Source organism: Carcharodon carcharias, chromosome 13, assembly GCF_017639515.1.
Source record: "Carcharodon carcharias isolate sCarCar2 chromosome 13, sCarCar2.pri, whole genome shotgun sequence".
Taxonomy (NCBI): domain Eukaryota; kingdom Metazoa; phylum Chordata; class Chondrichthyes; order Lamniformes; family Lamnidae; genus Carcharodon; species Carcharodon carcharias.
Window position 1 is genome coordinate 30,143,975 of NC_054479.1, and position 251,969 is coordinate 30,395,943.

Genomic DNA, 251,969 nt, shown 5'->3' on the forward strand with positions numbered 1-251,969 from the left:
GACTTGATAACAAATGCAATAAGGCACACAAACTGCAGACTGATTCCACCCCCTCAACCTCATTCCGAACTTGCCTAGTTTGTCATCCAAGGAGATTGTTTCCTTTCCCCCACACACCAGCACAGAGAATTCTACCCAGGAAAATATACATTGAGGGGGGTCAGGAAGGATAAGCTGCAGAATCTCACAGCACCAAGAAACAAGGGGGGTTGGGGATGGGTGGTGTGGGCAGTGCAGGAAAAGGAGAAACTGTTTTCTTCTCAGTAGGGCACTGGGGAGGAAGTGATAAGTGGCTTCAGAATCACAACACCGAGAGCTGGAAGGGCTATTCGAGGAATACTGTTTGCATGGAGGACAATTTCCCAGAGTATGTGCCAATTGGCAGGTGTGGCTGTCAAGTTTACAACTCTGCTTTTCCACCACATTTTAGAAGGTTTGTACCCCTTGCAGTTAACGCTGCAGCAAGTGACACATATTAACACCTGCAATGGAGCCACAGGTGAGATGTGTTCTCATACACAGCCAGGTATTCTCAGGGGCCAAGGCTTTCTCATCCATGGATGTCTAGAATGCAGCTCTGGAGGTCACTGGGGCAAGATTGGAGATTCCACACTTTGGCTAGAGCCATGTCTTTTGGTTGAACTGATCTGAAAGCTGCCTTTAGGCCAGCCGTCCAACAGGTCAATGGGGATGCAGGGCTCAGTGGAATGGCAGCATCTGAAGTGCTTTCTACAGTTGTCTCTCAGGACTGCAACATGCCAGGATTGCACTATTTCCCCCTCAGAATGCAATGTCTGTAGCTGGTAACAGATGACACTAGGTTGCTCATTGCCAGCTGTCATGAGCCAAGGATTATTTCAGTGACCCATCTCCTGCCAACCTGCCTTGAAGTGGTATTTAGAACTAGCAGCATGATTAGTCGGTATTTGGCAAAGGAATCGGTGTAAATGCTGGGTACATTGTTAGTTTTAAAAAAACATTTTTTCCTATAATTTGTACATTTTGCACTGATGTTGTATTTTGTACGTTCATTGCCAAAATGGACCATTCTGCTGGTGTGCACATATGCTTAGACATATTGGGACAGTGTTGTTGGAGCATCGAGGGCTGTGCAGCAGTCAGGTGCTAACAACATTAGTGGTTTCAAGAAAGATCCCTTTCTTGGCAGCTGGTGCAGAATGAGATGTGAATATGGTCACTTTAGCTAATCAATGGCTGAACACATCCTGCTCAATCCAATTGTGTAGCAGCCAGGAATGATCCCTTGGAATGATTATCATTCCCAGTTGCTGGGGTCTGCAGGTTCCTTTCCTCAGACAGCACGTGCTTCTCTTCAAAGTTGAATTGACGGTCTTCCATCAGTCAAGAAGTTCTGCTGCAATTATACAGGGCAAGTGTTAGGCCACAGCTGGAGTACCACATGCAGTTTTGGTCTCCATACCTATGGAGGACATTTATCTTAGAAGGACTGCGACAAGGCTTCACTTAAGTAACTCACCACTTGACTCCCCAAAGCCTGTTCACTACCCACAAGGCAAAAGTCAGGTGTGTGTTGGAATACCGTCCACTTGCCTGGATGGGTGTGGCTCCAACAACCCTCTAGAAGCTTGACACTATCCAAGACAAAGCAGCCCACTTAATCAGCACCAATCCACCATGTAAAACATTCAATCCCTCCACAATCGCAGTGTGTACCATCTCGCTAAGGCTCCTTCAACAACAAACCCCCAACCTTTACCACCTAGAAGAATTAGAGCAGCAGACACATTGGAACACCACCACCTGCAAGTTCCCTTCCAAGTCACACACCATCCTTTCTTGGAACAATATTGCCACTTCTTCATTTTCACTGGGTCAAAATCCTGGAATTCCTTTTTTAAAATTTCTTTCATGGGGTGTGGGCATCACTGGCAAGGCCAGTATTTATTGCCCATCCCTAAGTACAGTCTCTACTGAGTGGCATGCTAAGCCATTTCAGAGGGCAGTCAACCACATGTAAGGATAGCAGATTTCCTTCTGTTGACTGAACCAGATGGGCTCTTGTGACAATCAGTGATAGTTTCATGGTCAGTATTGCTGAGGTTAGCTTTCAATTCCAGATTTTTAAAAATTGAATTTAATTCCACCAGCTGCCATTTGAACCAATGTTCCCAGAGCACCAGCCTGGGCCTCTGTATTACTAGTTCAGTAACATTACCATTATACCAGCGTCTTCCCACTAACAGCGCTGTGGCTGTACTTCGAGCACATTGACAACAGCGATTCAAGAAGAAAGCTCCCCACCATCTTCTCAAAGACATTGGGGACGGGCAATAAATGCTGACCTTGCAAGTGATGCTCACATCCCAAGAACAAATATAAAATGATTGATACCTGGGAAAAGCGGATGATGCAATGAGGAGAGATTGAGTAGACTAGGTCTATATTTCCTGGAGTATGGAAGAATGAGGGGGGAAATCCAATTAAAACACGATTAAGGGGCTTGACAGGATAGATGCTGATAAAATGTTCCCTGGCTGAGGAACATAGACCATGGGGGCTCTCAGTCTCAGAAGGTGAGATAAGGAGAAATTTCGTCTCTTAGGACTGAGATGATGAGAAATGTCTTTAAAAGTGTTGTGATTTCTTGTAATTCTCTACACTAGAAAGCTGTGGATGGCCAGCTGTTGAATGCTTTCAAGACAGAGGTTGTTAGAAAGGGAATTAAGTGATATGGGGATAATGCTAAAAGGTGGAATTGAGGCAGGTAAATCAGTCATGATCATGCTAGATGGCCTCTTAAAGGGCCAAATTACCTACTCCAGTTTCTACTTTACATGTTCTTGATTGTGCAGACCGCAGCTTGCGGCACTGATCCTCATAGCCCTTGGGGGCACTTGCTGCAGTTTTCCAAAAGTTTTATCCAGGCACCAAACTCTGTTCTCTAACAGTCCTGAGGCCACTCTTCTCTCAAACTAGTCACTGCATTGCTCTGGCTGTGTGTGTCCTCTTCCCCTGTGCTGGGATGCTTCGGTGGAAGTGTGGGCCATGATTTTAGGCGACATCTGTGGACTTGGCTGTTCTTATGGAAGGTTGCAAAGGAGGGGGCAAATGCAGCCTGGGACAACTGGAAAACTTCAATCTCAGAACACCTGCGAAAGGTGCTGGAAGGACCTATGTTGCCTTGGCTGTACTTGGTGGGCAGGTATCTTCTGCAACATTGCCTGATTCCACCTCAGCTCCACGTGTCATAATAATGGCAGAGCAAAGCACGTCCAAGGAGAGCCCCATCCCTACTTCAAAGTCATTCTGAATACAGGGGATAAATTGCAATTTTCAATAAGCAAAACTGTGAAGAAAAATAGAGCAAATGTTTCTGAAGGCAAAAGACTGCAAAGCGTTTGGACATTTCAACTCTCTCAAACTCTGTTTCCAGTTGTATCAGGTGACTGGAAAAAGCAGGTTGTGCCTGACTTAAAGTACGGATTTACCCAGAATGCAATAACGGCATTGAAGCAGGACATTCCTCATGCAAAGCTGAGGTAAAGATCCAGGAAACTGGTGTTTCGCACAACAACAGAACATAAGCTCTATAATGTACTACAACAATAATTTCCTCAATATTCGCCATGCGACGACTGTGTAACCACAGCGCTACTGCCAAAGATTGATTAAAGCATTGAGGAGAAAATTCCTCACAAAGATTTTCTAAAAATCTGGGGAAGTGTGTGTATATGACATCTGTGAATTACTGATGGGTGGCTGTGCCTTTTCTGGAATTTCCTCCCTAAACCTCTCCCCCTCTCCAGCTTGCTTTCCTCCTCTAAGACTCTTCGTTAAAACCTACCTCTTTGCTCAAGCTTTTAGTCACCTGACCTAATTGCTCCTTCTGAGGCTCAGTGTCAGGTTTTGTTTTATAATACCTCTGTGACTGGTCTTGAAATTTTATTATGTTAAAGGTGCTACATAAATACAAGATGTTGTTTGGGGAGGGGGGAGGGTAGCTCATTTAACTAGAGTGTGGAGGCCTGCCTCCATGCCTTAATTGCCCCATACTTAATGTCAAGTGGTGCCCCTAAAGCCAACCAATTGCCTCCCGCTAATGGGGAGATATGCCCAGGTCCTTCGTGGACTACAGCTAATTATCATTATTGTTACCACACTCCACGCCCCCAATGACCATTACCACCATTACTCATGGAAAATCAAGGCAAAAGCGATTTATTTCCCAGTTAACATTGAATATATCAAAAATGGTTTGTTTTTATTGACTTTGGGGCACTTGGCATTGTTTCTTAGCAAACAGAAAATAACAGTTCAAGGTCATGAACTTTAAAAGCGTGGGTGAGATAGAATTTCCCTTCGTGGGCTCACTAATGCAGTTTTACTTTGCAACCAGTAAACCTGCAGTTCCCCTTTATCGGCAGAGAGCAGCTGGGGTTTAGGGCAGAAGGATGGTTTTCTGTGAAAACTGTGCCTGGGGATCCGACAACCACCATTGTTTTTTTTTTTTTACACAATTTGATTTGTGCAATACTGGGGAGCACCGAGACCATCAAATTCAAAGAGTAAGCTCCTGACACACTTCCCTCTCGCGTCATTTTGTCTTCATTTGCTTAGGAAATTGAAAAAAAACCCAAACAGCCTTCGCCAGCAATAATGTAGAGCAGAGCACAAAGTAAAATATGCATGATACAGCTACAACAACTTGCATTTATGTAGCCTCTTTACCGTGGTAAAATATCCCAAAACAGGAAAACACAAGTGACGGAGAGCTCTCACTTAACTGGAATTTACCATGAAAAATGTATGCAGCAAAAAAGAATCAAGAGAATGGGTGTAGCAGTAGATTGAATGAGTTTAATTGAATAACCACAAACGTGCTTATCAGGTAATTCAGTTACGTGGAATAGTCTGAGAAAAATGAAAGCCACTAACATGCACTGAGAGCACAACTGTTTCCTGCAGTGGTGTGACATTTTTATAGAAATGTGATTTACCTGAAAATTAATGATTCTCTTCAATATAAAGCGCTTCTGGGCAAGAACCAAAGTTACGTTAATGAATTAGAATATATTGCTGTCAGCCATGGCTCATTATCTCACACTCAACTCGGAATGGGAGCAACTGAGGATTAAATCTCACTCCAGACATCTGAGCCCATAATTGAGGCTGACATTCCAGTGCGGTGCTGAGGAGTGATGCACCCGTCAGAGGTGCCATCTTTTAAATGACACGTTAAACCGAAGCCCCCCACCACCACCACCCCCCCGCCCATCCCATCTACTCTCTCTCAGGTGGACATAAAAGGTCTTATGGCTCTATTTAGAAGATTTAAGTTGCAGACTTTGGGTGGTTCATCTCTTTGGGACATCAATGTGGGAGAATTGCAATGTCATCTTAATTTCACAGTTGTTCTGCCTTGCTACTGGGTGTTACTTTGGCTAAGAGTGTGCCCCATTAAATGTTTGGATTTAGCACACAGTTTTGAGGCTAACTGATTATAATTTAAACCTAGTTGCAGGCGCTGAAACCGACAACTGCAGGTTTGGCACTTACCGGTGAGTGCTTACAAGATACGATCTTCCTGGAGTTGTTTACATTACTTCCACATACCCACTTCCACTAAAGACTCGTAGTGCACTGTGCCGACTGAAAGAAGCCGATACGGAAGGAACCTCAGGGACCTAGAGAGCGGACGCCCCAGTTGTTGGATGGGGTACTGGAGGCCCTGGTGAAGGACATGCTGAGGAGAGATACCCTCCACCCACAAGGAAGAAGTAATCCATCTCAGTCTCCTGCCCCTCTCGCCTGTAGCAGCTGGTGCTACTCTACCTGGCCTCATGTCTCCTCCCATTATTCCTCTTGCAGACGAAGGGAAATCTCAGCAAGATGCTGATGACCAAGTATTCCCTTTCTCCTGGTCATTTCTATAAAGTGTCCTATAAAAAGGTAGAGCAATGCAATAGTTACTCATCTTAGGTGAAGTCCTCAGAGAATTTCCAGAATAAATATTGATAAAAAGAGTGTTTGTGACAAAGTGTCCCAGGAATTCCTCCAATGTATTTCAAAAATCTTCAAACCAGCAAGTGAACATTAAAAGGTGATTTACTATTAAGTAGAGCTCAAAAATCTTCTGCAAGGATGGAAGGGGCCCTAGTGGCCTTACAATACACAAATGGTTAAGGCATTGCCATCTGCTTGGTGGCATGTAACCATGTTTAAAAAAAAATCTAGTTTATTCTCAATTAGCTGTTCACTGTTAGGAGCAGGCACTAGTTCAAGGCCTGGCCACCAAAATACTGTGCAGCCTCTTAAATTACTTGGTAACACTCATTAAATTGGCAACCAGCTGCTTAACGATTCTCCCAAAATCTGTTATAAGCAATTCAAAAAGCTACTCTATATCTTGCGTGGTCTATCACTTCTGGCCTACATAGTTTACTATTCGTCATCTAGCTACCCAAGTGAAAATGCTACAGAGTGTGTGCTGAATGTCAGCACATTTTCTGCACTGAGTGCCAAGCCCAACTTCCACGTAACATTTCAATTGTTCTAACTTTACATCAAAATAAAAGATAGCCCCTAATAGCTTGAGCTGACAATTATGAATTTCATCTCTGGGTCAGACTTGTCCAGGGCCTTGCAGCCGACATCTTAGAAGGGATCTCACTGCTGATCATACCTGCAGATACAGATGAAACTCTTCTCAGTTGGTTCAAACATTTCCCCAAAGTTGGGACCAGTTAATAAGAATCTTGCAGTCGCTGAAACTCAATTTCGCTTCCGTATCACCTTCTCCAAACCTCCTTTTTTGACTTTTAAGTGCAGTAACTATGCTGATGTCGGTAAACTTGGCAATTATTTTGCACCAAGCAACAGGTTTTCTGTTTCTTCATGAAAACCAGTTTTCAATTCAAACCAGAAACTGGAGTTCCTACACTCAAAGCATGGCACACTGTACTGTACATAAATTGCAGGTGAATAGCAGCACTGTCAAATTCTTTAAATATATATAAATAATTCCATTCAATTGTTCTGAGCATCTCAGCATTAATAAAAACTACATGAGTGCCTAATATCAAGAGACTTAACATTTCTCCACGTGCCACTTGCTGGCATTTATAATAAATCAATAATTATGGACGAAGGTGTGAATTTACAGTACATTAAAAAAACATGGGTATTATCTGCAGACCATTGAGCATTTCATTCCCATCCATTTCCTCTCCTTTTTTCTGCCTCCCTCATATAAGAGTGATGTTAGAGCACAGTTCAGTGCAATTCCCTCTACATGTCATATGTATATGGCTGCCACAAGTGACCAATTTCTCTGCAAAGACTCAGTCATCGAGTAAAACAGCCTGCAATTGCTGCGTAGAGCATGACTGCACCACCCAATCCTGTCCTCATGTACATACTCACACCTACTTTCCAGTTTAATTATCAAACATAGCAACATTGATTCAGATTATTTTCTTCCACACCAGCCACTGGGTGCTGAGGCTACTTGTTGCTCCTTAACCATTGCTCAGGTTGAATTAATCTAAGTCAGCACAAAAAGGATTAAATCATATAATTTCCTTATCAGTGCACCCCAATACCACGTGTCGTGCATTATCAAGATGAGTCAGGTCATTAGATTGGGAGTTTTAATAAAGATCACTGGTTCTGCTTGGTAGAGGCTCGACCCTAATATGCTTAGTGAAGCCACCAACTGATAAGAAAGGTCATTTAAGCACTTCTGAGAATCACGAAGTAGAAAATCTTAAGTTTTCTAACTGGATCTGAGAGTGCGATAGTGCAGCAAAAGTTTTTCATCTGTGTGACTATATCCATTTGATCTATGTTCCTAAAACTACACCAACCTCAGAAGATTAACCTCAAATGTTTAAAGGCTACTTTAGATGGTGAAATATTTCACATGACCCCTTTGTGTAGTCGCTTTCAATCAAATTATTACTGTTATGGAGCTGTTGATGTCAAATATTAAATTTAAATCTCATCTGCTGCACTCACATATGGACCTTTTTTTTAAAAAGGCAGTTTCTACTGTTAAAACAAAGGCATTGACTTAAGATGGCTGCCACAAGTCACCTGACAGTTGGGACTGCAAGTTGATCAAGCTCTGAAAGCTTCTAGAACTGGATTAAAATGAACATGCCTAGACCTCATCCTTGTGGAATGTCACACCTGCCCTTGTCAAGACTTGCCTCAACACAGCAAGGACAATAAGGTCTCACGCTGTCTCCAGGTCTAACAGATAATAAAAGCGAACCCACAAAACTGATTTTGCACAAAACAGATTATGCACAAGGGAAGTGCTAAGGACCCCATCTGCCTCTATTGTATATTGATGGTTTGACCATGAGAGGTGGAAACTCCTTCGTTAACATGAATAATTTGTTTTCCATTGCATATCAATGGCCAGTTGTCACATGACTGAAACTCTGATTTTTGAAAGTCTTTTATTATAAAACCCTGCTGGCTTAAAGGCAGTCTAGGAAGAAACATTTGAAGGCAGTTAAAAAGCTGTTTACCTCTCCCATTCTCTTTCAACTGAGTTGCACCCTGCCTACTTACATCGCAGTGAGGACAGCATACAGAGCAATTCTAAGAAGACTTAAAATCCCAAAGCAGCATTTCCAGTGGGGATAAAAAGGACTACTGCTTTAAGAATTGCCTCAGCTATGAACACCAGCAAGGGACTCTGTGAACGCTTTATATCTATGCCTTTTTTAATTGAATCTTAATTTGGCCAAAAGTTAATCTCCTCTACTTTGTAACTTATGCTCTGACAGTCAGGATGTTGTTTACTTTTTTTATTAATAAGTATTTTATTATATCTACCCGGGTAGGTTTTTAGCACAATCCCTTACTTGTTTAAACTCAAAGGCTGTTGGACTGAGTTTTTTGCAATCAGCATGTAAATAGTGAAGTACATAGCAGTGAGGCTACCAATTATTAAAAAAACAGAAAGTGCTGGAAACACTCAGAACATTAGGCAGCATCAGTGGAGAGAGAAAGAGAGTTAATTTTTCAGGGCAATGACCTTTCATTAAAACTGGAAAATGTGAGAGGTGTAACAGGTTTTAAGCAAGTACTGAGTCAGGGAAAAGAAGAAGGGGGTTAAAGAGCAAAATGGTGGAAGGCAGGAGAGATAAAATGACAAAAGGAATAATGGTGTAAGGCAAAAGGGAGTGTTGGAGAGTAATGATGATTACTGTAAAGTGGCTAATTTTCCATTGAGTTTCATTAGAACAATGAAAGGGGCAGAAGTCAAGCAAGTCAGAGTTAATATAGCAAGTGACTAAAGGCCCAGCATTACGCTTGCAGATTGAACGAAGGTATTCAGTAAAGCAATTGCCCAATCTGCAATTGGTCTCCCGAATTCATGAGCAACAGTACATAAATTGAAAGAACTACAAGTAAATCGCTGTTACACTTGGAAGGGCGAAGCAGGAGATGGAACAGCAAAACCAGCACTTGCATGGGAAGGAGAATGGGTATTGGAGGTGGTGGACCAGGGTGACGAACTTCTGGAAGAAGTTTAAGGGTCACTTTGGCAGAACCTAAGAGTGCAGGGGTGGGGTGGGGTGATGCTGGTGGTGGTGTTGGGGGGTGGGGGGGGGGGGATGTGCTGCTAGAGTTTTTCAGGACGCCATAGAAAAGACTGAAGAGGAGAGCACAAAGCGCATGCGGTGAGTACTGAACATGCGCAAAGCTCCAACATCGCAAATAATGGAAAATCAGCATCCTGGCCTCAAACAACTCAGGACACAAGACAACCAGCCCAATGCTGTAAAATCTGGGATGGTTGGTCAGCCTGCCTCTATCATGGTTCTGGGAGAGAGCAGAAGTGTGGGAAATGGGATGGACACTGTTCAGGGCCCTGTTAACCCACAAGGGAGGGGAATCCTCAGTTGAGGAAAGACATGGCAGGGAAAACATATCAAGAGCACTGGTGTGGAAGAGAGTTCTGGCAGAACAGATCTGACAGAGGCAGAGAAACTGGGATAATGGAAGAGAGAGCTTATAGGAAGCGGAATGGGAGGAAGTGTAGTCAAGCTAGCTGTGGGAGTTAAGACTGCCAAGCTCAGCTATTCTGCATCATGAAGCTTCCCTCTTGGAGGCTTTGTCCGATTTGTTCATCATCCAAGAAGTTTTGTTTAGAAGCAAAATCCCCACCCTCTTCTTCCATTTGAAAGTCATGATTTTTCTCCCCAAACTGGATTTTCTTCCTGCATTGTGAAAGCATTACAAAAGGAAAGGATATTCTAAATTTCAAGAAAGTATTCCATTTCAATTAATGACATTTGGGTCTTGTATTGGTAGCACATTCAGTCACCATCAGCAATGTAACCAACGTCTTACAGACCTGAGTAAAAAGTGTTGGCTTAAGTCGAAACTGCTATTTATTGCTCATTAAATTTGGTGTTAACCAATTAGCCAGGAATCAGATCTAATCTAAAAGTTTGTATTTAATGAGTAATAGGCATAATCTCACTACGAGATTCTTAACACATCAACCACCATTTCAACTCAGCAGGTCTGACAGCATCTGTGGAGAGTACGGACCCGAAACGTTAACTCTGTCTTTCTCTCCACAGATGCTGTCAGGTCTGCTGAGTTTTTCCAGCACTTTTTGTTTTTGTTTCAAATTTCCAGCCTCTGCAGTATTTTGCCTTTAGCCACCATTTTAACCTTAGCCATATTCTACACAGTCTTGTAAAATCTCCTCTTGACTCGTTTAGAATAGGATTGCAACCAGTGTCTCTACTCAAATCATTTTAGAAGCAAATGAAAATATTCACAGCTTCACAAAATGCATAAACATTTCAATAATTTTCAACATCTGTCCAATTGTCTTTCTTCTTTCCTTATTCTGTTAGTAAATGAGCTGACTCCCTTTCATTCAACTCCCTCAGCTGGTCACAACAAAGATTATTTAAAAGGGGTCCTTCCCCCTGTGGATAACTTTTCCCAGTCCAAATGCATTTTTTTAAATGGAGGAATCAATTTAACCAGGCTTTGAGTCAAAGAAAAAGTTTATTAGTTGCTAGAGAAACCTGAGAAAAATAATAAAAACACAACACACATACACACAGATCAGAAATGAGAAGTTAAGAGTCCAAATAAAAATTAAAGATATATTAAGCACTCTCTGGCCTGTCCATGAGGCACAGATGCCAAAGTGTTATGGCTGTTAAGTTGGGCGACTCAGATAGAGCTGACTTTGGCAGTGGTATTGGAGACACTTGGTTCCGCTGAAGAAGCTGTCCTATTTCCTTTTTGATTTGCCTCGAGCAACAGAGATAGAAAGAGAGAGACTTCGCCTGCAACTGCAGGGGCAACTAGTTGGACTTCTTGTGCTGTCACTCTCAGCACAATAGCACTGCTCTGCAGCTAGCTTTTTAAACCCATTTTTCTGTGTGTATTCCTGTAAGGAGGAAAAAAATCATGTCTTGCGACCAGAGTCTCTTTTAGTTAATCTCTGACCATTTTATCCATTCTGAGATAGGAATTAACAAATGGACTTTAGATACCTGCTAAGATACAGTAATCAGTCTTTTGTCTCTGTAACCACAGGAGATTAAAGTTGTCTTTTGTATCTTTCTGATCTTCCTTTCAAGTGTCACTGCTTAAAGAAGGCCATGACACCTTTTCAGGTGTGACATTCCATGTTCTCTCAGGACAGTTCTGCCAGTATAATCCACATTGGAGTTTTCCAGAAAGAGGTCACTTATACATTATCAGCCATCTTTTGCTCAGTGTCCTTGCTTGTATTTCTTTAAAAACACACACATCTTCCTTAAAAAGATCAATATGTCTGTAAGCAATTTGTGGCTGTAATTTGCTTTTCTTGATTATACTGTTGCATTCTCTATATCTCTAACACACAAGTGGTAGGATAAATAAAATTATCCGTATCACATTTCGGGAAGCAGTATTCCAAACTTTGGGGAGAATTACCGATGGATAATTGAAATGGGATTGCTCCAGGGTAATTTTTAAAGATATAAAACTAATCCAAGATATCCATTCATATTTTTTAATGTCTCCCTTTCCACAGCCACCAGCAACACACACAGCCCTTAATCTCAGCTGGCATTCTATATTCCAAAAAGAATGATTGAGATGGAGGCCAAGCTGACTTGTAATGGTAAAATGGGCTCAATATTTTGGTGTCAGGAGTTCTAGTCAAAAAGTTGGTTGAAGACTCAAAAGTCTCCTTAAAAGCAAGTCATTTCCATGCTGAGTGACCTGAAGCTAGAATTAATGGTTTGTGGATTGAGAGATACATGGTACAGCTCCTTTAAAACAGGAATTTTAGTTTACTAGGTTCTGTGCCAGTCATCAACACCAACAAATCACTCCAGAGTGCCAATGGAAGTACATCACTTGGACTAAAATCTAGAAAGCAACTATACATACAGATAACATCCCTGAATTTGCTGCTATATTCAGCACTAAAGAAACTGAAGACACTCACATTTAGCTCATGTGCTGTTTATGTGCCTTAATATGTCAAATGTAAGCATGTTCAATATTTTTGGCAGTTTTGATGATCTGCCAGTCCAAAACCATGGAGTTTATTTGCAAAAGCACCACCCACCTGGGAGCTCTGCTCAGAATATCCTGCTTTTTACTGCAGTACTCTCTATGGGAAAGTGAGAACCATATTAATCAAGAGCAGCTGCCCACCACCACCCCTATTCCAAAGATATTCAGGCATAATCTAATTATTCAGGTGGATGAGGACCAAGCTGATAAACTCAATCACTCTGGACAATGGACCCTGGCTGAAGAGGGCCTCACCAACCATCTTACTCTAATCATTTTAAACAATGGACACGAAATGTGCTTATAATGACCATTTTTGGTAACTGGTTAGTTTGTGAGAGAAGGTCATGTGACAGCAAGTTAGTCCTTTGTGTTAAAAGGCACCGATTCCCAGAGTCAGAATGCAGAAAGACCATGTGGGGATAACAGAATGGAGAAGACTCTTGGTCCCTTTTTCTCTCTAGCCATTCTGCAAGCATAACCTGCCTGTATTCTGAGCAGTCAAACACCACAAGCAGAGTCTTTAACAACAACCAAGCAACTGCTGACTCCAGGAGGAGGAGACGGGTGATTGCCTGTCCACATTGTAAATTGCTTTAGCGCAGAATCTGGAAGATCACTGAACCTAGCCTGAAACCTTCCAAGTCGTCAACCTACAGGAGCTATATATGATTGTCTCAGTTTTGGGACTCTCAAACCATTCACCTAACCTCCCTCTTTTTGCATCTTACTTCTGTTTGTGTGTGAATCTTTTGAATGTATGTGAGAGAGTGAGTTGGAATTAATTTTTTTAAAAAACATATCAGGTGTTTAAGTACAATAAATATTACTTCTTTTCCTTTTAAAACTGTCAAGATAATCAGTCCATGTGTGTCTTTTACACTCACAGCACTTCAACAGTTAAGCATTCACCAAACTAGCAAGCAAATTCTTTTAAAACATCTGTTACAGTCAACTGAGAGGTGAAAAGAGAAGGGAGCCATTCTACCCACTTCTGGCTGTAACAAGTATGATTGCCCAAAGGCTGCCATTGCACATCTCTGACCCACCTCACCAAATACCTTCAGCCTTGCTCACTGCCAAATCTACCTGTCACTATCAAAGTGACAGCTGTCTGGAATTGTTTTGGGGACCTAGCTGAAGTGCCACATCATCCCTCCTATCTTTTAGTGGAAAAATTCACAGCTTTTTGGGGAGATGCTCCCCATGGGACACAGCTGGCCTGTGATTGCCCAAGAGGATGGAAGATGAGCCTGCCATCCCCCACCGCCAGCATGGTTCAAATGTGGAAAAGAAATCAAGGTAAGAGAATCTGGGGCCTCCTCCTGCTACCCAAGTGCTGTAATAAACACTGCACCACTGGCTGACTTACCCAGAAAATCTACAGGTATCTCCCTCTGGTGGTGAGTAGCATAACTTTCCAACACAACAGATATTGAGGAAATTCAAAGTCAATATCATATAATCTCACTCCTGGGATGTTTATACTTTCACAGAAGGGTATTCAACTATATTTTACCACTTTGTCTGAGGCTTACACAGTGATGTTAGTACAGAGTCAGAGAAGGTCATCAACCTTCACCACAGCCCATTAAGTGACAGAAAGGAAGAAGGGGGGGTGTTAAAAAAATCAGCTGCCATCATTCTAAATGGGATAGATTCAGATCTGATCTGGTAGCTCAAAACTGGGTATCCATGAGGCAGTGTGTGCCATCAGCAGCAAAAAGATAAAACTAAAGGCTCTGAATCTGAATGCACATAGCACTCATAAAGTAAACAAATTGATAGTGTACATTGGGTAAATAAATATGATCTGATAGCCATTACAGAGATATGGCTGCAGGATGACAAGGATTGTGTTATTCAACCACAATCTGTAAACTCATAGATCAGCATATCCCTCATTCTACCATTACCACCAAGCCAGAGGACCAACCCTGGTTCAATTAGGAGTGTGGGAGTGCATGCCAGCTGTATACCTGGAGTTGAGGTATTAACCTGGTGAGGCTACAACACAGGACTCCATGCATGCTAAACAGCAGAAGTAACATCTACAGACAGAGATAAGTGATCTCACAACCAGTTGATCAGATTGAAAGTTGGCATTCATACAACATTCAGTTGTGAATGGTAGTGGATAGTTAAACAACTAACTGGGGAAGATGGTTCCACCAACATCCCCATCCTCAATGATGGGGGAGCTTTGCACATCAGTGCCAATTTCCCCATCTCAACTAGCCTCCTTGAGGTCCCCAGCATCAAAGATGCCAGTCTTCAGTCAATTTGATTCACTCCACATGATATCAAGAAATGGCTGAAGGAACTGGATACAACATCTCAACTGTAGTACCGAAGACTAGTGCCCCAGAACTAGCCACACTGTCTGACAGCATCTGCAGAGAGGGATACATTTAATGTTTCGAGTCCATATGACCCTTCATCAGACCTAAGAAATATAGGACTTAATATTGAGTTCAACAATTTCAGATCATGAACTCACTCCTCCATCCCCACCCCCTTTCTGATCCCCCTTTTTCCAATAATTTATGATTTTTTTTACAAATATATTTTTCTTTTCCCGCCTATTTTTAAATTTATTTCGATCTATTGTTTCATCTCTACCTTTTAGCCCATTTTGATCCCTTCTCTCTATCCCACCCCCTACTAGGATATAGCATATCCCTCATTCTACCATTACCACCAAGCCAGAGGACCAACCCTGGTTCAATTAGGAGTGTGGGAGTGCATGCCAGCTGTATACCTGGAGTTGAGGTATTAACCTGGTGAGGCTACAACACAGGACTCCATGCATGCTAAACAGCAGAAGTAACATCTACAGACAGAGATAAGTGATCTCACAACCAGTTGATCAGATTGAAAGTTGGCATTCATACAACATTCAGTTGTGAATGGTAGTGGATAGTTAAACAACTAACTGGGGAAGATGGTTCCACCAACATCCCCATCCTCAATGATGGGGGAGCTTTGCACATCAGTGCCAATTTCCCCATCTAGCCAAGCTGTTCCAGTACAGCTACAACATTGACATCTACTCAACAATGTGGAAATTTGCCCAGGTATTCCTTGCCCACAAAATGTAGGACAAATCCAACCCAGGCAATTACTGCTCTATCAGTCTACTCTCAAACAAAAAGTGATGGTAACAGTCATCAACAATGCTAACAAGTGGCTTACTCACCAATGCTTAGTTTGGGTTCTGTCAGGTCACTCGGCTCCAGATCTCATTACAGCTTTGGTCTGAACATATCCAAGAGCTAAATTCCAAAAGTGAGGCAAGAGTCATCAAGGCAGTTTTTGACTGAGTGTGACATCAAGGAGCCCTAGTAAAATTGAAGTCAATGGGAATTGGAGGGAAAATTCTCATTGGTTAGTCACAACAAGCTCAAAATGAAGGCAAATGTGGTTGTTGAAAGCCAATTCTCTCAGTCCCAGGGCATCACTGCAGGACTTCCTCAGGGTAGTGCTCTTAGCCAACAATCTTCAGCTGCTTGCACCAAAGACCTTTCCTCCAGCAGAGGTGGGATATTCGCTGATCATTGCAGTGTTCAGTCTCATTTGTAATTCCTCAAATAATGAAGCAGAGCATGCCCACTTGCAGCAAGACCTGGACAACATTCAGATAAGTGCCAAGTAATATTCATGCCACACAAGTATGAAGCCATTGTTTCCCAAACTTTTTCCCAGTAAAAGCATTTTAATGCTTGGAAAATTGGAATTGGTGTGACCCCAGCGAGAGAGAGAGCAGGGTAGGGATGGGCGGGGAGGGGGGGGTGTGGAATCGAGATTTGTTGACCGTGGTTGAGGAGTTAAAGTTGTTGAATAGGGGACAATGGTTTGTCCACAACCGTTTAAGGTTCTGATGGCACCTAGGAACAGAATCGTGTGCGCACATGTAATGGAGCCTCAGCACTAATCCCAGGACCGTCCAGCCAGAGTCTCTACTCGACAGTTGCCATTGATCCCTTGGCACCTACAACCTCAGATGATAGCCCTTGGCAATCCCTGTGCTAGGCAATGACCATCTCCAATACGAGAGAATCCAACCATCTCTCCTTGACATTCAACAGCATTACAATCAATGAATCCCTCACCATCAACATCCCAGGGGCTACCATCGACCAGAAGCTCAGCATAACCAGCCACATTAATAGAGATAAATAGAAATAAATAATTAGAGAGGGTTTAAAACTAAATAGTGGGGGCAAGGGGTCAAATATGAAAAGATGTGGTATATCAAAGAGTAGAGGCAAGGTAAGAGGAGAATAGTAATATGGGAAATGAGGGTTAGAGAATGACAGGAAGGGACAAAGAGGAAAAAAAACCTAAGAATGCACCAAGAATCAAGACTAAATGTCACAAAGATAACAAAAAGATAAAACTAAAGGCTCTGAATCTGAATGTGCATAGCATTCATAAACAAATTGATAGCGTACATTGGGTAAATAAATATGACCTGATAGCCATTATGGAGACATGGCTGCAGGATGATAAGGATTGTGTCCCGACTATTGAGGATTAAATGACCTTCAAGAATAATAGGAAGCTAGGTAAATGTGGAAGGGTAGCACTGTTAATCCAGGATGGCATTTGTGCAATAGTTAGAGATGACCTTAGTTCAGGAGACCAGGATGTAGAATTGGTTTGGGTGGAGATGAGGAATAGCAGGGGAAAGAATTCACTAGTGGGCGTGGTCTACAGGTCCCCTAACAGTAACCACAAAGAACGACAAATAATGCAAGAGGAAATATTGGGTGCTTGTGATAAAGGAACAGCAATAATCATAGGTCACTTTAATCTACATATAAACGGGAAAAGTCAGATTGGCAGTAGTAGCCTGGATGAAGAGTTCAGAGAATGTTTGAGATAGTTTCTTAGAGCAGCATGTTCTGGAACTAACCAGACAGCAGGTTATATTAGACATGGTATTGTGTAATGTGACAGGATTAATGAATGACCTCAGGGTAAAGGCACCCCTAGGTAGCAGTGACCACAATATGATTGAACTTTAGATCCAGTATGAAAGGGAGAAGAATGGGTCTAAGACTAGTATTTTAAACTTAAATAAGGGCAACTATGTGTCATGAAAGCTGTGCTAGCTGAAGTTAACTAGGATCTAGGCTAGGTGATAGTTCAATAGAGCTGCAGTGGCAGACATTTAAAGGGGATTTTTCAGAATACTCAGAATATTCTGAATATTCAGAGTATTCCTATTATAAAGAAAAATTCTAAAGGGAGGATCCATCATCCATGGTTAACTAAGAATTTAGGGAAAGCACCAAACTTAAGGAAAAAGCATATAACTGCACAGAGATGAGTGATGACAAGTCAGCTTATTGGTCAAAGTATAAAGAAAGGCAGAGAATGTCTAAAAGGTTAACCAGGAGAAAGAAATTAGTGTATGAGAGGAAGTTAGCTAGAAATGTTAAAATAGATAGCAAGAGTTTCTACAGGTATTTAAAAAGGAAAAGAGTATGTAAAGTGAATATTGGTGCTCTTGAGAGTGAGAGTGGTAGCTAATAGTAGATAATAAGGAAATGGCAAATGAAATGAACAAATATTTTGTTCCTGTCTTCACTATAGAGGATATTTTAAAAATTCCAGTAATAGCTACTTGTTTAGGAGGTGGAGGGGAGAGAGTAACTTGGTGAAATTACAATCAGTAGGGAAGCAATACTGAACAAACTGATGAAGCTGCGGGCTGACAAGTCTCTGGGTCCTTATGGACTTTGTCCTAGGGTCTTAAAGGAGGCGGCTAATAAGAAAGTAGATGCATTGGTGTTCATTTTCCAAAATTCCCTAGATTCTGGAGCGGTTCTATCGGACTAGAAAGTGGCAAATATAATCTTTTCAAGAAGGGACGGAGGCAAGAAACCAAAGGCCAGTTAGTCTGATGTCTGCCGTGGGGAAAATGTTAGAGTTGATCATTAAAGGGGTGAAGGCTGGGCACTTCAAAAAACACAAGGTAATCAGAAAGTGTCAACATGGTTATGTGAAAGGGAAATCATGTTTAACCAATTTATTAGAGTTCTTTGAAGGTGTAACATGTGCTGTGGATAGGCCTGTAGACGTACTGTACTTGGGTTTCCAAAAGACATTTGATAATGTGCCACATTAAAGGTCATTGCAGAAAATAAAAGCTCATGGCGTAGGGGGTAGCATATTGTCCTGGATAGAAGATTGGCTGGCTGGCTGGTAGAAACAGAGTATGCATAAATGGGTCATTGTCTGATTGGCAGGATGTGACTAGTGGGGTCCTGCAGGGGGCTCAACTTTTTTACAATTTACATCAATGACTTAGATGAGGTTAGCAAAGGCTTGGGAGCTAAACTTGCAGATGACACAAAGATAAGTAGTAAGTAACACTGTGAAGAAGACATAAGGGGTCTGTAGACAGAAATAGATTAAAAAAAGGTGAGTGGGCAAAAATCTGGCAGATGGAGTATAATGTGGGAAAATGAGAAGTTTTCACTTTGGCAGAAAAAATAGCAGAATATTACTTAAATGGAGAATAACTGCAGAATTTAGAAGTGCAGAGGGATCTAGGTGCTCTCGTGCATGAGTCACAAAAAGTTAGCATGCAGGTACAGCATGTAATCAGGAAGGCTAATGGATGTTATCTTTATTACAAAAGGAATTGAACATAAAAGGAAGGATGTTATGCTTCAGTTATACAGGGCATTGATGAGACTGCATCTTGAATACAGTGTGCAGTTTTGGTCTCCTTATTTAAGGAAGAATATAAATGCGTTGGAGGCAGTTCAGGGGAGGTTACTGATACCTGGAATGAGTAGGTTGTCTTATGAGGATAGGTTGGACAGGCTGGGCTTGATTCAACAGGAGTTTAGAAGAGTGAGGGATGACTTGATTGAAGTATATAGATCCTGAATGATCTTGACAAGGTAGACGTGGAAAGGATGTTTCCTCTTGCGAGTGAGTCCAGAACTAGGGGGTACCCTAAAATTAGGGGGTGCCTTTATAGGACATAGATGTGGAGAAGTTTCTTCTCACGGAGGGTTGTGTGACTTTGTAACTCCACTTCAGAAGGCAGTGGATGCAGGGTCACAATGTTTTTAAGGCAGACGTAGATAGATTCTTGTTAGGTAAGGGAATAAAGGTTATCTGGGTAGATGGAAATGCAGAACATGAAACACAAACAGATTAGTCATGATCTTATTGAATGGTAGAGCAGGCTTAAGCAGCCGAATCGCTTACCTCTGCTCCTATTGTGTGTGTTCCTATGTACTATGGTTGCAAGAGCAGGTCAGAGGCTAGGAATTCTGCAGCGAGTAACTCTCCTCCCAATTCCCCAAAGACTGTCCAACATCTACAAGGTGCAAATCAGGAGTGTGATGGAATGTTCCCCAACTTTTGAATGAGTGAAACTTCAACAACACTCAAGAAACTCAACGCCATCCAGGAGAGAGCAGCCCATTTGATTGGCATCCTAACCACCACCTCCAACATTCCTTAAGTAACAACTGTGTGTGCCATCTACAAGATGCACAGTAGCAACTCACCAAGGCTTCTTAGGCAGCAGCTTCCAAACTTACCCTAAATAACATTCCTAATTCAACCAATACCATTACAGAGAAACAATGATCTAGTCATTTATCTTGTCATGCTCCAGACAATACTTCACAATTTTGAACACAACGGGCTATTAAAATGGCCATTGCAAATCATGTGACCTTTAGTATTCTGCTGGGATTCATTTCACATTCATCTCAACACATCAAAACTTGATGTTTCATTTGTCCATAGTGAAATGGAAAGACGAGTCAGCTGGAATGCTATAAGTTCTTTGGATAGACCATCAACAAAAAGGGATGTGTGAATTTTCCAGAATGGTTGTGAATGTCCATATTTAATCCTGGTATTTGCTCGAGATTCAGGTCTGTCTGAATGGCCCCTCATCCAAACTAGAAAAGATGAATTTCAAGTGTTAAACACAGGAAGTGTAACAAACACACCATCTTTCTGGGACATAAGACTTTGAACTTGTACAGGTAACATGATGGGCACAGTCATGTTTTTCTGTCTGCTTTTAAGCATCGGAGTTCCATCCGAGCCCATCAGAAAAGCGATCGACCAGCTGCAAGTCAACTAAGCAGCCATGTTAATAAACCACAATGCCTTGAAAGTGCGAGAAGGACTCTCCCCCAGCCTGTTTCAACTTGAAAATCACCTGAAAGCCAACCTCCTGGCAATTCAACTACAGGAAGCCTCACACCTTACTGAGAATCCTCTGCTTTCAAGACCTTCACTTTAACTAAAAGCCATCAAAACATCTAAAAACTACAGGCTTGCCATGAAAGAGAGACTGAAACAGTTATACATTGTAATCATATTTTTTCTTCATCCATCTCTAATCTTTGTGTGAGCGATAGTGTGTGTGAGTCGACCGAGACCGACATCACATTTTAAATCTCTGGGGCAAGTGTGGGATAGTAAATAACCTTTATCTTAAAACTCAAAAGAGCTTGCTGCTGGAATTATTTAAATTGGGACAATCACTCTGAGGGTAAGAAAATACGCACACCTCACATTCAAAACACATTTTCACGGACAGAAGGTGTTTTCTCTTACTGTCCGTGAACAATCTCATTGCTGTTTGTAGAACTTTACTATACATCATGAGGATTTGAAGGCACTTTATAAGTGCAAGTTTTCTTTCAAAGATTTGTGAAATTAAAACAAGTTTGCAAATGAGGATATAGCTATCATATGAAGTTACTGAAGTCAGTGTTTAGATCAGAGACTTATATAGCTAAAAATTCAATGAGGCCTGTGAGCAGGAACGGGGATTGAGATACATGATTATCCCTGATGCCTGAAGGTAATGCAAGCAACATGCAAACTTCATGCTGCCGCTAGTCACCATGTTTTGTGGCATGCTGCCAGTATTAAACACACTGTGGACGGAATGCAAACTTTGCAGAGGGTCCAGTTGTGTGCGCGGCGAGCACAAGTTAAACTTCTTAAAGTCAGCCTGCATCTCTTAAGGGCGAGGTACATTCAGCTTGCAGAAGCTGGTGCAACTGTCTCTAAACATTTTTCAGGAAAAGGAATATGACTATAAGTCTAGCAACAAGCCAGAGTGAGAACTCCCAGATTCCTTGATGTGGTGCTGCAGACCTTAGTCCAGGAGGAGTGAGAGTATGTTTCCACAGGGAACCAGCAATCCCTCCATGCACATATTACGAAGGAAATGGAAGCAAGCAGCCATGGTGGTCAATTCAAAGAATTGAACAGCAGTGAAGGTGGTTTAATAACCTCACATGGATGGTCATGGTCAATGAGTGCGTCTTCAAGTAATATCTCCTACCCGCTACACAATGCACCACATCTCCATTACTCAGTCATCAAGGCTCATGGCTAACATGCAGATACACCACCTCCCCCTCACACTTAGCAATGCTGCAAGCCTCACATCCACATCTTGCAGCTTCCACACATTCCTAGCTATTAACTAGGCTGTATTTTCTGCCAATGCTGCACATGCACAGTTCTACTGTTTCTCTGCCATGTTCAATGTTTCACAGACTCATTCAGCTGTGAGCACATTGTATCAGTCTGGCAGCAGAATGGGATTTCATGGACCTAACACTGCTGGATTTAAATTCATAGTGTCACAGAGGAAAAGAAACTTTTGCATCATTTTAATACATAAGTGAATGCAATAATTTAAAGCAGCAAACTAACGAAAAGAAAATCTTGGAGACATTCGAACAGCATCTTGCGCTGAATACCTGCAGAGTTTTGTGTTTCTGAGTCGTAGCATCAGCAATATTTTTCTGATCTCTTTTGTTAACGATGGCTCTTTGACAATTATTCAATATAACTGGGAGTAGGGCCGGTCATGGTGAGAGTGAAGCTATTGTTTGATGCCCGTGCTGATTGAATATCGTTAGTGAAAATGTAACTATTTAATAATTTTTTCTGCCATTCAACTGTGGTTATAAAATATTAAGAATCTTAAGATGTTAAGAACTACATATGTTTCCTGCCTGCAAAACCCATATTTTGGGTGCAACAGAATGTTGTCTGTGCAGACTAGGGTGCATGTGCTCATATGTGCAGACACCCATATTGCATTGGCAGGAGACAGTGATTCAACTATGACAGGCGCATCACCCAAACACAATGCAACACACTCACTTTACTGTTCCCTCTATTGTGCAAGACAAGGTGACAAGCAGCAGAGAACCAGTGGCGTAGAGGCAAGCCTACATCCTAAGCCTCTTGAAGGAGATGGTGCTGCAAATTATTGGACCAGAAATGACGGAGGCCATTCTTCTTGACGACATCAAGAACATTCAGAACATTGGTATGGTCATGCTTTATGCACCTTCCAAGATCCCATTTTGCCCTCATCCTGCTATCTGTTGTAAAGTGCAAGTTGCAGATGAAATGGCCATGGACCACTTTCACCCAAACCCCCTCCCTCATCTTCTACCTTTTTGTTCTCAAATACCCAAGAAATGCTGCCTGGCCAGCATAGTGCAGTCTCACCATGAAGAGTCTCAGCAAGAGCAGAAATCTGACAGAGAAGCACCATCACTTGATCTGATACTCCTAGCCACCAGCTCAGATACTTGTACTGCACATACTTTAGAGGGCAGTATGGAGATGAGATCAGGTCATGGTGAAACTTCAGGCACTGCAACCTCCTTCCTAACAGCTCTGTGGATGTACCTACAGCAGAGGTTCAAGAAGGCAGCTCACCACCACCTTCTCAAGGATAACTAGGAATGAACAATAAATGCTGGGCTTAGTCAGCAAAGCTCACATTCCATGAATGAATTTTTTTTAAAAGTGGGTTGCAGCCAGGCCAGGAGGAAAGAATAATATGTGTCAGGTCACAGGAGAGCAAGGTCACAGGAGAGCAAGGTCACAGAGGAGTTCTGCTGCAGAGAACTCAGTTGAGGACTTTAATGGGGCAGCTTACAGGAGAAGGTTGATGGGCAGCCTATGTACATACAACACAGAGATGCGTGGTGCATTGACAGGCCTGTCAGAGCCTGTTGTCACTGTCAAACAGCATGAAAGAGTCCAGCTCCAACTTGGTAAAGATTCACGCAGAACTTGGAACCCACCCTTTCTAGCATGGAAATGTTGGCTCAACTCCATAATATGCATCATTTTTGGGTTGGCAGGTTGTAACTAGTAGGATACGGTAAAGATCAGTGCTTGGGCCTCAGATATTTATAATCTATAATAACTTGGATGAGGGGACTGAGTGTAACGTATCCAAGTTTGCTGGCAATATGAGGTCAAGAGGATGCAAAGAGGCTGCACAGTGATAGAGATAGGTTGAATGAATAGGCAAGAACATGGCAGATGAAATGTAATGTGGGGAAAGTTGAAATTATCCCTTTTGGTCAGAAAAATAAAAAGCAGACTATTTTCTCAATGCTAAGACTGAGAAATGTTTGTGTTCAGAGGGACCTGGGTGTTCTTGTACATGAATCATAGAAAGCTAACATGCAGGTACAGCAAACAATTAGGAAGGCAAATGATATGTTAGCTTTCGTTAAAAATAGATTACAGTATTAGAGTAATGAAATCATGCTACAATTATACAGAGCTTTTGTAAGGCCACACCTGGGGCACTGTGCGCAGTTTTGCCTTCCTTACCGTAGGAAGAGCATACTTGCCCTAGGAGTGCAAAGAAGGTTAACTAGATCAATTCCTAGGATTCAGAGGCACCCTGCGAACAAGAACTGAACGTTACCAGTGTACAAAATTATATTTTAATTAGAAATTATGGCCTAGTTATGGCTCTTGTTATAGGGTTGATCTTCCAGGCAACTTTTCTTGGTGGAAACATTGAATTTTATTTACAAAACAGCAGCTACATGTATGCAAAAGAACTCCTCTCTTAGAGGTTCCCATGTTGCTAACCCATTGGTTTACACAGATCATATGATCTTACAACACCGGATTATTCTTAAAGCTACAGTCCTACGTCTATCAGAACTATAATTACTACATTCCTCCCCCTTTAAGTTTTCTGTACATTTTGTATTTACAAGGATGTTTCTCTCATGACATTGTAATTTCATGACTTGTGTAAATATTGTAAGTTCAGTCTTTCCAGTGGTTTCCTGATCTATGTGGAACGCCGTAGCTCCACAACTTCTGATTCTTTGGCAGGAACCACATTCTCTGGAACCACATTATCAGGTACCTCTCATTAGGCACAGGCAGTTCAGTGCCTTCCACTCCAACTGAGACATTGGGCAAGTCTATCCTTGTTAGAGCAACTTCAACAGGAACCACAGGTTCAGCAGTAGTTACAGGTAGAACATCATTTTGTTGAGCTATCTCCCTTCTTAAATGATCCACATGCTAATGCGTGATCCAGCCCTCCACTTCCATGTGGTACGACAAAGGTCCATTCATAGAGCTTACTTTACCAGGTAACCACTTCAGTCCTCCACCGAAATTCCTTACATATACTGCTTCTACAACAGTAAATTGTCACTCACGACTATGCAAATCATGAGTCGCTTTTTGGTTTCCTTCACTTTTCGCCACCTTCCCCTCCAAATTGGGAAGTATCGGACTTAGTCTTGTTCAAAGACGGTGTCTCATCAGTAATTCTGCATCCTCTTCCTAAATGTCTTCTTCTTTCTACCACCAAGGCCTTCTTTTTGACTTCACTGTCAGCCAGACTTCTCAGGTGAAATCTCAACTTGTCTTAGTTCAATAGTTGAGCTACCCATGATTTCATTATCTACTCACATCTTGGAAAATTCTACAGCTTTTGTTTTCAAAGCCTCTTTAGCTTCTTTCAGCTGATTCTTCAGCTCTTCTGTCGGCTTCCTCCTGGAACCTTGAACATCGCTGCGTCTTCTCTACCAACTGGTTCTTCAGTTTGTGCAGAGTGACATTAAATTCTTTCTGTTTTTCTTCACGATTTTCCACAGGTACAAACTTTGACCTGAGGGCTTCTTGTAGTGTGTGAAGGTCTTTCAACAGGTTTTCCTTTCTTTGCGAAACTCACTTGCTTCATCTTGAATTCTGTAATTCAGCAGAGTCTCCTTGAGTTTCTTCTGCTGTTCTTTCATATCGTTGTTTAAGACAGCCTTCATTTCTTCAGGTTGCTGAATAGCTACACATTCCTTTTTCATCCAGTTCCAGTCCTTGGACTCTCCCGGCTCCTTCTGAAGTACCTTGCCTTGTTTCTTTTCCAACTCAGGAACTCTTCCTGCTTCCTTTTGAAATCTCACTGGCCAAGCAAGGTTAATTTCCCTCATCCAATTTCAACCTAGAAGGCTTGGTTCTCTACCTTCTAATACCATCACTGGTAGTTGTGCTGTTTGATGTCTATAATAAACAGGTACTCTGGTGATACCTTTTACCTGTATTGCTTCGCCTTTGTACATTTTCAACTTGGCAGGGATTTGTTCCATATTTAATCATTGAGCACCTTTATTTAAGTATCTGAAAGTTTGTTCTCTTAGTACAGTGGTAGAAGCACCAGTGCCTACTTTCATTTTTAAGGGTTTACCATTCACTTGCAATGTGACAGTAATTGGCTCTGTCTTCCCAACTTTCATGTTGGATAAGGAATAAATGTCAGAATTGGTTGTTTCTGGCTCTTCCACACTATATATTTCATTGGATTGTTTGTTTGTTGCCTGGAAGCCTATTTTAATCTCGCTTTGAAATGTGCCAATATGTGCCAATTTTGTGACAAAAATTACACTCCACTTTATTAAATTGCCAAACATTAGGAGCATGACCGTTTCCACGTCAATAAAAATTAGTTTTCGAATTTGCTGCTAAGCTGTTTCCTCTAAATTTTCGGATAGCGGGGGTGGTTTCCCGCTTCACGGCAAAGTCCCAGCTTTTTGCACTTTTGGCTGACCATTCCTCCCAACTAGGAAAATGGCACCATTTTGCACCTCTTAAATCGCTCGTGAATTCCTTACAGTGCTTTCCATCACAAGTGCTATTTCTAATGCTTTCTTAAAGTCAAGATCCACTCCAACCAGCAACCTTCGCTGAATAGCATCCTTTTGCACGCCATAGACCAAATGATCCATGAGCGTATCATTCAGGGTTTCACCGAAATCACAGTATTCTGTTAGTTGTTTTAATTTTGCCACGTCGGCAGCAATGGTCTCCCCCGGGGCTCTATTCTGTGAATTGAACCTGAACCTCTGCGTTGTGACCGAGGACTTGGGTTGAAAGTGTCACATAATGAGGTCTACTAACTCACTGAAGGTCTTCAAATCAGGGGCACTGGGGACCATCAAGCTTCGAATTAAACCATAGGTCTTGTTCCCACAAACACTCAGGAGAATCACTCTCGTCTTTTCCTCCCCCGTGATTTCGTTGGCTTGAAAGTAGAATGCAAGGCATGCTATATAGTAAGACCAGTTGTCTGTGGCTAGTTCAAAGGGATTGATTCTGCAAAACTGCAGAATCTCGAATGAGCATATCTTCCTTTATTTTTAATTATCTTGGGTACTGACAATCACTAGGTGAGGGACAGCACTGGATCTGATTTATCCTCATTGCCAGTTTGTTATAGAGTTGAGTTTCCAGGCAACTTTTCTTGGTGGAAACATTGATCTTCATTTACAAGGCAGCAGCAACATTTGTGCATCTCACTCTATAACTAAAGAAGAACACTCTCCTAGAGGTTCCCCGCGCTGCTAACTCATTGGTTTACACAGGATTATTCTTAAAGCTACAGTTCTACATTTATCAGAACTATAATTACTACAGCTCTGTTTTGTGATGTCTTTTTTGTTTAAAAGTGCAACTTACCCAAAATCAGCCAAGATAGTGCAAAAAAATTGTTACTTGTAATTGAAATTCTGCAATCAGCTCGAATCGAGTTTCTGCAATCTTTTGCGTTAGCTTCAAAAGCATCGTGCGTCAAGCTAGCCCACCCACAAAACATGATTGTTTCATCACCAGACTGAGTTCTCGCTAATTATGTCCGTTTGAGAGCTTTCTAGGAGGCTCTTAAATGTAAGGTGGTTCTTTTGGGCACAGGGACGTATAATAATTTTTTTTAAAATGACATTCAAAAGTTATTCAAACAGCTTAAGGAAAAACTACTGTACATCAATATAATTAACATATTTCTGCATTTTTTTAAGTAATTTTCAATTATCTAAAATCAGGTTACTTAGAGGTATTGGGCTAGACACTGATTAAAAATGCCTATATTTTGTGATAAGCCCATTTTCAGCTGCATTGATAAAGCTGCAACAGGTTACCACTCAAAAGAAGAATATTTTTCCCAGCAAAATTAACATTCTCAAACACTGCCTGGTTTGTGGCAGACTTTAGACTTGGCAATATGCAAATGAGTTTGACCACAAAACTCAAGTGGGGAAGGGGAGCAGGGGTGGAAAATAATATTCAAAACTAAACCAGTTTTGGACACAATTTATCCCTCAATCACAGAAACTCCACCCCATTGTATTTGGAAAAACTTCAATGAAAAAAATTACTTCGCAAAGCTACAGCATCAATATTTGGTTGTACCACTTCAGTAATTGTTTTCTTCTGGCTTCATAAACACAACCAAGCCTAAGTGCAAGTGCAAACAGAAAATAAATTAAACATGTCAAATAGAATGCCAATATCCTAGGTTTACAGGTTAAAAACTACCTTTGTCCAGAGAACAATGCTCCTAAATTAAAATACTAATGAACCACGTGCATCAGTATCGCTAACTTCAGTGGCAACACTAGATTAGAGCCTTGCCCAGGTAGAACTACTACAATGGAAGCATAGCAGAACATTTGGCACTGCTATTCTCAGGAGTTCATACTGCCCAATGACATGAACAGATTGAAATATTTAACAGATTAGAAACTCTAGTTAGTGAAAAATTGGAACTTTGTATTAGCAACAGGATTTTATCTTTCAGGAGAAATACTGGGTTAAGTGTGTATTGCCGGCCAAAATTGGTTAACAAATTGTTTTAAACATCTAAATATACTGGGATGTATGTCACCCATTAATTCTATTGGTTACACATTCCAGCATTATACTTGCATTGGAAGCAGTTCAGAGAAGGTTCACTAGGTTGATTCCTGGGATGAAGGGTTGTATTTTGAGGAAAAGTCAGAGGAGGTTGGGCCTATGCTCATTGGAGATTAGAAGAATGAGAGGTGATCTTATTTAAACGTATAAAATGTTCTGGGGGGCTTGACAGGCTTGATGCTGAGAGACTGATTCCCCTCATTAGGGAATCTAGAACTAGGGGGCAAAGGTTAAAAATAAGGGGTCTCCCATTTAAGACTGAGACAAGGAGGAATTTTCCCTGAGGGTCATTAGTCTTTGAAATTGTCTTCCACAGGGAGCAGTAGAGGTTGGGTCATTGAATATATGCAAGGCTGAGTTCAACAGATTTTTGATCAACAAGGGAGTCAAGGGTTCTGGAGGCCAGACAGGAAAGTGAAGTTAAGGCCACAGTCAGATCAGCCATGATCTTATTGAATGGTGGAGCAGACTCGACAGGTCGAATGGCCTATTCCTGCTCATATTTCTCATGATTTTATGAACACTGCTAAAGATGGATCCCAATTTATTGCAGTCTGTGTTCAGCCAAAAAATTCCAGAAGTCAAAATCTTGACCAAAAAACCAACCTCAAAATATGGCAATTTGCTTTTCATAGGAGAGCCCAGCACATCACAATCCATTTGATAACCAATATCTCATATACAGAAAATAATCTTGGCCAAAAACCCCCCAAATCTTTACTGAAATGGTATTAAATTCAATGAAGGGTGCATTTTGTTCAGGCTGTAATACGTGTCAACACTCTACTGTGCCTCACAGCAAAACAATTACCATTTTCAGTGGACTTGAAATTCAGTGCATTTGAAATTAGCCCAACGAACCCACCAAGCAGTCACCTGCTGCAGTGAAGCACTTAATACATGCCAACAAACAACAGAGGCTGTGAATTAACCAAAAGGAGGGTTACAGGTTTATTGTTATATCTGAAAATCTTGGAAACTACTGGAGATGGAGATTTGCTGACACAAGTGTTAAAAAAACACCTACAAACCTTAGTAGATAAAAATATTTCAGAAAATTCTGTGTCCAGCATTATTGCAGGTACCATGGGATGTTCTCTTCCTGCACATTCAGCAGGACAAGTTTACTGTCAGCTTCAGGACTCAATTAATCCCAATTATGAATCTCTCAGGTGAATACAAAAAAATTTAAAAATCTGACATCAAAAATGTATTTCACACAAAAATTACATAGAATCTGCACCACAGAAACAGGCCAATCAATGCAACTGATTTTTGCTGGTGTTTATATTCTTTTCACTTTCTCCTTTCACTTCAGTTACCTCTTCCGACCCTGCTTCCATATCCCACCATTTCCTCGTCCCTCATGTATGCAAGTCTCCTCTTAAAATAAATCATATCTGCTTCAACCACTACATTGTGACATTCTGACCATTCTCCGCGTAAAAAAAAATCCTAAATTTGTTATTTTATCAGATAATCCCCAAACCCCCTTCATAATTTTAAAAACCTTGATCATGTTTGCTCTTAGTCAGAGAAAGAAGCCTCAGCCTGCTCAATCTCTCCAGTTAGTTGCATCCTCTCAATTCTGGTAACTTCCTTGAAGATCTTTTCTGTACTTTCTTCAGTGTTTCAATATCTTTCGTGAAGTATGGAAACCAGAATTGCACACAGTAACTCCAATTGTGGTTTAACCAAGGTTCGATATTAAATTTATTATTTCCATGCTTTTGTATTCTGTTCTTCTAGAAATGGACCCCAGTATTTTGTCTGCACTCTTCATGACTTAATCAACTCTTGTTGCCACTTTTAGTTGCTTATTGGCTTGTATTTTCAAATCTTCTCATCCTCTACCCCATTTTGTTTCTTACCTACCAAAGAATAAGTGACCTCTTCATTACTCCCACCAAAACAAACCACCTCATGTTATAGAATTTATTTGCCACTTATTCACCCACTCTGCAAAGCCTGTTTATGTCTTTTGGCATTGTTGCTACATTAGCAATATATGACTTTATAGCTACATTAGCTATATAACACAATTTGGTATCACCTGTAAATTTTAACACCATGCCTTTAGTTCCCAAGTCCAAATTATGCATCTAGTGAACAACAGTGGTCCCAGCAAGGATCCCTTCAGGACACTACTTCCCAGTCTCTGCCTGCTCAGCTATTAAATCTTTTATAATGGACACTAGAATTTTCCCCACTACTGACGTCAGGCTGACTGGTCCCTGTTTTCTCCCTACCTCCCTTTTTAACTAGTGGGGTTACATTAGCTACCCTCTAATCTGTAGGAAATGTTGCAGAGTCTACAGAATCTCGGAAGATGACCACCAATGCATCCACTATTTCTAGGGCCACTTCCTTAAGTACTCTGGAATGTAGATTATCGGGCCCTGGGGATTCATTGGCCTTAAATCCCATCAATTTCCCCAATACCATTTCCCTACTAAAACTGATTTCTTTCAGTTCCTCCCTCTCACTAACCCTGTGTTCCCCAACATTTCTGGTGTGTTATTTGTGTCCTCCTTTGTGAAGACAGAACCAAAGTATCTATTTAGTTGGTCAGCCATTTCTTTGTTCCCCATTATAAATTCCCATGTTTCAGAATGGAAGGGACCTACATTTGTCTTCACCGATCTTTTTCTCTTCATATACCTATAGAAACTTTTACAGTCAGCTTTTGTATTCCCCACAAGCTTACTCTCATACTCTATTTTCCCCTTCTTAATCAATCCTTGGTCCTCCTTTGCTGAATTCTAAAGTACGTCTCTCTCCAGCTCTCCAAGGGGCCTTGCACAACTAGACTGCCAATTATTCCTTTCTCATTACACAATACCCATTAGGATGGCCTGTTCTCTAGTTGGTTCGTCAATGTATTGGTCCAGAAAACCATCCCATATACACTCCAGGAATTCCTCCTCTAGGGCACTGTTACTAATTTCATTTGCCTAATCTATATGCAGATTAAAGTCACCCAAAATTACAGATGTTCCTTTATTGCATGCGTCTCTAATTTCCTGTTTTCCCAACATCACCACTACAGTTTGGGGGTCTATATACAATCCCCATTAATGTTTTTTGTCCCTTAGTGTTTCTCAGCTCTACCCATACAGATTCCACATCATCGGAGCTAATACCTTTCCTCACTATTGCGTTAATTTCCTCTTTATCCAGCAATGCAACTCCTCTGCCTTTTCCTTTTTGTCTGTCCTTCCTAAATACTGAATACTCCCATCCCTGGTCACCCTGCAGCCATGTCTCCATAATCCTGACTATATCATACCTGTTTACATCTATTTGCGTGGTTAATTCATCCACTTTATTGCAAATGCTTCCAGCGTTAAGGCGCAAAGCCTTAAGGCTTGCCTTTTTAACATTACTTGTCCCATTCCCACTATTTTTCAGTGAGGCCCTGTCTGATTCTTGCCCTTGATTTCTCTGCCTATTACTTTTCTTATTCCCCTTTCTGTCTTTAGTTCTTGTCCTTAATTCCCCTTCCTCTGACTCCTTACATAGGTTCCCATCCCCCTGCCATTTTAATTTAAATCCTCCCCAACCACTCTAGCAAATATTCTCCCTAGGACATCAGTCCTGGTCCTGCCCAGGTATAACTCGTCCAGTTTGTACTGTTCCCACCTCCCTCAGAACTGGTCCCAATGTCCCAGGAATCTGAAACGCTCCCCCTCACACTATCTCTTCAGCCACATATTCATCCGATATATCCTGCTATTTCTACTCTGACTAGCACATGGCACTGGTAGTAATCCTGAGATCACTTCCTAGCTCCCTATATTCTTCTTTTAGGACCTCATCCCTTTTTTAACCCATGTTATTTGTACGAATGTGTACCACGACCACTGGCTGTTCACCCTTCCCCTTTAGAATGTCCTGTAGCCACTCTGAGACATCCTTGACCCTAGTACCAGGGAGGCAACATACCATCCTGGAGTCTCATTTGCAGCCACAGAAACACCTATCTATTCCCCTTACAATTGAATCCCCTATTACTATTGCATTCCCACACTTTTTCTGCTCCCCTGTGCAGCAGAGCCAACCGTGGTGCAACGAATTTGGCTGTTGCTGCTTTCCCCTGAGAGGCTATTCCCCCCCAACAGTATCCAAAGCTGTTTCTGTTTTGCAGAGGAATAGCCACAGGAGATTCCTGCAGTCTGCCTAGTCCTCTTGCTCTGCCTGGTGGTCACCCATTCCCTTCCTGCCTGTGGACTCTTAGCCTGCGGTGTGACCACCACTCTATACGTGCTATCCACGATACTCTCTGCCTCGCAGATGCTCCACAGTTTCCCAGCCGCCACTCCAGCTCCGAAACCCAGGCTTCCAGGAGCTGCAGCTGGAGACACTTCCTGCACACATGCTGGCCCAGGGCACTGGAAATGTTCCCGGCTTCCCACGTAGAGCAGGAGGAGCACACTATGGCTTTGAGCTCTCCTGTCATGACTTACCCCTTTTAAATTAAGTTAAACCTTTTGGAAGATACTTAATATCAAATAATATCAATTACTCTAGGGCCCTTCTTCTCTGCTCCTTGTTGTTACAGAATATAGCCCTTACAAACGATGAACCACAAAATAAGACCTTAAAAACTATAAGCGATAAAGGTAGTGAATACTTACCCGACTGTACTCACAGTATTGCCTCGTTCCCTCCTCACCGAACTCCCTCGGTCACGCCTGCACTCCCAGCTCCTTTTCAACTTCCAACTCTTCTTGCGCTTCTCTTCAACCCCCGGCTCCTCTTGCGCTTCTCTTCAACCCCCGGCTCCTCTCGCGCTTCTCTTCAACCCCCGGCTCCTCTCGCGCTTCTCTTCAACCCCCGGCTCCTCTCGCGCTCCTTTTCAACCCCCGGCTCCTCTCGCGCTCCTTTTCAACCCCCGGCTCCTCTCGCGCTCCTTTTCAACCCCCGGCTCCTCTCGCGCTCCTTTTCAACCCCCGGCTCCTCTCGCGCTCCTTTTCAACCCCCGGCTCCTCTCGCGCTCCTTTTCAACCCCCGGCTCCTCTCGCGCTCCTTTTCAACCCCCGGCTCCTCTCGCGCTCCTTTTCAACCCCCGGCTCCTCTCGCGCTTCTCTTTCACAACAACAGAATGTATTTAATTACATTTTAAAGTTGAAAGTTCAATGCTTTATGCTTCAATTCAATGAAGTTGTTATAAAGCTACACAGTTCGTTGTGTACAACATCACAATCACTGAATGCAGTGGTTCAGTTGGGATGAGATATTAAGCAAATGGTCTCTTATTTCAAATCTAGGGAACAATAATTAAAGATTTCTTTAGCATATTTACCTTTTCCCTGTAGAGTCCCCCTCCCCCACACCAGTATGGGTCTTCCCCCCTACCACAAGGAGTCAATCAGCCATGGTCAGTTACAGGTGCCTCCTCCACAGTCTTGAGTGCAAGTGAGTAATCATCAGGCAGGATTGATCAGTCTTGGATGAATATGATAGCATACCTTGCTTGTGCTCATTACTCTTCAGCAGACAATCATCCAACTGAGGGAAACATTGGTGATATGCTCAGAACTGTCCACCAACACTGCTGCAAGCTGGGTGACAATTGAGCAGCTTCCTGCAGAAAAGGAAATATTGTGCTTACATCTACAATGAAAACAATTTCACAATAGATAATGTTGATATGCATACGGTGGATGGAATTAGGAGGGGGGGGGAGGGAAGGAGCATAGTATGATATTTCAATTGCCCTACGAATATGCACACTTATTTCTGTGATAATTAATGTGCAAATTTAAAGCATTCTACAAGATCAGAACTAGGGAGCTTCACCCCTCTGGATCATAAACCAGAATAAAACAGCTAATCATAGCCAGGGGACATTATTATTGGTAAGTGGAATAAAATCATAAAATCATCCATGACTAATTTTCTTGAATATCCTGGCAACTACCACACAAGACTCACAGACGAAGTCACTTAAAAGTGAGCCTGTTTTTGAGGGGGAGGAGCATACATCAGAAAACAGGAGAAAAAGATGGGAGTAGGAGGAGGAGAGAAAAAGCTGGGGCAAGAGGTGGAAAGAAAAGAATCAAGGGCTAGATTAAGGACCATTCAACAATGAAAATATTCAGCACATTTAGCTACTGTTATCTTCAGTGTTGCACTTTGCCATTTTCTGATCCGGTTACCTTTTATAAAGAAAGCACACACACTTATTTTGTAAATTAATTATTTTAATAACACTTAATCACAAAAAACAAGTTTACAGCCAGCAACCAGAAGCCTATCCAGCAATTAACTTCACAGCTACAGGGCTTCAGTTCCTAATAATAAAATAATTAACTTCTAAGGTCAGCATACACTGGTTGCTGTGCGACTAAAGCACCTGTCAAATGGTCCATGAATAAAAACTGCAAGATGACAGCTTTCTTATTCCACACTCCTCGATCTCCTCTTTTTTGGCTTCCCGAAATAAAGAAAGCTCATTGTAGTGGAAGAGTAGCAGCACCACTTAAATACAGACCTCGGAGGATTATAAGTGCAGTATATTAAAATACTTAGAAACCAAGTAGAATTAAATAAGACTTTCAGGGAAAATTAAAGAATATAGTTCATTACAGCCATATTATCAGGCTAAAAATTCATCCAGAAACGAATTCCAATAACATATCAGAGAGGGTTGAATAAAGCTATAAACCTCCCCACAACCACTATCCCCCCTCCCCAGTCTTCATTTTTCTCAGGCTTAGATTTAAGAAGTCCCCAGATAGGAGGCTTGTTAAAAAAAAGTCAAACATTTCAAGGTTCATGGCCCAGCTTACCTGCATTACATAGCATTTTAAAGCTATTTCACACATTATATCCAGTTTAATCTTAAGAAGCAAATGGGGCACTTTTGCAGGTCTTTCACATATTGAAGGCATTAAGTGCAAAACAGTAATGCAAATTTTCATGGCTGTGTGCAAGGGTTCAATCATTGAAGTAGTAAACAGAATTTAACTGAATTTCCTGAAGAAAATTAGCTAACCTTATTCTAAGTAAACTGCCTAACTACTAAATATTGTAGAAAACCATTAGTCTAAATGTGTGTCTTATGCTGACAGCACAGGCTTTTGGGAAATGGTAATTCCTGGTCTTCAAAGTTTACACATCAACTTGACGGATGAAGTAATTGTAAATATAAAGTCAGGTGATCTTTGCTATCTTTCAGCATTCTGACGTTTCTGCAGCATAGTGATAACACTATCAATATCTTCTTCAGGCACCTGAGGGGAAAAGAGAAAATAGTAAGTTAACTAGTCTGGCTAAACAAATATATAGCAAATTTAAATGCTTTTATAAAGATACATCTTCCCAAGCAAAACCCCACATCTGTTCCTCATCTGCTGAATCACCTGGCTCAAACCGATATAAGGGTACCAATTTTTAAAAATATGTTTACAATCAAAAATGTATGGCTTTCTTCTTCACTCCAACCACATTTTTATCATTAGTGTCAGCCTTCCCCATGCTCTGGAACTCCTCGACTAAACTTTTTTGCGCCTCTACTTCTCTTTCCTCCTGTAAACCCTGTCTCTTTGACCAAATTTCTGGCCACACCACCTTATAGCTCCTTTTTTGCATCAGCATTCAATTTTATTCTTCATGCTACTGAAGTACCATGAAATTTTGTTTCCAAAATGGTAAAACGCAGTACTACAAATGAATATAAATGAGACTTAGGAAGTTGGTTCTGTTCACTTTAGGGTTGTGTACATTCAGGGGTTATCTGATTAAAGTGTATAAAAGCAGTGTGTTCCTATTGGTAGGTACAGAGTCATGTTTAGAAGTTATGCAAAGATTGGATTAGGTTAGATCTTAAACAAGTCTTTGCTTCCACCCAACCCCCTCCACCCCCATCAGCAGTTTACACGGCTCAAGGTTACAGAGCATCTAAACTAACCATGAAGATGTTTTTGATGATGCAACACAGGGTTGATGAAGATAGTGTGATCATTATTGTGTATGTGGCCTTTCAAAAGACATTTGATAAAGTATCACACAATAGACCTATTAACAAAGTGGAAGCCTGTGGGATTAAAGGTGGATGGGAAACTGGATGAGGGACAGAATGCAGAGAGTAGATCCAACAGAGGGCGCTGGTGAGAAGTGACTGAAGCATTCTGGGAGAAGTCTCAGGAGGGAATCGAGGAGAAGGACTCTTGCACTCAACAGGAGGAAGAGCATCCAACAGAGGGCACTGGTGAGAAGTGACTGAAGCATTCTGGAAGCAGTCACTGCAGCCACCGCAACTCAGGAGGGAATCGAGGAGGACCCACTGTCAAAGAACGGAATAGCCCCAAACATTACATTGCCGTAGTGTTTCCATGCCTCCCTCCTCCCCAAACCTAAAAGAAAAGAGAGGAAGAGGCAGTGCCTTTAGGAGTACAGCAGACCTGCGAAGGACACTCTTCTGAAAGTAGATTTTAAAGAAAAAGCAGCTAACTGGTGAGTAAATCCTGGGAGCAGGTTCGGAGGGAGGAGCACCGGAGCAGTACCGGAACAGTACCGGAGCAGTGAATATAAATCTAGCTTACCACAGGGATTCACGGCCTTGTCTCCAGGGAGCAGACTCGGAGGGAGGAGCACCGGAGTGGTGACCTCAGGGCACAGAGTAACTGAAGTCAAAATTGGAAAAGTGACTTCACAGGAAAGCTGTGACCTGATTGGTTGGTAGGAAATCTGCACCAAATCTGAAAAAAAAACACTGCAAAGCTAATTACTAAATTAATTATCTAAGTCAAGATGGCTGGGCAGGTGATGTGCTGTAGCTGTATGATGTGGGAGCTGGCAGATCCCATTGCGAGCTACAGTGACGACATCTGCAGCAAGTGTTGGTTGCTGGAGGAACTCCGGCTCAGAACTGATGAGGCTGGAGTCTGAGCTCCAGATGCTGCGGCACATCCGGAGGGGGAGAGTTACCTGGAAGCTTTGTTTCAGGAGGCGGTCACACCCTGAGGTAAATTGAGTACCTCAAGTTCGATCAGTAGTCAGGGTCAGCAGGGTGTGACTGCAAGTGAGGCAGGTAGAGGGATCCTGCGTTCAGGAACAGAGGACCCTCAGCTCTTGACCTTGTCCAACAGGTATGAGGTACTTGCTCCCTGTGTGGATGAGGAACAGGGCTGTAGGGAGGATGAGCAAGCTGACCGTGGCACAGGAGGCCATTCAAGAGGGGGGAGCAAAAAGACAAGTGGTAGCTGTAGGGGATTCTATAATTATGGGAATTGATAGCATCCTTTGTAAACAGGATTGAGAGTCCCACATGGTATGTTGCCTGCCCGGTGCCAGGGTGAGGGACATCTCTGACCGGCTTGAAAGGATATTGGAGAGGGAGGGGGAGGATCCAGTTGTTGTTTCCACATCGGGACAAATAACATAGGTAAGACTAGGAAAGAGGACCTGTTTGGGGATTATCAGGAACTAGGAACTAAATTGAAGAACAGGTCCTCAAGGGTTATAATCTCCGGATTACTACCCGAGCCATGTGCAAATTGGCATAGGGAAGCGAGAATAAGAGAAGTAAATACATGGCTAAAGGAGTGGTGCAGGAAAGAGGGGTTCCATTTCGTGGGGCACTGGCATCAGTATTGGAACAGGAGGGGTCTGTACTGTTGGGATGGTCTCCACCTGAACCGATCTGGGACCAATGTTCTAGCAAAAAGGGTAAATAGGGTGGTCAACAGGACTTTAAGCCAGAAAGTTGGGGGGGGGAGGGGGGGGGGAGAGAAGGGTAAAACGCCAAGAAGTATGACTAATGGGAAACAAAGCAGCAGGTTAGCGTGTGGTGGGGTGGGGGGGGTGGTGTGTGTGGATTCAACTTCATGGAAAAAACTGAAAAGAAAGGAGAGCCCAGGAGAGGCTAATAAAGTCCCCAGAACACAAAAAAGGACAAATTGTTTGGAAAGGGCTAGGAATCTAACTTCAAACACATCAGATAAAGGGACAACAATGAGAAAGGGGATGGGAAATACAGGACTGAAGGTGTTGTATCTGAATGCACGCAGTATATGAAATAAGGTAAATGAGCTTGTGGCACAGATTGAAATTGGCAGGTATGATGTGGTGAGCATCACAGAGACATGGCTGCAAGGGGATCAGGACTGGGAGCTAAATATCCAAGGATAAACATCCTATCGAAAAGATAGGCAGGTTGGCAGAGGGGGTGGGGAATGAAATTAAATCGATAGCAAGAAATGACGCAGGGTCAGATGATGTAGAATCTGTGTGGGTAGAGTTGAGGAACCGCAAAGATAAAAAAACCATAATGGGAGTTATGTACAGGCCTCTGAACAGTAGTCAGGATGTGGGGCACAAGATACACCAGGAGATAGAAAAAGCGTATAAGAAAGGCAAGGTTACAGTGATCATGGGGGATTTCAATATGCAGGTAGACTGGGAAAATCAGGTTGGTAGTGGATCCCAAGAAAAGGAATTTGTGGAATGTCTCCAAGATAGCTTTTTGGAGCAGCTTGTGGTGGAGCCCACTAGGGAACAGGCAATTCTAGATTTAGTGATATGTAATGAGGCAGATTTGATAAGGGAGCTTAAGGTGGAGGAACCCTTAGGAGGAAGCGACCATAATATAATAGAATTTACCCTGCAATTTGAGAGGAAAAAGCTGGAATCAGATGTAACGGTATTACAGTTGAATAAAGGCAACTACAGAGAAATGAGGGAGGAGCTAGCCAGAATTGACTGGGAGATGAGCCTAGCAGGAAAGACAGTGGAACAGCAATGGCAGGAGTTTCTGGGAGCAAAAATTCATCCCTAGGAAGAAGAAGCATACTAAAGGGAGGACAAGGCAACCGTGGCTGACAAGGGAAGTCAGGGACAGCATAAAAGCTAAAGAGAAAGCATACAATGTGGCGAAGAGCAGTGGGAAACCAGGGGATTGGGAAGCCTACAAAGACCAACAGAGGACAACTAAAAAAGAAATCAGGAGGGAGAAGATTAAATATGAGGGTAAACTAGCCAGTAATATAAAAGAAGATTGCAAGAGTTTTTTTTAGATATATAAAGGGTAAGACAGAGGCAAAAGTGGACATTGGACCGCTGGAAAATGACACTGGAGAAGTAGTAGTGGGGAACAAAGAAATGGCGGAGGAACTGAACAGGTACTTTGCATCAGTCTTCACGGTGGAAGACACGAGTAACATCCCCAAAGTGCAAGAGAGTCTGTTATCTGTTAGAATTCTTTGAGGAGGTAAAGAATAGGTTAGACAAAGGAGAGCCAATGGATGTTATCTCCTTGGACTTCCAGAAGGCCTTTGACAAGGTGCCGCACAGGAGGCTGCTCAGTAAGGTAAGACCCCATGGCGTGAGAGGCAAGGTACTAGCATGGATACAAGATTGGCTGTCTGGCAGGAGGCAGAGAGTGGGGATAAGGGGGTCCTTCTCAGGATGGCGGCCAGTGACTAGTGGAGTTCCGCAGGAGTCAGTGTTGGGACAATTTTTCACTTTATACATTAATGATTTGGATGAAGGAACTGAGGGCATCCTGGCTAAGTTTCAAGGGGGCAGAGGTGAGTATGGTGGCCATTACCAAGGAGAAGGTGCTAGGAAAACTGAAAGGTCTGAAGGTGGATAAATCACCTGGACCAGATGGATTAGACCCCAGAGTTCTGAAGGAGATAGCTGAAGAGATAGTGGAGGCGTTAGTGGTGATCTTTCAGGAATCACTCAAGTCAGGGAGGGTCCCAGAGGACTGGAAAATCACTAATGTAACCCCTCTGTCTAAGAAGGGAGTGAGGCAAAAGACGGGAAATTACAGGCTGATTAGCCTGACCTCGGTCATTGGTAAGATTTTAGAGTCCATTATTAAGGATGAGATTTCAGAATACTTGGAAGTGCATGGTAAAATAGGGCGAAGTCAGCATGGTTTCATCAAGGGGAGGTCATGCCTGACAAATCTGTTAGAATTCTTTGAGGAGGTAACAAGTAGGTTAGACAAAGGAGAGCCAATGGATGTTATCTACTTGGACTTCCAGAAGGCCTTTGACAAGGTGCCGCACAGGAGGCTGCTCAGTAAGATAAGACCCCATGGCGTTAGAGGCAAGGTACTAGCATGGATACAAGATTGGCTGTCTGGCACGAGGCAGAGAGTGGGGATAAGGGTGTCCTTCTCAGGATGGCGGCCGGTGACTAGTGGAGTTCCGCAGGGGTCAGTGTTGGGACCACAATTTTTCACTTTATACATTAATGATCTAGATGAAGGAACTGAGGGCATCCTGCCTAAGTTTGCAGATGGTACAAAGATAGGTGGAGGTGCAGTTAGTATTGAGGAGGCGGGGAGGCTGCAGAAGGATTTGGTTAGGAGAGTGGGCAAAGAAGAGGCAGATGGAATACAACGTGGGGAAGTGAGAGGTCATGCAATTTGGTAGGAAGAATAGAGGCATAGACCATTTTCTAAATGGGGAGAGAATTCAGAAATCTGGAGTGCAAAGGGACTTGGGAGTCCTAGTCCAGGATTCTCTTAAGGTTAACTTGCAGGTTGAGTCGGTAGTTAGGAAGGCAAATGCAATGTTGGCATTTATTTCGAGAGGACTAGAGTATAAAAGCAGGGTTGTGCTGCTGAGGCTTTATAAGGCTCAGGTCAGACCACATTTAGAATATTGTGAGCAACTTTGGGCCCCGTATCTCAGGAAGGATGTTCTGGCTCTGGGGAGGGTCCAGAGGAGGTTCACGAGAACGATCCCAGGAATGAAAAGCTTAACATATGAGGAACGCTTGAGGACTCTGTGTCTATACTCAATGGAGTTTAGAAGGATGAGGGGGGATCTGATTGAAACTTACAGTATACTGAAAGGCCTGGATAGAGTGGATGTGGGGAAGATGTTTCCATTAGTAGGAGAGACTAGGACCCGAGGGCACAGCTTCAGAGCAAAGGGAAGACCTTTTAGAACAGAGATGAGGAGAAACTTCTTTAGCCAGAGAGTGGTGAATCTATGGAATTCATTGCCCCAGAAGGCTGTGGAGGCCAGGTCATTGAGTGTATTTAAGACCGATATAGATGGGTTCTTGTTGGTAGGGGGATCAAAGGTTACAGGGAGAAGGCGGGAGAATGGAGCTGAGAAACTTATCAACCATGATTGAATTGCAGAGCCGACTTAATGGGCCGAATGGCCTAGCTTCTGCTCCTATGTCTTATGGTCTTATGGTAATGGTGAACAGTTTCTTTTCAGAACGTTGGAAAGGTGCAGTGGTGTCTCTTAAGAGTCAGTATTAGGATCATTAGTACTGAGGCACATAAATAACCTAAATCAAAAAGTTTAGTCAAAAATATAATAAACAGTGAGGAAGATAGTATCAAACTTCAGGACATAGATGTATTCATAAAATGGGCAGATACACAGCAGGTGAGATATTATGCAGGGAAGTGTGAAGTGATTCATTTTGAAAAGAATAAGGAGAGGTGATGCAAGATAAATGGTACAATTTTAAAAGGGGTATTAGGGACAGACAGACCTGAGGGTGTACATACACAGGTCAGAAGTTTTAGCAAGGTGGGTGCTCACACACCCAACCCTACAGAGTGTGAAATGACATGGTGACATCGCCAAGAGTGCCAATGACAACGCACAGTCGCGCGATAGTTCGGTCAGCAGGCGCATGCCCCCTGACAATTAAGAGGCCTGTTAAGGCCATTAAGTTACCAATTGAATTTAATTTTTCACTACCTGTTCAACCTAACGGTTGGCGGGCAGCCGAAAAGGCCAAATGGCCTTTGCATTTTTTGGGAAACCTCATCCACGGGCGTGGTGAGGTTTCCAAAAGCAAATACAAATAAAATAAGAACTTTATTTTTTAATGAAAAACATGTCCCTGCTCATCTGACAGAGTCACGAGAGGATACATTTCATTACATTTTTCTGCTCTTTATTATTTTAAAAAATATCTCTTCATTTCCCTAAGGCAGCTTCGTGCCTCAGGGAGATGATTCTGCGCGCTCTCGCATGCATGTGCAAAGTTCATGCAAGGCCTGCTTGCACTCCCCCACCACAACCACCCCCCCAGCCCACCTGCACAGTGCTCTGTGCTGCTGCTCGCGTATCACGCTGGGCGGGCCTTATTTGGCCCGCCAGCATGAAATCGCAGTGCGCTGTCCATCACAGGTGGCTTCCCAACCACCCCCACCAATCCTGCATGCCAAGGGCAAAATTCTGCTCATAGCGTTAGAAGCTGGTAGAGAAAAAGGTTAAAAAGTAAACAAGATCCTTGGCTTTAGAGAGACATAGAATACAAAAACATGAAATTCATACAATTTATTTTTCTACACCACTGGTTAGGTCTCAGCAGAACTATTTTGTCCAATTCTGGGCACCACACTTTAGTCAAGGCATTAGGGTGGGTACATAGGAGATGTACTAGAAAAGGTACCAGATGTGAAAAACTTTAAAAACATGGAGGTTAGAAAAACTGGGATTACTTTTTATTTTCTTCCTTCAAGAGATGTGGGCATCGCTGGCCAGGCCAGCATTTATTGCCCATGCCCAATTACTCTTGGGGTGGTGGTGAGCCGCCTTCTTGAGGCACTGCAGTCCATGTGGTGTAGGTACATCCACGGTGCTGTTAGGAAGGGAGTTCCAGGATTGTGACCCTGCAACAGTGGAGGAACAGCGATATAGTTCCAAGTCAGGATGGCGTATGGCTTGGAGGGGAACTTGCAGGTGATGGTGTTCCCATACATCTGCTGCCCTTGTCCTTTTAGGTGGTAAAGGTTGCAGGAAGGTGTTGCTGAAAGAGCATCGGTGAGTTGCTATCCTCAGAGAAGAGAAGATTACAGGGAGATATGATCGAGATGTTGACTGAGGAATCAAAGACTAGAGGACAAGGCCCTTCAGGGGCAAAGTTAGGACACAAAAGTGTGGGAGAAGTTTGAAACTCTATAAAGCAAATGGCAATTAATGCTAGGCAAATTGTTAGATCTATTAACTAAAGATTTTAAATCTGAAATTAAAAAATTTTAAAGAGATATTGGGCAAAGGCAGGAAAATGCAATTATATCACAGGTCAGCTGTGATCTGACTGAATGGCAAAACAGGCTCAAGGCGCTAAATGACCTACTCTTGTTCCGATATCTGTTCAAGAACAGGTTTGAGCTGAATGGCAAAAGAATCAAAGGCGACATCAGGAAAAAATGCTGTACAGAGTAAATTATGTGGAAAGCACCGCCTGAAAAGGTGATAGAGGCAGATTCACAATAAGTTTCAAGAGTGAATTGGATAAATATATTTTAAAAAAAGGAAAAAATGCAGGATATGGAGAAATAACTGGTTAGTTTTTTTCAGCCTTCTGTATTGTATTAATTATTTTTTGATGCTTCAGATATCATGCTTCTGTTGAACAAGCTTTATGGACCAAATGTTTTTTCCTGTCAGTTATTTTTATGTTTTATACATTCAGATATTGTTATTGCTGTAACTCCTCAAAGGCGACTCCCTTGCAACGTTCACAGTGACCAGATAAGCTGGAATCTTCGCACGCCACAGCTACTGACCCTTTTTCCCACAAATCCTCCTAACAGCTTGGCCCTGAATCTTGCACATGGGGTTGGAGATAGTGCAACACATTTCGGAACGCTAAGCCATAAAAAGAGTTTAGACGTGCCCCAATTCATCATCATAAAAACAGGCACCTTACTGAAATTTAAGAATTAGCAAATGCATTTTCACAAGGTTAAAACCCGTTCGACATCTTATGAGATTTTGTTACATGAACTACATTCTATATAATATGAGATGGTTGTATTGTTGCATTGCATTGGCAGAGCATCATTTATAGGGAAGTTGAGAAAATTCATAGAGGATTTACTCACTGTTATTTGGTTGTTCCAGGATAGTGTTATCACAGGTATTAAACAAACATAAATGACAGATATATGGTGGGAGGACGGTGGGGAAGGATATATTGAGTAATTAAGATTTTAGCCTTCACCTCTTACTCACCCTCCTCCCCCACATCCCAAGAACTTTGTTCTCCACTCGTTTTGTGAATACATTTTTTCTGCAGCAGCTCAGTCTCATCCTTCCACAATGACCTGAACCTACATCATCCAATGGCTGGTACTTGGGCCAGGATTTTTCAGCCCCGTTGTGACGGGACCCATCCCAGGAGACTCAGCAGTCCAGCCCAAAGTCCACTGACTTTCGGCAAGACCAGACAATCCCAGCGGCAGGCGGGGCCAGAAAATCCCTCCCTTAGTCTTTATAATGTGTTTTCAGCTTTCTCATGGAGAGACAGAGTCAAGCCTCTCTCAGACAAAAGGTTCCTTTACCACAGCCAGCAGCAAGTACACAGCCCACTGGAGAGAAGAAACGGTGAAAGAAATTACAAACTGGGTACTAAATAAATTACAAAACAGAAAGATTAAGTTCCACATGCTGCTTTTCACAAAAACATCTTCCACCTTCCTCTACTCATTGATATCTCATCATGTCCATTGTTTTTAAGCAAACTGGCACCATATATAACAGACCACAAAAATATATACAGAAAAGACAGACTTTTACCAGTGCATGGTCAAAATTGAAGGTGCTGATGTAGTATGCGGAAATGTCAGCATTTGCGAGAGGCTCGGAGATCTGTGCAACAATCCCACATTCATCTGAAGAGACAGATTAAAAAGCATCAGGATTTGCAGAGAAGCAAACATAGTTAGATCAAACAACTGACATTAACATACCACATCACATTGATAATAATTATAACCACTGCAGTAATCTAACATTCAGATGGCATCTCCACCAAACTAAACCCTGGAAATAACCTGTGATCTCAACTCCAGCATTTGTTCTCAACTCCAGCGTTTGTTAAATGATACACAGCATTGTCACCTTTGCACGTCAGCAAGTGACGCTTAGATAGTTGAGCGAGTTACCCTTGACATTTGAGTTAACAAACCACTAAACAGTTAACTTTTTTTTAAACATGTAGAGGTCGCAACATCAGAAGCAGCTAATGTTAGATTTGTACTCAAGGTAGCATAAAGATAGACCCAGAATAGTGTTCCAAATCTGAAATCTAAAATCCGAAATGGAAGAGATCAGAAGAGACCAAAATCTATTAGAATCACTATCTTGTGCTTTTCCCGAGATTAGAGCAATTACTATTACTGACTGATTCATTCCTTATTCAAAAGGATAAGGGACAACTGATAGGCCAAAATGAAGTATCAAATACTTAAACCCAATCTTGGGTGCTGATCTTTGAGACAGAAATTTCACAAAAAATATCAATCCTAAAATGCCATATAAAGGAACATTTATTCACTCAGCTGTGCAGATGCTTGGCATGGTGTAGTGGTATTGTTGCTGGACCAGTAATCCAGAGACTCAGGGTGACACGCTGGGGACCTGGGTTCGAATCCCACCATGGCAGATGGTGGAATTAAAAGTCTAATGACCATTGTTGTAAAAACCCATCTGATTCACTAACGCCCCTTTTGGGAAGGAAATCTGTCGTTCTTACCTGGTCTGGTCTGCATGTGACCCCAGACTCACAGCAATGTGGTTGACTCTTAAATGCCCTCTGAATCTTCCACTTTCCTCTATTCATTGATATCTCATCATGTCCATTGTTTTTATGCAAACTGGCACCATATACAGGCCACAAAGATATATACAGAAAAGACAGACTTTTACCAGTGCATGGTCAAAATTGAAGGTGCTGATGTGGTACGCAGAAATGTCAGCATTTGCGAGAGGCTTGGAGATCTGTGCAACAATCCCTAGCAGGCCACTCAGTTGTAACAAGTCGCTACAAAGTCACAAAAAGGAATGAAACCGAATGGACCACCCGACATTGATCTAGGCACCGGCAATAACAGCAATTGCAGCGCTGTCCACCCGGCAAAGTCCTCCTTACTAACATCTGGGGGCTAGTGCCAAAATTGGGAGAGCTGTTTCACAGACTAGTCAAGCAACAGCCTGACATAGTCAGTCTCACAGAACCATACCTTATAGATCATGTCCCAGACTCCACCATCACTGGGCACGTCCCATTGGCAGGACAGACTCAGCAGAGGTGGTGGCACAGTCATATACAGTCAGGAGGGAGTTGCTCTGAGAGTCTTCAACTTCATCTCTGGACCCTATGAAGTCTCATGGCATCAGGTCAAACATGGGCAAGGAAACCTCCTGCTGATTACCACGTACCGCCCTCCCTCAGCTAATGAATCAGTGCTCCTCCATGTTGAACATCACTTGGAGGAAGCACTGAAAGTGGCAAGGGCACAGAATGTACTCTGGGTGGGGGACTTAAATGCCCATCACCAAGAGTGGCTCAGTAGCACCACTACTGACCGAGCTGGCTGAGTCCTAAATGACATAGCTGTTTGACTGGGTCTGCAGTAGGTGGTGAGGGAACCAACAAGAGGGAAAATTATACTTGACCTCATTCTCAGCAACCTGCCTGCCGCAGATGCATCTGCCCGTGACAGTATTGGTAGGAGTGACCACTGCACAGTCATTGTGGAAACAAAGTCCTGCCTTCACGTTGAGGATATCCTTCATCGTGTTGTGTAGCACCACCATCGTGTTAAATGGGATAGATTTTGAACAGATCTAGCAACTCAAGACTAGGCATCAATGAGACGCTGTGGGCCTTCAGCAGCAGCAGAATTGCACTTGAACACAATCTGTAACCTCATGGGCAAGCATATTCCCCACTCTACCATTACCATCAAGCCAGGGGATCAACCCTGGTTCAATGAAGAGTGCAGGAGGGCATGCCAGGAGCAGCACCAGGCCTGCCTAAAAATGAGGTATCAACCTGGTGAAGCTATAACACAGGACTACTTGCATGCCAAAAAGCAGAAAGTGATAGATAGTTTTAAGCAATCCCACAACCAACAGATCAGACCTAAGCTCTGTGGTCCTACCACATCCAGTTGTGAATAGTGGTGGACAATTAAACAACTCACTGGAGGAGGCTCCACAAATATCCCCATCCTCAATGATGGAGGAACCCAGCACAGCAGTGCAAAAGGTAAGGCTGAAGCATTCACAACAATCTTCAGCCAGAAGTGCCAAGTGGATGATCCATCTCAGCCTGCTCCAGAGGGTCCCAGCAACACAGGTGCCAGTCTTCAGCCAATTTGAATCACTCCACATGATATCAAGAAACAGCTGAAGGCACTGGATATTGCAAAGGCTATGGACCCTGACAATATTCCGGCAAAAGTACTGATGACTCGTGCTCCAGAACTTGCCGTGCCCCTAGCAAAGCTGTTCCAGTACAGCTACAACACTAGCATCTACCCAGCTATGCGGAAAATTGCCTAGGTCTGTCCTGTACACAAAAAGCAGGACAAATCCAACCCAGCCAATTACAGCCCCATCAGTCTACTCTCGATTGTCAGTAAAGTAATGGAGGGGTCATCAACAGTGCTATCAAGCAGCACTTGATTAGCAAAAACCTGCTCACTGATGCCCAGTTTAGGTTCCACCTAGGCCACTCAGCTCCTGACCTCATTACAGCCTTGATTTAAACATGGACAAAACAGCAAAACTCCCGAGGTGAGGTGACAGTGACTGCCCTTGACATCAAGGCAACATTTGACCAAGTGTGGCATCAAGGAGCCATAGCAAAACTGGAGTCAATGGGAATCTGGGGGAAAGCTCTCCGCCGGTTGGAGTCACATCTAGCTCAAAGATGGTTGTGGTTATAAGCAGTCATCTCAGCTCCCGAACATCACTGCAGGAGTTCCTCAGGGTAGTGTCCTAGGCCCAGTCATCTTCAGTTGCTTCATCAATGACCTTCCACCCATCATAAGATCAGAAATGGGGATGTTCGCTGATGAGTACACAATGTTCAGTACCATTCGCAACTCCTCAGATACTGAAGCCATGTACAAACACAGCAAGACCTGGACAATATCCAGGCTTGGGCTGACAAGTGGCAATAACATTCACGCCACACAAGTGGCAGGCAATGGCCATCTCCAACAAGAGAGAATCCAACCATAGTCCCTTGATGTTCAATGGCATTACCATCACTGAATCCCCCACTAACAACATCCTGGGGGTTACCACTGACCAGAAACTGAACTGGACTAGCCATATAAATACTGTGGCTACAAGAGCAAGTCAGAGGCTAGGAATCGTGCAACAAGTAACTCACCTCCTGACTCCCCAAAGCCTGTCCACCATCTACAAAGCACAAGTCAGGAGTGTGATGGAATACTTCCCTCTTGCCTGGATGAGTGCAGCTCCCACAACACTCTAGAAGCTGGACACCGTCCAGGACAGCAGTCCCCTTGATTGGCACCGCATCCACAAACATTCACTCCCTCTATCACTGACACACAGTAGCAGCAATGCGTACCATCTACAAGATGCACTGCAGGAATTCACCAAAGCTCCTTAGACAACACCTTCCAAACTCATGAGCACTACCACCTCGAAGGACAAGGGCAGTAGATAGATGGGAACACCAACACTTGGAAGTTCCCCTGCAAACCACTCACCATCCTGACTTGGAAATATATCACCGTTCCTTCACTGTTGCTGGGTCAAAATCCTGGAACTCCCTTCCTAACAGCATTGTGGGTGTACCTACACCACATGGACTGCAGCAGCTCAAGGCAGCTCACCACCATCTTCTCAAGGGCAACCAGGGATAGGCAATAAATGCTGGCCCAGCCACATCCCGTGAATGAAAAAAAATGTTAACTTCTTGTAAGCAAATGAGACTGTAATCCCATTACAAGGCAGTGCATATAAAAGGATAAAAGAATCACAATCTCCTGAACATTTGTTAACAAAGCTAAACATTGATTTTTCAGCCAAAGTCAATGGAAAAAAAAACAATCCTGCTCATAAGTGAGCAAATCAATAGCCAATTGTTGACTGCAACTATTAGTTTATCATTCTCCCAGACATACAATTGCATCTCCCCATATCAGTTACACACTATTTTCCTCTAAGCATGTAGTGAACATGGAATTTGTACATCAACATTAAAACAGACCAGATTATTAAACAAATGGAAATAGAAACCAGCACTTTTAAGAAGTTAAAAACAAAAAAACTGCGGATGCTGGAAATCCAAAACAAAAACAGAATTACCTGGAAAAACTCAGCAGGTCTGGCAGCATCGGCGGAGAAGAAAAGAGTTGACGTTTCGAGTCCTCATGACTCTTCGAAGGGTCATGAGGACTCGAAACGTCAACCCTTTTCTTCTCCGCTGATGCTGCCAGACCTTTTAAGAAGTTTCCTGAATTGTATGTAATGTAACTGGATTGGGTTGTTCAACAGGCAGTGTTGAACAAATTTAAGATTTCATGACTCATCACTAGATTTTACTGAACCACATCAAGCAATATTGGGCCTCATTCTCCTCTGCCAAATACACCCACTACTCCATATGCACTGCCCCACCCACCTTTACCCTAACTGGAACTTGCGTATTCTGTCACATGTGCCCTCATCTTTGAGCCCATGTTGTACATCACCAGGCCCATCTCCTGCTGCCTTGACCCATTTCCCACTGAACTGCTGGGCTCACAGCTTCCTGTACTGGTCCCCATGCTAGTTGGCATTATAAATGGTTCCCTGTATCCTGACATGATCAACGCTTTGATTTTATTTTGTTGGACTGGAGCAAATGCCAGTTTACTGTAATTCTCATATCAGGGGTTCGCACCTTTCTTGATTCTAGCCCCATCACCCCCAACGTTTTATAGAAATTTCATGGCACCCGCTGTAACACATTTTTTCTGCATAAAAATGAGTTATACAATTAAATATGTATATTTATTATTTCTTTTAATACTTAATGTGAAACTTGTTATTGATGCTGAGCACCAGATCAAGGCTTGGGTGAGGGGTATATAGTAACATGTCACAACTGCAAGCCTTCTCACACCTGTGTGGGCAGTGACACTTAGTAACTGGCCTTTGGTAGAATAAAATGATCTTGGTGCTCAAGTGCAGGTTTAAAATTTCATGAGAAAAAAAGGGACCTAGGTGGATTGCGCAAGACCCATGTTCTCTGGTTATTTTTAGTGGGTCCCTTGAAACTACATGAATCCCTCAAGGGTGACTGACCCAACTGATAATCCCTGCCTTATTTCACAGGTATTGCAAACTTTCTGCACCTTTAGATTAAAAAGAGTGGAATATTCATTTGGCCTCTAGTTATCCGGCTCCCTTTCAAAACCGCCATCCTTACCACCTCCTCAAATTACCATCCTTGATCCCTTCATCCTAGTAAATATCCACCTCATCCTCAATCGCCCATTCCTCTTGTCTTTGTCCAAGTCCTTGAATGTATTTTTGCCTCCCAAATCTTTGCCCTCATTCCCACAGATCCAGAACACCCTTCCGATCAGGCTTCCAATCCACTACTGTCCCAAAACAGCCCTAAGCAAAGTGACAGGTGACAACCTCAGTGACTCTGACCAAGGAGCATTATCTCTTCTCAATATCTTCAACCTCTCTGCAACCTTTGGCAGTCAGTCAACTATACCACAGTTGTCCAATACATTACTCACACGTTAATATAGAATCGAGATTTGACTAATTGCAGTTTTGACTAAATAAAAAAAAGACTAAACATCATTAGCTGCTAGTCCGCTTAAAGCCCTCCACCTCTTTTTCTCTCGTCATGAAGCTAACATTTTTTCATTATGTTATTGTGGCTTATCGTAAAGTAAGTTTATTGGTGTGAGTGTAGGTGGTTCTGTCTGTGAGATTTAACTGAATTAGAGTCAGATGGACGGCAAGCTTGAAATTATAAGAACTTAGGCGTAAAAGGCATTTGAAATGCTCATGAGTATACATGGATGAGGTCTTAGCGTGTAGGGTGAAGAAATTTCTCCTCATCCCAGTCCTAAATGGTCTACCTGTATCCTCAGACTGTGGCCCCTGGTTCTTGACTGCCCCCCCCCCCACCCCACAATCGGTCAATCGGGAACATCCTTCCTGCATCTACCTTGTCTAGTCCTGTTAGAATTTTATAGGTTTCTATGAGGTGCCCCCTCATTCTTCTGAATTCCAGCAGATATAATCCTAACCGACTCAATCGCTCCTCATATGTCAGTCCCGCCATCCCAGGAATCAGTCTGGTAAACCTTCATTGCGCTCCTTCCGTAGCAAGAACATCTTTCCTCAGGAGGCCAAAACTCATCACAATAATCCAAGTGTGGTCTCACCAAGGCCCTGTACAATTGCAGCAAGGCATCCCTGCTCCTATACTCGAATCCCCTTGTTATGAAGGCCAACATATCATTTGCCTTCTTTATCACTTGCTGCACCTTCATGCTTACCTTCAGCAACTGGTGTACGAGGACACCCAAGTCTCTTTGCACATTCTCCTCTCTCAATTAATCTGTCCTCCTGTTTTTGCTACCAAAGTGGATAACTTCATATTTATCCACATTATATTCATCTATCATGCATTGGCCCACCCACTCAGCTTGTCCAAATCACCCTGAAGCATCTCTGCATCCTCCTCACAGCTCACCGTCCACCCAGCTTTGTGTCATCTACAAATTTGGAGATATTGTATTTAGTTCCCTCATCTAAAACATTAATATATATTGTGAATAGCTGGGGTCCCAGCACCGATCCCTGTGGTACCCCCACTGGTCGCTGCCTGCCATTCAGAAAAAGACCTGTTTATTCCTACTCTGTTTCTTGTCTGCCAACCAGTTTTCTATCCACCTCAATACACTATCCCCAATCCCATGCGCTTTAATTTTACACGCCAATCGCTTATGTGGGACTTTGTTGAAAGCCTTCTGAAAGTCCAAATAAACCACATCCACTGACTACATCCCCTCATCAACTCTACTAGTTACCTCCTCGAAAAATTCCAGTAGATTTGTCAAACGTGATTTCCCTTTCATAAATCCATGCAGACTCTGTCCAATTCTGCCACTGTTTTCCAAGTGCTCAGCCATTAAATCTTTTACAATGGACTCTAGAATTTTCCCCGCTACCAACGTCAGGCTGACTTGTCTATAATTTCCTGTTTTCTCTCTGCCTCCCTTTTTAAATAGTGGGGTTACATTAACTACCCTCCAATCTGTAGAAACTGTTCCAGAATCTCGGAAGATGACCACCAATGCATCCACTATTTCTAGGGCCACTTCCTTAAGTACTCTGGGATGTAGATTATGAGGCCTGGGAATTTATCGGCCTTAAGTCCCATCAGTTTCCCCAATACCATTTCCCAACTAATACTGATTTCTTTCAGTTCCTCCATCTCACTAAACCCGGTGTCCCCCAACATTTCTGGTATGTTATTTGTGTCCTCCTTTGTGAAGACAGAACCAAAGTATGTATTTAGATGTTCAGCCATTTCTTCGTTCCTCTGTTTCTGACTGTAAGGGACCTACATTTGTCTTCACCAATCTTTTTCTCTTCACATACCTATAGAAACTTTTACAGTCAGTTTTTATGTTTCCCGCAAGCTTACTCTCATACTCTATTTTCCCCTTCTTAATCAATCCCTTGGTCCTCCTTTGCTGAATTCTAAACTGCTCCCAATCCTCAGGGCTGTTGTTTTTTCTGGCCAATTTGTACGCCTCTTCCTTGGATCTAATACTATCGCTAAGTTCCTTTGTAAGCCATGGTTTGGCCACCTTTCCTATTTTACTTTTGCGCCAGACAGGAATAAACAATTGTTGCAGTTCACCCATGTGCTCTTTGAATGTTTGCCATTGCCTATCCACCTTCACCCCTTTAACTAACGTTTCCCAATCCACCATAGCCAACTCGCAACTCATGCCACTGTAGTTTCCTTTATTAAGATTCACGACCCGAGTCTCAGAATCAATTACGTCACTCTCCATCTTGATGAAGAATTCTATCATATTATGGTCGTTCATCCCCGAGGGGCCTCGCACAACTAGATTGCCAATTATTCTTTCTCATTACACAATACCCATTAGGATTTCCTGTTCTCTAATTAGTTCCTCAACGTATTGGTCCAGAAAACCATCCTTTATACACTCCAGGAATTCCTCCTTTATAGTATTGTTACTAATTTGATTTGTCCAATCTATATGCAGATTAAAGTCACTCATAATTACAGATGTTCCTTTATTGCATGTGTCTCTAATTTCCTGTTTAATGCAATTCCCAACATCACCACTACAGTTTGGGGGTCTATATACCAACCCCCGCTAATGTTTTTTACCCCTTAGTGTTTCTCAGCTCTACCCATACAGACTCCACATCGTCGGAGCTAATATTTTTCCTCACTATTGCATTAATTTCCTTTTTGACCAGCAATGCAACTCCACCACCTTTTCCTTTTGTCTGTCCTTCTTAAATACTGAATACCCCTGGATGTTCAGTTCCCATCCCTGGTCATCCTGCAGCCATGTCTCCATAATCCCGACTATATCATACCTGTTTACATCTATTTGCATGGTTAATTCTTCCACTTTATGCTCCTCGCGTTAAGGCACAAAGGCTTAAGGCTTGTCTTTTTAACATTACTTGTCCCGCTCCCACTACTTTTCACTGATGCCCTGTTTGATTCTTGCCCTTGATTTCTCTGCCGATTACTTTTCTTTTTCTCCTTTCTGTCTTTTGTTCTTGTCATTGATTCCCCCTTCTCTGACTCCTTACATAGGTTCCCAAGCCCCTGCCATTTTAGTTTAAACCCTCCCCAACCACTCTTGCAAATATTTCCCCTAGGACATCAGTAATTTGGTAAACTTGCTGGCTTGCTATTTAAATTTAAAATCTATTTTGGAAAGTTGCCTTAAAAGGAGGTGTGTAGGTGGTAGTCAGGCTAATTAGGAACGTTGAGATTTGTTATAGTATTAAGTTACTATAATCTTATGTATGTGCTTGAAATCTTTTCTTTTGTTAATAAATGTTTTAATTTAGTTTTTAAAACCTCTGAAGTTGTCAGTGGACTCATTACTTCTGATTTCAGTGCACAAATCTTTTCATAATAGATACAAATTGCAAAACCGTTGTGACAGCGTGGCCAGGTTTCCCTTGTAGATTTGGTCCACCTGGCACACATCACCTGCCATGTCATAACACTCTCTACTCCTTTAAGGTCCTTCTGAAAATCCACCTCTTTGACCAAGCTACCTAATACCATCATATTTGGCAAAACCATTTTTTCCTTACACTGCTGTGAAAATTTTGGCTTTAGCACATTTTCTTTGCTAAAGAAGCTATATGAATGCAAACAGTTGGAAGTATTACAAAACTGGCACTTATACAGTTTCTTTCACATTCTCAGGACTTATGCACATTGCAGCCAAAGAAACTGTTGTCACGTGGACAAACTCAGCAAGGGTCCACAAACAGCCCAGAGATGAATCAGAAGATTGAAATTGTAAGTAAAGGAAAAAATATTGTCCAAAATACCAGGGCCAGAAACTTACCTATGCCGGATGGGCTGGGCAGGAGTGCGCACGATGCTGATTGCCGCCTGTGATCGGCATGCACGTGAAAGACCGCAGAAATCCTCAGAGACACGGCACTGTCTCAGGGAGATTAAGTTGAGAGTGAAACTTTTTAAATAAAAGAGGGAAAAAAAAATTAACCATGTCCCATCATGTGACAGTGTCACATGAACTGGGACATGTTTGTGAATTGTGCAAAAATTAATTAATAGCTTCATGAAACCTTCAGGAAACCTCATCCCACTCATGGGTGAGGTTTCCTGAAAAACGCGAAGGCGGCTTGGGCTCTTTGCCTGCGCGTCAACCTTAAGGTTGGATGGGGGTACAAGTTAGCTTGTTCCAATATTGCAGCTTTGTTGGATTCATCTAACCCCTCCGTAATGCTAACTGAGTGGTACAACACTTTCAAATAAGCTAAAGTTACTGTAAGGTTTGGCACAATTGACATTACACATTAAAAGGAAACCGGCAAAGAACATACAGCGGGTCTAACAGATGCTAAAAGATGCGCATGAGTGCCTGCAAATATTTGGACATATTGCTGTAGTAACCAGTTATGTTTGCATTCTTTCTCAGCCTTTTTTTTTTAATAATTTTCTCTTTTGTCTTCAGTATTAATTTCATCTCTAGACTTGATTTCTTAGAATACTGCAATAAACCATTTTACAGTATGTTCCAACATAGTTTACTATTCTAGTAAAGCAACTTTAATTGGTTTTTTAATGGCCTTAATGGGCTGTTGACATTCGGCGGGCGCGCAACTGCCTCTGGTGCATGCCCGGCAAGCGAAATATCTAAATGACACGCGATGACGTCGGGACGCACGCCCGACTTCATTGTGCATCATTTTGCGTGCCGGCCCCACCCCCGCACGCCAACGGCAATATTCTGGCCCAGGAGAACTCTGTACTCTTCCTAAACAGTGTGGTGGAAGTGGGGGGAGGGGCTAATGAAGGAGTACCCCCTTTAACATCTCTGTTTGACAACACATTCAATAATGCAATTCTTCCCCAGCACTGCACTGCTGTGTCAGCTGGAATTGTCTCAAGTCCTAGAGCAGGGCTTGATCCCACAACTTTATGATCCAGAGCCAAGCTACCGCTGAGCCTAGTTGACTTTTGTTGCAGGACTTCCCCATTTTCAAGCTCATACTGAATTTCTCATATCCCTCTCCAAATTGAAGTATTTAAATATAGGATACCACGAAAACACATTTTGAGTTTGTACAATTAAAATTTGTGGGGGTGAAAAACTAGCCTAGCAGCAATGACATAGGAACATGAAAGCAGGTCGAGTGATAATATCACAAGACCAACCAATTACTTTGCTCCTCTTTTAACTTTGGTGTTGCTTAAAAAAAGGCAAACGGTTAAAGTTTCAAAGATTCCCACCCTGTGTATCTGAAAGCAGAAGCACATTTGCTAGAACTGCTATTCTGCACTCTGCAGCAAGGGGGTACAAGTTAGCTTGTTCCAAATTTGCAGCTTTGCTGGATTCATCTAACCCCTCCGTAATGGTAGCTGAGTGGTACAACACTTTCAAATAAGCTAAAGTTGCTGTAAGGTTTGGCACAATTGACTTTACACATTAAAAGGAAACCGGCAAAGAACATACAGCGGGTCTAACAGATGCTAAAAGATGCACATGAGTGCCTGCAAATATTTGGACACATTGCTGTAGTAACCAGTTATATTTGCATTCTCTTTCAGCCTTTTTTTTAAATAATTTTCTCTTTTACCTTCTGTATTAATTTCATCTCTAGACTTGATTTCTTAGAATACTGCAATAAACCATTTTACAGTATGTTCTAACATAGTTTACTACTCTAGTAAAGCAATCATTTTCACCATATTAAATATTTTTATCAATTATACGTTGAATTGTTATTCTAAGTTGCCAGTTAAGTTGCTCCTGTATACGTCATTGTGACATAGATGATAAGTTACAAGAGTTACAATTCACAAGTGCTAACTCCCCCTCGGCAGTGGCTGGTTTGGTCCACATAAAGCCAACTTTAGGGGACATAGATTTAAGGTTTTGGGCAACAGATAGTGTATGTGAGGAAGGACTTTATGCAGAGAATGGTAATGACCTGGAACACACTGTCTGCAAATGTGGTGGTGGAAATACAGGCAATCAATGATTCCAAAAGGAAACTGGGTGAGCACTCAACAGAAATACACATGCAGGCCTACAGGGATAGAGGTGATGAATGGGACTGACTGGGTTGCTCTACAAAGAGATAGTATGGATTCAACGGGCCTAATGGTCATCTTCTGTGCCATTCTGACTCAATTATTCTAGTCAGAGTGGGACTTTTTTTTATTCTTTCACAAATGTGGGTGTCACTGGTTTAGGCCTGCATTTATTGCCCATCCCTAACAACCCTTGAGATGGTGATGGTAATCAGTCTTCTTGAACCGCTGCAGTCCATATTTTGTAGGAACACCCACTCTTGTGAAACTGACTGAATACAAGTCCTGGTCACCTCCATTAAAATCAACCTGCTCACCCATCAGTGGCACATTGTAGAGAAATTAAAACCAGGCTCATTGGCCCATTAAATTTCATCTCCCATCCAACTATTGATAAGATAAAGAGACATTCATAGTTACCAAATCCCAGGGGCTGTCCACCTATCCGCACCATCCTCCATAGCTCATTTGAGGCACTTGTGAGTAGCAGGTTACTGGGGAATCTGTTGAAAGGAAGCAAATGGTCAAGTGAAAACATGGAATGGCAAAGGGCCCATGTGCCCTTGGGAAGGTCATCATGCCAATGTGGACACAACCATAACCATTCAAATCACCCAAGAGAAAGATCAGCATAAAAATACATAAATAATCTCCAAAGATAAATCAAGCTAATTATAGAAGTTTCACACAGCCTTACATCTGCATTATTTGACCTTGGTTTGCCTTCTAAACAATCGTCCATCCCAACTCTCAGCACAGGTGGTGATGCGAAAAGGCCATTCAGCACAAAGCCAGTGTTGCTAGCACATCAATCCAACCCACTATCCATAGGACTCCTTTTTGGATATGTGAATGGAATAAAGCAACCAATAGCAATGAGCAGGTTCAAGAAGTCAATTATAGAGCAATTTTAAATAAACATGTACAATATCTCTAAACTAGCAAGATGGGGGAGGGGAGATATACAGGAAATGAAATCAACCCAAATATAAACAGGAAAGGAGAGGATAGGAAAGAATAAACTAAGTGAGGACTTAGAAGGCTAGAGCACAAATAGAACTATAGAACAGGAGTGTTAAACATGTGATGAAAAATAAAGTAAGAGGAACTGCTATTAAAAATGAGTTAAACTGTCTGTACAGCTATGCACAGTGTCTGTAATAAAGTAGCTGAACTAGAGGCAATAACACATTGCGAGAAACCAGACATTGCAGGGGATATGGAGACATGGCTGCAGAAAAATCAGGACTGGAAATTAAACATTGTCTTTCCTAAATATATTATACCTGCAGAGGAAAAAAGGGGAGGTGGAGTATCTGTACTTGGTGGGGAAAGCATTCGGACAGTATTAAAGTATCATAAGTACAATCCATGTGGATAGAGCTAAAAGGATAATAAAAGATCAATCACATTAATTGGGGTAGTCTACAGACCACCTAATAGTGGAAGGGCGATGGAGAAATTAGTGGAAAAAAAGAATAATCATGGGGGATTTTAACTACAGTGATAACTGGTCAGGACAGATGGGTAAAGAGAATAAGGGAATGAGTTCCTACAATAATCTACAAGACTTCTTTCTAACCCAATGTGCAAGAAGCACAACAAAGAGGAGTACAAGGAATTCATTACTGGATCTAGTAATGGGGATGAGCCAGAACAGATAGAAGTAGTAAATGTAGGCAATAGTGACCATAACCTTACATGCTTTAAGATAATAATTGAGAAGGACATCAAATTAATCAACAACCAGGGTAATAGATTCAAGAAAAATGAATCAGTATTCATTGAATTTAAGAAATTAGCAACACACTGAGTTTTCATGACATCATGAATGCCCAAATTCATGAGCTGGGCCCAGCTCGCACAAAAATCTTTGTTGGGTTCCATGAAAAACATGTCTTCGATGGAATGGCGCTTAACCTCCCACACCCCTTGCACATTCCTGATGTATGGATGATACGTTTGCTATAGTCAAATCTACAGCTGCATATAATCATTTCCTTACATGTCTTAATGGCTCCATCCTGCACTCAAATTCACCTATGAAAAAGGAGCAGTCAAATAAACTCCCCTTCCTTGACGTGCAGTTAAGAAATCTGTCGGGGTTCTATACCATTGTCTACCGCAAGCCTACCTTCACTGGTCAATATATACGTTGGGATTCTTACAGTTCCACATGCTATGGATTGTTCTTATCAACAACCTTGTAAATAGGGCCTGAGCCATTTGCTCACCATGCAAGCTTGATGCTGAAATATGGTGCAAAGAAATCCTGTGGGATAATGGCTACCCTGATCAGATCATTTCATGCTATATATCACACAAACTCATGAACGGGTCTAAGGCCATCACTTTCGGCCCTGGAAAGTGCCAAGTCTACATCAGATTACCCTGAAAGGGTAAGGTATCTAAAATTTGAGCAACAGGTGAAGCTGGCTGTTTCGCACTGCTTCTATGCAGTAGCAACACAAGTGGTATTTGCCATTAATGGGATGCTGAAGTCAAGCCAAAAAGACGTTCTGCCTATCACACAAATGAGTGGTGTGGTATATGAATTTCAGTGCCAGTGTGGCGCTAGGTACGTAGACCATTCGTCCCAAAGACTGGCGGATTGTATCATCAAAATGTCCTAGCCACTGTTTGCAACAGGCAAGGTATAAAATTAGCCCGTGCTTGCAAAACTCAAAACACAGTATCCAATATTAGATGTGATTCTGCAAGTGAGGATTATTTAGCAAATGTTGTCCAGTGTGCTAAGAATTACACTAACAAACCATTTAAGATTGTCAGTTGGGCTCGTTGTGTGGCCCGTGTGTGTGTATTGGGAGCTACATATATTAATACAAAGGGCCCTGTTCTTTGCAGACAGAAAGAACATGTACACATATTGTGCCTGTTTCAGTTAAACAAAATAAGTGACAGCCATTCGCTGACTCATTCCTCAGGACAATGTCTTGATCAATCAGGGTGAAGTTGCCTGGTTTAAATTTCAGTTAACTGCCAAGCATTGTTTGTTAGTCACCATTACTGGTGCATTCTCCATAGCAACACCTCTACCAATCAGAGTCCATGTGCCAACCAATCAGCACTCTCTTCTCATACAGTATAAATTGCTTTTTTCCCCTATATTAGTATTTTTGCAAAGTGTCCTGATGAGTGCAAGATGAAAAGCTTTAACATGTCTCTTTTTCCAGCAATAATATTAATAAACAATAATGTAAAATAGGCTTGTCCAACCCCTGGCCGTGGGCCAGATCCAGCCCATGGACTCGGCGTTCAAAATATAGGTAAGTGAAGTGGGGGATTCTGCAAAGAGTTGCTCCTCCAATCACAGGCCGTTTCTCTCCCACGTTTGCCATTGATAGGCTCACTGAGAGAGACTGGCTGCCAGTGGGGGATGGAAAAGAGACCAGACCCCACAAAAGAGTGGTTGCAGCAACAGCGGGACCTGGGACAGCTGGAATGTTAGACGGGGCGGGGAACAAGGATTCCATCTTGAACTCTCCTCACTGTTTTAATCTCCAAATCACCTAGCAGGTGTGCGAATGCGAGAGAGAGCAGGCGAGCTGGTGTTGAGAGCAAGTTTGTGTGCGGGTGTGTCTGGCTCACTCCCAGTCTCAGGGTTCTCACTTAGTCTCATGCCCACACACCAACATATTCTCAAATCCACTCATACTCTAATGGTAATCTTTGTTAATTACTAATTATTTTTAAATTATCGATTTAGTGCTTTGACGTGTTTTTTTTTGCTCAGCAAGTTGTTTATTTTCTTCATACCTCAACTTTTTGAAATTCACGTTTAATGGTGTGCCAAACCTTACCTTTCTCAAATTTGCTCATCCCTTTGAGATAGAAAAAAATTGAAATGTGGCCTTTCGTCTGAAAAGGTTGGACAAGCCTGATGTAGAACAATAATGGGAAACATTTAATGGTCACCACACTTTAGATAGAAAGGATTCCAAGGTCTTTGAGATGTACCGGAGGAAGCTTGCAAGAATGACAGTAGGCTTGAGGGGTGTCAGTTATATGGGGAGATGAGAAATGTGGGGATTATTCTCCTTGGAGCTGGAAGATCAAGGGAGATTTTAATAGAAATGTTCAAAATTAAGTAGCTACAGAGGAACAAAAATTTAAGATAATTGGGGAAAGAATCAGAGGGGAGACAGAATTTTTTTGGCACAACGAGATACGATGATTTGGAAAGCAATGACTGAAAAGGTGATGCAAGTATATTCAACAGTAACTTTCAAAAGGAAATTGGATATATCCTTGAAAATGTAAACTTCTCAGGGATGTGGTCAAAGAAAAAGTGAATGGAATTAATTGGATAACTCTTTCTAAGAGCCAACAGAGGCAAGATGAGCTAAATGGAAACCTAAAACAAAAACAGAATTACCTGGAAAAACTCAGCAGGTCTGGCAGCATCGGCGGAGAAGAAAAGAGTTGACGTTTCGAGTCCTCATGACCCTGGTGAAACCAGCTTATATTTCAAATCTTTCTTGGACTCCAACTCAAGTTCTGTCGAAGGGTCATGAGGACTCGAAATGTCAACTCTTTTCTTCTCCGCCGATGCTGCCAGACCTGCTGAATTTTTCCAGATAATTCTGTTTTTGTTTTGGATTTCCAGCATCCGCAGTTTTTTTGTTTTTATAAATGGAAACCTTCTGTGCTATAAGATTCTATGGGTATAACGAGAAGTAAGCAGCAGGAAACCAGTTTCATCTAGGGGTGTTTGAACCAGCACAAACTCAGTAATCGTTTTCTGCCACATTTACAAAACAGAATAAAGTTAACACAAATTGCAATGCGCTCTCTATTTGGCTAGTCCTTTGCATGGTTTGGAAAAACGGTTTAAAGTAACAAAACAGTATTCAAAGCACTTCGGAAAAAAATATCTACTGTTACCAAGTTCTCTTAAAAGAGTTTCAAATAAACCAACCTCTTCTGTGTCTGTGTGTCCACTACAATTGAAATATAGCCATCAATCAAGGAAAAAGAAAAGAAACGAATGTAGCCAACATCCTGATCTGCCGACCGAGCTTTCAAACTGCAACACAAGGAAAAATAAACCTTTCAGCCTTTCTTTTTGAGCAACAACCAAATTTATTTCAATCTTTTACATTTTACAAAGTCAAACACACAAATAGTTGTTCAGCTATTCTCACAGCATTTTATTCATTTGTCAGGCTATTGTAAGGAAGAAAAGGACTGAAGTTTAACTAAAGATCCCCACATGAACTATTCCAGGTCACGTGGTGAAATCTTGTGAGCAATGTAAAACATTATGCAGAAGATTGAGTGAAGGCCATATTTACTTGACAGAAGTTTCAGGTAAGGGTATTCAGTTAATAAGCAGAGAAAATAGAATCTCAGAAATTACAGCAGGCATCCACTTGGCCGATCAAATTTAAGAATCCAAGTACAGAGGGCTCTCTATTACAGTAAACAATAATTAAGCACCATATACCCAAGGACTTATCAAGAGATCCATACCTTGCAGAGTAGAACATTACATCCATGAGAGTAGTGGCAATAGTGGGAAGAGTATCTGGGTCCAAGCTCATTACACAGAATTGGTTCTTGGGACTTAACACTGGATGAACTGTGGGGCTGGCAGCTATAAAGGGAAGAGAAAAGTTAAGATTCTGGTTAAGAGCCCACTGCCAAGAATAAATCACGAACCCTTTTGTCTTCTCTGGTCTCTAATCATCATTAAAAGTGGTTATTTGAGCTCTTCCCCTTCTATTGAAGCAAAGGTTAATCTATTTTTTTTAAGATTTGGACACTTGTTCAAACTCTTAAAACAAACATTTGAAACACAGGTTATTTTCTCTCCTAACAGGCTTCAGTTTCCAGTAGATTTCAATGACCATTTAAGTCAAATTGCACTGCAGATGTCCCTGTGGGAGCAAACTAAGTTTAGAATCAAGCCCAATTGTATGAAACAAAAGTCTTTTGTGTTTGCCTAGCTTGCCCTCCCTGCAATACAAACAGTCCAGAAATTAAATAAAGCAGTCAGTGATACCAATGCCTGAGATGGAACAGCCTACAAAAAAAAGCATTTTTCACTATCTGGAACAGCCTACAATAAAAGCATTTTTCACTATGTACACACAGTATTTTTGCCATCGATTCTACATTTAAAATAAATTCAGTTCGGCAAGTGCTTTCAAGTGCAAAGATTCAGTGCAGGATTATCTGTCCAAACTTTTGACCTGATCAGGTCTAAATACAAAGCAAAAAGCCAGGTTAAGAAATAAGTAAATTCTTAGAACAGAAAAATGTAAAGGTGGGTGAACTTTTGAGTCAACCCTCCTTTTGTCCATCACAGAACAGAGTAAAGGGCCGAAATGTCAAACTCACCCCAGTGCCTAGCTTGGCTGGTGGTGAGAAAGGCCCTCCCCATCAGATCCTTCCAACATGCCAGGAGTCTCACCCCCTCTGTGTTACCCTCGAGGTGGCTGTGGTGGGGACGAGACCGTTGTTCACCTCCTTGTGGATTGTGCCTTTGCAAAGAAGGTCTGGAGAGAGATGCAGTGGTTTTTGTCAAGGTTTATCCTGAGCAGTGCTGTGACACAGGACTCTGTGCTCTACGGGCTGTTCCCAGGGACACACACCGAGACAAAAATCAACTGCAGCTGGAGGATCATTAACTCGGTGAAAGACGCTCTTTGGTCTGCCCGGAACTTGTTGGTCTTCCAGCGCAAAGAGTTGTCCCCGACCGAGTGTTGCAGACTGGCACATTCCAAAGTCCAGGACTATGTGCTGAGGGACGAATTAAAGCTTGGGGCAGCCGCTGCAAAGACACAATGGGGAAAGGTTGCTGTCTAAGACCTTTCTGCCACAGTGCACTGAGGGGCTGGGAACTGTTGAGAGCCCCTCAGGCTGTACAGCACATAATGAATGTATGCAGTGAATACTAATTGTATTATAAATGTATTGAAGCACCTCAGAGTGCAACATGATATATGCTGATAACTCCAATACCTTTGTCTGATTGTCTGCATTGACCAAAGATAAAAACAATAACTGCCAATGCTGGAAATCCAAAACAAAAACAGAAACAGAAATACCTGGAAAAACTCAGCAGGTCTGGCAGCATCGGCGGAGAAAAGCACAGTTGACGTTTTGAGTCCTCATGACCCTTCAACAGAACTGTGTTTCTGTTTCTGGTTTTGTCTGCATTGACCAAATTGAAATGATTGTAATATTCATTGATTGTATTGATGCACCTTGTGATCCATGTGTAAAAGTTGAATCTGATTGTACTTATGTGACGGTGATTTTGAAATGGTTTGGAATGTTCTGCCAGATATTTTATGAATAAAGTATATCTTCCAAATAAAAAAGTTACACAAGTCTGGTTACAATCAGATTTTTATCATCCAGACACTGTTGCTAAGGAATTCGAAGAGCATTTCTGCACGGGTTTCAGAACACTGCATAAAATGGTTTTAACTTTAATGTCCTAGTCTAAGCATATCATTACCTAGTGTCACAAAGCACACAGAACAAACAGGTTTCACAAATATAACAGGGCCAGCATCTCTGCAGCCCCACAGGGAGAGTTGGGCCTGCTGAGGCAAGTCAGGGACCTCGAAGGTATCTCAACATGGAGGTGCCCTCACAGGTGTTCATAAAGATCAAAGTGGTGATGGACAAAGCCAGGAGGCCCCTCAAAGGTGAAGGGAAACCCCTCTGGAGGTGTAATTTGGGCCAGAGGTGTGGCCCTTCCTGCCCACAGCCCCATCATCGGGCCTTGGAGCCTCTGGCTTCAATGGACTCCTGGACCGCGGCACAGCAGCTACCTCCATTGAGCTGGAAGCTTTCACACATAGCAGCGGACAATTCTACCCACCCCAGCAAAATGCTAACAAGGCTGCAAAAATCACCCCTAATTCGGGCCTTAGTCATCTTAATTGGCTGCCCGTTTCTGTGGTGAGGGCAGCCGATTTCAGTTCCCTACTCACCCATGGGAAATTCTCCTGATTGCATCAGGGAACCATCCAGACATGGCTCCCCACAATTTTCCCAGCCTCTCCACTGTGCTGCTCCCCAACCTCCAATCCTACCTCCATGGGGCCAAAAAAATCCAGCCCATCGAAATTGGAACAGAGACAGGACATTCAGACCAAATGGTCAATGCTGACATTCATCTTCTGGATGCACCTCCTCCCACCACTTTTTATTTAACCCTATAAGCATATCTTCTATTCCTTTCTCCCTCATACGTTTAGCTAGCTTCCCTTTAAATGCAACTATACTAATTGCCTTAACCACTCTTTGTAATAATGAGTTCCACATTCTTACCGCTCTGTGGGTGAAGGTGTTTCTCCTGAATTTCCTACTGCATTCATTAATAACTAATTTATACTTATGACCTCTGGTTTTCGAGCCCTCTCCACAGCAGAAAGATTCCCTTCTATATCTGTGTTATCACATCTTTACATTATCATTAAGTCCTCTATCATATTAACCTGCAGTTTTCTCTTTTCTAAACAAAAGAGGCACAGCCTATCCTCTCAGTTTTAATATCATTCTTGTGAAGCTTTTTTGCACCTTTGGCAATGTCTCAATATTCTAAAAAGAACATTGAGGCATGAGCTGAGCACAGTACTCCAAGCGTGGTCCAAGTTCAGTACTAGTTGAACACAACAATTCAGCTTTTTAATTCCAGCCCCATTGCTTGATTTGCTTTTTAAAAAAATAGTGGCCACATAACCAGTGTTGTTAATTTTAGCGATTTGTGTATCTATACCCCAAGGTTCCTTTGCTTCTCTACCCCACTTAGACTCCTATTATCCAAGCAGTATGTGGCCCCTTAATCTTCCCATAAAAAATGAATCACTTCAAACTTATCCTATATTGAAATTAATTTGCCAACTGCAGGCCCAATGTACAAATTTATTAAGGTATACGAACATAAGAAATAGGAGTAGGCCATTTGGTCCTCGAGCCTGGTCCTCTACTCAGCAACGCCACTTTCCTGCCTGCCCCTCAAAACCTTCAACTCCTTTGTAAATCAACAATTTGCCTAACTCAGCCTTGAGTATATTCATTCATCCAGCCTCCACTGCTCTCTGGGGTGGAGAATTCCAAAGATTAATGACCTTCGGAGGGAGGAAATTCTTCCTCATATCTATCTAAAATGGCAGACTCCTTATTTTTAAACTGTGTCCCCTAGTTCGAAAGGGGAAGCATCCTCAGCATTTACCCTGTCAAGCCCCCCCCAGAATCTTACATGTTTCAATAAGATCATACTGCATTCTTTAAAACTCCAGTGATTGTAGGCCCAACCTGCTCAATCTTTCCTCATAAGACAAAGCCCTCAGCCTAGGAATCAACCTAATGAACTGGCTCCAATGCAAGTGCATCCCTCCTAAAGTAAGAAAACCAAAACGATACACAGTACTCTCGGCATGGTCTCACCAATGTCCTGTACAGTTGTAGTAAGACTTCTCTTCTCCATCCACCTTGCAATAAAGGCCAACATTCCATTTACCTTCTAGATTACTTGCTGTACCTGCATGCTTTTTTTGTGTGTTTCATGTACAAGGACACCCAGATCCCTTTGTACCACAGCATTCTGCAGTCTCTCCCATTTAAATAATCTTCTGCACTCCTACTCTTCCTGCCAAAGTTAACAACCTCATATTTTCCCACATTATACTTAATCTGCCAAATTTTTGCACACTTAATCTATCTTAATCCTTTTGCAGAATCTTTGTGTCCTCCTCGCAACTTTTTCTCCTCCAATACCTATCTTTATATCAGCAAATGTAGCTACAATTCACTTGGTCCCTTCATTTAAGTCATTAATATAGATTGTAAATAGTTGAAGCCCCAGCACTAAACCCTGTGGCACCCCTTTGTTATGGTTTGCCAAGCTGAAAATGACATTATCCCAACTCTGTTAGCCACACTCATGTATTATCCACAATACTACGATCTCTTATCTTGTGTAATAGCCTTTTTATGTGGCACCATCGAATACTTTTTGGAAATCAAAAACACTATATCCACTGGGTCCATGTCTTCCTGTCACATTCTTTGTTTTAACTACACCTCTTGTTTTGGTGTCACTCTCAAATTTTGAGGCACCTGTTCTAGTTATGTGAAAAGTATGACAATTATGAACACTCTAATCTGGCAACTTTACTTTACCAGCTTTGGGTTTTATAAAGCCATTTGTGACATTGTTACTATCCACTGGAACCGATTCCCCATTCTCCTCCTTGTAGATACTGAATTCTTCAGACAGGGTGTGAATAACTGCTGGTAAATCACTCTCCCGAACCTAGGCACACAAATTAAAGAGCACATTAAATACACAAGAGAGGATGATAGTGCAGACTCATAACATAAGTGTTAGGGGTTCTAGGTGAAAAATATTTGCACAGTCGAATCTCAGGTCTTCATAAGCATCAACCCATAGCATAAAGCCACAGTGTTTCACAGCAAGTCAGTTTTACTCATGCACACCTCAAAGATAATCAGTTGATGCAGGTGTTAGAGGTCAACATACATGACCTCTAACAAGTATAAACTGGGTCTTTGCTTTGTATCTGTTCTACGCTTCTAACTACAAACAGACTCAAAAATGCTTGATGCCAACATTGGATATAAAAAGTGAAAAAGCGACAAATTCCCAAAATAAACACTATTGAGCAAAAATAAATTAATACTATCAGAAAAACAAGCAAGAGATTGTTTCTCTCAACATTGCAATACGTGGCATAGTGGAGTATATCATCTGTGTCCTATAGAATTATATCAAAACAAGATTCCACAGCCCATTTACCACTCTGGACCCAATCACTTACTTGAATTCTGTTCAATTTCTTTGTTGGGTTGGTCTTTTTACAAAGAGGGAAAATGAATATTCTGCATGTGCATATGTAGAAGTACCCAGTATAAAATCTATGGTAAAAGTCACAAGTGCAACCAATACTCAGGTTTTATAGAACTGATATTAGTTTGTCCATTGCTTAATTAGTGCTGCAGCAAGTACTTATGTTACTCTTTAAAAACACAAAGGACCTAGTTAAAAAAAAAAACTACTTTAGGTTATGACAAAATGCTAGGAGCACTTGATTAAGTGTGCAGTATCTCTCATAACAGTCTTCATGTCCAGTGCATTTAGATAAGTTTGCAACTAGTATAGAACTCAGTTCATTTATGAATAATTCATTATTTATCAAAATCCATACCCAGAAGATTTGATGTAAATGTATGCCCAAGACCTCGCCATCCCTGAAACAGTCAGATTAATGTCAAGTTGGTTGACTAGATGATTGAATTGCATTATCAGAAACTTGATAGCAATTTCTAAAGGGGCATCATACAAAATCATAAAATGGGTACAGATGAGGGAAGCTATTAAACCCATCGTAATTCATCCATCCAGATAAAGGCCTACATTCACCCATCACAACATTAAACTGATTTCTGAATGAGTCTTTGCCTACATTATCCTACCAGGGAGTCCCTTCCAAGTTCTGATTATTCTTTGTAAGGAGTAGTTCTTCCTGGCATTCTTCTTGATGTTTCTTCTCAACAGTTTTCACCCATATACATTGTTCCAGCATCCTGGAATACTCTAAAGTAGGATTCCAGATTAACCTTATCCATGTCATTTAAATGTCCTATTGAAGTGTAAAACTCTCTCAAGTAGCTTCCTTTCAAGGCTAAAAAGAGCTTTCATTTCTCCTGCCTTTCTTCATAACTACTAGAAATCACCCTTCTGTTTCCCTTGGCGACCAGAACTGAACAGTACTTGAGGCTGAGAGCTACATGGATAGCACACTTAGAGAGGTGGTCACACCACAGCTTAGGAGCCTGGAGGCAGAAAGGGAATGGGTGACCGCCAGGTAGTCCAAGAAAATTAGGCAGGTAGTGCAGGAGTCCCCTGGGGTCCTGCTCACCAATTGGTTTTCCATTTTGGATACCAGTGAGGTCACTGGCTCCTCTGAGGGGTGCAGTCAGAGCCAAGTTTGTGGCACCACAGTCAACTCTGCTGTACAGGAAGGGAGAAAGAAGGAGGGAAGAGCAGTAGTAATAAGAGATTTGTTAGTTAGAGCAACAGACAGGTATTTCTGTGGCCATAGACATGACTCCAGGATGGTACGTTCCCTCTCTGGTGCCAGGGTAAAGGATGTCACGGAGCGGCTGCAGGACATTCTTCTAGGGGAGGGTGATCAACTAGAGGTTGTGGTCCACATTGGTACCAATGACTTGGTATGAAAGGGGATAAGGTCCTGAAAGCAGACTTCAGGGAGCTAGGAAGGAGATTGAAAAGCAAGACCTCTAAAGCTATATTGCAGGATTACTCCCAGTCCCACATGCAAGCAAGTACAGAAATAGGAGGATTGAGCGAATAAACAAGTGGCTGGAAAGCTGGTGTAGGAGGGAGGGCATCAGGTTTCTGAGGCATTGGGACCATGTCTGGGGAAGGTGGGACCTTTATAAGATGGACACTCTACACCTGAACAGGACTGGGATGAATATCCTTGCAGGGAGATTTCTTCGTGCTATTGAAGGGGCTTTAAACTAGACTGGCAGGGGGATTGGAATCTGAGGACAATTCAGAGCAGGAACGGGAGATGGAGAATTAATGTGCAACTCTGAAAGACAGAAGCAGCACAGGTTAAAAAGTGTACAGCACATGAATTTGGCAGTGTTAAAAAGGTATACGTGCAAATACAAGGAGCAAAGTAAATAAAGCTGATGAGCTGAGGGCACAGATAGACACATGGCAGCATGATATCATCGCTATAATGGAAACTTGGCTTAAAGAGGGGAAAAATGGCAGCTCAACATCCCTAGGTTGAGAGTTTCCAGGCAGGATAGAGAGGGGAATAAAAAAAATGTGGGGGGTGTAGCATTATTGGCTAAAGAAGCAATTACAGCTGTCAGGAGGGATGGTAAACTAAATGAAGCATCAAATGAGGCCATATGGGTTGAGCTCAGAAATAAAAAAAAAGGGGCAGCTACACTGCTAGGAGTGCACTATAGATCCCAAAATAGTCGTGGGAGTTAGAAGAGTAAATATGTAGACAGATTTCTGAGTGCAAGAACAATAGGACAGTAATCACTGGGGACTTCAACTACCCTAATATCAGTTGGGATGTGAACAGTATGAAGGGCACAGAGGGCCCGAAATTCTTGAACTCCATTCAAGAGAACTTTTTTTTTTAGCCAGCATGTAACAAGCCCAACAAGAGGGAGTGCAATTCTAGATTTAGTCTTAGTAAATGAAGCTGGGCAAGTGAATGAAGTAGCAGTGGGGGATAATTTAGGAGATAGTGACCATAATATAGTTAGATTTAGCATCATTGCGGAAAAGAACAAAGATAGAATAGGAGTCAAAGTTCTAAATTGGGGGAAGACAAATTTTACAAAGCTGAAAAGTGAGCTGGACTGGATACAGCTATTAGACGGAAAAACTGTCAAATCAGTGGGAGGCATTCAAAGGTGAGATTCTACAGGCACAGTATAAATGTGTCCCCACAAAGAAGGGTCATACTGCCAAATCTAGAGCCCCTGGTTATCCAACTTCATTGCTTAAGGCCAAAATAAAGCAGGATAAGGTTATGACAGTCACAAAAGGCTTAATACTGTAGGAAGCCTAGAGGAGTATAGAAAGCGCAGGGGCAAAGTAAAAATGCAAATTAGGAAAGCAAAGCGAGAACACGAAGAAACATCGGCAGGTAAAATAAAAAAAAATCCTAAGATATTTTACCAGTAAGAGCAAGAGAATAATTAAGGAATAGGTAGGGCCTATTGGAGATGTACATGGTAACTTGTGGGTTGATGCAGATGATATGGGCAGGGTTCTCGATGAGTACTTTGTCTCTGTCTTTCACTAAGGAGAGGAATGATGCAGACATTCTAGTTAAAGAGGAGGAATGTGAAATTTTAGATACCATAAGCATAGCAAGAGAAGAAATACTGGAGGGGCTGGCAGACTTGAAGGTGGATAAATCACCAGGGCCAGATGGATAGTATCCCAGGCTGTTGAATGAAGGAAATAGTGGATGCTTTGAGGATCATTTTCCAATCTTCACTAGATACAGACGAGGTCCTAGAGGATTGGAGGTTTGCAAACATTGGACCATTATTTTAAAAAGCTGCGAAGGATAGGCCAGAAAATGATAGGCCGGTCAGTCTGACTTCAGTGGTGGGCAAATTATTGAAAACAATTCTGAGACACAGGATAAACTGTCACTTAAGAAAGGCACAGATTGATCAGCGATAGTCAGCATGTTTTATTAGGAGAAGATTGTGTCTTACTAACTTAATAGAATTTTTTGAGGAAGTAACAAGGAGGATTGATGAGGGTGGTGCAGTGGATATTGTCTACATGGATTTCAGTGAGGCATTTGACAAGGTCCCACATGGGAGACTATTCAGGAAAGAAAGATCTCATGGGATACAGGGGAAGCTGGCAGGTTGGATCCAAACTGGCACAGTGACAGGAAACAAAGGGTAATGCTCAATGGATGTTTTTGCAAATGGTAAACGGTTTCCAGTAGTGTTTCACAGGGCTCAGTATTGGAGTCCTTGCTGTTTGTTGTATATATTAATGACTTATACTTAAATGTGGGAGGCATGATTGGGAAATTTGCAGATGACAAAAATTAGCCATCTAGTTGATAGTGAAGAGGATACCTGCTGACTCCACAATGATATTAATGGTTTGGTTGACTGGGCAGAGAAGTGGCAAATGGAATTCAATCTGGAAAAGTGCAATGTAATGCATTTGGGGAGGGCAAACAAAGTAAGGGAATACTCAATAAGCAGGAAATTATTGAGAGGGGTGAGTAGGTGAGACACCTTGAAGTACCTGTCCACAGGTCCTTGGAAGGTGGCAAGACTGGTGGACAAGGTGATCAAGAAAGCATATTGAATGCTTTCTTTTATTGGGCGAGGTATTGAATACAAAAGTAGGGATGTAACGGTGGAACTGTATAAAATGCTGGTTAGGCCACAGCTGGAATTTTGTGTACAGTTCTGGTCACCACATTACAAGGAGGACATAATTGGTCTGGAGAAAGTGCAGGGGATATTTGCAAGAATGTTTCCAGGGCTTGAAAACTGCGGCTATGAGGATAGGATAGGGTTGTTTTCCTTAGAACAGAGGAGGCTAGAGGGTGATCTCATTGAGGTGTACAAAAATAATGAGGGGCCTGGATAGGGTAGACAGGAAAGACTTGTTTTCCCTTGCTGAGGGGTCAATTACATGGGGCACAGATTTTAAGGTGATTGGTAGAAGGGTTAGAGGGGACATGAGGAAAAACTTTTTCACCCAGCGGATTGTGGGCACCTGGAATTCGCTGCTTAAGTTGGTGGTTGAGGCGGAAACACTCAACTCATTTAAAAAAGGTATCTGGATCTGTATCTAAAGTGCTGTAACCTGCAAGGCTATGAACCAGGTACTGGAAAGTGGGGTTAAAATGAGTAGCTAGTTTCTTTTTTCTCTTTTTTGGCTGGTGCAACACGATGAGCTGAATGGCCTCTTTCTGCACCATAGCTTTTCTATGGTTCTATGGAGGCGCTATTTAATGAGAGATTATTGGGCAAACCTCTAAGTTCAGGAGGGACAAAAGCAGCAAGTTAAATAACACTGTTGTCTCATGTTCTATCACCATGATGTTGTAAACCAGAGACACGCAATGCTATTTTATATCATTGCACTTTGTAAATAAATGGAAGTTTCCCAAACACACGTTTATAAGAGAATACAATGATATTCAGTACTACTTTTTTAAAAATTTCTTTATGGGAAGTGGGCATCTCTAGCTAGGCCAACAATTATCACCCATCCATAATCGCCCTTGAGAAGGTGATGGCAAGGTGCCTTCTTGAACCGCTGCAGTCCATATATTGTAGGTACATACACAATGCTGTTAGGGAAGGAGTTCCAGGATTTTGACCCAGCGACAGTAAAAGAGCAGCAATATATTTTCAAGTCAGGATGGCGAATGGCTTGGAGGGAAAGTTGCAGGTGGTGGTGTTCCCATGCATCTGCTGCCCTTGTCCTTCTAAGTGGTAGAAGTTGCAGTCTGGAAGGTGCTGTCGAAGGAGCCTTGGTGAGTTGCTGCAGTGTATCTTGTAGATGGTACACATTGCTGTCACAGTGCATCGGTGGTGAATAGAGTGAATATTTAAATTGGTGGATGGGGTGCCAATCAAGCAGGCTACTTTGTCCTGCAAGGTGTCAAGCTTGAGTGTTGTTGGAGCTGCACTCATCCAGGCAAGTGGTCAGTATTCTACCATACTCCTGACTTGTGCCTTATAGATGGTGATAAGCTTTGGGGAATCAGGTGGTGAGTTACTTGTCACGGAATTCCCAGCCTCTGGCCTGTTCTTGTAACCATGGTATTTATATAGTTCAGCTTCTGGTCAATGGTAACTCCAAGATGTTGATAGTGAGGGATTCTGCAATGGTAATACCATTGAATGTCAAGGTTAGATTTGCTTTTGTTGGAGATGGTCATTGCCTGACACTCATGTGGCACAAATCTTACTTGCCACTTATCAGCCCAAGGTTGAAATGTTGTCCGGGTCTCGCTGCATTTGGGCACGGACGACTTCAGTATCTGGAGAGGCCCGAATGATGCTGAACATTGTGCAATCATCAGCAAACATTCCCACTTCTGACCTTATGATGGAGGGAAGGTCATTGATGAAATAGCTGAAAATGGTTGGGCCTAGGACACTATCCTGAGGAACACCTGCAGCGATGCCCTGGGACTGAGACAACTGACCTCCAACAACCACAACCAACTTTCTTTCTGCTGGGTATGACTCCAAACAGTGGAGAGTTTTCCTCTTGATTCCCATTGACTCCAGTTTTGCTAGGGTTCCTTGATGCCACTCTTGGTCAAATGCTGCCTTGATGTCAAGGGCAGTCACTCTCAGTCCACCTCTGGAGTTCAGCTCTTTTGTCCATTTTGGACCAAGGTTGTAATGAGGTCAGGAGTGAGTAGCCCTGGCAGAACCCAAACACACTATTAGTGAGCAGATTATTGCTGTGTAACAGTTGCTTGATAGCACCGTCAACGACAATTTCCATCACTTTGCTGATGATTGAGTGTAGGCAACTTACCAGTGGGAATTGTGCTTTTTGTGGATAGGTCATACCTGGGCAATTTTCCACATTGCCAAGTAGATGCCAGTATTGTGGCTGTACTGGAACAGCTTTGCTAGGGACACAGATATTCTGGAGCACAAGACTTCAGTACTGTTGCTGGAATGTTGTCAGGGCTTATAGCATTTGCAGTATCCAGTGCCTTCAACCATTTCTTGATAATGTGGATTGAGTTGAACTGGCTGAAAACTGGCAGCTGTGATACTGGGGACCACAGGAGGAGGCAGAAATGGATCATCCATTCGGCACTTCAGGCTGAAGATGGTTGCAAATGCTTCAGCCTTCTCTTTTCGCTTTATTGAGGATGGGAATATTTATGGAGCCTCCTCCTTCTGTTAACTGTTTAATTATCCGCCACCATTCCTAACTGGGTGTGGCAGGACTGCAGTGCTCGGATCTGATCTGTTGGTCGTGGGATCTCTTAACTCCGCCTATCACATGATGTTTCCACTGTTTGGCATGCAAGCAAATAGTCCTGTGATACAGCTTCACCAGGGTGACAGCTCATTTTTAGGTATGCCTGGTGCTGCTCCTGGCATGCTTTCCTGCACCCTTCATTGAACCAGGGTTGATCCCCAGCTTGATGGTAATGCAGGCCATGAGGTTACAGATTGTGGTTGAGTACAATTCTGCTGTGATGGCCCACAGCGCTTCATGGATGCCTAATTTTGCATTTCTAGAACTGTTCGAAATCTATCCCATTTAGCACAGTGGTAGTGCCACACAACACGATGGCGGGTATTCTCAAGGTAAAGATAGGACTTCGTCTCCACAAAGACTTCGTGATGGTCATTTCTACCAATACTGACATGGACAAAAGCATCTATGACAGATTAGTGAGAATGAGGTTAAGTTGTTGGTTGTTGGTTCCCTCGCCACCTGCTGCAAACCCAGTCTTGCAGCTATGTACATTAGGACTCGGCCAGCTACGTCAGTAGTGGTGCTACTGAGCCATTTTTGGATGATGGACACTGAAGTCCCCCACCCAGAGTACAGTCTGTGCCTTTTCACCCTCAGTGTGTTTTCCAATTGGTGTTCAACATGGACTCAGATGGTGGTGGGGGGGGGGAAGGGAGAGTGATGTGGTAGATGGTAAGCACCTTGCCCCCTTTGACCTGATGCCTTGAGACTTCATGGGTTGCCAGGGCAACTCCCTCTTGATTGTATACCATTGTGCCACATCCTCTGGTGGGCCTGTCCTGCCAGTAGGACAGGGCATACCCAGGGATGGAGATGGTGGTTTCTCAGACATTGTCTGTAAGAGTGTGGCTATGTCAGGCTGCTGCTTGACTAGTCTGTGGGATAGCTCTCCCAATTTTGGCACTAGCCCCCAAATGTAAGTAAGAAGAACATTGCAGGACCTGGGTTTGCTTTGTCATTTCCGGTGCCTAGGGCAATGCCAGGTTGTTTGTCCAGTTTCATTCCTCTTTGTAGTCTTTGAAGCAGCTTGATACAACTGCAAGGTTGCCAGCCCATTTCAGAAGGCATATAAGAGTCAAACACATTGCTGGAGATTTGGAGTCGCATGAAGGCCAGGCGAGGACAGGTTTCCTTCCCTAAAAGGACATTAGTGAACCAGATGGGTTTTTACAGCAATCGACACAGATGCATGGTCACTATTACTGAGACTAGCTTCTTAGCTCCAGATTTTATTCATTAGTAAAAAGCTGCCATGGTGAGATTTCAACCCATGTGCCCAGAGTATTAGCCTGGGCTTTCTGGATTTCTAGTCCAGTAACATTATCACTGTCAAAAAGATATAATAATTCTCATAATGTTATTGGAATTTATTGTAAAATAGAGTAATAGTGGGATGTGTCTATGTGCCTGCATGAGAAATTTAATTGAAGTAGAGGCAGCTAGTCTGGGGTGCTTTGATCTAAGAAGTGAGGGTAGGTTTGAAATGTTAATTAGATAAACATGGGGAAGTTTAGAAACATGGGTGTCATGGGGACATTTGCAGTTTGAAAACAATCTAGTCTGGTTTATTTCAAAGGAGCGGTAAAATGTGTCACCTAGCCAGGTGAAGTTTAGAAACAGTGTTTATTTTTCCCCCCAAAGATTACCAGTAAAACTTAGTGCTATGAGACAGTTTTGTCCGGGAGATAAAGTCCAAAGACATAGTAAAACAATGGGTATTTGCATTCAAAGAGGAAGATATGTATAAAGGAGGAGCAAAGGCTGTGTGTAAGGTAAGGCACTTTTAAGATCTTACAAGTGTGAGAAGCCTTCACCATCTATGCCTCAAGCTGCTGTCTCCAGGGACTGAAGTGAAGAGAACTCACTTGGAAGTCGACTTGTTCAGGATATCATGTTTCTTTGCCGGGTCTTTTAAAATCTATGTGCCTTAACGAAGGTGTAACTGGGAGTTAGATTGAGAAAGGGATTTAGAAGTTATAATGGTAGTAATTTGTAAATCTATGTATATATTTTAAATCATTTCTCTTATTAATAAATGTTTAATCTAGTTTTCTAAAATCCCATAAGGCTTGGTGATCTTATTACTACTGAATTCAAGGCACACATCTCGAAATTTATACACATTGAAAATTGGTTGTGACAGTTGTTTCAAGTTTCCCACAGATTTGAGCAGCTGGACATTCACCATCTGCTGTGTCATAACACGCTATGCCACCACACCCCTCTACAGAATACAAAAAAACCAACAGCTAAGAGATAGAGAGTATACTCACCAGTATGAAGTCAGTCTGGTAGGTCGACAACATGAATACAGAAACATTATGTTGGGCTAGGGGAGCAATCACGGACTTCGCTATCTTTGTCACTCCAATTGTTTGAGAACTGGTTGATGAATGACCGTTGGACACAACATTCAGTGCCAGCCATGTTGCTTCTGCCACTTGTAGATAGCCTGTTTGAGGTAACTCTGAAACAGAGAGAGGGAAAAGAAAAGAGAAATATTTAGGCTTCTAACAAAGACCAGTTCAGACTTACTCAATCAGAACATAATATGTTAGAAGAAATGGTCATTTAATCATAAAGACTTTTCTGTCCACTGATCACATACAAGTACCAACCTAAGGTAGGTGAAGAAACACAGGTAAAATTTGCAAGATAAATCCTGATGAAAGGCCAGCAAACTATTGTCATTTTAAATCTCTTCCATTGAAATGTTGAGGACTAGTCAACCAGCACCTGGGAAGGTTACTTGCATTTTAAGTAACTTTTCAGAGATATATTCAGACCTTCACATCTCTGTCTAAACAGAAGCCACAAAAGAAGTCACCTAACTTTCTGAAGTCCATTTTGTGAAGGTACAGTGTCCATATTCCATGTTGCTTTTTAGAAGTGTGCATCGCCCAATAAGCTTTACAAATATGCCATGACTGTAACAATAAGTAATGAAAACTCAAAAATGTGACATTATGTCAAACGTTAATCAACTGGACACAGCAAAGTACACAAATGGATAATAGACTGCAAGTCTGAAAGTTATCTAAATACTGGATATTTAATATAGAGGCACACAGAAAGTGGGTTTAAATCTATAACTTTGAACCTCTATCTCTGTAATCTTCCTCAGTCATACGAAATCGTACCTCACAAACTATTTCTCTGATCATACGGCCTCATATTTTCTTGCTCTCTCCCCTCCATCACGCATTTAGCTACCTAGATCCCGTGCTCAGGAATTCCTTCCATAAACCACTGACATCCTCATTTAAGACCCTCTTTAAAACATGCAAATTTAACCCGCCCTACCCCACTCTTTTTTCCTTTAATGGAGCATCCGTTTTTTTCAGGTCTCTGAAGTGCCCTGGAATATTCTACATTATAGACATAATTCTCGAGGTTAAAGTACGAGATGAACACTCGAGGCTGTGAGTTCAAATCCCACTCTGCCAAATTGTGAAACTGAAATCAAATTAAAACATTTGTTGAAAATGTATAAATAATACTGTCACTCACATCTCAAGAACAATTATTTGAATTGGGCAAAATGGTATTTGAGAGACAGCGGAGGAATAAAGAAAACAATCAGGAAATGCGATAAAAAAGTGGATTCAAAAAGATAAGATGCCAAAAATTGTGGATGGGGCGGGATGAGGTAAAAAACCACAAGATTAAACAGTAGGCCAAAAGAAACCATAACTAGAGGAATTGTCTAGATACTGGGTGGATAGCTGGAGGGGCTACAAGACAGACACATCCCATGACATCATGATCTAATAGTCAACGCATGGAAGGTTAGTGTGTTATATTACCGCCTTGGTTCAAACGCGGACAAAAGAGCTGAACTCCTGAGGTGACAGTGACTGCCCTTGACATCAAGGCAGCATTTGACTGAGTGTAGCATCAAGGAGTCCTAGCAAAACTGGAGTCAATGGGAATCAGGGGCAAACTCTCCGCTGGTTGGAGTCATACTTAGCTCAAAGGAAGGTGGTTGTGGTTGTTGGCGGTCAATCATCTCAGCTCCAGGACATCACTGGAGTTCCTCAGGGTAGTGTCCTAGGCCCAGCCATCTTCAGTTGCTTCATCAATGACCTTCCTTCCATCATAAGGTCAGAAGTGTGGATGTTTGATGATTGCACAATGTTCAGCACCATTCACAACTCCTCAGAAACTGAAGCAGCCCACGTCCAATTGCAGCAAGACCTGGACGGTATCCAGGCATAAGCTGACAAGTGGCAAGTAACAAGCATGCCACACAAGTGTCAGGCAATGACCATCTCCAACAAGAGAGAATCCAACTGTCATCCCTTGATGTTCAATGGCATTACCATTACTGAATTGCCCATTATCAACATCCTGGGGTTTACTATTGACCAGAAACTGAAATGGACTGGCCATGCCATATAAGTACTGTGGCTACAAGAGCAGGTCAGAGGCTAGGGATCATGCAATGAGTAACTCACCTCCTGACTCCCCAAAGCCTGTCTACCAAATACAAGGCACAAGTTAGGAGTGTGATGAAATATTCCCCAACTGCCTGGGTGAGAGCAGCTCCCACAACACAAGATGCTTGACACCATCCAAGACAAAGCAGCCCACTTGATTGGCACCACATCCACAAATGTTCACTCCCTGCACCATCGACACACAGTAGCAGCAGAGTTTACCATCTACAAGATGCAGTGCAGGAATTTACCAAGGCTCTTTTGACAGCACCTTCCAAATCCATGACCACTACCACCTAGACAAGAGCAGCAGATAGATGGGAACACCGCCACCTGGAAGTTCCCCTCCAAGTCACTCACCATCCTGACTTAGAAATATTTTGTCATTCCTTTACTGTCACTAGGTGAAAATCCTGGCACTCCCTTCCTAACAGCACTGTGGGTGTGCCTACATCACATGGACTGCAAAGGTTCCAGAAGGCAGCTCACCACCACCTTCTCAAGGGCAACTAGGGATGGGCAACAAACGTTGGCCCAGTCAGCAAGGTCTACATCCCGTGAATGAATTAAAAAAAAAATTAGATGCAAACATTAAAAGTGGCTTACAGACACAACCCGCAGCAACTTCTACAAAGCCAGTTTTAATAAATTACCTCTTAATACTCAAAGTCATTGACGTATGGTATATATTGCCATCTAGTGTTGCACAGAATGACTAGGTCAGTATTAAAAATGAGATCAAATCCTTCATTTTAGTTTGTCATATAAAGCAATAGCTTTCCATTCCAATGGTCTCATTACTATAAATTACTAAAAGTCCCAAAAATCTCAGATCTGAAATACCGTTTTATTCCGATGAGTGAAAATAGTTATGCTGTAATTAACCAGCTCACACTCAATAAGACTTACCATGGACTAAACTTTTATTTCTCCTAACACAATGTCAATGCATGTTCTTGGCCTCACCCAATAATTCTGAAACAAAGCTCATGTTTAGCCTTTTAAAGTGCGGAGTCTATATAGTGGGTTTATCTGAAACTACAGATAGTCTGTATGTAGCAATCTGAAGTAGAATGTAGAATAAATAATGCAGAACACCAAATTCCACATTTTAGAGTAGATCACTGGGTTCTGTGGTTCTTGCCAATACAATTGGATATTTCAGCTACTGTGCCAAAGTGCTGATGTTACATGCACCCATTCACTTACCAATGGTAACAATATTTCATTTCCAAAGTCTCACTGCAATCAATTGTCAATGGTGTTGCAGTGGAGTCTGAAGTTGGTGCAATACTTTGCCCGTCCCTTTGAAGCATATTTTCACAACCAGGACAAACATTATGGATGAGAATGAGTGCCTCTCCAAAAAAAAATAGAACAACGTGAGAGCTTGAACCTACTGACTACGAGTAGTAGATTACTTCAAGGCCAAGTCATTAAATTATTTCATGGTCCAGTATAATACCAGCAACACTGGCTGCAATTTGTTTCCCCCCCCCCCCCCCCACCCATATGGCAGCACTTAGAAGAACATTCCATTCTGAATCTGTCCAATATGCAGCTCATTAATATCTATGAATTCACTTCCAAATGTTCTCCAAATAAAAAAAGGGCATCAGGGAGCTTGCAATTTAAAATGAAATGGCCCTCTGCAATACCCCTCCGCCCACAAGAAAAAGGTTTCTCTGCCCATTCCCTTCCCTCGACCAAATGGACCGAATAGGAGCCTGTTGTAAAAGGTTTGCCTTGCCAATGTGGCAGTGTCAGCCACATGGAGGGATGTCCCTGCCAAATCAATGCTTCAGTCAAATGTGGCAGCCTGACATCAGGAATTTGCTGTATTAGAAATTTAAATCTCAAGCATGTTTAACTCCTCCAGCAGAGAAAACATCAATAGCATGACCTAATTTCAGTCCATTATCAAAGGCAATCCTCACTATTCTAAACACGAGATGGGTTTTCATTTGTGGCTTCCGGTCCTGCTGTTGGGAGAAAATGTCTGTCGGGAACCCATAATTGCTGGTGCCAGGACCCAGAGGGAGATTTGAGGAGATGGCCAATTAAGTATAATTAATGATGACAGGTGGGCTTCCAAGGCTGGAGGGTCAATAGAAGACCCTTCAACACAGATCAGCAGCTCTGCTGTCAGAGGTGGGTGAATAGAGGGCACCTCAAAGGGTGGTGCCCTACAAACTTTTAAAATCAAAGAGGCCACAGTTGCAGGTCAATATCATTGAGGGGAAATCTCTCCACCAGACAGCCAATGACTGCAACTGTGGCCCAACAGCTATGGTGTGTGCAAGGTGTTGGGTGGTGGGGAGGCGCAGGAGTTGGATTTCCTAGTTGGATGGAGCATTAGCCCCCTAGTTTGCCACTGGAAGGGTACCTCCATCCCTCACCATGTTATGACCTCAGCAGAGGGCCTACATGTCGACTAGAAAATTCCATTTGACATGTGCCCTTTAATGAGCCCTTTAATTGGCCCAATTAGCTACGCTACCACTTGTGAGTTGGTAGCCATCAACCACCCACCACCCCCATCCCCAAATTCTGCCTTCATGAAAATTGACGGGAAGCAAGACAATGGTGGGAAACCAGCATGCTGACTGACAACAGGAAATTACAGGCCTGTCCACCTCTGCAGCCAAATGAAAATTCAGCCCCATGTGCAACTATGTGGGGGGGGGAGAGAGGAGTATAGCTAATGTATCAGGACAGGTTAAAGGGCCTGGAATGAGCATGATGAAACAGTTATCACAGGGAATCCATTAGCTGAATTCAGCTAGACATCCACAGAACTGCTTTTTCCTGACAGTGCAGATAGGAGACACACCCTTGACTATAAACCAGTTAGAAATGGAAGATAAAGACTAAGAAAATAGAAATAGAAGCTGGTATAACAATCTATAGTTAAACATGAGCCAGATTTTACTGTGAAAGGAACAGTGAGGCGCATTATTTTTTAATCTGCAAATCAAACAACACATGTACAGAAATCCAGATGATGCAGTCCAAGTTATGCTGTCCTTCCGTAAGCTATCTCAAACCAAATATCCCTAAATATTTTGAACAAAATGTTGCTGTCTTAGATACAGAGTAAATTCACCTCAAAAAGTTACAGCTAAGTTAGGGTCTATCCATTCCAGGGTTGTACTGATTACTGCTAAACAACCTGGCACTGAAAATTTATTTTTTATATATATATATATATATATATATATATATATATATATATATATATATATATAGGAGTCGCATTTTTTCACTTTAATTATTGATGGAGATTTAAAAGCAAAATGCAAAATGTCTCATATCTCTCTCTCCATTCAATCTTTCTTTCCCTCTTCCTATTTTGCTCTTAGCACCTGATTGAGTTCACTAATCTATCTGACACTTCCTTCAGATTCTGTGCTGCCCATTAACAATTCTCCAATTTAATGCGGTAAGGAAATATAGTCGCTTGCCCCATTCACACAGCTATGCTGTTTAGACATCTAGCTGACAGAAACTTGCCACACAAAAGTTAAGCAAATGCAAGTCTCTCCACATGCAGCAAATGCAGCCCAAAATAAACTGAATTTACAACGAACAAGAGAGAGGTCCAATTTAAGTTAGAGCAGGATTATAATAAACTAACCCAATTGTGACATAGAAAGAATGGAAAATTACTGAGAAAATGAGCGAGCTCAACTGAACAATGTAAGGAACATAAGCCTCGAAAGGACAGATAAGAATTGGGGCTCTTAGTTCCCATGGTTTTGTGCCAAAAGTAGTCATGTAACATCTGCCAAGTCGATATGAGAGACTGTTACAAAGAAACAATGAAGTGCGTTTCCAGAAGGTGTAATGAAACGCTGAGTCCACCTAACTCAGGTTTAGGCACAACCTCAACTAGTAATACTCCTAGCCATTGTCCCCCATCCCCAGATTAGTCTCCTGCAGCTAATGTATTGAATTGCTCACTTGTGTCACTCATGTGTGCTGATCACTAAAATCTGTCAAGGTGATCTGATTCCCAAGGCTTGAGCCTTTATTCAGAGTGCAGATCACATCAAGAGCAGAAAGGAGGTGGCAAGTTTTTCAACATGGCTGTCACTTAAATACAAACATTACATCCATTATCAATATTCCCTCTAAAAGATCTGCTGCAACTCATCAAGCCTCCTTCAACTGCGCCTTCCAAATCATCACCTCTGCCACCTAGAAGGACAAGGACAGCAGACAGATTGGAATACTACCATCTGCAAGTACCCCTCAAAGCTACACACTATCCAGGCTTGGAAATATATCACCATTTCTTTACTATTGCAGGGTCAAAAACTTGGTGCTCCCTCCCTAACAGCACTATAGGTGAACCTACACCACACAGACTGCAGCAGTTCAAGGTAGATGCTCACCTTCTCAAGCGCAATTAGGGGTCGACAATAAATGCTGCTGTTGCCAGCGACACTCACATCCCAAGAATGAGTTAAAAACATAAGTCTCCGCATATATAGTGTTTATAGGCATGTGGACAGTTGCAGTATTCTTCAAGTTCAGCTTGCTTATTTACTAAAGTGAGGTTGGGCAAATTCTTTGTTAGATTTACAGCCATGCAAAACCGCAATCACACCAACTTTGTTAAAAAAAACATTCAATAGATGATGGTCTACTCCTGTTACTTTGTTTCTGATAGCTCAGTGGATAAGTACCTTTTATAATGTGGCATTGAACCAAATCAATGAAGGTCTCAGTTTAATACTGTCCTGTATTCCATTAAAATACATCCAAGAGATTAGCTACCAGAAGCCTCTTTTCTTGCCCCCTTCCCTATCAAGCAATTTGATTTGGTATAAGGTAGTATTATAGTACCCAAATAAACAGCAATAGAAAATTTAGGACATGATGTAGGTTACTTCACTGACAGAATGGCTGATTTTTGAAAAACCTTTCCAAAGGTTACAGAGGACAAGCCACTTGGATTTCTTCAAAGCTAAATTGAAAACTATTTGGAGAGTTACAATTGATAGGAAGATACGAACCATCGAAATAGGAAAAGAAGGCTATTTGGCCCCTTGAGCCTGCTCCGCCATTCAATAAGATCATGACTGATCTGTTTATGTTTTGAATTCTACATTCCCATCTATCCTTGATAACCTTTGATTCCCTTGCCGAACAGGAGTCCATCTACCTCCACCTTAAAAATATTCAATGACTCTACCTCCACCGCCTTCTGAGGCAGAGAGTTCCAAAATCGCACAACCCTCAGAAAAAATTTCTCCTCGTCTCTGTCCTAAAAGGGCAATTCCTAATTTTAAAACAATAGCCCCCCTAGTTCTGGACTCACCCACAAGAGGAAACATCTTTTCCACACCTACCTAGTCAAGTCTCTTCAGGATTATTCAAGACCTTATATACTTCAGTCAAATCGCCCCTCGCTCTTCTAAGCTCCAGTGGAAACAAGCCCAGTCAGCCCAACTTTTCCTCATAAGACAACTTGTTCATTCCAGGTATCAATCTAGTAAACCTCCTCTGAACTGTCTCCAAGCATTAAATAAGGAGACCAAAACTGCACACAGAATTTGAGGTGCGGTCTCACCAATGCCCTGTCCAAAAGAAGCATAACATCCTTACTTTTATGTTCAATCCCTCTTGTAATAAAGGATAGCATTCCATTAGCCTTCTTAATTACTCCCTGTACCTGCATACTAACTTTTTGGAACTCATGTACTAGAACACCTAGTTCCCTCTGCACCCCAGAATTCTGCAGAAGTTCTCCTTTTAAGTAATACTCTGCTTTTTTATTCTTGCTGCCAAAGGGAAAAACTTCACATTTTCCCCACATGATACTCCATCTGCCAGGTTTTTGTCCACTCACTCAGTCTATCCATGTTGGTCTGCAACCTCTATGTCCTCTTCACAACATACTTTCCTACATATCTTTGTGTCATCTGCAAATTTAGCTACCATGCCTTCACTCCCCTCATCCAAGGAATTGATATAAATTGTAAGAAAAGTTGAGGCCCAGCACAGACCCCTGCTGGACTCCACTCGTCACATCCTGCCAATCAGAAAATGACCCACTTATGCTACTCTGTTTTCTGCCAGCCAATCTTCAATCCATGCTCATGTTACGCCCTACACCATAAGCTTTTATTTTCCACAAATGCCTTCTGGAAACCCAAGTACAGTAAGTCTACAGGCTCCCCTTTATTCACAGCACATGTTACTTATTCAAGTAAATTGGTTAAACATAATTTCCCTTTCACTAAACCATGCTAAGTCTTCCCAATTATCTTGATCATTCTGATCAATTTGTCCACAGCCATGGATCACCCTATCCTCCTCAAGCATTTCCCCCTTGTTGTCCATCTGCACGAGACTGCCCTCACTTAGTTTCATTCTTAACTATACAGTCATAGTCAGCAAATCGCCTGCAATTGTTTCTCTTCCTGTTCCTGCACCATTACTTCTGGAGTCTCCAAAAGAATCTATCCTCGGCCCCCTCCCATTTCTAAACTACATGCTATGCCTCACCAACTCTCTCCATCATTCCACTGTATCCAAAATTCTAAATGCCCAGTCATAACCTCCTTAATGATCGATTCTAACACATTCCTCACGACAGAAGTCAAGCTAACTGACCTATAGTTTCCTGTTTTCTGCCTCTGTCCCTTGAATAGAGGGTTGTATTTATTTGCTACTTTTCAGTCTGATGGAACCTTTCCAGAATTTAGCAAATTTTGGAAAAGTACCTCATTAGCCACCTCTTTTTAAGACCTTAGGATGAAGTCCATCTGAACCCAGAGACTTGTCAGCTCGCAGCTCCAGCAGTTTGTTTAGTACCACTTCCCTAGTGATTGTAATTTCACCAAGTTCCTCTCTCCCCTCCACTTCCTGATTTACAGCTATTAATGGAATGTTTTTTGTATCTTCTATAGTGAAAACAAAAGCAAAATATTCATTCATTTCATCCACCATTTCCTTATTATCTACTTTTGACTCCCCATTAAGACTCTCTAGAGGGCCAACACTTACTTTACCTACTCTTTTCCTTTTTAAATACATGTAGAAACTTTTGCTATTTTTCTTAAATATTTCTACCTAGCTTCCTCTGATACTCTAATTTCTTTCTCCCGGTTAACTGTTTAGACATTCTCTGCTGTCCTTTATATTCTGACATGCCACTTGTCTTTGCACAGTTATATGTTTTTTCTTTGTACTTTAGTTAACCATGGATGGTGGATCCTCCCTTTAGAATTTTTCTTTATAATAATATACTTATTCTGAGTATGCTGAGAAATCCCCTTAAATGTCTGCCACTGCTTCTCTATTGATCCACCCTCTAGCCTAGTATCCCAGTTCACTTCAGCCAACTCAGCTTTCATGCCCACATAGCTGCCCTTATTTAAGTTTAAAATACTAGCCTTAGACCCACTCTTCTCCCTTTCAAACTGAATGCAAAATTCAATCATATTGTGGTCACTGCTACCTAGTTGTACATTTACCTTGAGGTCATTAATTAATCCTGTCACATTACACAATACCAAGTCTAATATAATCTCTCTCTGGTTGGTTCCAGAACACGCCGCTCTAATACACTGTCTCCTAAGAACTAGGAGGCGCAGGCAATTCAGCCCCTCGAACCTTCCCCACTATTCAGTATGATTATGGCTGATCTCATTTTGGCCTCAACTCCAATTTCCCACCCTCTTCACATAATCTTTCAACTTGTTACTAATTAAAAATTGGTCTATCTCCTCAAATTTGTTCAGCGTCCCGGCATCCACTACACTCTGAGGTACTGAATTCCACAGGCTCACGACCCTTTGAGAAAAGTAATTCCTCCTCATCTCTGATTTAAATCTACTACCCCTTAGCCTAAAACTATGGCCTCTCATTCTAAAATGCCCCAGAAGGGGAAACATCCACTTCGCATCTACTTTGTCTATCCCCTTTAGCATCTTATATACCTCAATTAGATCTCCTCTCATCCTTCTAAACTCTAGCGAGTATAGGCCTAAACTGCTCAATCTCTCCTGATAAGACAAGCCCCACATCTCTGGAATCAATCTAATGAACCTCCTCTGAATCGCCTCAGATGCAACTACATCTTTCCTCAAGTAAGGGGGGGACCAAAACTGTGCACAGTACTCCAGGTGCAGTCTCACCAATGCCTTGTACAGTTGCAACAACACTTTGCTATTTTTATACTCTATTCCTGTAGCAATAAATGCCAAAATTCCATTTGCCTTCCTTATTACCTGCTGTACCCGCGTACTAGCTTTCAGTGATTCATGCACGAGGACACCCAGGTCCCTCTGCACTGAAGCATTCTGAAGTTTCTCTCCATTTAAATAATAGGTCACCTTTTTATTCTTCCGACCAAAATGGATAACCTCACACTTATCCATGTAAAACTCCATCTGCCAAAATTTGGCCCATTCACCTAACCTGTCCATATCCATTTGTAAATTTCTTATTTCTTCATTGCAACTTACTTTCCCATCTATGTTGGTGCCATCTGCAAAATTAGCTATAGTACCTTCTATCCCTGAATCCAAGTCATTAATATAGATTGTAAATAGTTGGGGCCCAAGGACCGAACCCTGTGGCACCCCATTAGTTATAGCTTGCCATCCAGAAAAAGACCCATTTATCCCGACTCTCTGCTTTCTGTTGGTTAGCCAATTCTCCATCCAAGCTGATATATTACCCCTAACTCCATGTGATCATATCTTGTGTATTAATCTTTTGTGCGGCACCTTATCAAAGGCCTTCTGGAAGTCCAGATATACTACATCTACAGGGTCCCCATTAACCACTTTGCTTGTCACATCTTCAAAGAACTCCAGCAAACTGGTCAAACAGGATTTACTCTCCATTAAACCACACTGACTCTGATGGATTGCATTTGGACTTTCCAAATGCCTCATTACTACTTCCTTAATAATGGATTCCAACAATTTCCCAACGGCAGACGTTAAACTAACTGGTCTCTCGTCTCCTACTTTCTGCCTCCCCCCCCTCTTTGAATGAGGGCATATTATTGTTTTTCCAATCCACTGAAACCTTTCCAGAATCCAGGGAATTTTGGAATATTATAGCCAATACATCCACTATCTCCACTGCCACTTCCTTTAAGACCCTAGGATGTAGACCATCAGGTTCTGGGGACTTATCACTCTTTAATCCCAATAGTTTGCTCAGTACTTTTTCTCTAGTGATGGTGATTGTTCTAAGTTCCTCTTTCTCTATACCTTCTGCACTACCTGTTACTATTGGAGTGGTACTAGAGTCCTCCACTGTGAAAACTGAGGCAAAATATTGATGAAGCGTTCCATTTCTGCGTTCCCTACTATTAATTCCCCAGTCTCATCCTCCAAGGGACAAACTACTTTAGCTACTCTTTCCTTTCATATACTTGTAGAAGCTACTCTCGAAAGCAAACTCCCTCACAAACATTCTATAAACTCCTCACGTAGGCTACTACTGCAAATCTGACTTTGCCAGTTTATATGTAGATTAAGGTCACCCATGATTATTGCCAACCCTTTATCACAAGCACATAATATTTCATCATATATACTTTGACCTACATTGTAGTTACTGTTAGGGGGCCTAGAGACAGCTCCCACTAGTGACTTATTTCCCCTACTATTCCTCACCCAAACTGATTCTACATCCTGATCAAGGTGGACTAGATAATGCAATGGTTTTTTCTAGGCTTGACATTTTCTACTTCTAGCCCCCATTGGAAACGCTTATTCAGTGAACATAAGCTAGTCACAGAAATAAGCTTGAGAGTGATGATGCATTTCCAACCTACTTTCTTATAAGGTTGTCGAAGAAACTGTGAGGAAGTACATATCACTGCCTTCCAAGTGTTAGGAAACAGAAAAGTTTAACCAGTTCTCACATAAGTATTTCCATGTTTCGGAAAGAAAAAAAGCAAAACTCACCATAATCTACAAAGAAGATTGCCCTACATAACAGCAGGAAATGGCCTCAGTCACTACCAATAACAACCTTACTTCCTCACCAGATAGGGATTTTACTCAATATTGTTAAATTCTAAAAACTGGTTACTTTGACCCTTTCAGGACTATCCAACTTGAAAGTAAAGCAGTCAATGCTAAATGAAGGGTGATCCACAGCTGCAGACAGATTGATCAGGATGAGGGTGGATAACTTATTACTGTCATAGTCATAGCCACGTTGGATTTTATTAGTGACTGAGGGTCATTTCAGCACTGTGGCATGGGTGAACAAGACCAGCACCAGTTGTCCAATTAGGTTAATGGATAAATTCTTCATCTAATCACCCATTGCATTTTTACATGCAGGGTGATCACCCAATCTACCTTTCTGGCCTCTAAATTAGCTGATATGGTTTCCGGACCACTCCCTTTCAAATTTGCCATCACCCATCTCCTCATGAAAACCACCCTGACCCCGCAGTCCTTGTAAACAAACACCCCATCTCCATTCTTTGAATGTGTTGTCTCCTCCAAAATCCATGCCCAAATCTCCTGTAACTTCAAGCATGAACCTCTTCAATTGAGTTTTCACCCATGCCACAGTGCTGAAATGATTCTCACAGTCACTAATAAAATTCAATGTGGCTGTGACTATAACAGTAATAAATTATCCATCCTCATCCTGATCAATCTGTCTGCAGCAGTGGATCACCCTATCCTCCTCAAACATTTCTCCCTTGCTGTCCAGATGCACAAGACCACCCTCACTTGGTTTTATTCTTAGCTATACAGTCACAGACAGAATCTCCTGCAATTGTTTCTCTTCCTGCTCCTGCACCATTACTTCTGGAGTCTCCAAAAGAATCTATCCTGGGCCCCCTCTTATTTCTTGTCTACATGCTATTGCTCACTGCCTCCCTCCATCCTTTCACTGCATCTGATTTCTCAATTCTCATCCAACATCCAGTATTGGATGAGGAGAAGCCTTCACCAATTTAGTGGGGAAGGCCAAAGCCATCGTCTTCAGCCCTTGCCACAAATTCTGTTCCCTAGCCCCCCCTTCCATCCCCCTTCCTAGCCACTATCACAGGCTGTTCTAGGCTTTTCACAACTTCCATCCTCCCCAAGTTGAGCTTCCAACTCCACATCCCCTCTGTCAGCAAGACCACCTCCTTCCACCTCCATAATACCGGCCATCTCTATCCTTGCCTCAGCCATCTGCTGTTGAAACCTTCATCCACACTTTTGTTAGCTCTAGATTCAACTTTTGCAGTGCTCTTCTAGCCAGCCTACCATAATCCAGTGTGTATCCCCCTCTCCCAGGCCCTGATTCTACCATCCATGAACTTTGCTGCCCCTAACTTGACTCGCACCAAGTCCTGTTTATCTGTCATCCCTTTGTTCACTGACTTACACTGGCTCCCTGTTCAGCAATGCCTCAAAATTTAAAATCCTCATCTTCATGTTCAAACTCCTCCATGGCTTTGGCCCTTCCTAACCAGTAACTGCCTCAAACCCTACAACTCTCAATTCTAGCCTCTTACACATCCCCTCATTGCCATGCCTTCAGCTGCCTAGACCCTAAAATCTGAAATTCCTTCCCTCATCCTCTCTACCTGTATTTCCTCATTCAAGGTACTCCTTCAGACTTAATTCTTAGACCAAGCTTTTGCTCACCTGTCCTAATATCCCCTTATGTGGTTCTATGTCAAATTGCATCTGGTAAAGCATTTTGGGACATTTCACTATGCCATAGGTGCTATCCAAATATAAATTGTCACAGATGTTGTCCTTTTTTCCAGAATTCCTATGCATCCAAGAAAATATACATGCATGGAGGTCAAGTCGAATTGTTAAGACCAAAATAATTGAATGGGCCCCCCAGCAATCAGTTTAAACAGAGTCAAACTTCAGTGATTAGTTGCCAGCACTATGAAACCACACATTGGGCTGGATTTAATGGGGCCCTGCGTTTCTCATACCCCTACCCACACAGCTAAAAAGCAGAGGGGGTTCCACCCACGTTCCCAATGGCTACCCCACACCAATTTAATGCTGGGAGCAGTGTTAATTGCTTTGAGATGAGGCTTCCGCCTCATTCACGGGAGGGAGTCCCACCTTGGAGAACTATGGGCCAATCGGATGGCCAGAAGCTCTGTAGTCCCAGCAGCCGAAGAGCCCAGGTAAGTCTGGGAGTCAGTGGTCTCAGCGGGTGGGTGACGGAAGCTGACGAAGGGGAAATTATCTAGTTGGGGCGGTGGGGGGGGGGGGTTGAGGTGAAGAGGCGGTGGGCAGAGTGCCTCCCTTTGGTCCAGGGGAGCTGCAAAGCAGGCTCCTCCCCCTTGCCTGACACCAGTTTACGCAATTGAAGCTACCAGGCTTCCCACATGGCATGGATCTACCCCCATTGAGGGAGATATACCAGCAGGAGTGATATGAGGCCCTCAAGTGGTCATTAATTGGTCACTTAAGGGCCTCAATTGACCCAATGATAGATGGGCCAGCCGACACCTCCCAAACCCCCAATGAAATTTCAGACAAGTCAGGGCTGGGCAAGTTCACAGTGGGAAAGCCATCCGCTGGATTTTAGGTGCCCCCACCTTCAAACACGCCAGTGGGGGAGTGTAAAATCCTGTTCATTATTACAGGTCAGGGCCTTCAACGTAGGGGGTAGCTGGGGGAGAATTGAAAGAAACAAAATTTTTAATGTAAGAGCTTCAGAAAGGTCACCATTGAGATCATGGTGAAGAGGATCAGGGGAACTATTTATATTTGACTGCTAAATTCAACATGTGTTGGAGTGGGGCAGGGGTTGGGGGGCAGAAACCACAGCACAAAGTTCCAAAAAAGTATTAGTATCACCAAATTATGAGAAAAGGATATTATTCAAACCTTTTTAATTTATTAGTAATGAGATAAAACATCAGAAAACTTTAGCAGATAAAGAAACAAACCAACTACACCAGTATAACTGGTAATGGAAATCATTGTTCAAGTAGCGAGTAAGAGGTTTGGGGGTGGGGAGATGCAGAGGTTGGGGGGTTGGTGTGGAGAAGTTTCATAGTTATGAAACTCAGTGAGGTGCCATCTCCAGCAATCAGACAGAATGGAAAACGATGGTTCAGAAAACACTAATAATGGGGGGAATGCCAATGTCCTCAGACCCCTCAACTCAGTTTGGTTGGTTCATGCAACAGTTTTGATCAAGTGCAAAATTTAGTATTGACATGGTGTTACAAATATTTAACATCTGAATCCTAAACTCAGAACTTAATATAAATAGTTGGAGAGTGACAAGGCTTAGGAAGGAGAGCATTGGGGGAAATTATACTCTGAGTTGGTTAAAAAAATAAATATAATACTGTAAAGAAGTGGCTGAGTGTTGCAGAGAGTAGAATATATCTAGCACCAGATTCAAATACAGCTCATCCTAAAAGGATGAATGTTTCCTCACTTCGCCTGATGCCAGAATCACAAGTGATAGGAGTTTAACAAGTTTCAACTCAGTTCCAGGTTGGTAGAAATCCACAGCACTAAAGCTGCCGATTTATTATCCAATGCAACAATCTCAAAGAAGCCACAAAAGGCAGGTAAGTACAAAATAAAAGAAAACATTCACATTCAAATAAGTGCCAAAGACGATCTTGCTCCTGTAATAAACAATCCTCCCATTCATCCATACCAGAACGAATTCTCGTTTATTAATATAATCTTATTTGGATTGATACACAAACACTTGGAGGTACAGAGTGAGAACAAAAGGTTTTAACAAGCATGTATTGTAACAGTTTATAATTCCAAAAACACATTTCAAAACAGAAGATCTACATTACAAAGAGTTCAAAAACACCTAATGCATAAGCATCCATCACAAATTATATAAGAGCAATAAAAATGATTTGGCCTGTTTCTCTTGACTATTTTGTAACCCAGATGTGATAAGCAGCAGATAACCCACTGATTTACACACAATGCATTCCTATTATAAAGTGGCTTTTATCTTGACAATCAATAGGATTTACGATGTAATGATTTGATTACTAGGATTTACTGCACTGTGCAACTTGCCACTACAGCAAAACTACATACAGCACGGAATATGATATGGCCGTCCAGCCTTTTCCTTCGAACAGTACATACCAACTCTTCAAGTGATTGCTTTCTTGCATCCAAAGACCTTGATCTCACGATCCCTTCATTCGGCTGGTAAATCCTGTCTTTGCAGCATTCTTTTCCTTTTTATACTAATGAATGAAGATGGAGGAGAGGCTAGCCATCAAAACTGCATACACTGTAGTTTTAATGGAAGGCTTTCAGTAACCATGTAAACTCTGGGACAGCTCTCCCTCTGGTTTTCCTTTGCTTTCGCTCACTCCTCATCAAACTGATGGATTTAATTGCCATTTAAAGGTGAAAAAGTATTTGTGTAGAAGAGGAAGGTTGCTTGAGTACAAACATCAAGGCTAACACTCCATTATGTCCAGTTCTGGGCATCAAACTTTAGGGGGGGATGTGAAAGCATTAGAGGGGGTGCAGAAAAGATTCACAAGAATGGTTGGTTCCAGGGATGAGGAATTAACATGGATAGATGGGAAACCTGGGGCTATTTTCCTTGGAGGAGATCAAGAGGAGATTTGGTACAGGTGTTCGACATCATGTGGGGGTCTGGACAAAGTAGATAGGGAGAAACTATTCCATTGGCAGAAGGATTGAAAACCAGAGGTCACCAGTTTAAGCTGATGGGTAAAAGAAACAACAGCAACATGAAGGAAAAGCTTCTCACGCAGCAAGTAGTTAGGCATCCTGAGCATGTGGTGGAGGCAGATTCAATAGAAGCTTTTCAAAAGAAAATTGGACAATTATCTGAAGAGAAACATTTTGCAAGGCTACAGACGGATGAGTGGGACTAGGCGAGTTGCTCTTAGAGAGCCAGCACAGACACGATGGGCAAAGTGGCCTACTGTGCTGTAACCATTCCATGATTCTATGTGATGTATGTATTTTTTTGAGTTTTCCTTAAAAGATTTTTGATAAACTGGTTTAACCAAAAGAAATTGGTTGGAGCCTTTATTCAAGCAGCACAATGACCACATTCAAAAAAAAATGGACTCAGGAGAAGAAAAGCGGGAAAAAGGAATATTTTTTTATTCTTTTACAGAATGTGGACATTGCTGGCTAGGTCAGCTTTTCTTGCCCATCTCTAATTGAGATGGTGGTCAGCTGCCTTCTTGAACCACTGCAGTCCATGTACCACATATGGCCTAAACCAACTATATTATTACATTTATAAACAATGCAAGTAGTGCCACGTTTTTGGCACCTAGAAGATAAAACTTGATTTATATTGTACCTTCAGGATGTCTATGGGGTTTTATTGCTAATGAAGTACTTTTGTAGTGTAGTCACTGTTGTAACAAGAAACATGGCAGCCAATTTGTGCACAGACAGGTCCTACAAACAATAAGTGCAAAGGTCATCTGTTTTTAGGTGTTAGTTTGAGGGATAAAGCCTGGGGGCCTTGCTTTTCTTCAAATAGTTCCAGGGGTTCTGCCATGTCCACTTGAGAAAGAAGACATGGACTTGTTTTAATGTCTCAAAACCACAGGACTTTGAATAATGCATCACTCCCCTCAATGCTGCACCCAACTGTCAACCAAGATTGCGTGTTCAAATATCTGGCATGGAATTTGAAACCACAACCTTCCAACTCAGAGGCAAGGGTGTTGCCACTGAGCTATGGCTGACATGTAATGGGACACTTGGTCAACACTGCTGTGAATAGGGAAAAGCATGTTTCATTGTTTCAATTACGGGGGGGATGTGACTGAGTGTCAGGCAGCTATCTGGTGTAGCAAGCTAGTTGGCAGATGGCAATGAGGTCACCATGATTTTTGAGGCCTCAGCTTCATTTGCATTGGAACAGAAAGTTGTGGGCCACCAAAGTGGCATCTTGATGCGGCTCTGCAGGTCAAAACTGGCCTTTATTCAGCTGTCACAGCTGACATCAAGCTGAGTGTTGGGGAGGGGGGGGGTGCGGAGATAGTGTACGAAAGAGTGAGAAAGAGGGCAAGAGTGAGGCATGAGCAAAAGAGCACACAAGAAAGAAGGAGATAGCATGATCACAATCCACGTGAGGATGGAGTGCAGACACCTAAATTATTGTCGTAGAGCCTGGAGGTGTGCACATGTTCCTCCCCACCCTCCAAACAGGATTACAATCTTATCTTTGTTGGGCTTCTTTGCAATCACGCATAAAACTGACTGCAGAGTATCACTCACTCCAATTAATTCCCTCCTAAAACGGTACTCGGGGATCCATAAGTGTCATAGGACCACAATTTTTCACATTAAAAGGGGCCTAGTGTCTAAAACAGGTAGGTGTTTCATCTGCAGCAGCAAGCCCATCATCTGAATTAACAGAACACCAAGAACACTATTTTTAGGCCCTTACTACTTTCCCCAAAGTGAAAATTGGCCTGAGGGAGAGGGCAGGCAGGTCTCAATATTCTACAGAGAGGGGGAAAAGTTCAGAAATTGTGCTGAAGACAAGCACAGCTGGCTACAAACAAATGGCAGTTAGTCTTCTTCCCTTCAACTTAATAATTGCCCACAGACAGTTCGCTCAAAAATAACACCCCCCACCCATACAAGGTCACACAAAGCATCAAACTTAACACCTTCTCAAACCACCTCTTCTTCACTGGAGTTAGAAATATTCACATTTTATATTTCACACTTCTCAAAAGTGCTACATTTTAAAGAAGTAGGCTTTATGCCATTGGAGAGATACATAGAATAGATTCCAAATATTTAGCCACCCTGAAGCTCAAAGAACTTGCAGTTTTAAATTTCTGCAACTACCTTTGTTTTCGTACTAAACATATCTGTAGTCGATCCTAATAAAACAACCTACTTCAATTTCGAGCCAGTGTTTAAGAGGCAATAAATGTGTCAAAAATAAATAATTTCTGGCAGAGGGCCACGATCTCAGGTGTCTCACTCCCCTGCCACCCTTGTGTGAAGCACATTTTCACTGCTGGATAACACCAGGCTAGCCTGCTGGCACTTGCTGTGACTGCAATAATCACAGAAATTCAATACATGACTTATACTTCATCCCCCACAGTGCCAATAGTTCAAATCAGAACATCCTGGCAACCAGTTATGGAGGCACAGCCAGTGACATTTCTGTCAAGGTGTTAAAAGCTGGAAAAATGATAGTAGCTTGACAAATATTCAAAATAGAGATACAGTGACAGGTCACCCCATAGCCACAAACAGCAATTTTTTCTAAATTGATTTTCTTTCAAGGAACCTGGATCTATATGTGCAAGGGTTGAGTGCTAGAGAATACACATTTCCTCCTCTGGTTAAACGATAGAACCAAATCTTTTGAAATGAACCATGGCACATGTTAAGTGCCTTGTGAAACAATTACTGTACACAATTAGTGTATAGAAGCTAATTTTAAGGAAACCTATCTGCCTCTCAACAACGGAATTCCCATTTCTTCCATCTTGATGGCTTCTCAAGCCAAATTAACAGAAGGAATAAGCATGTAAATTATATTAGAAATTCATGTTCAACTCCTCCTCCTCCTCCCCGTTTCCAGATACAAAAATGAACAGTGAAAATCAAATTTCAATTATGTGCAAGGATTTAACAACAACCAGTTCAGGAATTAAATGCTTCCAATTATTTAACACAGCTTCAAACAATTAAACATACAGATTCAAACAAAGAAATTCTCGCAGAAATATGGTGCCTAATAAGGTTCGGATTTAGTGAATGCCTCTATTCCAGGTCACAATTCTCTTATCCAAAATGAAACTTAATTCAGTAGCACGTTTACTTTTTGCCACCGGGAGAAAGGAAGTTACCAGCATGAACTGTTGTTTAAAGGTTAGTAACCCCACCAAACTCACAATAATGAGATTTATAGAAACTTGGTGAAATCCGTCAGCTTTGTTTTCAAAAAGAAATCCTTTATAATTTTCCGACAAAATGCTGTTTCTCAATGACAGAAATCAGTATGTGTTCTGTGCCTCAGTGGTATAGATTTCCCCTGATGTGAAGGATTTGCCAAAACATTGTTTAGAAACAAACTAAATGACATGAACAGTGAAACCCAATCACAAATTATTTTTATGTAGCATCATGAAGGCTAAAAGAGTGATACGATTGTTAGCTACTGCCTATGCAGAATGAGAGATGTCAAAATAGCACAACTTAAATTCCTATTAATTCTGAAGAGTATGTCCAATTAGCAATGTTATTTGAGCAACCTTACAAATGATGATCTATCTTAATGCACTCCCACAGTTCCACAAAATAATAGCACACAAGTTCATACATGCAGTCCCTTGCAATAGTCTATACATCTTTCAGTCATGCAGAGCCCATGTGCAAACGCCAAGGGGAAAGAGAAAGAAAATCAAACAGCCAAGAGAGGTGAAGATTATTTTTGCAAGTCAATACCATACTTGGCTACTGCATCAGTGACTAATGTAGAAATGGCAAGTTTGAGGACTTTTATACAGAAATAAAAGGATAATAATAAACACTGTTGATTAATAATCTCTCAGTGCCAATGAAGTGAGAAGGGAATGTGAAAGCTTACACTGTTGCAGTTGACTATAACCATTAAAAAGACACAAGTTTGGCTCCTTCAGATTCCACCATTCTAAAGCATACATCCAACTTCCAGAAGTCAAGGGGTGAAAAAGCCTCAAATAGCTGGCAGCACCAGAAAATCCAAAAATTCAAAAAAAGAACTACAGGGAAAAATGTTTACAACCAGGGCCATTGCCTCAGGCAACTGAATAAGTTAAATTCCTTTTCACTGCACAGGATTTCAGGACTTCCAATAAATCAGTTAAAAACTAAGATAAAAGCAAAATACTGCAGATGCTGGAAATCTGAAACAAAAACAGCTGGAAGCACTCAGCAGGTCTGACAGCATCTGCGGAGAGGAACAGTAAATGTTTCGAGTCCATATGACTTTTCAACAGAACTAAGAAATATAGAAATGAGGTGGAATATAAATCATGTCAGAGAGAAGAGCAATACTTCTTCAAGGTAGGCATTCCTTCTTAGTTCTGATGAAAAGTCATACAGACTCAAAACATTAACTGTATTCCTTTCCGCAGATGCTGTCAGACCTGCTAAGTTTTTCCAGCTACTTTTGTTTGTTTCAGATTTTCAGCATCCACAGTATTTTGCTTTTATTTCAATAAATCAGTTTCTTTTTTTCTGTGAAAGCTGAAACTGAATGACCTCAAGTAAGCATCCAGGTCAGTCATCCTCCAATAGCATCTGCTTACATTAAGACATTGTGCATTTCTGAAATGGGTGAAAATTGGGAGCCTCATACATATGAAAACATGAGGAACTGAACAGCAGGAACGCGTGTATGGATAATTACATATCAAAATTTCCTTAAACACTAAAATTCAAGATTAGTGGAATCGTGTTACAAATCCTTGATGCAAAGGTTTAAAGCAGTGGGGCAACAGCTGCTGGTCCACATTACTGGAATAAAGGTCGGTTTAATTTTTATTTAAATAAATAAAGTAGCTGTTATGATCATACATGTATGAAGAGAACAGCTAAACCTACTTTAAAAAAATGAAAATGGAACTCAAGACTCTACTGAGTTCAGGGTTTGAGAAAAATCAATTCCTTATTTTGTACCACCAAACATTCTGCATGCAATGGAAATTAATAAAGCTCCCAAGTCCTGTTACAACTTTACATCAAGCATGAAAAGTTTGGATCTTAGAAACCATACTTTCTGAATTAAGTTTGTGACCAAATAATATTGGTCTTTACTTACTATCGGGTACTTCAGCAAACGGTGAAAATAAATACTGAAAAACTACTTCTATCTCCTACAAGGACAAGGACAAGGAACCAATACTACCTCCTAACAGCACTATGAGAGGATCCACACAACAGAGTGCAGCTCATCATCATCATCAAGGGCAATTAGGGATGGGCAATAAATCCTGGCCTTGCCAGGGACACCCACATTCCATGAGCAAATAAAAAATCCTTGCAATTAGAAAAAAAGATCACTCATCTGCAACATAGAATCATTGGCCAACATTGTAGTTTTGTTGTTGTTGTTTATAAATACAAGTTGTTCCAGTTCCATGTACTCAGATACTGTTCTACAAAATTAGGTCTTGCATCAATAACAAGCAATACCAAAGGTCCTGGCCCTTTAGCTAGAAGTTAACAGAATAACCCACAGGCTGCCAAAGCCAACTTAACCCTGCCTTCATCAAAAGACTGTTAAGAAGCAATTGTATCCAGTTAATGAGTTTCGCAAGTGTCCTGTAATACTATAGGTCAAAGAAAGTTAACTTATTTACAAGGTTAAGCTGCGGCCAAAAAAAAGCCCAAACGTCATTGTTTACTTTGCCCGTTAAAGGACCCTTTCAAATCAACTTAATTGTGATCATTTATTTTTAAACTTTTATTTCACATTCAATGAGAGGCAATCCTCATCTGGGGTACATCAGCTTGTAACAGGTCGTATGACCTGGAAGTCAATGTTACTATTCTTCAGACTATTAGTTTGAGCACGCTGCTCTTTTCTGGCTAAACATTTCCCCAGACAATTGCGAACTCGACAGTTGGTGGCAGTGGCAGAGAAGGGGCATGAAAAGATGTAGACTAGACATAACTTCAATTAGGTCTTTTGAAGAGAACAGCTGGATTAATATCTGTTTAGGAATATAACAATATAACAGTTATAACAAGGGCAGCATCATTTCACAGAACTGGTAGCTGGATTCCACTGCCTTTATGATTGCAGGAAAGTCAGAGTTGAAAAGTGCAAGCTGTTAAGATTGCAGGGAGCACTGATGGAGGAGCAAACATAAAAGCGATTCTGAGAATTCTGATCGCATGATGTCAAAACTGGCACTACATTAAGTGTACAGGAGAAGCTCCAAGGGCAAGTAAATCGAGTGAATAACAGCAAGTAATTTCTTTCCTTAGCAACATCAGAAAGCCGAGGTAAGAATCGTGTACCAGTTAGGGGGTGGAGCTGCAGAGTGACTGGGAGGATAAAGATGGAGGCTGTGGCAGGCAATCTCAAATCATAAAGCACAGAGGTAAGAATAGTATACTTGAAGGAGTTAGGGTGCGAAGCAGCAGAGTGAACGAGTGTGTCAGGGTCTAAGTTAAAAAAAAATTTAAAGTTTCATCAGCACAAGTACCTGGTGAAGTCTTTAGTTTATTTCTGTTAAGTTTAGTGTGGTCTAATAAATAGGAGGCACATGGGGCATCTTAGTCCTGTGGAATGCACATCCTGTATCACGTGGTAACTCAAGGATGCTTCTCATCTCCTGGATGACCAGATGTGCAAGAGGCATTGGGCAGGATTTAAACTAAATTGGAAGGGGGTGAGAATCTGAATGTAGCAATAGGAAGGAGAAACAAGGTGCACAAAGGATTGGGAGCGACATATATAACACTAGACTAAGAAATAGTAAAGTATTAATGATGAAGGGGGAATATAATATGGTCTAAGTTAGTTTTACAGCGCAGGTAATACAAATGTACATAGAGTAGTAAATAAGGTTGGTGAGCTGCAGGCTCAGATAGCCACATGGGAATATGATGTCAGTAATACTAGGGGACCTGGCTCTATAGTGGGCAGAACTAGACAATAAATATTCCTGGATATAAGGTGTACAGTAAAGATAGGGAAGGAAAGAAACAAGGAAGCATAGCAGCATTGAATAAAGGAGAATATTAGTGTGCTGGAGAGAAGGTGCCTGGAGGGGTCAAGGCCAGAATCTATTTGGATGGAGTTAAACAATAAGACATACCATTACACTACTGGGTGTAGCTATAGACGACCAACTAATAGGAAAGACTTACAGGAGCAAACTTGTAGGGAAATTACAGAGAGATGCAACAACTATTGAGTAGCTATAATGTGGGACTTTAATTATCCTAATATAGGTTGGGCTAGTTATAGTGTAAAAGACAGGAGACAGAGTTTCTGAAGCATGCACTTAAGAAAATGTTTCTTGATCAGAATGTTTCCAGCCTAATGAGGAAGGGAGCATTGCTGGATTTGGCTCTGGGGAAATGAGGTGAGTCAAATGATCCAAGAGTCAGTAGGAGAACACTTAGGGAACAGTGATCATAGTATTTCAAGTTTTAGGTTATGTACTAACTGAAGGTATAGTCTCTCCTGCTGTCTATCAGGGGTCACGTAATGTGCTTAGGGTTCATTGGTCAGAGCCTCCAAGTGCAGGTAATCAGAAGGGTGGAGCTTCCCGATGGAGGCCCTGATTGAGCATGCAGCATCTGAAAAGCTCTCTGTAATCAAGTTTATATGTTTCTTATTGAAACCTGTCTGGTCCATCAAGTCATTACACTTGGCGATGAGGGTAAAATAACTCCAACACTGCACCTCACCTCATAAACGTGAGTACATCAAATCTTAAGAAAAAAAGGAAAAGGCTATTCACCAGTCATGCCACTCTTTGGCAGATTCAATCCTTATGATGCGACTATGGAAGACTGGAGCCACCACATAGAGCATCTTGGTTTTTATTTGGTAGCGAACGAAATTACCATGAAGGAAAAACGGAAAGTAATTCTTTTGGGTGTATATGGTTGTTATGACAGCAGTTTTTAAAGGCGGAGTTATTTAAAATTCCAGAGGGAAACTTTAAACAACTGTCACAGCCTAAATTTTCAATTGGTATGTTTTGAGTTGCATCTCTAAATTCAGGAATAAGACCACCAATTCTCAAGAGGATTTTATATCAAAGTAAATGAGACATTTATTAATTTACAACAAGGTATAAAACACACACACATTACTATTATTGTAACTTTTAAGAAATTCCCAAATTAAACTCTACCAAGGCAACAATAACCAATAGACTTAACCAGACACCAGGCAAAGCATTTTCACCTTAGGAATTCAAAGTGAGGTTCCTTTCAATTTGGTTCCTTTGCAGACAGTTGTAGGCTTACAGCTGCTTTGATCTTACATTGCCTCTGCTCTGCACATACAAAACTGCTTTCTGTTATACCTAGAAATTCTCTTTGAACGTAAATTTCCATTGTACCACCAGGCCCTTTGAAATTCACCTCTCCAACAATAATCCCTCTTTCATAGCACCAATTTTATTAGTAATATAAACATATTGCTTGGTGTCTCCTAACAAGATGCAAGGTTTCACTCCCACTCTTGAATGCTCTATTCAACAAAATGCAAATATACCTCTACCTCTGTTTACATCTCAAAACCACTATACATCAAGGCACCCAGACTAGCAGGCTTTAATCTAATTAACACAGACATACACACAGACACACACACACACAAAAAACCTCTATCTTAAAAAAATTTCCAATCACATTCTATACATTAATAGCTTCAAGACAGTGGTAGCAAGACATACAATCTCATCGCAGCCTGACATCCCTGAATGTGCCCAATTCTAAATCCTTTAATGAATTAGTGGGCTTTGTGAAAACACATTTCCAGCCAAAGCTATCCATAATAATGCAGTGGTTTAAGTTTAATTCCAGAGTTAACGCTCCGGTAGAGTCCATTACAACCCACATAGCGAAGCTGAAGCAACAGACAGAACCCTGCGACCTTGGGGGGCACACTAAATGATGTGCTGCAGGACGGTGGAGTTCACAATGACACCATTCGGCACTGCTTACTCGCAGAGGTTGACATCAATTTGAAGCATGTCTAGAAATATCACTCACCATGGAAAGTGCTGCAAGAGTCTTGCAGGCTCTGCAACACATACAACATGGCACCGTTCTTCATGTGGGGTGGTGGCGCGTTCTTTATGTGGGGCTGTAAACTACTGTCGGGCATGGTATGAAAACCAGAGACACAGCAGTTGAAGCGAGAGGCAATGTCCACTGTTAGAAACACGAAAAGACCTAGTAAAGACACTTCAGCAGCAACTCCAAGGTTAATTTGTTATAGATGTGGGGGTGACCACGGGCCAGACACCTGCAGATTCAAGGAGGCAGAATGCCATTACTGCCGAAAGAAAGGTCACGTAATAAGGTACTGCAGGGTGAAGTTGAAACAGCCCGTAAAGCAGCAAACCAACATTATTAAATTGAAAAATACAGCAGAACCAGAAGCTGCCGATACTACAGACATCTATTTCCTGTCTGACGTCACCAATGTAAAAACAGAACCTATCACTGTCACAATCCAAGTTAATGGGGAGCCACTAATAGGTAGATACAGGAGCCTCAACCACAGTGGTGGGACAGCACATATTTAAATACTTAAATGATGGTACCCAGCCACTGAATCTGGAGTGGACAACCGCTAAATTGAAGACATACATTGGAGAATCTATACAGGTAAAAGGCATCTCCACAGTACCAGTGTGTTAAAGGCAACAGACAGCTCAGGTTCAAGTGATAATAGTGACAGGAAAAGGACCTAGTCTTTTGGGCCGAGACTGGTTATAGAAAATCAAGCTTGGCTGGTCTGAAATATTTTACCTGGAAAACAGGAGGAGTTCCTGAACTGCTATGGAAATAATACAGTGCATTTCGGGATGAATTAGGGAACTTAAAAGGCTTGCAAGCAAAAATATATATGGATCCTCAGATGACACCACTTTTTTTAATGCCACACTTGTGCCTTTGTGAAGGAGAAGGTGGATGCAGAACTGTGCTGGTTGGAAAAGCTGGGCATCATCCAACCTTTCCAATTCTCGGAATGGTCAGCATCCATAGTTCCAGTGATTAAGCCTAACAAATAAACCATAAGCATTTGTGGGGACAATAAATTGACCATAAATAAGGCAGCCAAATTAGATAAGTACCCCATTCCAAGGATAGACGACTAATATGCAAAGCTAGCTGGAGACAAATCCCATACAAAACTGGATGTGAGCCATGCTGACCAACAATTAAGGGCTGAATAGTACATCTAGAGGATGCATGACCATCAACACACACAAGGATCTTTATCAGTATACGCGCCTACCCTTTGGAGCATGATCTGCATGTGCAATCTTCCAACAGACGATGGAGAGTCTTTTGCAAGGACTTTCCCGAGTGGTAGTATACCTAGACGATGTTCTGATCACAGGGTCAACAGAGACCGAACACTTGGCCAACTTGGAGGAGGTGCTAAGAAGATTCATGGAAGCCGGCGTACGATTAAAGAAAGAAAAATGTTCATTCCAAGCACCAGAATTTACTTACCTGGTTCACAAGGTGGACGCTATAGGTTTGCATATGGTAGAAGAGGAAGTTAGGGCAATCAAAGATGCACCCTCACCGTCCAATGTAAGTGAATTGATTCTTTCCCAGGTATGATCAACTACTATAGCTGCTTCTTACCTAACTTATCAACTGTGTTGGCACCATTACACATGTTGTTAAAAAAGAATCACCATAGGTCATAGAATTTACAACAGGAAGAAGCCTTTGTGAAAGAAACAATTGCATTTGTCATGTTTATTGGTACATAACAACCCATCGAAAGAATTGGTATTAACATGTAACGCTTCTCCTTATGGTGTAGGAGCTGTATTATCACAGAATGAAAGATAGATCAGAAAGGCCTATCTCCACAACCAAGAAGGGTTATTCCCAGTGAGAAAAGAAGGTTTATTGTTGGTATTTGGAGTGAAGCAATTCCACCAGTAGCATGACAACATTTCACCATCGTGTCGGACCATAAACCATTAATGGGTTTATTCAGCGAGAATAAGGCCATTCTGCCAATAGCCTCAGCAAGAATACAACGTTGGGCTTTGATATTTTCTGTGTACGAGTATACCTTTATGCACTATCCTGGCTTACGTATTACAAATGCACTCAGTCATCTCCTGTTAGCAGATAGCATTGTACATGCTCCTGTTCCACAAGAAGTTGTGCTAATACTGAATTTATTGGATTCTGCGCCTGTGTGCGCAAGGCAAATTAGAAATTGGATGAAGAGAGATTCAATTTTTGCCGAAAACCAGAGACTTTATTTTGCAAGGATGGTCAAATTTGCCTGTATCTGAAGAGATGAGACCATCCCAAGAAACAGAGTTAAGTTGTCAAGCTGGAATTTTGTTGTGGGGTCAAGTGTTGTCATCCCATCACAAGGTAGAGAACCACTCTTGACAGAACTTCACAGTGTCCAGGCACATCAAAGATGAAAATGCTTGAGCAAAGCTATGTCTGGTGGCCAGACATTGACAGTGACATTGAAAACATGGTCAGACACTGACACCATTGTTAGCAACAACAGAAGTTGCCTGTTTCAGCTCCACTGCATCCGTGGGAGTAGCCTGGTTGACCCTGGGTTAGACTTCATATTGATTCTGTAGGACCATTCTTAGGTACCATGTTTTTGTTGATCGTAGATGCACATTCTAAGTGGATGGATGTATGCAAAGTCAGGTCACCAACATCAAGCACAACAATCAAGAAGCTGCGTCATTGTTTTAGCTTACATGGCCTCCCTGAAATCATCGTTTCTGATAATGGTACAGTCTTTGTCAATACAGAGTTTCAGAGATTCATGAATTTAAATGGAATCATATATTTAAAACAGCCCCATACCATCCCTCATCAAACAGTTTATCTTAGTGAGCTGTGCAAACTTTCAAATCTGGAATGAAAAGGTTATCAGAAGGTACTCTAGAAACTCAACTTTATTGCTTTCTTCTGTTATCGTACAACATCTCATTCGACTACAGATTCAACACCGTCTGAGTTATCGATGAAACAACGGCTATATACAAGGTTAAGTCTGGTGTTTACAAATTTGGAGGGGAAGGTAGAGAGGAATCAGAGTAATCAAAAATTGAATCACGATATTCATAGCATAGCTCACACTTTCACCATAGGAGACACAGTATTCGTGCAGAATTATGGAAGTGAACCTTGTTGGGTTCCTGGAACCATTTGTCTCAGAGACTGGTCCGTCATCTTTCCAAGTAGAAGTAGAAAACAGAATTGTTTGAAAACACATTGACCACATTCGTATGAGAGAGACATTCCAACAACCAACTATTCCGCCTGATTAATGTCGAGCCATCAATCCCCAAGGTAACAGATAGACCCAGAATAGACATGCCCGATGTCTCTGTAGAGTTGCCAAACCCTGAACTGCCACTTTCTAATGATGTATCTTGTGCTGCAGTTCCTGATCATGTTGATCCTTTAGAAGAACCTCAAGTGGTAGAACTACGCCACTCTAACGGAATAAGGAGCACCTCAGAGACTTGATCTTTAATCACCTGAAGTTGTATATATGTATATGTTGTTGGATATTCAAATTTTTTTTTTAAATAGAAACTGTAAAAAACTAAAGGGAGAGGAAATGTAGTAACTGAAGGTATAGCCTCTAATGCTGTCTCAGGAGTCATATGGAGGCTCTTGGAGCCCTAAGCACAGGTAATACAGGGGTGGAACTTCCTGGCGAGGGCCTTGATCGAGCATGTAGCATCTGAAAAACTCTCTATAATAAAGTTTCTGTTTCTTATTGAAACCTGTCTGGTCTGTTAAGTCATTATAGGTTGGCTATAGTAAAGAACATAGAGCAACTAGAGTAAAGAACAATACTTAATTGGAAGAAGGTCAGCTTCAGTAGGTTGAGAACAGACCTGTTCCAGTTTAAATGGAATGAAAGATTGGAGGCAAAGCTGTATTGGAAAATGGGCCATTTTTAAAAAGGAAATGGTTTGAGGACAGATGAGTACATTCCCACGAGGGGAAAAATGTCGGAAAGCCAATATAGGAGCTCCCTGGTAAATGAAAGAGATAGCAAATAGGATGAAGTAGGAAAGAGAGCTCTATGACAGACATCAGGTTGATAATACAAATGAGAACCAGGCTAAGTATAAAGAGCTCAAAAGGGGAACTGAAAATAGAAATAAGACAAGCAGAGAAAGTCTGAGGAGAGACTGGCAGCCAACATAAAAGGGAATCCAAAGGGTAGCAAGTAGAGGGGTGGGGCTGATTATGAACCAAAAAGGGACCTATGCCTGGAGGAAGAGATATTTTGCATCAAGGCAAATGCTGCCAATGTTACAACGAAAGGGAGGAAGTAGTTGAGAAACTGAATGGGCTAAAAATTGATAAAGTAGTAGTATTAGAGCAGCTGGCTGTACTTAAAGTTGATAAGTCACCAGTACCAGATGGAATGCAACTGTGGAATATGTGGGAAGTAAGAATGCAAGTAATGGACATACAGCCTAGGGCCACCCCTAGCAGGGTGCGGGACCCGGGCAAATCACACTCTGCAAGCCCCCGTAACATTTTTCTGCAAGTTTCTTCTGACAACTGGGCCCCTGAGCACGTGTGGGAAAAGGAGCACCATCATCATCCCAGCTTCTGAGCACTCGGTTACAAGCACATACTACACTATTGACAGTGTTAACTGTGTCACGTGTAAAACTAGACCTTGCTTCCAAGGCTGAACACAATTGTTGGCTCTTCTTTTGTTAAGGAGAAATCTATGATCTCTGTGGGATTCAGTTATAACATTTTTACTACCACACCCCACTTGGAGAAAACTTAAGGCCGAAATTTTCCAGCCCCTTACGCCAGCGGGAATCTTCTGGTCCCGCCAATGTGAACAGAGATTTCAATGGCTTGCTGGCCCTGCTGTGAGGGAACCCACCATGGATGGGGGGTTGGAAAATTCCAGCCCTAATGTCAGAGTGAGGACATTCACTGTGTTCAACTTATTAAAAAAATTACAAACACGATGCGAGAAAATAATTCGACTTTTTTTAAAAATGACTGTCCACATCTTCCAACGTTAAGCAAATGTTAGTTGCAAATGTGTACTGGAAGAAAAATAAAGTAAGAAGCGTAGGATTTAAATTGCCTAGGACCAAAAATAAACACAGCAAGTGACTGATTTACTCCACAGGTCAGTCGCTATGTGCTTTATGCCTACTTTAAGGACGTTAACTAGTTTGGAATAGTTCATCTTGTTCCTCTGCGGTGAGAGTTGGAATAAAATCCACTCCACTGAGGCCAGCACTGCTGTGTCCAAGAGTGACGGATGGTGCTGAGCCAATCCCGTGCTTTACGCCCGACACCATGATGTTGAAACGCAGGGTCCCCCAAAGCGCGGGGCCTGAAGCCATTGCTCCAATTCGTTGCACCCTAGGGACTGTTCTGGTACAGCCCATAATCTTCTAATCCTCCTTAAAAAAGAGGAATGGTGTTTCTTACCAACCATTGGTGCTTGGGTGCCCATTCAACATGTCAGTATTGGTTGACAAATCAGTGCAGAACAACGTCTCAAAAATCATCACTGCTACTTCAGTCTTTCGCAAATCCTTGTTCCTATCCAAAACCTGATACTAATAGGCCAGACTGAGAACCCTCTCTTCTAAGCATTACTAATGTCAGCAATCCCAGTCCGTACCATTTATGAGAGGAACAGAAAATTCTGGATCCTCTTGGTATCCCCAAATCCCTTTGCCCCAACATCAGTGATCATGCCGCCAGCTGTCTAGGCCAGTTCATCTGGAATTCCCGCCCTCAAGCTTTCCACCTCCAAGGACCCTTTTTCAATCCAACTCTTTGACTAAGCTGTTAGTCACCCCACCAAATCTCTCCCTCTTGGGTTTGGTGACAATTGTTGACCAATTACAACTCTGGGAAGCATGTTTTTTTTTAAAAAGATCAAAGGTGGTCAGTAAGGACAAACTGTGGCTTTTGTAACCAGAATGCATCATAATGTAAAAAAGGTCAATATTTCCCAGGGGTGCTTGTCCTTATAAATGAACCACTACATTTTTACCTTTAAGATTTGGATTTCTCCCTTCAGGTTTCAATGTTATTTCAAGATGTTTTCACCGGCATGAGGGAAGAAATGGTGGATATAATCTACAGATAAATTACTAACCTATGTAGCTACTTGGTTACACACATAATAACTTAAACTATTCTAGATGTGTCAGCATATTAGGGAACTCAGTCAATTTGTTTGAATATTGATGCTTAAGCCGACATGTATGTCCATAAGAAACTTAGAAATTAAAAGAGTGCTGAGGCAACAACTGTGGGAATATGAACTTTTTCATCTGTAATTCAGCCAAGAGCCAAAAGGGTTAAGAAAATAATAGACTAATCACTGTATTTGGACTTCATTCAGTGACATAGCTGCAACACAGAATATTTAACTGCCTCAGATTCTCATGTGGCCCACTGGACTCCACCAAAATATAATCATGTCCCAAGTTAATAAGTGGCTGTCTAATAAAGAAATTGTACAAATAAATTACATTTCACAATTAATTGCCAATGACACCTGTATTATCCTAATATGGCAGTTAAAAAGAAAATCAGAATCCTGCTAGACAGCAAAACATTATTCAAATTTCTCCACTAAATCTTTCAACAATACTGACAACAGCTGGGACAAGACAATTATTTACCCAATTGGCTACTAGTGTACAAGATCTGGAATCATTCACATAATACATTGTATCTTTAAATGGAATCGATGATATAGTCATCCTCTCAAATCTCCCCACATCATGAGCAGAATGAAGCTAGTTAACATGGATTTAAAGAATAGTCGTACGTGCAACAGAGAGATGTCTGCCTGTATTTTAGGGTAAAAATGATGGGGGGCGATTACCACTCACCGTTATTAAACAGTAAATCAAACAGCAACTTCCAGCAATGCAGAAATCAGGAAGCTACTGTTCAAGTTGTCTAGCTCCTTCACAAGCTTCACTATACTGGTATCTCACCAAGAGACTCGGTATTCAAATACATGCAACAACATAAAAGTTGGAACAATTAAGCGATGGATATTCATTACACTTACAAAAATCGTTGAGTTTGTCCATTCAAATGTACATCATTTTCTTATGGCCTAATTTTGAAATCTTAACAACTTCTCCAGCACTAAGAATTAACATCTACAAGTATGAAGTCCCATTCCTTCAGAATTTAATTACAGTTGTAATTTTGTTTAAAAAAAGATAGTCTGTTAACTCAATTCCATTTTCCTTTGCTTTTTGTACTCTATTTGACATAGAGTTAAGTGTTGTAACTGACAATTCCTGGTTCAGACTCTACACTGTTCAATGATTCGTCAAACCAATTGGCTAAGGAGGCACTGTTATTGCCTGGTCACAGGTCCAAAATCCCCTCTAGAGAGCACTGTGCTTTTTAGGATTTCTAATTATGATGACAACCAGTGGCTGAGTTCCAAACTGCAGTACTGTACACGAGACATGTGTGTGGGAGAGGGGGAGAGGGGAAGGGGCAGGAGGGGCTACATATGCAAAATTAACTAATGATGGAATTTCTTATGTGCCACTCCATTCTCACACTTCCTTGCATGCTCCCTTTTCATAACTTAAGATTTGCATTAAGTTAGGAACTGCAGACTCTTGATCACAGGTATTGATGGCATGGTGGCCAGTTAAATAAAAAGGAACTTCAGGGATCGCTGGCAGTATTTTATTAGGTTTAAACCTTTTTGTCAAATTGAGCTGCCACTTACTTTGTTGAGGTAGTTTAAAATTAAAAGGAAGACTTGCAATTAAGAATATTACCAAGCCCACCACTAACCAGACATTTCAGGAAGTGGAGTACGGTCACAAATCTGCTAGAATGTGTTTGGTTAATATGTTCAGCTTTTGAAACAAAAAAAACCCAAAAGATTTGCACCTTGCTGCTCAAGATATTCTCCTTTGCAGTGCCCTTTTCTCTTTCTTTCTGATTTTTAAACTTTTTTCTGGGAAGCATGCAAATTATTCTGTGTTTTGAAAACACAGTCATTTTATTGAGAAAATCTTGACTTATTTTCACCAACTTCAAAGGCTGATCAAGTCGCTGTAAAATTGATTATTTTTATTAAATATGCACCAATCCCAATTTAAATATGAAAGGCAGCATCATTAAAATCTGAAATGCTTTAATCTAAAGCGTTAATACTTTGAAGAAGTAAAACATTCAAAGCAACTGCGTAAAGCAATTCTATTGTTAGACGTGGTTGATGTTAAGTACAATAGGCTGCATTAAAAATAATGCATATGGAGGAAAAGAAAAGTTCACTTAAAAAGTGGATATGTTGTTCTTTGCAAGTATAGCGATTACAAAACCAAGTGACATTGCATGCCTAGAATTGCATTTACTAAAACCGGGGTGAGGAGGTTTGTTTCTGGGAAAATAAACACTCAATATTCTTGAACTCCACAGTATCATGAAAACATTTCTGGGAAACTTCAAAGGAGAAGGAGTGCCTATAGTAGATTTAGGGTAAACTGACTGGTCCATTATCCTAAATTTAGGAGACACTGGCAGGAAAGGCTCATTCTGTACCCAGTGAAATGCAAACAGCTGGGTTCTCTAACCTTCACAATTATTCTCCAACAGTACCCATGTCACAGTCTTGTCAAAAAACAACAATAGAAGCTCCCGGACATCTCAACAGATGGCAGACTCAAGGTTGGGTTCCAGCAAAAGCAGTCGGTTGTGTTCTGGGTCCAAAGGCGAGAAGAGTTCCCTGAATTGTCATTCAGAGCTATCAAACTTTAGACACGTGGTTTGCTACAAGAGAAAGTGGATTTTCATCACCCAATGGAATGAAATCAAAATATCGTCAGTGCCTTTGTTTAGAAAGCAACTTATGAAACCATGACTCCTGCATTTGAATAAACATCATCTGGCACATTAATGGCAGGGAGTACTATTAAGCCATTGTTTAAGTTGCATATTATAATTTGTACATTAAAGAAATCAGAATGTTAAACCTGTTTACTGGCAGGGGTACACAGTTAGGCAATATCATAGATCGGAGCACATAAGTCAAACCAACATATAAGATAACCAAAAATCAGGCTTTTGCATATTCTCAGCATGCAAGTCGATCCCCCACCTTTTCAGCTACAAAATTCTATATTCGCATTAATAATTAGCCTCAGTAAAGCATGTTTTACTTGCCTTATATCATAAGTCAGCTCTTGGGATCAAGCAGGCAACATGGGCTGTGTTGTGAAAGTGATGCATGAGAGTTTAAGACATGCCCAAACATAGCAGACCATGTACGGCATGGTAATTGACAGACAGAAATGGTTCTGCCTGCAAAAAGAATGAAGTACAAAGCTGATTTCAAGCCAAAAGACATAACATTTACTAACTCGTCAGATAACATCTGCAGCAGGGAATTCAGCATTAGTGAAAATCCGGTGTGAAAACGGAAAGGGGAATCCTCCCTGAAGCCAGGGCCTAAGACCAAATGTGCCACGAGAACAGGAACCAGCCACTGTCCTGATCTTGAGAAGCATGCATCGGAATGGATCCTCAAAAATCACAAGAATGGTTACATCTTCACCAGAAATGCAACACATATATATGCAATTAGAAGGCCAAATCAAACACTGAGCAGCAAAGGTTTCAGACTAACAGCTAGTTTGTGTAACCGCTTTATGGACCCAAACAGTCTTCTGTTGCAACAGAGGACTAAGATCACTCAGACTACAAAGAGGCCTTGAGCCAAAATTAGCAGTTTCCAGCGATTTATAATCAGGTAGTGGCAAAAACACGGGTACCCATTAAGTCACATCAGCAACATGAATGAAGTGCCCATGAGTTCCAATATGCCCAGCTGCCAAATTATGTTTGTCGAAAATAGTTCTAGTGAAAATCACAGGACACAAGACGACACAATTCACAATGGTACTAGTCTGCAAGGGCAATGGAACAAAATTAAAGCCTATGGTAATTTTCAAAAATAAAACCATGTCAAACATCAAGTTCCCTGCAGGAAATCTTGTGCATGTCTATGACAATGGTTAGATGGATGAGGATGGAGTAAAGGTGCAGATGGATAACGTGCGAAATGGGCGTCCCAGTGGCCTATGTAAAGAATGCAGTTTATTAGTGTGGGACGTGTTCAGATCGCACATAACCAATGAGATCAAGAGACTCCTGTAAAGAAATAAAACCTACACTGCAGTTATACCAGGGGGCTTAAAGTCTATAGTCCAACCTTTGGATGAGTACCTCAACAAACCATTCAAGGATCATGTCCATGCCGAATGGAATAGGTGAATGGTTGACAGCGAAACCTTCAGAGAGTGGAAATATGCATGCTGCCCCACTTGATGTTTTGTGTGGTTTCATTATCAAATTGTGGGATGCTATTAGCATACAAACTTGTCATCGGACCATTCAAAAAATGCAAAATATCCAATTTAATAGATGGAGAGGAAGATGATTTGTTGTGAGGGGATGATTCTGAAAGCGAAAGCAGTACATCTGATCCAGAGTGGGATTCTTATGATTTTTTTTATTCATTCATGAGATGTGGGCATCACTGGCTAAGCCATCATTTATTGCCCATCCCTAATTACCCTTGAGAAGGTAGTGGTGAGCTGCCTTCTTGAACTGCTGCAGTCCCTGTGGTGTTGATACACCCAGAGTGCTGTTAGGGAGGGAGTTCCAGGGTTCTGACCCAGTGACAGTGCTGGCACATAGCACTCATCGAGAAGTTAGTGCTGCAAATAGCGACTGGGCTGCTTCAGAGTTCGCTATTCGCAGGTACACCCACAGTGCTATTTTTTACTTGTTGTTTAAATTGCTTGCAGTTGGCCATGTGTTGGTGCTGGGTTTACAACACCTTTTCCTTGGCTGCAGATACTGCAACAATTTCATGGAAGGTTTTTTTGTCTATTCTTCGAAAACTAGAATAGTAGAAGAAACCTTACAAATTTCAGTGACATTTAAGCTATCCATATATTGAGAACACCAACAGCGAGTGCACACAAACAAACCACAGTGGTACACAAAGAAAATGAAGGCTAGCACAAGATTCTAATAGACATGTTCACTGCCTCAGATTCTTGATTTTAATGAGACATGATAGAAAAGATGTTCACTTCTCATGGGCACTGGCAAGACCTCATTTGGAAGGTTTTCATGGTTTCACCTGTTTTCTTGTCTTTGGTTCTCTCCTTCTTGGGTTCCTCCATATAAACCATTCCTGTGGCTGGTAAAGCACTGCCAGCATCACTCGGTCACAAAGAAGTGCATTGATTTACATTTTCTCATTTTAAAAATTGTCAGTGAATTCTTCAGTCACCAAAATGAGAAATATGCCTGGAACATTTTTCTTCAATATCCATTGTTAGCACCAAGCACTCTTGTGAGATTAAGTTTGTATAATTTCCCCTACTTCATACAATTTTTTTTAAAAGGTGCAAATTCCTATTGATATGCAGATTCATTGAAGCTGGCAATTCTCCAGTACCTCACTCAGCCAGATCAAGACTGAGGCTGGACAAGAGAATGCAAGCAGGCCGTTCAATCAAGAAACAGACCACAAACAATTGCAATCCTGTTCACAATTGTATCCATACATGCACACTTTTCAACAGATAGCCCTCATTAACTATTCCCATTCCTAGCAGAACAGTGGAGAGTAGAGATTTAGTAGTAACACCAGTTACAGTGCTCTATCTCCTGCTCTGTCACAAAGCAGGGATGACTCTAGCATCTTCTCAGCTCTATTGCTTTGTAATACCTCAGACAGTACCCTTACAGGAGGTTGCCAGGGATGCTAAATTTCCTTTTCCTTAAAAGCAGACTCCCTTTCCTGCACTACCCAAATACTCCTTCCTGAGAAGGAGTTTAAAAACTTAAACAACACAACCCTCTAAATAAGGGCAGTACTGACTGTAAAGATGGGAAACAGAAAACCTCAGTCAAGAGAAATTAAATCCGAATTGGAGTCAAGAATATCTCATCAATGCCTCATAAATACCTAATCAATTTGATGCTTTACACAAAAAAAATCACAAAACACACCTGGGTTTTTGCACCATTTTACATTGAAAAATTGGTGCATATTCTGTGAAATAGATTCAGTAATTTAGGGTCAGCGCACATGGCCAACAGCTCACCTGTCCAGTATGTTCCAAAATTTTACAGCATTGAAATAAAGTTCATTTTTAAATGTTCATTTCAATAAAGACTTCTTGGAACGCATCATTTCTGTGACTTAGAAACAAACAGTTGCACATCTCTTTTTAATTCCTCAAGATTCAAGACAACTTGAGAATTTATTGGAAGAGAAGTTGTCAGTGATATTAAGTTCAATAATAACTGAAGTACTGATTAAGACATGTTAACTGGATAAACATCTGGCAGGAACAGGAGTGAGTGCCCTTCAATTAAAGTTAGACTATGTGGAACATGATGGATATTGAGCTATTGCCACATCAGAAATTCTACAGGAAAGAAGAAAAAAAAAGTCATGGGTGAATAATGTAGCATTTTAAGATGTATTTGAATTTTTCCTCAATTCAGTTTAAGGGCCAAGGAGACTGCAGAACTTTTCCTTGGGAGATTAAATACATTTCAAAATTTGCATCTGTCTTTAATGGAAGCAATCAACTTGATCAACTAAGTTACCTTTTCTCGCCTTAGTAGAATAAGACTTATGAATAAAATGACATCTTTATTTTAATAAAATCCTGAGTCACAGAGTCATTACAGCACAGAAGGAAGCCATTTGGATTCCATCAAGTCCATATCAGATCTCTGCAGAGCAATCCAATCAATCCTATTCTCCTGCACTGCTCCCATAGCCCTGTAAGTTTATTTTCCTCAAGTGACTATCCAGCATACTTCAACAAAATGATGTTTCAGACTGACTTTTAAGATGGTTGCATTTTGTAGAAATCGACTTTAAATTCTATACTTAAATATAGAGGTACAGTGAAAATTTAGCTCAGTGACAGCATCCACATCTCATAGAAAGTGTATGGACTTAAGTCCAATTTTAGGATTCGTGCACATCATCTGTCTGGCACTTCAGTATGGTACTGTGGAATGCTTCACTGTTGGAGGTGTCGCCTTTCTGAGAAGACATTAAACCGAGACCTCTTTTGGCTATTCAAATAAATATAAAATACCCTAGAATAATCAAAAGAGGAGCATGGGGTTTTCTCAAGGTCCTCAACCAACATCAAAGCAGCTTAACTGGTCATTCATCTCACTGATATTAGTGGGACTTGACAGTGTCAGAAATTAACAGGTTGGTCAACAAAATGAAGCTTTACTGTACTTCAAACAGTAATTAACCTATTGTACTTTGCAATTGACCGAGGTGCTATACAAATGCTCATTTAAACTTTGTTAATTCGTGATTAGCTAACATGCAAACATTTCAGTATACTTCATTTTAGGTGCAATTGTTAAAATATCTTAAATAAATTGAAACAGGACACAGGGGCAGCACATTAAACAATGTCCTAAATGGGAAAATTAAACAGGTATTTAGGATAGGTCAACGAGCTTGTTAAAGTAATGCACAGAGGATCTAAACTTTCCATAGTTGTTTAGGATAAGAGTTTAATTGCCATCTGTAACAAAATATCCTACTGCAGGAATGTTAGAGCATTTCAACTGAGGTAGCGAATGAAAGATCAACATTGTAGAGAGAGAGGTGCTTTTCTGAAGCAAAATAACTCTGTACCTTTAAATCCCTCTTCATCTAATACCAGTGTGTAGTCATCAGGCATTTCAGTCAGGCTGAAAAACTTACACCTGCAGAAGAAAAAGATAGGGATATTAGCATGATACAATGCAAGCAATGCATAATTCAGGATACCTCTTGGCTGAGTGGAGAGAAAAAAAAGACAGTTGTTCATTTCAACTGCCAAGATAATTTTATTAACCCAAGAGAGCTTAAGCAGAAGGAAACCTCTCCAGTCAACTTTTTCTTTTGAGTTTTGTTTCTGCAGTACAGGGACATTGTCATTCTGTAAAATATATCAGCTGATTCCAGTTCTAATGTTAGGCCATGTGTTCAAGAACAATCCATCTTCATGGTCCAAAGTATTATGCAGCACCTTATTCTTACAAGAGTTAACAAAATAACATAATTCACAACACCCTCACTCTCATTCTTCAAGTAGGCAATGATTTTCGAATCTGCACCAAAAAGCACATCAGTGAAAATATTGCAAGTGCACAGCACTCACAAAATTGAACTTAAAGAATATCTTGAGATTGGTGCTGCACCAGTAACTCATCCTAATCTTGCTAAGTGTTCCATTTCAAATGGTCCCAATTTATAATTTTTGTAATAAAATGTCTTAAGTTGCCTTTAAAAAGCCACTTTTATTTTCTACCTTCTAAATTAATAATTTCTAAATAACGTAAAAGTTAGAGGGTAACATCACACTGCAGTGAACTTTTAGTATTAACTGTGTTATCAGGATACTTTTGTAAAATAACCCTTAAATAGGCAATGCTCCATTTTAAAAAAAGACAAATCTAACATTGAATAATTTACTTCAACCTCTAACACGCCTGTCTCTAGTGTTGCCACAACCTTTCTGCTAAACTCTCATACATGCTTTTGTTATCTCCAGATGCAACTATTCCAATACTGGCCTAGCCAGCCTACCACCTTCCACCCTCCAAAAGCTTCAACTCATGGCAAATTCTGCTGTCCATATCCCAACTTGCAAAGACCCATTCATTCATTTCCCCTATGCTTGCCAACCCTACAAAAACTCTTGGTCTACCAACATTTCAATTTTAAAATTCACATCCTCCTGTTCAAATCCTTCCATGATTTTGTACCTCTCTATCTCTGCCATGTTTCCCAGGTGCTGATGTAACCACCTCCCAAGAATCTGCTGTCCTCCAACTCCGGCTTCTTATGCATCCTTCTCTTCCTTCACCTCGCTCTAGAATTCCCTCCCTAAGCCTCTCTGATTCATTGTCCTCCATTAAAACACTTCATAAAACCTACCTCTTTAACCAAGATTTTTAGTCATCAGTCAAATATCTCCTCCTTTAGCTCTGTGTCAATGAGTTTCTGATCACACTCGTGGAGTGCCTTGGAATGTTTTACCATATTAAAAGACTCTCTATAAATGTGAGTAGTTGCTGTTGAAGGTGAAACCTCAATATAGCAAAATTATTATAGATCAAGTCAGAGATTTGCTGCAATATACACTTTTTAAATGGAAAATTTAAAAAACTGCAGATGCTGGAAATCTGAAATAAAAACAGCAAATGCTGAAGTATATCGCAGGTCAGGCAGCATTTGTAGAGAGCGAGAAACAGAATTAACGTTGAGTCCAGCATGACTCTTCATCAGAGCTGATGAAGAGGAGTCACGTTCCGAAAAGTCATATTGGACTTGAAACATAAGCTTGGTTTCTTTCTCCACAGATGCTGCTCAAGCTGCTGAGTTCTTCCTCTGAGTTCTACCAGCACTTTATATTTTTATTGACACTTCAGGTTGATGACCCTACATTATGAAAATCTAGAAGACGCTGTCAAATCCTTCCGTGCTCTTGCCACAGGATAAGCTTTTGAAGTCCCCACAGACTGCAGTCAATTAGAAATCACTGAACTGATAAGAACTTGCCCTTTTATGATATTAGTCTCGCCATAAAAATCCTTGGGCCAGGATATTGAGGTTGGCAGGCTGGTTGGGGGGGGGGGCGGGCACAGGGCCCTCTTGCCAACACGTAAAATGATGAGGATGACATCAGGCGGAACTCCCAGCGTCATCCCGCGTCATTTCAATTTTCAGGTCGGCAGGGGCGCAGCCAAATCAGCTATGCGCCCACCAACCTGTCAACGGCCAATTGAGGCCATTTAAAAAGTAATTGAGCTAGTTAATGGACCTGCCTGTCTGACCTTAAGGTTGGCGGGCAGGCTGGGAGTCCTGGCAGGCTTCAGAAAAAGCATGAAACCTCATCCACGGGTGGCATGAGGTTTCATGTAGGTTTTTAAAAAGTTAATACAAGCTTGAATGAAAGTGATGGACATGTCCCAACTCATGTGACAGTGTCACGAGGGGATATGTCGGGGAAATATTAATTTTGTGCACTGACCATTTTTCAATTTAGCGCTGATCTCCGAGGTAGCACTTCCCCCATCCGCCCGCATGGGGAGCGCATAGCCACATAAAATGGTGGTGCGCCCCCAATCGGGGGCACCACCTGCACATGTCCACTCCCCCCCCACAATGGGGGGAAAATTCTTCCCTTGAAAATTTTACACTTGTCAAATGAGATGTAACTGGATTTTCAATGGGGTGGTAAATTCATAATTACTACTGAACAAATGTATCTCACCCCAAAAAACTAATTTTATATTTGCAGATTGTCAAATTTTCCCAACAAAATAAAAAATCCCACATACTAAACTAATATTTTTTCATTTTTTCAAGGTTTATGATAATTTAGTTCCTACCTTAATCCCATGTCCCAATCATTTATTTTACTCTATAAAGTTTGTTTAAAAGCAAGTGCATTTTACTTCCTGGTTTATTGCCTGTGAGGATATTTCAATATGATTGGATGCTTACACTGCATGATGACATCATTGCTGTTGGATCTAGAGATCCTACTGCCTTGGTACCAGATTCAAACTGGCATCAGGAAAGAGGAAATGCACACCAAAAGGATCACCAGGTCTTTGCAGGCAGCTTTCATTGGAGGATAGTGGCAAACGCTGGCACTTCACTGCTGACCGCAAAATCTGGGGCAATACCTGGCACATATGTAACATAGCTAACATGTTAGCCGGTACTGACCATATCAAACAAGAGTAACTGCGCTATATCTAACCAGGAATTGCTAATGAAAAGTACTGCAATAACGTTCCATCTATGACAAACAGAGCTTCTCCATATGAATGATTTTTCACCAACAAAATATTTTACCCAAGATAATAATTCCAAAGACACAATGGAGTCCAGTGTTTCTACAGTAGCCTCGAAAAGGTGTTCTTTTACATTATTATCTTAATATTGCTCTGTCAATCTGCAAGTGTGATTTTGTAACACTTGCAGGAACAGTGAACTTAAAGAGGAATTCACACTGACGTGCAAAAAACACTTTCACGTGTTATAATGGACAAGCACTTCCTCAGCTTACAGGGAAGTGTGACTTGGCAGGTTTCTTATGTTGCTCTGGAATATATTTCAGCCAGTCACAGTATGATTTGTTCCCAAGGTACTGGGTGGCACACTGATGTAATACTTAGCCTATCACATCCAGTATTTCAACTGACATGAGAAGCTAGGTAGAGGAAAGAGAATTATGGGGTTTGGGCATTATACACTAAAGGTATGGCATCAATGCAAGTATGTTTGTCATCAACAATTGCTTGTATTTATAAAGTGCCTTTGACATAATATATTTCTCAAAGTGCTTCACAGGGACATTATAAAACACTAAATGGATTAAATAGTTGAAGTGCTAATAAACTGACCACACTGAATCACCCTTCATGTTTTTCTCCATGATTACAGAAAGTTGAAGCAAAAACATTTAACAGTGTCCAAATACATGGTCCAGTGCAGATCAAAAAGACATTTGCCTTAAGTACCGTATTTCACAGCCCAAAATGCTGTCAAGGGATTTTGGCCAGCTCTAATCGACGCTGTATGGGCTTTATTTTATTTGGAGAAAGGTGATCAGTTGGGTATGGCTGAAAACCTCATTTTAAATCACCAAAGTAAATTATGCTATGTTACAATTATCAAGTAAACAGACATACCAAATATTCTACTGCATAATTCCCTTCATTGTTCTTGCATGATTAAAACCACAAAATATAATGAATAGAACAAAATAATACAAATGACACCTTCATTGGCAAAAGGTAAGGCAGGCCTTGCCTAGAACTAATGAATAAATTGTTCTAATCAGGCTGTTACAAAAGCAAAAGAACACTTTTGCTGGAAATCTGCTCTAAAACATGCTGGAAACACTCAGCAGGTCTGACAGAAGCTATGGAGGGAGGGAGGGAGGGAGGGAGAAACAGTTAATGCTTCAAATCTGTGTTCTGATGAAAGGTCAGACCTGAAGCTCTGTAGCTCTCCACGGATTCTGCCAGACCCACGGAATGTTTCTAGCATTTTCTGTTTATGTTTCATCAAGCGAGTGGCTGAACTTTTATAGCTGGGAAAATTTAAATTAACTTGCATCTTTCCTTCACAAAATGCCTCTGCAATGGTGCTTGTTACTAAAGAGTTCCTATTGATAATCATACCTAACTTAAAAACTTTTAAAATATTGTTAACTTCCCTCCCTACTCAAATAATAATACAGCTCCGTCCTTTAAGTTAGCTCCTTCCCCATTGTTCTTGTTTATGCATTCTCAGACACATTAAAAAGGTTCAGCTGTCTCCAACCACACACTGCCATACTTAAATTGACCATCAGATATCACAAGTCAGATAAAATATTTATTAAAACCAGATATAGGAACTTTACTTGCCCTACAGAACCTTTAACAGTGTGCAGTCACAAAAAGTGCAAGCTGTGGATCAATGCACCTAAACCACACAATAATAAATAACTCCGCCTCGCCTTCCTTTAATATAGGCTGAGAGCCTGACAGAAAACGAAGCAGACCGCACATTGTTTCAAAGAGAACAGAGGATGAAGATCAGGAAGACAACATTTCCACCTTTTAGAGCTGGAGTCCTAAAATTCTTTTGCATTTAACAGAATTTAAATGACATGCTAAGAGTGAAAGGACTCTGGAAACACAAAGTTTCATTTATGTAGCACATTCATTATCTCAGAATATTCCAAGTAATTCACAGCCAATTATTTTTCTGAAGTATAGGCGCCATTGAAACGTAGAGAAAAAGAACTGCAGCCAACTTTCACACAGCAAGGTTGCACAAACAGCAATGAGATAAATCATCAGGTGATAGAATCGTTTACAACCTTAAAGGACAGATGGAGCCTCATCTAACAAAACATCTGAAAGATAACAACTTTGACAGTGCAGCACTCCCTCTGTTAAACAGTGAAACAGTATAAATTTGAAAATTCCCCTCTTAAGCACATTTAGTTACACTCTTAAATATTAACATTTAATAGCAATTTCCTCATTTATTGTACAAATTCCTGACAAAGCTTATGGTCCTTTGCTATGCTTGCCAGTGATAATGGTGCCAATAACAAAAGAGTAACATACTGCGTATTTGTACAAATAGGTTAATTAAACAGAATCCTCAAAAACATAAGTTACCCCACTGAGCGCAAATGCAACATTATGTGGAATATCAGAGGATGCTGCTCAGTGAGTGTTAAAATTAAAACATTTTAAAATAATTTGTACAGTTAAAAGGCTTCCCCGGGGGGATCTCAAATGTCTCAGAAGCTAATTTTGCACAGAAGTGTTGGCAGCTTGGGGCTTTGAAGTATTATTGTTACAAAACATTATTTTGTCAATGTATTTTGGGGAGTGACCAGAAAGAAAAAGTATACTCAGCACTTTGGAAAATTCTGTGTAACTGCTCATTTCTATTTGTACTGATAGACTTTATGAAATCAACTTTGAAAAGGAATTACAAGGAATTAACATTTACTTTCCTTTCCTGCTGCTTCAGCAATCTATTGGAGCCTCCAATCCCAAAAGTCAACCCTAAAAATCTAATTTCAATACTAGCCAGCCTTGTTTAGGAGTTTATCAAACAGGTCTCTAAAGGCAGAAGAGATGGTAATCCATACTCCACAAACAGAGTCCATTTGCCAACAAACCAACCATATAATCAGCAGAATGGCTCCCTTCCAAGTGAATGTCAGGATTCTAGCAAGTTGCTGGCAGAGAGAGAGAAAGAGAGAGAGAGAGAGAGAATGAGAACTTAAATAAGGGTAATTATAAAGGAATGAGGGCAAAGTTGGCTGAAGTGAACTAGGAAAGGAGTTTAGCAGAAATGACGGTTGATGAACATTAGCAGACACTTAAGAAAATAATTCATGACTCACAAAAAAGATATATCCCAGTGAGAAAGAAGGATTCTAGAGAGGGGATAACCCAACCATGGTTAACCAAGTTAAGGATAGTGTGAAATTGAAAGAAAAAACATACAACATGGCAAAAATTAGTGGTAAACCAGAGGATTGGGAAAGTTTTAAAAACCAATAAAAGATGACCAAAAATAAATAAAGAGGGAGAAAATAAACTTTGAGGGTAAACCAGCCAGTAATATAAAAACAGAGTGTAAGAGTTTCTTTAAATATATAAAAAGGAAGAGAAGAGGCCAAAGTGAACAAAGGCCCCTTAGAGAATGAGGCTGGGGAAATAATTATGGGGAACCAGGAAATGGCAGAGGACTTGAATAAACACTTTGCTGTAAACACTGATGCAGAAGACACGAGTAGCATTCCAAAAATATTGAATAATCAAGGGGCAAAAGTGGGGGAAGGAAATAAATACAATAACTATCACTAGAGAAAAAGTACTAAGGAAATTAATGAGGCGAAAGGCCGATAAGTTCCCTGGACCTGATGGGTTGCATCCCAGGATATTAAAGGAAGTAGCTACACAAATAGTGGATGCACTGGTAGTAATTATCCAAGAATCCTTAGATTCTGGAAAAGTCCCAGAATGTTGGAAAACTGCCAATTATTCAAAAAGGGAAGGAGACAAAAACATGTAACTATAGACCAGTTAGCTAACATCTGTCATTGAGAAAAAATGTTAGAGCCTTTTATAGAGGATGCAATTGCAGAGCATTTAGAAATGCATAATATAATCAAGCAGAGTTGGCATGGCTTCATGAAGGGGAAATCATGGCTGATAAACTTATTAGAATTTTTTGAGGAGGTAACAAGCAGGATAGATAAAGGGGAACCAGTAGATATAATATATTTGGATTTCCAAAAGGTGTTCAATAAGGTACTGTACATAAGGCTATTTAATAAGATAAGAGCCAATGGTGTTGGGGGTAGCATATTAGCACGGATAGAGGATTGGCTAACTAATAGAAGACCGAGAGTTGGGATAAGGGGGGCATTTTCAGAATGGCAACCTGTAACTAATGGAGTGCCACAGGGATCAGTGCTGGGGCCACAATTATTTACAATATATATATAAATGACTTGGATGAGGGAAGTGAATGTACTATCGTCAAGTTTGCAGATGCCACAAAAATAGATGGACTCAAGCAGTGAGGATGACACAAAGTCTACAGAGGGATATAGACAGGTTACGTGAATGGGCAAAAACTTGGCAGATGGAATATAATGTGGGAAAATGTGAGGTTATGTATTTTGGCAGGAAGAATAGAGGAGCTGAATATTACTTACGTGGAGAAAGACTGCAGAAAGCTACAGCACAGAGGAATTTGGGAGTCCCCGTGCATGAATCCAAAAAAGCTAACATTCAGGTTCAGCAGGTATTAAGGAAAGTAAATAGAATGTTGGCCTTTATTTCACAGGGAATGGAGATTTTTTTATTCATCATGTAATGTGGGATTTACTGGCTGGATCAGCATTTATTGCCCATCCCTAGCTGCTCTTGAGGAGGTGGTGGTGAGCTGCCTTTTTGAATTGCTGCAGTCCATGTGGTGTAGGTAGACCCATGGTGCTGTTAGGAAGGGTGTTCCAGGATTTTGACCCAGCGACAGTGAAGGAACAGCGATATATTGCCAAGTCAGGATGGTGAGTGACTTGGAGAGGAACTTACAGGTGGTGGGGTTCCTATCTATCTGCTGTCCTTCTAGATGGTAGTGGTCATGGGTTTGGAAGGTGCTGTCAAAGAAGCCTTGGAGAATTCCTGCAGTCCACCTTGTAGATGGTACACACTGCTGCTACTGTGTATTGGTGATGGAGGGAGCGAATGTTTGTTCATGTGGTGCCAATCAAGCAGGCTGCTTTGTCCGGGACAGTGTCAAGCTTCTTGAGTGTCGTGGGACCTGCACTCATCCAGGCAAGTGGGGAGTATTTCATTACACTCCTGACTTGTGCCTTGTAGATGGTGGACAGGCTTTGGGGAGTCAGGTGGTGAGTTACTCGTCGCAAGATTCCTAGCCTCTGACCCGCTCTTGTAGCCACAGTATTCATAAGGCTAGTCCAATTCAGTTTCTGTCAGTGGTAACCCCCAGGTTGTTGATAGCGGGGGTTTCACTGACAGCAATGCCATTGAACATCAAGGGCCGATGGTTAGATTCTCTCTTGTTGGAGATGGTAATTGCCTGGCACTTGTGTGGCACAAATGTTACTTGCCACTTGTCAGCCCAAGCCGGGATACTGTCCAGATCTTGCTGCATTTGGGCATGGACTGCTTCAGCATCTGAGTCATTGCAAATGGTGCTGAACATTGCACAATCATCAGAAACATCCCCACTTCTGGCCTAATGATAGAAGGAAGGTCATTGATGAAGCAGCTGAAGATGGTTGAGCCAAGGACACTATAAAAATAAGGAAGCCTTGCTAAATCTATACAAGGCACTAGTTAGACCATACCTAGAATAATGTGAACAGTTTTGGTCCCCTTATCTAAGGAAAGATATACTGGCATTGGAGGCAGTCCAGAGAAGGTTCACTGGGTTGATCCTGGGTATGGTGGGATTTTCTTATGATGAGACGTTGAGCAGGTTGGGCCTGTAATCATTGGAATTTAGAAGAATGAGAGGCGACCTTATTGAAAAATATAAGATTCTTAGGGGGCATGACAGGGTAGATGCTGAGTGGTTGTTTCTCCTTGTGGGGAAGTCTAGCGCCAGAAAGCATAATCTCAGAGTAAGGGGTCGCCCATTTAAGACAGAGATGAGGGGAATTTCTTCTCTCAGAGGGTAGTGAATCTGTGGAATTCTTTACTGCAGAGGGCTGTGGAAGCTGGGTTGTTAAGTATATTCAAGGCTGAGATGGACAGATTTTTAATCAGTAAGGGAATCAAGGGTTATGGGGAAAAGGCAGGAAAGTGGAGTTGAGGATTATCAGATCAGCCATGATCTCATCGAGTGGTGGAACAGACTCGATTGGCTGAATGGCCTACTTCTGCATCAGGATAATTTCAAGGGTGTTATCTTTAAGCCTTCTTGGCCACACTCTTTTTCAATGGCGGAGGACCCTAACTTTTAACACTACTTCTGCTCTTATGTGCCCTGTGAGTGAACCATGTTCATTTTTAGACAGTTTTTCATTTTGAGACAGTTTTTTCAGTAAACTAGGAGAAGACCAAAAGATCTTTTCTAATTCTTGTATGTTAATGAGACCCCTTTTGTGAGTTTGCAATTTTGGTCTTTACACATGACTAGCACAATAACGTCTGAATATTACCTCATTCAGGCAGAAGTGATTCTTACTATTTCATTTGCTGTGGTGGATAAACAGAGATTGAAACTGTGATGTTAAAGGGTCCATTATCTTTGAGAAATATTTTCAATGTGATTTTCTCCCTCTCAAGATTCTACCTGTTCAGAGAACTACACATTAGGCCATAAGACCTAAAATTGTGGTATCATTCAGTTATTAACTCTTACTTATCTTTCAAATATAACAGTAAACAGAGGTTCTCCTCTGCCTCTTCGGGTGATTGTAAAATATCTCATATTTTTCAAAGAGGAGGAGTTCTCCCAATCTCTTGGGACATCTTTATTACTGAGGTACCATTTAAAAAAAAGGAACTTAGAGCTTAGTCAGTGAGCAGTTGGAATGTGGAACTTGCTACCACATGAAGTAGTCAAGGCAAACAGCATAAATGCATCTAAGGAGAAGCTGGATATCTGCACAACGGAGAAAGAAACTAAAATATTTACCGGTTGAGTTAGATAATGTAGGGTGGGAGAACACTCTTGTGAAAATAAATGTCAGCACAGACCAGTTGAACAGAATAGGGAGTTTCTGTGCTATAAATCCCACAAAAACAGAAGAGTAGTAGTGTTAAAAGTCTGGGGTCCTCCACCATTGGAAAGAACGTAGTCAAGAAGGGTGAGGCAACATCTTTGATCATTGGTTTCTTTGCTGTTTGTGGAATCTTGCTGTGCATAAATCAGTTGCCACGTTTGCCTACATAACAAAAGGTAATTCAAAAGCAATTTATTGAATGTGCATTGGAACATCCTGAAGATGTAGAAGGTGTTAAATAGGCAAGCTCTTTCCACCTTTAATTTTGTCACGTACAGGATCAAAAACACAACAGCTGACCTCAGCCTCACTTAGCATCTAACCAGTGGTCTTGAGTTTTTAAGCCAATAATAAAGAACAAGACCCCAGGCCAGGTTTACCTAACCCTATTCACAGAAATGAACTGCACTACCCTACACCAATGTCCAATCCAGATCATCCACTACTTTACAGGCCATGAAATGGAACTAGGGCCTTCTAGAAGTGAGCTGAGCTGCCAGAATTTGCTTTGTGGTTGAATAAAAACAAAAGATGAATGAAGCAAATTTAAACAACAAAACTCAGGATTCAATATTTTAACGCAGGGGGATTGTAGAACTAGTTGCACAAGACAGGAACGTTTCTTGGCACACCCATCCTCTTAATAAACACATCCAAGACAAATCTAATACTGTTCAAGACAGAATCTGTAGACTTTTTTTAAAAAAAAGATGTAAAATCAGGGTAAATATTCAACTGAAAGATTAACAGCAGCCCAGCACAAGCACTAGATTTTCTTTCTCTTTAGCTATAAATTCTGTTTTAAGTAGCTGTAGTTTCTGAACTTTAAAAAGGCTGCAGTACACAACCCAGGATTGAGCGAGGAAGAGCTCCCAGAATGATTGACCTCAAAGTAAAAACAATAAAAAGGGTCAATTCGGAGGCCGGTTTCCCAGTGTTTCCGTCAAAAATGAAAACCAGACCTTCAATTCTAAAAACTTAAATTCTATAAAGCCAATAGAACAACGGCGCCGGCCGCAACTGGGAACCAGTTTTTGCTACATGCTGGAGAGGGTGAAACGGAACAAAGTCAGTTACCTGGTCTTATCCCGCAAGAAGACGAGTTTGATGAGTCCGTGTGTGTAACGCTCCAGCCCGGCTTTGCTGAGGCTCGTCACCCTGAGCCGGTGCTCCAAAATGTGAAGGTCCATCTCTCTCTCTCGCACACTGTGAAGTCGAATGAAATGTCCGACCCGCCCGGGCGAATCGCATCGGTTTATTTGGGATGTGCTCTTAAAAACAGCGAATGGTCGAGAGAGAGAAACGCTGCGCCAGATGCGAGCGCTGTTACATCAGAGGAACCTGAATCCAACCCTCTGTGAAAGCTTTTGTTCCGGGACTGCCTCACGCTTAAACGGGCAATATACTTCACTTCCGAGACACTTGTTTAAAAAAAAAATCAAAGGTTCAGCACACTCCTCCCGCTAACTTTTCTGTTGCAGTGAGAACATCATAAAGCACTGAATCGTTTTGGTCTCTTGAAAAAAATCAAACCGTACAATGTGCAAAATGACGTTTTAAACCAAACTCGCTTCTACCAGATCGGAAATGAGTTCAGTTCATCTGGAAATTTGCCCATGATCTTTTCTCCCTGAAACTGGACAGAGCTAATGTTAAGATGACAGGGACCCTGCACGAGAACTTGCATTGGGGGGAGGGGGGGGGCGGGGGGTCTGCTTCCTCCGTTATTTCTGAGCGCCAAGGTAACACTCCAGTGGTAAAAGCAAAAAAACTGCGGATGCTGGAAATCCAAAACAAAAACAAAAATAAAAATACCCGGAAAAATCTCAGCAGATCTGACAGCATCTGTGGAGAGGAACACAGTTAACGTTTCGAGTCCGCATGACTCTTCAACAGAACTAAGGAAAAATTGAAGAACACTCCAGTGATGTTTTGACAACTTTTTCCTGGAAGTCGGTTTTTCCCAGCGTCAGGAATTAGATTCAAATTTCACTCCAGACCTGAAACTAACCAAACCTGTTAAAGGTTGCGCCCCTCCAATGGTTGTCCTTGGCAGTGAGATTAAAATGCAACCAATACAGAATTTCTGGGCTCATTTCAGAATGCTGACACCACTTAGGGTTGCTAATCTTCCAGGACCACCCTGAATCTCCGGGAACCTCAAGGGTAATCCCCAGGACATGCTGGATCAGAGAGCCATTTAAAATAGTGCTTTTTCACATTTTCTTTGAACTGACGTTCATTGGTCATTCACATATTGACGATGGTGGCAAAGGCTGTTTGACTTACTTAAGAATCATCTAATTGGAAAATAAAGACTCCCAATGTTGGAAAGCTGGTCGGCCTGCCTTACAGTTTTAATACAAGGGTTTCCGTCTTGCTCTTCATTTTTAAGGCTCACATTTCTGTCTCCCTCCAACTCTGTGCATTACCAGCACCTCAGCTAATGCGTAAAATGCACCAAACTGCCTTAAGGAATCAGTGACCAACACCTAGCTCTGCAATTCAGTGAACTTCAAAGAAATTTACATGGTATGCGTTATTATGTCACACTTCTTGAAAGGCATTACAGCTGAAAATGTGGCCCAAAGGAGTCACCTTAAAGTGTCATATCTCGAGTCAGAGCTCCAAAGCGTCATAGTTACAGGGCTATAAACCATGACTGCACAAGTGATTATTGTCTCTTAAATTACGATTGATTAACCGTCAGTGAATTTAAAAAGTAACAAATAGCACTGCTAAAATAAATGAGTGGCTGACAGAATACCCAGGAGTCAAACTTCTCAATTTTTTCAACGATACTGTTCACAAAACAAGTTCCTTAAAACCAACTGATTAAAACATTCCACTAATTGCTTCACAATGTTATCAGCTTCAATTTTCCGGCTACGTTCACGTCAGTTGCATAACCGGAATAACATTTACTTAAAAATTAAATGACATCATTCTGAATAAATCAACAAGCTTGGGTTGTTTAGTATTAGAGATTGCTGCCTGCCTTTGTTTTGCCTCAAACCTGGGGGGGCAGGATCTGCGGCTCGGGTGGAGGGTGGAGGGTGGAGCCCGTTCGCCGAGGCGTAAAGTGACGCGGGGTGAGTCACCGCGCGTCACTTAGATTTTCAGTCCGGCGGGCGCGCAGCCGACTCGTCTGCGCGCCCGCCGAACTGTCAAAGGCCTATTAAGGCCATTTAAAAAGCCACTTAAGCAATTACCCGAGCTGCGCGTCCAACCTTAAGGTTGACGGGCAGGCGAAGAGCCCAGGCGGCCTTCGCATTTTTCATGGAACCTCATCCACGGGCGGGATGTGGTTTCATGAATGATTTAAAATTTTCACAAAAATTTTTATTAAAATTAATGCACATGTCCCAGTTTCACATGAGGGGGACAGGTCATTAAAATTTTTTCACCACTTTATTAAACAGTTTAACCTTAAAACTTATCTCCCTGAGACACCTCTATGCCTCAGGGAGGTTTCTGTGCTCTTTCGCGCACATGCGTGAAAGAGCGCACTCCTGACTCAGGCTACGCCCACCTCCCCCACCTGCACAGCACTTCTGAAACAAAATCAAAAATACCTGGAAAAACTCAGCAGGTCTGGCAGCATCTGCAGAGAGGAACACAGTTAACGTTTTGAGTCTGTATGACTCTTCAACAGAACTAAGGAAAAATAGAAAAGAGGTGAAATATAAGCTGTCCCACCAACAGGTAGAGCTGGACAGAGGACCAGTGATAGGTGGAGATAGCCAAAAGATGTCATAGACAAAAGGACAAAGAGGTGTTGACGGTGGTGATGTTAGCTAAGAAATGTGGTAATAGTGACATTAAGGGTAGAAAGCAGGACGAGCAAGGGACAGATTGCCCTAGTGCGAGTTGGGTGGGGGGAAGGGATCAAAATAGGCTAAAAGGTAGAGATAAAACAATGGATGGAAATACATTTTAAAATAATGGAAATGGGTGGGAAAAGAAAAATATGCATAAATTATTGGAAAAAGGGGGGATCAGAAAGGGGGTGGGGATGGAGGAGACAGTTCACGATCTAAAGTTGTTGAACTCAATATTCAGTCCAGAAGGCTGTAAAGTGCCTAGTCAGCACTTCCAGTCGTGCATCACATAAAATGGCAGCATGGACCCAATCGTAGGCGCTGATTGGGTCCGTGCCCGTTCCCTCTCCGCCCGCCCGACAGGCAGAAAATTCTGCCCCGGGTTTTAAATTAGAAATTTCATTGAGCCTTCCTAATGGAGATTTCAGCTGTTGTGGGGGGAATTTCACAGCCCCATCAAGGTGGAGGCAGGACCATAAAATGTGGTGAGCGGTTCAAAAGTCCACTGACTTCGGCGGGACCATAAAATCCCACCGTTGTAAAATTCTGCCTGGTGTCGCATTTCATGCTCACTATGTGTGATGCATTATGGAAACTGTAGTTTTCATCTTGTTTCTGTGGAACTACATTTCCCAGAATGCACTGACAACGAAACAGAGCATTTTCATTGAACTGAGGCAGTCAGTGGAAGGAAGCCATCAAACTCTAAAACTATTTAATTTGGTTTCATGCTCCACAGTGATTAAGTCATTGAATAGAACTCTCTAGCTAATGAAGAAGAGTCATATGGACTCGAAACATTAATTCTGTTTCTCTCTCCACAGATGCTGCTGAGTTTTTCCAGCATTTTCTGTTTTTATTTCAGATTTCCAGCCTCCACAGTATTTTGCTTTGTCTCTAGCTAATGGTGTTTGCCCTCCTTCATGAGGGTCTCCCAATACAGTTTTACATGATTGGGGATAACCACAGCTTTTACCTTTGTCAACAGCAGGACCAAAACATCCAAAGCTAAAACCAGTTATTCAAGCAATTTAAATCAGGCTTGTCAAATGATTTGGCCAATTGGTTCGCTTTTTAGGCTAGCAGTGGAGTCACTGATAAATGAACCTCTCCCACATATATTTTGAAACCAACTGAGAAGTACTTTCTCAACTTTCCCATCCATACCCTTGTGTTTCCTTTTACTGTTTGGATTAGAATTCTGATGTATTTTTTAATGATTCATTCACAGGATGTGGGCATTGCTAGCAAGGGCAGCATTTATTGCCCATTCCTATTGCTCTTGAGAAAGTGGTGGTAAGCTGCCTTCTTGAGTGGCTTGTTTGACCATTTAAAGGCAGGTAGGAGTTAACCACATTGCTGTGGGTTTGAATTAACAGATAGACCAGACCAGACTAGATAAAGATGGCAGACTTCTTTCCCTGAAGGTCATTAGTGAATCTGATGGGTTTTTACAAAAATCTAGTACTTTCATGGTCACCATTACTGATACTAGCTTTTTAATTCCAGATTTATTTAAATAATTGAATTTAAATTTCCCAACTACAGTGGTGGGATTTGAACTCGTCACTAGATCAGTGATGGGTAACCTCGGCTAGTGAGTGCACCACCTGAGTGGCCCTCCTTCATCTCAACTGGCTGCAAGATTGAAATTGGGCATGTGCAATAACCATGACCCCCATGTCCACCAGTGTCGTAACCAAGACGATCTCCCAGGATAGAGTCATTTTGCTAACTGCTTCTGTGTACCTAGAATTTAAGGGGCGTGCTGGTTGAACGGTAGCAGGGCTTTGATTGAACACAGAGGGAGTGCTCGGCTCTCAGTGCAATCAGCACACAACTCACTTCACCTGCCCTTGCTTTGCACGCATACCACTTCGGTAGGAAACAAAAAGACATGGATGGAGGAATCTGGCAATCCTGTGCATGGGCAACAGTCAACAAAATGTCTCGCAGGCTGCACTCAGAACCCTGACAGTCCGCATGCGGCCCATGGGTTGCAGGTTGCCCACCACTGCTCTAGATCATTAGATGAGGCCTCAGGATGTCCAGTAACATAGCCATTATGCTACAATTCTGCATTTTATTACCCCTATTCACTTGTACAACTAGTACGACTTTACACACTGTCTCAGCAAGTCTGAGACAGTAGATTTTGGAAGATCAGCTGATGTGCTAAATCACACTGACATATTTTGGGTAGCACATTTAATCAAGGTTTTGATTATCTTGACTGCCAAGATTTGTGAATGGTTAGTTGAATCAGATGTCAGAACAACTGGTACCCATGTGATTAACAATTAGCAAGGAGTTAACACTTTTCAGGAGAGGGAGAAAATTGGCAAGAAAATTAAAAATATATAAAAATACTGAGATTAGAGAAAAAAGTGAAAAACAATGCAAATAAATAATGTCAGCTGTGGCTCTGTGGGTATACTTTCATTTTTGAGTCAGAATGTTATGGGTTCATTCCAGTCCAGAGAGTTGAGCTCAAAAATCTAAGCTATCACTCCCAATGCAGTGCTGAGGGAATATGTCGGAGGTGTTATTTTTCAAATGAGATGTTAAACTGCCCTCAAGTGGATGTTAGAAATCTGATGCCACTATTTGTCAAAAGAATAAAGTTGCTCTTTTCATCAGTCTGACTAATATTTAGCTGTCAACCAACATTGCTAAAAGAGTTTATCTGATAAATGACACATTGCTGTTGCTGGGAGTTTGCTATACATAAATTGGCTCCCACAAATTTTTTTCTTCTTTCATGGGGTGTGGGTGCCACTAGCAAGGCTGCATTTGTTGCCCATCCCCACTTGCCCTTGAAATGAGTGGTTTGTTAGGCCACTCAGAGGGCAGTTAAGTCAATTACATTGCTATGAGTCTGGAGCCACATACAGGCCAGATCAGGTAAGGGGGGCAGATTTCCCTCCCTGTGGACATCGGTGAATCCAACGGGTTTACAACAATCAATGATAGGTGACCTGGGTACCATTACTGAGGCTAACTTTATATTCCAAATTTATTCATTTAATTTAAATTAAATATGCAGGATCCCTGTGCAAAGCTTTGGTTTGGGAATTTTACAAGACATCGATATTAAATATGACCTACTTCATCTGATGTCACTTGATTCGCTCAGGATCCCATTCACTTGCACAAGTTGCACATTCTTAACACCATTCCTGACAGGTGGAATGAACATTACAGATAGCCTGATTCTTGATGGTCCGAAAAGTGGTTCAACAATAGAAGATTATGTTGAACTTCTCACTTAAGCAAGACAATTTTTTTTCTAAACCTAGTCTTGAAGACTACTGGCAACATTATTTTGTAAATCTTAACATTCTCATTTCTTTGCATGGAAACCTTGTCCTGAGTGCACCATTCTGATTCTGAAAAAAAAGGATATGTGCTGATTATTCAAAATTCAGTAAAGTTTAGTTCAGGCTCAATTATTAAATCTTCCATGCAAAATCAAATATATGGCCTAGCAGCAGCTCCCTGAATTGACCCTTCTTCATGAGCTCTTGGAACAGAGGAATGTTTGAACGTTGCATATTTTGAAATGGTTTTATATCCCTTAATCATAGTGTTGTCAATAGTGTATGTGTTTGCAGCAGCTGTCTTTACTCTTTAAGATTTGTTGGTGTATTGTCACAACTCACTGGGCATAATGCGCTATAATATCAAGCCTCACTGTTCCCTGAGCCGTGACAAATGTGAAAAAGTTTGATCAAACTACCAGATTTCCCCAGTTCTACCTAACTGTTTAATTTAGGTTAAAAGAATACGAGCACCAGGTTTGTAAACTTAATAAGTAAATAACTGTTTATTGAACAAACTGTCGTTAACCAGTGGCAAAAGAAAGAAATATGAACTGCTAATTTCTAGCTCTATAACCTTACCTCTACACTTTCTTAAATCCCTATACACATACATACAAGACACATAAGACACACGAAAACATGGATTTTAAGGGTAGGATAAAACAGTTCAATAGTGCCAATTCCAGAGTACAGGATTCAATGGGTTGATTTTGATCAATGTCTTCCAAATTCCTTTTAATTCTTGTTGAAGACTGGAGGTGCTCTACCAGCACTTTCAGTATTTAGTTCACTGATTAAGGACTTTCCTTTCAATGTCTCTAACAGTGATTTTCGCCTTTGCCTCTTGACAGGGGCTTTCAGAGAGAGAACAGCTTATAGAGGTATGAGAAGAAAAAGCCAGCGAGCTATTATTGTGGAATTACTGGAATCTTCCACACACAGGAGAAAGAGGTTTTAGGTCTTGTTCCTTTCAGGCTAAGAGCTAACCAGTTTCACTGCTCTCACACAAAAACATGGTCACCTGGTCAGCAGCCAATTAAACATTGTTTCCAGGCAGTTCCCTTGGTCCAGGACTCCTTTCTGGCACCATCCTGTCTTTTATGGCACACTCTGTTCCAGGACTGCAACATCGTATACATCTCTCACCCTGTTCCAATGGACATGTCTTTCAACCTGTAACCATTGTAATTTTAATCCCCAGTCCAACAGAAAATGAAAAGATATATTCTTTACAACAGCCCAACAGAAATAAAAAGCTATGTTCCTTACAGCATCAAGTTATTCCCTTTATTGTTTTGATTTGCACAGTCTCAACTCTATACCAACTGGTAGGAATATCATAAAGTTAAAAAGTAAAAGAAAATGTCCGTGAAGTTCAGTTCCAGCTCACTGGCACTATTTAATATCAGACTCTGGATTAATTGCCAATAGCCAAAGCTTGTGCTGACTGTCCAAGCAGCCATTACAATAACCAACTAGAAATTTCTTTCACTCCTTAATCAAATATAAAAAGGCAGACTATCAACAACTTAAAAGATACTACTGATTTAAATTACATTTTCATTGAATAACTGTCATTACAAATCAGTAAATAAATTACCTTGTGATATTATGAGAGATTCACTAGTATCTGTATATTAATACTAAAACATCTTTAAAAAAACAGATTATCTGGTCATTATCATATTGCTGTTTGTGGAAACTTGCTGTAAATTGGCTGTCTGGTTTCCTACATTACAACAGTAATTCCACTTCAAGAACACTTCATCAGCTGCAAAGGGTTTCTTGATGTTCTGATGTCATGAAAGGTGCTAAATAAATGTCTTTTTTTCTTTATTTATTATATATATTAAATAATATTAAAAACCTTGAGTTCGCACACATCTCATGTCTCAGTTTTTGATATGTTTTAACATATAACTGCCTATATAATGTATGGCTGAATTTGCCCAGGTTAGGTTTTTTTTCTGAACTATTCCCAGATCGCAAACTCAATCGTTGCAGCTTTGGGAGTGCCAGTACAATCTTTCCGGAGAGGTCCAATTAAGAGGGCATTCATTTAGTAATGGCGGGCAGGCTGAGGAGGTGGGAGGGCGATCAATTGCACACAATTGCAACAATGGCTGACAGCCTTCATTGTGTCTGCAGCAAGTGTGAATGGGATGAGAGAGGGTAGGATGAAATGGAGCAGCAAAATGGCTAGAGAAAAGGCTTCAACACTTTCCATGATATCAGCTTCCAGGAGATAATCATGCCATTGCAAGTCTCTGGCTATGGATGATCTCAGGCTTGCTGATTTGCACCTTATTATTCTCATGGCACACCGACCTCCCGCTTTGCACTCACTTCCTGTGACTGACAAGCTGCAGCGGGAATCCCGTGTGCCACTAGTAAAATTCCACTGCCCTCGGAATATGCCTGTTAATTGCTTCAATAACAACATCAATTGGCTTCCCACTGCTCCCAAGCAAGTTTCCATCAGTGCATAAAGGCTGCCTCCAGGGAAAGCAGGAGGAGTCGTGAATATGTCAGCCTTACTCTCCGCCCTTGATTTTTCTAATTTTCCTCATTCCCCCCCTCAACACACCCTCACTCCTCCAAACCTGCCCCCAAAAGCACGTTAAAACTCCCCACCACTTTCTGGCCAGTAGATAGTTCTGTGAAGGGAGTTTCTGAAATTATTCCTAAATCCATTGCTATCATGTATATAAAAGAAAACATATTCATCAACTGACGGTGACCAATTACACAGGCAACTTTCTAGTGTTCGATCGAGGTATTCAAAAGGGAATTGCACTGCTACCTGAAGAGGGAGAATATGCAAGGTTATGGGGATAAGGCAGGAGAGTGGGACTAGGTGGAATGCTCTTTCTGAGAGCCAGTGCAGACTCGATAGGCCAAATGGCCTCCTTCTGCACTGTAAAGATATTGTGATATTGAATTAGAATACCATTGATACAACTACTTATACTCTCTGTCACACCTCAGGACACTTCATGCTTTTGACATCCCACTTCAGCATCTGTGTAAATCATGTTAATTTTAATATCAGATTTGAACTTGATTGGCTCAGTTTTCATATTCCTAAAGCTGTGACATATCACAAGAAAACATTCCAGTCAAAAGGTAGCAAGAAAGAACATGCTAATAAACAATTTCAAAAACCTCCAAATTAAAATTGCAAGTCAGCAACAATAAACAAGCAGCAAAGAGCAGAATCAATTAACTTAATCAAAATACTTTACAAAGTGTGTCATCTGCCATATTGAATGTTTATTACCATGGAAAATAAGAGTTGCACCAAACTAAAACCAAAAGAAGATTTGCTCATGCAACAGATTTCTTTTGTACATAACAATGTAGTACATTTTTCTTTTGTTTTTAGTATCACGTGAAGTAAATATCAGTAGTGGTGGCCCCATTATAGATAGCAAGCTAATGTGTCGTTGATTCTGATGATCATGTTCCTTAACTGTTTTTAAAGATGAAAACCTCTTGGTATACTTTTAGTACCATGTATCCCAGACTAAAAAATGGTAAACCAATTCCAAAGGAACTCACTGTGACAGTTTTGAATTTACTTGATGCAAACTTACTGTTATACATATGTTAATATTTTAGTTTTGTGGCACTCACAGACCATGATATTGCTAATCAATATCATTATACATACTGTTAATACTGATTTCTTAGTAGGATAAACAGTTACAGCATTTGCTGATCAAGAGGAATCCTATTAAGATGACTCTACTGAAAAAGTAATACAAGAGGTAATTATAACCCTGCCCACCCCATAAAATCAGTCGTGGGAGTTATTCACCGAGATTCCGTTGTCCTCCCACAGGTTCCTATTTTAACCTGTGAGATAGCTATCCGCCAGAAACTCTTTAAATATGCATATTGGGTTTTGGATGTCTGGCCAACTTGTTGGAAGAGGAGTCAGGCCTGACAGGTTTAAAAAGGATAATGGTTTTACTAGTTTTAAAACTTCCCTTGTGAGGGTCAGGAACAGCATAAGTGTTTTTGCTGCCTTTGCCCTTACTTTCCTCCTCCCCTGACCATGCATCCCAACTAGTCACATAGCTCTGTGCTTGGTCTTGTTTCTTTGGCCCCAGTGGGCAGCTTCTTTTGCTCAACATTCTTCTCTATCTCACCTGGGCAGCTGCCACATCTGACCAGTTTCGAGCAGAAAACTGATGAGTCCTATGCAGATGGGGTGGGGGAGTTAAAATTTTCCAGACCTCATGCTGCCAAGGGCAGGATGGTTTACCACTTGCCTCTTTGAAAATCAGGAGGTCATCAGCTACATTTATGTTGCCGTCAGAGAGACAGAGAGAATAAGATTGCACTTAATTCATCTGCGCTTGTGAGGTCACTAAAACACATCCACCATTGAAGCCAGGTTCTGGGGGGGGTGATGCTGCTGGCGCTGATCCTCTTAACTACTTCTATCAAGGCCTGCTTGACAGTTGTTCCAGGGATGCTCCTGTGGGTGCTGTGAACAGTTAGCAAGCTGAAAAAAATAAACACATTGCTTGGCGTCTTCTAGCTATGTGCAAGATTTTAATCCCACTCTTGAATGCTTCAACAAATGCAAATTTACACTTTACCTTCTATCCTCCTTATGTTTTTATAATTAACATCTCAAAACTACTGTAAATCAAAGGACCCAGACTAGCTGGCTTTAATCCAATTAAGACACACACGGTCAAACAGACAGCGCAGAATTTTGACCTCAGAGGGGACAGGCAACAGCGGTTGAGAAGCCGACTGCCGCCCGCGATCGAGACTGGAAAGCAATTTCATACTGGCAGGCCAATTAAGGCCCACCCAGTGTGATACGCAAGCAGCAGCACTCATCGCTGCCTGTGTGGGGGGGTGGAGGAGGGCAAGTGGGGGTAGGAGGGCAAATGGGGTGAGCACAAACTTGAGAATCCTCCTGAGGCACAGAGCTACCTCAGGGAGATGAAGAGTTTTCAAAAAAATAAAGATTTTAAAAATGTTATAAGTAGGGACATGTTATAAGTGAAATTTTAAAAGTTTTACTTTATTTTTATTTGATGTTGGAAACCTCACCCCACCCGTGGATGAGGTTTCCAAGAAAATGCAAAAGCAGCTTGGCCTTTTCATCCGTAAGGTTGGATGGACAGCAAAAATTTTAAGGTGATTGATAGTTTAATGGCCTTAATAGGCTTTTTAATTGTGAGCAGGCAAGCTGCCAATTCCTGCTTGCACCTGCCAACCGTACTATCGTGCGACTGCCTTGACGTCAGGACGCTTGCCCGCGTCATTTCATGCTCGAGTGAGTCAGGTGCGCCCCGACGAGGTGAAAATCCTGCCCATATATACCCCACTACAATTCCATTTAAAAAATAATTTCCAATAAAATTATAGACATTAATATCTCTTCATGACAGCAATGTAACATTGAAATGTAAGAGTACAGAGTGCAAGCTTGCTTTAAGAGATGCACTCTCACTTAAATGGGCCTAGGGAGGCCTGTCTGAAACTGCACAGAGAAATTGGGCAAGTTGCCCATTTCCAGATGCAATTGGATGGGCGAATAAAATGAAAAGTGGTGGTACCACTGTAGTGCTTGTGTAGTGTAGTATCCATGTAGGAGTGGAACAGGAGAACATTCTTGTGATTTTCTAATACTTTGAATTCTCAGTCCAAACAATGCTTGTGAAGCTGACATGCGAGCCTTAGCTGTTGTCCCATAACAATGGAGAAAGAGCAGAGAGATTTTTTTGGTTGTCTTTAAGAAATTCCATTGCTACTCATAGTGAGGCCTAGCAATAGGTTGTTATTAGGACTCCAATAGCAGAGTCCTACTGAAGGGGAGAAAGTATAAACATTTTAACAATTGTCTTAAGTTAAAATACAATTTGATTTGATGTTATAAACCACAAAAGCAACATGAATCACTACAATGCTGTGGCTGTACTCTGATTTTCCAAACAAATCCTCTTGTGTATCTGTGATCTTTAGAAATAGTCTTGAGAAGACATATTTAATTCAGCTGGAACCATACAATCATCAAAAATATAAAACCATAACAGATTGTATGTGTATAGTGCCTTTCATGTATTAAAATGTCCCAAGGCGCTTCATAGGAGTGTTATAAAGCAAAATTTGACACCATACCACATTTGGCAATATTAGGGCAGATGAACAAAAGTTTGGTGGAAGAGGTAAGTTCTAAGGAACATCTTAAAGGAGGAAAGGGAGGTAGACAGGTGGGGATGCTTAGGGAGGTTATTCCGGACCTTAGGGCCTTGCTGCTGAAGGCACAATTACCAGTAGTGGAGCAATTAAAATTGGGGATCCTCAAAAGGCCAGAATTAGAAGGGTGCAGATATCTGTTTATGGAGATTGGAACACGGAGTCAGGTCAGGAGTGGGTTGGAGTAGTCAAGTCCAAAGGTAATGAAAGCATGGATGAAGATTTCAGCAGCAGATGTGCTCAGGCAGCAACAGAGTTGGGTGATATCATGGAGGTGGAAATAGGCGATTTTTGTGGTGGCATGCATATGTGGCTGGAAGCTTATTTTGGGGTCAAATATGACACCAAGGTTTCAGACAATCTGGATCAGCCTCAGACAGTTGCCAGGGAGAGGAATGAAGTCAGTTGCTAGGGAATAGAGTTTGCGATGGGGACTGAAGATATTGGCTTTGGTCTTCCCAATGTTTAATTGGAGGAAATTTATGCTCATCCAGTACAGGATATCAGACAAACAAGTCCACTAATTTGGAGACAGCAGAAAGGTTGAGAGAGGTGGTGGTGAGCTAGGATGAGATACTTATCTCATTTAATTTGCCTGAGCTTGTGTCAAATCCAGGACACACAGATGAAAGGACTGTATTTCAATCTACTGAAAAACCTTGCTTACTATTTTGCTTCCTTAATACAGTATCTCTTATGGTTTCTGTGTCTATTAAACAATACACTGGGTGGAATACCCATAGGTCTTTATGCAATGTATACTCTGATCTATATGCAGGCCCTGTGTGTAACAGGTTCTGATATAACATACTCCAGGCGTTAATTTACAAATATGTAATAATTTGATTACATATACATGAATCTGACTAATACATACAAACCATGATTTTGGTCACCCTTCCTATTATCTTACAATAGGACTTTTAAAATCTAGCAGTCCTGAAAGCCCATTGAATATGAGAGGATAGATGGTGGAGCACTATATTGGGTGTAAAGGCTAGGAAGTTGAATGGACAACCAAATAAAATAATCAGAACCCAATTTTAGTGTAACAAATTACAAACTAGTGGGACAAAACAAAAGCAAAATACTGTGGATTCTGGAAAATTAAAATAAAAACAGAAAATGCTGGAAATACTCAGCAGGTTAGACAACATCAGTGGAGAGAGAAAGAGAAAGGCCGTGAATGCGAGTTTTGATAGATACTTGATCAAACACAAGAAGGGAAATAGAAAATCCTGAAGGTGAACAAGGTGAAATAGAGAAAATGAAGTCACGTCAGAGATGTAAGGTCATAGGGCAGAATTTTACTTTCCGTGGGTGGGTGGGCGCCTGACCCAATCGGGTGAAAATAGCGCACAATAACGTCAGGTGAGCATCCCGACATCATTGCACGCTTGTGCAATATTTCGCTCGGCATGCGCAAGCAGGTGCCAGAGCTGCGTCTGCCATTGATTAAAAGACCACTTAAGGCCACTAGCAGTCCAATTGACATCGATTTTTCATGGCCCATGCAATTTCGCGCTCATCACACAGGCAAAACGGGCAGGCGGCCAGCCAACATTTTCAAAAACCTCATCCATGGGTGGGATAAAAGGGGTGAGCAGTATTGCCAGAATGAGTAGTGAGGAGTTTGGTAAATAGTTTGTTGCTGGTGACTTATTGATATTAGGCAGCTTTATCTCTGTTCAGGGCTTTGTTCTTAGCATTTCCAGGCTTCTTTTCAGGCTCCAAGGACACCGGAAAGTTCAGACCGTGTGGACCCTTCCAGGTATCAGACAGCCTTCCATCACCCTGGTAATGGGGTTCTGGTCTCTGCTGGTGACACCTCCTGTGAGGAGGAAGAGAGGCACAGAAGGGAGGGGAGGCCAGGTGTCCCAATGCAGCTTCCAGAGGAGCAACCGGTGGGAGGAGAGGCACGGGCACAAGGGGCGCAGGGCCAGCAGGAAGTCCAAGGTGGAAGCAGCTGCAGAAAACACCATTATCCTGCTGCCAGGGTTTACAGGTAGCAATGCATCCTGAGACACTCCCAAGTGCCAAGGCTTTTCAGTGCTCCAGCCCGACTGATGGATGTCTGCTGGGTGACAACGGTATGTAGAGGTGGCTCATGACACCTCTCTGCCACCCAAGAACAGAGGCAGAGAAACACTATAATACAAGTCATGCCTCCAAAAGTGCATGGTAGAGAGCACCATAGGGCTTCTCAAGATGCATTTCTGATGCCTGGACCATTCAGGGCTAGCACGATAATGCACCCCTGATCGTGGTTGCATGCTGCGCCCTCCACACTCTGGCACTGGCAATGGGGGACCCACTGGAGGAAGCGGATCTTGACGCAGCTGCACAGGCCACAGATGATGAGTCCAGTAGTGAGTCAGAAGAGGAGTACGATGAGGAGAAAGCTGAGGGCATGAAGCCAAATCTCAGTAACCTGCAGGGAGGCAGGAACACCAGGGACACCTTGATCCAACACTCCTTCAGCTAGGCTACCAAAGATCAGCTTCAACCGCATGCCAGGGCTGCCGCCTCGAACCCGGATATCTAATAGGACCCTTTCATTTGAACCCAAAGAGCACTTAGTGCCTGTGCAATAAAGTTCAGAGCCACTTAGGTCCAGCATTACATACTGGCGTACCCTGCACCAATAAAATAAAAAGGTGAAGCATACTCAGGCCATGACAACAAAAACAAAATTTATCTCATTTTGACAATTCCAAACAATTTACATAACCTTCTCTAGTCTTCATTCCTAGACCAGTATAGATAAAGTAAACATAAATGAACATAAAATCACCCGTGACCTGTTCCTCTTGTGTTCATGGTGACTTTAACTTAAGTTTCTGAGTGCCACGTCTTGGTGTGCTCGCCAGTGGGGGAGGGCATTAGAGACAGCCTGCTGACTCTGCTGTCTTGTTGGCCTTGATAACCTTGGCAGTCATCCTCTGGCCAGTGGAGTCTGTGCTGGCCTCGTCTGGGAGGGAGTGCCCAGTGCCATGATTGGCATCTCCCCAGTTGTCGCAACCTCATCAGATGCGACAGTCACTGGCAGAGGGGTGGAGGAGCTGCTGCCCTCATCCAGAGCACCCTGAGAGGAGCCCACAGAGATGACAAGCAGCTCGTGTGTCAACGTGAGGTCGCTCTGGACCTCCCTGTTCACCATTGATGGACGGGGACCAACTGGGATACTGGGTGCCTCATCTATCTCCCACACTAGCACTGACAGGTCAGTGCCTGTGTGAGGGTTTGCAGGTCCGAGCGCAACCCCAGGAACCCCTGATTCTGTTCCTGGAGCTGCCTTTTCATGAGAGTCGCCACTCTCAATGGAGGAGGCAGTACACTCAGCCATGAAGATCAGTGCTGTACTTCCTCATAACAGAGATCATGGCACACATACCATCATGGATTTCCGCTGAATCCTCCCGCACATCTCTCTGAACATCCAGCATCTGCCCCCTAATGCACGACTCCAGAGGCTCATCATCAGCCTTCGGCTAAGCATCTTCCTGGGCCCCAGCAGTCCTCCAACTGCCGGCACCCTGGGCACGCTCGCCTCCGCCTGCACCTCAAACGAGTGTGAAATGCCCTCACCAACGTGTGCTGAGATATTAGCCGCCAATCTAATGCCCACTGAGGTGCTGGTGCCTGTTCCAGAAAGTGGGTGTGACTCAGGTGCATCTGAAGCTCAGTGGTTGTCTGGCATCAGGGGTGGCCCTTTGGGGTCCGCAAAGTGAAAGCCTGCAGGTGAATCTGAAAGGGAGAACAAGGACATGTCATTAGTTGGAGTCATCACATTGTCACTGTGCATGCCAGACACCCTGGTGAGACAAAGATTTGCATCACGGTGCCATTGTCTTTCAATGATCAATGGGGACTCCAGGTTCGAGGCTCATATCAATGAAGAGACTACACTGGAATGATTGCACAAGTTGAAAGTCTCACCTCTGTGCACCACCCTCTTACCTCTGTCTAGCACCCCAGCCTCTCCATGCCCGGTTGCATGTGGAGCGTGCTGGCTCTCGAGCTCCAGGGCATCTTGCTCAAACCTGCTGAGCAGCAGTAGTTTGGGCAGCCTTCCACCAGTACATGCCCTCTCTGCTTGGTTATGGCTTGTATTCTTCTGATAGAACAGAGGGGCATTGATTAGTCCACTCTCTACCTGCAGTGCCATTTCAGCCTGGCAAACCCCAGCTGAGGAACACCTCGCAGGGCATATCCAAGTGGTGGCCCTCGAGCCGTAAGACACTCAGTCCAAGCAGCCAGGGCTCAGCCCCTTGGCCAGCTCCGGCATCAATGACAATTGGCACTAAGACTCCATCACCCCTGAGGTCCACGGGGTGTCGGCCAGACCTTAACACTTCTGCACACTGACCCATGCCAACACGGTATTCACCCTTCCTGAGCGCAGCAGGTCTTTGAAGCCCTTCCAGCACGGCATCTAGGAGTGCCACACCACATCATGGCTGCTCACCATTGCTGCCACTTCCTGCCATGCCCTCTTGGTGAGCTGCAGTGGCTTCCTCCTCCCATCTCAGGGGACAAGGGTGTCTCTTCTGGCAGCCACCTCCTCCAGGAGGACATCGAGGCACTCGTTGGAAACAAGGGGGGGGGCCGAGTGCCCACCCAACCTGCCCTCCTGCCTGCTATGTCCAGCCGTACTCAATCCATTGGGAACGTTCAGGAGACGCCCTTTTGTGGTAGCCTTCTAGGGGCTGTCTAGGCCATTTTTAAACCGGCCACCGGGTCACCATTGGAGCCGGTGGCCGACAGGCCCCCACCTCTGCTCGACCCTTCCCTGCCAGTGAGGAGTCCCGCTTCACACTAGGCGGGCTCACCAGCATGAAATCGCAGTCGGGGGCTGATTGCGGGCGACGGACTGTTTCCTGGCAGCTCCCAGGCCTGCCCACCCAACAACCTCAAAATCCTGCCATAGATCGGAAATCTTAACTGTTTGTCTCTCTACAGATGCTGCCTGAACAGCTGAGTATTTCAAGCACTTTCTATGCAAATTAGTGGGTGTTTCCATTGACAATACAGAACTTAACTAAACACTAGATAAGGCACTAAAGAATGCAAATTCTGCCTAATATTTATTCAGTATGTTTGCAATTGCTTATGATCACGTTATACTCGTTTATCGAGGGTGACTGATTTGAAAATGTACACTAATGTCTTTGTATAAGAAATAAACACCTGTAGGTTGCAGATGCTATCAAAATTTCCACCCATGTGCTATTACAGGAATTACATCTTAATTTGTTCCTAGTGGCAATGATGTAGATACTGGTTGTTACCCTTTATTACTGAATCTGTGGTTTAAAGTCCACAGATACCTGTCAATGACTTTTATACTATTATCCCATTTCTATTGTGTATTTGTTTAAAACTCTGCATGTTTATCTCTATATTGTTATAAAATAGCACATTGCTAAGATTTGAATGTCCTATTAATTCCCAGTAATCAATTGCAAATTGTGTGTAACAGAAAAGTAGTGATAACGACATTCATTATTTAGCATGGATGCCCTTCCACAATAATAACGTGGGCCTCAGTCATCAACCATAAGCATCCACAACTGATACCAAAACATGGACCCAGAAGAAAATAAAACCATTTAATTCTGCACTTATATATTACAACAAGTTATCTGAGAATCAGGTAATTATAAATAATTTGAAGTTGCCTTTGTGGTTTAAGACATCAGACGACTGGCCTGTAATCTCTCAACCATCCATCATTCAGTATGATTTTCACCTACAGTCACTACATGTATCATCACTTCTTATAAGTCTCAAACATCAAAATATACATTTAAGGACTAAATTGAAATTTAAAGATAAAAAGAATCACTAGTAAAAGATTCGTATGAATATTGCAGCTTAGTGTTACTGAACAAATACTGATTTATTCTCAATAACTTTGAAAAGCAATTCCCTAAACTCTCATCTGTATTTCCCTTCTTCCAAGATGTTTCAAGACAATGAAAACTACTTCTGAAGACCAGTGCAAACCTTCTTCATGACCAGCCTACAGCCCCTGAGACCAAACATTAAAAGCAGAAATTTTTAGACTTCAGTTTTGTTAACCTATTTAGATGTCATGTACATTTTTATTTTAGCTATTACACACTGCCCTTTTTGGCTATCTAATTCCTTTCAAATATCTGTATCTCCTGTCCTCACCTTCATGTAGTGTAAAACACCTTATGCCTCTTTTCATCTCTTTTAAATCTGTTAGGAAATTGTTGAACCCATGAGCAGCCACTTTAAGAAAATAGGCATTATAGTTTTTGCATTCTCGGCCTCCTTATAATTCTCCAATTTCCCCTTTGCCTGTGCATGTCTTGACTTGTCCTCCTCAATCTTATAAAACTCACTTCTTAGAAGATTTTGCCGGTTCTAACAAAGGATTGCACATGAAATCTTTGGTTGCCTTTCTCTTTGAGTTACAGATAGACCATTAGAGAAATTTTCCAGGAACTTAGGACAGGAGAAGGCCATTCAGCCCATCGAGCCTGCTCCACCATTCAATACGATCATGGCTGATCGAACACTTCAATACCTTTTACCCATACTATCCCCATAACCCTTAATGTTATTGTTAATCAGAAATCTATCTATCTCTACCTTAAACAAACTCAATGACTGCGCTTCCACGGCCCTCTGAGGTAAAGAATTCCAAAGATTCACAACCCTCTCAGTAAAGAAATTTCTCCTCATCTGGGTCCTAAATGGCTTCCCCCTTATTTTGAAATTGTGTCCCCTGGTTCTAGACTCACCAACCAGGGGAAACATCTTACCTGCATCGACCCTGTCTATTCCTTTAAGTGTTTTGTAGGTTTCAATGAGATCACCTCTCATTCTTCGAATCTCTAGAGAATACAGGCCCAGTTTCCCCAATTTCTCTTCGTAAGACAGTCCCGCCATTCCCAGAACAAGTCTGGTGAATCTTCGTTGCACTCATTCTATGGCAATAATATTTTTTCTGAGGTAAGGGGACCAAAACTTTGCACACTACTCCAGGTGCGGTCTAACCAAGCTTCTATACAATTGAAGCAAGACTTCATTACTCCTTTACTCAAGTCCCCTTGTGATAAAGGCTAACATTCCATTAGCCTTCCTAACTGCCTGCTGCACCTGCATGTGCATGTTAGCTTTCAGTGACTTATGGACAAGGACACCCAGGTCCCTTTGTACATCTACACCTTCTAATCTCTTCTCCTTTAGGAAATACTCTGAACATCTGTTCTTTCTACCAAAGTGGATAACCTCACATTTTTCCACATTATATTCCATCTGCCATGTTCTTGTCCACTCACTAAGCCTGTCCAAATCCTCCTGTAGCCGCTTTACATCTCCCTCACAACACATATTCCTGCCTAGCTCTGTATCATCTGTGAACTTGGAAATATTACATTTGGTCCCCACATCCAAATCATTGATATATATTGTGAACAGCTGGGGCCCAAGTACTGATCCTTGCGGGTACCCCACTAGTCACAGCCTGCCAACGCGAGAATGACCCACTTATTCCTACTCTCTGTTTTCTGCCTGTTAGCCAATCCTTAATCCATGCCAGTATATTGCCTCCTATCCCATGTGCTTTTATTTTGCTAATCAACCTCCTGTGGGGGACTTTATCAAAAGCCTTCTGAAAATCCAAGTACAGTACGTCCATTGATTCTCTTTTATCAATTTTGTTAGTAACATCTTCAAAAAACTCCAACAAGTTCATCAAATATGATTTCCCATTCATAAATCCATGCTGACTATGCCCAATCAGATCATGATTATCCAAGTATCCATTTATCACATCCTTTATAATACATTCTAGCGTTTTTCCTACTACTGATGTAAGACTAACAGGTCTGTAGTTCCCTGTTTTCTCTCTCCCTCCATTCTTAAATAGTGGGGTGACATTTGCTATCTTCCAATCTTCAGGAATCATTCCAGAACCTATAGAATTTTGGAAAATGATCACCAATGCATCCACTATCTCTGCAGCAACCTCTTTCAACGCTCTGGGATGAAGAGTATCAGGTCCTGGGGACTTATCAACTTTCAGTCCCATTAATTTCTCCAATACAACCTTCTAACTTATACTAATTTCCTTCAACTCCTCATTCTCACTCATCCCTTGGATCTCTAAGTCTGGGAGATTTCCTGTATCTTCCTCAGTAAAAACAGACACAAAGTAATCATTTAGCTTCTCTGCCATTTCTCTATTCCTCATTATGAATTCTCCTGACTCTGCCTATAATGGACCCACATTTGTCTTAGCCAAACACTTCCTTTTTACATAGCTATAGAGCAGGACATTGAGGTCAGCGAGTGGTGGGCGGGCCCACTCGCTGACGTGTAAAATGACGTGGGATGATGTCGGGCGGAACTCCCGACGTCATCACACATCATTTCAATTTTCAGGTCAGCAGGGGCTCAGCCAAATCAGCTGTGCGCCCGCCAACCTGTCAACAGCCAATTGAGGCCATTTAAAAAAGTAATTAGACTAGTTAATGGACCTGTCCGTCCAACCTTAAGGCCTTAAGGTTGGCGGGCAGGTCAGGAGCCCTGGCGGGCTTCAGAAAAAGCATAAAACCTCATCCACGGGAGAGCTGAGGTTTCATGTAGGTTTTTAAAAATTTAATAAAAGTTTACTTAAAAGTGATGGACATGTCCCAACTCATGTGACAGTGTCACATGAGGGGACATGTCAGGGAAATTTCATTTCTCTATATGTACCATTTTTAAATTTGGCACTGATCTCCCTGAGGCAGCACTCCCGGCTTAGGGAACACTCCCCCGCCCCCCACCTCCGCACAGGGAGCGCATAACGCTTCCTGGCAGACGTCATGCTGGGCAGGTCTTAATTGGCCCGCCCACGTAAAATGGCAGAGCCCTCCCAATTGGGACGCTGATTGGAGGCACGGCCGCAAGTGCCTACTCCTGAACTTCGCCCCCGACGGGGAGAAAATTCTTCCCATAGAAGCTTTTACAGTGCGTTTTTATGTTTTTTGCTAGATTGCATTCATACTCTGAGACAAAACCTAAATACTGCAGATCCTGGAATTCTTAAATAAAAACAGAAAATGCTGGAAACATTCAGCAGGTCAGGCAGCATCTGTGGAGAGAAAATTGGTTATCGTTTCAGATCTGTGACTTTTCAACAGAACTCAAAGATGTTTTTCTCTCTCCACAGACACTGTCCTGACCTGCATTTAGCAGAATTTTCACTGACCTGACCCACTGGGAGTGGGTGAATCAGAAGATTGGTGGAACCCATCATTGGATTCCACCCGCTGCCCACATGTTGTAGAGTTTTAACGTGGAGTGTTTGTGACTTAATGAATTGGCTCCTGACCCTGAGGTGTGGTTTGATTGACATCTGGGCCTTCAATCAGGTGGAGAACCATTCGCTGATGGTCACAATGCAGCTAAGTTTGCGCCAGGAACGTGGGGGGGCAGGGGGGGTGGGGTGAGAGGCAGCCACAGTGGGGGGGGTGTCTTAACCAGAGGGGAGGAGAGGCACTAAGAGCGAAAGGCAATGGGAGGGGAGAGCAACCCAAGGAGGCCACCTGTTCTGAGGAGAGTTGGAGTCTTCGGGGGTGTGGGTAGCAGGTCAGAGGCCTCAGGCTGAGGGGATCAGAAGCCTCAGGGGAGGTGGGTGGTTGGGGGGGGGGGGGGGGGGGGGGGGGGGGGGAAGAGTTGGTGGGAGTGGAATCAATCATGGAGACTGCTCAGGCAGACACCTGGATTCAGGAGGTAATGTGAAGGAACTTCACCCGAACAAACCAAGTCCTCGCTTCAAGAAAGCTGCTCAGTGTTTGGACACTCGAGGAACCTGGACGACAGTTGTTAAATTTCAAAACCTGCGCGGCAATGAGACTCAGTGAACTGAAAATGACCAGGTTGGGGTTGGGAACAGTCTACTGACACTTTAACAATGCCTACCACCTGACCCAAATATGCCCAATTTTTCTCAGTTAAAATCCAACCCATTGTCCGGATTTGTTTTATATTTCAGCACTTGATTCTTTTTAAAACCTGTAATAAATGAAAACATACTTGACTCGTACATTTCGATAAAAAAATTGCTTGCCAAGGGAGTAACGTTGGCTTAAATTGAAAGAAAACATTGTTTCTTAATTGCCAGGTTAGTTCCTGTTTCCTAAATTGATTGTCAAGTCAATTTACTGCTGTCAGCAAAAGTGAAGAAAGAACAGAAGAAGGCTCACTGCGAAACTGCATCTTTTTGTGCAACTGTCAGGCTCAGATAAGGAGAGAAGCAATCAGGCTGTGGCTCCAGCTTCAGTGCTGCACTAATATCTGCTCAGTATCTCTTGGAAACTAATGGTCCATCACACAGCACATCATGGAATTTACCATGCTGTTGATATACATCTTTGAAAGAAGCATAGTGGGGGCTTGCGGGGAGTGGGGGGGAGAGATGCATGTTTCCTAGGCAAAAAAACTAATGTTATAAATCACATATTTTTTAAAAACTCACCTTTGTTTTGAAATTATACATTCGTGGTGGCTATCCTGGGGGGCTAAAATACAGAATAACACAGTAAAATATTCTAAAAAGTCAATGGACTTTGGTTTGAGAATAATGCAGACATCAGCTACTTCAAATGTCTATTTGTGAAACTCTTTTTTGGGGGGCACTTTTATGCCCCCCACCCCCACCCCTATTTGAGGCGGTGGTGGCATGTAAAATTGGATGGGTGGCTAGCCCACCACCTTACTGCCCATCTCAAAGCTGACCCCTCTAATACAATGGGTGGGTAAGGCATCAGCCAGCCCGCCAGTCCTTAGACCTATTGAGGCCCTTAACTGCCCAGTTAAGCAGCAATTAAAGGCCTCATTCTGCCTCCACTGGTGTATGATGCTGAGCAGTGGAAGGTAGGCAAGAGTAGCCATCCTACTTTTTCACCAAAGTTGGTGAAAGGGTGGAAAGGGAGAGGGGATACCTACTTTGGGGGTACTCTTTGCACATCAGGGGCACCCCCTAATATCGTACCCCTCTTTTGTGCCTCCTTGCCAGGTTTCCAAAATCTGCAGCCTCACGCCTCTTGCCCCCTCCATGGGGTGCCTGATCCCTCACCACCAAAGCATCCTGGACTTACCATCTTCGATCTTCATGGGACTCCTTTCAGTGCCAGCAGCCACTACTGTCTTCTGGCTCCGTTGAGACTGGAAGAACAATCAGATTGGTCAGCAACTCTTGAGGGTGGGACTTCCTTCCACTGAGGGACATAAGTCCAGTCTTCAGCTTGGCAAGGCTGCCAGCAGTGTAATATCGCAGCCTTCTGTTGAAGTCGCACAAATTTTCTTCAGTGGGGTGGGGGTGGTGGTTGGGAAGGGGGAGCAGAATTCAGAAAATTCAGCTCAGTAGTAATTTCCTTTTGTATCCTGCAAAATATAGATTATAGAAATGTCATCACCTCCAAGTCATGCCTGCCTTGTTAATTCTTGCTAGATCAAAATCCTCGAATTCCCTATTAACACCATCATGGGAGCATCATCGGTACAAGGACTGTAGCAGCTTAAGGAGAGGGTCCACCATCTTCTTAGGCCAACTTGGGGTGGGCAATAAAAATAAAAAACAGAAAATGCTAGAAACACTCAACAGATCAGGCAGCATCCATGGATAGAGAAACTGAGTTAATGTTTCAGGGCAAGGGTTTCTCATCAGAATTCAGTTCATCAGTTCTGATGAAAGGTTGTGAACCTGAAAGGTTAACTCTGGTTCTCCCTCCACTGTTGCTGCCAGGCCTGATGACTATTTCCAGCATTTTCTGCTTTTGTTTCATATTTTCAGCTTCCCCAGTATTTTGCTGTTTTATGGGGAATAAAATATGGCTCTGCAGTGTCCTATCATATCCCTAGCACAAATAAAGCAAAACTCGGTTGGTGTCAGGAATTCCATGGAATTTACCAGGCTTTATTTGACCACAAAGTTTCCTTCACTGAAATGAGTTCAGATAATCTCAACCCAATTCTTACAAACCAGTGAGCATGGCGCAAAACACAAACTTGCTACCATTTTGGTGCCAAATTTTCAATCTCACTCAGAGAAGCCTTGAGGTTGGCTCCTGTTGAAAATGAGAACGTCACGATGCTGCAGTAGGGGGTGCTCTAGTGCTGTTAGAGTTAAAACACATTGCTGGGAGATGCGCACTGTATCTCAACCATGTTACGTCAGAATTGGGAATTTTTTAAAAACAAAAATACTGCAGATGCTGGAAATCCAAAACAAAAACAGAATTACCTGGAAAAACTCAGCAGGTCTGGCAGCATCGGCGGAGAAGAAAAGAGTTGACGTTTCGAGTCCTCATGACCCTTCGACAGAACTTGAGTTCGAGTCCAAGAAAGAGTTGAAATATAAGCTGGTTTAAGGTGTGTGGGGGTGGCGGAGAGAGAGAGAGAGAGAAGTGGAGGGGGGGTGTGGTTGTAGGGACAAACAAGCAGTGATAGAAGCAGATCATCAAAAGATGTCAACAACAATAGAACAAAAGAACACATAGGTGTTAAAGTTGGTGATATTATCTAAACGAATGTGCTAATTAAGAATGGATGGTAGGGCACTCAAGGTATAGCTCTAGTGGGGGTGGGGAGAGCATAAAAGATTTTAAGATATTTAAAAATAATGGAAATAGGTGGGAAAAGAAAAATCTATATAATTTATTGGAAAAAAAAGGAAGGGGGAAACAGAAAGGGGGTGGGGATGGGGGAGGGAGCTCACGACCTAAAGTTGTTGAATTCAATATTCAGTCCAGAAGGTTGTAAAGTGCCTAGTCGGAAGATGAGGTGTTGTTCCTCCAGTTTGCGTTGGGCTTCACTGGAACAATGCAGCAAGCCAAGGACAGACATGTGGGCAAGAGAGCAGGGTGGAGTGTTAAAATGGAAAGCGACAGGGAGGTTTGGGTCATTCTTGCGGACAGAGCGCAGGTGTTCTGCAAAGCAGTCGCCCAGTTTAGGTTTGGTCTCTCCAATGTAGAGGAGACCACATTGGGAATTTTTTATGCTGACAATAAGTGACCAAAATGGGCAAGCATTTCGTTCCCCAGCACTAAATCTCCCATATTATTGAGCACAAAACTGACCAAAAAAAACTTTACTGAATTCATCTGTCTTTTGATCATTTTGTGTGTGAAACAAATACAATTTAAAGTAATTCATTTGGTTATATTTAAACAAATTTCCAAACTGTTCTGAAGTCTATCGGTACAATATTTCTCGATAAATGCAGCTCACATTAGAAGAAACTTTATTGTCTAATCCAACAGGATTTCACTGCATTAAAAAAATCTATCATCTAGAATACAATAGACAAAATTAAACATAATTCCATGGCAGCATAGAATTAGTTACATACAAAATGTTTCCAGTGGATATAATAGGCTTGTAAAAGCCTTTGTGCTAATTAAAACATCTTACCCAGCACAATAGAAACTTACACCAGTTATTTAGTCTTGTTGTTTTGTAATCACTGTTGCTGAGCCCTTTAAAAATGAATTAAGGTAATACCAGAAGCATTTTGTTCTTTTTAATCAGTTGACTGCGACTTATTATTATTTGAAACAGTCATAAGGGCTTGTAAGGGTTCTCATCCATACTTAACACAGCATTCATCATTATAACAGATGTAAAAAGAAATGCTGCTGCATCCCTATTGAATAAAGTGCCTTCTTGTATTTTCTGGCCCTCTTATTACATGAAGGAATGTAAAAACAAATTAATGTAAAACCTGTCAGAGACAGTATGTAAAATTATAGCTAATGTGGGGCACAAAGTAAAAGGGATTGATTTTTCACTCCTGCCCCCTTCTTTCTGGGTGCTAGTCAGGCAGCACACAGGTAAAATGTGCCCATGTGGTACACATCTGAGCCCATCTGTACATCCAGGATGATCTGCATGTTCTCAGCATGCTTAGCGCCTAAGAATTAGACACAACCACCATCGAAAGACAGAATTTAAAGCCTGCAGTAACTTTATGTGGATATTGCTGTTTGGAACATTAGTTTCACTGTATAGTTGAAGAGATGATTGGCAGCTATCAAGGCAAAAGCAAGACCCCTACTTTTGTGTAAAGTAATAGAAATCTTGCTGTAGCTCTGACATACTCTTTCCATGCAATAGGCTTTGAATCACCCACATAGTGGGGTACAGAGCTTGAGAAGTAGTGCCAAAGTCCATAAAAGCCAGTAGCAATATCCAGGGATGTGGCTGCACATCACAAGAAATTCAATAACCTCACCCAGAAGGGCAAGGCCAGGGACTACGACACCACTTTACCAGCAGTTACTGTCATGAATTATCCTTTCCCATTCCCAAGCATGCATTTTCTCACTTAGGAACATAAGAATTGCTAGACAAAAAACAGTGGTCCATCTAGTTCACATTCTGCTATTCTGTTCATAAAGGAGTTAATGGTTAATCATGGCAATCAATCTGTTATTAATTTCTTGTAGGGTGGCCAAGTTGTGCTATTAATGATAGAGTTGATCTGCAGGCACTTCTTGGGTTTAAGTTTATTTACAACATACTCAGCAGCAACTACATGTATGCTTTCAACTCCAACTCCACACTGACAGCTGAGATAGCCCAAGCTACTCTCCTCTATTGGCTACTACAGATTATGTGATCTTCCTTAACAAGTATTATTCTTAAAGGAATATTATACACCAAATAAAACCATAATTACTACATTCCTCCCCCTTTAATTCAGCTATACATGTTATATTTACAAGTACATATTCTTCAAGACAACATAATATTTACGCTGGGTAAGGAATTTACAAGTTCAGTCTTTCAGGTGGTTTTCTGGTACGTGTGTGGAACGTCGCAGCTCCACAACTTCTAATTACTTGTCTGGAATCTCCTTTTCTGGATTTGCCTGAATGACAGGTGCTTCAGTGGGCATCTGCAGTTCTGTATTCTCAACTGTTATAGGAACATCAGACATGTCAGTCCTGGGTTGAGTATTCTCAATAGGAAATGCAGACCCGGTCATGGTCACAGGTGGAACTAAATCTTGGTGATTTGTCTCTCTCTTCCTTCAATGATCCACATGTTTACAGATGATCCGGCCTCCCACCTCCATGAGGTCCAGTCACCGCACTTATTTCACCCAGTAACCACTTTGGTCCTTCCCTGAAGTTTTTCACGTATGCCATCTCTCTCACTGTAAATTTCCTCTCAGGACTACGCTAGCTGTGTCTAGTTTTCTGGCTTCCCTGACTCCTTTCCACCTTCCCTTCCAAATTCAGCATTAATAAGCTCAATCTCGTCCTGAGATGACATTTCAACAATAACTCCACAGGTGTGACATATGTTGTTGTAATGAAAAAGAAAGCATGCTAGTTTTGTTGCCAAGGAATTGCCAGTTAGCTTTTTCATGCCTGCCTTGAACGTTTGAACCGCCCTTTTGGCCAGTCCACTATAGGAAGGGCAGTACAGTGCAGTTTTCACTGTTGAGGCTGATAAACCATGGAAACTCAGCACTCGTAAATGCTGTGCCATTATCGGAAATGACTACTTCTGGTAGTCCGTAAATGGCAAAACTCTGACGTAGTTTCTCAATTGAAGCGGCCGACCTTGATGACTTCATCTCATACATGTCCAGCCATCTTGAATAGGCATCGACAATGAGCAGAAACATTGTTCCCAGTAAAGGTCCAGCGTAGTTAATGTGTAACCACACCCAGGATCTATCAGGCCACTCCCATGGGTATATTGGAGCTGTTACAACTTTTGCAGTTGCTGACATTGCACACAGTGCTTTACTAAACTCTCTATTATGCCATCCATCATTACAGATAACTACATGCTATGGTCGTCATTCGGGAAATTCCTGGATGGGCACTGTGTAGTTCAATTAAAAGTGGTTCCTTTCCCTTTGGAGGAAATCACTCCCCACAATAAGATGCCATCCTGGCTGGTTATTTCATGTCTTCTCTTGAAGTACGGTTTCATTTCATCAGATACGGGTTCCTGTGACCACCCATGTAGCACTTGTTCTCGTACTTGAAATAGGACTGGGTCCCGACTTGTCCAATCTCTGATCTGTTGAGCACATACCATCGAGGAATCTAAGAAAGTTAACAGTAAAACAGGTCCCTTTGGAACTGGGACATGGTCATCATTTTCTTGTAAAGGCAAACATCTAAGGGTATCGGCATTTGCGATTTGATTGCCAGGCCTATGGATGAAAGTGTATTCGTATGCAGCCAAAATTAGCGCATACTTTAATTTCGGCCTTCTTTTTGACTTCACTGTTGGTCAGACTTCTCTTGGATGCAAACTCAACTTGCCTGAGCTCAGTGGCTATCTCTCCCAAAATTCATTACGTCTGCTTTTTGGAAATTCCTGAGGCTTTCGCTTCCAAGTCCCTTTAGCTTCATTTAGCTGATTCTTCAGCTCTTCTGTCTCTTTTTCATTTTTGTTTGCTGCCCCCTGGAAAATTGAGCATTGTTGTGTCTTTTCTGCTAACTCATTCTTCAGTTTGTTCAGAGAAGTGCTGAATTCTTTCTGTTTCTCTTCATGCTTTTCCAGAGGTACAAACTTTTACCTGAGGGAGTCTTGTAGTGTGTGAAGGTCTTTCAACAGATTTTCTTTTTCCCTTCAAAGTTTGCTCACTTCGTCTCAAACTCTGTCATCAAGCAGGGTCTCTTCAAGTTTCTTCTGCTGTTCTTCCAGGTTTTGGCTTAAGACAGCCTGCATTTCTTCAGGTTGTTGAGTCCTTATATAGTCCTTTTTCAAAACAGGAACACTTCCAGCTTCCTTTTGGAATCCCAATGGCCAATCAAGGTTGATTTCCCTTAGCCAATTTTGCCCTAGAAGGCTTGGTCCTCTGCCTCTCAATACTAACACTGGTAGAAAAACTCAGCAGGTCTAACAGCATCTGTGGAGAGAAAAAAACAGAGTTAATATTTTGAGTCCGTATGACTCTTTTTCAGAGACAAAGAATTATTTTTAGCACTGAAGAATTCTCTTTAGCACTGAAGAAGAGTCATACAGACTTGAAACGTTAACTGTTTTTTTTCTCTCCACAGATGCTTTTAGACCTGCTGAGTTTTTCCAGCATTTTCTGTTTTTGTTTCCGATTTCCAGCATCCACAGTATTTGCTTTTAACTATCACTGGTAGCTTTGCCAATTAGTGTCAATAATGGATAGTTACTCTGCTTATGCCTTTTACCTGAATGTCTTCACCCATATATGTTTTTAGCTTGGCAGCTGTTTCTTCTAAACTTAATTGATGTTCACCACTATTGAAATACCTGAAGGTATGTTCCCCAATTACTGTAGTGGAAGCTCCCGTGTCCACTTCCATTCCAACAGGTTTGCCATTTACTTTCACAGTAACAAATTGGTTCTGTCTTTCCAATTTTCAGATTAAGCAATGAGTAAATGTCTGAATTTCTTGATTCAGGCTCTTTTACATTGTAGATTTCATTGGACTTCTTCTTTTGTTTATGAGCCTGCTTGAATCTTTCCTTGTACTGCCTTATATGTCCAATTCTATGACAATATTAGCATTCGAATTTTTTAACTGCCAATCGCTAAAAGACTGATTGTTTCCACCTCTATTAAAGTTATTCTTCAATTTTGCTGCTAAGTTTTTTCCAGCTAGCAGGGGCTGTTTCCCGCTTCTCGACAGAGTCTCGAACTTTCTCGCGCCTCTTTCGGCTGAAGTTTCCTGCCTGATGTGGAGGGCGGCACCATTTTGTGCACCCTGTATTGCTTTTGACTCTCTTACTGCGCTTTCCACGGACAATGTTATTTCTAGTGCCATCTTGAAATCCATATTCACTTCGGACAATAATATTTTCTGAATAGAGTCCTCTTTCACACTGCACACTATTTGATCTCTGAGCGTGTCATGCAGAGCCGTACTAAATTCACAATGTTCCATTAGCTGCTTCAAATTTGCCACATAGCACACAATTAATTATCTCACTCGGGGCTCTATTTTACGAATTAAACCTGAACTTCTGCATCGTGACTGAGAGCTTTGGTTGAAAGTGACCCTTCACGAGGCCCACCAATTCATCGAAATTCTTCGAATCTGGGGCACTGGGTTCCCATCAAACTTCGAATCAGATTGTAGGTTTTGTTCCCGCAAGTACTCAAGAGGATCGCTTGCCTCTTCTCTTCCCCTGTAATCTCGTTCGCTTGAAAAGAGAACATGAGGCGTTTTGTGTGTTGAGACCAATTGTCTGTGACAGGTTCAAAAGGATCAATTTTCCAAAATTGGGGCATTTTAAGAGAGGATAACTTCTTCAATTCTAACGGAGCTTGCTACTTACAATCGCTGGGTGAGGTACAGTGCAGATTTCTTTCTAACTTGATTTCTTCTGTTCAATCCTGTTTTATCCTCATCACCAGTTTGTTGTAGGAAGGCCAAGTTGTGCTATTAATGATAGAATTGATCTGCAGACATTTATTAGGTGGAAACATTAAGTTCATTTACAATATACTCAGCAGCAACGACACGTGTGGTTTCAACTCCAACTTATCTCTATACTAACTGCTGAGGTAGCCTGAGCTACTCTTCTATCGGTTATTCTAGATCATGTGATCTTCCTTAATAAGTATTATTCTTAAAGGTGCATTACACACTAAATAAAATCATAATTACTACATTAGTAGTCAAAACAGACACAGATGGAACAAGGTCCCAGTGGTGGGAACCTTTGGGAACAATAGGTCCTTAAGTCACCTACTCCTCTCAAGCTGCCACATTTACCACGTCATGTCTCAAATTATTCATAAACTGGATCCCCAAATGTTATTTTCTGAAAGAGATCTAATTTAAATTCAAATGAATGAACACTCATCAGCTTCCACCATTTCTTGTTCCATCGATTTATCATTCATTCATTGAAATAATATTTTTGAAGATTACTTTTGAATTCACCTATTTTTCAATTCCATCCTTTTAGAAATAAAACCTGGTTCTTGGTTTGCTTTTTTTATGGGCTTGCTAACCTGTGAACTGACCTTCTGTGATTGATGTATTTGTACTCCAAGATCCCTTTGTTCCTCTACTCCACCCAGTCTTGCATCTTCCAAGTAATAAGTAATGCACTATTCTTCCCAATAAACTGTAGCATCTCACATTTGTCTGTGTTGAACTTCTTTTGTCAATTATTTATCTATTCTGCATTTATTAATATTGTCCTGTAATTTCTTGTATTCCTTCTCAATATTGATTATCCCCTGCCACCACCCCCCACCAAATTTGGTGTCATCCATGATTTAGAAATTGTGTTTTTGATTCCAAAGTCAAAATCGTTAATATAAATTGCTAATATCAGTGGTCCCAGTACTGATCCTTGTGGAATACCACTTTCCACCTTCTTCAACTCTGACTAACTATCCTTTATTCCCACTTTCTGTCTCGAAACAAGATAGCAATCCATTCTGCCATTTGTCCCCTGACTCCACACTCTCTGATCTAGTCTATTATTGTCATGGTATGATTATCTCCCAATGTTCTCAGTGTTTGAACAAATGACCAGTGGAAGAATGAAGTGGACATGTAGACACAAGTTATGTCCCTACCAAACAGGAAACAATGTATGGCCTTAGTGTTGTTGCATTACTGACATGAGCTATTCAAGCCTTCCATTAACACGTGACTTTAATGAAGTAATTACCATGGATCAAAATATGGAACAAAGACAGAAATATTTTCATTCTACATTTTGTAGAGCTGGTGACCAGATTTATTCTTTTTACAATAATATTTAGGAAGGACGAAAGGGTTATTATAGACAAAATAATGGAAAAATGGATAGGAGCCAGATTTGGAGCACCAGTGAAGTTTCTGACTGATAATAGAGGTGAATTTGTCAATGATGAGTTCAGAGAAATGTGTAAAACATGAACATAGTGATCACAAACTAAAGCTGAAAGCCCTTTCTGCAATGGACTCTGTGAAAAGAATCATGTGATGATTGATGAGATGCTGCATAAGATCTTAGTTGATTAACCACACTGCATGTTGACAACCACCCTGGCATGGACCACAGGAAACACCCTTGGACATTAGGTTAGTTCAGTAACATCATCTGATAGCATCCTCTGGCTATGATGTTCCTTTTGCCCCTGATGTGCAACACTAGGTAAAGTCAATGGGAGCAGCCTCTATATCAATATAACATTTAATCATGTCAGTGCATGCCAATCAGCAATTAATTTAATTTACACTGTTCTTCAAAATTCCTTGGCTGAAGTCATGTTACAAATAATTGCCTAGCTACCTTACTTTATGTGTTTGCAAGAGCCAGCACAGACAGGGATTCTATGGTTCTGGTGAAGCCATTACAGTTCCAATCTTGTCTGTCCCGTCATGACCAGAGAAATAGCTGCAATTGCTTCTAAATCCACTCTCAGATTGTTACCTCTGGTGGCCCTCAAGGATCTATTCTTGGGCCCCTCTTATTACTCATCTATATACTGCCTCGTGACGAGAAAACAAGGTCAGATTCCACATGTACGGTAACCATCCCCTATCTCTATAACCACTCCACCAACTCTAAATTATCAAACTGCTTGACCGATATATAGTACTGGATGAGCAGAAATTTCCTCCAGCTAAATATTGGGAAGTCCAAAGCCATTGTCTTTGGTCACAATCACAAACTCTGTTTCCTGTCCACTGACTCCATCCCTCCCTCTGGCAACTGCCTGAGGCTGACCAAACTGGTCTCAACCTTGATGTTGTATTTGACCCTGTGATGAGCTTCCGACTACATGACTGTGCCATCACTATTACTGTATATTTCCATTTCAGTAATGTCACTTGATACCGACCCTGCCTCAGATCATCTGCTGTTGAAACCCCCATCTAGGCCTTTATTACCCTAGATTCAACCATTCCAATGCATTCCTGGCTGGCCTCCCATCTTCCATCCTCCGTAAACATAAGGTCATCCAAAACTTTGCTGCTCATGTCCTTAAACACATCAAGTCGTGTTGACCCAACACCCCATTAAGCTTTGCCTCAATTTTAAAATTTTCAACCTTGTTTTCAAATTCCTCCATGGCCTCACTGCTCCTTAGCTCTGTGAGCTCCTCCAGCCTCCAAGATATTTATCCCCTCCATTTCTGGCCACTTGTGCATCCTCGATTTGAATCTCTCCACCATTGGCGGCAATGCTGCCTTGGCCCTAACCTAAAGTCTGAAATTTCCTACCTAAACCTGGCATCCTCTCATCCTTTAAGGTACCCCTTAAACCTACTGCTTTGACTGGGTTTTTGGTCACTTGCCCTAATATCTCCTTGAGTGACTGGTTGTCAAACTTTGTTTGAAAGCATTTTGTTGAAGAGCCTGATGAAGTTTTATTAAGTAAAGGTGCGATATAAATGCACATTGTTGTTGTACAAGTTTCTGTCTTACTCAAACTTGTCCCTAAGAAACTTTCCTTTCACTATAATCACTTTAGGCCAATATTTATTGAATTGCATCCAGGCAATCGTGACCTCATCTTAATGAATTAAATTACAGCCTAGCAGAAAAAAGTGTTGACAAATTTTCATTTAATGTGAAGTCCTGACTCCGACTGGTGTTCAAATTTTGTTTCCTGTTCCAATGGGTCTAGGTTTCATTGAATTCACTACTTAAAAGCGTTGACCCCAACATGTCTAATGATTAACCTTAGAATATCAGTTCATGCTGAGGATATGGCATGGATATCTATTATTATTGTAAATTATGGATCTGTTTATCATCTTTTACCATGGTAAAGGTATTAAATATATCTGTATTTTATGATTCTGTTCCTATCTGATTGCTGGCAGTTTTGGATGATGTGGAGGGTTAGAACTGGATGTTGCCAGCATATATGTTGAAGCTCACCCCATATCTTCAGATGATGTTACCAAAGGAAAGCATGTAGATGAGGAAAAGGAGGAGGCCAAGGATAGATCCTTGGAGGACCTCTGAGATCGTGGTGCAAAGGTGGAAGTTCAGTCCATTGCTGCCATTGCTCTGGCTACAATTGAATAGTTAAGAATGGAACCGTGTAAAGATAATCACTCTGAGTTGGATAACGAAAGAGGTCAATCACGTCATTGGGTAAAGAGATGATGAGGAGGATGAGAAGGGATAATTCACCACAATCACAGAGAATTTGGTTGGTGACTTTGGGTAAAGTTGTTTCAGTGCTGTGGCAGGGGCAAAAACCTGACTGAAGAGATTCAACAGGGAGTTGTTAGGAAGATGGGCATGGATTTGGGAAGCATTCAAGGACTTAAACTTAAAGGCAAAATTCCAAACATGGTTATAAATATAGGCCATGGAGGAGATTTTCCTCAATTGCCATCCATTGGGTATACAACAGTGCATTTCAGGTGCTTTTTGCCTGAGAGGATACAGTCTCCCTGCCTCAGGTCATTGGCATTGCCCAGATATTTCCATTGCAGAATCCTGGAGAAAATTGCAGCACAGCTTCTGACCTGACCGCTGAGATTGTAACCTTTTGGATTGCTGCTTGGCATTCTTAGATGAAAAGTTTTCACATACCTGTTATGCCTTCAGCTTTTTTTCAGTATCTATACAGACCCCTCAATATACAGGGCTCCAAAGGCAGGCCATTCTTCCAGATTTTTGTGTCAGTTCTCTGCTGGGGCACCCAATAAACATATGCTCTGGAAAATTAGGCCAGGACACCCCCGACACCTCCAGTCGAATGACCTGGAATAATAAATCTAGTGAACATAAGTTCAATTCCCAGAATAGCAGTTTAAGGATTCGAATACAGTTTAAAAGAATACTGGAAATAAAAAGCTGGTATCAATAGAGAGTGATCATGAAGCAATTGGACTGTAGTTAAAACCTGACCAATTCACCAATGTCCTTTAGGGAAGGGAGCCTGCCGTTCTTACGTGGGCTGGTCCATATGTGACTCCACACCAACGTGGTAGATTCTTAACTGTTCTCTGAAGTGGCCTAGTCACCCATTCAGTTTTGTCAAACTTGCTACAAGGAAAACTACAGTGATTTAAGAAGGCAACCCACCTCCAGCATGCATTTCATAGGAATAATTTGTTTTAAAAAGAACTGACATTACAAGTTCCATCCTTTTCCCCTACCCTTCGGGAGCACCGATTCCCCAGATGCAAGAAAACTTCCTAATAAAGACAGATTCAACAACTCTACAACACTGCACCTCTTTCTATCTTTATTTCTTTCAGGATCAGTACAAAAAAGGTATAAATTGTGAGGTTCAATTTTATTAAGGTGCATTGGTTGGAGCACCTGAGAAAATATTAAATGAACTGCCGGGTGTGCATGCTTGTGACTGCATTAGCATTTGGATAAGTGTGTTTGTTATTACCATTAAAGCCACATGATGGCATTAGAATAACACACATTGTTGCAACTCACAGCAGACCTACTTAAACGTTTAATGTTCTGCAGGTTTTAATATCTCCAAAAGTTAAGCGCAGGAGGCTACTTAGCCCATTGTGTCTGCACTGGCTCTCCGAATGAGCAATTCACTCAGTGCACGCTCCTGCCTTCTCCCTGTAACCTTGCAGATTCTTCCTTTTCACAGAACAGTCTAATTCTCTTTTGAATGCTTCGATTGAATCTTTCTCCACTACATTCGGAGGCAGTGAATTCCAGACTTCACGCTTCCCCTTGTGTCATTTACATAAGCGGCCATTCTATGGATAGGGTAAACTTCCAATGGGCAATTCCCCTGTTCTCTAGGACCCTCCAATTCTGAGCTCTGACACTGAGCTGAAGTCAGAAACTTGGGAGAGATCCCTGGTACTTACCTGGGTAGTTACCCAGGAAATGTTGGACAGATTAATACCTAGTTTAACTCCTGGGTAACTCCACAACCAACTCCCCAATCACCCCTCTAACCACCAACCACCCCCTCCGCCCCCACTTCTCCCCCTGACCACCCGACAACCTCCAGCCCAACCCAGCCTCTGACAACCTGACTGTCCTCCTGACCTGGCCCAACAACAACCCCCCCCCCCCCCCCACCCCCCCCACTCAACCTGAGTAAATTGAGAGAACAAAACTTGAAAGGCCGACAAATGCTATCTGACCTAACCATCCATGATGTATTATTGTTTGGAACTGTACTCGTGCTGTCAGATTTCAATCTATTTTGTCAGTATATTCACTCCTTTTAATTATTTCTGTTATATATCATTTATATCACTTGGAACCCTATCCAGCATGCATTTATGTACCTGCTTGGGCTTGATTCCATTGAATACATTAACATATCCAGTAAGCTATTGTAATGTTTGATACCTGGATGTTTTTATTTGTTTATCAGACGTCAAGGAAAATTTTCATTTTTTTTTATCTCCTTGAAGGTTTAACCTATGGTTATCCAATGATCTCAATAAATTGGAGAAAATCTATATGGTCTGTTGCTAAGATTAGGCTTAATATGGAAAATTGCTACATGAATCAGAAAAATGACCCTGAAAACTGTAATAACGTCATAATATCTCAAATGATTCAATAATGTTGTTTAGGGGGTGTGACCTGACAGCCCTATCCAGTGTGACATACACATGGTTATAAAGAATCATTACAACATTAAAAAATAAGGGGGATACTAATCAGACTGGATTCACCGAAAATGTATTAGATATCAACAATCTCAGCCCTGTTGGCACTGCAAACTCCTGGTGCCTAAATTAGCAGAAATATCCCTCAGACTTGTCAACAGCCTGACATAGTCGTTTTCATAGAATTATATCCACCAGCCACCATCCAAGTGTCATGAAGAATATTAATGCCTCTAATGTTATTGGAAATTATTTTTAAAATGGAGTTGTAGTGGGATCTGTGTCTATGTGTTTGAGTGTGTGTATCTTAATTGGATTAAAGCCAGCTAATCTGGGTGCTTTGATGTATAGCAGTACAAGATGTCAACTGGGTAAACAGTAAGGAAGTTAAAAGGTAAGTGTACATTTGTTGAATGAAGCATTCATGAGTGGGAGTAAATTCTTGCACCTAGCTGGGAGACACCAAGCAATGTGTTCATATTACTAATAAAATTAGTGGGATGAAAATGATATTGTTAGAAGATGTGATGTTAAAAGCCTAGTGATATCATGGAAAATTGACATTCAAAGGGGAAGCTAGGTATAAAGAGGCAATGGAGGTTGCGTGTTAGGTGGAGGCATTTAAGATCTAACCAGCCTGTAAGCCTACAACTGAGTCTGCAAAAGAACTAAATTGCAAGGAACATCACTTTGTATTCATAAGGTCCAATGTGCTTTGCCTGGTGTCTGTTTAAAGTCTATGGGTTACTGTTGCCTTGGTGGGGATTTACCTGCGAGTGATTAATTTGGGGATCTGTTTAAAAGTTATTGCGGTAGTAATTTGTAGAAATGTGTATGTGTTTAATTTGTTATAAATTAATAAATATTTAATTTAGTTATATATAAAAAGCCTCTTGGGGTTCAGTGGTCTTATTCCTGAATTCAGATCTGCATCTCAAACATACCAATTGAAAATATAGGTTATGATAGTTGTTTCAAGTTTCCCTCTGGGATTTAAACAACTCTACCTTTACCAACTTCTGTGTCATAACACAAGGCTCTATCAGAAGTGTGGACATAGCGGTTTACAGTAGCCCCGAACAAAACTCTATTAAGTCTGAAGGCTTCAGGTTAAACAAAACCAACAAAATCTTCTGCTGATCACCACCTATTTCCCCTCCAACTGTTGAACATTACTTGCAGGAAGCAACAAGGGAAGCAAGAGCAAAGAATGTACTCTGGATCAGGGAACATCAGTGCTCCCCAGTAAGAATGACTCAGTTGTGCCATCACTGACCAAACTAACTGTCAGGTTGGGCGTGTTTCAGGTGGTGAGGAAACCAACATGAAGGAGTAACCTGCTTGACGTCAGTCTCACAAACCTACACATTTGTCCATAATAGCACTTGATAGGACTAATCACTCCATAATATTGTTAGGGCAATGTCTCTCATAGGTCATCAGTGGCTGGAAAATTGTATATAATCATAATCTGTAATCTCATGGCCCAGCACGTACCTCACTCCTCCATTGCCATCAATATAGGAAACCAAAATAAAAACCGAAAACGCTGGAAAGGCTCAGCATGTCTGGCAGCATCTGTGGAGAGAGAAACAGAATTAATGTTTTGAGTCCGTATGACACTTCCTCAGCTCTGAAGAAAAGTCATACAGACTCAAAACATTAACGCTGTTTCTCTTTCTGTACAGATGATGACAGACCTGCTGCGCTTTTCCAGCGTTTTCTGTTTTTATTTTGGTTTCCTATCTTGATGGCAGCATCTGCAGCATTTTGCTTTTATTAAGATAGTAACCAATATGAGTTCAATACAGAGTGTAAAAGGGCAGCACCAGGCTTGTAATAATGAGTTTTTAATCTTCATATACATAGGACGAATCAAATTGACAAAAGTAGCGTGGAGGATGAATTCATAGGATGTATTCAGGCCAGTTACTTAGAACAGTTTCTCAGAATGATATGATGCGGAAGCAACCAGGGATCAGGCTATTTTACACCTGGGGCTGAATTGTCCCAGAGTACACTAAGTGCGACAGTGAGCAGGTAAAACAACATTTTAACTGCTGGCTGCAATGGCGGGTTTGCATGCTGTATCATCCCAAACCCGCCACATTATTTATACATTCCTGGGAAACATGCCGTTTCCATGGCAGGCAGGCTCCGATTCACCTATCACACCCTCACCTCACCACTTCACGTCAGGCAACACATTTAAAGTACAGCCACGCTCAGTGCTTCCAACCCAGGACTGCAGCAGCAAGACTGCAGCCCTTGAGCACCCTTTGTACGCTGTGGAGGCCCACTGTGATATCCTCTACCCCCCCAAAAAAAGTAAGGCATTGTCCCACGCAATGGCCCGCTGAACGTATGAGACTCAGTCGATTCATTCTCATTCTCCAAGTTAACCCTGAGCAAAACGATACATGGAAAACAACATTTAAGACAGCTGCTAACATCTGAGGCATGGGACTGCAAGACATCATTGCTCCTGTGCTGTAATAGGAAAAGGTGCTCATAATTCCCATAATCCAAGCTGGAATCACCTTGTTCTGCATTTCCCCATCAGCACAGTAAACAGACATCCCGGTTTGGCTGAGACCATCCAGGTTTTTCACTAAATGACCAGGTGTCCTGACAGTTTTCTGAAAATTGCTGAAATGTCTAGATTTCCAGTTGTACTGAGGCCCCTTCACTTTTCCCCACTCCTCACGTTTCATTTACTCACACATGGTTCGCCTTTTAGTGCCTTGATTGGCTATACTGTCAGAATGCCCTGATTATCCAATCAGGGGAGAGCTAAGCAGATGTGCGTTTATAGTATAAAATTATTCATAAATTGATGCTAATTAGTAAACCTACTCATGATGCCAATAGAATGGCTGTGTGGTAAGTGAAAAGTCACACTGATATGCCATATAATAATGCTTTGAGGGTCAGAAGAAAATTGAATGTTGCAGAGTGAGGCAAAGTCAAGGTCAAGAGGTATTCAAGCACTTCTGAATTTGTCTTTAAAGAACTGTTTGTGATTTTCAGTTGAACAACAGCAGACATTTTCTTTTAAACCCATTTGTGACAAACTCATTGAAAAGTTTTTTATTACATTATGATATACATGGGTGATGAATCTATTTTTATGGGCAAACAGAGAGGTGCTGATTAGGAGATGGGTAGGGGATCAAGTTAACTTTGCGATTCACATCTGGAACATTCATTTCACTGATTCCCCTCTGCCCCCCTCCTTTGCAATGCCTCACCCCTCTCCCCCACTGCAACACCTCACCCACTTCCCCCCTCCCACCCTTTGCAACACCTCACCCTTCCCCCCCCTTTGCAACACCTCATCCACTCCCCCTCCCCCCTCATTTGCAACACCTCACCCCCCCCATTTGCAACACCTCAACCCCCTCACTTTAAACAAAATTACATTACTACAGATCCTAAAATTACAATCCCTGGGATAAAGAGGTTGTTTTATGAGGAAAAGTTGAGCAGGTTGGGCCAATGCTCATTAGAATTTAGAAGAATGAGTGGTGACCTTATTGAAAGGTATTAGATTCTGAGGGGGCTTGACAGGGGTGGATCAGAAGCTGCTGGGGGCGAATGGTTTCCTCTCATGGGGAGATCAAAATCCTGGAGGCACCATTTGAAAATAAGATGGAAAAAAAATCTGTCCTAGTGCCTTTTCAAAAATTAGCAAAAAGTAATGCAAGCAGCAACAATTATGCCAGTTTGGTCACAAGCATTTTTCACTCTTTTGATTATTTGAGAGTGGTACATATATGTGCCTCTGTGTATGCGATGTGAGTTTGCAACTGGTGGTGTGGGGGGGGGGGGGGGGTGCTGCAACAGAATACAATTTTTAACACTGTTAATGTGCCAAGACCCTGCTGACACAGTTCAGCCTTTTTAAAAAAAAATAAAACTGACACCAGCAACAAGCATCTGCCTGCGCTCGAAATACTAGATTATTCATGGCATGTAATTGCTAACTATTTAGACCACAAGTGAAATCAAGTGTCACTGGCAACGAGAGCCAGGGAAAATCTTGAAATACAAAGGAAGCAAGTGTGTGCGTTGTTTAGAGACACATTCTCTGAATGCCATAGTGGGATATGGGCAAAACTGCAAGGCCATTGAGAGTTGTCTCAGGCTTTAACATCAGAAAAGACAAGCTATAAATACTGACAAAAGAGGTTGCGGCTTTGCAAGTTTAACACCAGCTTGCTGCGAGTAGATGGCAGTAATACCATTCAAACACCGACAATGTGGTGCGGACTCACAGCCTAAAGCGCACCTCTTGCTGCAGAAGTTTACAAAACACAAAGGATCCTCTCTCCACGATCCCACCTTTCGGTAAACCAGGCATTGAGCTGATGGAAAAGAAGCTCACCCACCGATTCCCGTTAACTGCCCCACTGCTGTCCACAGTCTCTATGCCTTGACACTGCAGTGAAGCCTCTCTCAGGCTCGAGACAGCTGTCATAACAGACTAAAGCCGGTTTAGTGTTGACGTCAATTAAGATGACCTCGCGGCCCCGCCCTCTCCCCAACTCCTGCCATTGGTCACCCGAAATGTCAATCATCATGGATCCTCGCCTTCCCAAGGCTTTTCAATGTGTCCCGATTTTGACCTTTGAAAATCTGGTCACCAGGGTGACCCACCAGAGAAAATAATTTCCCGATATCTGCCCCTTTGGAATTGCTTGAATATTTTAAACATCTCAATCATATTATCACCTGTTAAAATCAAAGGGACCCAAGTCCCCGAGCTCCCTGTCACAGGTCCGGCAGCACTTGGCCACATTTCAGGAGCCTCACGGATTGCCTGCAAATAATTCATGACAACTGATACTTTTCAATGCCATTTTTTTCTAATTAAAAACAATTATCTACTACATCAATTTGCAATGTTGTTTCTGAATGCTTTATTAATGCACGATTAGAGTGCGGCATGAGATAGTCAGCTCTGACTGGGTCGCGGGGTCTTTCCTTGTTGTCCATGTGCGGATTGAGGCGGTGGCGATGGGTGGATTGGAGAAGAAGAAGGTACCGGGGCGGCGGGGGGAGAGAGAGACCCGACTGGGTGGGAGAAGGGAGGAAGAGGAAAGCTGTTGGGGACGGTGATTACCGGGAGCCCGGTATCTATCAGCCTCGCCGCGCATAGTTTGCAACTTTGTTCCGGTACTGACGCGGCTTTTAATCGTGACAGGCCTCAGCCCAGCAGCCGGTAAACGGGCCCCCTGCCCCAGCAACCGGTTACACTGACCCCCCTCCCGGGCAACTGATATACTGACCCCCCCCAAGGCAACTGATATACTGACCCCCCCCCCCCCTCCCCCCCCGGCAAATGAAATACTGACCCACTCCCCCGGCAACTGGCAGGCTGACCACCCCTTACCCCCGCAGCCGGCATCCCGACCACCCCTTACCCCGGTGGCCGGCATCCCGACCAGCCCTCTTCCCCACCCCCGACTGGCAGCCGGTGTACTGGACTCCTTGCCCCCTGTTTCAAGTCTCATATTTTGACTCTGATCCATGATAACTGACACATTACCTGTGCACCCCAGTGACTGGTATACTGACTATGTGACCCCTGCAGCTGATATACTGACTGTGTTTCCCCCACAAACACCCTGCAGTTGCTATACTCGGTGCCTGGGTTCCTGCAGCTGGCATACTGACAATATGACTTAAAATTTGTGTTCTGAGTGAAGATAAAATGCCTTTTTTTTATCAGTTTGAAAGAGGAGCTGCCACAAACTACATTACCAGAAATAAAGCCAGGAAGAAGCTGCAGCTCAGTCTTGCAGATTTCAGGTAAAATATTTTGCAGAGTTAGTTACGTGTTTAGAAGATGGTGGACAGTTATTCAGAAGACTGTTATTTATTCCCCCGAAGAAAAGATCATGGCAATGTTTTTCCTATTCTAAATCAAGTTAGGTGACATTGTATAACAGCATTGAAACCACTTCTAGAGTATTGTGACTAATACTGGTCATCGTGCTGTTGGTAGGATATTACTTTCTGTGAGGGCACCTTTCAAAATTTATGTATACGTCCTGGAGGAGAATGGAATAGACACACAATGTGTTTGCACTGCTCTCCTTTCTTTGAGCTTACAGGAGCAGCTCCACTAAAATAAGTGGAAATGTGACTTGTTATCACTGAGTCTCTAATTTTATGCTGGTTGGTTAGAGGAGATCACAGCGATAGTGAAGGGCAAGACCATGGAGGGATTTGAAAATAAGGATGAGAATTTTAAAATGAAAGTTTACTAGAGCTGGAGCTAATGAAAGTCAGCTGGCACATGGGTGTGGAATGAATGCGACTTGGTGGAAATTGGGATATGGGCAGCAGAGTTTTGTTTGAGCTCACATTTATAATAGGGTGAAAGATAAGATGATAGCAAGGGGAGTATTGGAATGGTGTAGACAAAGACATTAATGAGTGTTTCAGCAGTAATTATTGCAAAAGTCCATCAAAAAACAATTGGCTTATTGAGCTAATTAGTTTTTATAGTTACTCTTTTCTATTTCTAAAAAACAGTTGCATCAAGTATGCTTTATTTCTTTCAACAGGCGATTATGCATTCTGAAGGGTATTTATCCTCATGAACCTAAACACAAGAAAAAGGTTAACAAAGGCTCAACTGCTGCACGTACTTTCTATCTCATCAAAGATATCAGGTTCTTGTTGCATGAGCCTATTGTGAACAAGTTTCGTGCTTATAAAGTAAGTTTACATTCTCTTGTTTCCAATTTTATTCTTAAGTGCATAATGTGGAATTTGCATATTTTAGAAACACCAGGCATAAGATTGTTTTCAGGATGAATGAATCTTCAAATTCTATGGCAAGTCTCTAAAAGATTAATTTGTGATCCACTTTTTCTATTTTATGGCTGCTGCATCACTTTCTCGCTGCATCACCAAAATCATAAGACCTGTTCTTGCTCATGTTTTCTTTTAAATTCATTACTTTGAGAATGCTTGGCTTCTCTGCAATCTAAGGACATGTTTCCTTTGTGCCTCCTATCTTCAGATCTGTTGTAAGTTGCAATTCCTGCAGGGAATTTTTTTGTGTATTGTTATGATAGGCTGATGAGTCTGTGATTGCAGGCTTTCTGGTCTTAGTTAACACAGGCTTGGTATGAAACCAGTAGACAAATTGCTCAAAGTACAGCAGTAATTTGTATTTTCACTGTCCATTGTTCCATTTGTCTATTCAAAAGTCTCAAACATGTTCTGGTATAGATTGCCTAGACTTTTAAGGCAACTGTAGTTTTATTGTAAAAGCGAGTTTAAAATATTGTAATTTTTTTGTTTTCTGGTAGAAACTTGAAGCGTTGTTTTTCTTCAGCCTACATCTTGAATACATTTTCATTTGAAATTTCCAATTTCCCCTAAAGTCCCTTGGGTCTTGAAGAGCATAATTGCTCTGTTATTCTTAACTCTTCTCCCAAAGTTGTTGACCATTCCAAGATGACCCTGGAAATCCAAGGTAACCGGTAGCATCTCTTCACAAGCAACTGTCTCCTTAAATCCCTCTCCTCCACCTGCCCTTCCAATAGCAAGTGCAAAGAGGTTCTGGATGTCTGTCCTTAAGATTGAGACCATCATTGAGCCACAACCCTCTCCTCTAACCCACAAAAAAAAAATCTGCCCCAGCCCTGAACTCCTGAACTCTTGTCTTTTTCTATTTTCTATCCTGTTCCCCTGTCATCTCTTCATATCCATGAGATCCTGCTTCTGTTCCATTCAGCCCAGTTGTAGTAAGCTGTTGATCACCCAGCTTTCCCTCCTGCGACCCTCTGTCCCCACCAAATGAAAGTGTAAATGCTTTCCTTTTCAAAGACATCATCACCATCCCTTTCAAAATTCCATCATGACCTCCTCAAAAATAGCATTCTTGACTCAACTATCCTTGCAAACTACTGCCCACTTTCAATCTTTCTTTCTCCTCTCCAAAGTTCTTGAATGTGTCCTTACAACCAATACTGCCATTTCTCTGAAACAACAACAATCAAAGCAGCAGATGGCATTGTCTGTGACTGTGACCATTGGGCGTTACCCCTCCTCGGCTTCTACACCTTTTGAGATGGTCAACCCCATGAACCTTCTCAACAACACCCTTGTCCAGATCAGTGAGTTTGTTCTCACTTAGTCCACACACATCGTGTTACAATCGTGTTAGGTTCTGCTAATGTTTAAAGAAGAAATCCAAATGCTGAGTAATTTACTGACAGAACTGTGCCATTAGATTTCACATTTAAACAAAAACAAACTTTATTGTATACAAAAAGTAATTAAACAAAGCAAATGCCACTTACTTAACACTATATAGCTTATAAAGCCTTATGCCATAAACTCAGTTCTACTATCTCTTTCTCCCCCACCCCCAAGAGTTCCCATATCTTGCAAAATCTTCAAGGTTCATTTCATTTTTCTTGGGATCAATCCAAAAGGCATGCCACAGCCCTCCAGAATTTCCTCTAATTCTCCTTAGTATTCCAGCTGTTTCTCTGAGGTAAGATTTTATGGAGGTCCTTCCATTAGCTTTTGACCCTCCACCTTACTCCACTACTCTAGTGACCTCACTACTGTAGGTGCCTCAGTTCCTTGTTCACGTCGCCAGCAGATATCCAAATGCTTCCCAAGATAATTCTGCTAACTCTTTTCTCTGTGAGGACCGCTGTAAATTTTTTTACACTAGCTGCGAACTATGAAAATTTTCCAGCTGCTTTCCCTCAGAAAATCTAAACTGAGATAGAGTCTCACCCTCATTCCATGTGGCGAACAATTAAGTTAGGCCTACATTTCAAGCAAAAAATAATAACTGACTGTCATCTCCTGTTGGCTCTCTCAATCCAATGAGATGCAATCTTCACCACAGCAAAGTTACAACTCCTTCTGTTCCTGGGTTGAACTGCTTGTGTCTATCAGCAAACACACACACAAATTAAATAAAAGAACATTCTAACCAAGGCTCCACCCTGAATTACTTTCTCCATGGCAACATGATCTGCTTTGGGATGATACAACCAGAAATGCAAACAAATTAATTTACCTTCAAGGCTACTCTTTGATTCTGCATCCCATATGAATAATTTATATCTCAAATGGAATTGCTAGCTTCTAGCTTTTATTGAGCTAACAATGGACACCCTGGCTCCACCCAAAGGTCCAGAAATGGGTCATTAATTTTTCAAGCATTTACACATCTCCCTCTGACCTTGTAAGATAAACATAGGGTAGCTTTTGACTGTAATTAATTCCCAGCTTGTTTGCATTGCATTCACTTCAGGATTATTACCAGTTTCTCCATCAGGATTTTACACTTTAATTTAACACTTTAACCTCCAAACTAAAAGTGATATTTCTAATACTAAAAATTATATTCTAAAATACACAAATCACAAACTAGATATTCACAACAAAAGCTAGAGTATCTCTGGCAATGGCTTTGGTTGTTACTTCTGCTCTGTTCCTCCAGACTCCCTCTACCTCATCTAGCTGCTGCCCCTTAGAAACATTTTTTTTTAAGTTGGGGCAAAGTCAGCTTCCACATGTACATTGATAGCATTCAGCTGTACCCCTCCACCACTCTTCTCGATCCTTCTATAGCTTCTGTGTTGTCAGACTGCTTATCTGATATCCAGTCTTTGATGTGCAATTTCTTCTAGTTAAACATTAAGATTGAAGATTTTGTCTATAGCCCCCAGTACTTTTGCCACTGATTCCATCTTTTTCATGGCTGTTATCTCGGGGTGTACCAGATGGTGCAGAACATCAGCATCCTCTTAGACCCAGGCTGAGGTTCTGACCTTGTAATCTTTCCGAAGACAACCTATTTCCATCCATAGCGTCAACTGCCTTGGTCGACCTGTTGCTTAAATACTAACCATACCTTTGCTATCTCAAGGCTCAACTAGTCCAACTCTCTCCTGGCCAAACTCCCAATCACCACATTGTGTAAGCTTTAGTGCATCAAAAACTCTGCTGCCCATATCCGATCTACCCCAGGCCCTGTTCATCCAACATCCCTGCCCTGCATTAGCTCCTGGTCCCTCAGTGTCTCCAATTTAAAATTCTCAGACGTGTACTTAAATCCCTCTCCCTCCCCTATCACCTTCATCCTTGCATGTACATGCTAATGGAAACCTCTTTGCCCAACAACTCTCCATTCCTCCAACACCCAGTGCCATGTCTGTTTAATTCAGCTGGTTACGATGGTTCCGTGCATCTAACCATTCTGGAATTTAACTACGGCAAGGAACTTTTTCAAGTTGTTTCTGTAAGACCAGTTATTCATCCTGCAGCTACCCTTGAAACACCTTTTATAAATGGATTTACAATTTCTTTAACAGCAAAGTAATGAACTCTGAAGGCAAATTTCAAAACAAGGGGACAACTGTTCCAAGAACATTTCAGTTACCTTCCACTTTCTTCAAATTCTATTTCCATTATATAACTCTATTGATACTCTGGATTAAGTTACATTATGTAGCCATTTCACAGGAAACTGACATCCTGATTATTTTGTGCACTGATTATGAGAAAATGGTTATGCTTTTTCAGGTATTTGTCAGGAAACTCCGTAAGGCCTATGGAAAAGCTGAATGGAGTACAGTTGAAAGGCTTAAGGACAATAAACCTGTGTACAAACTGGATCATGTGGTCAAAGAAAGGTAATTTCTGGAGCAATTCATTCATGTTCATAAAGGCAATCTCTTTCTATCATTTTTATTGTTCCTATTGTACATTAAATGTATTTCAAATTACTTGAGAGGTGTGCCCCTTGGGTATGTTAGATACAGTAAAATTCAACTTTCAATTTCAAATAAAACTCAACGAACCCCATCACAGTTAAATGGGTTAAATTTTCCCTTTTTTTGCTTGAGAACTAAATAAACTGGTATGATGGTTATCCAGAACTGCAAAATTTTCAAAGATATATTTTTGGATCCAATTAGATAAATAATGGTCTCTCCAATCTTTTGTGTTTCATGCACACTTAATAGATTGACCTTGGAGGAACTCTTAAGAAAAATTTAGAAATTGCAGCCTGTATTTCAAAGTATTTTTGGGTTTACACACTCTGAAGTTTAGAATTCTGTGTTTTCCCCCAGACCCTATAAACTTGCATTCATTTTCATTATTGAGAAATTACCACATTTCTCAAAGTAATACAGCATTTAATGAAATTGTTCTAAATGAACAATGGAGAAGCATTGTCCCAATGTGCTTCATAGCCAGTGAAGTACTTCTGTGTAGTTACGGAAACATAACAGCCAATTTACGCACAGTGAAGCCCCACAAACAACAATAAGGTAATGACCAGATAATCTGTTTTATGATGCTGGCTGAGGCATAAATATTGCTCAGGACACCTGGGAGTACTCCCCTGCTCTTCAAAATAGTGCCACGAGTTCTTGGATGGGTGGGGCCTTGGTTTAAAGTCTCATCCGAATGACGGTGCAGCACTCCAGTACTCCACTGGAGTGCCTGGCTAGATTTATGTGTTCAGGTCCCTCGATTGGAACTTAAGCCCACAACCTTCTGACTCAGGTGAGACTGCTGTCCACTGAACCACAGCTGAGACCAGTAAAGCATTTATAAATAAATAAACCACATTTCAGATCTGCCTGGGGAAGGGGAGTGGTGAGGTGGGGTTGGGGTGCTGGTCAGGAGCCATTTACTCTTTGAGCAAACGTGTCGCTGATGAGGTACTCTTCATTTGTTAGCTTTGAACTGAATAGTAATCTATTTTTCAGGGTGTTTTTTGCCTCCATGTTGAGATGGCAAAGCAATAATAACACACAGTTTTCAAGAGCAAAGCTCTGGACATAGTGCAGACCTTCATATCCTTGCATCAGAATAGGGTGAATTTAAAAATGTCTTCTAAATTTTTGAAGTTTATTTAAAATAAGCCATTTTTTTGTTAACTAATTTTTTATCCTTATTTTTGCCCCCACCCCCCAAACAGGGCCATCTCTCACTTGTTTCTATTTTGTGCTTTCACGGAGCACTGACCCTTGTTCTGCTATTAACACATTCTGCCACTATTATCACCTTCTTTGGTCCTTATCATGACCATTAACATTCCCTTTGTCCTCTGTCCATGACACCTTTGTCAAATTTCTCCTTAGTTCCCACCTGTCCCTAACCTTCTATCTTGTTTCACCTGCTCCACCCCCTCTTAAACAGTATAAAATCCATCACATTTCTGCTTCTCTTTAGCCCTGAAGAAGAGTCATACGGACTCAAAACATTAATTCTGTTTCTGTCTCCACAGATGCTGCCAGACATGCTGAGTCTTTCCAGCATTTCTGTTTTTATTTCAGATTTCCAGCATTCACAGTATTTTGCTTTCAAACTATGGAAGAATTGGAGAGGGAACCACATGACTTCTAACTTGTTAGAACCTGTTGAGATGGCAAAGCAATAATAACACACAGTTTTCAAGGGCAAAGCTCTGGACATAGTGCAGACCTTCATATCCTTGCATCAGAATAGGGTGAATTTAAAAATGTCTTCTAAATTTTTGAAGTTTATTTAAAATAAGCCATTTTTTTTTGTTAGCTATTTAATTTATATCTGCTGTAGTACCTCAGTTAGGTCATGGTGTGGTGCTATTACAGGTGGAATAACATAATTTCTACTACCTGGAGTGACCATTTGTACCTCTGATCCAGTGATTCTTAAATTAACAGAGCCCACAGTTTAAAGCATTTATAACTTGCCCACATGACCTCCAGAACCAAGACTGTTTAACAGAAAGAAGCATAGAAGAAGAGTTTTCAGCAATTAATTTCAGCCAGCTCTTTGCAATGTAAAAGGACTCCCACTATCCTGCTTTTCCCCATGGCTCTGTATCTTCCTCTTCTTCAAATAATTGCCTACACTTTTCAAGGTGGAATTGGTTCTGGCTAAACCACACTCTTCGCAAAGCATTCCATGCACCATCAATCCTCGCTGGAAATTTTTCCAACCCACACAAGTCTCTAATCATTTTAAATTGATGACCCCTTTTCACTGATTACAAAATCAGAAAATTCTTTCCCCATTCAAAATTATTATTTTTTCATTCTTTCATGGCATGTGAGGGTCATTGGCAAGGCCAGCATTTGATTCCCATCTTTAATTGCCCTTGAGAAGATGGTGGTGAGACACCTAGTTGAATCACTGCAGCCCACCTATTATATCAAAGCCTTCATTAAATTCTTTGAACATCTCATCTGTGGAGTGGAAATAGGTTCACTAGGTTGATCCCAGGTATGGAGGGATTTTCATATAAGGAGAGGTTGAGTAGGTTGGGCCTGTACTCGTTGGAGTATAGAAGAATAAGAGGCAACCTTATTGAAACATATAAGATTTTTAGGGGGCTTGACAGGGTAGAATGCTGAGAGCCTTTCCCTTGTGGGAGAATGTAGAACCAGAGGGCATAATCTCAGTGTAAGGGGTCGGCCAGAAATGAGGAGGAATTTCTTCTCTCAGAGGGTAGTTAATTTGTGGAATTCTTTACCGCAGAGGGCTGTAGAGGCTGGGTCGTTAAGTATATTCAAGGCTGAGACAGACAGATTTTTAATCAGTAAGGGTATCAAGGGTTATGGGAAAAAGGCAGGAAAGTGGAGTTGAGGATTATCAGATCAGCCATGATCTCAATGAATTGTGGAGCAGACTCGATGGACCGAATGGCCTACTTCTGCTCCTGCATCTTATGGTTCAATCCCAGTATCATTTTCCTGAAAACAATAGTTTCCAATTCCTGGTTACACCTTAATAAATCTATACTGAATGCTTTCTGTAGCCTTTATGCCCTTTCTCTAAGGAGTACCCAAAACTGCACACTGACGTGGATTAATCATTGCTTTGTGGAATTGTATTGTTCTCTTTTTGCTCCCAAGTTGTTTATATACCCAAAATGCTATTGGGCTTTCTTTTATCTCCCTGCACTTTTAATCTGATCTGTATTTGACTCTGGGAATTGCCAGTCGAGAAAAGACCATGTGCGTCTGCTTTGCCCTTTGCCATCCAGGTGGTTGCACAATACAATGAGAATAGAGTTGTTAATTCATCATAGCTGTCTCTTATCAGTTAGTGCACAACAGATCCAGATATGACATGCAGAAAGCCACAGTAGTGGAGAGTTTTGGCAACACTTAGTCCAGAGCCACCTGTTTCTTCCAAACCTGCTACACTTATCATGTCTAACATTACTCTTGTACTGTATCCCAAACTGTTGTGCATCACTGCTTAAAACAGATTGTGACGTGACACTGGCTATTCACACTCATTGTGGTTTTACAGTAGCTTAAACACAAAATCCCACCACTTTAAAACAGGGCATTTACCCAAATCCTATACCACATGGCTGATGTGAAATTGAAAACTTGGTATATTATTGATGCCTCACAACTACCACCTTAGAAAACTTGCCTGAGATTCAAATAACGTGTGTATTTTCTTCATCTGCACTTTACTAATTCTCTCGATTTTTCAGTGCAATTCTTTGCAAACTCAATTTGGGAGCAGGGCAATTTGCTTAAGTTACAAGTGCTTTTATTTATTGTGTCTACTTTGTCTCCCCTAACATAGTCCCTACTGAAGCTCTTGTTTAGAGTTTATAGCGCTTTATCAATGATGCACTTACTGAGTCTAACAACCATGGTTCAAGACTTTCTGTTTGCCCTTAACTTAGCGCCTTGCTAGGTCATTTCAGAGGGCAGCTAAGAGTCAACCACATTGCTGTGAGTCTGGAGTTACACGTAGGCCAGATCATGTAAGGACAGCAGATTTCCTTTCCGTTAGGACATTCATGACCCACATTGGTTTTTAAGACAATCTGATCACCATCACTGGTACTAATTTACTGACTCTTGGCACAGTTTCCAAAATTGATAGTACAGAACCCCTTTAAAAATTCCTTTCACAGCCCATGCATAAACATTAGTCTCCCAACTGAAATAAAAAGTCCAAACAACACTGTTGGCTTCACTGAAAACTTTTTAATGGCTCAAAAGAAATTCCTAATTCAGAGACTAAAGCTGACTTGAGGCCCAAGCTTCAAAGGGCAAGCCTGTGCAAGGGGACCTCCTTGCATTCATATCTAGTCATAAGTGACAACATTTATGGGTAAGTTTGTTCCCCACCCCCCTCCATACACACAATTTTGTAAATGTTTTTAACTGGGTATATGGATCTAAATGAGGAAGGAAAATAATTAAAACCATTTTTTTTAAAAATTGAGGGAACTGGGCTTGTACTCGGTGGGTATCTTTGGGGGTTTGTGAGGAGGAAGAAAGGACAACTTGGTTGCTGATTTTATGATTAGCTTTTCCTAGTTAGCTACTGCTTTGTGATTGGCCATGATAGTTTTTCCTATCTGATTGTAATTGGACAAATATACTGCTTGTGTTTGACAAACTAATGATTCTGACATTCATTTTCTCATGTGCTGCAAACATAGTCAAGATTTTTTATGAAGTAGATAAATTCATTGTGAACACTAAATTGTCATGGATTATTTGGTATAACTTTAGAGGAAGTCTTCAGCCTGGAAGAGGAGATGGGAAATTTTCTTAACATAACTCATTTTGATAACCATTATCTCCATCCATCACTGTTCCTACCCACCAGCTTAAAAAAAATAGTGTTTTAGTACTAGCAATATGACCATGGATAAAGTTAGTATTACAGTCACTTCTGTGCACTCAGGATATCACTATATGGTGCCTGTGTGATTGCTTGAAGGATCCACTCATTTAATTGGGAGTACTATTCTCATTGATCAATATACCTAAAGTTTTTTTTCTCTTTTTTTTATCTGCACTACCATCCCTGCCCCCTCCCCTGACTCCCCGCTTCATTGCAATAAATACTGCCATAATGCACTCCACTACCTAGTATCCAATAAGTAGACTAGTAAGCTATGAAAAGGCATGATGCTTAAGGTGGGAGGAAAAACTGCACCTTAAGTTTCAGAACTGGCTGTCTTTGATAATTAAAACAGGAATGGTTGAATTGGAAGCAATTGATCAGTGCTTAAGGAGAAATTTAACACTTTACCTGCAACCCTTCATCCATTTTTTTTATTTGAGATTTCTGACATTTGTGATTCTCCTTTCGAATCCTATATTTTTGTGTTCTCCTTTAGTTCAGTCATTAAAACGCTATTAACTTGTTACATACTCAATGTTCTGATCTTTAAAAAAAACGAATCAAGGTGGCTGGGAATGTTTAAAAAGCTGCAATAATCTCAGGGGTTTTGCAAAAGAGCAAAGCTCAAATGTCAATCAGGTGCCCTCAAAGACATTCTGTTTTTGGAAAATCTAATTATCTCCTTTGTTTTTTTTTTGCTTTCTCTGTCTCTTTTTTTTTCCCCCCTCCTCCCCCTCCACCTCAACTCTCACTCAACATGAAACTTCACCAACAGCTTAACTACAATTGAAAATGCAGCAAATAGCATACCAGTGGTGTATACTTTAGTTCCACTGCTCTGTACTGTCACAGGTTGCACCACACTGCCTGTTCCAGACTGTGTATTCATAATCTCTGAGCTTTCATGTCTCTTGCCTCCCCCTCCCTGTATTCCGCATCATCGCCACTGCCCCACAAACAGCAAGCTCTCCCTTTTTAATTTTTATTGGGAATTTGCATCTTCTGTTAACCAGCTCTTCTTTTACCACTGAATTTTTCCCATGTGGTATTAAATTACTTGATGCAGAAGGTGTTTTTGTTTTTCCAAAAAGTGATTTTGATGCTAGAACAAGCGTCTCATGGTGTTAGCTGATGCGGAATCATGTTTTTTTTAAAAGCAACTCTTTCTGGATACTTCATACCTCATGTATATTTTATATGTTTAAAGGACCTGTTCAAAATTGTACCTTTGTTTTAAAGGGGAGTATTGTTTCAATTCAAGGTGCTCTTATAACTGTTAATGATTGACGAGCCATCTGTTAATATATCCTACATTTGCACAGTTATCTTGGTTTCTGTTTACATTTCAGACAAAAGGATTTGTAAGTATTTCAAGCCTTTTAGAAACACAGACATCTCCAGTTTCCCAGTGCATTATAGCCAAAATCCTCACATGTAATTCCATCTATGACCTTGTCCTACCCTTTGCAATCTCCTCCAGCCGCACCTTCCCTCTGATTTTGACCTATATCTTTTTCACCACCCCTTTGCAAAGCCTTCACCACAGTCTTTGTCTTTTAAGAGCCTTCTCAAAACTTTAACTCCTTAATTTCCCCGTCACTATCTTCCAAATTTGGCGTAATTCTTCATCCTATCCGTGAAACATTTTGAGATGGCATTTCTCTTAGCTAAAACATCTTCCTTAAAAAAATGCACATCTAATTTCCTGAAGAACATCGACTATTCTGAGATATTTCTGACCTCATACAGAAAACGCACCGGAGGAGCGGGTGGTGGGGAAAGGAGCAACTTGAATAGGCTTAATGGGGGGAGGAGAGAGAGATAAGTGTCACTGCTTTAAGTCAAATTGTAATTTAAGTCTGCGTGCTGCTGATTCTACACCACACCTGTGACCCAGGTTTTAATATAATAAGGCCTTGTAAAAATCTTAACTGTCTGATTTGATGATCTACATGTTCTTCACTAAACTCTTTATATAGCTTATATAAATGCTAATAGTAGTAGTATCTTATAGTTATGTCCACAAATCCTTTTGGCTCTGAAACTCTTACTTATCTCAGCTTCTCATTCAAACATTGAGTTCTTCTTGTTTTCCAGTGATCTGGCCTGTGGAAATCACTTGTCCTGTACTTCCCTCACTCTTCCAGCAATGTATTTTTTAATTGAAATCATGTGATCTGGAGCTTATCTTCACCTTTATCATCTGGCCAATGGAAATCACATGATTCACAAGACACAGGCTTGCTAGATTTCTTCCAGTATTGGCAACTGATTTTGCACCTCATCCACCTCAGCCTCTGTCTGCCCGGTCTGGGTTTACAAGTGCCCTGTCCTAGGAAGAGAGATTCGGCTTCTGGCCCCTTTGTAGAAAACTGCTTGTGCTGTCCATTCTGCACCCTGCAGCAGCTTTGCGTGCCTGCTCTCCCCATTCCAGCCTGCCAACCTTCTCCATTCCACCCTCCCCTTCCTAACTTCAGACCAAGACTTGCGTTCCCTCCACACAAACAGATACACTGTATACTCTGGCCCTGATGCCACTACCCAATATGCAACCTGTCTCACCATAATTTTTGAATCAATCTTTCTGGATGAGTACATCGCCGGCAAGGCCAGGATTCATTGCCCATTTCTAGTTACCTTTTGATGAGGTGGCAGTGGCCTGCTCTTTGTGCAAGCACTTTCACCATATAGACTTAAGTGGTCCAATGTTGTTAAGTCAGGCTTCTGACTTGGTGACAATGAAGGAATGACAACACGTGTCAGACTTAGGATGGTGTGCTACTTTGACAATTGTGATATAAATGTAAGGTTGTTACTGATAAACTCACAATGGCTTCAATTGGTAGATTAAACAGTGAATCCTTTCTAAAGAGCAACCCTGCTTTATTTTACTTAACATTAACAAGTAATGGATACATAGACCACAGGTTTTAGTCCTCAAAACGATCAGAACGATTCCTCATCCTACTCTGAGACTTCAGTTATGCTTTACTGCCTTGGGGTGTAGAATCAGCAGCACGCAGACTTAAATTACAATTTGACTTAAAGCAGTAACACTTATCTCTCTCCCCTCCCCCCATTAAGCCTATTCAAGTTGCTCCTTTCTCCACCACCCGCTCCTCCGGTGCATTTTCTGTATGAGGTCAGAAATATTTCAGAATAGTCGATGTTCTTCAGGAAATTAGATGTGCATTTTTTTTTAAGGAAGATGCTTTAGCCAAGAGAAATGCCATTCTGTGACCCAGGTTATAATATAATATAATAAGGCTTTGTAAAAATCTTAACTATCTGATTTGATGATCTACATGTTCTTCACTAAACTCTTTGAATTTCATGGCTCCTGTTTTTCCCAGTGACAATTTTTTCAAAATTAGAAGTTTTAATTTTTTTTCCCTTTCTCCTTCAAGATATCCTACCTTCATAGATGCACTCCGTGACCTGGATGATGCGTTGTCCATGTGCTTCCTATTTGCCACGTTCCCTCGCACGGGTAAATGCCATGTACAGACAATTCAGTTATGTCGGCGCCTAACTGTGGAGTTTATGAATTTTGTAATTGCCTCCAGGTCGCTTCGAAAGGTGAGTCTTCGCTAAACTGACGTTGTATGAGATGGTTTCCTGGAATGTATGCATGGTGAAAAAGGGAACATTTATATTCAGCAAGATGGGTAAATGTAGCAATTTTCCACTTTCGCTGCCAGTTTGACCATGAACAATACAAGGCTTGGCTGGTGCATGTTTCCAAGATTAACAACATTAAGATGTATTGAGAGGGTGGAAGAGTTCTGACTGTACCATAAGGAAACCTTGTAAGTAATTTGTATAGTGGGATAGGTCTAGAGAAATATTGGGTCATGATTGTCAGCGACAATACCAAGCTGAGAACACAATAAATAGGAGAAGGAGTAGACCATGTGGCCTTTCGATCCTGCTCTGCCATTCAATACAATCATGGCTAATCTCGGGCTTCAACTCCACTTCCCTGCTGAAGAACCACTGTACAGAGCTAGTGCTTTGAATGCTGACAAAAAGCACTCAAACTCATGGCAAATTTTTATACAAAAAAAAAATATTGGCTACTAGCCAAGAAATGAAAATGCATTGATTCGGAATGTCAATTTCAAACAATTAATAAAGATAGAAAAGCTGAAAGGCGTTATTTATTCATATTTTATAATTTTTGTATTGAAACTACTTGGTAAACCATAGTTTTACCAGCTTAAGATTTAGTATGTTATCATATGATTATGAATAGCAACATGATCCCACAGAAAAACCTGAGATGGTTACAGAGCAACACAAAAATAACAAAGGGAATTGCAGCAGGTTTTAGATCTAATAGGGCAGATACATGGTAAAAGAGATACATGACAGTATAAAGACAAAAGTATAAGTGCTGAATTAACACAGATCCCGCTGACCATTGTGGTGAAGAAATCTAAAAAGATACTAACAGAATGTTAAACCATATAGAACGAAAGAAAACTTGACTTTATATAGGGCTTTTCTTGCAATCTCAGGATGGCCCAAAGAGCTTCATAGATGAAATGCTAGATGAAGCAAATCATAAAAATGTAGGATTTAGGTGGCTTAGTGGTCAGATCTTAGACTATTGCATTATTATTTTTTCACCATGCCAGAAAAAAATAAATAGATTTACATTAGAAGAGGTGCAAAAAAGAGCAATAAAACTGATCCCAAGGATAAAGGATAACGATTTGATGGAAGAACTAAAGATGTTTGAAGGGGAAGAAAAGGAAAGAATAAGTTAAAACGGTATTTTTTGTGATTCTTTTAAAAACAGTTATCACTACCCTGAAAACTCCTGGTCTGCTCCAGTATTGGCAACAGAGCGCGTTGAGTAGTTTTTGCCGCCTTCATACACTACTTTGATGGGGGCTATTATGAGATTTTCCATTGCAAACTGGGGGCGGGGGGAGGGGCTCAGACTTCAGCCTAGCCAGAGAATCACTTTTTGTAGGAGTCATTTGGCTAACATTGCTTATATTAGTCAGTCAGACCCAGCTGCTACAGGTCAATAGCAGGTGCTCACTGTCCAGACTAGTCCCACCTGGGCTAATGTTCTATAAAGCTGTTGCTTAAGGCTATGGCTGTGGAACTACAGCTTACCATGGGTGCTCATGTGTAATGTGATGAAATAATCTGCTGTGCTCTGTTAGGATCAAGTGCATGACAGCTGTGAAACTGAATGCAGCAAATGGTCAGTGCCTTCAGAAGCTAAGGACATAAAATTGCCAAAAGAATTAAAAAGTCTTGTCTAGCTCTCCTGATGCTTCAAATTGGGAAGCTTGCATTCCGTAACAACAGAATTTAACATCAATAGATGGACAATCAATTAGCTTGCTAGCAGAGAACTGGAGCTGGTAGATCAGAGCAATGTAATAGGATGTGGAGATCGTTTTAAGAAAATAACACAAGATAAAACTTAAAGATAAGCAACTCAACTTATACACTTCAGCTTAATTGTCCCATTCACTCAAATAATGAAAATTGTTTACTGTGATCAATTACATTTTGTTCTGCCAAACCCAATATTTTTTTAAAAAGTTATAATTACATACTGTAAGAATGTTGGGGGTTCAGTTGTATTGTGTTTTCAAGAATCCATCGTGCCAATTTAATTGCGCAGCTGCAAGCACGTAATGCAAACAATGAAAAACAAAGTTGTCGTAATTCACCTACTCTATCCTGCCTTTCCCTTTTTTACTGATGCAAGCTTTTCTCCTGTGGGTTTTAACTTAATGAAATATAATTTCTTGCCAGGTATTCCTGTCTATCAAAGGAATTTATTACCAGGCTGAAGTTCTTGGTCAACTGATAACCTGGATTGTGCCCTATTCATTTTCACATGATGTAAGTATCAAGACAGCATGCTAGCAGATTGCAGTCGTGCTATTCAGTAGCTGTTGATGGATCCTTGAAGTAATAGGTAGTGAATATGTAAAAATATTGTGTGTATTGTTTCAGGCAACCAGTGTTATTGCTGAATGGCTGTAACATAAAAAGAATCCATTACTAATGTTTGTCAACACTCAATATTAGTTCAGTTTCTATATAACCTTGTAAATTCCAAATGTTGCAATAATTTTGAATTAGCCAAAATTAATTAACCAAACTTTTCCCATTCATTCAACTTTATAATACACTGGTTTGTTTTTCCTAATTTTTAAACAAAATTTTGAGTCATCTTTTAGCCAAGTTTGGCTAATTATTAGCCTCAGAAATGTTTCCTTTGGGGGAAAATTGGGGTAATTGCATAGTGACAAAGGACAGGACAAATATCTTTGTTAGCATACCCTTCCACCTTTAAATAGGGAGTCTCATCCTTGGTCTAAATGTTTTTCAAGGAAACATGTTTGCCTCACACATTGTGCACTTTGTGATTAAGCACTGCATTTTTTTTAAAAAAGCGTTAAGCCAGTGTTCTTGTTTTGTAGAAAATTAATCTTTCTGCTTTAAGCATGGAACTTGAAAAGCAAAGCTACTTCACATCAGGTAGTGATGTGTTATGAGGGCAGCTGTTCTTATTCAGGTTTCATGTTACCATATAGGGTAAGGCAGTATAATTGTGAATGAGTTCAGATTCTATATTATATCACAGCTCAATCCAAGTTCAAAAACCCAGACTGGTTAGATATCATTTGACACTCTGCTGCTAAAGTTGCATGGTCAAAAAGAATAAAAAGCTGGCACAAAATTAATTTTGAAGAGAAGTTCAAATTTGATTACAGTCATAGAATTTATAGGAGGCTTTTCAGCTCATCGTGCTGCTTGCACCAGATCAATGAAAGAACTATCTGTTCATTCCCATCCCCTAAACTTCTTTTTCGAAAAATGTATCCACTGATGCTGCACATGGTAGGCATTTGCTGCCTTACTCCCCCAACCTAAACTATTTTTTCTTGAAGTTTTTATACAAACAAATACAGCAACATAGTGGTTTCACTCATCAAATATAGTTTTAGGCCTGTGTATGTCAAAACTCATCTTTCTGAGGCTGAAAACCACACTATATCAGCCCATCATGCTTCGGCTCTTCAGCTCAATGCAATGAGTCCAAATGTTGTTTAAAAATTAGGAAAAACAAACCAGTGTATTCTAAAGTTGAACGAATGGGGAAAGTTTGGTTAATTTATTTTAACTCAAATTTACAACAAGCATAAATGTTTTGATTGAATTTTTTTCTAAACCTTTCCCAACTGCACTTGTACTACTGAGCTGTAGCTTTGCTTTGTACATGAAGTGGGAAGCATTTGAACTGCGATGTCTTAAAGTAGCCTAGCAGTAGCGCTGTTAATCCTGCTACCAGATGCCTGAGAGGTGCTGATTAATGAATTTCTTTTGATTCAGGAGAAACTACAGTCTCCCTACAAACTTGCAGATATGCTATCTGTGGGCTGAGTAGGAGATCTCAGTTTTCATCATTAGATACAAAAGGCTACCACAATGTCTTGAAGCTGACATTTTCTTTGTAAGAACTACAATTGTACCAAGTAAAATGTACTGCAGCCTTTTTGTTAGGAATCTGGGATTCCCAGTTGACCTTCAAAGTATGAACAATTTTGTAAAGTTGATTTCAGGTGATTTTGAGAAAGAAACATAAAATAAAATTGAGCTGAATTGTTTTTTTTTTGGAAAAGGATTTAATTAGAAGCCTATGTACACTTCAAAATCGCTCTATATTAGGCCTACATACAGGGATTTTTGCAATTAAACCAAGAACTACTTGTACAAGTGGCATGGCAAAGTTTTAATTTAAATTAATTCTTTGCCTAAAACTACTGGGAAATTAAATTCTTGTGTTGCATTCTTCAGAGTGTTAGACAGCTACTGGGCTCAGACCACTACTTGACTGTCATTTGTTTAGCCAACTGCAATGCTGTAGGCGTTTCTTAATATTTTAAAAGCTTTCATTTACTGAAAAGGGTCCCTTGTAACATTGGAATGGGGCACTGCAGCTGGCTTCTAGCAATAAAGCCTCCATTATGCCCTGGTAGTAGATGAACAAAGAACTTTGTAATTCCTTCTATTCATTGTTTAAATGGTCCAATATGTAAATCGTATAATATTTCTTAACCTTGATGGAACTGCTGTTCCAAAAATGAGCAGTCTGTTTCTGGCAGCCTAGCTCTAACGTCCCCATCTACCAAATTGAAATCCAGTAGAATGAATAGTATTTCACTGAAATTGACATAGTATGGTTTTCTTTAGGGGATTGGATTGCATTGTCTTCCCACCTGCCCTTGTTTAACCATTACCACTAGCTGAATCTGTAGTTCAGTGCAATGTCATACTTGCTCGTTACTAAATGCTTGGTTGCAATTGTCATGCTTTGATAAGGGTTTGCCTGCCTTAAGGCTGACTCTACCTCCAGGTTATGTAATGATGGGCTGAAGCACTCATGGCTCTGGGTCTCCAAGTGGGCCAGAGAAAGGTCTCTTAATGCACACCTAGGAGTTTTGAATCATGAGGGAGCATTGTTGATCACATGTCATATGGACCACAAATCCATCCTGATTTTACTGTCATTGAAGAAAGACACAAAAAATTATTTATATGCTCCTGAAAGTGAACATTTCTGAAATTGTTAAAACAGTGCTAAATAAATTGGTGCCATCTGGCAAGACCAAAGGATAAAGCTAGTTATGAGTAAAGATGATTCAAGTTGCTTCTGCCCCACATGAAGTGTTTATCATAGTTGCACAGCTGAAAAATGGTAATCAATCAATTTGCTGGAATAGATTTTTTAATAGCATTAGCTAATTTTGTGGCATTGCTCATGGGTCGATTGGGGTTTGGAGTGCAGTTGTGATGTTTGGCTGTTAATCTGCCACTGCTCAGTACTGACTGTATTCAAGTAGATCTTGATATCAATTTAACTGCTATTAATAAGGTAAGTTTGCTGATTGGCAAGGGTTTGTAAATTCCTAGCTCCAGGTCATGCCTCTTCTTTACAATTATAACTATTTAAAACACACCAAAGCAGCAAATATCTGCAGCAACCAGATTTGAAAGTAACAAGTTTTGTTCTGCAATAAGGTTTGAGAAAGCTGCAAACATGTTACTTCCAATCCTTGTATTGGAAATAACCTTTCCACTTCTCTGATAATTTCAAATAATTAAAGTTTGTGAATCATGTTGTTTATTGCTAACTGTGGGGGCTGCTCTTTGTTAACTCTTCTCAAATTATAAATTATTCTGAGGGGCCAGATAATGCAGTGGCTCAGCATGCTCACTTTGCAATCCAGGTTAAAATCCAGCCAGGACTGACGGGATGCATGTCTTCTCTCTGACTTCAGGGCTTCTGCATGAAATGACTTTGTCCAACTTGAAACCAGTTCCCAATGTGTATGGACTTGTAGCAAAGCTGACCACATTTTTGTGCTTACTTAGCTATTTCATTCAGGCCAAAAGGATGGCTAGTGTTACAGTCGGAAAAATCCTTCTTGGTAGAATGAGGGCATTCTTCTGTGAAATGGCTGAGGCATAAATGGAGTTTTAGTCTGCATTTAGTTGAGCTGTAAATTGCTTAGGAAAAACTTGGATGTTGGCACCGGATGCCCAAAATGACAGCATTTTTTTTCTTTGTCCTGGTTAGCACAAAAATTCAATAAGAAACGAATTATCATCGGCTTGTTAGGAGAATTATTTTTAATTTGAGAACATGACAGCAATCTGTTAAGATTGAGATTTTTAGATTATGTGCAATTTTTTGATTCATTTGACTTTTTGAACAAAAAATGTGTTGTATCTGCATACGTTCAAGTGGTTTATTCCGAGCCACCTGTATAGTTGTCTACATGGAAAACTGCTAACTTCCCTGTCCTTTTATAAAAACAAAAAACTGAGGATGCTGGAAATTCAAAACAAAAACAGAATTACCTGGAAAAACTCAGCAGGTCTGGCAGCATTGGCGGAGAAGAAAAGAGTTAACATTTCAAGTCCTCATGACCCTTCAACAGAACAGTTCTGTTGAAGGGTCATGAGGACTCGAAACGTCAACTTTTTTCTTCTCTGCCAATGCTCCCTGTCCTTTTGCTTGTCTAAAGTGTGATGCATTTTGATATCTGAATATGATCTGATTTGGTTTACAGGAAAGTCATGCACATGCTTTGGATGTATTGCCCATTTCATTATGTTGTAAAAATTACACACAGCTGAACTTGTAATGAAAATCCCTTTTCACTTTTGGATTTCACAGTTCCTAAGTGGAGTCAAGTATACTGTTGTGTTTTTTCAATACCAATACTTTAAAAGGCTTTCTACGTTATTCGGTTTTAAGTTATACAATTTAACCAGTTTCATCCTAGAAATTATTCGTAGAAATTATTATTCTTGTGGCTTGAAAAGCTTGTTAACCTGACCTCTAAAATGATGTATGTGTTTCCAGCATCCAACAGACGTGGACTACAGAGTGATGGCAACCTTCACAGAGTTTTTCACAACTCTTCTCGGGTTTGTCAATTTTAGGCTGTACCAGAGCCTCAATCTTCTTTATCCTCCAAAGGTAGATTACATTTCCGTTAAGTAAATTTAACATCTTTGCAAGTGTCCTGGAGAAGTTTGAAACTTCATATTTGTTAAAAGCAAAATATTGCAGATGCTGGAAATCTGAAACAAAAACAGAAAATGCTGGGAAAACTCAGCAGGTCTAACAACATCTGTGGAGAGAAAGACAGAGTTAACGTTTCGAGTCTATGACTCTTCTTCAGACTCCTCTTATTTGTTATGTGCAGTATGTGAACAATCTGTTTCAGATTATGGAACATCTTGTTTTTCCCCTCTTCGAATTTCTTTCCACTTTTGTTTTGTAGGCCTAATTTGATGAAGGCCCATTTAGGACAGAGAAAGTGTTGCTGGCTCTGCACAACTTCTATTGTTAAATCATTGTGCATCGTCAAGTATATAAAATAATTTTGTTCTCCATTTCAGTAGCTTTTAGACCATAATAGTAATGCTCCTGTTGAGTGAATAGTACGCTATTTTACTAGTGTAAAATAATAAAAGTAAAACCCTTTACTCAAAAAAAAAATCAGGGAACTCTAATAAATCAACAAAGGCCAAGGTCCAACCTTGACTTTTCACACGTGCATTGGTTAGCCATTAACTATTCTGTTCATAACGGGTCAACTGTGGTATTTAGTGCTGAGCTAGTTCACCTAGAGCTGATAAAAGCATGTGATGTAATTATATTTTTCTAATGTCGTCCATTTTTCCAGAATAAACCCTTTTGGAATGCTAATTTTAGTTGTATTTGCCAGGTAGAAATGGTATTTGATACCTTGAGAAAGCTTCTTGGTAATCATCCAGCAAAACACTTCCAGCACTGCCTGTAAATTGGCTGCTGATAAACAAATGAGTATGTGGTCTGAGAGGCAAGGGACTCTCCCTGTGGAAAATTGCTTGCTACTTTGTAAGAAACATCCTCATCTGTGCAGAATTCGATAACCCACTATGTGGGGAATCTTAAGCATGAGTAGCATTCTGCTGCTTTGTGAAATAACCCCTTGAAACACGCTGCTTGATCTGGTTAAGTAAAAGTGCTTTGTTTTCACATTGAACTATTGGGTAGCACATACAAATACTGTTCTGTTTGAGCATGATGCATTTCAGCCCCCTTGTTGGATGTATGCACATTCCTCCTCTTACACTAAATATTCTTGTTTCACTTGCATTTGTGACCTTTTGAATTATGAGCTGTCCACATTCATAACTTAGTAATATACCGCTGCTGATGCTTGGTCAGGTTATATGCCCTTTGAAATGTCTGTCATAAAATAAATCAGAACTGATTTAAATTTATTTTAGCAAACACTATAATGGCACTTTTAACAAATGAGGCTTATTTCTTAATAAACCCCACCTTTGGAGAAATTGCTATCTAATTTACATGCCAGCTGAAACAGTTTTGATCCAAAATACTGGAAAGGATTGAATACATAGCTTTCATATTTCCAGAATCATTCATCTATAATTTATGGACTACTTAAATGAATTGTAAAAGTTTGGTAAATTAAAGTTTATTTCTAAATTGAGAATGTGTTCAGTTATCGCAATAACCCAGTCATATTAGAGGTCAAGTTCAATAAACTCAAGACTAGAAGGAAAATAAATCTGATCTGGCCAGTAGAAACACTACCTCAGTTTGGGAAACTAATCACTGCAGTCCAAAAGAGAACTCAAACCATTGAAATGAACTAATGTTTGCAAACAAGAGAAATGTCTAAAAAGTTGTAAGCTGCATAACAATATCAAATATTTTTGTGCATAAGGAACTATTTTAGCAATGCTGTATGTTGCTTGAGGTATTTGTCACTTATTTCACTGCCCTATAGGTACCCCATAAGTATGGCTAGTTTGTGTATGCAACACTATTCACTCTTAGTTGTAGGTTTTTCCCACAAAGCAAAAAGTTTATTTGTTTATGGTTGCTTTACTATGTCTGTGTATCATTGTCACATGCTATCATGTATTTTACATGCTGCAGATCATGTTGTAACTACCATTGTGATTCCATAATTCACTAAAGATTTGTGGTCCAAAAAGTCTGAAAGATTAATGTCCTTTTATTTGTTTAGCATCACTAACTAAATTGAAAATTTATCTTCAGCTTGAAAACAAACCTGAAGAAAGTGAACTCAAGCAAGACAATGAAGAGAAATATGCAATGGACTCTGAAAGTTATATGGAGGTAAGTGGTGAGCCTGACTGAAGTTTAACCTTCAGAAAAGTCTGACCTTCATGTTATTCATTGTGCTAATTTGAATTTTATGATTCTTGTAGAAACTTGCTGCCTTGGGTGCAAGCTTAGCTCGTGTGGTATCTTCAAATGAAGAGGATGATGTGGCACCAGATGAATTCCCTGCAGATGGAGTAAGTATAAAGTTGTGTTGCTCATCATTATTGAACAGCGTGTTTTTCAATGAGATGGGAACTTCTTTGTTACTCCTTTTAGATTTTTAAATAATTTTGTTATCGGTTTGACTTCTGCTTCGCTCTTATTTTCACGATGGAAAATTGGATGGCTTGGTACAAGCTGAACTGCTCCATGGGTGACCATAAGAACTGTCATCATTTCTATAGCTGTAGCACAGACTCCTTTGTATTAGTGCAGTCAGCAAATATGTTTATATCCGCAGGGCTAATTGTCACTATTGTGTAGGTGACATTCAAAATGGAAAATAAAGGATCATTGATTTGCTGGGGATGTCGGCCATCACCCAACAGTGATTCTCTAAATTGCTGGAATGTATCCTTACCAAATACACCAATTGCATGCTGAAAGGGGAAATATCACACCTGCCATAAAGCATGAATGTAACATAGTGCAATTAGCACAGAATTTAATCAACTTTGAGTTACTCTGTTTGAATCTTTCCCTTTCTAGCTTTTCATTGTTAAATTGCAAAGGGCCTAAATTTACTTGTGGAGGATACCGATGACATTGATACATTAAATACTATAGGATCAAGACAAAACTGCTTTAATTTGTCTTTCTCTCGAGAGCATGGACGTGCCAAGGAAAAGAAAACTTAGTTTAAGACTTAAAGATCTTTGAAATCTGTGAGCTTATGCCACAAAAATTGGTTGATGTTCACTGTTGAGAGTTGAATGCAACCAGCAGCCGTTTGACTAAGGAGCCATAACAGACCATGAATTCGAACCTTCAGGAGAAGTGGGAGGGAAATTTAAAGAAAAATAAAAAATTATGTTTAATTTCCCCTGGGCACAAAAACACGACAGAATAGTGCACAAACAAGCATGCTTACTTCCAAAATAGTACTTTTAAAAATGGCCTTTTTATTGCCAAAGAAAATTTACATATCCTTTTATGTGACCTTGTGACATTTTGAATGATTTGCAAAACCACCTAGATTAGACTTTTTTTATGAGCATCCACATTTTCATTTGTTTTTGTGCACTGAACCAGATTGTTTATTAAAAATCTGCTTTCAGCACGTGTTTAACCTTCCCTTAGTATTCTATTAGCATTCATATCATTTAGGCATTTATGTGTTGTTACTAGGAAAAGAAATACCAACTTATGGCATATTTTGTTGCCAAATTGATCTGTTAAGAAGCGATACTTCTCTACCTGTACAAACCTTATGGCACCTTTTGTTCCTCTTTCAGTTTAAGTATAAATTGATATTTGAGGTATAAATTTTAAGTGTATGTCGGTCTGGTAAAACAGACTATTTACCAGGTTGCATGAACAACTCGTTTGAGACTGTTATTTGTGCATGGGAGATTATTCTCAGTGGCAAAGTAAATAAGGTACCTTGGAGTAACTTCTATAATTTATTCAGGAAAATGCAGTGCTGCTTGAAGAGAAGCAAAAAGAGCAACAAATATTAGAAAAACAGAAGAAGCTGTTTGAGGGGATGAAGTTTTTCTTGAACAGAGAAGTGCCACGTGAATCACTGGCATTTGTCATCAGGTACGTGTACCAGGTTGTATAATGGATAACTATGTTTCAATCCTTCAGCCCCCTCTATTGTTACTGATGTTGTCAACACATTGCTGCCAGGATACAGTTAAATAAGTGCTGTACACTTGCTGGTACTTCATACAGATGACCATCGTTCATTTGTCAACTCTAGTGATTACTTTTGCCGGACTGAATGACCAATTCTGTTCTCACCTGCATATGTGTATTTTCACCTGTATTGCTGGATAGTGATGTTGAGTGGGAACACTCACTCACTGACATTTTCTTCACCTCTCTGTCCCACCTTGTGCACAAGGCCAAATGTAGCACATCAAACCTGGTACCTTCCTGGTCTGTGGGGCTCTGCTATTTGTCTGATAAAGTTGTTCAACCATTGAAGTTGATGGCTGTAATGACTAAATCATTTTTTACTAATTTCAATGCTAGTTACCTTCTTTTGGTCCCCTCCTCTTGCATTTTGTTAAGGTGCAATTCCGTAGTCTTGCCATTTTTATATGTGAGTGGGTCCAGACTCTGTACATCGGTGGATTATATGACTATGAAGGGGAGCATAATTGAGCCCAAACTGGTTCTTGCTCAATATTCGCAAATGCACAACTTGCAGCGGGAGTGACTGGATAGCAGGGTGAAATGGGAACTGTGGTTGACATTCCTGTCTTTCTATACTTATTCATTACTCAAAAGAATTCTGCTTTAGGAAAAAATAACCTTTTCTAAACCATTTTCAACCAATTTGCTTTATCAATTTCTTTTTTAGGTGTTTTGGAGGCATGGCATCATGGGATAAGTCACTTTGTATAGGTGCTGCTTATCCTGTTACAGATGAAACTATTACTCACCAGATAGTGGACAGGCCAAATCTTGATAAACAGTTTATCAACAGGTATGATTTTATATGAAATTAAATTTTAGGTTCAGTAAGCATGAGTTATATTTTGTTACTGGTGTCGACTATTCTATCGTTGTTGAGCCTGGAAGTGAAAAATTCATTATAGTCTTCCTCATAGCATAAGAGTAGAGTCTCACTTGCTAGGTTAATGAACGCAAGTACTAAACACTGCAGATGCTGGCAGTCTAAAACAAAAGTAGTTCCTGATCACAGAACGTACTTGCATTTCCCAATGTCAGGGCATGTTAACCTGTTCCATTTTTGCATTCCAGAAGCAGTCACATAACTTTAGATGTTGGCTGCATGCCCTAGAAACACTCAAGTTAAGAGCAAGTTCTTTCTTTTCCGTACCCAACCCCACACCAAAAAAATATACAATAAATGACGTTGGCTTAGATTATATGTTGACTGGCGAAGTTGAACTTGATTAGAAAATAATTATTACTTGTCTTTGAACAATTTTATCCATTGTTTTAACTGAGATTTAATACATCACTTTAAAATATAATGCAAAATATGTTTATTATACACTTACTGATTCTTCAGCATAAGCTATTTTCCTTGGCCTTTCAGGGTAATTTAGTAATTTGATAAATGCCTGCAATTTTTAATTTCTGAAAAAATAGCTAAATTCTTGCTTGTGATATGATGAAAATGTAGAAAATTTAACCAGAACGCCATCCGCTTGGCTAACAACATCCATGTAACGCGCAGCATGTTATGAATGTATGATTGAGTCCCATTACCAACTTTTAAGATGCGCCAAGCAATTTATTAAATAGCTTCCCCCTCTTTATGTTCCTATACCTGCTTTTCACCACCTTCCTTGAAGCAGATAGTCATGGTGTTGCAATTGTGACCAAATATATCAGCCAGCAACACAGGATGCTTTAGCTTTTATTATGGAAGTATATACATTTTCATAATATTCTGGTTTATTGTAAAGTAGGTTTATGGATGTGAATGTGTATGATTCTGTCTGTGTGGCTTTTGGAGTTAGGTAGACTGCAAGCTTGAAATTATCAAAAGAAGCAAAGTAGAAATGCACTTGAAATGCTAATGACTAAACATGAATGCTGTCTTAGCATGTAAGGTGTGAAGGGAATTTGCATTTTTAGATAAGTGAAGGGATTGTTTGGATTTCAAAGGGATGTTAGTCTGTTTACAACTAGCCAGATAAGCAAGGCTATTGTTACTGACAATATTGCAACATGAATATATTTATATTCTGGGAAAGGTGCAGTTCCAAAGGCATATGGAACAATGGAATGACATATTAAAGAGAGAGAAAAACATTTATAAAGGAGAATGAAAGGCTATGTTGAGGGCCATGTAAAATATAACAGGAGTGAGTGAAACAGCCTTCAAGAAGCCTCCAGCTACTTGTGCAGAAGTATACTGTATCCTGTAACTAAAGTTGGAAAAAGCCATTTTGAATTCCACTGTCAAGTAGGCACTGTGTTATCTTGTTGCTTTTTTAAATCTAAAATCTGTTTTGGACTGTTGCCTTAAGTGGGGTGTATAACTGGGAGTCAAGTTAATTAGGAATTTTAGGAGCGGTTATAGTATTAAGTAGCCATAGTCTTATGTATGCGCTTGAAATATTTTATTTTGTAAATAAATATTTTAGTTTAATTTTTAAAACCTGTTACGGTCTTGATTGACTCATTACTTATGAATTCATGCACACATCTCATAATAAATACAAATAGCAAAACCATTGTGACAGCATGGCCAAGTTTCTCTTGTGGATTTGGTCTGCCTGGCACACATTATCTGCCACATCATAACGTAACACGTATTGGGTTGGAATTTAAATCTCTGTCCCTCCATTTGATTCTGACATTCCACCATTACAAGTGATGAGAGGCTTTGAAGTAAGTCATTTAAAAAGTAGGGAAAATCCCAAGATATTCTATAAGTATTGAACGTAGAAGGGAAGAGGATAACCAGGGAAAGAGTAGGGCCCACTAGGGACCAAGGGGGCAATCTATGTGTGGAGCCAGAGAACATCGGTAGAGTGTTGAACGAATACTTCACATCCATCTTCACCCAAGAAAATGAGGATGAAGGTATGGAACTCAGAGAGACTGCGAGGTTCTTGAGCAAATTGATATAGGGAGTGACAAGGTATTGGAGGTGTTGGCAGGTTTAAAGGATGACTTGTGTCCCAGACTGCTGAGGGAGGCAAGGGAGGAAATTGCAGGGGCTCTGACCCAAATTTTTTAATTCCTCTTTGGCCATGGGAGAGGTGCCAGAGGACTGGATAATAGCTAATGTGGTTCTGCTATTTAAGAAGGGTTGTAGAGATAAGCCAGGGAACTACAGACCAGTGAGTCTCACGTCAGTGGTAGGGAAACTAATGGAGAAAATTCTGAAGGAGAGAATCTATCTCCACTTGGAGAGACAAGGTTTGATCAGGGATAGTCAGCATGGCTTTGTCAGAGGGAGGTCATGCCTAACAAATTTGATTGAATTTTTTGAGGAGGTGACCAGGTGTGTAGATGAGGGTAGTGCAGTTGATATAGTTTATATGGATTTCAGCAAAGCCTTTGACAAGGTCCCACATGGGAGACTTATAAAGAAGGCAAATGCACATGGGTACAGGGTAATTTGATAAGATGGATTCAAAATTGATTTACTTGTAGGAGACAGAGGGTGATGACAGAAGGCTGCTTTAGTGACTGCAAGCCAGTATCCAGTGGCGTACCACAGGGATCTGTGCTGTGTCCCCTATTATTTGTCATTTATATAAACGCCATAGATGACTATGTGGGGAGTAGAATTAGTAAGTTTGCGGATGAAACAAAGATTGGCCAGGTGGTTAACAATGAGGTTGAGTGTCTTGGGCTACAGGAAGATATAGACAGGATGGTCAAATGGGCAGATAAGTGGAAGATGGAATTTAACCCTGAAAAGTGTGGGGTGATACACTTTGGAAGGAGTAATTTGACAAGGAAGTATTCAATGACACTAGGAAGTTCTGAGGAACAAAGGGACCTTGGCTTGTGTGTCCATAGATCTCTGAAAGCGGAGGGGCATGTTAGTGGGGTGGTGAAAAAGGCATATGGAACACTTGCCTTTATCAATCAACGCGTAGATTACAAAAGTAGGGAAGTCATGTTGGAGTTGTATAGAACCTTGGTGAGGCCACAGCTGGAGTACTGTGTGCAGTTCTGGTCGCCACATTATCAGAAGGATATGATTGCACTGGAGGGAGTGCAGAGGAGATTCACCAGGATGTTGCCTGGGATGAAACATTTAAATTATGAAGAGAGGTTGGATAGACTTGGTTTGTTTTCGTTGGAGCAGAGAAGACTGAGGGGCGACCTGAGTGAGGTGTACAAGATTGAGGAGCGTGGATAGGGAGCAGCTGTTCCCCTTAGTTGAAGAGTCAGTCACAAGGGGACATAAGTTCAAGGTGAGGGGCAGCAGGTTTAGAGGGGATGTGAGGAAAAACTTATTTATCCAGAGGGTGGTGACGGTCTAAAATACGCTGCCCTGGGAGGGTGGTGGAGGCAGGTTGCCTCACGTCCTTTTAAAAAAGTACCTTGATGAGCACTTGGCACATCATAACATTCAAGGTTATGGGCCAAGTGCTGGTAAATGGGATTAGGAGTAGGTCAGGTGTTTCTCATATGTCGGGGCAGACTCGATGGGCTGAAGGGCCTCTTCTGCACTGTGAGATTGTGAGAAAAATTAAAGTGAGGTATTGCAGAATCTGTTTGATATGCCTACTTTCCTTCTGGTCTGCAGAACTATAACTAGCTAAATACCAATGTTTAATGCCCTCTGGTGCAAATTATTTTTATCATTGCTCAGCACTCTATTTTTAAACTTGCAGGTATTATATCCAGCCGCAGTGGATTTTTGACTGTGTTAATGCCAAAACACTTCTTCCTGTAGAAGATTATTTTCTGGGAGTGACTTTACCACCTCATCTGTCCCCGTTTGTGGAGGAGAAAGATGGAGATTACATTCCACCAGAGAAACTCAAACTCTTGGCCATTCAGAGAGGCGAGAATACATGTGAGCTGGTTGATACATTAATTTATGTTTAGTTCATTTCCAAATGCAAGTATCCTGACAGAGCACTTAACTGTATCATGTTTTCTTAAGAGTCACAGATCTTTGGGATGCAATATTTAAAATACAAATCTTTCTCAGTCTTAATAGACTTATGATTTAAAGTTTATAGAATATGAAATTCCCTGAGGGTTGTGCCATTTGCCTGAATTAGGAAAAAATATCTGAAATTGATTGACCTAAAAAACAAAAGCAGCCTTTCTTGTAACGCTTGCCTACTTTGGATGACTTCATAATAATAAAAGCAAAATCCTGAGGATGCTGGAGATCTGAAATAAAAACAAAGTGATGGAAAAACTCAGCAGGTCCAGCAGCATCTGTGGAGAGAGAGAGAGAAACAGAGTTAACTTTGAATCCAATAAGACTTATGCGGAACCGAAGAGAGATAAGTTTTATGCTGTTGAAAAAGAGGGAACAGGCAAGTGTAGCAAAATAGAAGGCATGGGATAGGTTAGAAGACAGGGGAGATTAAATGACAAAGATAGCATTTAAAGGAGTGGTAATTATACTATTAAAGAAACCAAAAGATTGGTTCAGAGTGGGTGTGAATAGCAGAATAAAGGTCAGGACTGACTGAAAGCAAAAGCATAGAACAAGATAGAGACTTGCGCCAAGGGTTTAAAAAACAATTCAAAATGGAGGACAGAGTTCATGGTCTGAAGTTGGTGAACTCAATGTTCAGTCCAGAAGGCTGCAAAGCGCCTAATCAGAAGCTGAGGTGCTGTTCCTCCAACTTGTGTTGGGCTTCGATGGAACATTGTAGTACACTGAGGACAGAAATTTGAGCGAGAGCAAGATGTTGAATTGAAATTGCAAGCGACCAGAAGGTCAGGGCCATGCTGATGGAGTGAGCGAGCGTGTTCTGCAAGGCAGACACCCTGTCTGCATTTGGTCTTCCCAATGTAGAGGAGATCACGTTGTAAGCAGCAAATACAGTGGACTAAACTATAACTTCATGTAACTCTGACAGGTGTTAATTCATATAAACTCCTTTAGGAAATGTTTCCAGTGACTGATGAGCCACAAAACCTGTACTGCATACTCGGCCTGTAATTTCACTATTAATGCACTGGTTCATTTTTCTCAAGTACTGTCCCACCCTCCCTTATTTAAAAGCACCATCAACATCACCACCACCCCCAAAGAAAACTCACATCAGTCCTTCTGTCCTTGCAAACTGTTAATAGTGTGTTAATTATATGTTTTATAGTGTTAAGATACACAGGTGAATGACATTGTTTAATTAAGTACTTTGATCACATAGGGACATAAGTTTAACTGCAGATGACTTGCAAATTATTAGATAAATGAACAACAGTTCAATTATAAATTGGAGACAGCCTAGACACTGGGGGTTGGAGGAGAGATATGACACTGAACAAAGGCAATAAACTCTCTTGGTAAAGAAAAGCTGTGTTTTTACTTCACCAATCAGCTTGGGTTCTGTTAAAACAATCCACCACCCTCCAATCTAGAAGATACTTTCCCTTCTAAGGTACTTCATTCTGTTGGCACATCTCAGATCTGCACCCATCATTCTTATAACTTCCTGTTGGAATTTCTCAAGTGCTTAAGTGGCCCCTGTCAGCATCACGTGACAGTCACTGTGATTGTGAAGTGATCTATTTTCACTCCTCAGCCTCTGCAACTGTTGATGTGGTTCCTTCACAACCAATCTCCAACACTTTTTCTGAATGAGACTGCACTTACATGGCTCAATTCTCATGTATCCAATTGATCCCCAGCATTGGTTTCTTTTTCAGCCCTGGTATCCCCCAAGGGTTCCATGGCACCCTTTTCATCTTCGTTTGCTTGTTTCCTGACAGCTACAGACATGAGGACAGCTTCCATGTGAATGGTGAAAGTACCCAGCTCTACCTATTCATCACCATTCTCAGCCCCTCCACTGCCACTGTGCTTTCATATACTTAGCTGACATTCAGTATTGGATGAGTACCAGTTTTCTCCACCTACATATTGGGAAGGTGTAAACATTGTCCTCCGCTCTCCAGGACAAACTCAGTACACATGCCACCAATTCCATCCTCCTCAGGCACCATCTCTGATAAAACCAGACTGTTTGCAACTTCTGCATCCTATTTAACCCTTTGCTGAGCTTCCAACCCTATGTCCTTTCCATCACAAAGACCACCTTTCCCCATCTCCATAATGTTGCCTGCCTCCTCCCCAGTCTCAGCCCAGCTGTTGCTGAAACTTTCCTCCGTATGTTGATCATCTCCAGACCTGACTATTGTAAAGCTCTAGCCAACCAGCCTCGCTTCTACCACCTTCTGCTGACCATGTCCTGTTAAACATCGCGCTCATCCATTTCTCCTGGCCTACATTGGCTCCTGGTTCCTCAATTTAAAATTCTCATTCTAGTATTTAAATCTCTTCATGGTCTTGTCCCTCCTTGTCTCTGTAACCTTCTCCAGCTGCCTCATCCCAGAATTCTTCATTCCTCTAACACTGACCTCATGCTCTAGAATACCCTTCCTAAATTCCCCTTTCACATTCTCCCTTAATGACCTTCCTTACAACTTATTTCTTTGTCCAAGCATTTAGTCACTCCTCCTGATAACTGGATGTTGAGCCAAAGGAGGAGTTTTGATTGTACCTATGTGAAGCTCCTTGGGATGTTTTTCTACATGTATTTATTTTAAATAGGCAGAATTTATTTGCAACTCAACGGGTTAAACCAGACATCTGATGAGTCACACCCAACAGTTTGCAATGTTTAATTTGACCCTGCCTGTCAGTCCTATGCTCGCTGACTTATATTGGCTCTTGGTCAAGCAACTTCTTGATTTAAAAATTTTCCCTCTTGTTGTTAAATCTTTCAATGCCTTCACTTCTGCTGCTCTGTAATCTCTTCCAACCCCACAACCCTACAAGTTACCTACGCTCATATAAACCTGGCCACTTCAGATTAGAAAATAGCAAAGATAACTCCTCTATTCAAGAAAGAGGGGAGACAGAAATCAGGAAATTACAAGCCAGTTAGCTTAACATTTCTTAGGGAAAATGCTAGAATCTATTATTAAGGAGGTTATATAAAGGCACTTAGGAACTCTTAAAATTATCAGTCAACATGGTTTTGTGAAAGGGAAATTGTGTTTGACCATTTGAGAGTTCTTTGAGGGAGTAACAAGCAACATGGATAATGGGGAACCTGCAGATGTGGTGTATTTGGATTTCCAAAAGGCAATTGATATGGTGCGACATCAAAAGTTACCACACAACATAAGGTCTCAGGCTGTAAGTTGTGAAGAGGACGTAAAGTCTGCAAAGGGATATAGGTAGGTTAAGTGAGTGGGCAAAAATTTGGCAGATGGAGTATAATGTGGGAAAATGTGAACTTGTCCACTTTGGCAGGAAGAATAAAAAAGCAGTATATTACTTAGAGAGATATTGCAGAACTCTGTTGTACAGAGATATCTAGGTGTCCTCGTACATGAAACACAAAAAGTTAGTATGCAGGTGAAGAAAATGATTAGGAAGGCAAATGGAATGTTGTCATATGTTGCAATGGAAATGGAATATATAAGTAGGGAATTTTTGGATCAGTTGTACAGGGCGTAGGTGAAACTAACCTGGAGTACTATGAACAGTTTTGGTCTCCCTACTTTAAGAAAGGATATAATTGCATTAGAAGCACTTTAGAGAAGGTTCATTCGATTGATTCCTGTGAAGGGGTTATCTTATGAGGAAAGGCTGGACAGGTTAGGTGTGTATACATTACAGTTTAGAAGAATGAGAGGTGATATAGAAACATCTAAGATCCTGAGGGGACTTAACAGAGTAGATGCTAAAAGGATGTTTCTCCTTATGGGAGAGTCTAGAACCAGAGGACATGGTTTAAAAATAAGGGGCTTCCCATTTAAGATGGAGATGAGAATTTTTTTCTGTGGCATTCTCTTTCCCAGAGAGCAGTGGACGCAGGTTAATAGCATATATTTAAGGCTGACTGAGTTAGATTCTTTATTGGCAAGGGAGTCAACGGGTATAGGGGGTAGAGAGGAAAGTAGAGTTGAGGCTACAATCAGATCAGCCATGATCTTATCAAATGGTGGACCAGGTTCAAGGGGCTGAATGGCCTACCCCTGCCCCTAATTCTTGTGTTCACTTGAGCATCCCTGATTTTAATCACTCCACCATTGGTTGCTGTATTATCAGTTGCCCAAGGCCCTAAGCTTGGAATTTCCTCCCTACATCTCTATCTTTCCATCCCATTTTCCTCCTTTAAAACGCTCCTTAAAACCAAGCTTTTGCTGATCTGACCTAATATTTCTTTGTGTGGTTCATTGTCACATTTTATTTTGTATTGCTTCTGTGAAGCACTTTAGGATGTTTTATTATATACAAATACAAGTTATTAATACCAAACTTACATTTTCTGACCTCCATGTCAAACTCCTGATGATAAAGCTCTGCTAGTATCATGTTTTGTCTAACCAAGAATGGAACAGTTGGGGTTAATTTTTTAAAAAGGCAAAGGGTAATAATTTAGCAGGAATTGAAATGGAAGGGAAAGTACATGGTTGGTAAAAAGTGAGAGAGTATATTTTTAAAAATAGAATAATTAAAATTTACTCTCCTGAGCACTAGTAATGATTTGGAGTCAAAAAACAAAAGCATTTTGAAGTGTTTAACTTCACCCAAAGTGATTACAGAAGGTAATAGTGTCACTGGATATCTGTGACCCTCTGATATCTCTGAGACAAAAGCCAGCAGTTTTCTTAGAAAGCGGAATTAAGCTGCCAACCTTTTGTGAGCTTGAATGGAAGATTGAATCTAATTACAACAACAATGTCGAGGCCTTTTATGTAACTTGTTCTGAATAATCACTTATATCATAAACTTTGTTTATTACAGATGAAAACAAAACTGAATCTGAAGAGGATGAACAGAGTGATGAAGAGTCTGAGGATGAAGAAGATGAAGATATGGATGAAATAGAAAAGCAAGATGAGAAAAGACTGAAGAATATGGAGGCTGAGAAGGTGAAAAACAAAGTGAGTTCCAATAGAAACCACTTTAATTTAAATTTATGTAAAATTCCATGTTTCATTATGCCATTGTATTTACATTTACTTCACATTAAGGGAGATGGTGGTATAGTAGCAATGTCACTGAACTAGTAAACCAGAGGCCCAGTCTCTGGGGACACAGGTTCAAATCCCACCATGGCAATTGGTGGAATTAAAATTCACTTAATAAAATCTGAAATTGAAAGCTAGTCTCAGTAATGGTAACCATGAAACTATTCATTGTCATAGAAACCCATCTGGTTCACTGATATCCTTAGGAAAGGAAATCTGCCATCCTTACCCAGTCTGACCTACATGTGACTGCAGACCCACGGCAATGTGGTTGACACTTAACTGCCCCTATGGAATGGCCTTAGCAAGCTGGTAAGCTCAAGGTGGCAATTAGAGATGGCAACAAATACTGGCCTTGCCAACACAATGCCCACACCCTGTGAAAGGATAAAGAAATTTATTTTCTAACTCCAGCATGTGAAGTTCAAATTCAAATGCGAGACTTTGTGTTATGAACTATAGCTGAAAGAAATTAGTTCAAGTAGCCCCATTTTTCAGTGCTGTGAAAAGCACATAAATATTTCAGGGGCAGACAGCAATGCGAGCTGTGTAGGTATCGGCCAGCGGTGCTGTCTGCTCCTGCAGAATTAATGCAGGTCTATGTAACGCCACTTGATGTGGTCCGATGCAAACTAATTTTCCCCTCAGATTGTCTTGCATCAACATTCTTCAGTTCTGTGGTCCAGGCAAGAACTGGCAGCTGCACAGCAAAAGGTAAATCAAATGAATTCTAGAGAAGGTGATTAATTGAAAAGGAATTGCTCACTGTTTGGAACGACAGTGTTTTCTAAATTTTTGCAAATAATTTTAACCCATATAATTTAGATAAATAGTACCTTCTGAAAGTTGAGATTTTATCCCCCTAGAAATATAAAAAGCCGAGGAGCAAAAAGTTGATTTTAAAGTGCAGCTTTGTCATAGGCAAGTAGTCAAAATACACTGTCTTTGAAGACAATTGCTGCAAGGCAAGTGAAACATGCTTTGCTTTTGTTGCAGTTTTTTTTCTGATAGAGTGCAAGGGATGTAAAATTATTGCAGTTATACTTTGGCCTTTCAGCATCTTCCCGAGTATCCTTATGAAGTGTTGAGCTGTGCATTGATTATTTGCGAATGTCACAAGTTAACAGCCCTTTGGTATATTCCTTGAGTCACTGATTCAGTGTTGATGCTGTTTCCACAGCAACTAAATGTGAAAGTAACTCCAGGGACTGTCAAGGTGGAGAACAAAACCGAGGTGTCCCAACGAGAACAAGCTGAGGAAAAGCGCCTGGCTATCATGATGATGAAAAAAAAGGAGAAGTATTTGTACAAAAAAATTATGTTTGGCAAGAAGAGAAAAGTTCGTGAGGTTTGTGTTTAAATCAGTTCTTATTTCTATTATCTAAAATGCTATGCGGTTCTGTATTTTAAGTTTGGATTATGAAAGAAGTTATCATTTTAGAAATCTTTAGGATTTTCTTAAAAGGTAATAGATGGGTTCTGTTTAAGACTTGAAGCTTAGTTTCTGTTTGTTAACGAATTTGGGAGGGAATGAAACTGTTACACAGAAATGGGTAATTGAGTTTACTTAGTGTTGAGTGCTAATGAGGATTTGATTTAAATTACAAGGTATTTTTGGTTCAATCCTTCAATGAGTCTGTTATTTGGCTGGTTTTGACCACCCAGTGAAAGGGACAGAGGGAATAAAGTGAGTCAAAGAAGTCCCTCAAGACTGAGGAAGGGAGGCTTATAAAGCTGTATGAAATATTATTGTATTGGTAAACTAAATCATGAGCCTATAAGATCAAGACATGACACTAGGGCAAGGGAGTACAAGCTAATACTAAGGGATCAATTTAACGGAAATGGCTCTGTACCAAGACTGAACTAATATGGGAACGCGCTGTAAGTCGCTTTTTTTGAGAGTGAATAGCTCATTTTCCTTGTTTGTATTGCCTCCAGGCTTGAATGCCTTCCTTGTGTACATTGACTGGAGCACACTATGGTTTTAGCGTACAGAATAAATGGGAGCAAAGATGTGACATTATTGACCGAGCCAGTCAAAAACCACAAGAGATTTCTCAGTCTTCTCGATACTGATTTTGTGCTGCAACTTTTAACTCTAGTGTTCTATTTAAATTCAGTTGAAAGCTTCAACTGTGGAGTTGAATTAGGTGCTGTTTGACCTTCATGTAACCTTTTGCAACACAATACCTGAAATTTATTTTTGCATAAAATAAAGTCTTTATGCATTTATTCTTTTTTTTAAAAAAGCATATGCCCACATTCTTATTGGGAATAATTGAAATTCTTATGATTCTTAAGCCGTAAGGGACCCAATTAGTGGGAATAAAACAGTCTTTCATATTCACTATGTTCAATTCACATTCCTTTTCTTCTCTTCCCTCCCTCTGCTCCAAAATATGACTTTTTTTTACAAGGCTAGCTGATTGCTGGGAAGAGAGATACTCATGGCTGCTTTTTCTAAAGGATATTGGCCAGTATCTGAATAGCATAAGCATAAGATTACATAGGATATACAACACAGTAACAGACCATTTGGCCCAACCAGTGCTGCCAGTGTTTCTGTTGCACTCAAGCTTCCTTCCATCTTTTCTCTTGTCATCTAAATCTACCGTTAAATGCATCTATGCTATTTGCTTCAACCATTCCTTGTGCTAGTGAGTTCCATATTCTCACCACTCTTTGTTGAAAAAATTTCTTCTGAATTCCCTATTGGATTTCTTGGTGAGTATCTTATATTGATAGCCTCTAATTATGCTCTACCTCACAAGAGAAAACATTGTCTCTGTATTCACTCATTCAAAACATTTCATAAAGATCTCTATTAGGTCACCTTCAACCTTTTTATTCAAGAGGGGAGGCCCAGCTTTTCTCTACATACAGACACATTTCTTGTATGATCCTTGTAAATCTTCTCTGCACCCTATATAATACCTCTATATCCTTCTTATAATATAGCATTGAGAACTGCATGCAGTACTTCAAGTGTGGCCTAACCAAGGTTCGATACTGGTTCAATATAACTTCCATATTTTTCCGTTCTATCCCTTTAACATTAAGCCTGGTGCTTGGTTTGCTTTTTTTATGGCCTTGCTAATCTGTGGTGCAACTTTTAGCGATTGATGAATTTGGACTCCGAGATCCCTTTGTTCCTGTACCCCATATAGATTTGCATCTTCCAAGTAATAAGTGACCACCCTATTCTTTCTACTAAAATGTACTATCTCACATGTATCTGTGTTGAACTTCATTTACCAATCTGCAAGTTTATTAATGTCCTATAATTTGTTGCAGTCCTCCTGAGTATTGACTATTCCCTACCTCTCTCCGCCTCCCCTCACCTGCCCTGCCCCCCCACACACACAAATTTGGTGTCATCTGCAGACTAAGAAATTGTTTTTGATTCCAAAGTCCAAATCGTTAATGTAAATTGTGAACAGCAGTGGTCCCAGCACTGATCCTTGTGGAACCACTACCCACCTTCTGCCACTCTGAATAACTACACTATATTCCTACTCTCTGCTTCCTGTCTTCAAGCCAGATAGCAATCCATTCTGCCATGTACCCCCTGACTTCACATTCTCTGACCCTATTCATTAGTCTATTATGGGGCATCTTATCGAAGGCCTTTTGGAAATCCAGATAAATTGCATGTTAAAAAACTGATTAAAGATAAAGGTTTGTTGAGTTGTGATCAGGAAGTTTGAATTAAGGTAGCCTAGGGGATCAGCTTGATTTCTAGATTTATGAAGTGAAATCTTCCATTTTTCTTGTTTATTTGGTGGATTATTTGAATTGTTTAATATTTGAAGACTTGTATTTTCACACCATTATTGCACTATCCAACCTGCATCTTTTTTACCTCCCTCTGCAGAAAAACAAGTTGGCAGCTAAGAGGAAGGCTCATGACGATGTACTTAAAGCTGAGAAAAAGAAGAGCAAGAAAGTTAAGTTACAATAAAATACTGAAAACATTGCCTATTTGAGATTTTAAACTAAATTCCAATAAGTTTGGCAGTACAGATTCCTTGAACGGTGATGAGCTTCAAGATACTGTTCTTTTCTGAGGCAGTTTCATTGTGTGCTAGATTTCATGAGTTACCACCTAGCTAAATGGAAAGAACTCTGTCTGTAAAAAGTTATTTAAGACTTTGCTACAAGAGTACTTGAGCAACGCAAGATTGAACTGTTGTCCTTACAGAACATGCCTTATGCTTGTCGATTTCTTGCCCTATTGTATAGAGTGCTCTATTTTTAAAATCTAAAAGTCCCATTTTGGCATTGTAGACCTATTGTAATCAGAACAACTAAGGCCTGCAGAAATATGTACTACATTGAGTGCAGCATAAACTCGCACTGAAGAATGGGAAAAGTCAAAAGTGGAATCATAATTTAAAAAGCAGTGTGATCTGATAAATGTACATTTTGTAATTCCAAGTTTGTTTCTTGTACAGTCATCAGATTAAAAGATTTCAGTTCACTTCATTTAATTTGAAGCTTTTTTTATTTAGTGACTTTTTCTAATTGAAAATTTGTAAGTCAGATAAGTAAACTAGTAAAATTATAGCCATCAAAAAGCACGATCAAAACTGTAGAAACTTGTAATGAACTTTAAAATCTCAAACCCATTGCAGGTGAGCTGGAATTTCCCTTTTCCTGAACATTGTCATTTACATCAAGGCTAGTATCAAAATCCTTGGAATGAAAATTGTTTTTAATCTGCAAAGAAACATCATGTATAAAAAGACACTGCCTGCCTACTTGTTTTTTTAACTGTAAAAGGAAAAATGGCAGCCATTTTTATGGCGTTATTTCCAAAATGTTAGCCAATACACTCTATATTTTAAAAAGTTCTTATTTTCTCATGCTCTTTGGGGCATGGAATATCAGCACCAGAGAATAGAATGTTTTTTTTTCAAGAACAGCAGTGAGCCCTTCCGATTGCATTGTTGAATTCTCACCGCCCTGCCCTTAATGTATCATTTTGAATATTTCCATTCCTTCCACTAACCCCTTTTATAATTGTTGTGTAAAATTGGCATGGAATAGGCAATTAGGTTAATTAATGCTGTAACTCTTAGCTGCTGGGGTTTGGGCTGTTTCACCACCCAAGTTTATTTCATATTTCAGCATCCTTGCTTCTAACAGAGAATGAAACCTTCATCCATCCAGATTAAAAAAACAGATTCCAAAGAGAATACATGTGCCCAATGTAGTGCAGCTTGAGCTTCAAGTATAAAACATTAACTTGAGACCCAATTTTTGAATCGCACTATCTGTTGATATGTTTGAGCTTCTCATTAAGTCCCAGTGTACAAGCAATCTTCTGGTGCGAGAGGTTTAGTGACAGGTTTGTACATATAGTTTTGAATTTTATGATACTTGGTTTCTTTGTTGCTTAAAGGAGCACCTTTTCATGCCATGTTCATAACTGCTTTGAATAAATTACTCACACTTGGAGATCCTTGCTTAGATTTTCCTCTTTTTCACTTAAAAGTGGAAAACCCCAGTCGATAACTCTCATACTTGTAAGTCTTGCACATAATACTATGAGTAAGTTCTGCCTAGGACCTTAAAGAGATGCCAAACACCAAAATAACCTTTACTCTGGTTCCACAAGAACTTAGTTGATTCCATGTATCTTAATCTAGTTATTTTCAATTCTCTCAACCGAAAGAAGCTAGAAGTGGACAATTAAGTGCTGAGATCTAGATCTACTGCCCTTGCCTTCAATTGTTTGCTGGATTTTTTTAATGGTTTTTGTTGGATTATGTGTGCATGTATGGGGGATGCAATGCCCCAATGTACTGTTGTCGTCGGGGAGAGAGGTGGAAAATGCAAATCTCCCTACAACATCCAGTACAGAGAGGAAAGCATTTGATGAACTGCACAGTCCTTTAAGAAATTGCATTGACAGATTTTGTAATGTATGCTTTTGGGTGGTGGTTACTTTGAAATATCTTCCAAGACAGCTTACTTTTATTGGCCAAATAATAATGGCTATTGGTATCATAACAACCTTTTGACCTTTGTTGTAATCAGCCTGCCAATAATGAATACAAATGCAAGGTAATTTCTGTGTAACTGACGAAGCAGAAATTAGTTTGAACCTTTTAAACTATTGTCATGCTTTCTGGAAGATACAACTTGGTGCCATTTAATCCCTGTGTGAATAAAGAAAAATCAACAGACATTGCTCCAAAACGAAAACAGAATTACCTGGAAAAACTCAGCAGGTCTGGCAGCATTGGCGAAGAAGAAAAGAGTTGACGTTTCGAGTCCTCATGACCCTTCAACAGGGTTATTGCTCCAAAACGCCTGGTTGTTATGAAGTGTCAATATGAAGATGGAGGGTTTTATTTGAATTTAATTATTTTTAGTGTTGGCACTGCAATATAATTAATAAAATCAATCAACAACACTTGGTATTAACTGACATTTTAAATTATTTACTGAGGTTTCAAATACACTATACCTTGAATAATTAAAATACTTCAATTGGGAATGTCTTGCTAAATTTTCTTTTAGCCTAATACAGTATTTTCACATTATTAAGTCATCTCAATTTCCTATCCCCGGATACCTAACTAAAAACGTTGAAATGATTTATTTAGACTCTTGTATGACATTAATAAATGCAAGGCAATCTCTTAAATTTATGTTTGTTGAAGTATTTTCAGGTCTTTCAGTTTTTTTGTAACTTGTTTTTGTACTAAACTACTGTGGTGCCATGGGGACCAAATTATGTTGCCAAGAATACCATTTCCAATTCCAATCTTGAAATTAGTGTCTCAGGTGGATGAATCTTATTCCAATTTAGTAAGAGCTGCAAAGCCATTGCTGTTGATGCAAAGTTAAGCAGTCCTATCTCATACAGTTCCATTGAAGATTTCCAATAGGTTTCTGCAAGTTTAGATGGATAACCATATTGCCTTGTCTTAAACCTTGTGCCACATCATCATCTGTCTACTGTCTGACATCTGATTTCCTGGAATATTGCAGTTGGAATGGACAACTCTACTTCTGAATTTTTATATCATGGATAACATTTTTAATAACTATAAAAGGTCACTAAGCCTAATAAAACTCCCTTCTTCAAACAGTGTTGATGAAGTCCTGCATTTTTATCCTTGCTATGCCTTTTGTTCTAGCAGTTAAGTAAGCGGGAACCAACAGAAAAGCGCACAATGATCAAAAACTTGCATTCTGTTCATATTATTTTACCAACTAACATGCAGAAAGGTTAAAGTAATATGTCCATACCATGCAGATGAGTATTGAGATCACATGCTCAATAATGGTCTATTACTTCATTTTTATTTACTAATTAAAAAGCCAATTAGACATATTTGGATTCTCAATAAGCCACATGAGGCTAGTGGTTAATTATTTGGATAGTACTGGTGTAAGGAGTGGTCTTGTGTATTAAATATGCCTTTGCTGAACAATACGTATGGCAAGCCAATCTCTAATGATTATACAAATACTAGTCAAAGTATTACTAGAAATGTTCTGTTTGAATTTGAAAGTGACAATAGATACATAAGTTTCACATAAGGTTCGAGTGAGACAATTGTCAGGAGTTGAGCAAGAAATTTGTCTCTGATATCTTTTGCATTAATTGAGTTCTATTAATCGTTTTAAGCAATTATTAGTAATAGGTTTCAGAAAAGTGTGAGACTGCATTCTGTTTTAGATATGATGCACTACATATCACCTTTGTGGATGATGTAAATGAATAACGGGTGTGCTGCTAGTATCTATTTTCCAATATAAATAGAATGAATGTATAATGATCTTACATCTGTGGAGTTTTTAATCACCTATTTACCCTACATAGTTGTGCAGCAGCCTTAAAGGTGAAAACTGTTCATACCCAATCCTCATTACAACTAAACTGCAAAATCCCCAGGATAATTGAGGCACCCACCATCCAGACTAATATAATTCCCAGCTGTGGTTAAGTAAGGAACGGCCTCCTGATGTTTTTAAATTGATTGCTAAAACTTAGCATATATCAGACTCCCTAATTACATGACAAATAGCAATTTCTTATTAATAATTACATACGTATTGTTCAACAAATGTGTATTTATTTATGTATGATGTGAATTTTAACAGGTTTTATAATATGGGTTTGAAACGTCATGATATCTGCTGAGATAATACCATTACTTGCATCTGTATAGCATCTTTAAGAAAAATAAGGAAAAAAATAAAGAAAAATTAAGAAAATAACATGACCCACACTGCTTCACTGGACAGTAATTAGACAGAATTGCAAGATTTGTCATTTGAAAATTAATTTGAAACAGTCCTTTTATTTTAAAATATGGTCGTGTCTTGTGGCTACTCGTGTATATTTTATTGCCTAGCAGCTTGCATCTAAAAAGGCACCCATTTCACTGTCAACAGTTCATTCGCCCCTGGAAAATAGACAGCAAATGTTAGCAATTTTTTTTTCATATTTTGTGTTTACAAATTTGCACACATCACACTTGGGACATGTTGAATAACTTGTTGCTGTTCATCCCACTGAAAAATCCTAAATTCTGTTCTCTTGACACTTGTACATCTGAGAGAAAATCAAGCATTGTGAATGTATGCATAGTCCATTTGCGCAGTTTAATTGGAGAAAAAAAAACATAACCGTATGATCCCTCTCTGCTGCTGTTTCACCTGAAGTACTGAGCAATTCTTCTGTTTATACATTGCAAAATACAAATTCCCTGTGTGAAATGTAGGCCAGTGGTCCATTAAAATTTTGGTTACACAATACTTTGGCTCTTTGGCTGTAGGCTCATGCCAAAAATTGTACAAAACCATCATTAGTATAAATAATACAATATTAAAATAAAGTACTGGTTAAGATTTTGCACATATACACAGAATAAAGTCATGGAATGGTCACAGCACAGAAGGAGGTCATTTGGCCCATCGAATGCTTGTGGGCTCTCTGCAAGAGCAATTCATTTAGTCCTACTACACTGCCCTTTCTCTGTAACCATGAACATTTTTATCTTTGGGTACTTGTACAATTCCCTTTTGAAAGTCAATTGAATCTGTCCCGATCACCCTCTCAGGCAGTGTCTTTGGCAATTAATTGTTAGTCACCATCAGTGGTGCATTCTCCACGGCAACGCCAATTGCCAACCAATCAGCACTCTTCACAAACAGTATAAATTGTTGTTTTCTCCCTTATATTGGTATTCTTGCAAGCGTCTTGATGAGCGCAAGACAAAAAGCTTCGACATGTCTCTTTTTTCAGCAACACTCAAATTCTGTACTACCAAATAACTGTTTGTGACACTATTATTTGCTAAATGTTCCCCTACTGATACAATCCATTTAACCCACATTCTCCAAAACCAGTTACAGCAATGTTTACTGATCAAGAAAATTCTCCTAAATTTCAGAAACTCTGCTCCCTCTCTGCTCTGTATGCTATTGCTATCCAAGTTTATATTGGGATAATATAAAGTACCCATTATCACTACGCTCTCTCTAATTTTCCAGCAAATTTGCACGTTTCCACTATTCTGTAGCCTATAGAATACACCCAGTAGAGCGATACCTCTATTGTTTCTTAGCTCTAACCAAATCAATTCACTTGACTGCTCCAAGACATTTTCTCTCTCTAGCACTGTAATATTCTCCTTAACCAGTACCACATCTCCTTTCTTTTCTGAACTCTTTGTATCCATTTAGTATGTAGTCCTGCCCCTTTTATGAGCCAGATCTTCAATATTGCCAAAACATATTCCTATGTGGTTATTTGTCCCTGCAGCTTACCAACCTTATTTACCAGGTTCTATCTATTTACATACATGCACTGTAAATCTAACTAGTTATTGCATTTTTTCTAAGTCTGACCCCACCTAATCCCTTATTATTTCTTAACTTTAGTGCTATCTGCCTCTCCCATTCCTTTGTGTATCTTGTTTATCCTTCCTAAAGCTTCATCCTGGTTCTTATTTCCCTACCAAATGAGTATAAACCTTCTTCAACTGCTCTAGCAAACCACCCTGGGAGAACATTGGTCCTGCCCCTGAGATCCAATCTGTACAGGTCCCTTCTCCCCAAGAACCAGTCCCAATGTCCCAGCAATCTTCAGCCCTTCCTCCCATACCATCTCTCCTGCCATGCATTCATCCATTCCTCCTCCCATGCTCGTTATCACATGGCACCAGGAATAATCTGGAGATTATTACCGTTGAGGTCCTTTTTACTGGTCTCCATCCTGGGTCCGTAAAATCTGATTGCAACCTTTGTCATTGGTTCTGATATGGACCACGCCCTCTGGTTGTTCACTCTCCCCCATCAGAGTTCTCAGTGACATCCTTGATCGTGGCACCAGGGAGGAAAGGGTTCAGGTCTGTGACCACAGAAACAGTTGCCTGTTCCCCTAACTGTGAAATCGCTGTCATTATTGCTTTCCTATTCTTCCTTCTGCTGCCAGTACTGCTAAGCCACCCTTACTGATGTGGACTTTTCCTTGGCTGCACGCCCCGGAGAAACCATCACCCTCACCAGTATTCAGAACTGGATACCAGTTGGAGAATGAGATGTATGCAGGGGGCTTCTTAAAACCTGTCTGGTCCTTCGTGACTGCTTGGCTCTGCTGCATCCTTAAAGTGGGGGTGACAAAACCCAGAAACATGCTACCCATGAAGCTCTCAGCCTTGTGAGTGCGCTGCAGTGGCATCAACTGTTTTTCAAGCTCTGAAACCCAGAGCTCGTTCTCCTCCAGTTGATGTCACTTCCTGTACACACAATTGTCTGGACATGGGAAGTGCCACATGGCACAGGATGTGCACTCCACGGGACTGAAATATCCTGCCATGCCTCTGTTTATTATGCTATCTAAAATCTGCGGTTATTTCTGCTAAAGTTTAACATAGGATTTCAATAACATAGTTTATTACTTAATAAAGTAAGTTACAGATTAATAGTTGAGTGTGATACACCTCCCTAGCTTAAAGAAAAATAATAAAGCTGCAGTACTCACCAACAAATCGGCTGGCTACTCACCTGTGAAAATTATTCCTTTTTTTTTATCACTATGGTCCTTTTGAGTCCTTCGGTCCTGTGGTTGCTGTTACTGCTTGTCACTCTGTTTCTGTATTTTCAGTCCTCTCCTACAGTTCTTTTATCTCTGCTGCTGCTGCCACACTTTTTTATCTTCAGTCCCTCGCCCACGATTTTATAATTTGATCAAGTGTATTACACCAACTAATTCAGAAAGCCTAACTACTGCTAGTTTAGTATCTCTCCCATTTCCTCTGGCTCCACACATGAGTAGGATGGGAATAGAAAGATACGGACCCCAGAAGTGAAAAATATTTTAGGTGTCGGGCAATTTGATCGGTGCAGGCTTGGAGGGCCGAAGGGCCTGTTCCTGTGCTGTACTTTTCTTTGTTTTTGTTCTAGTTTAAAAATCATGCTATGTAATTGCAAAATGCAGCCAATAATAATAATGTAGATTGAAACCAAAAGAACAGGGTCTGCCCACCAAAACTTCTGCTCTCAGAAGACAAATAAGGGCGCAGCTGCATTTCATTGTTATTCTGATCCCATCTGGGTCCGTACTGGGTCAAAATCCTGGAACTCCCTCCCGAACAGTACTGTGGGTGTACCTGCACCATGTGGACTGCAGCAGTTCCAGAAGGCAGTTAACCACCACCTTCTTAAGGGAAATTAGAGACAGGAAACAAATGCTGGCCTAGCCAGTGACACCCACACCCCATGAATGAATTAAAAAAAGACTTTCCCGATGATTCTTCATATCCATTAGCCTTCATTCAAACCTTTCCAGTAGGAGCTCACAGTCACACTTGTCCCAAATTAACTTAAATCGAAAGTGGGGGCATATTCGGGCCAGCTGCTCCTCCAGAGCCAAATTAAGCTCTATCACCAGTTAGTCAACAAATTTCACTTCATCAAGCACAATCTTTAGATTGAACACTTCCTTCAAAAGCCTGTACTACTACTTGTGTTGGCAGGCTTGGCCTAAATAGCCAAGTGGTTATGGTACTGGCCTTGTAACCCCAAGATCAAGAGTTTGAATCTCACAATAGCAAACTATGAAACAATGTAACTTCATCTGAAACAGATGGAAACGGGTTTGCTCTCGAAAGAGTTACTTGTGTTGGCAGCCAATGTATCAGGTATATAACTCGAGAAAACATTTTGAGTCATATGAGTATGTTCATTTAGTTTAATGCTAATTAAGCTCTCGTCTTCATTTGCTTCACAACTTCTAAAGTTAGTAACAATCTGCACAAGGTTGTCATTCAACATGTTCAGATGTTGTGAAATTGAATCCTCTATTTCCGCATGATAAAAATAATCCAAACTTCAAACTTTTGAAATGGAGAAACTGGAAAACTTATGGCAGCTTCTAAACTATTTCAGATTTCATGGTTAGATACATGGATTGTGTTTTTACAAAACAGAAGTAGAACTGATGCAATTGTTTTGTATTTCGGTAAGTGTGGTTTTGCAGAAGAAAAGTACATCAGCATTATTGTCTTCAATGCTATCTCTACCAACTGCCTGGAATACAAGTTAGTCCAGAGAAATTACACACATTACGTAATAGAATGGCCTTATCCTATTGACATCCATTTTTAACAAGTTTTTCCTTCACATCTGAAGGCACTGATTCATACTTGGATACATTTCCACAGAAACAGGCAGCTCTGCAGTACCTTTTTTTATGGGATATGACTGTTACTGGCAAGGCCAGCATTTGTTCCCCATCCCTAATTGCCCTTGAGAAGTTGGTGGTGAGCTGCGGCAGTCCAGTGGTGTAGGTACATCCACGGTGCTGTTTGGAAGGGAGTTCCAGGATTTTGACCCAGTAACAGTGAAGGAACGTTGATATAGTTCCAAATCAGGATGGTGTGTGGCTTACAGAGGAACTTGCAGGTGGTGATGTTCCTATGCATCTGATGCCCTGGTCCTTATAGGTGGTAGAGGTCATAGGTTTGGAAAGTGCTGTTGCAGAAGCAATGACGAGTTGCTGCAGTCCATTTTGTATACAGTACACACTGCTGCCACTGCATCGGTGATGAAGGGGATGTCAATCAAGCGGGCTGCTTTGTTGTGGACCTACCCAAGTGATCATTCTCCATGACTTGGAGTAATTGCGTAATTAGCTTGGCTTGCGTAATATATCTGCAAGCTATTGGACCTGGACAGCATTACAGTGAGCCAGCCCATTGTTCTTTACATTAATATGCATACACGACACATCCACCAGGAGTGGTCACTTGAAAGCAGGAGCTGCTTCTATTTTTTTCTCCCACCCACCCTGCCTCTACCACCAAAAGATCAGTTGGAACAGCTTCAGCTAACATAAAACTTGGCAGAAGGGATCAGACCTGAGATCTTACTGGTCTGCATGGGGTGACTATCAGACTGGGACTACATGGTGCATGTCTCTATTTATTCAAAGGATTAGATGTATTAATCTGGTCAGAACTGTTGGGTGCGCATCTTGGAAATTTGAGTGAGTATTGTCAATGATTTTTCAATCAATGAAATAGTCAGATGTGCATGCTCAAGTTTCCACTCTGCCCACTGCAGGCCAAACTCCTTGTTGCGAATGCAAACTCGTAACATTACCTCAGAAGTGTCAAGTCACGCGTGTTCTAGTTAGCTGCACTCTTAAAGTTTATGAATTCAAGCATCTTGAAACTTAATTTATTGAATGCAAAACTGATCTGAAAGCTGAATTAAGAGAAATCAAAGATGTAAGACTGTGGAACATTTCACAAGCGCTGATTTTGTATACTTCTGTTATTTCCTCTTTAACCTGTCTTAATGAATATCCTAAATTATTGAAGTGCAATTTGCCACACACTAAATCTACTGTAGCTGTGCCATGGATAAAACTGAAGATTCATAGTTTTTAGTGGTTTAGTGAGAGAATGTAACATGCACTGTCATACTAAACTATGGAAATGGGGAGGATATGTCTCTTTGGAAAGCTTTAGTTTATTTTTTATTTAAAAATACTGGAAGGCAGTATAGCCTAATAATCTTTTATTTTGTCTAATTTACATCAGAGAATTTCAGTCTAATCATTAGGTGTGTGTTGCATGTGCTGTTGATAGTGATGAGTATCATGTTCACAAACTCATTTATTTATAACAGGTTGGCAAAAATAGCAATGAATGGTTCACGGGTCATTAATCCTGACTGGAAGAAAGTTGTTTACACATGCTACCTCTGAGTGCTGATTCTGTGATCTCTGTCTTTACATAATGTGACATGCAAACTACAAATGTCACATTTGTCATTAGGAAGATATTTTTCTAAATATGATTCATCCAGATAATGTCCCCTCCTGTAAATATTTTCTGTACTGAATGTTATTGCTATGTGCATTACTTGATGGGTTAAGCAGCATCAGTGAGAAAGTCAGTAAGTCACATTTCAGATCCAAGTCCCCTCGTCAGGACTGGACACAATTGTTGGTGTACAATGTTTCAAAGAGAGCAGAACAATTAGGGGAGGGAAAATGAAAAAGAGCACATGTAGGAAAAGAAATCAAGTGACTCATAAGTGTTTGGGTGGAGAACAGGTTGAACAGCAGAGCAATACTAGTAGACAAAATTAGGCCTAATGAAAGAAAGAAGACATCTGAGACACAATGTGTGAATAGCTAAAGAGTAGAAAGAAGAGAATGAAAGCTGGCAAGGCAGAATGACTCCTGTGAACTGGGAGTCTGGTTTGAAGCATCAAGAACAGATCAAATTTAGTTCAACATAATAAAATGTTCCCAGTACAGGAGCAGAAAATTGAGCCCTCAGAAGCAGACGAGGTGCTGGATTCATGACAGTAGAAAAGAGAATGCAATTTCAGTAGAAATGGGCAGTGAAGTTGGAGGTCACAAGTAAAACCCAGAGCCAGCACTGAAATGAATGCGTTGTCACCTCCCAATTCTGTGCAGGTCTCCTGAAATCCCCTGTTTGCATTCCTCAAATTTCTTCCACATCTCTGAAATAACCTGAATCAAGATCACAAATGGCATTCCCTGTAACCCTGATCATGGTGCATTATCCCTCTTTGACCTCTCTGCAGCCTTCAGTACAGTTAATTACAGTATCCTCTCTGATGGCATTACTCTGTTGTTTAGATCTGCAGGAATCTCCTTGCTTGTCTTGACTCTTTGATTGGCCTCTACACTACCTCATCTACATACTGCACCTCAGTGACATCACCTGCAGACGTTGGATCAGTTTCCCCATGATATCTAGCTCTGCTTTTCCACCATCTCTCTTGACTCCTGTGCTGTTTCTGTGCAGTCACATGATTGTTCCAACATCCATGAAGGGTTCTCAAAATTCCCACATTTTTCATATCATCAACCAGGATATGACTTTTGGACTTTTATGGCAGAGGACCCAACTGCTGAGTTAAGTGTAAAACGCTGCAGACAGGCGGCTAGGCCCATGAAGGCCTGGGACTAGACATACCTGAGCTTGTTGAGCGCAGTGTGGATTGTTTGCCTGAAACCAGACAACAAGAGGAGACAGAATATGCATTCTTCCCTTTAAAACAATCAACCCAGAGAAAGACTTCATCTTACACAAAACTAAAAGCCATAAAAACCTTGCATAAATAATCGCTACTAACTACTAAGGCAGGAAGGCAGCAATCAATGCAATTATGCAAACCTATCAATACTGCACATATACAATGGCTTTCAGTTCAAGACAAGTTACGGGGACAGGAAGACAATGATAAACATCATGCGAGCCCATTAAGAACAACAAGACAACAATCACCTGAAGAAGCCCACCAAAATCAGACAAAGAACTTACCTTGATTTGGATTCAGATAAGAAATTCGAAAAACAGTATAACTGAGCCACCAGTTACGAGGGGGGTGGGGGGGGGAGCAATTTTGGAGCAGTTGAAGCGGAGTTTAAGCAGGGCGAGGTAGCTGAGCCAAGCGGAGGAAGGAGATCTGGAGGTTTGCAGGCCCAGAGGCAACATCACGACGTGGGGCACGGGGTTGGCAGGCTCAACCGAAAACAACAAGGCCGCAACCACAGCCTTCCACGAAGATCGACCACACACAACTGTGCCCTCCACCCAAATGAAGAACCTTTGCAGATTCCACAGACCAGGACCACATGGGGATGGCAGGCCCCAGAGGACACAAAGAGCGTACCCCAAAACTGCAACCAACTTACCTGGCTGGATTTCAAACTGTCAAGGAACCCTGGTTGGTGAGCATGATCCCTGACCTCTCCTAATTCAATTTAGTTAGGTTTTGGGGGTGGGACAAGGGTAAGGGGATTAGTAGCGTGATTTTCCCTCGTTATGCCATGTGTTCCCCATTCTTAACTAAGTGTACTTTGTAGGTCTGTATAATCTCAATGTAATCCTAATGTTATAATTTCATTTGTGACTTCAATAAATCCAGTTTTTTTCTTGCACCAAAACCAGTTGTCTGCTGCACTTTGTCACAACCCCCAAATAAGTCCAATGTCTAGAACCCAGGGAGTGGGAGAGATTCGGACCGCTCAGAAGTCAGAGGTGAAGCTGACACACACCACCACCACCACCCCCTACATAATGGAGACCGCAGCAGGACCTTGGCAAAAGGGATGTGATGCAGTGGACACTGATTTGGAAGAGAGAACTATAATGGAAGAGAGGATTTCAAATTATGTGTTCAGTAAGCTGAATATGGAAAAAAATGGGTCACTAATCTGTTAAAGGCTGGGCACCCATTAGATGCTGCAGCTAAATGGACAGAAGGGAAGGATCATAAAAAATCCATAGAAAAGGCAGTCTGGCTGATGTGCTTCAAGAAACAGATCCAGCTTGTGGACAGGCTCGTTGAAGCACTGAGATTCGGGAGTCAGCCCTGGAAGTCCAAACAAAGGTCCTAGCAGGGGAGAAGTTACTGTTGGAATTGCAGGCTCTGAACCAGAAAAGGGTGCAGTTAGTGGGGGAGCATAAGACCCAGCAGGAATATTTACAGTGTCAGGTCACCGAGGCCAAGATCAATGAGCTGGGGTTGCGGGAAAAGAATGCCCGCCTAGCAAGACAAGTAAGAGAGCAGGAGGATAAAGTAAAAGGCTTACAGGCAGCCTATAAGATAGTGAGCGCACAGGGGTTTGAGGATGTAGACCATGGCCCCTGCCAGAAGCAGATAGAGAGTCTGAACCTTGCTCTAAGGATGGCAAAAGGCATGGTGTGCATCATAAGCCCTGGTGCAGCCCAGGTCGACTTCACAGGGAACCTGGGGAGGACGGTTCAGACACCACAGGTAGTGCCAAGGGACTACTCGGTTCAGGAGCAGGAGGGCCCATGACCACCACCCGTAGCGCCAAGCTTTAGCGAAATCTGGCGGGGGGGTGTGGAATTAGGGGCAGAAGCTGAGGAGGGAAACCCCTAGCAAGAGAGGCTGAGACCAGAGCCGATGTGCCTGGCCTAGCAACAAAGGTTCGGCCCGCCCGCTGATAATGGGGATGAGGGACCCGTCCAAAACCAGTTTGTAGCTCCCCACGGCACCCAACAGCTTAGGGCCATGGTAAGCCATTTAACTAAACTTGTGGCAAATGGGGATCCCTCGGTCCACTTCAGGGAAGTGGAACAAGCAGCAAGCATCAATGAGTGCAATGATGCTGAACAGGCCAATATTCTCCCTGGAGAATAAGCTCTTCCAATCCCCTTCTCTGACCAATGTAAGATGGGACAGTGTGATTGTGGGGAGCTCAAGGAGGAAGTTTTTGAGGCCATGGGGATGAATGAGGGAAGTCCTTTCTCCTGGGTGGAAAAAACAGTGCAGCTCGTAGGAGAACCCCTGCAGGCTTTTGCAGACAGGTTGTGGCCGGTGTATAGGAGCGCATGCAGTGGGATACCTAACCGGGCTAACCTGAACCAGGATCAGCAGGCCCACTGGCTCCGTTGCCTGGTGGCAAACAGCTTGCCACAGGTCAGGGCCGCGGCAGGAATGTGGTTTGACCCAAAGATTCCCCTGACTACTGAACTCACAGTGATCAGACAATTGACCATAGCTTACCGTAATGGTAAAGGAACCGATGCACACCCGCCTAAAGGGAAAGTGCATGAAATGAAACCCGGCCGGTGTAGGAAGGAGTGGCATCAGGAAGGGAATAACCCTTCCAGCACAAAGCTCAACTGTTATGGGTGTGGGAACAATGGACACTGGAGGAAGGAGCGTAAGAACCCTTGGAAAGATAACGTGGGAAAGAATTCCTCAACCCAGCCCAAAAGACAGAGACAGGAATCTCTCCAGCCACGGTTGAGTCATTTTTGGACGCCATGAGAACCCTATTGACTGGCCCAGGAAAGGTAGCAGCCATCACCGGCGCACTGACCCCATCAGCCCCATCTAACCCACAACCCTGACTAGAGCCAGCGCAGCCAGTTTACCTGTGTTCCCTTACCTATGACTTATGGAAGAGACCCCTCATTGAGATGGAGGTAGAAGAGGTAAAGGGGACCTATCTGTTGGACACGGGAGCATCATGTACCATGATCCATTCAGCTAACCCCACCATCCCACCTCTATCTAACGGGGTCCCATACAATCTGTCGGGATTCACAGGTAAAGAACAGGCTGGCTCATTTTCCATCCCGCTGACTTCTTCGTTTAGGAACACTCTGCTCTAAGTGGACCTGTATCCAAATGAAGTGGGAAGTGGAGGGTGGAAAAGGGATCCTGGGAGCCAACTTTATTGTAGGCCACGGGATCCTAGTGGATTTGAGGAATCACTGCCTATGGGGGGCAAAAACAGGAAAGGAAGGTGGAGTAGTAGTCATCCCAGGGAAACAGGGGAAGGGGACCCTGTGCACCATGAAGCCTAAAGAGGGTTATAACCTCGAACTCATGATCAGTAATACCCCAAGACAGTTCCAGGCATTTGTGTGAGGCCACCTAGCCACATTTGCCACACACAAACATGACCTTGGGAGGGTCAACGGGTTCGAGGTCAGTGTAGATGGGGACCCTATGGCCCGACCACAAAAGCAAAAGAACTTCCCAGGAAAGCGGAGCCAGACATGGAAGCAGCCAAGTCCTCCTTAGTGCAACAGGGGGTCCTGAGACCGATAGCCACCCACATGAACTCTCCACTGTGGCCGGTTGGAAAACCGGACAACTCCTAGAGGGCCACAGTGGACTATCGGGAACTCAACAGTAACATCCCAGTCTGTGCACCCACAATAGCAGCAGTTGCCGACCTGATAGGAAGTATCCCAGCATCCGCAACCACTTTCACGGTGCTGGATATCTCCAATGGGTTGTGGTCTATCCCTTTATGGAGAGAGGATCAGTACAAGTTTGCCTTTACCTTTAGAGGGCAACAGCACACCTGGAACTGTTTGCCTCAGAGCTTCCACAGTAGCCCCAGCATTTTCCACCAATGCATGGCAAACAGTTTAAAGGGCTTCAGCCAGCCCAGGCAGCTGGTACAATACATGGATGACCTGCTCCCATTCACCGATTCGAGAGAGGAGCATGGCCCACTTCTGACCGAACCGCTGGAACTGCTCGGGCAGGAATGTTTTAGAGTGAACCCAAAGACAGTGCAGATCGGTCAGCAGGAGGTGCAGTTCCTGGGCCTGACAATACGCGCTGGGGAAAGGGCAATAGATAAAGCTAGACGGGAAGCAGTACAGGAGTTACCAGTCCCCAACACAGTCACGGGAGTGAGATCGTTTCTAGGGCTAACTGGGTACTGCAGAGACTTCATTGAGGACTATGTGGCCACAGCAGCCCCTCTGTTCCGACTCCTGCATAATGGAGTGGAGTGGGTTTAGGATAAGGGGTGCCAGGCAGCATTTGTCAGGCTAGAGAAAGATCTGCAGACTGCACCAGCTCTAGGGGCCATAAATGGAGGGAAAGTGTTCTTCCTGGAGGCAGCAGCCAGCGGGGACAGCCTGAGTGCTGTGCTGCTCCAAGAGAGACATGGCAAGCTGAGACCAGTGGTCTATTCCTCCAGGATACTCACAGATGTGGAGAAGAGCTACCTCTCTTGGCCATGCATTGGGCTGTGAAAAGATTGCTGATCTTCACAGGCACCTCTTCCATCACCCTGCTCACCCATCACGCCCTCCCCTATGCTCCTGGACGGGAGAATCATGGATGGGACAGTGAGCAGTGCCCACATTGCTCGCTGGACCCTGCTTCTCTCACAGATGGACCTAAAAGTAAAAGGGCTCTGCAAGCCAAAGCTCGCAGCTAACCTGGTATATCCTGGAACAGCCCACCGGTGTTCCATAGAAGACGTTTGGGAAGTAGACATAGGTTTACGGGCCGGGATACACCCCACAGGCCGTGATATCTGTGTGGATGACTCCAGCACAGTACCTGAGGATTAGCAACTCATGGGGTGTGGAGCTTATGACCCAGCGGCAAACCTTGCCCTGGCAATTAAGCTCCCCAGCACCATGAGCGCCCAGCAGGCCGAACTGTCCACAGTAGTGTACCTGGTTACACACCCCGAGATCTTCCCCACCCCCTACACGATTTGCTCGGACAGCATGTTCACGTGCAATTGGTGTACGGAGTACCAGGCCATCTGATCCCACCGTGGATACACCTCCGCTGACAGGAGACCCCTCACAGTGAAACCCTTGCTGGAGAAAATCTTAGCAGCAGTGGGGGAGGAAGGGGAGGTTTTCATCCATAAGGTGAAAGCCCATTCTTCCGCAGAACCCCGGAGTGAGGGCAAGCGGCAGGCCAATGTGCTAAGGAGGGTGTCCGCACGGGCATTTTCTGGGACCCATATGGGTCCCGTCCTATAGCAGCAGTCACGGGTAGGAATGGGACACGGGGGAGTGCAGGGGCAGCTTTAACCCCCCACCTTAAGACGGTCCAAACCCTAGATCCCGTCCTCAAGGCAGTCCTCAGTGCAGTGGAAGAAGGGAAATGGGTAGAGGGCCCTCTCTGTAAAGGGAGACATGCTGATAAAGGGAGAGCAATGGGTAGTACCGCAGCAGCACAGGAGGGAATTCCTTCAACTGGCCCATGAGGGCCCAGGAGCAGGGCATCCCAGGCCTGAGACCACCTGGCAGCGGGTGGAACAGGCAGGATGGTGGCCAGGACTCAGGGAAGATGTCCGCGAGTTCTGTGCCAGCTGTCTGGTGTGTGCTGCTAACAACCCTGACCCACACAAAAGCAAGGTACCTATGGGACACATTAGGAGGGTAGAGGGACCATGGCAGTCAATCCAGGTCGACTACATCGGGCCCCTACCCACCACCCACGGAGGCTATAAGTACTGCCTAGTCCTGGTGGATACGTTCACAAAGTGGGTCGAAGCCTTCCCCTGCTGAACAGCCACGGCTCTGAGTACAGCCAAGATCCTGGTCAGGGAGGTGTTCTCACAATGGGGGCTACCACAGTACATGGAGTCCGACCAAGGGAGCCACTTTACCGGGCAGGTCATGCAGAAAACCCTTATGGTACTCAGCATAGGAGGGAAATGGCACGTTGCACACAACCCACAGTCCTCAGGGATTGTAGAGAGGATGAACAGTACCTTGAAAGAAAGGCTGAGGAAAGAGACGGTAGACTCACCTAGAAAGTGGGTAGAAGTCTTACCGTTGGTCCTAATGGGGATCCAAGTCAGGCAGTCAAAAAGCACGGAGTATTCCCCACACGAGCTCATGACTGGTAGGGTTATGCGGACCCCCACCCATGTGCTAGCCCCGGTGCTCACGGAGGGTCAGCTCAGAGAGGTGAACCGGGACAGCTTCGTCAGGAATCTGGAAAAACTCAGCAGGTCTGGCAGCATCGGCGGAGAAGAAAAGAGTTGACGTTTCGAGTCCTCATGACCCTTCGACAGAACTTGAGTTCGAGTCCAAGAAAGAGTTGAAATATAAGCTGGTTTAAGATGTGTGTGTGGGGGGCAGAGAGAGAGAGAGAGAGAGGTGGAGGGGGGGTGGGGTGTAGTTGTAGGGACAAACAAGCAGTGATAGAAGCAGATCATCAAAAGATGTCAACAACAATAGTACAAAAGAACACATAGGTGTTAAAGTTAAAGTTGGTGACATTATCTAAACGAATGTGCTAATTAAGAATGGATGGTAGGGCACTCAAGGTATAGCTCTAGTGGGGGTGTTTTTTTTTATTTTTTTTTAAATAATGGAAATAGGTGGGAAACGGAAAATCTTTATAATTTATTGGAAAAAAAAAGGAAGGGGGAAACAGAAAGGGGGTGAGGATGGGGGAGGGAGCTCACGACCTAAAGTTGTTGAATTCAATATTCAGTCCGGAAGGTTGTAAAGTGCCTAGTCGGAAGATGAGGTGTTGTTCCTCCAGTTTGCGTTGGGCTTCACTGGAACAATGCAGCAAGCCAAGGACAGACATGTGGGCAAGAGAGCAGGGTGGAGTGTTAAAATGGCAAGCGACAGGGAGGTTTGGGTCATTCTTGCGGACAGACTGCAGGCGTTCTGCAAAGCAGTTGCCCAGTTTACGTTTTGTCTCTCCAATGTGGTCTCCTCTACATTGGAGAGACCAAACGTAAACTGGTCAACCGCTTTGCAGAAAACCTGCGGTCTGTCCGCAAGAATGACCCAAACCTCCCTGTCGCTTGCCATTTTAACACTCCACCCTGCTCTCTTGCCCACATGTCTGTCCTTGGCTTGCTGCATTGTTCCAGTGAAGCCCAACGCAAACTGGAGGAACAACACCTCATCTTCCGACAAGGCATTTTACAGCTTTCCGGACTGAATATTCAATTCAACAACTTTAGGTCGTGAGCTCCCTCCCCCATCCCCACCCCCTTTCTGTTTCCCCCTTCCTTTTTTTTTCCAATAAATTATAAAGATTTTCCTTTTCCCACCTATTACCATTATTTTTTTTAAAAAATTAAAAAAAACACCCCCACTAGAGCTATACCTTGAGTGCCCTACCATCCATTCTTAATTAGCACATTCGTTTAGATAGTATCACCAACTTTAACTTTAACACCTATGTGTTCTTTTGTACTATTGTTGTTGACATCTTTTGATGATCTGCTTCTATCACTGCTCGTTTGTCCCTACAACCACACCACCCCCCCCCCCACCTCTCTCTCTCTCTCTCTCTCCGCCCCCCCACACACACACCTTAAACCAGCTTATATTTCAACTCTTTCTTGGACTCGAACTCAAGTTCTGTCGAAGGGTCATGAGGACTCGAAACGTCAACTCTTTTCTTCTCCGCCAATGCTGCCAGACCTGCTGAGTTTTTCCAGGTAATTCTGTTTTTGTTTTTGTTTTGGATTTCCAGCATCCGCAGTTTTTTTGTTTTTTTCGTCAGGACTCTGTTTGAACACCTTAAACAGGTTCACTGGCAGGCTGCTAACAACATGGGAAAACAGCATCGGAGTAATCGACTGCTACTCGAACCCCATAGGCACCACGAGTGGAAGATAGGAGTTCATGTTATTCTTAGGAATTTTGCTCGGGTAGGCAGTCTAGAACCATTATACATGGGGCCCTACAGCATTGTAGATAAGGCAAGCCCCATGGTATACGCCATAAAGCTGCCTTGGCGCACCAAATGGTTCCACATTAACCAATGTAAGTTGTTTAACTCCGAGAGAAGGGAACAGCTAGTTGGGGCAAGGTCCTAGAATAAAAATCCTCAGCCTGCAGCAGGAGCAAACTCACAGACTGCACAAGCAGGTGCAGTGGCTTGTTTTAAGGGAAGGGCCATCCCACCCACCCTCTGGGACACTCCCCCGCTCATCTGGGACTCAGACAAGGTGGGACCTGAGGGCGGAGGGTTACCTGCCCCTGACACAGGTTTAGAAGAGATACAGCCTGAGGATAGAAATCCCCAGCCAGCCGCAGTGGAGATTCCACAGATCGCACAAGAGGGGACAGTGGCTCGGGTTGAAGACCCACCAGCCAGAAAACCCCCACCAGCCAGAGTCCCTAGAAGGTCCCCACGAACGCCACGGCCAAAGAAACCGTGGTCACCGGCTCCCCAGTTTAAAAGGGCAGCCCCTCAAGTCAGGGATCAATCTGAGGACAGAGGTCCCCAGCCAGCAGCCGCAGGCTGCGAGGGACCAAAGGTACAGGACAGGGCGGCCACACCAAAGGGAGTAGTGTGCTGTAGCCCGAACAGGGATTAACCTGGCCGCCTGGGGACATGCGGTGGATGTACATAGCTTCTGTTATTTAATTTTGAGATTGTTAAGTTTGGGTGTTTTAGTTAAATTTTAAATAAGGTGGCTGGTAGTTTAAGTGTTATTGTTTAAGAGTGTTTGTATTGAGTTGAGGTCGCAAGGCTCGACCCTGCTTTACCAAGCCAGTGAATCTGTTCGGGACCTGGCTGTATGGTCCTATGTCTCCCTACAGAAATTTCGATCGGATGGGGGGGGCATACTCCTACTCGCCATAATAGGAATGGCCACTGGGAGGCGAGGTGACGTGGAGGACTCCCACAGTTTTGGGTGCTCAGGGGAGAGTTCACCGGTTGTGACTGCGAGAGCCAGCGAAGGTGACGTGGAGGAGATCACTACCTATTCCCATGTGGGAAGATGTCCAGGGTGGCTGGGATCTAACTCCACCCAATACTCCAGTCAGACAGGGTTCACTTACAGGGAGGCCTCCCTCCCCTGCCCCAGCATACAGCTTGTGGCCACACGGGTCGGGGTCACTGAGGGGACACGCGTGTGCCTGACCTGCAGAGGACAGCTTCCCCTCGGAAGGTGGTGGTGGCTCAGGAAGCTGAGCAGAGACATGGGGGACGGTACAGCTGACTGGGAGCGACAGGGGAACAACACCCATTGGACCATTACCAGGAAACATGGTGGGGTGAACGTGTGCTGGGACAAATGATGGAACTCGGAACAGGGAATCCATGATTGCATGTGGGGATCACGCAAGACCTGCCCCACAGGAGTATCCATTATCTTTTCCGCAGCATGGCTGGACAAGGGGAAGGGGTGGGACGGGATTCCCACCTACACACTTACATAACCCCATCCTCTCCAGCCTCGCCACTGAACTTCATGGCACGAGCCCAAAAGCCCCTGCCCACGGCCCCGACAGTAAGGACACAAATGGAGAAGTGCCCTGCCACCACCAAGGGACCAGGGAATGGGCTGGTACTAGTGCCGATCAAAAAGGTGCTGTACCAGGGGGTACACTACGCGGTAGCTTCCATGATTCTAAACCTCACAGAGGTACACTTACCTGAGTGGTGCCCCAAGGAGACAGAACAGCTATACCAGGCCCTTTTAAGAGAAATGTTCAGAAAATTCAACAAGTTCGATTTTGCCAATGTAGACAAAGCAGAACTGTACACTACCCACACTGAGTACTTTAATGCGGGGAGACAAAGAAAGGGAACCTGGAATGATGTTTTCACAGCATATAATACAGGATCCTCTGTGATAAATAGTCTGGATGACATAGAATTGCCGACACATATAAACGGTTTAAAAACACAATTACGAAAAATCTTAACAGAGGAGAACACAGTGATAGGCTCAGAGCTACACCAGGACCAGGCCATAAAGGTCCATTTAAAGGAGATTATTGCTGAGTTGGAAAGGCACACCAAAACAGTGAATGCACTCATTTGAGATGATAGGAATGCATCAGACCAGGCTGCACAGAATGAGGTGTGCGTGCTGTATGGGGCATGGTTGCTGGGCGAGGGCTGCAGCAACCTGGAGGATTTAAAGCAAGGTTTAGTCCCCTCCTGGATCAGCAACAAGCACCTCGCAGCCCTCCACACATTTGAGAATTCACTAAGCCCATGTCAGTTCCGTCTAGCCTCTGAAGCCTACCCTGTCCCAGTAGAATGTGGGCGCTCCAACTACACCATCATGGGTATAGTAGTGAGGATGCCGGTCATGGGTGGGATAGCCCAACCTGCACCTGTATATAGGGTGGAGAACCTCGGAGTCAATCAAGGGAGTTCACAGGTCCATTTCGCAGCGGTCCCACTTTACATCATAAAGTGGGAGCACATGATGATAGGTACAGACCTCTCTGGGTGCCAGAGCCGAGGTGCACACGTAGTACTCTGTCCCCTGCACTTGAACGCCTATTCCAGACCACAGTGCGGGTTTAAAACTGCTGGTGCATGGCCTATAAACTGTACCATGGAGGTAATGGTACAAGGCCATGTTCCCCCACAGGTAGCATATATGGGGGTGGGACATATTGTGTCACCACAAGTTTGCCCCACTACCAGCTTGGACAGCACATCCAGTGTCCGGTAAGTGACAGCAGTTTTTGTTTTAAACCCGAGGCAGAAGTTCAAGTGGCCCAGGAACGGATTGTCCCCATTCCTGTTCACCTCACTGTTAGGGAAAACATTACCAACCTGCAGAGCTCTGTCACACATTTCGGTTACGAAATTCTCCCTCTACCAGAACATCTTACTAAACTACTAAAAGCTGTAGAGTTATCACAAAAGTATTTCTATACTTTGGAACAGAAAACATATGAGATAGAGGGAGAGATTCAAGGTATCACAGTCCCACCCAGGTGCGACATTTTCGAAAACGTAGAGGTCCCTTCATGGGTCAGAATGGCTTCCCACATCCTTGTGGTTTGCCAGCTGGGAATAGTGTTGTACCTGTTGTGCTCTCAGTGCAAGGGAATAGGCAAAATCCTAGAGTTCCAAAACAAAAGGACCTGGAAGAAGCATTATGCTAAGGTGGAGAGAGATACACCTGTTTGAACCTTTCATATAATTTGTTTTGTGTTCCTGAATAAAGATTGTTGTTAAAAACAAAAAAACTGTGGATGCTGGAGATCCAAAACAAAAACAGAATTACCTGGAAAAACTCAGCAGGTTTGGCAGCATCGGCGGAGAAGAAAAGAGTTGACATTTCAAATCCTCATGACTCTTCAACAGAACTGTTCTGTTGAAGGGTCATGGGGACTCGAAATGTCAACTCTTTTCTTCTCCGCCGATGCTGCCAGACCTGCTGAGTTTTTCCAGGTAATTCTGTTTTTGTTAAAGATTATTGTTGTTTTTTGTGTTCGGTTATTTTTAAGAAAGACTTTTACGTGTTGTTTGTCTTTTAATAAAGATGTATGTGCACCAAGTGGGGTGCTGGACCCCCTGAATGTTTGGATGTATGTAAATAACTGTATTTTGCATATGCATGCTTACGTACACTACATTTTAAAGAATGGGGAATGTATGTGTCATGAGATCTTAGAAAGGTAATTACAGGGGAAGATTGACTATGGAGGGTCAGGAATTTTGTTTTTTTCCAGTATACTTGAAGCAAGGTTTAAGTATCATAGTGGGGGCTGAAAGGTTATAAGACCATAGACCATAAGACGTAGGAGCAGAAATTAGGCCATTCGACCCATCGAGTCTGCTCCACCATTCAATCATGGCTGATAAGTTTCTCAACCCCATTCTCCCGCCTTCTCCCCGTAACCTTTGATCCCCTTACTAATCAAGAACCTATCTATCTTGGTCTTAAATGCACTCAATGATCTGGCCTCAACAGCCTTCCGTGGCAATGAATTCCATAGATTCACCACTCTCTGGCTAAAGAAGTTTCTCCTCATCTCTGTTCTAAAAGGTCTTCCCTTTACTCTGAGGCTGTGCCCTCGGGTCCTAGTCTCTCCTACTAATGGAAACATCTTCCCCACGTCCACTCCATCCAGGCCGTTCAGTATTCTGTAAGTTTCAATCAGATCCCCCCTCATCCTTCTAAACTCCATTGACTATAGACCCAGAGTCCTCAAACGTTCCTCATAAGTTAAGCCTTTCATTCCTGGGATCGTTCTCGTGAACCTCCTCTGGACCCTCTCCAGGGCCAGCACATCCTTCCTGAGATATGGGGCCCAAAATTGCTCACAATATTTTAAATGTGGTCTGACCAGAGCCTTATAAAGCCTCAGCAGCACATCCCTGTTTTTATATTCTAGTCCTCTCGAAATAAATGCCAACATTGCATTTGCCTTCCTAACTACTGACTCAACCTGCAAGTTAACCTTAAGAGAATCCTTGATTAGGACTCCCAAGTCCCTTTGCTCTCCAGATTTCTGAATTCTTACCCCATTTAGAAAATAGTCTATGCCTCTATTCTTCCTACCAAAGTGCATGACCTCACACTTTCCCACGTTGTATTCCATCTGCCACTTCTTTGCCCATTCTTCTAACCTGTCCAAATCCTTCTGCAGTCTCCCTGCCTCCTCAATACTACCTGTCCCTCCACCTATCTTTGTGTCATTCACAAACTTAGCGAAGATGTCCTCAGTTCCTTCATCTAGATCATTAATGTATAAAGTGAAAAGTTGTGGTCCCAACACTGACCCCTGTGGAACTCCACTAGTCACCAGCCGCCATCCTGAGAAGGACCCCCTTATCCCCACTCTCTGCCTCCTGCCAGACAGCCAATCTTGTATCCATACTAGTACCTTGCCTCTAACACCATGGGCTCTTATCTTACTGAGCAGCCTCCTGTGCGGCACCTTGTCAAAGGCCTTCTGGGAGTCCAAGTAGATAACATCCAAAATTCCCACATTTTTCATATCATCAACAATGACTTTTGGACTTTTATGGCAGAGGACCCAACTGCTGAGTTAAGTGTAGAACCCCGCAGACAGGAGGCTAGACCCATGAAGGCCTGGGACTGGACATGCCTGGGCTTGTTGAGCGCAGTGTGGATTGTTTGCCTGAAACCAGACAACGAGAGGAGACAGAATACGCATTCTTCCCTTTAAAACAATCAAACCAGAGAAAGACTTCATCTTACACGAAACTAAAACCCATCAAAATCTTGCATAAATAATCGCTGCTAATTACTATGGTAGGAAGGCAGCAATCAATGCAATTATGCGAACCTATCAATACTCCACATATACAATGGCTTTCAGTTCAAGTCTAGTTACAAAGATCGTACCCCAAAACTGCAACCAGCTTACCTGGCTGGATTTCGAACTGTCAAGGAACCCTGGTTGGTGATCATGATCCCTGACCTCTCCTAGTTCAATTTAGTTAGGTTTTGGGGGTGGGACAAGAGTAAGGGAATTAATAGCATGATTTTCTATCGCTATGCCGTGTGTTCCCCATTCTTAACTAAGTGTACTTCGTAGGTCTGTATAATCTCAGTGTAATCCTAATGTTATAAATTCATTTATGACTTCAATAAACCCAGTTTTTTTCTTGCATCAAAACCAGTTGTCTGCTGCACTTTGTCACAACCCCCAAATAAGTCCAAGTTCTAGAACGCAGGGAGTGTGAGCGATTTGGACTGCTCAGAAGTCAGAGGTGAAGCAGACACACACACCACCACCCCCTACATCCAGTCTTGGTTGAAGTTCAACTAACCTTCAGCTAAACATTGGGAAAGTCATAACCATCATCTTCAGTACCCAACTTAAACTTCCCAGTCCTGGCTATGGTCTCATTTTGCACTGCACAGGGTTTGTGTGGCCTATCAATCCATCAGGCAGCTGGTGTGCATCTTCCGTATCTGCTGCCTCTCTTCTTTCCATCATCCTCTCCTGCTACATCACCTTTAGAATGGTGAGCAAAGGAATGTCGATTAGAAATCCCATACAGCACCTGATTCTCAGAGCAGCTCAATACTGGTGGTGGCAAAAATATCCAGATGATTCATCTAAACAGGCAAGTTTAGTGCTGTTTGGGAGTTTGGGGGGTGGGGTGCAGAGAAGAAGCAAAAAAAAAACACCCCAGAAGTTATTTTCCTGGCCCAGGAATTCCATAGTGAATCCCCAGCACTCTTTAGACTTAGAGGTCCCTCACTTCCACCAGTTGTGGCTGATCCTGGGAGCAGGTACGCTTGATATGTCCCATTCTTAGTTACTGATTGAGTTAGATGGCTGATGAGGCAAAGGAGATGGAGCATGCATAAGAACAATGATTAGACAAACATAGAGTTCTCGAAGGGTTATGGGCCAGAAGAGGCAACAGAGATAGGCACCAGAGTGAGATTTAACTATGAGGATGGAAATTCTAAAATCAACTCCATGCTGGACCAGAAGCCAATGTAGTAAGCACTGGAGTGATTGATGAATGGAACCTGATGCCAATTCGGATATGGGCAGCAGAGCTTTGGATGAGCTTTGTAGCCGTGGAAAACTGAGGCATCAGCTTCCAGTCTGATGTGGGAACCTCTCTACACCACAATTAGTCACAAGCTGCATTTGCAGTTCATCCTTTTGAGTTGCTGAGGTGCATTTAGCCCCAAATGACACTTCACTTTCTCTAGTCAAAGATGGATGGAATTGGTGGAGGTAAGGAACACATGGGGGTGAAATTGAACATTGAGCCACAACTGACATCAACTGCCCCACATGATCTACATATAAAACTTTACTAATTTATTTTACATTAAAATATTACAGAAACTTTATGTTAAATCATATTGGTATCACACTCCTGTTAAATCGGTTTAGCATGATTCTTGTTTTTCTTCCCCCATTAGAAGCTGTGCAGAGTTCTCAGAGCCCACTATGAAACAGGAGGAGACAGCTTTAATATGGTACTCATGTTGTTTCCATGCCAACCTGCAGAATTTTGTTGTGGTGCACAGGCTTCGGTCAGCAAATCTGTTGGTTGAAACGTTAAACTGAGGACTGTTGGATGTACAATAAACACCCAATATTGGATTGGCCGCCTGTTATAACCTCAGCCGTATTTTCCTTTCCACTATTCTGTCACTGCCTGTTTGGCACCCCTGGCAAAGTTGAATTAAACCTCCACAGAATGGAACAATGACATCCTACTGCCTGGGAATTAAACCCTTATATAAGTTGTAGTTTGTACATGCAACTTGTGTAGCTGAGAGTACACAGTACAAACAGGTTGGTGAGCCAGTTATGACACAAGGGGCCTTCAGTAAACTCAGAATTTATGGAATAAAAACAGAAAATTCTGGAAAAACTCAGCAGTCGAGCAGCATCTGTGAGAGAGAAACAGAGTTAACGTTTCAAGTCCGTATGACTCTTCCTCAGAGCTAAAGAGAAGTGGAAGAGAGATGAATTTTATACTGTTTAAGAGGGAGCGGAGCAGGTGGAGAAAGATAGAAGGTCAAGTGGGAGCTAAAGAGAGATTGACAAAGATGTCATTGACACAAGACAAAGGGAGAGTTAATGGTAGTGTTAAAGACTAAAGCAGGTGCTGATAGTGGCATTAAGATAAGATGGCAGAATGTGTTAATAGCAGAACAAGGGTCGGCACTCTTTCATAGCATAACATGGAAACAAGTGACAGGTGGCCCTGTGTCAGGGCGTGGTGGAGTTGGTTGGGAGGGGTTTGTGGGGTGGAAGGGGGCTAGGGAAAAAGAATAAAAAATATATATATAAAAAACTAAAAATGAATAAATAAATAAACAAGCAAATAAAGATAAATACAAATTTAAAAATTGGATTTAAAAACGATTAAAGATAGAGGAGAGAGTTCATGGTCTGAAGTTGTTGAACTCAATGTTAAACTGTGAAGTGCCTAATCGTAAGATGAGGTGCTGTTCCTCCAGTTTGCATTGGGCTTCACTACAACAATGCAGCAGGTCAAGAATGGACATGTGGGCATGAGAGCAGGATGGTGTGTAGAAATGGCAAGTGACAGGAAGATCTAGGTCATGCTTGTGGACTGAGTGAAGGTGTTCCGCAAAGCGGTCACCCAGTCTGCGTTTAGTCTCTCCAGTGTAGAGGAGACAGTATTGGGACCAGCAAATACAGTCGACCAAATTGAAGGAGGTGCAAGTGAAGCTTCACCTGAAAGGAGTGTTTGGGGCCTTGGACCATGAGGAGGTAAAGGGGCAGGTGTTACACCTGTGATTGCATGGGAAGGGGATGAGGAGTTGGGGATAATGGAGGAGTGGACCAGGATGTTACAGAGGGAACAGTCCCTACAGAATGCTCATGGGGCACGGGGGGAGGGGTGATGAGGGGAGGATGTGTTTGGTGGAAGCACTTGGCAAAAATGGCGGAGGACGATCCTTTGAACGTGGAGGCTGGTGAAGTGAAAAGTGAGGACAAGGCAGACCATATCATGATTCTGGGAGGGAGGGAAAAGGGTGAGGGCAGAGGTGCAGGAGAAGGATTAGACACGGTTGAGGGCCCTGTCAACCACAGTTGGGGAGAACCCTCGATTAAGGAAAAAGGCAGATATGTCAGAAGTGCCGTTTTGGAAGGTAGCATCATTGGAACAGATGTGACGGAGGCGGAGCAACTGGGATAATGAGCTGGAGTCCTTACAGGAAGCAGGGTATGAGAAGTTGTAGTTGAGGTAGCTGTGGGAGTCAGTGGGCTTGTAATCAATATTGGTAGACAGCCTATCATCAGGAATGGAGACAGAGAGGCCAAGGAAGGGAAGGGAAGTGTCAGAGATTAATTATTTGAAGGTGAGGGAGGGGTGGAAACTGGAAGCAAAATCAATAAATTTTTCCAGGCCACAGTCATCGATGTATCAAAGAAAGAGTTGTAGGAGGGGTCCTGAGTAGGATTGGAACAAGGAATGTTCCACATACCCCACAAAAACACAGGCATAACTGGGGCCCATGAGGGTACCCATAGCCAGAATTTATTTACTTTATAAAGGCAAATTTGAGCTTTGAAAATGATTTAACAAGTTATATAACTGTGTAAAATCAATGGCATAAGTCATAAATTCTTTACTATTCCATGTACCTAAATTAAAATTCCCATATAAATGTAATGTACGAAAGTCATGCATTTATATGGTGCCTTTTATGACCTCAGCATGTCCCAAAGCTCTTTACAAGAGATGAAGTACATTTGAAGTGTAGTCACTTTTGTAATGTAGAAAACACTGCAGCCAATTTGTGCACAACAAGATCCCACAAACAGTAATGTGATAATCACAGAACCACACAATGCAGAAGAGGCCCTTTGGCCCATTGAGTCTGCACCGACACTTGAGAAACACCTGACCTACCTACCTAATCCCATTTACCAGCACTTGGCCCATAGCCTTAAATGTTATGACGTGCCAAGTGCTCATCCAGGTACTTTTTAAAGGATGTGAGGCAACCCGCCTCCACCACCCTCCCAGGCAGAGCATTCCAGACCGTCACCACCCTCTGGGTAAAAAAGTTTTCCTCACATCCCCCTAAACCTCCTGCCCCTCACCTTGAACTTATGTCCCCTTGTGACTGACCCTTCAACTAAGGGGAACAGCTGCTCCCTATCCACCAATAATTACCAGATAATCTGTTTTTGTGATGTTAATTGAGGAATAAATATTGACCAGGGCGTCAGGAATAACTCACCAGCTCTTCTCCAAAAATAGTATTCTGGGATCTTTTACCTTAGTGAGTAGGTGGGGCTTTGGTTTAAAGCCTCATCCAAAAGACAGCACTTCTGCCTCGGTACTTCACTGGAGTGTCAGCCTTGATTTTTGTGCTCGAGTGGGACTTAACTCACAACCTTCAGGTGCAGAAGCAAGAGTGCTACCGACTGAGCCACAACTGCTCCACATGATCTACATGTAAAACTTCTCTAACTTATTTTACGTTAAAATATTACGGAAACTTGAGGTTATATCATATTGGTATCACACTCCTGTTAAATCGGTTTAACATGATTCTTGTTTTGCGTCCCTGTGAGAAGCTGTGCAGGGTTCTCATAGAGCTCACTATGAAACAGAAGGAGACAGCTTTAATATGGCACTCGTGTTGTTTCCATGCCAACCTGCAGAATTTTGTTGTGGTGCACAGTCTTCAGTCAGCAAATCTAATGGGTGAAACGTTAAACTGAGGACTGTTGGGTGTAAAATAAAATCCCAAAGCAATATTCAAAAGAAGAGCAGGGAGTTCGTTCATCTTGTGCCCTGGCCAGCATTCATCCCTCAATCTTTGCCACCAAAATAGATTAGCTGGTATTTATCTCATATGCTGTTCCCAATTGGCTGCCGGGTTTCCCTACAAAACAATACGTAATGCATTTCAAAAGTAATTAATTGGCCGTGAAGTGCTCTGGGACATTCTGACTGAGAAGGGCATTAGATAATTCAATTTTTTTCTTCTTTCAGTAGTGGCACCCGGAAGCAATATATCATCGGTGTTTAAAGCAAAACTCTGCAGATGCGGGAAATCTGAAATAGCTGCAGAAAATGCTGCAAACACTTATCAGGCCAGGCAGCATCTGCGGAGAGAGAAACGGTTAACGTTTCAGGTCAGTGACCTTTCTCCAATCTGACGATTTCTCCATGGCTGGTGCTGATCTGCTGGGCGTTTCCAGAATTTCTGTTTTTAGATCACCGATACTATTCTGTCATGTTTCTCCTCAGGTCCCTAATTGCGCTGTTCTGTGAGTGGTCACTAGGAAGTGTAGAAGAATAACCTGTGTGATTTGATTACCAGTTTTTCCTTAGTGCTGTAATGTTAGGATCCCCCCACCCACCCACCCCCCCCCCCCCCCGCCTGCCCCCAACGCCCCACCACCACCCAGGGTCAGAACTGAAAGGGAAATAGCCCTTTTAATTTTTTCATCCTGTATCAGGTTGCTGCTTCCCTGATATTCAGTTGTAATTATAACCGGCTAACTAAAACAGACGTGCTGGAATGCAAATTCAATTATTTTATTAGAATCTTGGCAGCATGACCTTGTACTTTAATACCACCCAATGAACATGTGATGTAGAACTATGTGTTGTTTTGGTGTTGGCACTGAGATGAGTTAAAATCTGTTTAAAGTGCATGTTCCAATGCGCTGAAAGGATTGAATTGTAATTCTATGCAAATTGCTTTCTTCAATCAGCAATAGCTCTTATTGGCTCTTTTTTAAATTAAAGCAAATGGCTGAAAGGTTCAACAGGATCCCCCCTCCAGTCTGATTAAATGTTCTCTATAGTGAGGAGGTACTTGTACACTGTAAATATGAATGAAAGTCACCATAGGCTGCTCTCCCATTAGATAGAGACAACTGGTGGTGAGTTTAACCTGAGGGTCAGCACAGCTCAGGCAAGGGGTGAGATTGAGAAGGCAGGATCTTCATGGATGACCTCAGCTAGTACAGGAATTGACCCCACACTATTGGCACCACTCACCAGCCATCCAACCGACTGAGACAACTGACCACACTGTAAATGAATGTACCACTGGCAACCTTGAAGTTTTCTGCCAAACATTTTCAGGGGGAGAGAGGTGTATATTTAAAACTGAGATGGTACATTCACATCTTAAACCTGACAGTTACTGAATAATTGGGTCTTGCCATACTCTTCAGCTCAGACAAAACTGTCTTTAGCACAATACAGTATAAAACAATTAATTGTTAGCAGTTTCTGTGTTGAATTCAAGGGAATGGTGCAGTTCTGATATCCCATATCTGAAGCAGAAGAAAACTTTTACTGGCTACATAAACTACATAAACCTATGTTAATGATTGAGCCACTAATGTTTATAGCCTTTGGCTTCAAGCAACTGTGCATTGCTCACAGCATAAGCATAAAACCAAAAGAGACTTCTCAAAGTTTTCAGTGGTCTTGGGTCAGATTTTCAAAGGGATTGGAGAGGATGTGAAAATGATCCCTTGGCCTTCTGAAGATTTTTCTGTTGTTGATCTCTAGATTAGCAAATTTATCATTTTTCAAGAAAGCACCTCACGCTGTTGGCAGCAAATTTTGACTTGTGCACACTCCATCCAAATCCTGCCCCATCCCCCCAGTATGTGTTTCTAAGAGGTCCAACAGAATGTCAACTTGATGAATTATCCAATAATAGCTTTAAAAGTCACTCTCTCTTTCCCATTCACAAATGCTCTCTGTCCCCTTTTAAACAGAATTTCTCACCATCTTACTAGTTACCAGAGCCACTCTACCCTTCTCTTCCTCAGTTCCCTGCCAGTTCTTCAGCATATTCTGTGCAACAAGGTTTGCAATGATGTTGCTGAAACTCCATATTAAGGCACTGTCCAACTGAATATACAGATCGGCTCAAATGTTACAAATTTGGGTTTACTTGTAGATCTCTTCTCCAATGCAATGGTGTCATCCATTCCCTGAGTGATTAATTTTTCTGAAATCTAATTCTTGCTGACCTTCATCAATTTCTGTGCATGTGGAACCCAGGAATATGACAATGAAATGTGTGCTGAACTGAATTTCTTATTCCTTCAATCTTTTTTTAAGACAGACCACACTAATATTGGATGATATGTAGTCTAGTTTGTATTGCAAGCTTTCATAGCAGAAAAAAACACATAGAATAATAGATTGATGAGAGGTGTTTGATACCATTGGGGTAACTTCTGTTTGGGTACTTTTATAAACATAGAATTAAACACTAGCACTAGCCCATTCCAGTGGATCATCTAACTCAATTTAAAAGTGAAATCGCTCTGTACCTCATTCTACAGGCAGTGATTTGCTTTCTTTGCAACATTGTGTCATTCAACTGACTATTTTAGTGTTAGTATTTTGAATTTTTAAAGCCTCCCTTCCCAGTCCATGGAGATCAAAAGAGTTCTTCAACATCAAAGCTAAGGGGGTGTGCTTGGTCTTGAGCAGCAGCATAATATAGGAGATAACTAAACATTTACATTGTGTTATGCTCCACTCTATTCTCAATTCAATTGGTTTAGGGCAATCCAATTTTGCAGTGTGTGCCTCAAACAGGTATGAGTCGAGTTTCCAATCCCATATCTTCTCCATCAACAAGATCGTGACTTCCACCTCCATATTATCTCTTTTCTGTGTCTCTGCCTTAGCCCACTGCTGAAACCTTCATCCATGCATTTGTTACCTCCAGATTCAACTAGTCCAGTGTTCTCCAGTGTTTTGGCTTATATTTCCCTCTCCTTGTAAAGAAAGATCAGTTCTGTTGAAGGGTCATGAGGACTCGAAACGTCAACTCTTTTCTTCTCCGCCAATGCTGCCAGACCTGCTGAGTTTTTCCAGGTAATTCTGTTTTTGTTCCAGTGTTCTCCTGACTGGCTTCTCATCTTTCACCCTCTATAAACAGAATTCTGCTGCCTGTACCCCAAGCCACACGAAGTCTCATTCGCCCATCATCCCTGTGCTTGCTCACCCAAATTGCTGTCTTGTTCCAAAAGCTTCAATTTAAAAATTCACATTCTCCTGTTTAAACCTCTTCACGCCCTCACTACGTGTACCCCACCATGGGTGTTGACGGCCAAATTTCTGGACTGCTATCTTTTCGTTGAGGCTCGGGTGAAGGCAAAAGATTACGTGGTACTATTTGAAGAGCAGCAAAGAGTTTGAATGGTGCCTGACCGACTTTCCTCCCTAACCAGCACATCAAATTCCATTGATTTAGGGCAATCCAATTTCTGATGAAGTGTCCTACGGACTCGAAACGTTAACTGTGTTCCTCTCCGCAGATGCTGTCAGACCTGCTGAGTTTTTCCAGCTATTTTTGTTTTCACATCAAATTATCTGGTCATTTGCAGTTTATGATACCTTGCTGTTTTCAAATTGGCCACTGCATTTTCTCTATGACAACAATACCTGCACCTTAAGAACATAATCCATTGGTTGTAAAGCACTGTGAGATGTCCTGAAGACACAGAGGAAGTCATAAGGCTTAGAAGGTATTGCCCCTGCCTCTGAGCCAGAAGCTCTGGGTTCAAGTCCATTCCAGGACTTGTTGGCCATGGAAGGTGAGTTCATGATGCAGCCAAACAGGCTGCTATGGCAAACAGGCAGGCTGTAAGTGCAGGAGAGATTCCTGGTCAATCAGCCATGCTTGATGTGGAGTGGCACCCCTCAAGCTATAACCATTTGTCTCTCTCTAAAACAGAGAGAGATGCCTACAGTCCTTTGTGAATAATGGAAAATTACATGCAGACGGAAGACACAGGGTATTATATCGTTCATTCTTTCATACAATTTACCAAAAACGGAAAAGAAAGCAGAATTCAGAAATGCACTTTTTTTGTGTTACTACATTGCCTGTATTCCTAACCTTCGACATGTGGAGTATACAAATAGTGCATGAGGAAGAGCATGGAATGATGGAGCACATTGTGTCTTTGCCTATAATGCTTCATTTTTTCCTTACTGTTCCAATGTTGAACTTTTAACAAGAATTCACTTTAATCTGTTAGCTGCTACAATGAGTTTTAAAAAGGTGTCTGTTTCATAGTTTAACAAATGGTTTGAAAATGTAATTATAACCTTCTTTACAAAGAAACTCTAATAAAAGGCGTAGTTTATGCCACATACAGTCCTATAAGCATGAGGAGCTGAGCAGGCGGTGCGATTCCCCACAGGTGGCAGGGGGAAAAGGAACGCAGATGGCAAGGCAACCCTCCAGACAGTCATTTACAGGGCAGCCTGGGAGCAGTATTCCCGATCAGACAGAAGTGATGTGTAATTAATTTGAGGAAGGCAATTGCAGCTGGAACTTACTCTGTAAAAGTCCACAGTCCCCATGTCGCAGTTTGTTGGAGCACCATTGAGTCAAGTTATTGCATTTCCAGCATTCCTAACCTTTCCCATGTAAAGTGCACAGTGCATGAGAAGAAACGCACCCAATTTATGAAAAGGACCATGCCCTGCACAAAGTTATTCTGTTACAACAAACCAGCCGACAAAAGACCTTTAGAATTTATGAGAACATGGAGGTTTATTTGAAAAATCAGTATAGAATCATACAGCACAGAAGGAGGCCATTCAGCCTACCATGCCTATCCAATTAGTCCCAATCTCCTGCTTTTTCCAAATAGCCCTGCAATTTTTTTCCCTTTTTAATATATATCTAATTCTTTCTAACTATTGAATCTGATAACACCACCCTTTCAGGCAGTGCATCCCAGATTATACTTCCTGCCTAAAAATAATTCTCTTCTCTTCTATGATTATTTTGGTTACCAAACCTCCTACCAGTGGAAATGTTTTGTTTTATTTCTTAATCTCTATTATAAAGTAGCAATAGACAAGACTACCATAAGCGTACACGCACACAAGTTCACACATGCACAAACACACATGCACATGCATGCACTGCATTTTAAAAAGAAAACTCAACTTTCAATCAACACCACCATTTTAAAATACAGGTAGTAATAACTGCAAACTATATAAAATCTAATTAATTTCATGCGTTTGACCTTTTGCTCCCAGTAGTTTACAGCAAGTGATACTGTGAAATGGTGTTTCCACAGAGTAGTCTATTAGAGATTTTGGGATTCTGACTCAGATGCATAATTTTAAACCAATATTCACAGAGGATTTCTCTAAAAGATTTGTGTTTTTATACAGCAGCTTTCACAACCTCAGTATATCCCATGGCACTTTACAACCAATGGAGTAGTGCAGTCACTCCATTTCAATTAATGTAGGAAGATCGCCTGACTGAGTTGAAGCAATAGGAATCTCTATTGGGGTAGTAATATGGTTATCTCCTGATAGATGGTCCCAGTAATAACTTTGAGATGTCCAAAGGCTGGATGGAAGAGCCCTCTTAACCATGGGCCAAAGCATGAATATGGGAGATAAACTAAGAGGCAGGACATCATCAAAGTATCAAAACCCCCAATTAAATACCCAAAAGGCTAAATTATGACTCTGCTTTGAGATGTAAATGATAGATCTGCAAGTTTGAAGTAAAATATAGACTAGGTTTGATAGTATTATAGTTGATATGCATATTTAGAGAGAAATATCCCAATTATGTTAGAAGTCTGCCACTGATGATTTATATATGAGCAGAATGAGAATAGCAGTGGAGAAATTGTTCAATTTATTATTACAATATTATCCTGTTAATTGGAACTCACTAAAGACTATGACAGCCACATGTATGAATAAAGAATATAGCTGTCTGCACAGGTTAATGCCTGTTAATTGGATTGATTTAACTCCGCAGGTGTGTGCTTACCCGCCTCCTTCAAAACATTGTACTGTCTGCACACCAGTAAAGAAATATTATTGGCCAATTAAGGAACAGAATTGTTCCTTCAGTGTCAGAATTTCCAAGATTAAGAGCACAAAAAATCAAAGGTTAACTGCTTACTATGACAACAAAAAAGTGCTGTATTTTATTTCCCTCAACGAATATATTCAGATAAAAGAAAACAAACAAATCGATTATAGTGTGTCTTCTTCTAAATTATTTTGACTCTTTGGCTATGCTTTCAACTCCAGTGATCATCCTGATATGAGCTGAATTAAATCCTCCAGAGTTTGTCAGGAGGGATTCACAGCTGAGTTCTGGCACCAAGAAGTCTTACATTGTCTGGGCATCACTTTGACTACTTTTGATTTTTGATTCAAGTCTGAAGATTTGAAACATGTGTTTACAGCAGGCTAAGGTGACATATGATCCTCGGCAACCCATCCCCCACCCTTTTCAGAGCTCCAGTGAAAGCTACTGAAATGAGACTTCTGGCCTCTGAAGTTCAGTTGGAATAATTTCTTGCCAGTTATGTAAACTAGTTGCTGTGATTGCACTGCTTATTTTCAAATTAGGAGTAACAGGGTCATGGATAAAGATTCTTTTACTGAACAGTGGGAGGGTACCTATTTTTCCACTGCAATTAATGCCACATCAGCAAAATCACTTTCTCACAATTCACATGTTATAAAGCTAGACTTTTCAGCGATTTTGTTCCTGACCTATTATTTAAGGAGGAAACAGGCATTCTCCAGCTTTCAATAAAACAAAATTTCAAACTCAATTGGGAAATTTTTGAACTTAATTGATTTGTATGCATGCTTCTAGTTATTTGCTTCAATTACCTTAAATTCTTCAAACATATATTTAGACTGAGGACTCAACAAATTATTTTATGTAAGTGGTTCAGCATTAAGCAGTGGTAACATAATGAAGTCAGACCTCACACGAAAGGTTCTGATGGGGCTTGACAGGGTTGACACCGAGAGCAAAAGCAAAATACGCGCTGAAGATGGTTGAAATCTGAAATGAAACAGAAAATACTGAAAATACTCAGGTGGTCTGGCACCATCTGTGGATCAAAACAAACTTACGTTTCGGGTTGATGTTCCTTCAACTACACACTGAGAGGCTTTTGCGTCTGGCTGGGGAATCTAGGACACAGGGACATAGCCTCAGGAAGAGAGGTCGATCATTTAGGACTCATGTGAGGAGAAATGTTTTCACTCAGAGGGTTGTGCATCTTTGGAAGTGTCAACCCTGAGGGTGTGCATTCTCCATCATTGAGTTTATTCGAGGCTCAGACTGGTAGATTTTTGATGTCTCGGGGAATCAATGGAAATGGAGGACAGGCAGGAAAGTGGAGATGAGGTAGAGGAACAGTCATGTTTGTATTGAATGACGAAGCAGGCTTGAGGGGACAAGTGGTCTACTCCTGTTTGCATTTCTTATGTTCTTAATTTGCCAATGGTGATTATTAAGAAAGACTGCATTTATATAGCACCTTTTCACAAGCAAAAGTGTCCAAAAGCACTTTACAGCTAATTAAGTGCTTTTAAAATGTGGTTACTGTTGTAAGAAATGCAGAAGCCAATTTGTATACGGCAAGGTTCCACAAACAACAATGAGATGAATGAGCAGATAAAATGTTTTAGTGATGTTAGTCTGGAAAGTTTTACATTCAGGAGGCTATATAAATGCAAGATATTGTTGGCTGAGAGATAAATATTGGCCAGGACACCAGGATTGTACTCTCCTGATCTTTTTCAAATAGTGTCACCAATCTTTGATGTTCACCTGAGAGAGAAGACCAGCCTTGGTTTGATGTCTCATTGTATAAAATGTAAATCCTTCATGTTTCCTTCTTATTAGCAATTAACTGTAAGAGTGTATAATAATGCTAATGCACAGTTCCTGTTTCCTACCAAAGGGTAATTTCTGTGTCAAAGCACTCTAAAACAATAAGCTACTATTGTTATTGTCTGTGAACAAAGAACATTTGCAACAAATAGTATCTTCATCGAAGAGGGGAGGTAAAATTTAAGAGACTTCAGAGCTGCCAAGTTCCTCGGAGCTGACTAATTGCATCGATGTATGAACTGGGCAAGATGGCGTAGTGACAAGAAGAACAAGGTCTAAGGAGTTACGTTCCAGGAAGAAAGTATCTGATTTGACTCTTTCTATGAATCAGAGAGTGGCAACAGAAAGGGATACAGCTGCCGAGAAATGCTGACAGTCACACAAAAATAGGATCAGTGATGTTAAGGAAAGATAAATAGAGTTACCACATAGAAGGTGAGCTGCTAGTACCTCAATGGAAAGACCTCAGCTGGCACATTTCCCTGGACAGAGAATGTAACATTGTGATTGCTGCTTGCTGTGTCAGGAAAGATTGCCCCAAAGCGAAAAGTAGTGAGATAATCGTCTTAATGTTATGAAATGTTGCTACTTTATTGATTTTGAGGTCTGACACATATATAACTTTTGATTTTAATAGGTGCAAATATCTGTAATTGTATCTATTTCAACAACCCTGAACCTAAATTATTTTTAGGGACCCATTAACTGCCCGTTTGACATATGACTTTGGATAATAGTGTAAAATGGTTGATATTGGATCAGTCAACCATTACTCTGGCTTTCCAATTTTCATTTCAATTGACTCTAATGGGAATGAAAATTGTGACGTGTACAATGAGCACTTGAACTAATAATACCATTCTGCACTATTGCCCAAGGTGAAAATTACCCCCCAGGTCATTTTATTGATGCTAAATGATAGGGGCTCAGTGTGAAAAAACCTTGGTCAGCATTTGCTTATCCCAAGGTGCTGAAAGAAATGACAATATTCTGTGATGTCCTGGTAAGTATTTTTCTCTCACTCAGAACTGTATTAATGTCAGGTGACTGGAGAAAATCACATAGGTGTGGCACCCTTATTTAAAGAAGGATTGAATTAAAATCCTGAAAGCTATGCTCCAGTGAATCTGACCTCTGTGATGGGAAGGTTAACTGAAAGCAACACTAGCACCGCTATAATGATCATTTAGAAGTGTAGGCTTCAAAGGGGATAAACAACTTGGCTTTAGAAAACATGGCTGAAGTTTTAGAATGCAAGGTGAGGAGAATTTGCATTTTTAGATAAATCAGGGTAGTTTGAATTTCAAAGAGATGGCAAGATGTTTACACCTAGCCAAAGAAGCTAGACCAAGCAGTGGCTTGGTTACTGATAATATAAGCACCATGTAATGATTTATATTAAGAGAAAGGTAAAGTTCCAAAAACATGTGAGAACAATGGAATTTGCACTAAAAGGGAGAAACATGTATAAAGGAGAAGGGGCTATGTGTCAGAGAGAAACGCATTGCAAGATCTACCAGAAGTATGAAAAGCCTCCAGTATTTGTGCATTAAGCTGTTATCTGCAGAAACCAAAGCTGGGAAAAGCCACTTTGAATTCTACTGTCCAGGATATTGTGATGATTTGTCATCTATTTAAAGTCTATTTTTTGTTCACTGTTACTTTAACAGGGGTATAACTGGAAGCCAGATTAATTAGGCGCTTTAGGAGTTATTATGGTAGTGATCTGTAGACCTAAGTATGCGCTTGAAATCTTTCCTTTTGTTAATAAATATTTTTTAGTTTTGTAAAAAAATCTCTAGAGTCTTGGTGGACTTATTGCTCCTGAATTCAGGGCAGACATCTCGAAACAAAATACAAATTGCAAAATCATTGTGACCGTGTGATCAAGTTTCCCTCGTGGATTTGATCCACCTGGCACACAAAGTCTGCATCAGGAGAGTCATGACACTCCAATCATTTGGAGGTTGGCCATAATGGGTTTGGAGGACAGCCTTCATTTTACTCTCAGGAACCTCTGTCACCTGTCTTTAGCCCCAGGTTTGGCCTGCAAGGCTGTATAGTTTCAGGCTCTAGTTAAGCCCCAGTTCTGAGTTAGTTCTTCTGGCTGCCAGTCAGGCAAATCTTGAGTTGGAAAAACCTTGCCCACACCGCAACGCACCCCCTCCCCCACACCCCCACCCCCACAACCCCCACATTCCTGGTCCATCCTCCAGTCATTCAACCCTAGCTTCATCACTGATGATAAGTCCCTTTCTATTTATTATATTCATTTGTTATCTAGAGGAGGGCATAGACAGTACACCCATTAAATTCACACAAAGCACCAAACTGAGTTGCACAGACAGCACAGTGGAAGAGAAAAGCAATTACAAATTATTTGGAGAATTCAAGGAAGCGAGTCCAAGATTGGCGGATAGTGCCCAATGTAGATGATGGTGCAGTTGTGCACATAGCACAGAAGAGAAACATGGGGTAGAAGTTTCTGTTTTTGAAACTAGGCGCAGTGGCAGGCGGGTTCCGCAACATGTTTCCAGCTGGTCAGAGTGGCAGGAAATTAGTCCCGATTTTGCATTCAGGGGCTCATTAGTTATGCACGGACATGGACAAGTATCACTCTGAATCACATGGCAGGCTGGGAACTGATTCGTCCACCTCACTGCTACCTAATGGGGTTGAAGGTCTGGGTGCCATATTTAATCACCACCGAAGCGCACACATTTCACTCTCTCCAGACCAAGCTGTCTTCAGGAGACATATTGAGATGGCTGCACACAAGAAGAATAAGGCTACACCCAGGTTTAGCCACGACTCCCTTGAGGCTTTAATTAGAGGAGTGCACGAACACCGGGACATTCTGTACCCAAGGGATGCCTCCAGGAAGCACACCAGCCTCACCTCTTCGGTCTTGGAGGAGATAGCAGAGCAGGTCAGCGTGGCTGGCAACTGCCCCTACAATGCAATCCAATGTAGGAAGAGGATGAATTATCTCATCTGCTCCACCAATGTAAGTTAGCCTTCAGCTCCCTCCAGTATTAGACTCTCATCATGGCGTCATGCGAAAGGCTACACCGTTCACGGATCTCACACCATATTAGCACACATCAGTACCGATTGTCTCACTGAGACTTTCACCTCACCGCCATTTCATCTATCATGCCGCACAAACTCAATCCTCGGCCCTTTCTGGGGAGGCCTCGCCACACACAGGAGGCCTGCATGCTTCCCGACCTCTGCTCCATCCCTTCTAATCACAGTCCACACTGTTGCCTTCGTGCAGCGCAAGTTGTCCACAACAGGACGGAGAGATCCCAGACAGGAGGAGGGACAGCCAGCATCACAGAGCTCACCAGATTCGAAGAGGACGGCACCAAGCTGGTGGGGAGGACAGGAATGGCAACTGTGGAGAAGGTGAGATCGGTTTCTCCCAGACCCCCATGAGTTAATCACTTCCTGACATTCACAGTGAGTGACAAGCAACCTGGTATCCTACCTGCTCGTAACTAGATTTGTCTTCTCCCTCTTACAGGCACCAGCGGGTCCAGGCACACTAGGAGGACCAACATGAGTCCCAGCCCCCAGCCCACCTCAGACGAGGATGCTGAGGAGCAAAGCCAACAAGATCTGTCACTGTGTTCACCCCATACACTCCGCCAGCAGAGACACACACCTCAGTGGGTCATGGTTCTAGATTAAGCTCGGGGTCATCTTCTGGAGAACATCTCACTGACACGTCTCCACAGGAGTCAGAGGCAGTGGCAGCCCAGGTCTCTAGAACTCGGAGGACTGCTGGAGAGCAGACACCACTGAGTCCAAGTCAGATGATGAGCTTCTGCGAGCGGCCACCAACACAATGCTGGAGACGCAATGACAGGCGGTGGAACATCAGGTAGAGAGGCAAGACTTACTCAGCAGTCTAGAGTGAAGGATGGAGAAGACTGTCCACATTATGTCTGATATCATGGGTCAGGATTTCACAACAACGCTGTGGCATGTCATCCCCCCCAGCAAATGCGGTGAGCCATTTAAATCTCCATTCAATTTGGCGGGATCGTAAATATCCCACTAGATGGGAGGGGCCATAAAATACTGGCCATGGTTCTGACATACGACCGCCTTGAGGTTACCGTGAGGTGGCTGCCTTGGAGACCTTGGTCCAGCAGATTTTGCCAAATTTGGGATGGGGGGGTGGGGGCAGGTGCGTGGCACTTTGACCTCTCTCCGGGTGCCCCTTCTCCTCAAGGAGTGAGGGAGGGGCCTTCGGGCACCCACAGGGAGGAGGAGCATCAGCTGGACACCCCAGGGGCCTCCATACAGGACACTCTAAGGGCATCAGACTGCTCCGAATCCCTTCTGCCTGTGACCCATCCAAATGCACACCTTGCTGTTGAGGTAACTGGCTGTAAATCACTTTCAGTGCAATGGCATGTCTCTAAGGGATAGAAGGAATGAAGCCATCTCCCGTTGCCTGCACCCTACTCCTCCTGGAACCATATGGCTATCAGTATGATAAAAGCAAAAAACTGCGGATGCTGGAAATCCAAAACAAAAACAAAAACAAAAATACCTGGAAAAACTCAGCAGGTCTGGCAGCATCTGCGGAGAGGAACACAGTTAACGTTTCGAGTCCAAATGACTCTTCAGCAGAACTAAGGAAAAATAGAAAAGGGGTGAAATATAAGCTGGTTTAAGTTGCGGGGGGGTGTGGTTGGGACAAGAAGAGCTGGATAGAGAGCCAGTGATAGGTGGGGATAACCAAAAGATGTCACAGACAAAAGGACAAAGAGGTGTTGAAGGTGGTGGTTTTATCTAAGGAATGTGCTAATTAAGGGTAGAAAGCAGGAGAAGCAAGGTACAGATAGCCCTAGTGGGGGTGGGGTGGGGTGAAGGAACCGAAAAAGGCTAAAAGGTAGAAATAAAACAATGGATGGAAATAAATTTAAAAATAATGGAAATAGGTGGAAAAAGAAAATCTATATAAATTATTGGAAAAACAAAAAGGAGGGGGAAAATCAGAAAGGGGGTGGGGATGGAGGAGAGAGTTCATGTCTAAAATTGTTGAACTCAATATTCAGTCCGGAAGGCTGTAAAGTGCCTAGTCGGAAGATGAGGTGCTGTTCCTCCAGTTTGTGTTGAGCTTCACTGGAACAATGCAGCAAGCCAAGGATGGACATGTGGGCAAGAGAGCAGGGTGGAGTGTTAAAATGGCAAACGACAGGGAGGTCTGGGTAATGCTTGTGGACAGACCGAAGGTGTTCTGCAAAGCGGTCACCCAGTCTGCGTTTGGTCTCTCCAATGTAGAGGAAACCACATTGGGAGCAATGAATGCAATAGACTAAGTTGAGGGAAATGCAAGTGAAATGCTGCTTCACTTGAAAGGAGTGTTTGGGCCCTTGG

At 41.6% G+C, this 251,969-nt stretch overlaps 2 protein-coding genes and 1 pseudogene across 7 annotated transcripts; 2 read left to right on the plus strand and 1 right to left on the minus strand.

Annotated features, from left to right (window-relative positions):
* The first annotated feature begins 6,118 nt into the window (after positions 1 to 6,118).
* LOC121286585 lies at positions 6,119 to 6,204 on the plus strand (annotated as a pseudogene).
* Positions 6,205 to 34,769: 28,565 nt separating this feature from the next.
* Positions 34,770 to 169,207, minus strand: LOC121285933 (cytosolic arginine sensor for mTORC1 subunit 2-like). 5 transcript variants are annotated; one of them, XR_005944841.1, is made up of 12 exons: positions 169,080 to 169,207; positions 162,671 to 162,841; positions 151,262 to 151,547; positions 116,623 to 116,693; positions 77,011 to 77,204; positions 67,330 to 67,462; positions 62,659 to 62,782; positions 62,105 to 62,212; positions 57,586 to 57,668; positions 45,102 to 45,196; positions 37,131 to 37,286; positions 34,770 to 35,819 (listed from the first exon to the last, which is right to left on the minus strand). XR_005944841.1 is itself a non-coding variant. In XM_041202889.1 (9 exons), the coding sequence occupies exons 1-9, from the start codon at positions 127,957 to 127,959 to the stop codon at positions 35,754 to 35,756; spliced, it is 987 nt and encodes a 328-aa protein (XP_041058823.1). In that variant the 5' UTR covers positions 127,960 to 128,190; the 3' UTR covers positions 34,770 to 35,753. The 5 variants fall into 5 exon arrangements, 1 of the variants encoding a protein (XP_041058823.1); XR_005944839.1 differs by lacking the exons at positions 151,262 to 151,547; positions 162,671 to 162,841; positions 169,080 to 169,207 and adding exons at positions 127,847 to 128,190; positions 129,059 to 129,488; XR_005944840.1 differs by lacking the exons at positions 151,262 to 151,547; positions 162,671 to 162,841; positions 169,080 to 169,207 and adding an exon at positions 127,847 to 128,382.
* A 448-nt stretch (positions 169,208 to 169,655) lies between these two features.
* Positions 169,656 to 209,380, plus strand: pes (pescadillo). 2 transcript variants are annotated; one of them, XM_041203151.1, is made up of 15 exons: positions 169,656 to 169,731; positions 170,423 to 170,502; positions 171,264 to 171,417; positions 175,261 to 175,370; positions 183,750 to 183,921; positions 186,127 to 186,216; positions 190,754 to 190,870; positions 192,974 to 193,054; positions 193,147 to 193,236; positions 194,673 to 194,803; positions 195,573 to 195,698; positions 199,549 to 199,733; positions 204,666 to 204,805; positions 206,073 to 206,240; positions 208,770 to 209,380. In XM_041203151.1, the coding sequence occupies exons 1-15, from the start codon at positions 169,708 to 169,710 to the stop codon at positions 208,854 to 208,856; spliced, it is 1,755 nt and encodes a 584-aa protein (XP_041059085.1). In that variant the 5' UTR covers positions 169,656 to 169,707; the 3' UTR covers positions 208,857 to 209,380. The 2 variants fall into 2 exon arrangements, with proteins under 2 accessions (XP_041059085.1, XP_041059086.1); XM_041203152.1 differs by lacking the exon at positions 190,754 to 190,870.
* Positions 209,381 to 251,969: the final 42,589 nt, after the last annotated feature.

Excerpts from the sequence above, each read along its gene's own strand:
- LOC121285933 (XM_041202889.1), bottom strand. The coding sequence starts at position 127,959 with ATGGACCTTCACATTTTGGAGCACCGGCTCAGGGTGACGAGCCTCAGC. Across the intron at positions 116,694-127,846 it reads TTCTTGCGGGATAAGACCAG|GTGTAAGTTTTTCAGCCTGA; the intron begins GTAACTGACTTT and ends TTTCTTCTGCAG. Across the intron at positions 57,669-62,104 it reads GACACACAGACACAGAAGAG|ATTCCCCAGTAACCTGCTAC; the intron begins GTTGGTTTATTT and ends TCCTTTCAACAG.
- pes (XM_041203151.1), top strand. The coding sequence starts at position 169,708 with ATGGGTGGATTGGAGAAGAAGAAG. Across the intron at positions 183,922-186,126 it reads CCTCCAGGTCGCTTCGAAAG|GTATTCCTGTCTATCAAAGG; the intron begins GTGAGTCTTCGC and ends ATTTCTTGCCAG. Across the intron at positions 204,806-206,072 it reads CTGAGAAGGTGAAAAACAAA|CAACTAAATGTGAAAGTAAC; the intron begins GTGAGTTCCAAT and ends CTGTTTCCACAG.